Here is a 288,358-nt window from a genome sequence, read left to right on the forward strand (position 1 = left end):
TTATGGTTGCGTTCTCATATTGTTCTTTGAGCTTGTACGTAGTGGCCTTCTTACATGCATGGTTGTTGTTTCTGTTAAGTTCCTCCTAATGCTTTTGCACAAAACTGGAGAAGACTGATGCCGTCCTGGGGTGTATACTGCAGAGGAGGAGCCATAGTTAATCTTTTTCTGATTATGCATAGTGTCGCCTCCTAGTGGACAGCAGCATAACACCCATGGTTCTGTGTCCCCCAATTAGAGGCTAAGAGAGATTTTCCGGTGAGTACACAAAAGTCTCCTTTTTTTATGGATTTATAATAAAACGTTATTGATTTTATTACTGGAGCTGGACCTCATCTTTTTCAATCATCTTCTTCGATGTCTGGTGGAGACGAGTCCGTGCTCGGATTGCATGCACTTTATGGAAACCGGACGGGGTGAGCTGAACTAACCTTTGTACATGCATATCTGTATATACCAGCTGTAATGTCTCAGCATATGCACAGTTGGCTTTGTACATCCAAACCCTGGCATGTCAAAAAATATATCTGCCTAAATTTTGACCTGTGTGCTGGCGCATTTCCACATGGGACAGAAGTGCTGCTGATTGTCTGTGCGGATTTGTGCCCTGAAAAGCTGGCGTATTGGGCGAGGTTCAGACAGACTGGGTTGGGAGACGCCCATGGTCAATCTGTCCCTCTCACAGATGCCTATGAGGCTGTAAGTTCGGGTCAGGAGTCCCGTGGTCGGTGCGTATAATGTAATACGGTCGTCTGAACCCGGCATTACAGTAAAGTGGAAGAGAATTTAATAAAATCCACTTTTTGCAATAGTTTGTTTTTTTTTTTTTTTTTTAATGTATCCATTCTTTTTGCATAAAGAAGAAAGTTTTGGTTACACCTTTTCCCGCTGACTTCACCGAAGGAGTCAAAACTTATCAAATATATTAGTTACAGATTTTGCAGTTAAAAGTGTAAAAAAAAAAAAGCAAAAAAACCCATAAAAAACCCCCATAAAATAACTCCACAAACGTCATTATACTGCAAATGCCCAGTATTGAGGTGTCAGTGGTGAAGCCCGGGGAACACTTTATTATAAGCGAGTGTGGCCTATTTATGTTATTTTAAGGGCAGATCAGCTGCTTTGCGCAGGAAACAATATCTGCATCATCTGGTGTGGGTTTTCCCAGCAAAATTTTCCGTAGCAGATGTTGTGTGAACTAACCCATAAAGATGGCTACTGTCTTCCTACATAATAGCCACCCTTTTCCGAAGGCTTTTCTAAAATTGCCATTTTTGTCTCCGCTGATACGTGCCCTGTAACAGATGCTTTATAGACTAATAGACTTAGAGTTTTTTTATTGAATCAAAGCAGATTCTGTAAAACACCAGTTACTTGTATACAAATTTTTAGAATGGCCAGGTGAACGCTTGTTGTTACAGCCTTGATAATTTATGAACAGTATCTGTGACTGGGGCATCCATATTTTAATGAATTATATCATGTTATTTATATAGCAGATCTCATACAGTAAGTATGATAGAGAGATAGATATATATATAATTATACATACGTTTTGGAAATCACAGGATGGGTAGACATGTTACTGATATGTGTGATGAAAAAATGGAAATAAAATTATCAAACCTAATGAATGGTACGGGTGGAGATCTCCTTACTTACACGCCTTGGCTGCCATCACTAAAGATATTAATCCATTGGTGCATATGGTGTAAGTGTACGTCTTGTGCTGGGTTGCCCTGTGTGTAGAGGGATCAGGAGCTCATCAGATACCAGCTATAATAAATGTCTCTCACAGCCACGGCAAGGGCGGAGTTCTGGTGAGTCTCATTACAGCAGCATTTTAATAATATTACAAGTGCTTCTCACAAAATTAGAATATCATTATTAAGTTAATTTATTTCAGTTCTTCAATACAAAAAATAAACTCATATATAGAGTCATTACAAGCAGCGTGATCTATTTCACGTGTTTATTCCTGTTAATGTTGATGATTATGGCTTACAGCCAATGAAAACCCAAAAGTCATTATCTCAGTAAATTAGAATGCTTTATATCACCAGGTTGAAAAATGATTTTAAGATCCGAAATGTTGGCCTACTGAAATGTATGTTCAGTAAATGCACTCAATACTTGGTCGGGGCTCCTTTTGCATCAATGCGGCATGGCATGGAGGTGATCAGCCTGTGGCACTGCTGAGGTGTTATAGAAGCCCAGGTCGCTTTGATAGCAGCTATCAGCTTGTCTACATTGTTGGGTCTGGTGTCTCTCATCTTTCTCTTGATAATACTCCATAGATTCTCTATGGCGTTAAGATCAGGTGAGTTTGCTGGCCAAGCACAATGATACTGATGTTTTTTAATCCAGGTATTGGCACTTTTGGCAGTGTGGACAGGTGCCAAGTCCTGCTGGAGAATAAAATTTCCCTCTCCAGAAAGCTTGTCGGCAGAGGGAAGCATGAAGTGCTCTAAAATTTCCTGGTAGACGGCTGTGCTGACTTTGGTCTTGATAAAACACAGTGGACCTACACAAGCAGATGACATGACTCCCCAAACCATCACTGATTGTGGAAACTTCACACTAGACATCCAGCAGCTTGGATTGTGGCCTCTCCACTCTTCCTCCAGACTCTGGGACCTTGATTTCCAAATGAAATGCAAAATTTACTTTCATCTGAAAACAACACCTTGGACCACTGAGCAGCGGTCCAGTTCTTTTTCTCCTTGGTCCAGGTAAGACGTTTCTGGCGTTGTCTATTGGTGATGAGTGGCTTCACACAAGGAATGTGACACTTGTAGCCCATGTCCTGGATACGTCTGTGTGTGGTGGCTCCTTTCACGGCTGTGGTTATCCCGATTGCTTGTGCACCTTTTTCTACTACACTTTTTCCTTCCACTCATCTTTCCATTAACCACTTCATGACCCAGCCTATTTTGACCTTAATGACCTGGCCATTTTTTGCAATTCTGACCAGTGTCCCTTTGAGGTAATAACTCTGGAACGCTCAAAACGCATCCTAGCGATTCTGAGATTGTTTTTTTTTTTCGTGACATATTGCGCTTCATGTTAGTGGTAAATTTAGGTCGATAATTTTTGCGTTTATTTGTGAAAAAATCAGAAATTTGGCGAAAATTTCGCAATTTTCAAATTTTGAATTTTAATTCTGTTAAACCAGAGAGTTATGTGACACAAAATAGTTACTAAATAACATTTCCCACATGTCTACTTTATATCAGCACAATTTTGGAAACAAATTTTTTTTTTTGTTAGGAAGTTATAAGGGTTAAAAATTGACCAGTGATTTCTCACTTTTTTACAACAAAATTTACAAAACCATTTTTTTTAGGGACCACCTCACATTTGAAGTCACTTTGAGGGGTCTATATGGCAGAAAATACCCAAAAGTGACACCATTCTAAAAACTGCACCCCTCAAGCTGCTCAAAACTACATTCTAGAAGATTATTAACCCTTCAGGTGCTTCACAGGAACTAAAGCACCGTGGAAGGAAAAAATGGACATCTTAATTTTTCCAACAAAAATTTTTCTAGCATCAATTTTTTCATTTTCACATGGGCAACAGGATAAAATGGATCCTAAAATTTGTTGGGCAATTTCTCCTGAGTACACCGATACCTCATATGTGGTCATAAACCACTGTTTGGGTGCACGGCAGGGCTCAGAAGGGAAGGAGCGCCATTTGATTTTTTTGAATGGAAAATATGCTGGAATATTTAGCGGTTGCCATGTTGCGTTTGGAGAGCCCCTGTGTGCCTAAACATTGGAGCTCCCCCACAAGTGACCCCATTTTGGAAACTAGACCCCCCAAGGAACTTATCTAGATGCATAGTGATCACTTTGATCCCCCAGGTGCTTCACAAATTGATCCGTAAAAAAAAGTACTTTTTTTTTTTTCACAAAAATTTTCTTTTAGCATCAGTTTTTTCATTTTCACATGGGTAACAGGATAAAATTGATCCTAAAATTTGTTGGGCAATTTCTCATGAATACACCGATACCTAATATGTGGTCATAAACCACTGTTTGGGCGCACGGCAGGGCCTGGAAGGGAAGGAGCGCCATTTGACTTTTTGAATGGAAAATTAGCTCCGTTATTGGACACCATGTCGCGTTTGGAGAGCCCCTGTGTGCCTAAACAGTGAAAACCCCCTAAAAGTGACACCATTTTGGAAACTAGACCCGTTAAGGAACTTATCTAGATGTGTGGTGAGCACTTTGAACCCCCAAGTGCTACACAAAAGGTTATAACGCAGAGCAGTGAAAATAAAAAATCATTTTTTTTCCTCAAAAATGATTTTTTAGCATGCTACTTTTTATTTTCACATGGCTAACAGGAGAAATTGGACCACAAAAGTTGTTGTACAGTTTGTCCTGAGTACGCTGGTACCCCATATGTGTGTGTGTGTGGGGGGGTGAAACCACTGTTTGGGTGCACGGTAGGGCTCAAGGGAAGAGCGCCATTTGACTTTTTGAAATGAAAATTAGCTCCAATAGTTAGCGGACACCATGTCGCGTATGGAGAGCCCCTGATGTGCCTAAACATTGGAGTTCCCCCACAAATGACCCCATTTTGGAAACTAGACCCCCTAGATGCATAGTGAGCATTTTGAACCCCCAGGTGCTTCACAGAAGTTTATAACGCAGAGCTGTGAAAATAAAAAATATTTTTTTTTCCTCAAAAAATTATTTTTTAGTCTGCAATTTTTTATTTTCACAAGGGTAACAGGAGAAATTGGACCCCAAAAGTTGTTGTACAGTTTGTCCTGAGTACGCTGGTACCCCATATGTGGGGAGGAACCACTGTATGGGCACACGTCGGGGCTCGGAAGGGAAGTAGTGACATTTTGACATGCTGACTTTGATGGAATGGTCTGCGGGCGTCATGTTACATTTGCAGAGCCCCTGATGTGCCTAAACAGTAGAAACCCCCAACAAGTGACCCAATTTTGGAAACTAGACCCCCCCAATGAACTTATCTAGATGTATGCTGAGCACCTTGAACCCCCAAGTGCTACACAGAAGTTTATAACGCAGAGCCGGGAAAATAAAAAATCATTTTTCTTCCTCAAAAAATTGATTTTTAGCCCGCAATTTTTTTTTCACAAGGGTAACAGGATAAATTGGCCCCACCCCCAGCTGCGCCCCCTCCGGTCAGTTCCTCCTCTGATCACATGAGGCTGCATGCGATCAGCGTATCCTATATTTAGCGTTGGATACGCTGATCCTGTGCTGGTCTGATTTTGCTGACGCTCCCTTTTGGCGCTGCGCCCAGAGCACTAAAATACAACACAGCGCGTTTTTGTGATCTGGGCGCAGCGCCAAAAGGGCGCAGCGTCAGCAAAATCAGACCAGCATAGGATCAGCGTATCCACCGCTAAATATAGGATACGCTGATCGCATGCAGCCTCATGCGATCAGAGGAGGAACTGACCGGAGGGGGCTCGGGCGGGGCTTAGCAGCAGCCCTGCGCACGAGCTCTAGTGTGAAACTAGCCTAAGTGACCTTTATAAGCACATAGGAAGCCTATGCAGGTGTTTTTTTGTTAATTATTCTAATTTACTGAGATATTGGCTTTTGGGTTTTCATTGGCTGTAAGCCATAACCATGAACATTAACAGAAACAAACACGTGAAATAGATCACTCTGTGTGTAATGACTCTATATACAGTCATATGTTAATGTTTGGGCACCCCTATTAATGTTGACCTTTTTTCTTTATAACAAATTTGGTTTTTGCAACAGCTATTTCAGTTTCATATATCTAATAACTGATGGACTCAGTTATATTTCTGGATTCAAATGAGGTTTATTGTACTAACAGAAAATGTGCAATCTGCATTTAAACAAAATTAGATATAAGAAACTGAAATAGCTGTTGCAAAAACCAAAATTGTTATAAAGAAAAAAGGTCAACATTAATAGGGGTGCCCAAACTTTAACATATGACTGTAATATGAGATTCACTTTTTGTATTGAAGAACTGAAATAATGTAACTTTTTGATGATATTCTAATTTTGTGAGAAGCACCTGTAACTGTTGTTGTGCACACATACTGGCTCCTGTCTGTGGCCAGCCATCGCACCATGGGAGCCGGTATTGTGACAGCTGGAGGCCCCCAGCACTGCCATCTTGGTACTTCTTTGAAGCTCAGAACATCCTTCAGACAACCATCAATAATCCCATTGATGGCAGCCAAGGTGTGTAAGTGCAGGGATTTCTGTGCGCTCATACCCGATACTGAATAAAGTGATATGTTTTGAAGAATGTTGTTTCAATCTTTCATCCGTTGCATATTATTAACAAGTCTATCCATCCCATGAGGCTCCTCTGGAGATGTTGTTAGAACACTAGCAAGCTGAACAGGGTGAGCAGAAGATGGCGCAGAGGCCATCAGCCTGTTTTGACAGCTTCTGCTTATTCTATGTAAGTTCTGTATCCTCCGAAGGAATGACTGGAGTTTAAAGGCTGTGTTCATGCATAACATGTTACAGTTGATATGAGGATATAATCTACATTAGAAAAGTTACCGTAAGTAATTTTGTAAATACATGACAAGAAATGCTGAGAGAGTTCAGCACTGGAGGTTGAAGAACTTTGAACGCATCCCCAAAACAAAATACAGCCTGTAACTCAGAAATAAAGGACTACAATGTATATTGAACTGTGACCCAGCCGTGACTTCTGCAGCCTATCTACTGTATACATTATATGACTTCTCTTTACCTTATCAGCTCCTCTAGTATTGGGCGCAGTCAACCAGAGAGGAGGGCGACAGCATCGATCACACAAGGTCATAGAGAAGTTACAGTGTAACTTTTTGTAGTAGTATATATTTTTGGTGTGGGTGGGGACTTGATATCGCCTTGGTGAAGCACTTGACTAGGGGTCACGTTTGCTCTTGTACAGTGTGACTGCTTTACTATAAGGTTGCATGTTCGTGAAGCCATACCATCCTGGTACTTGTGGGTTTTTTTCAAAGTTTGGGACCTCGTGTTGTTTGGTTAGACACAAATTCTTGTTGTTTTTATTTCTTTATATTTCGGCCTAAAACACTTAATCTCGTGATCATCTAATGTTTCTTGCTTCTCACTACATCCTGAAATAAACTGATTGTCTCAGCCTTGTGGTGTGGACTTCATTTCTTGAAGCTTGGTTTTTGTCAGCTGATATTGGGACACTACATGATATATATTGGAGGTGAAAGTATTTTCAGGTCTCATCCGGGTACAATCACAACCTTGTGATGAACGTGAGAAGACGATGCATGGAAGAACAGATGAAAACGACAGTTACAGGTTAACCCCTTCATGAGATATATATTTACTCCATTTGTCATGTTTCTGACTTTGATGTGGGCTCACATGCTGTGCCCGCGTCTTTCCTGACACACAACGGCTGATTTAATCAGCCAACCATGGTTGGATCTGTTAACTTTTTAAATCCCCTCCACGCTCTCATTGGCGCGCTCGTGGGGCACGAATGGGTTATCATGACCAACCGTGCTAGTCATTACAATACTCCTGTGATCGCCGGCTTGTGGCCAGCGTTCATAGGAGATTATAATTTCTGCTATACCTAGCACTGCTGAAGCATTGCTATGTATAGACAAGTGATCACATGATCGGCAGCTTCAAGTCTGCAGCTTCAGATTAACAGTTTTTTTTTTTTAAAAATCACAAAAGTAAAAAATTGCAGGCTTTTGCTACATTGATCATAAAACCATTAAAAAAAAACAAACATATTTGGTATTGCTGCATGAAAATACTGTATCTCCAATCTATCAAAATATAAAATAAATTAATGCGATCTGTAAATGGCAAGATCAGTCTTTTCTTTTTTTTTTGTCTCCACAACATTGCAATAAAATGCAGTTAAGAGGCAATGAAAAGATTGTATCTACCCAAAAATGGTATCCGTAAAAGCGTCAGCTGAGGACGCAAAAAATAAGCAATCACAGAGCCCCAGATCCTGAAAAATAAGAATGCTACGTCGATCGGAAAATGGTAACAAAAGCAAAAAATGTTTGTCGTACAAATTTCCAAAAACTTTCGCCACTTCAATAAAAAAAAAAAAATATATATATATACACTCACGTTTTATATCTGCATACTCGCAATGACCCGGGGTATCATATAGCTTGAGAAATTGCTTTTTTTTTTTTTTTTTTTACAATGTCACCGCATTTAGATTTTTTATTTTCTGTTTTCCAGTACACTATGTGGTAAAATCAATTGTGATATTCAAAAGTACAGCTTGTCCAGCAAAAACAAACAATCCCTGCTACGGCCATAATGTCAGAAATGTAAAAATGTTTTGGAAGAAGGGGAGGAAAAGATGGAAAATGTAGACCTGCTGAAGCATAGTTTGCAGATGTAGCAGGTCCATGTTAGTCACTTACACATTATCTACATAGGAATGCAACGATCTGTGTTGTATTATTTATTTTACTTAGTTATATAGCGCCATTAATTCCTCAGCGCTTTACAGACATCATCAATGTCCCCGTTGGGGTTCACAGTGTAAATTCCCTATCCGTATGTCTTTGTGTTCACTTTCCTCTCACACCCCAAACTGAAAAGTTTGGGGTTTGTACAGGACACACACATTCTATTGTATGTCCGGCTTCCTGTTCGGGTTCACCTGTCTAATAAAGCTTGTTGAAAGGCTGCAGCACAGCCAATCAAGCTTTGTCTTTGGGCACTTTCGGAGCCTGCACAGCACGTGACCCAGCCTGTATAAAGGCCGGATCATGAGTGCCACCGTGATTATGCTCTCAGTGCAGGTATAGGACGGATGGACAGATAGTGAGTGTGCTCTTCCACCCATATCTGTGGTAGTACTATGCTAAGAGCTGATGTGTGTACTCTGTACCCCCCTGCCTGTGGGAGTAGTGTTAATTTATGCTGCTGTGTGCTTTCTTGTGGTCTGAGAAATAAATAATTGGCATCAGCCATCTCATTGCCATTAGTAGGCAAAGAAATATTTCTTCAGGACCACTGTGTGTTTTCTAGTAGTTTTGCAAATAAATATATTGCATTAGCCATCTCGTTGCCATTTCTAGACCCCAAAATAAATTTTTCTGGACTGATGTGTTTTTTTTTTTTTTTTTAATAGTCTGGGAAATAAATAATTGGCATCAGCCATCTAGTAGCCATTTCTAGGCCAAATAAATAATTTTTCACAACCATGGTGTTTTTTTTTTTTCTAGCACTGTTGCAAATTAATAAATCTACTCTTCATTCATCTCTTTGTGAGTAGTTTTTAGAAAATCAAATTCCAAAAGTAAGAAGAGCATCAAATAAGGAATGTGGACATGCTGGTATTGATGCTGATGTAGCTGATACAGGGAGAGTTGGTCGTTCTGTACCTGAAACATGCCCAAATACAACACCTTCTGTCGAGGTAGCTATTTTGGGAGGGCTAAATTAACCCGTCACGGTTGAGCCAGCGATTTCCAAATTATTCCAGTGTTGCTAGCAACTCAAATGACCACACGGAGACGGGGTCTCTGTACGGGAGGATCGAGGCAGATCACTAAGCCCCTTTATTTTAGTCACATCTTTTATAATCTTTTGCTTAATTATGCAAGGTTCTCAAGTACCAATAGCATCATTTCACTTTATAATCATAGAATCGTAGAGTTGGAAGGGACCTCCTGGGCCATCTGGTCCAACCCCCTGCTCAAAGCAGGATTCGCTAAATCATCCCAGTCAGATGTCTGTCCAGCCTCTGTTTGAAGACTTCCATTGAAGGAGAACTCGCCACTTCTCATGGCAGCCTGTTCCACTCATTGATCACTCTAACTGTCAAAAAGTTTTTTCTAATATCTAATCTGTCTCCTCCCATTCAGTTTCATCCCATTGCTTCTAGTCTTTCCTTGTGCAAATGAGAATAAAGTTGATCCGTCTACAATGTGACAGCCCTTTAGATATTTGTAGACCGCTATTAAGTCTCCTCTCAGTCTTCTCTTTTGCAAACTAAACATTCCCAAATCCTGCAACCTTACCTCATAAGACAGGGTTTGCAGACCGGTCACCATTCTGGTCTCTCTTTTCTGAACTTGCTCCAGTTTGTTGATGTCTTTTTTAAAATGTGGTGCCCAAAACTGGACACAATATTCCAGATGAGGTCTGACCAAAGAGGAGTAGAGGGAAATAATGACTTCACGTGATCTAGACTATGCTTCTGTTAATACATCCTAGAATTGCATTTGCCTTTTTTGCTGCTGCATCACACTGTTGACTCATATTCAGTCTGTGATCTATTAGTATACCCAAGTCTTTTTCACATGTGCTGTCACTTAGCCCTATTCCTCCCATTCTATATATGCTTTTTTCATTTTTATTGCCCAGATGTAGTACTTTGCATTTCTCCCTGTTAAAAACCATTCTGTTAGTTGCTGCCCACTTCTCCAGTTTATTTAAATCTTTTTGAATCCTCTCTCTTCTCTAGTATTAGCTATCCCTCCTAGCTTTGTGTCATCAGCAAATTTAATCAGTTTACCCTCAATTCCTATATCTAAATCGTTGATAAAGATGTTGAACAATACAGGGCCCAGGACAGAGCCCTGTGGTACCCCACTTGAGACATTCTTCCAACTGGATGTGCAGCCATTTACGACCACTCTTTGGGTCCGATCACTAAGCCAGTTATGAATCCACCTAACCTAACCTAATGGACAGTTGCCTTGTCCATTCCATACTTAGTCATTTTTTCAATAAGGATTGTATGAGAGACTTTGTCAAATGCTTTGCTGAAGTCAAGATATACTATATCTACAGCATTTCCTTGATCCACCCAATCAGTGATACCGTCATAGAAGGAAATTAAGTTAGTCTGACATGACTTATTAGTTACAAACCCATGCTGACTCTGTTTAATCACTTCATTCTTATCCAGGTATTGACATACATGTTGTTTAATCATTTGTTCAAAGATCATTCCTGGTATAGAAGTCAGACTCACCGGCCTATAGTTGCCTGGGTCCACCTTCCCCTTTTTGAAGATAGGAACAACATTTGCTCTTCTCCAGTCTTCTGGCACTTCTCCTGTTCTCCAAGAATTTTCAAAGATTATGGAGAGGGGTTCAAAAATTTCTTCTGCTATCTCCTTCAGTACTCTTGGGTGTAATTCATCTGGACCTGGAGACTTGAATTCATTTAGGTTAGCAAAGTGTTTCCTCACTATCTTTCTGTATATAGATATCCTGGATTCTTCTATTCCCTTAATAGGACAGTGAATAACAGTTGATGTTACATTTCCTTTCTGAGAGAAAACAGATGCAAAATAGGAATTTAAAAGTTCAGCCTTCTCAACATCCTGTCTTACCATTCCATCATTTTCATCCTGTAAAAATCCTATAGCATCTTTGACTTCTTTTACTTTTGACATATCCCCAAAATCCTTTATTATTGCTTTTGACATCTCTTGCAAGCCTCAATTCATTGTCAGCTTTAGATAATCTGATTTGTGCCCTGCAGGTTCTGCAGACAGCATTATATTCTTCTTTAGATATGCCTCCCTCTTTCCATTTTATAAACATTTTTTTCTTCCTTTTTAGCATGTGCTTAAGTTCTGTGTTCATCCATCCTGGTTTCCTTAAATGCTTCCTATTCCCTCTTTTCGGAATTGTTAACAATTGTGCTTTGAGAATTTCATTTTTCAAGATTTCCCATCCTTCCTGGACATTTTTGTCTAAGGATATCCAGCCATTGGATCCCTCCAATTCTCTTTCTGAATCCCTTAAAATCTGCCTTTCTGAAATCTAACCTTGACGTCTGAGTCTTCACAGGTCTTCCGCCTCTAGTTATCCAAAATTCTAAAATAGCATGGTCGCTACCTCCTAGGGTCCCAGCCACTTTTACCTCCTCAACCATTTCCTCCCTGTTTATAAGGATTAGATCCAAGGTAGCAGATCCCCTCGTTTTCTCCCTTACCTTTTGGAAGATAAAGTTGTCAGCAAGAGAGGATAAGAATTTCCTTGACCTGTTAGTTTTGCCTGAGAGAGATTCCCAACAAATGTCTGGATAGTTGAAATCTCCCATGACAACTATGTCATATTTTTTGGAGAACTTGGCCATTTGATGCATAGAGTTCATCCATATCTTCAGCTTGCACAGGCGGCCTGTAGTAAATGCCTACAATGGTGTCCTTTCCATTGTTCTGTCCTTGTATTCTTACCCAAACAGTTTCCACAGAACTCCCAGTCTCTGAAGCTTCAATCTCTGTGCAGATATACGCGTTTCTAACATACAATGCGACACCCCCTCCTCGTTTATCAAGTCTGTTTCTTGCAAATAAGTTGTATCCTTCTAATCTTGTATTCCAATCATGTGTATTGTCCCACCAAGTTTCAGTGATTCCAATGACATCATATTTCTTTTCCTGTGTTAGTAGTTCCAATTCTCCTTGTTTGTTGTCCATGCTTTGTGCATTAGTATAGAAACATTTTAGTTTGTGATTGGTTTCTCTTTCTCCAATGTTTTTATTAATTAGATTCTTTCGTCTTTGTTCTTCCTTTCCACTTCTAGAGTTCTCAATAGCATTTGTCAGGTGTATGGCTTTTTCTGGTCTTTTGCTTCCCTTCCCATGTTGTTCTAGTTTAAAGCTCTCCTTACAAGTGTAGCAAGGCGACTTCCAAATACATGCTTTCCAGTCTTCGTAAGGTGCACCCCATCTCTAGCAAGTAGTCCATCGTATAAGTAGTTCACTCTGTGATCCAGAAATCCAAATCGTTGCTGACGGCACCATCGACGTAGCCAGTTGTTCACCTGCAGAATCTTATTCCACCTCCTTGTTCCATGGCCATCCACTGGGAGGATGGAAGAGAAGACCACCTGCGCTCCCAGTTCTTTCACTTTCTTGCCTAAGTCTTCAAAGTCTCTGCAGATGGTTTCCAGGTCATTTCTTGCGGTATAATTTGTCCCCACATGTAGTAGCAGGAATGGGTAGTCATCTGTAGGTCTGAAGAGTCCTGATATCCTGTCAGACACATCTTTAATTTTTGCACCTGGAAGATAGCACATTTCTCTTGAAGTTATATCCGGTCTGCAGGTAGCGGCCTCTGTTCCTCTCAACAGGGAATCTCCCATGACCACCACTCTCCGTTTCTTCTTCACAACATTTTTCTTTCTCCATCTAGGAGGACTCTGAAGGCGTACAAGGTTGCTGTTTGTTGGCAAAGTCTTATCCTGATGTATTTCTTCATCGTTTTCCTGCATGAGAGCCTGGTACTGGTTTCTGAGCAGTATGGGTGCTGACTGCCTCCTGATCCTCCTGCTTCTCTGGGTCACATATCTCCATTCCTCTGTTTCTTCAGGGGCACTTCGAATTTCTTCTCTTTCTGTAACATGAAGAGATAATTCTGCTCTGTCCAAGAACTCTTCACCTTCCTTAATGATCTTCAACGTAGCTAACCTCTCTTCGAGATTTTGCAACTTTTCCTCCAACAGGGACAAGCTTGCATTTGTGGCATGTGAAGTTTGGCTTTTCCACTGGTAAATCTGTGAACATGTAGCAAGAAATAAGCCAATAATATTGCAAGAAAACCGGAAACTACATATATGTCTGTACCTAAATAGCGTAGAAAGTAGTATAATGGCATATTCTTCAGAGTTTTACACCCCCGCCTCCCTTATCTTTGTACCTGATGAGAACCGTCTGGTTTCATGACAGCCCATGCCAATTACAAAAATTTATCTTACAGCAACAAAAATTAAGAAACGAAACCTTACAGAGAAATGGAGAAGTGAAACTTAAGCTCTGATTTTAGTATTAACCCTTCACATTCCCCCCTAGATAAATTTTTTTAACACATATGCAGCATCAGAGGTGCTATCCCAAGCTAACAGCTTGAGGGGTACTGGTCTTCACATGACTGATGCCGTGTTACCAGTCATGGCTGTCGCGGCGCACCCGTCCCCCCTGTATACTGCAGTTCACGAATAACAATTTTTGAAGACGGTGGTGGGGATCTTTTGTAGGTAGGCATGTACTTGGCTTCAACATCTTCATCAAGTAGCCTTTTGAGATCGGTGCAGAGAAGAGCAGGGGCAACGACCCCTTTGGTATCATCATTAGCTATCTTAGTGCAGAATTTCCTGATACATACAGAAATACACCAAAGAACAAGTTTTAGTATCACATATACAACAAGGATACAGGCAGCAATGTGTAACATGCTCTGTAAGATCCCAGCTATCCAGCCCCCAATTCCCTTAAATCAATTGGCTGGATTGAGAAAGGAGAAAGTGTCTGACCACCAACTGTCCCTATTACAATCATTGTCTTTATCATATTGATCTTTGAGTCTTTGAATATCTTCTAACTTTAACTTCTACCAATAATAATATGGAAAATGCGAAAAACCAAAACATTATGTCCCCTTCATTTGCTATTGGCTTGTTGGGTGATGAGGAGGACTTGATAGGGACCGTCATACAAGGGTTCTAGTCCATGCTTCCTGACATGCCTCTTCACGACTACCAAATCACCAGGCTTCAGGTTATAACAGGTGTCGGTTTCTTCTGAATCTGGAAAAGAAAAGAAAACTAGAACATAGGTGTTAGCAAGATTTTTACTAAGCAGAATAACATATTGAACAACACGGTCAGTTTCTTCTGATAACTGCTGGGGCTGGAAATTTGCAACTGGGGGCCTAGTACCAAACAATATCTCATATGGGGACAGGCCATATTTTGCAATAGGGGTAGTACGAATATGGTATAGTACAATGGGTAGCAGCTCTGGCCATGGAGCCGTAGTCTCCTGCATCATTTTGGTCAATTGTCCCCTCAGTGTGCTGTTCAGCCTCTCAACTTCACCACTGGATTGTGGGTGGTACGGAGTATGGAGGGCTACAGTAGATCCAAGCATTGTCAGAACTTCTTGGTACACATGAGAAGAAAAGGCCGGGCCTTGATCACTTTCAACAACTTCTGGAACCCCATATCTGCATATAACTTCCATCACCAGTTTCTTCGCTGTGGTCTTTGCAGTCATGTTGGTAACGGAATGCTTCCAGCCAACTGGAGAACCGGGGCCCAGTAGAATTTTTGCACCAGTGCGAGGGCCTGATTCTTTCCTCGACATACAGGTCCATGTGCCCATATGGCAATAGCAGGGTACATCCGCTTAGGGAGACACACAAGTTGGTCCTTTTTCCAGAGACCATTATCCATTAGTGCCCCATCAGTCTTCCATTGCTTCACCTCTTCCTTTGGAGACATTCTCTGCATCGTCATTAAGCGGTCTCGCAGGGTCCGACAGAAAACTTCAGTCTGTTGTAGATCATCAGGTTCTTGTAGGGTCAGTGCTTCTTGTAACTGTTTACGCTGAGAGCGTGTGGTCACCATAGTTGGGATGGTTGATTCAACGGGTAAAAGAGCGGCGGCTTTTGCTTGCATATCCGCAAATGTGTTGCCAACAGTCTGTGGACTCTTCCTAGGACCGTGCGTCTTAACTTTGATAATGGCCACCTGAGTAGGTAATTTGATCGAGTCCCTGAGGGTTTTAACAGCTTCAGCATTTTTCACTGGAGTTCCGTCAGTAGTAATAAACCCTCGATTGGCCCATAGAGCCCCAAAATCGTGAGCAATACCAAATGCATACCGTGAGTCCGTGTATATATTAGCCTGTCTGTTCTTGGCCAAAGTACATGCAGTAGACAGAGCCTGGAGTTCTGCTTCTTGTGCTGACTGTGAGGGCAGGAGCGCAGCTGCGTGCACTACAATGTCCTCTGTGGTAACAGCGTATCCCGTGTGGAATCTACCAAACTCGTCAGCATGTCTTGAACCATCCGTCTATAACACCAGATCGGGATTTGGGAGTGGATTCTCACTGACATTTGGTGGAGTAGCTGTTTCTTCAGTCAGAAATTGGGAACAATCATGTTGGAGGCAATCCTCATCACTGCCATCTTTCCTTATAGTTCATTATGCCGTCTTTCAAAGCGCTGTAAAGAGGTTGCATTATGCGGGATGCATCCGGTATCCACTGACAATAAGTGAATAGTCCAAGAAAATGCTGGAGTTCAGCTTCATCTTTTGGGAAAGGAAGGGAGCTGACAGCTATTTTTCTTTCTTCTGCGAGGTGTCTGACACCCTGAAGGAGACAGTGACCCAAGAATATCACTTGACCAAGGCAGAACTGAAGTCTCGAGGCCGAAACCCGACAGTTCAGTGCTGCCAGATGCTTTAAGGGGGCTAACAATGGCAGAAATGGCAAAAGACACCTGCTCATATTTTTTTTGCAAACTGGTTGGGACTGTTTTGGGCCCCTTGTGGCATAACTGTCCATGTTAACTGTTGCCCTGCTAAGTGAATGCAAATAGAAACTGGCAGTGTGGGTGTAACGGAATGCTAAAGGCGGCATTGGTAAGATCAATAACTGTAAACCAAGCAGCATCCTGGGGTATTTGGGACAAAAGAGTATGTGGATTAGGAACCAGGTTTGAGAAACACTTTTACTGGTTCTACAGGCATTTTCCCTATATCATTTGGCCCTTTTGACCAGAGTTTAGATAGTATCTCTGAGAGGTATGGGGTGAGTCATTGATCCTCAAGCAATATTGGGGGGTGGATCTGAGCCTATCAGGGCCATCATAACAGTAGGAAGGGCATGCAAAATACAGATTTCCTCAATGTCTTCATCTACATAGGGATTATATAACAAAAAAAAAACAAAACAAAAAAAAAAACATCTGACCATCATCTTGGAATTGTATTCTGGAGCGGAACCGTGATAATAAATCTGCCCCTAGTAAATTTACTGAACATGTGGGAGAGATCACGAACTGAGCAGTAGCGAGAATTATCAGGGAGGGGCTGAGGAGCAGGGTTCCCACTAGCTGAAGTCTGAGGGGGGGCGAGAGTTTGCTGTGTGGGCTGAAGGGCACACTGTGTGCTCGCAGCTGCGGTGGGGGCTAGAGGCTGCTGTTTGCTCTTTTTTTTTTTCTCTCTCTGCTGAACAGAGCCGGTTAAAGTCTTCTGAAAACTTTTTTTTTTTTTTCCCTCTGGAGCTGGTAAATGGAAGGGGTGGATACTCAACCACTAGCAATAACGGGGACTAAGGCTGGCGGCGGATGATAATAGGTGCCGTTAGCAGAGGTGGGGGCTGTTTCTCCCGGTCTCCTTGTGCCACAATTATAACAGACCTCTCTCCACTGAGGATTAGTAACTACACATACAGCACAGATCCACCCGGCAGGATCATACTGAGTTTTGGTAGTCCAGGATACATCGATGCCTTAGGGTTAAGGGATTTCCTGGGGAGGGACCTTATCATCTAGCAGGGAAACTTCTTGTTTCAAATCATCACTGTTAACTATTCGACTGCCTGACACATTGTCTGGATCTTAGTTCCTTCTTTAATCAAACACATTCTCATACCACAGTCACTTTCTTGAACCAAAAAACATCCCGTCCCTGTCATAGTAGACAATTTTTCCTTCTTCCACATAGCAGTAACAGAAACAATCAGAACTCACTTGCTGTTCAATGTCCACATAACCTTCATTATACAATTCATGTGCCACGCCACGGAATTCCTCAGCGCCTTTAAGTAATCCATCATCAGTCAATCTTTTAACTCCTTCATCCCATAGCGTAGGCTGCAACCTCCCGCCCTTAGGAAATCCCAGAATCGAAAATATTTTTCCTGCATTCCTGACAAATTTCTTTCCTCGTCTTTGAATCATAAGACTAACAGTATCTGATCCTTCACACAATTCCAAACTTTAATTTTTCTTCCACAGAAACATAATTCTCTCCTTTAGAGCTAAATATCCTGACAAATTGTGCACAATACTGGAGCAGCCGTCTCAGTTTGTTCCACAGGGTCAACCCCCTCTGGGAAGCCCAAAATTCGCGGTACTCAGTGAAAGGAGGGCGTCTCAGACTATCCCTCCGGACACCTCTGGTTATATATATCTATCTATATATACCTGAGTTACGTATCCTACCCAGTCTTCGATCACATGACCACGCCTGATAACTAACAATGATCAGGAATTCAGGATATTTTGACTATAAAGAGAGTTACAATCACTGGTCAATCCGGGGTGTCCATCCCTTATGAGGGACGGTTCGAGCACTGGGCCCCCAACGGGACTACACCTCTATATGATTCCACCCATGAATCACCCCACCAGGGGACAAACCTCAGATCCTCTTTGCATCAACAAGCACAGGAAAACCACACCAACGGTCAGTCTGAACAGTATAACTGCCAACTTACCGTGGTCGTGGGGGGTGATCAGTCCCAATTTTCCAGCACCCGTGTCCGCTCCGAGGGTCCTTTGTCTTGTTGTCCTCCGGGGGCAGAGGCGTCCCTGTTCGGGGGCCCCACGTTGGGCGCCACTGTCGAGGTAGCTATTTTGGGAGGGCTAAATTAACCCTTCACGGTTGAGCCAGTGATTTCCAAATTATTCCAGTGTTGCTAGCAACTCAAATGACCACATGGAGACGGGGTCTCTGTACGGGAGGATCGAGGCAGATCACTAAGCCCCTTTATTTTAGTCACATCTTTTATAATCTTTTGCTTAATTATGCAAGGTTGTCAAGTACCAATAGCATCATTTCACTTTATAAGCCAATAATATTGCAAGAAAACCGGAAACTACATATATGTCTGTACCTAAATAGCGTAGAAAGTAGTATAATGGCATATTCTTCAGAGTTTTACACCCCCGCCTCCCTTATCTTTGTACCTGATGAGAACAGTCTGGTTTCATGACAGCCCATGCCAATTACAAAAATTTATCTTACAGCAACAAAAATTAAGAAACGAAACCTTACAGAGAAATGGAGAAGTGAAACTTAAGCTCTGATTTTAGCATTAACCCTTCACACTTCCTCTGGTGCACGCAGGCACAAATAGTGCAGCAACAAGATGTTGAACAGGTGTTAGATTGGATGACTGAGAGTGGCTTTAGTTCCTTCACATTATCGTCCATCCAATCCAGTGCACAGTTGGCACCTGAGGGACATGGTCATCTGGCTCCCACCTCACCGCCTTGCAAATAATCCAAGCAGTCTGAGCCTGAAGTCATGCAGCAGTCTGTTCTGCTTGCTGTGGTTCTGTAGCCCATCCACCTGGCCCTGCCCTAGAAGTGGAAGAGACAGTGCTGCCACAAGAGCACATCAAAAGAGAGAGCAGGGTGCAAAGGCACAGCAGGCAGCACCTAGCCAGTACATCAGCAGCTACTGCCCACCGTGCTGCTGACATAAGCAAACCAAAAAGCTCAAAAGAGCTCCCTGGCGTGGCATTTCTTCAGGGAATGTGCTGTCGCCAAGCGACAGGTGGTTTGCGCTCTGTGACATCAGGCCCTAAAGCGAGGCATAACTGTTCTCAACCTGAACACCACCTGCATGACAAGATATCTGAATTCCAAGCATGAGCAGCACTGGAGTACACATCATAAAAAGCATGACAGATCTGAGGCCTATCATCTACACATGGCTCAGAGGGTGGGTTACTGTCCCAACATTGGCCAGGTACTCAACTGTACAGCCAGGGGAGTTTGGGAGGATGAGGCGGGGGAGGAACAACCATGTTCACAGCAGGGTGGCACTCAGATCAGCTCACAGACATCACCTGAGCGTGGCTGGGGGGATACAGAGTACCCAGACAATGCACCTCCCATGAGGAAGGTTTGTCATTGTCTCTGGGCAGCTTGGCACACGAGCCAATGCATGCTGCTGTGCCTGCAGAATGACTGCTGAGTTGCCCCTATTATCAATGCAGATTACTGGGTGGCCACCCTGATGGATCCCCGCTACAAGGACAACTTACCAGCATTACTTCTGTCTCAGGAAGGGGTTTACATGGTTAGCATAGCTGAAATGTGGTAAAACTTTGCGCACGCCACAACATCCGGCACAACCATCTGGTACAGTCCGTATTAGCAGGAGGCAGCGTTACTACAACATGGTGGAAGAGTACGTGTCCACACATCTCCACATATTAACAGATGGGTCTTCCCCACTGGACACATGGCCTTAGCTTGCCCTTTATGCTTGGGGTGCCAGCCTGCCCTGCGACATGTGTACGGTCGGAACGTGTGTTTAGCATGGCAGGGGGTGTCAACACAGTCAGGCGCATCCGCCTGTCCACATCCAATTTGGAGAATCTAACATTGCTTAAAATGAACCAGGTGTGGATCCCACAGGACTTGTCCACACCTTATGATGACTAGACAACTATAAGTCACACCAGCCGATCTTTATCTCTATTTGCCATTCATTTCGTTTGGGGGCCTTGTCCCCAAATTAAAAAAAACTGAATTGGCTACCTCCTCCTCTGCCTCTTACAGCTATACCGCCACTTGGACTTATTTCTCCCAGTTCAAGATTATTTTTTATTTCTACTCTGCTTAGCGTAGGGACAGGACGCAGCTGTAGTGAAGGACAGTATTAGGGTTTGCAGGTGCGCAGTTTTACAAAAACACTCTAAGTGTTCTCTGCACCCTTGTCTGTGATAGTACAGTGCGTAACCACAAGATTTTACAATCTTTAACGGAGTCTTTGGGAGTGATGTACATCTACACATTTTTCTACTTTTAGGCGACCATGTCTGTGATAGTACAGTGCCAAAGCCATGGTTTGTATTCTTTATCCCATATCTGTTGGAGTACTTTGCCAAAAGCCGCTATGTGTATTCTTTAACCCATATCTGTGGGATTACTGTGCCGCTAAGCCGATGTGTGTACTCTACAACCCTGCATTTGGGGGGTACTGTGGGCCATTGTCTAGGTGTGAAATCAGCTTCTATGGGGGAAAATGTGGAAACATGATGTGTGGGTGAAATTTTTAACTGGACTGCCCGTAGCAAGCCTCGCTGTGGACCGCCAGCTTGATCCAAGATCATACTACAAGCTTTTCATCAGCGGCAGTTTGAACATACGATACTGGAGCAGACATTTTGGAGCTGTGGGAGTACTGTGCCTGATGCGGTGTTGGTGAAATTTATCGGCTTCTGTGGGATGTGGAAACATGCTCTGTGGTTGAAATTTGTTATTAGCTTCTGCAGGGGTACTGAACCTTTGTGTACTCTGTACGAGTAGTATACCTAAAACATAATTGTACTCTTTCTTTGTGGCCGGGCTAAAAGCTCAATAAAAGATTTACCGTATTTTCCGGCGTATATGACGACCCCCAACTTTTACAGTGAAAATAGAAAATCTTCTTAAAAGTCGGGGGTCTTCTTATAGCCGTGTCATTTTATATGCCGGGTGCGGAGCAATCTGCATATAGTGGGGGAGTGGTCCCGATGACCAAGGGAGGGGGCATCTCACAGGGAAGATGTAACTAGAGTTATCACCCCCCTTTTACCTCATTGGTGGCAGGGGTGCTATCTGCGGCTCTGTGCTGGGGGTCGGCAGCAGCTCTTCTTGTGTAGCATGGGGGCTCTGTGCTGGGGGTCGGTGGCGGCTCCTCTTTGTGCAGCTGGGGATGGCGGCGGCTCTATGTCCTGCGTCGGGGCTCCGCCGGCATATGCCCAAAGCCCGGAGGCCCCCAGCAGCTCCATTGCTGCGATGCGGTGGCCTCTGGGAAAATGGCCACTGGAGCCCGCGCGAGCTCAGATTCAGATCTCATCTCCCGAGATCTCGGGACGAGATCTGAATCTGAGCTCACGTGGGCTCCAGTGGCCATTTTCCCGGAGGCCACCGCATCGCAGCAATGGAGCTGCCGGGGGCCTCCAGGCTTTGGGCATATGCAGAGCCCCCATGCTACACAAGAGCCGCCGCCGCCGCCGACCCCCAGCACAGAGCCGCAGATAGCACAGCTGCCACCAATGAGGTAAAAGGGGGATAACTCCAGTTACATCTTCTCTGTGAGATGCCCCCACCCTTTGTCATCGGGACCACTCCCCCACTATATGCAGAGATTGGTCTGCACCCGGCATATAAGACGACCCCCGACTTTTAAGATTTTCAGGGGTTAAAAAGTCGTCTTATACGTCGGAAAATACGGTAACTACTCATTCCAATTACAGAGCCTCTAAATTGTCATGTACGGCTATTCTGTTTCCCAATATCAGCTGCTGACACAGCTGAGAAGTGGTTGATTTTGCTTCACTGCTGTCTTCCTTGGATGTGGTACATGTTTAACAGGTTGCCTCTCCGGAACAGAAACCTTATTTTCCTTTACACGTGTACTCTGCAACCCCGGCTGTGGGTGGTTCGAGACTGGATGGCTGAGAGTGCCTCCGGTTCCTTCACTTTGTGTTCTACCAGGTCCCCCTCTTAATCATGGCCCTAGATCGAACAAACAAAAAACTAGAAATAGAGTGCAATTACATTATCCCAATGTAAGTTAGAGACGCATGGTTTCCTGCTTTGAACAATTTTTTCAAAGGAAACACTTCGGGTCCCCGGGGCCCTAATACAACAGTGGCTGGGACTGGCGGCAGAAAGCCTAGCGGAAGACCGCCAGCTGTGTCTAGAATTAAACTACAAGCTTTTTATCTGTGGCTTCTCTACTTTAGATAAACGTTTGGCTCTGAGTGAAATTTGTAAGCTGCTAATGCAGGGATACTCTTCCCCCTGCTCCGTGGGTGCATTTTTTTTTTTATTGATTTTTTAACATATATTTGGAAATGTACATCCAAAAGCATTTTCTTAGCTTACAGATTCTTAATTTCAGTTTTTGATTATCACATTACAACTTGTAAGGTTAAAATACAGAAGAACCACAAACTCCCCACTACTGTCCCTCTTCCTAGACATGCAGGAAATAGAATATTTAATTTGCATCCAGATTTTATATTACTTCTTAACCAGTGTTCCTACTACCTATTCCATCAACATTCAGATCAGCTATATTCAACTTCCCCAATGTTCCACCCATGTCCTCCACTATGTACCAACTGTCTGTTCAAAGAGTATCACAATTTCCTGAAGTTCTTTGTATAATGTTTAAGTAAAAAACGTTTCCACTTTGTCATGAGTGATTTTATACTCTCTTCCTTGTTATGTTCTGCTTCCAGCCATTCTAAGTGAAAAAAAAGTCTTCATTTGACCTATTATAGCTTTCCGATTTGGAATGGAATCACTCAACCAATCCTTTAATAAGTTTCTTTTGGCTAAAAGACAAATCAAGTGGAACATTGGAGTTAATGTTTCCTTCCCTTTTTGTTGTCTGTCTCCATCTCCCCTTCCAGTAATGGAAAAGGAACAGTAACGGGTGCAATGATATATTCCCAATGCCCAAATTCTCCATTGTCTTTCCAGAATTCTTGTACTTTAGGGCACCCCAGAGTCCGTGTAGTAAATTTGACTAAGTTTGCATTTTGGACAATGTACCAGGCGAACCCTCATTGTTCTAGATACTTGCGTGTTGAAGGCTAGTACAGCTCTATGCATAATCCTAATGTGTCTCTCTCCAAACTTCACTCAAAATATTTTTCCGTACTGCCTGCAACCTGCTAGTAGTTTTTCCCCAATTTACCTTCTATTTGTTTAGCCCAGGATTTAAATATTTCCTCTATGTCCATTTTCCCAAGGATGTCTTTTAAACCTCTGTATATTGTGGATATATTGTGTGTGTGCCTGCTCGGTCAAATAATAGATTACCCATTGCATTCCTTCTAATTTATTCCCTCACATTTATCAAATGTGTCTTAATCGTTCCTTTTATTTGTCTAAATTTTAGGAATTGCTGATCATTTAGCTTGAATTTTGATATTATCTCTTGCCTACTCAGCCACCTATTTTCTTCTTCATGCAGTAGATTAGCAATTTTGTGGTTCGCTTTCATCCTCCATTCCTGAAATAGTTTGTTCTCTGCTATTTGTTGTAACGCTGGGTTTCTCCTTATGGGTAGGTCTCTCGAGATTTTCCATGATAATTAGAATTTTCTCCTAAGTTCTTTCCATGGGGCTATTGTCTCGGTACACTTGAATTTTTTTTTTTTTAGACATTATGCTTTGTGGCGTGTGTAATAAGGCGAGTAAGTTCCACGGGTATGCATACGATTTTCCAGGGTCGTATCAGTAAACCCATAAGTGTCTTTAAATCAATCTACTCTGTGATGGGAAATACTCGCTAGATTATCTCCTCTTATGTCTGGCAAGTTTATTCCCCCCCCCCCTTTTCCTTGGATGCCATCTGTTTACACAGGTTTATACGGGGTCTTCGACCTTTCCAGATAAATTTCCTAATAGCAGAATATATTTTCCCCACGTCCACATGTTTTAGGAGAACAGGGATGGTCTGTAATGGATACATGAGTTTTGAGAAAACTCATTGTATTTAAAAGGTGAATCCTGCCCAAACGACTCAAAGGCAAATTTTGCCACCTTTCTAATTCCTGTTGGAAATTGGAGATAACTGGAAGAAAGTTTAAATGAAATATTGACTCTGGTTTTCTACCCAAATATGTTATATGTGTTTTGGATATCGAAATACCGCATATCTCCTTTTCTATCATATTACTTCTGCCTTTATTTGTTAAATGGAGAATTTCACATTTGCTTTTATTTAGAGTGAATCCAGAAAACCTACCAAAATTTTCCATAAGAGCTAGGATCCCTGGCAGATCTTTTGCCACCTCAGCCATGTAGAGTATTATATCAATTGCAAAGTACGAGGCCCTAAGCTTCATGTCCTTTATTGATATCCCATCAAATACTTCATGTTGTTGTATGTATTGCGCCTAGGGTTCTAGTGCCAGGTCAAATATAAGCGGGGACAAAGGACATCCCTGGTGTGTTCCCTTTTCAAGTAGGAAATTTGCTGATAGATGACGCGGGATTTAAATTCTTGCTGCGGGATTAGCATACAGGGCTTTTATAAAATTCCTGAAATTCCCCACCAGCCCAATTCTGTCCAAAACTTGTCCTACCCAATTCCACTTCACCTTATCAAAAGCCTTCTCTGCATCTAGTGTAACCAGAGCTGGCTAATCTCGACTGTTTTATCTTTTATTTCTATGGCTAACAGTGTACATCTTACATTTGTGACTGCACTCCTACCTTTCACAAATCCTAATCAGATACAGCTGTCATATGTGTACATGACTGATAACACCAAGGTTACTTACCGGTAGCCGGTTTTCCCAGAACCAATGACAGCACACCTGAGGGAGCCACACACCAAAGACAGGAAACCCACTGAAATAAAAGGGAGGCACCTCTCCCCCGCATCAGTTGGATTACATACAGTGCATTAGAGGCCCTCAAACAATTATAAACAAAACCATCACACTCTATAATGAACACCAATACATTGAAAAAAAACCGGGGGCTGAATATACGGGTGCTGTCATAGGTTCTGGAAAAAATGGCTACTGGTAAGTAACCTTGATATTTTCCCTTCACCCACGACAGCACACCTGAGAGAAATGAAACACGTTAGGGAGGGATCATTGCTTGCAGCAATCTTCTACCAAAGGTCAAGTCAGAGGAAAATCGATAGTCTATACTGCTTAAAAAACGTAGAAGGTGAGGACCATATTGCGGCCTTACAAATCTGATCAATAGATACTTCTGCTTTTTCTATCCAGGAGCCTGCAATGGCTCTGGTGGAATGAGCTTTGATGCCCTCTGGAACCGGTACACCACTAGCGGAGTAAGCTAATCGATTAGCCTCCCTGATCCACCTTGCTGTGGTACTTTTTGAAACTTTACACACTTCACTGCTGCCCTGAAAGGCTGCAAACAAAGATTTACTACACTGACTGGTTACAGACATGTATTCTATCAAAACCCATCTGACAAAATTATGAAGTTATTCCACCATCGCCCGATCCTCCTTGATCTTCCTCAAGACTGCTGGGATCAGGACTATCTGAGAAAATGCACATGCTATCCTGACGTTCCAAGGGATCTGAGGGGCAACTACCGCATGAAGGTTTTCTATTCGATTTAGTGAACAGAACGTCTTCACTCTTGTTCTGCTCATTGGCAAACAGTTCTTTCTCTGGTAATCCCCACAAGTCGTCTATCTGCTGAAACACTTCGGAGTTTAGGGTTCATTCCCATTGATTCAGTCTGTTGCGACTTAGGAAGTCTGCTTTGGTGTTCTCTTGCCCCTTTACATGCAACGATGTAAAGAATAGAAGGTGTTTCTCTGCTAGAAAAGGCTGTTTGCTGCTCCCATTAGGTAGTAGGACCTTGTTCTTTCCAGAGATTGATATACGCCACTGTAGCATGATTGTCTGGCATGACACAAACGTGGCGACCGAGGAAATAAGAAAACATTTTATTGCTCTATTTCCCACAACTTCTTCAGGTTTGTAATCTGATCTCTCTTTTAATGTGACAAAGAACCCTGTATTGTCTGATCTCTCAGATGTGCCCCAACCTGAATTGCTCGCATCTGTCAAAATAATGTCACTCACTGGGCTCATCAATGGAACCCCTGATGACAGGTTTGTTCTGCCTATCCACCAGAAGAGGGAATTTCTGTTTAACTGAAGAAAGTTCTACTTTTCCTTCTAAGTTCCCTTAAAGGGAATCTGTCACCCCTTTTTTGAGATATCATATAATATCATTCAATTGTGTGTCACATAAGGATTCTCTTAGTACTTTTGCTTCCCCCTGACTCCGCACCTTTCATGCATAAATACCTTTTTTATATCGGTTCAGATGTATGTAAACTGCCGCTGTCCGGTCCGCTGGGCGGGGCTTATTCACCTGCTCCCCCCCCTCCCTGTCTTGCTCTACGCATTTCTTCTTGTGTAGAGCAAGACAGGGAGGGGGGGGAGCAGGCGAATAAGCCCCGCCCAGCGGACCGGACAGCGGCAGTTTACATACATCTGAACTGATATAAAAAAAAAGGTATTTATGCATGAAAGGTGCGGGGTCGGGGGGAAGCAAAAGTACTAAGAGAATCCTTATGTGACACACAATTGAATGATATCATTATATTATATCTCAGAAAAGGGGTGACAGATTCCCTTTAACAGCTTCTCGGCAGAGGATATCTCCCGCTGAAGCTGTCTCATATGCAACTGGGCCCACATTACTGCAGGGATACAGGATGTCAGAGTCCCTAACAAGGACATTGCTTTCCCCAAAGTCATTTTCGGGACCTCTATTGCTGTCAAAGGCTAGGGCTACTATCTTGTCCTTTTTCCCCTTGGATAAAAGACAAGTTTGTAACTCAAATTTTAAAATGAGTCCCAGAAAGGACTGTATTTGCACCAGACTTAGTTTTGACTTGTGTATTCATAATCCAGCAGAGCTCTTTTAAGATGACCCCGACTTCTCACAGTTGTGCTGTACAATGCTCTTCTAATTTTCCCACAATCAGAAAGTCATCTAGGAATGGAATAATGAGAGTATTTTGGACTCAAAGATGGCCTATCACTTTGGTGAAGACCCTTGGGGCCACAGACAAGCCGTATGGAAGGGCTTTGAAATGATAATGCTTTATTTTTCCTTATTATATATATATATATATATATATATATATATATATATATATATATATATATATATATTAACCTTCTGCGGGCTGTCAGTATGACAGTTCATTGGGAAATCTGACAAAATTCTATTTTCAAGCAGACTTATTATTTCCAGAATCCAGTTTCTGGAAGAGATGTTTTACCAGGCCTGGATAAAAAGAGAAAGCCCCCCACCTGCAGATTGTAATCATTGGGAAGAGATCTTTCCTGTTCCTATGCTCCCATTTCCTTCAGGAGATCGTCCCTGATAAGATTTCCTCCTCTGAAAGGTCTCTGCTCCTTGGATACACTATAATAAAACTGGGAAAGCCCTTCTTTTATCTCCATAATTTTCTAATATGTCATCCGGTTTTGCCAAATAAGAATTGGCAGTCGCACGGGATAGAGCAAAGTTTGTTCTGTGATTGGAAATCTCCTGGGCAGCTCTTAAGCCACAAGACCCGACTAGCCACATTAGACAAGCCTGCAGACCTTGCCGCTAGCCCCGCCATAATTTAAAAAGATCCAAGAAGAGAAAGAAATTTCCAACGTTAAAAGGGGTTGTGGACCTTCTACTAATCTAGAATACTGTCCCCCCCGTGTTGTAGAAAAACCTTTCTACATTACTAGTTGTCATCCGAGTAAGTTTTGGCTGTTTCTTTCATAATCGAATTTATATTTATTGACTTTAATAAAAAGTACTGAACAGAAATGTTTGTACAATTGGTATAAAACACGACTATATCTATATTACACAATATTATTTCACAGTGATGCTGATGATGCTGATGTCTTCGTAGGGCTTGTCCGTCTTAGGGTTAACCTTGGTGTTGGAGATCCTCTGGACGACTTCCATTCCTTTGGTTACCCGCCCAAATACTGTGTGTTTGTTGTCTAGCCAAGGCTGGAAGAGAACAGACTGTTACACAAGAGAACGTGCGTCCTGACACCCTTCTGTGACGGGGACATACTCCTACGTAATGTGTTGTCTGAGCTACAACACTGGAAGGAGGCAACGAAATATTACAGCTATTAATGACGGCCAGACGGCCGGCTGATGCTTGCACACAATTTTGCCAACGACATGCAGTGAAGAATTAGAGACATATGTGAAGGATGGTTCTGGGAAGACGAGAACGGATAAGAGGAACAGACCTACTGGGAGGCATTTACAGTAAACGGAATGAGAGTAACGAAACCTTGACACAGCATCCAGTGACCTCACTGTCTCATGTGAACAAGTACCAGAACTGTATGTCTCAGAGCTTACTAGTTCTCTGTGCCATTGGACCATCGCCAGGTTCCTCTGGGGTCTCATTAACCCATTAATGACAACGCGTTACAAGTGATGAGCGAACATGCTCAGATAAGACAATCCCTGCATGAGTTGAGGCTATCGAACATCCGCGAAACATGCAGCCGTGGGGACTCTAACATATTATTCGAGCATGCCGAAGACACTCTGTTAGTGCTCGAGCATGCTCAGATAACTTATCCAAGCACGTTCACTCATCACTATACGTTACAGAACCTGTGCCATTGTTAAAAAAATAATAATTCTGGAACATGTAACTTATTTCCCCCTAAAGGACCCAAGTTTCCTGCAAAAGTTAGGTCTGAACTACTGGGTTATGGGATCCTGGCAAGCGCAGCATGAGCGACAACCATACGTGACCACTGTGGTGGTAAAAGCATAAGATCTTTCAAGGTATGGAAAGATCTTGCGCCTTGAGCTAAACCAGGTTTGTTACAGCCTTTACTGAGCATATCATCAGAACAGTGGTTACTATGTAGATACCATACAGTAGAGGATGTAGCAGCTTATGTAGGATGTGGAGAGTGGCGGGATACCACAACCCAGAAGTTGGGATCTAACTTAAAGGGCTGTGCACACCATGCATTTTTGTCACAAAACCTAAAAGGATTTCCTAGTATCGGCAGAGTGAGATTCCACACATTTCATACATTCTTTGCTTAATTTTCTTTACTTGCAGATTAATTATTCCAGGGTTTTTGTTGTAGATTTTACCTATTTAGAACACAACAAAATAGCTTTTAAAAAACGCAATACGTGGCAAAAACACATTACACTGCTTTTTTCTTGCCAAGAGAAGCAGAAATTGCGCAGCAAATGCTTAATGTGTGCTCATTCCTATACTAAAAGATTGGTTCTTCAGGGGGGCATTTTTTCCAATGTGAATGAGCAAAACCGATAATCTGAAACTTCCAATTGTTTTCTTAAATAGTAGAGCAGCTACAGACTGGTGATCAGTACTCTTTAACCCCTTGTAGTGTAGGCTAATGGTCACAGAGTCGATGGGATATAACCCGGAGTATTTTCTCTAGTGCCCGTAAGCACCAAGAGGTTTGTTTATTGTACCTGGGACTCGGTTGTGGGTAGCTGTGAGAGATGGGCGGGTCTGGCTACCCACATATCTCACCTCCGGGTGTGGTTACAGGCTATATAATGGAGGCTGTTTTTTGGCACATGGTCTGTGTGTTGGAAGGGAGAAGGCCTCCTGTATGTTTGGCTCCAGACCGAGCCTGAGTACTTTACACTACCCCCAGCCTGTGTGCCCACAGGCCTGGCGGAGCAAAGCCCCGCTATGGACAATTTGTTTGCCTGATCTAAAGGCATGAACTTAAAGGAACAAGCCTCCTATTTTCCTTCCGTCGCACCCAAGTGAGTAACACACCTACACCTTTAAATGCCAATCTTTGACAGTGGGATTTAAGGAGTGCAGTTCAGGGGTTCCTTGCGCCTATTGCCACTGCCGCGCCTCAACCCTATGACGTGATTGTCAATGGCTTTCTATAGCAGCTGTGGGCCTGTTGGAGATCCCATGGTGCTTTGTTGGTTCTCCTGCGATGCCCAGCCATGAGCTTTGTTGTATAGGAGATCACAGACTGTGATTTTAGTGATATACTGCAATGTTTTGTTATTGCAGTATAACAAAGACGTAATTAAATGATTGCAGATTAAAATCTCCGATGGGGAGTAAAAAATAAACGGATCTTACAAAATGGAAACACAAACCAAAATTTAATTTTTTTTTTCACCTACAGAAAAAAAACAGGATTTTTGGTTGCTTACTGTTAAATATGTTTCTCGGAGCCTTCATTGGGGGACACTGGAAATTATGGGTGTACGCTATGCTGCCACTAGGAGGCTGACACTATGCAAAAAAAAGTTACCTCCTCCTCCGCAGTAAACAAACCCACCGACAGGAACTAGAATATTCAGTTAGTGAGAAAGCAGTAGGAGAAGCAACATATAGAAGAGAAAGAAAACAGAAACTCAAACTGTAACAATATAATATAACTACCTGAAGAGCGCAGCGTTGCCTGGGCATAGTAACTAACTGTGGGTCCTGCTCAGCCCCGCTCTCCATGCGCCGTCCTGCCGTATCCCTCCGCAGCCCCGCTCTCCACGTGCTGTCCCGGCTCTATCCCTCCGCAGCCCCGCTCTCTCCTTCGCAGCTCAGCTCTGCACTCGCACTTTCCCTCTGCAAACCTGCTCTCCAACCACCAGTGGGCGGGACTATGTGGAGTGGGCATGACTTAGATACATACACAAAATTCTATATAATATATTACATACACACGCATATTATATATATATATACACACACACACACACACACACACACACACACACACACACACACACACAGTACAGACCAAAAGTTTGGACACACCTTCTCATTCAAAGAGTTTTCTTATTTTCATGACTATGAAAATTGTAGCTTCACTCTGAAGGCATCAAAACAATGAATTAACATATGTGTAATTATATAATTAACATAAAAGTGTGAAACAACTGAAAATATGTCTTATATTCTAGGTTCTTCAATGTAACCACCTTTTGCTTTGATTACTGCTTTGCACACTCTTGGCATTCTCTTGATGAGCTTCAATAGGTAGTCACCGGAAATGGTCTTCCAACAGTCTTGAAGGAGTTCCCAGAGATGCTTAGCACTTGTTGGCCCTTTGCCTTCACTCTGCGGTCCACCTCACCCCAAACCATCTCGATTGGGTTCAGTTCTGGTGACTGTGGAGGCCAGGTCATCTGGCGTAGCACCCCATCACTCTCCTTCTTGGTCAAATAGCCCTTACACAGCCTGGAGGTGTGTTTGGGGTCATTGTCCTGTTGAAAAATAAATGATGGTCCAACTAGACGCAAACCGGATGGAATAGCATGCTGCTGCAAGATGCTGTGGTAGCCATGCTGGTTCAGTATGCCTTCAATTTTGAATAAATCCCCAACAGTGTCACCAGCAAAGCACCCCCACACCATCACACCTCCTCCTCCATGCTTCACGGTGGGAACCAGGCACGTAGAGTCCATCCGTTCACCTTTTCTGCGTCGCACAAAGACACAGTGGTTGGAACCAAAGATCTGAAATTTGGACTCATCAGACCAAAGCACAGATTTCCACTGGTCTAATGTCCATTCCTGGTGTTCTTTAGCCCAAACAAGTCTCTTCTGCTTGTTGCCTGTCCTTAGCAGTGGTTTCCTAGCAGCTATTATACCATGAAGGCCTGCTGAACAAAGTCTCCTCTTAACAGTTGTTGTAGAGATGTGTCTGCTGCTAGAACTCTGTGTGGCATTGACCTGGTCTCTAATCTGAGCTGCTGTTAACCTGCGATTTCTGAGGCTGGTGACTCGGTTGAACTTATCCTCCGCAGCAGAGGTGACTCTTGGTCTTCCTTTCCTGGGGAGGTCCTCATGTGAGCCAGTTTCTTTGTAGCGCTTGATGGTTTTTGCCACTGCACTTGGGGACACTTTCAAAGTTTTCCCAATTTTTCAGACTGACTGACCTTCATTTCTTAAGTAATGATGGCCACTCGTTTTTCTTTACTTACAATTTGTATTATGGCAAGAAAAAAGCAGCTAACAGTCTATTCAGTGGGACTATCAGCTGTGTATCCACCAGACTTCTGCACAACACAACTGATGGTCCCAACTCCATTTATAAGGCAAGAAATCCCACTTATTAAACCTGACGGGGCACACCTGTGAAGTGAAAACCATTTCCGGTGACTACCTATTGGAGCTCTTCAAGAGAATGCCAAGAGAGTGTAAAGCAGTAATCAAAGCAAAAGGTGGCTACTTTGAAGAACCTTGAATATAAGACATTTTCAGTTGTTTCACACTTTTTTGTTAATTATATAATTCCACATGTGTTAATTCATAGTTTTGATGCCTTCAGAGTGAATCTACAATTTTCATAGTCATGAAAATAAAAAAAACTCTTTGAATGAGAAGGTGTGTCCAAACTTTTGGCCTGTACTGTATATATATACTGTGGGGAATAGACAGCTCAGCTGGGATCTTTGCTTTGGCACAAGCGTGTGGCTATGAAGTCACTTCAGCAGACAAGCAATTTCCACATGAATATGGACACGGCATATTTATTGTGCACACTTGTTACTCAATTTTACACATGCCAAACATGAAATAAAACATCTAAGGCCGTCTGGCCACTAACTAACATTAGCAGGCTAACTACAAAATAAACCTATATAACAGCAAACAAGTCCATGTAATCTTACTGTGTCAGCTCCCAGCTCAGCAGACGAGATAGACTGAGAGATCCCAGCTCCTCCTGATTATATCAGCTGGACCAGTCAGGAAGCCAAAACCTGGATTGAATTAGTGGAGGGGAACTACCAGTCCTTTCCATGCTGATCACTAAGGAAACCAGGACTGGATTACAGTGAAATAAACTGGCTTCATCATCAGTACAGGGAGACATATGAAATGAAACGGGGAGAAATATACCTGTTTTCTAGTACCTCTCCCCTTGGCACCTCACACCCCCCCCTCCTCTGTTCGAGCCCGTGGGGTCGGACACGACGAGTCACCAAGCAGTGCGTTCTAGACAACGTATCTGCATTTCTGTGCGCTGTGCCCGCCCTGTGCTCAACGGAAAATTTAAACCCTTGTAATGCTAAGAACCAGCATGTCATTGCCTTCTTTTGCCCGGGACATCCACGTTAGGGGCGAATGGTCCGTCACTAGACTAAACTGGCGACCTAGTAAATAATAGCGCAAGGTGCACAGGGCCCATTTCACAGCCAGGGCTTCCCGCTCAACTACACTGTAGTTCTTTTCTGCTCTCGTAAGCTTTCTGCTTAGATACGCCACTGGGTGTTCCTCGCCATTTACTTCTTGAGACAAAACTGCGCCGAGGCCCACCCCAGAGGCGTCCGTTTGGACAATAAACTCCCGTTTAAAGTCTGGTGCAACCAACACTGGTTGGTCACAGAGGACTGTTTTCAATCGCTGAAAGGCCTCCTCTGCTTCTGCGTTCCACTTTATTGTGACAGATTTCGACCCCTTAGTAAGATCTGTGAGAGGAGCTGCGATGGTCGCAAAATGTTTGATGAACCGCCTATAATAACCAATGATCCCTAAAAAAGCTCCAACCTGTTTTTTGGTTACCGGTCGTGGCCAATTTTGAATAGCGTCCACTTTATTGGCTTGAGGCTTCACGACGCCTCTCCCTATGCTATATCCCAGATAGCGAGCCTCTTCCAATCCCAACGTACATTTCTTGGGATTGGCCGTCAACCCAGCTGTTTTTAGGGAGTCTAAGACGGCTTGTACTTTTGACAAATGCGTGTCCCAGTCATCGCTAAAGAAAATGATGTCGTCCAAGTACGCGGATGCATACTGGCCATGGGGTTTTAGGACAATATCCATTAGACGTTGGAAGGTGGCTGCGGCACCATGCAACCCAAATGGCATATCTCGGTACTGGAATAATCCCTGGGGCGTAACAAAGGCAGTTTTCTCTTTGGCCGATTCCGTGAGGGGAATCTGCCAATAACCTTTTGTTAAGTCAATAGTGGATATGTACCTGGCCGAACCCAGTCTCTCTATCCGTTCATCGACTCTTGGCATCGGGTAGGCATCGAATTTCGATACTTCGTTTACTTTCCGAAAATCGTTACAAAATCGGATAGTCCCATCGGGTTTGGGCACCAGTACGATAGGGCTAGCCCAATCACTCCGGGACTCCTCAATGACCCCGAGCTCTAACATCTTCTTCACTTCCTGGGCAATGGCTTGTCTCCGAGCCTCCGGAATTCGATATGGTTTTAGCCGTACCCACGCCTGTGGATCAGTAATAATGTCATGTTTAATTAGGTGAGTCCGGCCAGGAAGTTCCGAGAAAATATCTGCGTTCCTCTGTATGAACTCCCTGGTCTCTCGTTTTTGGCTTTCGGATAGCGTGTCTGGAATACCCACTTCTGGCGGAGCTACCTGGGGGTCCTTTACCTTAGAAGGTGGTGCCCCTCGAGGCCCATCCTCAAGGGCAGCTCCTGCCACCAGACTCTCCCTGTCCCGCCAGGCCTTAAGCAAGTTTATGTGGAATATTTGTTCGGGCTTTCTCTTGTCTGGTTGGTGTATCTTATAATTTACTTCACCTATTCGTTCCAGCACTTCGTATGGTCCCTGCCATTTCGCAAGAAATTTATTCTCTACGGTAGGCACCAATACCAACACCCTGTCTCCGGGTTGAAAGACTCGTGTTTTTGCCGCTCGGTTGTATACCGTGCTTTGGGCATGTTGTGCGCGCTCTAAACACTCTAACTATTGGCATAACTGCTGCAATTCGGTCCTGCATAAGTGTTATGTGTTCAATTACACTGCGATAAGGAGTCACCTCTTGTTCCCAAGTCTCCTTGGCAATATCTAACAGGCCTCTAGGACACCGCCCATAAACCAACTCAAAAGGTGAAAAGCCTGAGGAGGATTGGGGTACCTCACGTATAGCGAACAGGAGGTATGGTAGTAGGGCATCCCAATCTCTCCCGTCCTTATCCACCACCCTTTTCAACATTCCCTTTAGGGTTTTGTTAAAGCGCTCCACCAAACCATCAGTCTGAGGGTGATATACTGAGGTACGCAAATGGGAGATTTTTAGTAGTTTACATAAATCCTTAAGTATACGAGACATAAAGGGGGTCCCTTGATCCGTAAGTATCTCTTTCGGATTGCCGATGCGGGAAAACATATTAACCAGCTCCTTTGAAATTGATTTCGCATTGGCATTCCGCAAGGGCACTGCTTCGGGATAACGCGTGGCGTAATCCAATACTACCAAAATGTACTGATGACCCCTGGCAGATTTTACTAATAGACAGACTATATCCATTGCTATCCTCTCGAAGGGAACCTCTATTATTGGTAAGGGCACTAAGGGGCTTCTAAAATGTGACATAGGTGCGGTCAATTGACACGTAGGACATAACCGATAGTACTGGGTCACGTCTCCCACTAGACCCGGCCAAAAGAAACGTTGCAGAATACGGTGTTTTGTCTTTTCTACCGCCAGGTGTCCTCCCAAGGGATGTTTATGTGCCAACTCCAAAACTACCTGGCGAAAGGACTTAGGTACCACTAGTTGTTCTACCACCACCCCTCGCACCTTGTCTATGTGATACAACATATCCTGCTGCACCGCCACGTGTGGGAACTCGTTTTGAGCCCCTGGGTACAATGGTCTTCCCTCGGAGACCTTTATGTTTTCCCACGCCCTTGCTAGAGTAGGATCCTGGTGCTGAGCGGTCCCGAACTTACCACGGGCCACCTCAAGATCAGGCATTTCTAAAACATCCTCTAGCTGGTCTGCCTCGCCTGCATACACAGCCAGAGGAGAGTCCACAGATTCTAGTACTTCCTGTGAGATGAGTTCTCCGTCGTCTTGCTGCAATGGTTCAGGGGCTAGCTCCGGAGCACCGTCTCCAACTAGAGGGTTCATGCCACTTTTGAAGTTCCACAAGTCCCAAAATAAGGGAAAGTCTCTCTCCAGGATTATACGGTGTCCCATAGACTTTATGACTGCTGCCTGATGTCTTTTGGTTCCTACTGGTGTGGCAAGAGTAACCCAGGCAGTGGGGTAGTTCTTAGTATCCCCATGGATGCAACTAATGCCCACGGTTAAGTTCGTTAGGGCGCTAGAGTCCACCAAACTGGCATGTACCAAAGTTACTTGACTGCCGGAATCCAAGACGGCATTCACACTATAACCGTCAACCTCGATGTGGCACACGCGTTGTTCATTTCCCGTGAGGGTCTCCGCCACACAGACTGACTGCACATATAACGAAAGACGCCTCATAGCGTTACAGTCCATTGGCTCTGTAGTCATTGGGCAGTTAGCTTCTACATGGCCAAGCCCGCGACATCGCCAACATTGTATAGGCCCTTGTCTCCTCGATGGAGATCCCAGACGAGGTCTGCTGGCTTGATGTGAGCCCGTACCACCTCCATAGTCCCTTTGTGGGTCTGCTACCCTTCATTGTGATGTTCTCTTCTTTTGAAGATTAAGTAGGTTTTGCAGCACTCTCCAGCGACTTCTTGGGGAGCCAGTGGGGTGCTAACGTACCTTGGAGTAGGCTTTCAGAAGCATTGTAGCGTTCGACCATATTCACCAACTGGTCAGCGGTAGTTGGGTCACCCTGTCCAACCCACCTCTGGATCTTAGCGGGCAAGGACCGCAGGTACTTGTCTAGAACAACACGCTCCACCATCTGTGCGGACGTCAAAGCCTCTGGTTGCAGCCATTTTTTTACTAGATGGATGAGATCATGCATTTGTGAGCGGGCTGGCTGATGCTCCACAAAATTCCATAAATGCACCCTCTGTGCGCGTACATACGTGTTTACTCCCAGCCTTGCCAGGATTTCGCCTTTGAGTTTGATATAGTCCATAGCATCCGCTCCACTCAGATCGTAATAGGCCTTTTGTGGATCTCCGCTCAGAAATGGAGCAACTACCTCAGCCCATCTGTCCAGCGGTAAGTGCTCACGTTCTGCAATACGTTCAAACATAGTGAGGTATGCTTCCACATCATCGTCTGCGGTCATTTTAAGCAAAGTCTTCTGAACGGCTTTCTGCGCACTAGCAGCGCTTTGTGCACGGTCTCCCTCATCTCGGGGTTGCCGAACCAAGGCCTGTTTTATTGCCTCCAACTGCTCTTGCTGCATCTGGTGTTGCTGCTCCAGAGCCTTCTGGAAGCAAGTATTAGTCTGCTGTTGCTGCACATTTGCTTGCAATAACTGCTTCACTAGTTCCTCCATATTACTGGACTCTTGGCTCTTCAAAAGCGCAGAAGCTTTCAGCCAGGACATACACAGCGTTTTCTCTGCAGTCACAGTCCAGCAGCCATAAGTGCCCGCATTCGAAACACCATTTGTGGGGAATAGACAGCTCAGCTGGGATCTTTGCTTTGGCACAAGCGTGTGGCTATGAAGTCACTTCAGCAGACAAGCAATTTCCACATGAATATGGACACGGCATATTTATTGTGCACACTTGTTACTCAATGTTACACATGCCAAACATGAAATAAAACATCTAAGGCCGTCTGGCCACTAACTAACAATAGCAGGCTAACTACAAAATAAACCTATATAACAGCAAAGAAGTCCATGTAATCTTACTGTGTCAGCTCCCAGCTCAGCAGACGAGATAGACTGAGAGCTCCCAGCTCCTCCTGATTATATCAGCTGGACCAGTCAGGAAGCCAAAACCTGGATTGAATTAGTGGAGAGGAACTACCAGTCCTTTCCATGCTGATCACTAAGGAAACCAGGACTGGATTACAGTGAAATAAACTGACTTCATCATCAGTACAGGGAGACATATGAAATGAAACGGGGAGAAATATACCTGTTTTCTAGCACCTCTCCCCTTGGCACCTCACAATACATACACACACATTATATATATATATATATATATATACACACACACACACACACACACACACACACACACACACACACACGCGCTGTCCGAAGCCTTTAGACTGCGCAAGTGTGACGCGCCTGCGCAGTCTGGCTCCAGACAGACTGAGGCATCCAGCGTTACAGGTATGGCGCCAGACATCACAGTATGCGTAGACACTGAATGCATACCGCAATCTCCGGCGCTATACTTAACCTGACCGGGAGGAGTGTTGCCGCAACGTTTCTCTTCGGAGACCGGGTTCTAAGTGTGCATCGGAATCGCGCATGCCCACAGCGCTATCCGGCGCCATTTTACTAAAGACACATTTGCAGTGTGTCTTCAGCAATATGGCGCCGGACAGCGTGGTATGGGCATGCGCGTACTCCGGTCGCACTCCTCCCCCGGCCTACGGCAGAACGGGACAGCGCTGGAACACAAGGAAGAAATGGGAGTATAAGTTTTTTTTGTGCGCAGCTTAATAGGGGTGAGGAGGACCATGCATACCAGGATTGGGGGGTGAGGGGGACCATGCATACCAGGATGGGGGGGGTGATGGGGACCATGCATACCAGGAGGAGGAATGTGGTGCCATGCATACCAGGATGGGGGGGTGATGGGGACCATGCATACCAGGATGGGGGGGGTGATGGGGACCATGCATACCAGGAGGAGGAATGTGGTGCCATGCATACCAGAATTGAGGGGGGGAGGATGGGGTGAGGGGACCATGCATACCATTATAGGGATGAGGGGGCCATGCATAGCAGGATAGGGATGAAGGGTACCATACATACCAGGATAGGGATGAGGGGTGCCATGCATACCAGAACAGGAGAGGGGCAGCACATACCAGGATTGGAGAACATATACCAATAAAAATGCTTGCCACCCGGGCGTAGAACGGGTTCATAGCTAGTATATGATATATTTATTACAGAGCTGTTAAGCTTAGGAGGGTGCTGTGTCCCCCACTGAAAGGCTCAGAGAAACAGATTTTACGGTAAGCAGCCAAAAATCCTGTTTTCTCTATCGCTTCATTGGCGGACACAAGGAAACCATGGGACGTCCCAAAGTAGTACCCAAGGAGAGGGAACAGCAGACAACTCCAATCAAGTCGGAGAACTCACCACCGTCGCCTGCAAGGTCTTTCTACCTAAGCTGGCATCTGCCAAAGCTAGGCATTAACTCTGAAAAATTTTGCGACCATGTGGAGGACCGATCATCGCTTTACAGAGGTGCAGGGCAGAGGCCCTATGTGTACCGCCAGGAGGCGCCCACTGCCCAAGTAGAGTGAGCCCCAAACCCATAAGAAGGCGCTCTGCGATAACCCGGTAAACCTACAATTGCCGTATAGATTCAGCAACCATTCACAGACCTGAAGGCCTCTATACGCCCGAGCTCCAAAAAGGGGGAGGGGCAGCCTTAGCCGGATAGACACATGTCACCCTGATCAGATAACCTGATGAGAGAGCGCTACGACAGATGAGTCTGACCAAGATGAAAGGAAGGGAATCAAGAATGATGGACAGAGCCATGGAGAACATCGGCGAGGTAGGGGAAAGAGCACTGAACCTGTGATCCACAGAATGTGCCAAACCGCTGCCACAGACTCTGCGAGACTCTGGGAGTTTGTTGAGAACCCAAAAGGGAAGGCAATAAAATGAAAAAGGATCCGCACCTTGCAATACATAGGAATCTCTGATGCTTTGAAGAAAAAAGGACATGGATAAAGGCTTCAATGGAACATAAAACTCCTGCGGTTCCCAGGAAGAAATTACTGAACGAAGAGACTGCATCCTGAAAAAACAAAGATGGACTCCTCCATTCAGCAATCTTAGATCCACGACGAGTTAAGTGAAGGAAAATCCACCAGGACTGTTCCTTGGGGATCTACTCCTCGCGTCACAGAAACGCCCGGAGGAGGAGTTAAAGGAAACCTTTTTCCTAACCTGACGAGCCTGTGACTTCTCTAGGTGGCAGAACTCCACCGTTGAAGGGAAGTGCTGAAAGTGCCGAAACTCACGTGACAAAGGAGAACAACGAGGTTTAGCCTAAGGAAGAAGCTCGTCACTCCGGTGGCCTCCTTAATAATTTGGTCCAACTTGGTGCCAAACAGAAGGAAACCCAAGTTGGTAAGGGACTTCTATGAGGATAAGTCTGCCAGCCACTCCTTAAGCCAAATGACCCTTTGGATGGCCACGATATTGCTGGATGCCCAAGCAGCACATGCACCGGTTTTCATGGAGGTGGATACCATGTACTTCCCTGCAGGAGTAATTTGGGCGGCGAGGTCGGCCAATTCCTCCGGTTGGGCTCAAAAAAGAACGCCCTGACGGAGCAGGCTTAGCCCATGTGTCTATGGATTTTGTCACCCAGGTGGAGGCAAAGGCATGGCACAATGTAGCCGCTGTCGCTTCAAAGGCTGACCTTGTTACAAGGTCCACAAGATATTTTCAATATGTAAAAGCCTTTGTTACATATGGCAAAAAGTAGTAAAATTAAAAACAAGTGCCTGTGCTGGAATAATGAAATAAAAAACAATATAAATTAAATATATATCTGATTGGCTAGAAGGTGTAAAATAAACACTATATAATGTATAATTGATCCAAACATATGGTCCACAACAAATAAAAAAAATAAAATAAATTGTGAATAAGAAAATCAATGTATGTAATAATTATAATAAAATTATATATTGTAAACAAAACTAACAATCAATAAAGTGTCGGAGCAAGAGGTAGAGAAAGCCTCTCAATGGAGCCAGTAGGAGTGGGCGGAGCTAACCGTCGGAGCCAGGAAGAGGAGGTGTGTCATCAATGGGTGGGAGAAAAGCCCCGCCCGAAAACACTGAGGAGAAAGGGGCGGGGCCAAATGCCAGGATTAGGCCGCACTTAAGCCGGGACCTATATTTTTGACAAAAGCCCCAGGAGCAGGGGAGGGCGGCGCGAAGGCCTGGAAATAGCTGTTCCCAGCTATGAAAGTGCAAAAAAAGAAAAAGGAAGCGAAAATCCAGTACTGAGGACAGTGTCAATCATCACACCGAGAGGTAGCTGCCAGAATAAAGGCAGAAACAGGCCCGATATAGAGTAGAAAACCCTGAATAAAAATCTTGAGAAGAGAGGGAGGGGGAGGGCAAGACTCATTCATCCTCTTCTGCTGTTTTCCTCCATCTTTCTCTATGTCTTCTTATCGTCATCCTCCTCTTTCTTCATTACATGAATCTTCTCCTCTGACACTTCTGGACCACAATCTGGTGGAGAGGGAGAGAAAGAGAGCTGTACCTCTCCTGAAGACGTCCAAGAATCTGAAGTATGAGGGACGTCCATGCCTCTTTAAACCGACAGGCTCTGGTGGGAGACGGGGGCCAGAACCAAAAACGGATCACCTAAACACTCTTCTGTGTTAGGTGGTGGGGTCCTGCCAACTAGACATATGAGGATACGGTGTGGCAGTACACGCCGTGCTCATAGTCTCTAAGTGGGAGTACAGTTGTGACTGTTTACACTGTATCCCTCCAGAGTAAGAAGATCCACCTGAAAAGAAACAACGAACACTGAGGTAGAGATGGGTCTAGTAAAAGACCCGTGTTCACCTTCTACTGACACTAAGCTAAACTGAACATCCTAGTTACTGTCGGTGAGGTGTACACTGCGGAGGAGGAGCTAACTCTTTTCTGCGTAGTGTCAGCAGCATACACTCCATGGTTTCCGGTGTCCCCCAATGAAGCGATAGAGAAAACTTATGACATCGCCATAATTGTACTGACTTTGAGAATAATGATGTCAGGTCATTTTTACCACACAATTTATGCCCTAAAAACAATGGCAGAAAGTTTTTCATTACATCTTATGGTAAAATGAATTTTGCCATTCAAAACTACAACTTGTCCTGCAAAAAAAAAACAAGCCCTATGTAAGCAGTAAAAAAACAAAGAAAAAAAAAAAAAACATTCCGTTTTGTTATGTGCGGTAATCACAGCACATTGATCCTTATGTGTTTTTCTTAATCAGTAGAATGAGGACAGTAGAGGCTGAGTGCAAGTGCTGTATGTGCACAGCGTTCACCTGCAGAAGGGTCAGGGGTAATTATGGGCCACTGACATTAGTATTCTTCTAGCTGATGTAAAAATCACATATAAAAAGGTAAATCAGTAGCTATAAGGTATTCTTACCGTTGGGACTACGGTTACAAAGAATTGGGAGCCATTCGTATTGGCACCAGCGTTCGCCATGCTGAGTGTGTAGGGGCGGTCATGCCTCAGTGTGGCATGGAATTCATCCTCAAACTCGCCGCCCCAGATACTTTCTCCACCCATGCCGGTGCCCGTGGGGTCTCCAGTTTGAATCATGAAGCCCTAAATCAGGGAAGATAATTATTACAAATACAAAATACTATATGTGTTCATCTTCTTCAGATTAAGCTCATTCAAAAGCAATTTCCCGCCTGTGTCTGGGCATATATTACTTGTGTACTCTGTGTTTGACTTCCATATCAATAGTTATAGTTTGAACATAGTGTACAGAATAAAAGAGGGATTTTTGGTTCTTACCGTAAAATCTCTTTCTTGAAGCCTTCATTGGGGGACACAGGTTACCATGGGCAAAAATTCTTCGCAAGGGCATTTTAGGTGTCAGCTCCTCAGGACGAGCTAAAGGAGTTGGCTGACCAAATTAATCATGCTGGTAAATACCCCGGAGGTAGAGGGCCGGTCCTGCTGGGAGTAATTTTCAGAGGAAGGAAAGGGGCAAAAGGACCTAAACTGACGAGGAGCTTTTCTGTTGAAAAAAACGTCTAGGCCGAGACTGAGGAAGGGAGGTACTTTTACCTCCGGTGGCATCAGAAATTATCTGATCCAGCCTGGCGCCAAAGAGCCTAGAACCCTGAAAGGCTAGGTTAGCGAGTGACTTCTTAGAGGTGGAGTTCGCACTCCATGTCTTCAACCAAAGGATACGGCGTATGGCAACTATGTTGCTGTTAGCTCTTGCTGAACACCCGGCTGCATCAAAAGAGGCGGCCAAGAGGTATTTACCAGCATGATTAATTTGGTCAGCCAACTCCGCTAGCTCGTCCTGAGGAGCTGACGCTAAAATGCCCTTGCGAAGAATTTTTGCCCTTGGAAACCTGTGTCCCCCAATGAGGCGATAAAGAAATCACCACTCTTTCATGACACTAATTAAAAAGGAAATTTGCTAGGGAGCCTGGCTAATAGGACCCCCACTATTCCAGAGAACAGGGCTCTTAAATGCCACTCTAGAATGTGATTGAGCCTGTATAATGTTGCCATTGCTCCATCCAATGTCTATGGGATTGTTCATCATCTCCAGAAGATGCTTAGAGAATTAATGGAGCAGTGGGATACATGCACGACCACACTTGCTAAATAAAGGGGCATTTCAGAGCCCTGTTCTTGGGATCAGTGGGGGTTCCAGGCATCAGTAAGTTATGACCTACTCTTTGGATAGATAACTTGCCGGGTTGTGAAAGCACACTGCATCACAGACAACAACAATATCCTCTTGTCCTTACCTTTATGATCCGGTGAAATACGTGACTGTTGTAATATCCATTACGGCTGTGCACACAGAAGTTCTCCACTGTCTTAGGACATCTATGTGAAAAAAAAAAAAAAGGATCATGCACCCAATTAACTTGTGCACTAAACATTCATGCCAACCGTAAGACTCAACAATATGCCAAGTATACAGTAAATCTCACATAAAATTTTTTTTGGAAAATTAGTCCTGGACAGGATTGTAGCAGGGAAGTGATGCTGCAGGAATACTGACTACAACAAGGTACTGGCTAAGCTGTCTGTCTCTTAACCTGACGGGGAGATGATCTGCACATCAGACACTTACTCAACAGGAAAGAGCTTAACGTGAATATCGCCCATACTGGTGTGGACAGTGGCACTGTCAGAAACTCGTTTCGGTCCTTCGGCCTGTGTGGCTGCCATTACTTCTTCTTTAGATGGTTTCTCGTTGAAAATATCTCGGTCGGAGTCTGCACTCTTTGTGTCTTCTGGCTCACGTTTGGTGAACTGAAATTTGAAGATTTCTGGTTTTTGAAAAATTTCTATAAATTCATATTTCTTCTCTGATTTACACAATTAGACGTAATACCTTATACAGAGCTACTCTGTTTAAAAAAAAAAACAAGGATGAAGTGAACCCTCTACATTTCCATTATTCATAGAAATGCAGTCACCACATATGGTTGAATCTTGTGAAGAGGGAGATCAAGCAAAGGCAAAAAGGAGATTTTTGTGTACTCACCGTTAAATCTCTTTCTCTTATCCTTTAATTGGGGGACACAGAACCGTGGGTGTTATGCTGCTGTCCACTAGGAGGCGACACTATGCATAATCTGAAAAAGATTAACTTTGGCTCCTCTGCAGTATACACCCCTGGACGGCGTCAGCCTTCTCCAGTTTTGTGCAAAAGCATTAGGAGGAATATACCAGAAACATAACCATGCCTGTAAAAAAGGCTACTATAAAACAGGCTCAAACAACAATATGAGAACCCAACCATAAAAACGGCCCGCAAGGGCAACAGGGTGGGAGCTGTGTCCCCCAATTAAAGGCTAAGAGAAAGAGATTTTATGGTGAGTACACAAAAATCTCCTTTACTCTGTCGCCTTATTGGGGGACACAGAACCATGGGACGTCCCAAAGCAGTCCCTGGGTGGGAAGCAGTGGACGAATATTGTGCTGACAGTCCTCTAGACTCGGGGTACTGCCGCCTGCAGGACCAGTCTACCCAGGCTCGCATCCGCTGAGGACTGGGTATGCACTGTGTAGTGTTTTGTAAATGTGTGCTGGCTAGTCCAAGTGGCTGCCTTACACACTTGATGTGCTGAGGCTTGATGCCGAAAGGCCCAAGAGGCCCCTACCGCCCACGTAGAGTGTGCCGTGATACCGGCCGGAAGGGGAGAATTGTTGAGGCGGTAAGCTTCTTGAATGGTGGACTTGATCCACTTAGCAAGGGTGGCTTTGGAAGCCGGTAGGCCCTTGCGAACGCCTTCTGGAAGAAGGAAAAGTGAATCAGACTTCCAGAAGGGAGCAGTCCTAGACACGTAAATACGCAATGCCCTAACAAGGTCAAGCGTATGCAGAGCCTTCTCTACCCTATGAACGGGAGCCGGGCAAAGAGACAGTAGTGATATTTCCTCATTGAGGTGGAAGCTGGACACGACCTTCGGAAGGAAGGTACTGTACGGAGAACCACCTTGTCCTGGTGAAAAACCAGGAAGGGTTGTCTGCAGGAAAAGAGCTGAAAGTTCAGACGCCCTGCGTAGCGAGGTGATTGCCACCAGGAAAAACCACTTTCTGTGATAGAAAGCGGAGTGAGACCACCCTAAGGGGTTCAAAAGGAGGTGACTGTAGTGCTGTCAAGACCAGGTTGAGATCCCACGTCTCCAACGGACGTTTGTAGGGGGGAACCAATCGGGAAACCCCTTGGAGAAAAGTCTTCACTTGCGGCTTGTTAGCAATACGCCTCTGAAAGAGCACTGAGAGCGCTGACACCTGGCTCTTCAGCGAGCCCAGGGATAGCCCGGCGTCCAGGCCTGACTGAAGGAAACCGAGGACCTTTGAAAGAGAATAGGGAAGTGGAATCTGCCCACGAGAGTCGCACCATGTGAAGAAAATCTTCCAGGTACGATAGTAAATCCTGGCTGGAGTTGGCTTTCGAGCCCTGATCATGGTTTTAACAACGTCCGGTGAAAAAAACCTGCTTGGGTCAAAACCCAGGTCTCAATGGCCACACCGTCAAATTGAGAGCCCCTGAGTTCTGGTGGAAGAACGGGCCTTGTGACAGGAGGTCGGGACGTGTGGAGAGACGCCAGGGGGCGTCTGCTGTGAGTTGCACGACGTTGGCGTACCATGTACGTCTGGGCCAGTCTGGAGCGATCAGAATGGTGGGAACACCCTCTTATTTGATCTTCCTCAGGACTCTGGAGATCAGGGGGAGGGGTGGAAAAATGTACAGAAGCTGGAACTGGGTCCAGTCCTGAACCAGGACATCTGCTCCGAGCGACCGCGGATCGCGCGTCCTGGCCATGAAATTGGGAACCTTGGCCTTGAGATGGGATGCCATCAGATCCACGTCCGGGGTCCCCCAATGATGACAGATCTGACAGAAGACTTCGGGATGGAGAGACCATTCCCCAGAGTCCATTCCTTGTCGGCTGAGATAGTCGGCTTCCCAGTTGTCCACACCCGGAATGTGGACCGCGGAGAGTACAGACCTTGCAGCCTCCGCCCATTGTAGGATACGCGTTACTTCGGTCGTCGCCTGGATGCTGCGGGTGCCGCCTTGATGGTTCACGTATGCCACTGCCGTGGCATTGTCCGACTGTACTCTGATATGAGTCTGCCAGCAAGTCATGTAAGGCTTCCAACGCCAGGAAGATGGCCCGAATTTCCAGGATGTTGATGGGCATGGTCGATTCCCTTGGTGACCACCTGCCTTGCGCTCGGATGTAGGTGCACCGCGCCCCAACCCATAAGGCTTGCGTAGGTGGTCAAAACCTTCCATTGACCGGAGAGAAAGGATTTTCCCCTTGCAAGCGAGGTTGGCTTGAGCCACCAGTGCAGGGACCTCCTGGTGTTTGCTGATAACCGGAACTCCCTGTCGAGGGAGAACGGATTCCTGTCCCAGGACTTGAGGATGGCCAGTTGAAGGGGTCTGAGGTGAAACTGGGCAAATGGTACCGCCTCCATTGCTGCTGCCATCCGGCCAAGTACTCTCATGCCATACCGGAGACATCTGGGGGACTTGCGGAGGAGTGTGTGAACTCCCAGACAGAGAGCCATTGCCTTGTCCCTGAGGAGGATCACCAGACCCTTGGAGGTGTCAAATAGCATCCCCAGGAAGGTCAGAGACTGACTCGGGGTAGTCGAGGACTTCTGTAAATTGACTAACCATCTCAGGCGCGTCAGAGTGTCGATCGTGATCGAGACTTTGACCTCGCAGTCCTTGAGGGTCGGGGCCTTGATGAGAAGGTCGTCCAGGTATGGAACGACTACTATGCCTCTGGAGTGCAGAACGTCCATGGTAGCTGCCATGACCTTTGTAAATGTTCTGGGAGCCGTGGCGAGACCGAACGAGAGGGCCACAAACTGGTAATGGTCTTGGTTGATTGCGAATCTGAGAAACCTCTGATGGGCGGGAGCAATCGGTATATGCAGGTATGCGTCCTGTATGTCTATGGAGGCAAGATATTCTCCTTTTTCCATAGACGCAATGATTGACCGGAGGGATTCCATGCGGAAGTGACGAACTCGAACATACTTGTTGAGTTGCTTGAGGTCTAGTATGGGTCGGACGCTGCCTCCCTTCTTGGGCACCACGAACAGGTTGGAGTAGAACCCTCGGAAGCGCTCTTCTGCTGGGACTGGCACTAAGACTCCTGCTCGCAGGAGGGAAGAAACCGCTTGACGGAAGGCCTGAGCTTTGAGCGGGGATTTTGGAGGGACAGAGGGAAAAAACCTGTGCGGTGGGCTGGTAGTAAACTCGATTTTGTATCCTGAAGACACTATTTCCTTGACCCACCTGTCTTCTGTAATACTTGCGCCTACAAGTGGGGTGTCTTCCACCAGAGGGCATGAGTCAGGATGAGGGAAAAGTCTGAGGTTTTCCTCCTTTAGGTTTTGCCTGGCTTGTCTTTGATTGCCAGTTCCCCCCGCAGGGACAACACACGTGCGGCACAGAGGCCGGACAGGAACGATTACGGTTTTGTGCTGGGCGTGAGACGGACCAGCCTGAAGAATTCCGAAAGGATCTGAAACGAGATTGATTACGCCTTTTAAACGTGCGTTTTGGTCTTAGTTGGGGAAGTACTTTTGCCCCCGTAGCATTGGATATCATTGTATCCAGCTTTCCACCGAAAAGACGGCCACTGAAGTACGGGAGATTTGTTAGGGACTTTTTTGAGGCCGCGTCCGCTATCCATTCTCTTAGCCAGAGAATACGCCGGATTGTGATGGCGTTTGATGCTATTCCCGCTATTCCTCTTGCAGAGTCCAACGCTGCATGGACCATGTAATCTGCCACCACTGCAATTTGCACTGCCTGGTCCGCCAGCTGAGGATTTGAAGCTTGAAGGCCCTTTTGCAATAGATCAGCCCAAGCCATGATGGCCTTGGCTGCCCAAACTGAAGCAAATGCGGGAGCCAAAGAGGCACCTGCCGCTTCAAAGATTGAACGAGCCATGCGTTCGACTTGTCTGTCTGCTGTGTCCTTTAGGGTTGAACTGTCCGGCAGCGAGAGAAGCATTTGTGCTGCCAGCCTAGAGACTGGAGGGTCCACTTCGGGCGAATCTGTCCAATCCTTGGTGTCTTTCTGTGGAAGGGGGTAATTTGCTTCCAAATACTTGCGATTGGCAAATTTTTTCTCAGGCTGCAAAAAATGCTTAGAAAGGATTTTTTGAAATTCCGGATGATTAGGGAAGACCTTCGATGGTTTCTGAACACTTTCAAAGGAAATCTTGTGTTCTGGTGCTTCCTGGGTTGGATCTGAAATGTCCAGCACCCGAAGGCTGGAAGAGACGATATCCTCAACTATTGCAGTATTGCTAGGGGGACAAGAGACGAGATAATTCTCTGTTTCGTTGTCTGGGTTAGAGTCACATATGCCTTCCGAGTCTGTGGTCGGAAATCGTTGCAGAGATCCGCATTGTCTGTCTCTGTCAGGGGACGGACTAGGTGACCTGGAGCCACTGTGTCTCTCCCTGGAGGGGGACGACCGAGTGCTATGTGAGGATGCAGATGAATGCGACCTGTGGGTCCGCTTACGTCTGAGACTGTCGGAAGCGGCATGTCCCCGAGATTTAAACGCATGACCCCGGACCTGCTAGTGCGGGCTGGTCTCCCATTTGGGTTCCGGCCAAGGCTCAAGCTGCTTAGCGGCCGCCACCGGACGAATGCAGTCACGCTCGGCCTAGAACGGCCGGTGGCCTGGGTAACGTTCATAGCAGAGACATGACCCTGCAAAGCCTGCAGTAGTGTAGAGGTCAGGCTATGTATGGACTGTGTTATAGACTGCAACATCTGAGTAGCCCATTCCGGTTCTGACCCAGTGTTTTGGACACAGTCCCGGCAGTGTGGGTCCGTGCTGCCCCTGGGGAGTGGTCTTGCAGGCTATGGAGAATGCTCTTGCCTGGTTTTCTTCCTTGAGCCCGTCATCATGCACAGAGGCTGGCTAGCAGGGGTCCTACAGGGGCTATGCAAAGGGGAGAACTTATAGGTAATATGAATGCACAGCTGAGTAAAGAGAACCCAGCTGTGATCTTACCCCACCAGTGTGCCCCTAAGTCCAGCGCCGACAAATCACAGTCCTATGCCCCCCGGAGAATGTTGTATGGCTGTCAGCTATGTTTCCTGCTGCAGCAAGATGGCCACCGGGATTCTGAGGTGGAGGGGGAAGGGGGAGGAGAGCTGAAAAGGGCGCGCTGAGCTATGTAAAAGCGCGCCCTTCCTGCCTCGATCCGCCCCTTCTATGACACTGCAGAGTGTCATTTTCGTCATCCGGGGGGCGGGAATAGGGCGGCGACTTCGGCTAGGCCGAAGCCGCGGCCTAAATTTGATACCTCATGCCCAGAAAGGCTCCAGGATGGCGCGGTTGTCCAGGGGGGGTCGGATTCAAACCAGACCCCCCCGGATTGAACGGCAGGCTCGCGGTGGGGTTATGAGCGCGAACTAGGCCCTGTGGGGGGTCCCTTTGAGGCGCTATGCACCTGGTGCTGCCACAGAGACAGGGGCGCAGGGAGCCCTGTCTCAGACAAGTGCCATGCCTGCCTGCACCTCCCCCGGTCCCAACAGGAGCCCGCAGCTGGGCTGGGGTCCCTGGACTTGTAAGTGGCCGAATGGTGCCTGATACAGGCCCTACCTGCGGTGTCTCAACCTAATGCCCCCAGAGGGGGATTAGGGAGGGTGCTGCTGTCACCGTCAGGGGGCTTCATCCTATCCTCGACCTCAACCCAGAGCCCAAGGGAACTGGGGAAGGAGGGGGGGGGGGTCTCGACTTCGAACCAGTACCCGAGGGACTGGGGAAGGAGCGACATGGGGAATAGCCGTCTCGACCTCAACCGGGTACCCCTTAGTAGGGGGCCGAGGAGGGAGCCATGCCGGGAGTCTCGCTGGGGACCCGCTTTTCTTCATCTGTAATCCGTTGAAAAAAAAAAAAAAAATCAAGGAAAAAAACGGAGTAAAAACTCTTAGGTGTGCCTCCTTGCGACACTAAGCAAAAACTGGAGAAGGCTGACGCCGTCCAGGGGTGTATACTGCAGAGGAGGAGCCAAAGTTAATCTTTTTCAGATTATGCATAGTGTCGCCTCCTAGTGGACAGCAGCATAACACCCACGGTTCTGTGTCCCCCAATAAGGTGACAGAGTAAAAGTCATGAAACAGACGACTGCTTAAAACAGAGCAAAAAAGAAGCTTCAAATCATCCTTGGCCATGTAGATTCACAGTGTAAGACAACAATGCATGTATGACTTTCATGACATGCATAGGAACTGAAGTGACAACCAAATTTTTCTTCCCTGAAGGAGTTGCCAGAAAAAACAAGTTATAACCTAGCTCATTTGCTGATTTGTGAGACCTCCACCGATCGAAGGATCAGGGAACTTGACCCAACTGCTACTCCGTTCATTCTCTATGGGGCTGCAGGAACTTCCAAACCCTGCGCTCGACAGCTCCATAGAGAACGAATGAAACGGGGATCATGGGCACTGCCACTTCATTCTAATGTAGTGTGCCTCATTCTTCCAAATGGTGCAGATTCTCACTGAACAACAAGATATCACCCAAGCTGTGTATAGGGGATAGAGGGGTTGTTTGGTCAAATCACGTTATATGGGTTTTACAGGATGATAGTGATGGACTATCCTCAGGACAAATCACCAATATCAGATCTGTGATAGTCCGACATCTGGCACTCTCCCAATTTAGCTATTTGCAGCTCCGACTGGATGTGAACAATGAACACCGCTAGAACAGCATTCACTGCGACTGTAGAGGATGTTGCAAGAGCTGCAGCTTAGCTCAGTCACTTACACAGGAACAGACCTGCTATTCTCAGCAATGGGGTCTACAAACTGAGTAGAGCTCGCAAGGATTTTCATAACTATGGTGCAGATGCATCTCCATTCACCACTTACATCCAAAGGAGAAAATCAGCAATATCACAAGCCTGGACAACCTTGTTAATGTCCTGTGTTTCTGTCCCTGTAAATTAATGGTGTTATTAAAAGGAGACAGAATATTGCATATTTAACACTGGACTGAAGACCCCAATGCATATTATATACAGTATCTATCTCCCCCAACTCCCACATACACAGGAACATTGGGCTACACCGAGCATATCCTGTGTTCTCTATGGGCACAGTAAAAGGGCCATATAAATCAGGCTGTCGGGTGGCTTTCCCAAAAAGAACGTGTCAGCTTCATGTATTTCTATGCAGCTAACACGCTCCAGTTGGGAGAGCCGCCAGACAGTCTGTGCACTGTGTTCCGGTCTTGCTCCGATTTATTAGGCCATCTGACCGCGTCCTAAGAGAGAGCTACTGTCCAACAACTCTAGCAGGGGCTTATCTAAAAGGTAGAACAAAGCTGAAGTTCAGGAGGCCGGATCCTTCTCTCTTCCCACATCATTGGTAGGTGAAGAGTCGGGAGGTCTCCCTCCATACACACAATGTTTGTCGATCCCACTGATATTGTGAGGTTTGTCTTGACTTTAGAGTAATGTGTATAGGAGCCTTAAGACAGTGACTTGTCTGGGTGGACTACACCAACCATGTAAAAACGGTTCTTCTTGAAGGACGTGCATACGATGGTGGGGTCTGGTTGAGCGCTCAAAAGGACGGGATTATCTGAAGCCTTCATCTCCACAGTGGAGGCAGCGCGGTGCTTTTTGGCCACACCTTGGAACAAAGCCAGCTGCATCGCCCGGATGTTTTCCTGCTTGCCAAGAATACGCACACACCTGTCAGAAGAATATACACGGAAAATATAAGATTGTTTCCCAATTATCAGGTTTCATCGCCTTCTGAGTCATTAATATCTGGACAACCTCTTTGTAAATGAAACGCTAAAATAAAAAATGTGGCATATTCTTCTTTTATTACCTCTGCGGATCCAATGCAAGTTGCTCTGGATGTCTGCACGAGTTTCTGAATTCGGAAGTCATGGGACTGCTGTAACCAACTCAGGACCACTGCAGCTTGTGATTGGTGGAAGCAGTCAAGTGACTAGAATAGTGCGTCATCAGATGTTTCTCGTCTAATTACCTGACCGCTACAAGTAATCATAGGCTGCAGGAGTTCTGTGACCAAACAGAGCAGGTACTGCTTCTGGAGATAGCGAAGGTGAGCATGCCACATTTTTTTTTCATTTTAAGATCATCTATGCCTTACTATTTTTTCTATACCAGACAACCTCTTTAAATGAGGATTGGTCATCAAGTTTGAGGGTTTTTACGTAAATACTTGTCTTCACAGAAACAACTTTTCTTAGATTTGTGTTTTGTTATCCAATCCATGCATGTATTGTGGCTGTCGAACAGCCATGAGGCATGCAGCTGCGGCGACTCAAGCCGAAAATACTAGATTAGTACACGAGCATGCTCGGATAACACTTTATCCGAGCATGTTCGATCATGACTACTAACCATCTATATGATAAGTGATAAAAAGTAAGAATCGGGTCCCAAAATCGCGACTGAGTGGAGAGGAGTGTGTACGTCCCATAGAGTGTGAAAGGGGAAGAGGTTATGTATGTGCACTAGCACTTTAATCACACGGATGACGTGGGAGCCCTGTTCTTGAGATTAGTGTGGGTCCCAGTATTGAGACCCCCACTGATCATACATTGATCACCTAGCCTGAGGATACACGATAACTGTTACGCTTTCATATACTGGTTATATGTACACTACCAGAAAATCTTTTCTCGTTCGTCTTTTGCAGATGGGAGGTACGCAGTAACCCAGTAGGCAGTCCAGGTAGAAAATACACATATAAGTTAGGTATTAACCTTACCTATTTGTTTCTACATTAATCACTTTGATCCCGAGCATTGTCCCATATAACACGAAGTGACCGGTCTCATCAAAAATAATGTTCATTAGTTTAATGGCGTCCACCTTCTCCAGCTCGCGCTCCACTGCCATTCGCCTCCCAAACTCCATGTCTGGAAGCTGCTGCCGCATCTGCTGTAGCTCTGTGAACATCTGCCAAGAAAAAAAAACAAAAAACAAAACATGAGATCTTGCACCTCAATAAAATACTTAGCTTGATGCAATTTGTATGGAAGAAAGTTTTTTTAAGGAGCTACAGTAAAAACGTATCAGTCTCAAAAGGAGGAAATTAAAAACCTTGAAGGATCCTTCACTTATAAACTAGAACAGAAAAAAAACCACAAGAAAAAACGCTTTTCAATCTGGAGAGCCTGCCGTTTATAGGACTGTTAACTGATTTAAAGATGCGACCATGGACATAAACGTGAAAATATTTTACCTACTGTAAATGCTGCTGTTCTAAATCCAGCATGATTTCTCTTTTATTCCTGCTCCTTTCCAATCCATAGACATGGCGCCATCGTCCCTGTATATAAATCTTGTCTTTTCAGTAAGGTGGTGTGGTTCTTAGCCCCGCATGGGTGTCTTCTTTAGGACTACACCCAATTGACTAAAAAGACTAGATTTCTATACAGGTAGGAGAGGGCCGTATCTCAGGATCTCAGGAATGTAGAAGGGCAGTGTCATGTACCTGCTTCTAGCACGCGACTTGGGGTTGAGGATGCAAGGGTTAATCTATCTCCTGTCACTCAGTCCAGCATTCAACCTCTCTCCTATGCTGCAATGGGAGCATAAATCACACCCAGACAGACCACACATCCCGTTTCATACACGCTGCCACCACTCACCGAATACACGGGCGATGAGTCCCGGAAATATTACTACACTATGCCAATCACCAGGAGCAAACACTCTAAGGCTATGGATTCTTTAGAGCATACAAGGTTCAAACTTAAAGTTTTAAGCTTTAATAGAAAATGTACAGTGCTTACAATAAAAAGGATATATAATTGGAAATAAAAAGTGACATACAAATCAGGTAGAAAATAAAAGGGAGAAAAGTTACAGAAATATCGAACTTTGCATTCTGGTATTCTGTCCCCCAGGGAGGGAGAAATATGAAATGGAACACATCAGCCTAGCTGCCCCTCAACTGTGAACAGGTTTCTATGTGTAAAGCAGGGCTGTGGAGTCGGTAAGCCAAACCTGCGACTCCGACTCCTCAATTTCCCTTACACCGACTCCAACTCCGACTCCGACTCCACGACTCCGACTCCCACACATATTGCTTATATTTAAGTGAAAAATTTATTGTAGTACAATGTGAACCTCAGACATTTAATCATTTTTATGATCCAATAATCAAGATATTTATATAGAACAGAATATATATTGGTGTACTACCCGGTTTTCATTCTTTTTGGTACAGATACGATATGGATAGACAGATATGGATAAATGGATATATAGATAGAGCAGATTTCTAATCTGCTTTTGCTATTGAAAACATTATCTATGAGCTCAAAAACCTTTCAGGTGATGCAGTTTTTTAAAAAGATGATCGGCTTTTGCAGCTGAAAAACGTATCCTCAAAAAACACAGGAAAAACGCTGTGTGTGAATGTAGCCTTAGATCAGGAATAGAACAGCCATTTATAGGACATTTCATAACTTTCCCAAACTCCTATGAAAAAATATTCAGCACATCCTGCATTGAATTACTGTACCCAATTTATTATATTTTAGGAGTCGGAGTCGGTCCATTTTATACCGACTCCAACTCCGACTCCACCAAAATGAGCACCGACTCCGACTCCACGACTCCGACTCCACAGCCCTGGTGTAAAGGTCTAATTTATAGATTTAAACTGGAGATCAGATTTCTAGCCAAGCCTCTCATGTTGATATTCTAATTCTCGATTTGTGACTGGATCCTGGCTATTTTGCCAATGAATGCATTATTTTTCTTTGAACACTATTTGTGTGACCTTTCTCATAGTAAATAGTGTTAGGCTGCAATTGGCATCTCTCTTCAAAAGAGTCAGAAGGTGTGAAATGTTTCCACTGTGTTCTCAGGAAATCCACCCTGGGCTGAGACCAGGAAGACTGTCTTTCTCAGGATAACATAGGTCATGACCTTTGTGAAGAGCTACAGCCTACAACAGATGCCAAGTTACTGCTGGCCATACATATTTCACTTCCCGTTGGAGCGGCGGTAATTACGGCCAGCTGTGATGGGTGCTTTTAAACCCTGTGCATCATGCAGCAACACACACAAGCCTCCCGATGAAGCTCAGCGCGAAACGTACGTTGGGGCTTGGGACCTGACAGGCAGCTGATGTATGCCCCACATGGGTAAGCATGGTCATTACAGCAATTTCCTCATTTCTTGCACGAAGCACTTTAACTCTTGCTGCACATGTCTCCTTGTGCCCTGCACAGTATCTATGAGATGGTATGTCATTTTGCATCCTATCCTTTAGAATTTAGATTGATCTGACTGTGGCACAATTTACTTAGTGAGTCATTGCTGTGCTGGGGATTTGTTGGTTACTTTGTGGACCAAGGCGTAATATTTATTGGTGCTGTTGTGAGTTTCCTTTTGGTGTCATCTCCGCTAACTGATCATATTATTGTGTTTTTAATACACTTCATTTTCTCATGTATATGTTTCAATAAAGAGTGTATATACATTTTTTCACTACATTATTTGTTTGTGTTTGAATTTTGGGCATTATACTCCGGATATCCGATGTAGGATTATATTTCACTACAGGCAGGAACAAAAGAAACAATGCTGATTCAGGAGAACACCAGATAAAAGAAATTACATGTATATCGCAAGTGACCCATCTTTAATAAGAACTATGTAATGCTATCTTTCACCTGCAGGGGCACTGCAGCAAAATGAAATAATTGCAGCCAGATTACAGTTTACAGCTTATTACCGGGGGTCTCCGCAGTGGAGCAGTAAAATCCACATACCCAGTATGCAGGAGGTGGGTGCCACTACTTATGTTCTCCAGCAGTCAGCTACTGTAAGTGAAGCACATCAGAGACACTGAAGACTTTAGGAGCTGCTCAGATTGATTTTTAGAGGCCCAGAACTAAAAATGTCCATATGTCGATAGTGTCCATTAGGTGCAGATAGTCAAATTGCCCACAATATATTTTTCGTGCTCCTGTAGTCTGTCCAGTTCGACACATACTAATGGGACTGAATATCGTAAAAACCAACAGGTTGAATCAGTTAACAGAAAAGCAAATCACATCCATCCTAGGAGCGGCCATACATCTGGCAGAAATCAGGACAGTCGTCTCAGGACCACAAATTCTCACGAGGAAACAGCTGTGGAGCAGACGCTGGCACAGAACATGAAAGGGCGGCCGCGCTCTGATGACCTCCTGCTCGAACTAGACTGTTCAGCTTTGTGTACAAATAAAATGGAAACTATTCCTATTACGGACTGCGGAGGTTTCGTTAAATGTTACAGAGTCATGCAGATTTGTGTTTGACAGATTGTTGTGCAAACCACATCATATGGGATCCTTTAGCATGAACACGTACCCTGCGCTTAGGAACAGCAAGAGGCCGGGGCAATGTGGCCACCTCTAGCAGAGAGGAACAGATTTACGGGCAGACTCGTTCACCACCATCTAATAAATCCCAGTCTTGCTACAATATCCATTGTACAGACATGTAAGGTTACATCAGATAATAAAGGCTTTCATCTATGTAAACTAATACAGACAAAAAAGTCTGACTAGATCGGTGATTTAAAAGGGTTCTCTAGAAGTCAAACACTGACAGCCCATCCTCAATCTCTGTGCACACTGTGTCTCTGCCTTACTGAAACGGTACTGGGGTATCCATCAGACCTATCTATTGGGCTCTCTTCACCCTATGGAATCCAAAAGTGCCCCTCTGGTCCCCATCACACTGCGGCAGGCTGTCCGGCCCCCCCAGTCACGCTGCAGCATGCTGTCCCCGCCCCCCCAGTCACGCCACGGCATGCTGTCCCAGCTCCACCCTCCCATCACGCCGCGGCATGCTGTCCCCGCTCCCACCCTCATCACGCCGCGGCATGCTGTCCCCGCTCCCACCCTCATCACGCCGCGGCATGCTGTCCCCGCTCCCACCCTCATCACGCCGCGGCATGCTGTCCCAGCTCCCACCCCCATCACGCCGCGGCATTCTGTCCACGCCAAGGCATTCTGTCCCAGCTCCCACCCCCATCACGCCGCGGCATTCTGTCCCAGCTCCCACCCCCATCACGCCGCGGCATGCTGTCCCAGCTCCCACCCCCATCACGCCGCAGCATTCTGTCCCAGCTCTCACCCCCATCACGCTGCGGCATGCTGTCTCAGCTCCCACCCCCATCACGCCGCGGCATTCTGTTCCAGCTCCCACCCCCATCACGCCGCGGCATTCTGTTCCAGCTCCCACCCCCATCACGCCGTGGCATGCTGTCCCAGCTCCCACCCCCATCACGCCGCGGCATGCTGTCCCAGCTCCCACCCCCATCACGCCGCGGCATGCTGTCCCAGCTCCCATCACGCCACGGCATGCTGTCCCTGCTCCCACCACGCCGCGGCATGCTGTCCGCGCTCCCACCCCCATCACGCCGCGGCATGCTGTCCCCGCTCCCACCCCCATCACGCCGCAGCATGCTGTCCCCGCCCCCTCATCAAGTCGCGGCATGCTGTCCTCGCTCACCCATCACGCTGTGATAATTTATTTTATTTCTTCAATTCTGATTTGGTAACAGAGGGGTGGAGGCCAATTAAAACTTCTAAATATATTTTGGTAATATTTTGAAAAAAGTTTGCTAGTTTTTTTGGGACTCGAACCTACGATTACTAAATCATTGCATTATATACTGCAATAATACGGTATTCCAGCACACAGGAAAAAATTAATGAGCTATAAAACTGCAATGGCACAAAGCATATGCATCATAGGTGGGATATTCTTGTTAGTCATGCAGGCTGATTGCAACCGTTTAAAGGGAATGCCCACTGTGAAGACATATTTCTTAACAGCTAAAGCACACCACATAAAATAGAAGGGATAATAAAAAAATATCTATATATATACATATATATATATATATATATATATATATATATATATATATATATATATATATATATATATATATATATATATATATATTTTACACACACACATACCTACCTTCCAGACTGGCGCCACTCTGGCAAATATAGCGCTGTGATTCCTGGCGGTCACATGACTGCTGCAGCCAATCAGTAGCTGGTGATTGGCTGCAGTCTTTCAGTGCTCCATCACAGCGTAAGTCCAGTTCCTGATCCCGCGCCATACACTGACACCCGATGTGATGTACATGATTGTAGGTTATTAAAAGTGTTTAGGAGGGCTCCAGTGATGCATCTCTGCTGTAAGAAATCACATATAAACCTTTCACAATGTCAGGAACACTTTACTTACACTTAGTGACTCATCAAAAACTCTCATCAGTTTTCCCGTTAAAAAACGGAAGATCCGAACTTTCCTATCAGTTCCAATGGTTGCCATCTTTTTACCATCTGGGGAAAAATTGACACCAGCGAGACACGTTTTACACTTGGCAAACTCATAGAGGTCCGTGTCTGTTTTGAATTCCCAATTCACATTATTGGGGAATTTGTAACCGCGGGGATGCCCAGTCCAGTACTCAATCATCCCGCTCTTATCTGACGACACCACCACTTTGTACACAGGGTTCAGCCGGATCGCAGTTAGAGACGAGGAGTGCAGCTTGTCAAATACGTGCATCGGTTTATTATCTCCACGACCGTCATAAACAAAAATCTTCCCTGTGCTCTTCTCTGAGCAGGCGACTGCAGAGATGGCATCACCCGGGCAGTAAATCCATTCCGACTGCCCAGGATGATAGCTGCAATATATAGAAAGCAAATCAGAAAGCCTGATCTTTTAGTGGAGCATTAAATAAAATCAGTTAATAGCATTTTCGGTCAAATTTATTGCCAAGAATGAGACAATTCTTGCGCACACGCCTTGCTCGGTGAATTTTCTTGGCCTTACAAGTCATGGAATATGTATGTAGAAAATAAATTGTGTCTAGGCAGAGAACAAGAGCCTGCACCACGGTAGGCACAAATGCACGCCAGTCTTACTTTTTCCTTACCCCAGGGTAAGTTTATCGTCTACAAAAGGGAGATTTTTTGTGTACTCACCGTAAAATCTCTTTCTCTTAGCCTTTAATTGGTGGACACAGAACCGTGGGTGTTATGCTGCTGTCCACTAGGAGGCGACACTATGCATAATCTGAAAAAGATTAACTTTGGCTCCTCCTCTGCAGTATACACCCCTGGACAGCGTCAGCCTTCTGAAGTTTTGTGCAAAAGCATTAGGAGGAATATACCAGAAACATAAGCATGCCTGTAAGAAGGCTACTATAAACGAGCTCAAATAATATATGAGAACCCAACCGGAACAACGGCCCGCAAGGGCAACACGGTGGGAGCTGTGTCCCCCAATTAAAGGCTAAGAGAAAGATTTTACGGTGAGTACACAAAAATCTCCTTTACTCTGTCGCCTAATTGGGGGACACAGAACCGTGGGACGTCCCAAAGCAGTTCCTGGGTGGGAAGCAGTGGACGAATATTGTGCCGACAGTCCCCTAGATTTGGGGTACTGCTGCCTGCAGGACCTGTCTACCCAGGCTCGCATCCGCTGAGGACTGAGTATGCACTCTGTAGTGTTTTGTAAATGTGTGCGGGCTGCCTTACACACTTGATGTGCCGAGGCTTGATGCCGAATGGCCCAAGAGGCTGCTACCGCCCACGTAGAGTGTGCCGTGATACCGGCTGGAAGAGGAGAATTGACAAGGCGGTAAGCCTCTTGTATGGTGGACTTGATCCACCTAGCAAGGGTGGCTTTGGAAGCCGGTAGGCCCTTGCGAACGCCTTCTGGAAGAAGGAAAAGTGAATCAGACTTCCAGAAGGGAGCAGTCCTAGACACGTAAATACGCAATGCCCTGACAAGGTCAAGCGTATGCAGAGCCTTCTCCACTCTATGAACAGGAACCGGGCAAAAAGATGGTAGTGAGATTTCCTCATTGAGGTGGAAGCTGGACACAACCTTCGGAAGGAAGGATGGGACTGTACGGAGAGCCACCTTGTCCTGATGGAAAACCAGAAAGGGTTGTCTGCAGGAAAGTGCTGAAAATTCGGACACCCTGCGTAGCGAGGTGATTGCCACCAGAAAGACCACCTTTTGTGACAGAAGGCGGAGTGAGACCTCCTTAAGGGGTTCGAAAGGAGGTGTCTGCAATGCTGTCAAGACCAGGTTGAGGTCCCACGTCTCCAATGGATGTTTGTAGGGGGGAACCAATCGGGAAACCCATTGGAGAAAAGTCCTCACTTGCGGCTTATTAGCAATACGCCTCTGAAAGAGCACTGAAAACGCTGACACTTGGCTCTTAAGTGAGCCCAGGGATAGCCTGGCGTCCAGGCGTGACTGAAGGAAACCGAGGACCTTTGGAAGAGAGTAGGGAAGTGGGACCTGTCCGCGAGATTCGCACCATGTGAAGAAAGCCTTGCAGGTACGATAGTAAATCCTGGCTGAAGCTGGCTTTCGAGCCCTGATCATGGTTTTAACGACGTCCAGTGAAAAACCTGCTTGGGTCAAAACCCAGGTCTCAATGGCCACGCCGTCAAATTGAGAGCCCGAGTTCTGGTGGAAGAACGGGCCTTGTGACAGAAGGTCGGGACGTTTGGAGAGACGCCAGGGAGCGTCTGCTGTGAGTTGCACGACGTCGGCGTACCATGTACGCCTGGGCCAGTCTGGAGCGATCAGGATGGTGGGAACTCCCTCTTGCTTGATCTTCCTCAGGACTCTGGAGATCAGGGGGAGGGTTGGAAAAATGTACAGAAGCTGGAATTGGGTCCAGTCCTGAACCAGGGCATCTGCTCCTAGCGACCGCGGATCGCGCGTCCTGGCCATGAAGTTGGGAACCTTGGCATTGAGATGGGATGCCATCAGATCCACGTCCGGGGTCCCCCAGCGATGGCAGATCTGACGAAAAACTTTGGGATGGAGAGACCACTCCCCCGAGTCTATTCCTTGTCTGCTGAGATAGTCGGCTTCCCAGTTGTCCACACCCAGAATGTGGACCGCAGAGAGTACCGACCTCGCATCCTCCGCCCAGTGTAGGATACGTGTTACTTCGTTCATCGCCTGGATGCTGCGGGTCCCGCCTTGATGGTTCACATATGCCACCGCTGTGGCATTGTCCGACTGTACTCTGATATGAGAGTCTGCTAGCAAGTGATGAAAGGCTTTCAATGCCAGGAAGATGGCCCGAATTTCCAGGATGTTGATGGGCATGTTTACTTCCATTGGTGACCACTTGCCTTGCGCTCTGTGATGTAGGTGCACCGCGCCCCAACCTGTAAGGCTTGCGTTGGTGGTCAAAACCTTCCATTGACCGGAGAGAAAGGATTTTCCCCTTGCAAGCGAGGTTGGCTTGAGCCACCAGTGCAGGGACCTCCTGGTTTTCAATGTTAACCGGAACTCCCTGTCGAGGGAGAACGGATTCCTGTCCCAGGACTTGAGGATGGCCAGTTGAAGGGGTCTGAGGTGAAACTGGGCAAATGGTACCGCCTCCATTGCTGCTGCCATCCTGCCAAGTACTCTCATGGCATACCGGAGAGATCGGGGGGACTTGCTGAGGAGAGTGCGAACTCCCTAACGGAGGGCCAGTGCCTTGTCCCTGGGGAGGATCACCAGACCCCTGGAGGTGTCGTATAGCATCCCCAGGAAGGCCAGAGACTGACTCGGGGTAGTCGAGGACTTCTGTAAATTGACTAACCATCCCAGGAGACTCAGTGTCGATTGTGATTGAGACGTGGACCTCGCAGTCCTTGAAGGTGGGGGCCTTGACGAGAAGGTCGTCCAGGTATGGAACGACTACTATGCCTCTGGAGTGTAGAACGTCCATGGTGGCTGCCATGACCTTTGTAAATGTTCTGGGAGCCGTGGCGAGACCGAACGGGAGGGCCACAAACTGGTAATGGTCTTGGTTGATTGCGAATCTGAGAAACCTCTGATGGGCGGGAGCAATCGGTATATGCAGGTATGCGTCCTGTATGTCTATGGAGGCGAGATATTCTCCTTTTTCCATGGACGCAACGATTGACCGGAGGGATTCCATGCGAAAGTGACGAACTCGAACGCACTTGTTGAGTTGCTTGAGGTCTAGTATGGGTCGGACGCTGCAGCCCTTCTTGGACCCCACGAACAGATTGGAGTAGAACCCTCGGAAGCGCTCGTCTGCTGGAACCAGTACTATGACTCCTGCTTGCAGGAGGGAAGAAACCGCTTGATGGAAGACTCGACTTTGAGTGGAGGCTTTGGAGGAACGGAGAGAAAGAACCTGTGCAGTGGGCTGGTAGTAATCTCGATATTGTATCCTGAAGACACTATTTCCTTGACCCACTTGTCTTCTGTAATAGGAAGCCAGACCTGCTGAAAGAGTAGCAGTCGTGCGCCCACAAGTGAGGTGTCTTCCGGAGGGCATGAGTCATGATGAGGGGAAAATCTGAGCTTTTCCTCCTTTGGATTTTGCCTGGCTTGCTTTTGACTGCCAGTTCCTGTCCGGCCTCTGTGCCACCCGTGTGTTGTCTCTGCGGGGGGAGCGGTTACGATTTTGTGCTGGGCGCGAGACGGACCAGCCTGAAGAATTCCGAAAGGATCGGAAACGAGATTGATTACGTCTTTTAAACGTGCGTTTTGGTTTTAGTTGAGGGAGAGAAGTACTTTTACCCCCAGTAGCATTGGATATCATTGTATCCAGCTTTTCACCGAAAAGATGTCCACTGAAGTACGGGAGATTTGTCAGGGACTTTTTGAGGCCGCATCCGCCTTCCATTCTCTCAGCCAGAGAATACGATTGTGATGGCATTTGATGCTATTCCCGCTACCCCTCTTGCAGAATCCAAAGCTGCATGGACCATGTAATCCGCCACTACTGCAATTTGCACCGCCTGGTCCGCCAGCTGAGGATTTGAAGCTTGGAGGCCCTGTTGCAATAGATTAGCCCAGGACATAATGGCCTTGGCTGCCCAAACTAAAGCAAATGCGGGAGCCAGAGAAGAGAGGCACCTGCCGCTTCGAAGATTGAACGAGCCATGCGTTCTACCTGTCTGTCTGCAGCGTCCTTGAGGGTTGAGCTATCCGGCAGTGAGAGAAGTGTTTGTGCTGCCAGCCTAGAGACTGGGGGGTCCACTTCAGGCGGATCTGTCCAATCCTTAGTGTCCTTCTGTGGAAGGGGTACTTTGCTTCCAAGTATTTGCGATTGGCAAATTTTTTCTCAGGCTTCGAAAAATGCTTAGAAAGTATTTTTTGAAATTCCGGGTGATTAGGGAAGACCTTAGATTGTTTCTGAACACTCTCGAAGGAAATCTTGTGTTCTGGTGCTTCCGGGGTTGGATCAGAAATGTCCAGCACCCGAAGGATGGAAGAGATTATATCCTCAACTAGCGCCGTATTGCTAGAGGGACAAGGGACCAGTGTTCTCTGTTTCATTATCTGAGTTAGAGTCACATATGCCCTCTGAGTCTTGCACATCGCTAAGGAGCTCCCTAGCGGGCGAACTAGGGCGGAGGTGTTCTGTGGTCTGGGATCGTTGTGGAGAGCCGCATTGTCTTTCTCTATCAGGGGACGGTCTCGGTGACCTGGAGCCACTGTGTCTCTCCATGGAGGGGGGCGACCTAGTGCTATGTGAGGACGCAGATGAACGCAACCTGTGGGTCCGCTTATGTCTCAAACTGTCGGAAACGGTCTGTCCCTGAGACCGGATGTCCCTTTGCTGGGTAACGTTCATAGCCGAGACATGACCCTGCAGAGACTGCAGTAGTGTGGAGGTCAGATTATCTATAGATGCCGCTGGGGAGAGTGGCCTTGCAGGCTGTACAGACTGCATAAAAACAGTCTTGTCTGGTCCTTTTCCTTGAGCCCGACATAGTGCCTAGAGGCTGATTAGCAGAGGCCCTACAGGGGTATCTTCGCAGAGGAAAAGGAATAGGGGGGCGTTATAGGTTATATGAACTCACAGCTGAGTACACAGAACCCAGCTGTGATCTTACCCCACCGGTGCGCCCCCTAGGTCCAGCGCCGATAAATCCCAGTCCTGTGCCCCCCAGAGACCGCTGTGCTGCCTTCAGCTTCAGGTGCAGCAAGATGGCCACCGGAATTCTGAGGTGGAGGAGGAAGGGGGCGGAGAGCTGAAAAGGGCGCGCTGAGCTATGTAAAAGCTTTTACATAGCTCAGCGCGCCCTTCCTGACTCGATCCTCCCCTTCTATGACACTGCAGAATGTCATTTTCGTCATCCGGGGGGCGGGAATAAGGCGGCGACTTCGGCTAGGCCGAAGCCGCGGCCTAAATTTGATACCTCATGCCCGGAAGGGCTCCAGGACGGCGCGGTTGGCTGGGGGGGGGGGGGGGGGGTCATATTCAAACCCCCCGGATTGAATGGTAGGCTAGTGGTGGGGTCATGAGCGCAACCTGGGCCCTGTGGGGGGTCCCTTTGAGGCGCTATGCAGCTGGTGCTGCCGGAGAGACAGGGGAGCAGGGAGCCCTGTCTCTGACAAGTGCCATGCCTGCCTGCACCTCCCCCAGTCCCAACAGGAGCCCGCAGCTGGGCTAGGGTCCCTGGACTTGTAAGTGGCCGAATGATGCCTGGTACAGGCCCTACCTGCGGTGTCTCAACCTAATGTCCCCAGAGGGGGATTAGGGAGGGTGCTGCTGTCACCGTCAGGGGCTTCATCCTATCCTCGACCTCAACCCAGAGCCCAAGGGAACTGGGGAAGGAGCGACATGGGGAAGAGCCATCTCGACCTCAACCGGGTACCCCTTAATAGGGGACCGAGGAGGGAGCCATGCCGGGAGTCTCGCTGGAGACTCGCTTTTCTTCATCTGTAATCCGTAGAAAAAAATCAAGGAAAAAACGGAGTAAAAAAAAAAAAAATCTTAGGTTTGCCTCCTTGCAACACTAAGCAAAAACTGGAGAAGGCTGATGCCGTCCAGGGGTGTATACTGCAGAGCAGGAGCCAAAGTTAATCTTTTTCAGATTATGCATAGTGTCGCCTCCTAGTGGACAGCAGCATAACACCCACGGTTCTGTGTCCCCCAATTAGGCGATAGAGTAAATGTGCAAGATCTTTGAGTAATACATTTTGTGCAATTACTGACTGACTCCTTTATTTTACGCAGTCTAAAGTGTGAACGTTAATTGTAATGTAAAAAAAAAAAAAAGGTGGTTTATTCCAGGCACCAAGTCACTTTTTTTCTGTGTGTTATTTCAATCCAAATCCTCAGAAATAGCCTCGTCAGATCATTTCTGGGTGGTGCATGCATAAAGAACATGCATTATATCGGAAAAAGAAAGAAGAAAAGCAGCACTCACTCGATCCTTCTTTCAAGATGTGGTTTTATTCCATGAAAATGGTTACAAGATATTAGTGGAGGTGCAGGTGTCAGGGGTGTTTTTTCATGAATAGTGAAACCTGACGAACTATGGTCACTTCACGCCTTGCTGGCGCTTCTACGGGTCCATAGTTGCACCTCCACAAATATCTATGTAACCATTTCAATGGATTAAAACCACATATTGAAAGAAGGATTGGGTGAGTGCTGTTTTTCTTGTTACTTTTTCCGATATAAATGTTATTTGTAAATTCGCCCTAGTGATTTTTCTTGTTTGCTAGATTTTTCTATTTTCTGTACATGATTATGAGACAGAGATCTGCTGTTTCGTTGAGAGATTTTATTAAAGGGGTTGGTGTCGGCATTAGCTCTCCCAGGGATCGCGTGAGGTCCTCACTTCCTCCAGATGTGAACTGCGCCCATAGGAGAGGAGAGATATCAGCGCTGATTGGCCACAGGGACCCCAAGATAATATCGTGATCCCTGAGAAAGCCAGTGCTGACACCGCTGGAGTGGAACTTGCATCAGAGGGGAGTTTAAGTGTTAATAACCTCCTTGGGGAGGGGAGAGGCAATAGTCTGGAGATGTTCAATATGTTCATCAACTTCAATGGGAGAGTGTTCTTGGCACACTGTTTGACATACCTAGTTAACAAATGAATCTAATATAACAATAACAGTATGAAAAGCTAATAGGAAAAAAAGGCTGCCCCGGTGTCACTGGCATTCAGTGGGATTTCATGCACAATTATGTTACATAAGAACAATAGGATACATTACCCGAGCTTCAGCATGTTGATCATATCAAAGTTGACGACATCAAATACTTTCATCGCTTGGTCTTCTCCAACGGTGCATAGAAGTGACCCTTCAGAGCTGGCCGCAATGCTCTCGATCACTCCTGAACCAGTGATAAAGGCAGAAAGAATAAAAGCATGAAGACTGGCGTATTAATGTTACTTCACAACAGAAACATGCCCTCCACCTATGCTATATAATTTCTGACAAATCAAGGCTGTGGAACTACAGCACAACATATATAGCATTCCCATGGTTGTTTCCTGAAGTATATTAATGTAGTTAGAAGTTTATTTTATTTACTTTTATTTTACTCACTTATATAAACAATAATGGAATTGTCCCCATTGGGGCTCACAATCTAAATTACCTATCAGTGTGTCTTTGGAATGTTGGAGGAAACCGGAGAAACCGGAGGAAACCCATGCAAACATGTACTGCAGTCTTTTCTATAGGCCCCACTACACGCATCAATGTCCCAGCGATCCCACCTACGATCCAACGTGGATGGGATCGCTGGGACATAGTTAGCTGATCGCTGGTGAGCTGTCACATAGACAGACCCACCAGCGATCAGGACCAGCAAGCAAGCTGGTATCCAAGGTAAACAGCGGGTATCTAAGAGCCGGGAAGACCCTGCTGGATAGAAGAACAATGCCTGCAGGACTTCAATCATCATGAATACTTCCCTGAAGTTCTTAGTGTTGTAAATAACAATACGCCAAGTTCACTGCTATAGAATATTCCATTTAATTAAAGTATATTATAATGCGCTTACCCAGGTGACTGCGGAAATGTTTCACAAATTCAATTCCTTCTTCTACCTTCTTCCAAAACTTAACGTGCCCATCGTGGCTGGCAGTTATGACAAAGTCTGTCCTGGAGTAGGAAAAGCATTGTTAACTTAAAGGCGTCGGCTAATGTTCTTAAATGGTTAAAATCACAAAGTGTTTGTGAAAAACAAGCAACTTTGCAATGTACCTCTTATTAAATAATCTCTGAAGGGATTTTCAAATCTGTACTTTACAGCTCACTGATAAAGATTACTGGCAACCCTGCAGTCTCAGAATGGCTGCTTACCGAGGCAAATCGCGCTCACTGCTTGCAGGTCCTAGGCTTTAAAGCCTGCAAACGCTGCTTTGAAGATGGCTGGATCTGACCAGCTTCAGTCATTTCCCTGCACTACTCATGTGAAACAGGTAGGGTTCGGAACAGCGGCGCAGCAATGCCACCCATCCGAACTGTAAGTCTTCACAAGCGCACCACTCTTGAGCAACATGGATGCCGGAAGGCAGAGAAGTGATGCGCTCCTGAAGACAGAAGATTACAACACTCCAGTACCTAAAAGTAGATTTGTTTCGGTAACTTTCTACTCCTTGCTGCCTACTAAATATATATGTACAGTGGGGCAAAAAAGTATTTAGTCAGTCAGCAATAGTGCAAGTTCCACCACTTAAAAAGATGAGAGGCGTCTGTAATTTACATCATAGGTAGACCTCAACTATGGGAGACAAACTGAGAAAAAAAAAAATCCAGAAAATCACATTGTCTGTTTTTTTTTCCTTTTATTTGCATATTATGGTGGAAAATAAGTATTTGGTCAGAAACAAGCAATCAAGATTTCTGGCTCTCACAGACCTGTAACTTCTTCTTTAAGAGTCTCCTCTTTCCTCCACTCATTACCTGTAGTAATGGCACCTGTTTAAACTTGTTATCAGTATAAAAAGACACCTGTGCACACCCTCAAACAGTCTGACTCCAAACTCCACTATGGTGAAGACCAAAGAGCTGTCAAAGGACACCAGAAACAAAATTGTAGCCCTGCACCAGGCTGGGAAGACTGAATCTGCAATAGTCAACCAGCTTGGAGTGAAGAAATCAACTGTGGGAGCAATAATTAGAAAATGGAAGACATACAAGACCACTGATAATCTCCCTCGATCTGGTGCTCCACGCAAAATCCCACCCCGTGGGGTCAGAATGATCACAAGAACGGTGAGCAAAAATCCCAGAACCACGCGGGGGGACCTAGTGAATGAACTGCAGAGAGCTGGGACCAATGTAACAAGGCCTACCATAAGTAACACACTACGCCACCATGGACTCAGATCCTGCAGTGCCAGACGTGTCCCACTGCCTAAGCCTGTACATGTCCGGGCCCGTCTGAAGTTTGCTAGAGAGCATTTGGATGATCCAGAGGAGTTTTGGGAGAATGTCCTATGGTCTGATGAAACCAAACTGGAACTGTTTGGTAGAAACACAACTTGTCGTGTTTGGAGGAAAAAGAATACTGAGTTGCATCCATCAAACACCATACCTACTGTAAAGCATGGTGGTGGAAACATCATGCTTTGGGGCTGTTTCTCTGCAAAGGGGCCAGGACGACTGATCTGGGTACATGAAAGAATGAGTGGGGCCATGTATCGTGAGATTTTGAGTGCAAACCTCCTTCCATCAGCAAGGGCATTGAAGATGAAACGTGGCTGGGTCTTTCAACATGACAATGATCCAAAGCACACCGCCAGGGCAACGAAGGAGTGGCTTCGTAAGAAGCATTTCAAGGTCCTGGAGTGGCCTAGCCAGTCTCCAGATCTCAACCCTATAGAAAACCTTTGGAGGGAGTTGAAAGTCCGTGTTGCCAAGCGAAAAGCCAAAAACATCACTGCTCTAGAGGAGATCTGCATGGAGGAATGGGCCAACATACCAACAACAGTGTGTGGCAACCTTGTGAAGACTTACAGAAAACGTTTGACCTCTGTCATTGCCAACAAAAGATATATCACAAAGTATTGAGATGAAATTTTGTTTCTGACCAAATACTTATTTTCCACCATAATATGCAAATAAAATGAAAAAAAAACCAGACAATGTGATTTTCTGGATTTTTTTTTCTCAGTTTGTCTCCCATAGTTGAGGTCTACCTATGATGTAAATTACAGACGCCTCTCATCTTTTTAAGTGGTGGAACTTGCACTATTGCTGACTGACTAAATACTTTTTTGCCCCACTGTACCTGCTTAGAAAGCTTGTTACCTTTGTGTCTCACATTTACCCTATAGGGGCATATCGGAACACCATATTAATTTTAAAGAAAGATGCAAAAACCCCTTTTTGTAAGGTGTCACAATAGAAACAGAGGTGATGGATGACTCAAGAGTTTGCTGACTGCCTTCTTCACCTAACTAAAAATCCTGTTTTCTCAATCGCTTCATTGGGGGACACAGAAACCATGGCACGCCCCAAAGCAGTTCCCAAGGGGAGGGAACAGCAAACAACTCCAATCGGGACGAGGAAGTCACCCTCGTCACCTGCAAGGCCTTTTCACCCCGACCGGCACTTGCCGAAGCTAGGCATAGGCTCTGAAAAACCTCATGGACATGTGGAGGACATATGATCGCACTGCAGAGGTGCCAGAAGAAGGCCCAAAGAGTACCGCCAGGAGGACACACACTGCCCGGGTAGTGTGCGTCGTACTGAAAGGAACGCAGTCGTTCCTGAGCCGGCAACCCTACTAATGTCGACCAGATTCCGCGAGCAGACGCTGACCTGGAGGCCAGAGGACCTCTATACTTCAAGCCGGAGCTTGATAAATACCGTTGGTGTGGCCAGGTAGCCTGATGAGAGAGCGCCACGAAGGAAAAGTTAGAGGCGGACGAAAGAAAGGGAATTTAGAGTGAAGTAGAGTGGACTCTTGATCCACAGGAAGTGTACCACAGCTGCTATAGAGTCTGTGAGACCCTAGGAGTGGTGGAGAGCATGAAAGGGAAGGCTACCAACTGAAAAGGAAAATGAACCCGTCTGTTGCAAAAGCAGATATCGGCAAAGTCCTGAAGAAATCAGGACCTGGATAAGAGCTCCATGGAAAAATCATGTGATTCACAGGAGGCAAATGATGAACGAAGAAGAATTTCTTCCTGAGAACAAGGATAGACTCAATCCTAGATCCCGAAAAGGCACGCTGAGGAAAATGCGCTGAACGACGACGAGGTTCAGCCTGAGGAAGGAGAGCGCTTGTCCTACTGGTGACCTCCAATAATTTAGCGTATTGGAGCCGAACGGGAAGCTGGTGAGGGACTTCTTTGGAGAGAATTTCGCTCGTGAAACAGAAAACCAAATGAACCCCTAGATGGGAACGATGAGGCGAAAACTCATGTTTCCTGCAAGAGAAAATTTTGGACCGTGAGGACGGTCAAATTTTCCGACCGGTCCCCAGCAAGAATGCTCTGATGAGCAAGCTAGACCACAAGTCTATAGAACTTTGTAGCACGGGTGGAGACTAAGGCAGGACACGATATAGCGGCGGATGGTTTCAAGGTTAACCTTGCCAACTACTGTGTGAATTTGCCGTTGGAATCTCTGAGGGATGCACTTCTGGGAGAGAAAGGACCGTAGAAGTGGGAGACTTGGAACCGGAGGGTTCGTAGTCGCAGAAGTAGTCTAATTTGCGAAGGGCTCGGGAGGAAAGAGATATACTAAGGCGCCCTCTTGTTTGGAAACGGCTGAAGGCCGTTTTGTGAGAAAATGACAAGACCTGAGAACAGGCCACTGAGAACCTGCGAAAGAGCTGAACACTGAAAACGTACTGAATGGAACCAGGGGATAATCTGGATCTCATCGCCGCGATGTAGGCTCAGGATGGCTATGAAAAGACAACTGATTGCTTGACTAGGGAGGTAGAACGAAGACTACTGGATGACTTTGAGATCAAAAGGAAGATAAACCCAGCATACCGGGATGAGGGTGGATATGGAAAAAAATAGTGTAGCCGGACTTAGAAAAGTGATTAGTCGAGCAAGGAAAGTCCATGCAAAACATGGATTATGTCAACTGTAAGGAAAGTTGGGTCTAGGTAGATCAAATAGACACCAGAAGACAACTAGGCTGACGAAAGGCAGGTCAATCTGTATGACGATGTAAATGACCGAATCCATCCTCGACCCTCTGGAGCAGGGAGGGGATTACGGTGTGTAGACCCGCTAGCCTAAGTCTAAGACAACACGCGCCCGAGGATAACAGTGAAAATATACAATACTAGCCGAAGGAAGAAACGCGTTATCACCAGACTCATCCTTGGATCCAAGACTGGAGCAGCTTTTTACTCCGGTCGATGCTAGCGCAGAGTTAGATCCCACTCCTGTCTGAGGTGGGATAATTTTCCCGGTCACGGTCAGAAGTCACGTCTGAGCTGCTGGAGGCTTTACTCGGCGTCTGTAAGAAAGAATAGGTAAGTTCCGACAGATAAGGAGCTTAGGTATTGTGGTAGCTCGAAGGCCCTTAGGGCAGGCTAGAACTTATAAACTACTGTTTGCCAAACATTAAAGATAGGCAGAACACACCAGCAGTAAAGATAGTTTCTGGACAGTACAGTAAACGGATCAGAAGATGGCAAAAATCTCCTGTGGAGCAACTCACACTTAGGGTACAGAGCATGCTGCAGTAAATCTGCAACCATCCGTACCTGACACGAGAGAGTCTGACCCACCTGAAGGTGCTGTATCCAGTTATGTTGCTACCAAGATCCGCTTTGTGGGACAGAGATCCGTTCTGTTTGGACATGGTAGTGCAAGCCACAGATGTTATGGACAATGAAATATGTAGCTGAGAGGTGTCTTTGACTCACCTGAAAGCGGCTTGTAACCGCAGCTGTGGCCCGCCCTGAGCAATAAATGCCGGGACCTCACCTCGAGTGTCGATTAGACGGGAGCTTAGGCAAAGGCTGCAAAAGACCGTGAGGGACGCGAGAGAGGACGCTCCTGACTCACCTGAAAACGGGACAGTATAGTCGGATCGGTGTAGTTGATGGCCTCGGGTATGTTTAAGTTACCAGGAAGACGGCATGTATTGACTAAACATGTCTGGTAGAGGACTATTCAAGTGCTTGATAAGGGATAGAGTACTGCTGCAAAAGAACGCGAGGAACCTGAGGGCTTGAGCGTCTGGCTCACCTGAATACGGTACAGAACACCAGTACCACTGAAGCAGTCAACCCCAGACACGTCTCCACAGTAATACGGCCGTTTGAACTACTGTATCTGGTAGGTGATGCGTTTGCAGCCTGGATAGCGGATATAGCCCAGCTGCAATCGGCTCTAAGTATCCTGTGTACAAATCAGTGTGGAGAGAACCTGGAGAAGGGTATAGGAGACCGCCATTTCTGAGTTGCTGAGCGGTCTAGGCCTGGATACCTGACGACATTAGGCAGAATAACGGCTTGTGTGTTGCGGTCTAGGTCTGGGTAGCTGACGGCATTAGGCAGAATAATGGTTGTGTGTTGCGGTCTAGGTCTAAATACCTGATGGCATTAGGCCGGATAACGGCTTCTGTGCTACAGTCTAGGTCTGGGTACCTGACGGCATTAGGCAGAATAACGGCCTCTGTATTGCGGTCTAGGTCTGAATACCTGATGGCATTAGGCCGAATAACGGCTTCTGTGCTGCGGTCTAGGTCTGGGTACCTGACGGCATTAGGCAGAATAACGGCCTCTGTGCTGCGGTCTAGGTCTGGGTACCTGACGGCATTAGGCAGAATAACAGCTTGTGTATTGCGGTCTAGGTCTGAATACCTGACGGCATTAGGCAGAATAACGGCTTCTGTGTTGCGGTCTAGGTCTGAATACCTGACGGCATTAGGCCGAATAACGGCTTCTGTGTTGCGGTCTAGGTCTGAATACCTGACGGCATTAGGCAGAATAATGGCTTGTGTGTTGCGGTCTAGGTCTAAATACCTGATGGCATTAGGCCGGATAACGGCTTCTGTGCTACAGTCTAGGTCTGGGTACCTGATGGCATTAGGCAGAATAACGGCCTCTGTATTGCGGTCTAGGTCTGAATACCTGATGGCATTAGGCCGAATAACGGCTTCTGTGCTGCGGTCTAGGTCTGGGTACCTGACGGCATTAGGCAGAATAATGGCCTCTGTGCTGCGGTCTAGGTCTGGGTACCTGACGGCATTAGGCAGAATAACAGCTTGTGTATTGCGGTCTAGGTCTGAATACCTGACGGCATTAGGCAGAATAACGGCTTCTGTGTTGCGGTCTAGGTCTGAATACCTGACGGCATTAGGCCGAATAACGGCTTCTGTGTTGCGGTCTAGGTCTGAATACCTGACGGCATTAGGCCGAATAACGGCTTCTGTGTTGCGGTCTAGGTCTGAATACCTGACGGCATTAGGCCGAATAACGGCTTCTGTGCTGTGGTCTAGGTCTGGGTACCTGATGGCATTAGGCAGAATAACGGCCTCTGTATTGCAGTCTAGGTCTGGGTACCTGATGGCATTAGGCAGAATAATGGCTTCTGTGCTGCGGTCTAGGTCTGGGTACCTGACGGCATTAGGCAGAATAATGGCTTCTGTGTTGCGGTCTAGGTCTGAATACCTGACAGCATTAGGCAGAATAACCCTGACGACGTCAGATAGAATAATGACTTCACACGTACTAAGCCGTGCCACGAAGTCTGTAGTAAAGTAGATTCTGACCAGTCAATTCTTCTGACGGTAGAACAGTAGGCCTTGGATCAGAAAGAGACTAAACACTACTCTGTTGTGCGCCATGGTTCCAACTTCTGGACCTGCGAGTTGTGGTCAGCTTCTTTATCCGCTGAGCCACAGCAGGCAATTGTCAGGTAACACGGACTTCTATCTAGCTAGAAGTCCGGCCCAACCCTGGAGACGTGAAGAGATAGAAGCAGCTCCTTATTCTGCTTATAACAGTATTAATCCAGCGTCCAGAGGGGGCTGCAGAAAAATGAAAGGCGAGTGCCTGTGAGCAGTAGATATGGGAGCAGTTGCTATGCCAGGACCCCAACGTCTTTATGTGAAGCAATGGTTGAGACCTGCTCTGCTGAAAATCAAGGCACCTATCTGTAATGGCCGAAAACACAACAATCGTGTGAAAAAATCAGATCTCCGCCAGACATACTGATGCACTAGAGACTGCGCGACAGAAGATTACAATTACGCCAGTGAAATACATGACTCTAGAGTACTATTACGTCAGTGACTGTACAGCTCTAGAGTACAATTACTTCGGAGACCGTACGGCTCTAGAAAAAACATTACGTTAGTGACTGTACGGCTCCAGAGACTGTACGACTGGGTCAACTGGGGGCTCCTGGACGGTGGGAGAGGACCACAGTGGAGGAAGAGGAGGAGATGGAGTGACTTAGAATTAGACATGAGAACAATCCCACTAAGCGCTGCCAGAAGGTTAGGGGACAGGAGGGCAGAGGAGGGAGTCAGTCTGCAGTGCAGCTACTTACGGCAGGTGTCCTGTAGGAGACATCCTGGCTGTAGAGACAGGCAGGTCCCATAGATGGATGTGGCTCCTCTGTACCCCAGCCGGAAAATGGCGTCTGTTAGAAGACGCAGGGCAGAACGCGCGCGCTGTAAGGGCGGTCAGAACACCGGGAAGCCCGCTCTCAGCTAAACGCGGGGCCCGGAGGAGCAATATGGCGGCGGCTCCAGCCTACAGTGGAGGCTGAGGGTAGTGCGCGGAGCCTGACGCCACACAGGAAGAGGAGAGAAAGAGACACAGGCGGGAAAAAAGCCTGCCCGGTGCCGAGAGGAAGGGGGGCGGAGTCAGCGCTGTAACTAGGCCCAAGATAAAGCCGGGACCTAGATTACAGGCGGCGGCGTGGGAGGGGGCCCCGCGGAGGTCATAAAATAGCGCCAAACAGGTCCCCACAGTGGCGAAGGGGGGGGGGGGGGCTAAAAGTGGCGCAAACAAAGAGCCATGACGCCGCTTAGACAGGCTGAAAGGGGGCACAAAGAATAGGAAGCCTCTGTGTGCCAAAACCCCTCTGTTCCGCAAAGGATCTGCAAGGCAGTGCTGAGGCCCCCGGAACCAGCCGGAAGGTATGAACTGCGCTAGCTGCCCACATCACCCTCTCTTTGAATAAAGGTTTTTTTTTCCTCTCTTTCTTCTTCTTCCTTTCCCGTTTTCTTCTCCTCTTCAGCACCTGGGAGGAAAGAGGGAAAGTACCTCCTCAATCACGAAAATAGGACGTCTGGAATCCATGTTGCGGGACGTCCATGTCTCCTTGACCGACAGGCTCTGGTGGGCGAGTGGGTGGGAGACGTAGGCAGGACCAGATATTCTCTCTCTTGCGGATCACCTAAACACGCGTCTGTGTTAGGGATTTTGGGGTCCTGCCGTCCAGACATATGAGGATACGGGGTGGCAGTACACGCCGTACTCATAGTCTCTGTGTGGGAGTACATTAGTGACCATTCACACTGTATCCCTCCGTAAACCTGAAAAGAAACGACGCACATTGAGGTAGATAAGGGTCTAGTGAAAGACCCGTGTCCACCTCCTACTGACACTAAGCTAAACTGAACATCCTACTTCCTGTCGGTGGGGTGTACACTGCGGAGGCGCTAACTTTTTTCTGCAAAGTGTCAGCCTCCTAGAGGCAGCAGCATACAACCATGGTTTCTGTGTCCTCCAATGAAGCGATAGAGAAAGAACGTGTATTTTTAACTTTGATAAATTAAATGCAGAATACTGGCTACCGAAAACATAAAAGAAACCTGACGTGTTCTCATACTACATAATAGATCAGTGTGCGGTCAGAAAAAACACACCAAAAAGTGAAGAAAGCCTGAGAGAGTCTATGTAGCGCAAATAACGGAGGCACTTACTTGGTGCATACGATGTGGGTTATGACATCTCTGTGCATATAGCTGCGCTCGTACATTGAAGCACTGGGGAGGTTGTCCAGGTACACTCTCTCAAACTCAAGAACTTAGGAGGAAAACAAAACACATTCTTATATTCACACCCATGAAGTCTGCTGTTTGCAGGAAATAAGATCTGCAAACACAAAAGAGAATAATCAATCAATCCACAAGTGTCTCTCCATCCATAAGCAGACAGAACTCTACAACATCACGGCACTTTAAGTAGCAGAGTGCAATTCTTTTATTGAAAATAAAACCGTTTCCAGCAATGAAGAAAGAAAAGTGAACACTTTCAGTCTACTGATACGAGGCCATGTGTCACATGCAGCAGGCATCAGATATGCAGCACTAATAGATGTAGGACGCGGTGCTTGTTTTGGGATCAATGGAGGGCCCAGAGGTCAGACTCCCATTAATGACATAAAAAGGGTATTCTAGCAGTTACCATGTGTCCCTCTGTATGGTGCGGAGGCATATCAATTCTCCTCCTGGATAGGCGATAAGGGTTATTGCTGTAACCTAGAATTCAGGGTAGTGCGATATCTCATACATATCTACACTATCAGAATGTCCAATGCTGGACACCGCCAAAAAGATCAGAACACCACAGCACAGAATAAGTTGCAGTCCCTGGATCACAGTCCTGCACTCAGGAGCCACTATGCAGTCAGCAGGGAGGACATAATGTGTCGCATGGCCAGATCTTAGGATGGTACCATGTATTATTGCTTCCTGTACTGGGACCCATCATTACTACAACCCCTGGCAAAAATTATGGAATCACCAGCCTTGGAGGATGTTCATTCAAGATGTTTAATTTTGTAGAAAAAAAATGCAGATCACAGACATTGCACAAAACTAAAGTAATTTCAAATGGCAACTTTCTGGCTTTAAGAAACACTAAAAGAAATCAAGAACAAAAAATGTGGTAGTCAGTAATGGTTACTTTTTTTTTTTAAACCAAGCATAGTGAAAAAATTATGGAATCACTCAATTCTGAGGAAAAAAATATTGAATCACCCTGTAAATTTTCATTCCCAAAACTAACACCTGCATCAAATTAGATCTGCTTGTTAGTCTGCATCTAAAAAGGAGTGAGCACACCTTGGAGAGCTGTTGCACCACGTGGACTGACATGAATCATGGCTCCAACACGAGAGATGTCAATTGAAACAAAGGAGAGGATTATCAAACTCTTAGAGGGTAAATCATCAGGCAATGTTGCAAAAGATGTTGGTTGTTCACAGTCAGCTGTGTCTAAAATCTAGACCAAATACAAACAACATGGGAAGGTTGTTAAAGGCAAACATACTGGTAGACCATGGAAGACATCAAAGCATCAAGACCGGAAACTTAAAGCAATATGTCTCCAACACAGGAAATGCAAAACAAAACAAATGAGGAACGAATGGAAGGAAACTGGAGTCAACGTCTGTGACCGAACTGTAAGAAACCGCCTAAAGGAAATGGGATTTACATACAGAAAAGCTAAACAAAAGCCATCATTAAAACCTAAACAGAAAAAAAACAAGGTTACAATGGGCTAAAGGCCCCGTCACACATAGCGATCTCGCTAGCGAGATCGCTGCTGAGTCACGAGTTTTGTGACACAAGTGATCTCACCAGCGAGATCGCTGTGTGTGACAGCGATCAGCGACCGGCCCCCCTGCCGGTATCGCTGATCGCTCTGGGAAATCTCTGGACATTTCTTTCGTCGCTGATCTCCCGCTGCCCAGCACGCATCGCTGTGTGTGACAGGCTTGAGGCCAGCGATAAAATTAAAAAAAAAAAAAAATACTACTATTCTCACCTTCCCGCGCAGCATTCCCGCCTCTCTCCACGCTCCGGTCCCAGTAATCCTTTGCAAGAATGACCGCGAGACTTCGCGATCCCGCGAGAACGGACGTCATCGCGGTAATTCTCACGAAGGATTACTGGGACCGGAGCATGGAGAGAGGTGGGAATGCTGCGCGGGACGTCGGAAGGTGAGAATCAAACAATATTTTTTATTTTAATTCTATTTTTGACATGAATCAGCGCTGAACACAGCGATGCCGCACGCGTGGTGTCGCTGTGCTAATCGCTGGTGAAGCTGTCTGTTTGACAGCTCACCAGCGATCACATAGCGATTCACCAGCGATCCTGACACGTTGATATCGTTGTCGGGATCGCTGGTAAATCGCTTAGTGTGACGGGGCCTTAAGGAAAAGCAATCGTGGCCTGTGGATGACTGGATGAAAGTCATTCAGTGATGAATCGCCAATCTGCATTGGGCAAGGTGATGATGCTGGAACTTATGTTTGGTGCCGTTTCAATGAGATTTATAAGGATGACTGCCTGAAGAGACCATGCAAATTTCCACAGTCGATATGGGGCTGCATGTCAGGTAAAGGCACTGGGGAGATGGCTGTCATTACATCTTCAATAAATGCACAAGTTTATGTTGATATTTTGGACACTTTTCTTATCCCATCAATTCAAAGGATGTTTGGGGATGATGAAATCATTTTTCAAGATGATAATGCATCCTGCCATAGAGCAAAAACTGTGAAGACATTCCTTGAAAAAAGACACATAAGGTCAATGTCATGGCCTGCAAATAGTCCGGATCTCAATCCAATTGAAAATCTTTGGTGGAAGTTGAATAAAATGGTCCATGACAAGGCTCCAACCTGCAAAGCTGATCTGGCAACAGCAATCAGAGACAGTTGGAGCCAGATTGATGTAGAGTACTGTTTGACGCTCATTAAGTCCATGCCTCAGAGACTGCAAGCTGTTATAAAAGCCTGAGGTGGTGCAACAAAATACTTGTGATGTGTTGGAGTGTTTTTTGTTGGTTTTTCATGATTCCATAATGTTTCCCCTATGCTTGATCTAAAAAAGTAACAATTACTGACTACCACATTTTTTATTCTTGATTTCGTTTAGTGTTTCTTAACGGCAGAAAGTTGCCATTTGAATTTACTTTAGTTTTGTGCCATGTCTGTGATCTGCTTTTTTTTCCTACAAAATTAAACAACTGAATAAACATCCTCCAAGGCAGGTGATTCCATAATTTTTGCCAGGGGTTGTAGTTTAATGAATCAGCCTCACAATAGTAATGCATTGATCTAGCTATATCTTATGCAGAGCCCCTGAAGAAGTGAGGACACGAAACGTCATTTGGGGCGAGTTATTTACTATCACGCTGCAGGGTAAGGTATTCCCTACTACTATGGCCTATAATTGTGCTTACGTGCCATAGTACTCTCAAAGATATAACACTTGCTACACATTTTGTGAGGATTGCCTCATGTCCAGCCCTCGCTTCCTTATCTGGGTGTTGCCTTCCCAAATATCAGTTTGTCCGCTGACATTCTGATGTATTTTAATGGTTATTAATAAATTGGACATTTTTTTTTTTTTTTTATTAGTAGACAGACTCATTGCAGTTTCCTTTTCTGTTGATGTTTGTTGGAGTTGTTAATCATGATAATTTCCTTTATTTACTTTGAAAGGCAAATAGTGCAATGTGTGACCAGCTCAAGATGTGACCACGCACCGTGTGAGTTGTATTGTTAGAATATCTACACAGAGGCATTATTACTACCTGTACATCGCTATATGATGGGGCACTGTGAGTGACACCGAGGTAAGGACATATCTGACACTATGGGAAGCTCAGGGGGCCTTTGATGGCATAACTATTATGAGAGGAGTTTTTGGTTGGAGTTGGAGTTGTGAATGGAGGAGAAACGTCCACTTCTTACCTGCTATGTGGCGGGTGCTGTGGATGGCCCTTTTGTGAGAGGGAGTACCTGATCTAGAGTGGGTGGCAACTTGGTTGGTCCGCATACAAGAAAACGGGTGCTTCAGGTACGCCCCATATAAGGAAAGGGTTAAAACTTAGCTGCCATTTCTAGGAGAGAGTCATTGTCAGTGTTATGAGGGGATTTCAGCCAGAGCTCCTATGAGGGTACGTGCACACGTTGCGGATTTTTCCACATGGATTTTGCTAAATCCGCCGGTAAAATGACCTGCGTTTTACCTGTGGATTTAGTGCGGATTTCCCTTGCGTTTTTACACCTGCGGATTTCTATAATGGAGCAGGTGTAAAAACTGCACAAAGAATTGACGTGCTGCGGATTCAAATCTGAGTGGAAAACTCTGCAGCATGTGCACAGCGTTTTTGGATTTACATAGAATAGAATGGTACTGTACACCGCAGGAGAATCCACAACGTGTGCACATACCCTGAGGGACAGGATGTATTGACTGTAACTTTTTCAAAATAGCAGAACAGGGGGTGAGGGCTGGGGGACGCCTCTCTCGGCAGCCCCAGCACTTCGGGTATGGGGGGGGGACGCCTCTCTCGGCAGCCCCAGCACTTCGGGTACGGGGGGGGGGGCGCCTCTCCCGGCAGCCCCAGCACTTCGGGTATGGGGACACGCCTCTCCCGGCAGCCCTGCAATTTGGGTATGGGGGGACGATGCTTCTCCTGGCAGCCCCCGCGCTTCGGGTATGGGGGGGGGGGGGGGGGTTTGTCTCTCCCGGTGCCTCGGGTATGGGGGGGGGAACACCTCTCCTGGCAAGCCATGCAATTTGGGTATGGTGGGGACGCCTGTGGTTGGATTGGGAGAGGGGGGGGGCAGCGTTCACCCCTGTTATGTGGGACTGGTGTTATATATAATACCTTAAAGTCTTCCATCAATCTTAAAAACTATGTTACTATGTTACCTCGGCAGCTCCGTCTCTCCAGCGCTGGGGGATGACCAGCAGCACACTCCATCACTGACCTTTTCGCTTCTTGCGGTGAGTTGCCTCAGCTGGCAGAGGTCCGACCCAGCCGCCATCGTCTTCCTCCTCTTCCCGCTTCTCCACATCCCGCTTCACCCGCTTCTCGTCCTCGCTGCTAGAACCGGAGCTAGAACTGCTACTGCTGCTGCTGCTGCGCCTCCTGGCTCGCCTCTTCCTGTCCGCCATGCTTGCCGTACAACGTCACCATTCCGCGACAAGCCTCTCTGCTGCGCGCGATGATGACGTCACCACCCTGCTTCTGCCAATACCTGGAAGACGCGGCCGATTCGCGCCTGGATTTCTTCAGCGGTCCGGGTTCCTGCTCTCACAACAGCCGGGACGGCTGGACCGGCTGTTACCATGGTAACAAAATAGGGATGGCACGGGGTTCTGTTCTGTTTCCTGTGTGCTGAGACCAGTCGGAGCCTGCAGCAGTCACCTGACCAGTTATTCTTAAAGGGGCTGTCCATGATTAGAATAACATGGCTGCTTCCTACCTGGAGCAGTGCGTCACGTGTCCATGGTGTCTGGCGCTGCAGCTCAGCCCCATTAACCCCTTAAGGGCAAGGACATTTTTTCCCTTTATTTTACGTTTTAATATTTTTCTTCCCAGAGCCATTACTTTTTCTTTTATTTTTGCATCCACACTGTCATCATATGGAGGCTTGCGTTTAGCAAAACAAGTTGTAGTTTTGATTGACCCCTTTCATTTTATCATTGAATGTGGTAAAATTACATAATCCCCACCCAGCTCAGCCCAAGAGTCGCTGGAAATCCACTTAGCGATTATGTGCATCACCGCTGAGACCAGTAATTGCCTGCAGTGGGCACTGAGAGGGTGATGTACTGACATTGCTCTGTGCATGCACTTGAGAGCAGTGTTTTGAGCAATCAGTGGTGGTCTCAAGAGTAGCACCCCCACAGATCAGCAGCACTTTGTAGCCCCTGTAATACACCGATCAGCAACACTTTGTATCACGTCATACACTGATCATAAGCACTTTGCAGCCCCTGCAGTATGCCGATCGGCAGCACTTTGTAGCCCCTGTAATACATCGATCAACAACTCTATCTCCTGTAATACATTGATCGGCAGCACTTTGTAACCCCTGTAATACACCTATCAGCAGCACTTTGTAGCCCCTGTAATACACCTATCAGCGGCACTTTGTAGCGTCTGTAATACACTGATCAGCAGCTCTTTGTAGCGTCTGTAATACACTGATCAACAACACTTTGTATCCCCTCTAATACATTGATCTGCAGCACTTTGTAGCCCCTGTAATACTCCTATCAGCAGCACTTTGTAGCCCCTGTAATACACCTATCAGCGGCACTTTGTAGCCCCTGTAATACACCTATCAGCAGCACTTTGTAGCCCCTGTAATACACCTATCAGCAGCACTTTGTAGCCCCTGTAATACATCGATCAACACTATCTCCTGTAATACATTGATCGGCAGCACTTTGTAACCCCTGTAATACACCTATCAGCAGCACTTTGTAGCCCCTGTAATACACCTATCAGCGGCACTTTGTAGCGTCTGTAATACACTGATCAGCAGCTCTTTGTAGCGTCTGTAATACACTGATCAACAACACTTTGTATCCCCTCTAATACATTGATCTGCAGCACTTTGTAGCCCCTGTAATACTCCTATCAGCAGCACTTTGTAGCCCCTGTAATACACCTATCAGCGGCACTTTGTAGCCCCTGTAATACACCTATCAGCAGCACTTTGTAGCCCCTGTAATACACCTATCAGCGGCACTTTGTAGCGTCTGTAATACACTGATCAGCAGCACTCTGTAGCCCCTGTAATACATTGATCAACAACACTTTGTATCCCTAGTAATACACTAATCATCAGCACTTTGTAGCCCCTGTAGTAATGCCGATCGGCAGCACTTTACAGTCCCTGTAATACACTGATCATCAGCACTTTATAGCTCCTGTAATACACCGATCAACAGCACTTTGTAGCCCTTGTAGTAATGCCGATCAGCAGCACTTTGTAGCCCCTGTAATACACCGATCGGCAGCACTTTGCAGCCCCTGTAATACACCGATCAGCAACACTTTGCAGCCCCTGTAATACACCGATCAGCAACACTTTGCAGCCCCTGTAATACACCGATCAGCAGCACTTTGCAGCCTCTGTAATACACTGATCAGCAGCACTTTGCAGCCTCTGTAATACACTGATCAGCCACACTTTGCAGCACCTGTAATACACCGATCAGCAGCACTTTGCAGCCTATGTAATACTCTGATCATCAGCACTTTATAGCCCGTGTAATACACAGATCAGCTGCACTTTGTAGTCCCTGTAATACACCGATCGGCAGCACTTTATAGCCCCTGTAATACACAGATCAGCAGCACTTTGCAGCCCCTGTAATACACTGATCAGCAGCACTTTGCAGCCCCTGTAATACACAGATCAGCAGCACTTTGCAGCCTATGTAATACTCTGATCAACAGCACCTTGCAGCCCCTCTAACACATAACTTTTGTCAAATGATAGGTAACCATTATTTAATAGTGTTGGCGCACTCCTGCCTTCCCTCTTTCTTGTGGCCCCCTGGTCTTCTGCAGTCCTATGTGTCTCCATAGTAACAGACCACAGCTAAGCTATGCCTGGTCTAGTCCTGCACTTTTACTTTATTTCATCTGACCCCTACTTCTTACCAAGTGTCCACAGTAAAAAGAAGGAGACAGAAGCAATGGGGGGATGAAGGCGCGATCAGTCTACACATGCTTTGTTTGTAGTCTGTTTCCATGGAGACCTACACGTCGGTGTAGTAGATTATTATTATTATTATTTATTGTTATAGCGCCATTTATTCCATGGCGCTTTACATGTAGGGAGGGGTATACATAATAAAAACATGTACAATAATGTTAAACAATACAAGTCATAACTGGTACAAGAGGAGAGAGGACCCTGCCCGCGAAGGCTCACAATCTACAAGGGATGGGTGAAAATACAGTAGGCGAGGGTAGAGCTGGTCATGCAGCGGTTTGGTCGATTGGTGGTTACTGCAAGTTATAGGCTTGTCGGAATAGGTGGGTCTTCAGGCTCTTTTTGAAGGTTTCGATGGTAGGTGAGAGTCTGATATGTTGTGGTAGAGAGTTCCAGAGTAGGGGTGATGCGCGAGAGAAATCTTGTATGCGATTGTGGGAAGAGGAGATAAGAGGGGAGTAGAGAAGGAGATCTTGTGAGGATCGGAGGTTGCGTGGAGGAAAGTACCGGGAGACGAGGTCACAGATGTATGGAGGAGACAGGTTGTGGATGGCTTTGTATGTCATGGTTAGGGTTTTGTACTGGAGTCTCTGGGCAATGGGGAGCCAGTGAAGGGATTGACAGAGGGGAGAAGCTGGGGAATAGCGGGGGGACAGGTGTATTAGTCGGGCAGCGGAGTTTAGAATAGATTGGAGGGGTGCGAGAGTGTTCGAGGGGAGGCCACTGAGCAGGAGGTTGCAGTAGTCAAGGCGAGAGATAATGAGGGCATGGACTAGGGTTTTTGCAGATTCTTGGTTGAGGAATGAACGGATTCGTGAAATATTTTTGAGTTGAAGTCGGCAGGAAGTGGAAAGGGCTTGGATATGTGGTTTGAAGGAGAGATCAGCATCAAGGATTACCCCGAGGCAGCGAGCTTGTGGGACTGGGGAGAGTGGGCAGCCATTTACTGTAATGGATAGGTTCGTTGGGGGGGGTCACGTGATGTAGACAGAAAATAATAGGACCAGGGCTGATTTACTGTACCCTAACCATATTGATTGTATTATGTTTTTTTTTCTATTTGTTTGCAGGACAGCCTGGATGATCTTCTGAAAGAGGTAAGGTGCAAGCAATATAATTAAGTGTTAAGAAAAACGTAATGAAGAAAGGTCAGCTCACCCACGAGAAGATCCCGGGCACGGAGAATACCGAAGAAAGAGAAAAATTAGAATGTCAAAATCTTCAATAAAACCGTGAATTTATTCAGAATAGTTAAAAATTTCCAATACCAAAATATAAGAAAATTTATCAAACGCGTTTCAGACAGTCCTCTTTTTTCATACATGCAATGACTAAAGATCGTTGTCTGAAACGCTTTTGATGTATTTTCTGTAACAACCATGCTGGCATCACTGCATGGCCTCCCATCCCCCACACACCAACTTACTCACTTCTATAGGTTATGCTGTGATTTCTGTCTGCTGCCAGCTCCATGCTCTATGCCTCTTGCTGCCTGTCTGCTCTCTGCATGCTTCCTGGCTGTGTGCAAAGGGGGGCGGCGCCGGCACTCTCTGGTTCTTAAGGTACTGTCACACTTAGCGATGCTGGTGCATCGCTAAGTGGTCGCTAGTGAGCTGCCACACAGGCAGATCTCACCAGCGACATAGCAGCGGTTGGGGGTCGTTACTTACCTGTCAGACGAGGCGATCCTGACGTCCTCCCGCCCGCGTCCACGCGTTGCTCGTCGGCGCCACAGGAAGCCCAGCAGGAAGCTGACGACGAGAAACGGTCCAGGACGTTCTCGCGCGATCAGCGATAATCAGCGGGGGAGCCAGTCGGAGGTAAGTATCAGGCATAGCGATATCGCTAGCAATATCGCTGCTACGTCACAAAAACCAGTGACGTTATAGCGATATTGCTAGCAATATCACTTAGTGTGACAGGCCCTTTATGGCATCAGTGTGCACTTGCCTAAGGTGCTCTTGGCCAATCGTCAATAGGTCTCTGGTATTTAAGGCAGCTCCACCCAGTGGGCCCTGCCTGTGCAATGTGTTAACTCAGTTAGTATCTTGCTACTGAGTTGCCAGGTCTTGTTCTGTTGTTAGCCTTCCCTGGAGGCTTAATTCCTAGCTTTGCTTTGTACCTGTCCTATCCGCCCTCCAGGAGGCAGAATATCCTGGTCCCTGTGCTATTGTTCTTTGATTTGCCTCGAACTTGTCCTGTCCACCCTCCAGGAGGCAGAATATCCTGGTCCCTCTGCTATTATTCCTTATCTTGTCTTATCCTGGTCCCTGGGTCCTTGGTCTTGTACCTTGTCTTATACCGTTACCTTGTCTGAACTCAGCCTTACCTCTGTCTGTCATCCTCCTTGTCTTTGGCTTCTTTCCTTGCTGTGTCTTTCCTTGTGTTCCCCCTGTCTGCTTATGCTCCGTACTCTTGTGACCCTGCCTGTGCTCCGTACTCTTGCGGCTCTGCTTATGCTCCGCACTCTTGCGGTTCTGCTTGCTCCGTACTCTTGTGACCCTGCCTGTGCTCCGTACTCTTGTGACCCTGCCTGTGCTCCGTACTCTTGCGGCTCTGCTTATGCTCCGCACTCTTGCAGTTCTGCTTGCTCCGTACTCTTGTGACTCTGCCTGTGCTCCGTACTCTTGCGACTCTGCTTATGCGCTGCACTCTTGTGGTTCTGCATGCTACGTACTCTTGTGACTCTGCCTGTGCTCCACACTCCTGCTGTTCTACCTGATGTGTGAACAGGTCTCAACCTGTTCCTCCATACACCATTCCTTCCTGTCAGTACCAGCACTTGCTGTGTGAACAGGACCCTACCTATTCCACACACCTCTCCGTGTCCCAGTGCCTTCCCAGTTGGTGCCTGCCTGTCATGTATCTCAGCCGTGCCTGCCTGCCTTGTGTCTCAGCCGTGCCTGCCTGCCCTTTGTCTCAGCTGTGCCTGCCTGCCCTGTGTCTCAGCTGTGCCTGCCTGTCTCAGCTGTGCCCGCCTGCCAGTGACTCAGTCATGCCCGCCGTGCTCACCTGTCTGTCTGCTACTCGCGCCTGTTGCCCGTACTGTCTCCCCAAGTGGGATCAGCAGCCGCAGCCAGACACCACCCTGGAGTGGCACCTGGCAGCTGCCTGTCGCACAAGCCTGACCTCACCATCAGAGGCTCCAGTGAAAACCAAGGCATCTGCCCTAGTCACGCCCCTTCCAGGGTAGTCTGGTTTGTGGCACAGGGGGGCCACATCCCCCTGGCTCACGCCCACCAGTCAGGGCGTGAGCGTGACATTTTCTCATATTGTTACAGCTTTGACATTGCGACTTTTTAACTATTGTGAATAAATTCATGGTTTTATTAAAGATTCTGATGCTGGAATTTTTCTTCTTCAAAAACGTTTTTAAAACGCAAACATTTTTAATTATGCACCATTTAATATAGATCGCTATATATTTGGATCTGTTCACATTAGTGTGATGGTTATGTTTTTTATCAGATGCTCTTGAGTAGAAAAACTTATCTGCTGCACTATTTTGCCCTGTAGATCCATTACCAGTCAATGGAATCTGTTACCAAATGAGTCCATCATTGAATGGAATCTGTTGTCAGAAAATGACCTAGTGTTTAAATTAGGGTTTTATGATAAATTTATTTTTTAAAAGATGCTTCCGTGTGTATTTTAAAATTTCCATTTTCACGATTGTTATTGGAAAAAAAGATGTACTGTAGTTCTCTGATTTCCCACATTGGACACCATCTTTAGATGTGAGTCTGATGGATGGGGTCCGAATACTGGAATCTCCATCGATCCCGAGAACAGCGCTCTACAGAGTCCTGTCTGACTGGAGTGGTGGCCGATTACAGTGCTCAACTGTTTCTGGTAGGCCCATAGGGAATTAATGGAGTGGTGGTGCTCCTTTTCAGCCACCATCCCATTCAGATGGGGCTGTCAGAGACACCGCACTACACTTGCTCTTAGAGCCAGTGCGCGTGTCCTGAGTACAGAAGCAGTGCTAAACGAGGTACAGGAGGAATAAACAGACGGGAGGTCAGACAAAGCCAAAGGTCATACACAGGATCACAGTACAGTAGCAGGGATGAGACAGAGCGGATAATCAGGGCCAAGCAGAGATCAAAACCAAACAGACATAGGAGGTACCAGGCAGAATCCAAAGCGATATCCAGAGAACAGACCGAGTCATACACAGAGAATCATGCAACCAGAACACAGCACGTGTGCGAGTCAAACCCGCACTGAGATCATGACAGGGGCTTTGTAGAGCCCCTCTCTTGTGATCAGTGGCAATCCCAGCATTTGGATCCCCAATGATTAGTAATTTAATACCTATCTATATCTATTGGATATTTGATTTATTCAAAAAATGGCAATAACCTCTTTATACTAGACTCATACTTCTTGTTCACTACGGAAGGGTGTTCAGCAGCGGTTATCATCACAGACAGGATTAAAACAATAGGTAACACCTCTATATACAGCAGATAGCACTGGATGCACCATTCACAAAAGTGTACTCACAGATCACCTTCTCCCACTCCACATAGCCAATCTGTGGCTGCCTATGGCCATAAAATAGACAGGAAGTATGACTAAACTAGTGATGTGAAAATGTAGAACAAAATGCATTTAAAAAAGTTGTCCACTATTTGGAAACTCCCTGTCATACCCCACGCTTGGCCCCGATAGAATTAAATACCTATGCTCACCTCCCATGACAACTCCCTTCCTGCGCTGTCGTGCGGTGTTATAACGCCAGAGCCCAATCAGCGCTGGCGTCACTGTCTCCGCCTTCGGACAAATTGATCATGAAGATGAAGTTAGAGATCAGCTGTGGCGCAGATTTCCTCTTCATGTTCAGTTTGTCTGAAGGTGGTGGCAGTGACGCCAGTGCTGATTAGGCGCTGATTGTTGTGACCCACGTGTCACAAGTCCACACAAGAGCCCCAGGAACGGCACCGGCACAGGACGTGAGTATAGGCTTCATGATTTAATTGGGGCCAAGCATGGGGATATGCGAAGGAGTTGTCCTAGTAGTGGACAATCCCTTTAAAGAAAAATCCTGATTAATATAATAGGCCATTTTCTAATGACATTCCCTTTAATAAACCCTATAGATATAAAATATATGATGCCAAGGTGAACCACACTGTTTTTTGCTTCTTGGAAATTTTAGTTTGGTTGGCACAACCTACTTTGACTAATATAAGGAAGTCTCTAAACTAAACCATATACAGTGACGTACCGCTCAAAATTTTTATTTTTATACATTCCTTCAATGTAACCCAAAATTCACATGAAAGAAGCATTAGAAGAAATTTACCATTGACCTCTGCACCATGCAGAGTAGTATTGTATTGGTCAGAAGCTGTGACTGTGCCATCACCAGCGGGAGCTGGGTGAAATTGACAAGAAATTGTGATTGTTTATCCCATTAAATGCTGCACTCCACCATTCACCCATAGACAGCGTAGCCCCTAAGGCTACTTTCACATGTTAGTTTTTTTGTCCCGGCATGATGCGGTGAAAAACCGGACTACCGGATCTGGCCGTAAACGCAGACACCGGATCCTTCTTTCTGCCGGATATATTCCTGGCAGAGAAGGTCTTCCGGGTATGCGCAGTGCGAAAAACCGGTCCGGCGTTTGGAAAAAACGTTGCATGCAACGTTTTTTCCAGATGCCGGACCGGCAGTTTTGACCGGATCCGGCAAAATTCGGACACGCCGCATAGGCATCCAGCGCAATGCGGCTGTAATGAAACTCTATGGGGAAAAAAACAGACTCGGTGGCAACAGGTGCTGGATCCGGTATTTACACATTTCGCTGCATCGTGCCTGATGCAGAAAAACTGACATGTGAAAGTAGCCTAAGGAGGAAATTAAAGGAAATCAGAGACAGTAATCCATTAATACACAGGAGTAAGGCAATGCATTATAACATATGATTCTGATAAACATTTGTAAGTCAGAGTAATTAGTATTCATATTTGATATCGACAAATGGACATGTGATATTTTTAAAATTATATTTATACTACATAGGGAATGGAGTTACCCTAGTCAGATTATGGTGAAGCAAAATTGTCCTGGTCCCAAAATTGTCTATGTCCTTAAAGAAGCACTTCCGTGAAAGTTTTTATCATTGTATTGTAATCATCATATTATATAACATTGTGTACTTACAATTGCTCATTCTGCCCTTCTACCTAGTAAATTTTTCTTTTCTCTGCTCTATGTAGAAACAGGTGTAAGGTGGCTGTCAGACACATAGTGGATGGGAGATATCTATCACAGAGGTGGTTGTCCTCTGTGATGTCACCTGGAGTAATGCACTAGTACACATAGTATGAAGAGGGGTTAATCAGCCATGACAGGACTGGGTTTAATGTGAGCAGCTCAAGAGTTTGGGCAAGATGACTGCTCACCTTATTTCCACCTTTGGATGTGGTTCACATTGTAAAATGGGACCTATTTGACTCCCATATATTCTGTGTGTGGAGGTGATCTCCAGGATTGTGTGCATTTGCTAAAGGACTAAGAAGCTGGACTCTATCCCAAGTGGGCAAACCTGCAATATTGTATGGACTTTTTACTTTATGTATCAATTTATGCTGTACAAGGGCTGCATTAAGGTTTTCCTGTGATGTGGTTTATAAGGAGTGAAATAAACCAGTTGGACTTTTAAAGTGAAGTATTACAGAAACAGTTCCTGTAATACCTCATACCGTTCCCAAGTGAGTAGCATTGTTACATTTGGTGTAAGAAGTGCGTTCCCAGGGAACACATGTGACTTCTACAGAGGTACTGCATGTCTTGGGTGAAGGTGGCTATAAGCCAGGGAGCAACATCAGACAGCATGGAGGACCTGAATAAACACCTGGTGCAAGTCCAGCAACAGCTGCAGCAGCAGCAGCAACAACAACAGCTGGCACAACAGGAGACAAATAACCTGCTTATGTAACAGCTCCAGCAACAGATCCAGCAGCACCAGATTGAATTACTGCAAAAGCAGTTTGTGACACGGTGACAGCTCCGACTCCAAGGTCAGCTGATGATTTCTCCAGAAGGTGGTGAGGATAGCCTTGCAGAAAATGACCCCAGATGACAATGCAGAGGCCTTTTTCACCGTTTTTGAAAGGGTCGCTAACAGAGAAAAACTCCCACCAGAGCAGTGTGCAAAAGTCCTGGTGACATACTTAACGGGGGAGCCACAAAATGCCTACTATGATTTAACCTTACAGGACGTCAAAGAATATGCAAAATTGAAAATGGAAATTTTGGCGTGTTTGACAGTAATAATGACTGTTAGGGCACAACAGGTCCACCGCTGGGCATATCACTGGGACAATCCCCCTTGCTCCCAAATATTTGATCTACTGCACCTCATCCAAAACTAATTGCAGCCAGAGTCCTCTACCCCATCTCAGATAGTAAAGTGAGTTGTAATGGATCAGTTCATGTACTCCCTTCCGAGGCCGATACAGAGTTGGGTTTCTCAGGGGAATCCTTGAGACACAGATGACCTGGTCGAAAGGTATCATGGTGTCCATTGTTCCTTTAAAGAGGCAACCCACTCCATACATGGAGTAACATCGGGGGGCAGATGCTGAAAAGGGGGTGAGATGTCCAAAGTCTATGGAGGCAGCAGAGTTCATGCCGAAGGTCTTATCAGGGGATGTAATTTGCTGGAAATGTCATTGCCAAGGTCATATAGCCGTTCGTTATCCCCTAACCACTGAGCAAATGCACTGTAGCGTGGGATATCGGTGTTCATACTACACATGTCCAGCCTGCAGTGTGCACTTTCCACCTAGCGAGGGGCCACAATCTTGTCCTGTAAAAGTAAATGGTCTGCAAGTGACTGGACTGCTAGACTCAGGGAGTCGTGAGGGCCACACTCCCTCTGTAACTGATCTCTGGTAATAAGGTGGGCATATGCTGCATTCAAGGGGATGGTAAAGACTATCCGGTTGCCACAGTAGTCATTGAGATGGCCCGAGGTACTGAGTCCCAAGGGGTTGGGTGTGGCCTAGAATTTATTGCACCCAATTATCATAGGCTGGGAATTTGTGTAGTTTTGGTACTTGTAGGGAAAGGGGAGAGACATCGGTTGCTCGAATAAGAGATAGGTTGCACTTAAAGAAGTTTCACCACACCCAGAGTCTCATGGGTTTCCCTCTACGTACTGGTGGGGATGAGGAGGCAACATCTCCTGAGCACAACAGTCCTGGGATAACTGTGACCGGAGAAAATTTTGGGTCTGTCCAACATAGGAACGTAACTCTAAAGATTCGTTCAATAATGTAACCGTTATAAATGGTATAGCGCAGAAGCTTGGGGCTGACACCAAATTTCTCTATTTTATGATGAGTGGGGACTTATTGTACTGGGTTACTAAGGTCAGAGAGGAAATAGTGGAGCAATTGTTGTTACCAGGATCCTATAGACGGATGGTGTTGGACATGGCTCATTCACATGTCTTGGGTGAACATCTGCGTGTGGACAAATCCCAAGAATGGGTCATTCAGAGGTTCTATTGACCCGATTGTCACCGCAAAATCCTAAGGTATTTGAAGTTTGTCCCACATGTCAGTTAACCGCTCACACCTCTCACTTCCAAAATCCCCTTGTGCCGCTTGCCATCATAGAGGTGCCGTTTGAGTGAATGTCTATGGACCTAGTCGGCCCCCTTGTTGTGTCTGCTTCTAGGTATCACTATATTTTGACTGTCCTCAACTTTTCTACGCTTTAACCAGAAGTGGTTCCCCTGAGGTACTCCTCCTCGAAATATATAGCCCGTAAATTGGTCCACATCTTTGCCCGGACAGGACTATCGAGGGAGAACCTGACCGAACAAGGAACACCCTTTATGAGTAAGGTGATGAGGGAACTTTGTAAGGCCTTGCAAATTACACAACTGAGGACGTCAATTTACCATTCCCAGACAGATGGCCTTGTGGAAAGGTTCAATAAAACTTTAAAGAGTATGCTTAAGAAGGTCATAGAAAAGGACGGTCCAGACTGGACTGTCTCCTCCCATATCTATTATTTTCTATCTGGGAGGTTCTACAAGCTTGTGCCGTTTGAACTCCTGTATGGCCAACCTCTGCGGACTCTTCTTGATATAGCAAAGGAAACCTGGGAAGCCAAGGTTTCGCCCCATTGGAGCATCATCGAGTACATCACACGCATGCAGGAGATGATTGCAAAGGTAAAAAGGTAATGCCCATCGTAAAGGAACGCCTCCTCCAGGCCCAAGAGGCACAATCCTAGGCTACAACCCATCAGCCAGGGTGAAGCAGCCCCAGGTACCGAGTCCTCGTGATTATTCCAATGGTAGAGAGTAAGTTTTTGGCCAAACGGCGAGGCCCCAATGACGTGGTAGAGAAGCTGGGTGAAGTGAACTACAAGGTTCGTCAACCGTGAAGACGAAACTCATACCAGGTGTACCACGTTAATCTTATTAAGGCATGGCAAGACAGGGACCCCGTTAAAACTCCATGTTGGCTGGTTAAGCCAGAAGTGGGCATTTAAGGTGTCACAGTAGCCAAGAGACTGTCGAGGGACCAAAAACAACAGTCTCAGGAATTGCTGCAGTAGAACCATGACCTGTTCTCAGATTTACCAGATTGTACAAATGTCATAGAACACAAGGTTCTTACGGAACCCCATGTGCGGGTGAACTTGAAGCACTACTGAATTCTTGAGACCTGGCGAGAACTGATCTCCAAGGAAGTGAAGCGTATGATGAATCTCGGAGTCATTGAGGAATCTAAGAGCGAGTGGTCTAGCCTGATTGTCCTTGTTCCAAAACCCAATGGAATGGAGATTCTTGAATGATTATCTGAAGCTGAAAAAAGTCTCCAAATTTGACCACATCCACTGCCGCATATCGACGAGCCGGTCGAGAGACTTGGGCCGGCAAGGTACGTAACCACTTTGCTCTAACAAAGGGATATTGGCAAATCTCCATGTCAAAAAAAGCCAAGGAGAAGACGGCTTTCTCTACACCCGACTGATGCCTCCAATATGTCCAGATGCCGTTCGGACTGCAGGGAGCTCCGACTACCTTTCAGAGTGCCATGGACCGGATTCTCACACCCCATAAGAATTGCACCGTTGCATACCTGTACGATATTGTAAACTTCACTCGGATTGGGGAAGTTATTTGGAAAAGGTCCAGGCGGTGTTTGATGCTCTCAGGAAAAGCATGGTTTTCTATAAATCCCCAAAAATGTGCTATGGCATAAGAAGAGGCCAAAATGCCTCAGATCACTAAAGTGGTTGCAATCCAGGGCTGGCTGAGACCACTGTCAAAGAAACAAGTTAGAGCCTTTCTGCTAATCACAGGGTACTACAGGATGTTCCTCCCAAATTTTGACATGATGACTGCACCCCTGACCAATCACCTTAAGAGAACAACATCGATTGTAGCCAAATGAACTGCGGAAGAGGAGATGGCCTTAAAAGAACTTAAAGTAGCTGTAAGCAGCCGCTCCTGGTAGCCAACTTTAAGAAGAAATTTGTACTCCAGACAAATGCCTCAAAAAGTCGAATTAGGAGTGTTCCTTTAAAAGGAGGTACACTGAGAAGCATCCTGTTCTTTACTTGAGTAGGGACCTGCCGTCAAGTGAGAAAAATTATTCCATTGAAGAAAAGAAATGCTTGACCATAAAGTGGGCAGTGGACACATTGCAATACTATTTATTAGGGCAAAAATTTAAATTAGTGTCCAACCATGTTTCACACAATCCTGTAGGTCTGCACACCTCCACACAGGAAATGTGTGAGACAAACAGGTCCCATTTTACAATTTGAACCACACTCAGGGGTGGAGATATGCTGAGCAGCCATCCTGACCAACTCTTCAGATGCTCACATTAAACCTGGCCCTGTCATGGCTGATTAACTCCTCTTAATGCTAAATATACTAGAGCACTACTCCAGGTTTACATCACAGAGGACAACCACCTCTGTGATATACAGTGGGGCAAAAAAGTATTTAGTCAGTCAGCAATAGTGCAAGTTCCACCACTTAAAAAGATGAGAGGCGTCTGTAATTTACATCATAGGTAGACCTCAACTATGGGAGACAAACTGAGAAAAAAAAATCCAGAAAATCACATTGTCTGTTTTTATTTCATTTTATTTGCATATTATGGTGGAAAATAAGTATTTGGTCAGAAACAAGCAATCAAGATTTCTGGCTCTCACAGACCTGTAACTTCTTCTTTAAGAGTCTCCTCTTTCCTCCACTCATTACCTGTAGTAATGGCACCTGTTTAAACTTGTTATCAGTATAAAAAGACACCTGTGCACACCCTCAAACAGTCTGACTCCAAACTCCACTATGGTGAAGACCAAAGAGCTGTCAAAGGTCACCAGAAACAAAATTGTAGCCATGCACCAGGCTGGGAAGACTGAATCTGCAATAGTCAACCAGCTTGGAGTGAAGAAATCAACTGTGGGAGCAATAATTAGAAAATGGAAGACATACAAGACCACTGATAATATCCCTCGATCTGGTGCTCCACGCAAAATCCCACCCCGTGGGGTCAGAATGATCACAAGAACGGTGAGCAAAAATCCCAGAACCACGCGGGGGGACCTAGTGAATGAACTGCATAGAGCTGGGACCAATGTAACAAGGCCTACCATAAGTAACACACTACGCCACCATGGACTCAGATCCTGCAGTGCCAGACGTGTCCCACTTTCTTAAGCCTGTACATGTCCGGGCCCGTCTGAAGTTTGCTAGAGAGCATTTGGATGATCCAGAGGAGTTTTGGGAGAATGTCCTATGGTCTGATGAAACCAAACTGGAACTGTTTGGTAGAAACACAACTTGTCGTGTTTGGAGGAAAAAGAATACTGAGTTGCATCCATCAAACACCATACCTACTGTAAAGCATGGTGGTGGAAACATCATGCTTTGGGGCTGTTTCTCTGCAAAGGGGCCAGGACGACTGATCCGGGTACATGAAAGAATGAATGGGGCCATGTATCGTGAGATTTTGAGGGCAAACCTCCTTCCATCAGCAAGGGCATTGAAGATGAAACGTGGCTGGGTCTTTCAACATGACAATGATCCAAAGCACACCGCCAGGGCAACGAAGGAGTGGCTTCGTAAGAAGCATTTCAAGGTCCTGGAGTGGCCTAGCCAGTCTCCAGATCTCAACCCTATAGAAAACCTTTGGAGGGAGTTGAAAGTCCGTGTTGCCAAGCGAAAAGCCAAAGACATCACTGCTCTAGAGGAGATCTGCATGGAGGAATGGGCCAACATACCAACAACAGTGTGTGGCAACCTTGTGAAGACTTACAGAAAACGTTTGACCTCTGTCATTGCCAACAAAGGATATATCACAAAGTATTGAGATGAAATTTTGTTTCTGACCAAATACTTATTTTCCACCATAATATGCAAATAAAATGAAAAAAAAACAGACAATGTGATTTTCTGGATTTTTTTTTCTCAGTTTGTCTCCCATAGTTGAGGTCTACCTATGATGTAAAGTACAGACGCCTCTCATCTTTTTAAGTGGTGGAACTTGCACTATTGCTGACTGACTAAATACTTTTTTGCCCCACTGTATATCTCCCGGACAAGAGCTGTATTTACGTTTTCCTGTGATGTGGTTTATGAGGAGTGAAATAAACCAGCCCGACTTTTAAATAGAAACATTTCCTGTGACTCTTCATCCCGTTCCCAAGTGAGTAGCATTGTTACACAGGAAATCTCTTTTCCCTTCATTTATTATCCCCCTCTTCAACTGATTCAGCTGCATCCTCCCACCCTCCTAGGGATTTTTGCAGTGACTTTCGAATCATATAGGGAAAATTGACTTCCTGTTTTTACATAGAGCATAGAGCTTATAAGGATTCAGCTAGTCAATTTTTGATGTCATAGACCTAAAAGAGAAGAATTAGCTGTGTAGAAAGGCAAAATGAGCAATTGTAAATACACAGTGCTGTATGATGACTGCAATATTTGAAGAGGCTAAAAACTGTGAAGGGAGTGTTTCTTTAACAATGTAGTAATCAGTGATGGAGGAATTATTCATTTGATAAAGGTTCGGGGTGTTAACGTATGGACCCCCAGTGTTTACCTGTAGTGGGCACACATGCATCTCAGTCGGAGATTTATTGTATGAAGTGTGCCCTTTGGCACAGATCGTCTCTAGTATTCTGTCTTTTTCTACATCTAAGTGACTGAGTGCAGTATTTGCTAAAAACTGTTTTCACTTTTAGACTGAACTTCTTGCACGACACATGTCTGTGTACCAGCACGATATCCCCCCCGACTTGCTGACTTCTACCATGCTAGGCAGTAAGGAGTTGCTACAACAGTGTGAAGAAATATGGGCACAAATTGTGCAGGTATGTAAATGTATAACCGTATGGTGACTTTCCCAATGACTTGTCAATCTGTTAGTGCTAGTTTTATCTACAACTCTAATTTTGTAACTTGCGGTTGAACATTTATCTTAGATAGATGTCTCTTGTTTGTTCGACTGCAGTTTTACCCAACTTACTTCTATACAGATGTATGCTGGCTCGGCGGTATGTGCATGTATTCTCAATGAGAAGTAAGCCACTGATCGAGATCTATGGCGGCAGCCTACCTTCCCTGACAATAAAAGGATCTGGCATGTTGGATGCAACAGCCACTGGCAGTGCAGGAGAAATGCAGCCATCGCCATTAAAGTATATGGCTTTAGTTCTCTGCACAGCGGGTGTTTGGAGCACCAACGTGTAGGGAAATAATGTGAGAAGGCAATAGTGCTGAATCAGCTGGGAACCATTCATACTTCAGATCAAATGGGGTCCCAGAGTTTGGGATCCCAAGATCAAAAAGGGATGTGCCAACATTTGTGATGGAAGTACCCCTTTAATCTTTACTTCTCTAAAACAGAAAAGCCCTTTAGAAATGTATAGAAAACACTAGGTGATCTGAATACTTTTGCTGTTCCTGGGGAGTCTGCGATTTCACCATTGCTGTGCGATTATCAGTACTGAAGACAGGTAAGTATTGTCCACCTCGAGCCAGTTATGTAAAAATCACAAAATCACTTATTCATATGCAATCAAAATCCATTATGGTATAGCTTTCCACCAACGCGTTTCGAGCACTGCATGCATTCTTAGTCCTGGATCAGGAATGCGTTAAGCATTTTAAATGTATTTATCCAGAACAATAAATGCATGTAGCATCTGAATACATTGTTGGAAAGCTAGACCACACTGTAAATGGATCTTAATTACATACCAATGAAGTGATTTTTAAGTTACTGTATCGAGCTGGACAATACTTACCTTTCTTCAAAACCCCATCAGATCAGGCCTTATTCACACACTACAGATTTAGTCAGTGTTTTATTTCAGAAGATGAAGCTAAATCCCGAAGTGGAACATATACAGAGAGGTACTCTACTGGAAAGATTTATACTTCATCACAACCAAAATCAGAAGTTGGTGAAATGCATAGAAAAGGTGCAATATTTAAGCGCTTCCCTCTGCTAGTCTGTGGATGTATGTGCTAAAACCTGATGCCCTGTAGTGTAGCCCGGACATATATCTACAGTCTTCCATATAACTATGCTGCACAGCATTCTGTTTTCTCTAAGCCTCATTGGGGGACACAGAGACAGTGGGTGTTATGCTGCTTGCCACTAGGAGGACACTAAGTAAACCAGAAAAAAAAGTTAACTCCTCACCTGCAGTATACACCCTCTCGCTGGATGAGATTTCTCCAGTTCTTGCTTAGTGTCTATAGGAGGCACTTGGGTCTGGCTTCAGACCCCACCGTTTCTATTTTATTTTTTGAATTTTCTGTAAATTTTTATTTTTTAAATTAACGGAGTGAAGGGGGCGACGGTTCCTTTCTATGGCTCGCTCTCCCCCGAACCAACAACAGGCAAGCACGCCGAGTATACCTCCCCGTACACTTTCCTGCGACGATTGGGGCTGATTCCTCTGGCGATGATGGCGATGATCCTTACGGTCCCGGTAATCCACGGATACGAGGGCAAGCGCATGGAGTGCAATGGAGAAGACTGGAATAGCGCTTCCGAATGCCCTGAATCAGCCCCATAGGTCTCCATCACCCTGCCATAGGGAGGATCGATTGAGCATACCCCTTCAAGAACTCCTCCAGCTCTGCTACATCAGCCCAGGAGGACGAGAAGACCTGCATGGATGGCCCCAGACAGCACGGCCTGCCTGAGCACTGGAGTTGAGGTATGGGGTCGGGTCTTGCTCCCTGGGAGAAGCGCAGACTTAGCGTCAGCGGCGGTGCACCGGCGCCCCATCACGGCCCCCCGCTCTCGGCGCTTACCACGGGTAGGCTAAAAATTTAGTCCCCGGCTTTTCCGGCCTGCTAGGCCGCAATATGAATAGCGCCGCCCACACTAGCGCCGCCCCGCCCCCGGCGCCTACTGCGGGTAGGCCAAAAATTTAGTCCCTGGCTTTTCCAGCCTACTAGGCCGCAATTTGAATAGCGCAGCCCGCGCTAATGTCGCCGCCCCCTCCTCTTGGCGCCTCTCATTCCTTATGAGATACGCAATCCTAATCTCTGGGGCCATGTCTTTTACCTCAGCCTGCTCTGGACACAAGCTGTGAGGCGCGCACTCTGCCGGATACCGGGTGACACCATAGGGCCACCGCTATTCCTCCCGGGGAACACAGCACAGGACCGTGGGTAAGCTGCATCTGCCCTCAGATTAAAGCTTAACCCCTTCCCGGCACATTCCCTGCAGCTGCAGACAGACTCTACCGTTAACCCTTTCAGGAGCGCTATGTCTCAATCTAAGGAGACTAAATGGGCAGCTAAGAATCACACTGCGTTTTTTACCATGTGTACCACTTGCAAGTCTGCCTTACCCAGTGCACAGACTAATCCTTTATGCACGGACTGTGACCCGGCCTGCGCTCAAACGCCCCTCGCCGCCGCTGCTGACGGGCTTCCTGCGTTTAGTACCCCTGAGTGGGCTGCGTCCCTGTCACGATCGGTGGAGTCTCTGACCTGGGCTATATTCTCCCTCCGGGAGGACTCTTTAAGTCAGAAAGTGTCCTTACCTCCCGAAGAGGGCTCTGGTGTCGGCCGGGAACCATCCACCAGCAGGGGCTGTACTCGTTCAAGGGATGGTCAGGTCTCTAGAAAGCGGACCCATGATGCGTCCCCTAGTCACGTTCACGCCTCAGCATCGGCGACTCCTGTCTCTTGCTCTCCCTCTCCTGAGGTTCACAGCGAGCACGACTCTGAATTTGAATCTGACACGACAGCCCCTCAGAATCCCCCAACTGATCAAGAGTCACTTGATTCTCTTATAGAATCAGTCAACAGGATTCTGAAGTTGGATGAGGAAAATATTCCCGCTCCAGCACATCCTATCTCATTTAAGAAATCCAAGCGTGTGCCCAGGTTATTTATCAGCCATCCAGAGTTTAAGGAAATTGTCCAGAAACATAGGGATCGTCCATATAAGCGGTTCACAGGACAAAAATTTACTCAGGCTTAAATACCCTTTTGATCCAGACCTAATGAAGGATTAGTCACAGTCCCCGCCGGTGGACCCTCCTGTACCACGTCTTGCTTCTAAAACGCTCCTATCCGTTTCTGAGGGCTCCTCTGTCAGAAACCCCTCCGATCATCAAATTGACTACCTTGCCCGCTCAGTTTTTGAAGCTTCAGGAGCAGCGCTTTTTCCATCTTTTGTGACAATTTGGGTCACTAAGGCAATGGCCGCTTGGGGAGAAGTCTTGATTACTTCCTTCCAGGGCACCAATCTTCCTCCGGAGGCAACCACTGTCGCCAGGCAGATAATTCACGCAGCAGACTTTGTAGTGGACGCTTCTTTGGATGCCGCCAATTGCGCTGCTCAAACTGCCGCTAATGCGATCTCCATTAGAAGAGCCGTATGGCTCCGCGACTGGCAGGCGGATTCCACATCTAAAAAATCGTTGACGTCTCTCCCCTTTCAAAAGGGTCGTCTTTTTGGAGAGAAACTGGACCAGCTCATTTCTGATACTGCCGGGGGAAAAAGTAAATTCCTTCCTCAACAAAAGGCTGTTCGGCCGTTTCGCAACCAACGGCCGGTGCGTTTTCGATCTTTTCGCAACAGTTCCAGTTGGTCCTCCTCTACCGTCTCTTCCAGATCAGGTCAGTCCCTGCGCGGAGACAGAGGCTCCCAGGTCTCATACAGACCTAACCGCTCATGGAAACCCAGGCCTAGGGCATTTGGATCTAGGGGAGCCAGATCTCAGATCTTCTACCCAATGACTTGTTGCAGTATCCGGCGGACACCGACAGAGTAGGCGGTCGTCTACTTTCCTTCAGCCACACCTGGCTCGCGGGTCGTCCACGACAAGTGGATCAGGGAGCTGGTGTCCTCCGAATTTTCTTCTCCCCCTCCAACTCAGTTTTTCCCTTCCTCTCCCCCCAAGAAAAAGACAAGAGCCTTCCTCCGGGCTGTTCAGGCTCTGCTAAGGGACGGAGTCATCATTCCGGTCCCTCATCACGAAAGGTTCAGGGGATTTTATTCAAACCTTTTTGTGGTTCCAAAAAAGGACGGGACGATGCAACCCATTCTGGATCTCAAACAGTTAAATCAGTTTGTCAAGGTATGGCGATTCCGAATAGAATCTCTCCGATCAGTTGTCGCTTCCATGGAAAAAGGAAAGTTCCTAGCATCCATCGACATCAGGACACTTACCTTCACATTCCGATCTGCCCGTCCCACCAGCAGTTCCTGCGTTTTGCAATTCACGAGGAACACTTCCAGTTCGTTGCCTTGCCCTTCGGACTCGCCACCGCCCCCAGGGTCTTTACCAAGGTCATGGCGGCTGTCATGGCCATTCTCCACTCTCGGGAAGTAGTGGTGTTACCGTATCTGGACGACCTGTTCATCAAGGGTCCGTCCCTTCCAACCTGCGAGAAATCCGTGGATATAACAGTAAATACACTTTCTCGCCTGGGGTGGAAGATAAACTTTGAAAAGTCTTTACCAAATCCGGCTCAGCAGATTTCCTTTTTAGGAATGATCTTGGACACTTCCCGCGGGTTGGTCATTCTCCCTCCAGAAAAGACCCAAGTCTTACAACAGTCAGCACGTACTCTTTCCCGACCGGTTTCTCACTCCATTCGTTTCAGCATGAGAGTTCTCGGAAAGATGGTGGCTGCGATGGAAGCAGTTCCATTTGCACAGTTCCATCTCCGTCCCTTACAACATGCGTTGCTGTTAGCTTGGGACAAGAACCCGTTCTCCCTGGACCGTCGGATCCTTCTGTCCCTGCGGGTCAGGCAAGCCCTCAGGTGGTGGACACTGAGGTCCTCCCTGGATCAAGGGAGGTCTTTTCTCCTAGTAAGATGGTTGGTAGTAACCACCGATGCAAGTCTTCTTGGCTGGGGTGCGATCTTTCGTCACCACACGGCACAGGGTTGTTGCTCAACCCGAGAGTCACATCTCCCCATCAACATTTTGGAGATACGAGCGATCAGATTAGCTCTACGGAGTTTCCACCATCTCCTCGCAGGTCACCCCATCAGGATCCAATCCGACAACGCCACGGCTGTAGCGTATATCAACCGCCAGGGAGGTACTCGGAGCAGGATGGCTATGCACGAAGTGAGTCACATCCTTCATTGGGCCGAGACCAACCATTCATCCATCTCAGCAATCCACATCCCGGGCATAGAAAATTGGGTGGCAGATTTTCTCAGTCGCCAAGGCTTTGCCTCGGGGGAGTGGTCTCTTCATCCGGAAGTCTTTCAACAGATTTGTCATCGTTGGGGGACTCCGGATGTGGATCTCATAGTCTCAAGACGAAACAACAAGGTTCCTCGGTTCATTGCCTGATCACGCGATCCATGCGCCATCGGAGCGGACGCCCTAGTTCTGCCATGGCACCGGTTCCGGCTCCCGTACATCTTTCCCCCTCTTCCCTTGCTTCCGAGGGTCATCAAGAAGATCAGAGTGGAGGGAGTACCAGTGATCCTAGTCGCGCCAGATTGGCCTTGCCGAGCATGGTACGCAGAACTAATACAACTAGTCGCCGATGTCCCCTGGCGACTTCCAGATCGCATGGATCTACTCTCACAGGGCCCGATTTACCACCAGAACTCCGGGGCCCTGTCTTTGACGGCGTGGCCGTTGAATCCTGCAGGGATTTTAGCACAGGCTGGTTTCTCTCACTACGTAATTTCCACCATGATTAGTGCTAGAAAGCCTGTGTCCATGCGCATCTATCACCGCACCTGGAAAACCTTCTTTTCGTGGTGCAAGGATCATGGTCGATCCCCTCTGGTGTTTTCCATTCCGGCCATACTGGAATTCCTTCAATCCGGATTAAACTCAGGCCTCGTGCTTAGCTCGCTCAAGGGCCAAATTTCGGCCTTGTCAGTGCTTTTTCAAAATTGCCACCAAACTTCAGGTCAAGATGTTCATTCAGGGAGTTTCCCATGTGGCGCCTCCTTATAGAAGGCCATTGGATTCATGGGACCTTAACCTGGTTCTCGGGGCCTTACAGGAGGCTCCTTTTGAATCGCTGCAGGACGTGTCACTGACCGTCCTCTCTTGGAAGGTGGTCTTTCTAGTGGTAATTACGTCAATCAGATGAGTTTCGGAATTGGCGGCCCTGTCCTGCCGTCCTTCGTTCCTGAATTTTCATCAGGACAAGACAGTTCTTAGGACGTCCCTGTCCTTCCTGCCAAAGCTCGTTTCCTCTTTCCATGTCAACGAGGAAATTGTTTTGCCTTCTTTTTCCGGCGCCAGTCCATCGCATTGAGAAGGCCCTCCACACCCTGGATGTGGTTAGGGCGCTGAGTCGGTTCATCTCGCGGACGGCTCCCTTCCGCAAGTCACATGCCCTGTTCATACTTCCGGAGGGGCATAGGAAGGGTCTAGCCGCTTCAAAAGCTACGCTAGCCAGGTGGATTCGCTTGGCGATTCAGGAATCCTACCGTGTCAGGAACGCGCCTGTCCCAGCGGGCATTAAGGCACACTCTACCCGTTCAGTGTGCACCTCTTGGGCCATTCGGCACCATGCCTCGGCAGAACAGGTCTGCAAGGCTGCGACTTGGTCCAGTCTGCATACTTTTACAAAACATTACCAAATTCATTCTCAGGCCTCTACGGATGCAGCTCTCGGCAGACGCATCCTGCAAGCGGCAGTACCTCAGTGTTGACTCAGTGGTACATGGGGTATTAGCAGATGTATGCTCCCCACCCAGAGACTGCTTTAGGACATCCCACTGTCTCTGTGTTCCCCAATGAGATGTAGGAGAAATAGGGATTTTTGTGTACTCACCGTAAAATCCTTTTATCCGAACCATTCATTGGGGGACACAGCACCCACCCTGTTTAGCCTACTGGCTCATTGTAGCATTCTTAGGTTGTGACACAGTTATGGTTATTGTTGACTGTTTAAGCTCCTACGGCTTTTTTCACCGAACTGGAGAAATCTCATCCAGCGAGAGGGTGTATACTGCAGGGGAGGAGTTAACTTTTTTTCTGGTTTACTTAGTGTCCTCCTAGTGGCAAGCAGCATAACACCCCACTGTCTTTGTCCCCCAATGAATGGCTCGGAATAAAGGGTTTTAGAGTTAGTACACAAAAATCCCTATATTAAAGAGATTGAGGTGACACCATCTCATCTCGATATCCAAATAGAAAATGAAGACATCGGCTCAAAAGTTGGTGAAAATTTTTTTCTGTTTCTATATTCTGCCGTGGCAGAGGGCAGAATATAGAAACACAAATAATTTTTCACCAACTTTTGAGGCGCTGTCTTCATTTTCTGTTTGGATGTCTAGATATTTTCCGGGAAGGACTCTCTGAAATTGACGTGCGCCTCTATTGTGGGTAAAGTTAACCCCTTATTGTTATGAGGTACTGTGGATTTTTTATTCTTTGATTGAACCATCTCATCCCGAGTCCACGGAGATGGCAGGGTGCTGAAATCTTCTGCTACCAGTCTCATAGAACGCTGAACACAGGGCTCAAAGTGAGAATCGAATGCAGGTAGGAAGCTTCAGAGCAACGGTGTGGAGATCTGTGATGTCACGATAACCTCATGGGCTTTCAGCTGTTACAAGTAGGGGAGCCGCTGACTAATGGAGTTTGCACCAGAAACACGTAGACTAGGATGTTTGAGACCCTTTTCCTATATACAGAAGAATTAGTTCCTGAATGGTCATTATCTCCCTTTGTGGTTCCCCAAATATCTTGCTTCTATAGAGCCAGTTCGTTGCCCATTTCTGATGCTGCATCCTTCAGTGACCTGCTGAATACGAGGATTGACTCCCTCGACAACCATGCAACATTTCTTTTACACTATGCACTGACTTTTACCTCTGGAAATTGAGCCAGCCATGTATTATTACATGTGTTATTTTCTTCCAAGCTTAGGCCCGTGGGCATTATTACCTTTTGCTGTATACACGTTGTAGTTATAGTTATTTCTGTTACACCTTTGGACTCTAATACAGTTGTGCTCAAAAGTTTACATACCCCAGCAGAATTTTTGCTTTCTTGGCCTTTTTTCAGAGAATATGAATGATAACACCAAAACTTTTTCTCCTCTCATGGTTAGTGGTTGGGTGAAGCCATTTATTGTCAAACTACTGTGTTTTCTTTTTAAATCATAATGACAACCAGGGCTGTTGGTAAGCCAAACTTCTGACTCCGACTCCTCAATTTCCATGACACCGACTCTCCGACTCCAACTCCCTCATACATGGCTCATGTTTAAGTTTAAGTGATACCATATTTTTCAGACTATAAGACGCATCCCAAATTTTCAGAAAGAAAATGGGGAAAAATAATTAATGCGTCAAATGGGGGTCCATCTTACAGTCCTGAATTCTTCTTACCCAGGGGCATCGGAAGCACTGGTGGCAGCAGGAGTCAGGCGATACTTCCGGTGGTCCGAGGCTGCAGGGCGATGATCTCGCTCCCATCCTAGCCTGGTGCAGCAGTTTCGGTGGTGCTCGGTGCTGTAGGGGGGCTCCAGCGACATGGTGCCGCAGTTTTGACAGTGCTCATCGCCGAAACTGCTGCACCATGTTTCCGGATCCCCCCGCAGCACAGAGGACCGCTGAAACTGCTGCACCTGGCTGGAATAGGAGCGGGATCATCGCCCTGCAGCGTTGGACCACCGGAAGAATCGCTCGACTCCTGCTGCCACCACGCTAACTGTAAGTACATTCTGACTATAAGACGCACACACATTTTCCCCCAAAATTTTTGGTGAAAAAAGTGCGTCTTATAGTCCAAAAAATATGGTAAATTTGCTGTAGTAAAATGGTAACATCAGGCTTTTAATCATTATTATGCTACAATAATCAAGCCATTTAGCTAGAACTTAATTTTTGCCAGAGCTGTATATTTTAAGATACCACTTCCAAATGTTCAGTTTGTCTGATTTTTCTCTTTATAGGTATATATTTGAGTGAAATGTGAATTGTTCTTTTAGTCTACAAACTACTGACAACATGTGTCCAAATTTCCAAGCAATACATTTTTTTTTTTTCTCCTGAAAATGAGAAGTGGTCAAAATAACAAAAAATGCAGTGCTTGCAGACCTCAAATATTGCAAAGAAAACAAGTTCATAATCATTTAGAAATAACAATACTAATGCAGTAACTCAGGAAGAGTTCAGTAATCAATATTTTGTGGAATAACCATGATTTTTAATCACAGCTTTCATGCGTCTTGGCATGCTTTCCACCAGTCTTTCACACTGCTTCTGGCGTAAAAATGTAAGCAGGTCTTCTTTGTTTGATGGCTTGTGACTATCCATCATTCTCTTGATTACATTCCAGAGATTTTCAATGGGGTTCAGGTCTGGAGAATGGCTGCCCATGACAGGGATTTGATGTGGTGATCTCTTAATTTTTGCCACAGCTGTATTTATTGGAATACAGCTTTAGAACAAAAAAATTTGCATATTTACAATTTATTACACACTATGCAGTAAGTGGAAAAAAGCAGTTTTCAACAAAAACGTACTGAATAACATTTGTGCAGTCTATGAATTTGTTCTGAGAAATAGTATCGCCTCCACCAGTTCCTCCTTCATAGATGACCTCAAATCTGACCTAATTATTTTAAGGCCAGAGAACAACCTCTCTACACTAACTTGGGATGGTGGCAAAGCAGGAACCACATGGGCAACATCTCTAACAATTTCCGGGTATAAAGGAATTGCCTCATGCAGTTTTGATGAATGATTGAAAATTGTTCAGGATGCAAAGAAACACACATAACAAATAACATCAGCTGAAATACTGGACTCTCTGAAAACTAACAGTGTGGCTCTTTCAAGATGCACGATAAGAAGGCACTTGAAAAAAAATGGGCTGCATGGTCAAGTTGCCAGAAGGAAGCCATTACTGCGCAAATGCCACAAAGTATCTCGCCTACAATGCTCAAAACAGCACAGAGACAAGCCGCAAAACTTCTCGAGCATGGTAATTTGGGATGACTAGCTTGGCCCGTGCGAAATTTTCGCACATTGGTTGTCGGGGGCGCAGGCAATTTCAAAAAAAGTAAGCTGGTCAAATGCAAATGTATTTCATGAGCTGATGAACACAGACAGGTATTTATATATGTAGATTGGTAATACAATAAATTGTTTGGGTAAGTAGAGGCCAAAAAATGTTTTTGGGTTGAGGTGCCACCTGCAGATCATTGTGTCTTTTTGCAGGTTTATGAAAATGAATGTTTAAACTGTATTTAGTGCTAAAATCGTGAATGTGTGGTTTGTTTCGCTGTGTGCATGCTGAAGGGAGCAAGTTTACCTTTCAAATGGTGTATCGTGTGTATGTGTGTGTGTGTGTGTGTTGGGCGAAATAATCAGCGAGAAAGCAGTGCATGTTTACAAATTTGTTGGTAGTGTGCTGTGGGGGTACTGTGGTGCCACCTGCAGGTAATTTTTCCTTACTGCAGGTTTAAGAAAATTAATGTTTAAACTGGATTTTGTGATCAAATAGCGGATGTGTGGCTTGTTTGGCTATTTTCTTGCTGAAGGGGGCAAGTTTACCTTTCAAATGGTGTATAATTTGTGTGTATGGGTGCAGTATGAACGGGGATACAAAAGAATCACTGAAAAAGAGGTAAAAAAGGAATAAGATAAAAGTAACACCATTCCTACTGTAAAACACGGAGGTGGATCACTGATGTTTTGGGGATGTGTGAGCTACAAAGGCACAGGAAATTTGGTCAAAGTTGAAGAAAAGATGAATGCAGCACGCTATCAGCAAATACTGAAGGCAAATTTGCACTCATCAGCCCGGGAGCTGCGCATGGGGCATACTTGGACGTTCCAACATGACAAGAATCCAAAACAGTCGACCTGTCATTGGCTACAGCAGAACAAAGTGAAGATTCTGGAGTGGCCATCTCAGTCTCCTGACCTCAATATCATTGAGCCACTCGGGGGAGATCTCAAGCGTGCCCAGGAATTTACAGGAACTGGAGGCTTTTTGCCAAGAAGAGTGGGCTTTACCATCTGAGAAAATAAAGAACCTCATCCACAACTACCATAAAAGACTTCAAGCTGTCATTGATGTTAGAGGGGGGCAATACACGGTATTAAGAAATGAGGGATGTGAACTTTTGATCAGGGTCATTTGGATGTTTTGGGTTGTCATTATGATTTAAAAAGAGAAAACACAGTAGTTTGACAATAAATGGCTTCACCGAACCACTAACCTTGAGTGGAGAAATAGTTTTGGTGCTATCATTCATAGTCTCTGAAAGAAGGATAAGAAAGCAAATATTCTGCCGAGGTATGTAAACTTTTGAGCACAACTGTGTATATTTTTATCCCACTGAGGAAGTTGGCCACACCGTCAACGGAAATGCGTCATACCCTGATGCACCCTAAAACACATTATCTTTGTCTGTATTTTAGTTTCATCTCACTGTGGATCGTTCTTTTGGATTGGAAACAAATTTTTGTTAGCCTTTCCCTTTCTTCACATTTCTATTTACTATTAGTACTGTGGTTATTGTATGTGAGATGGTATAAAATGGTTAATATTTTAGCATTTAGCGATACCTCATTTATATCATTTTTTTATGTTTTGGCACTTTTATACAATAAAAACTATTTTATAGAAAAAATAATTATTTTTGCAACGCTTTATTCTGAGAGCTATAACTTTTTAATTTTTTCGCTGATGTATGGCGGCTCGTTTTTTGTGGGACAAGATGACGTTCTCAGCGTTACCACGTTTATTTATATCTCTTTTTGATTGCGTGTTATTCCACTTTTTGTTCGCCGGTATGATGATTAAGCATTTTTTTTTTTGCCTCGTTTTTTATTTATTTTTTTTATGCTGTTCACTAAAGGGGTAAACTAGTAGGACAGTTTTATAGGGCGGGTTGTACTTTTATTGTTTTTTTTTTCATTATTTACATAAATATATGTATTTATTGGTAAAATATTTAATTTTTTTTCTTTATTTGGGCATTTTTAAAAAGATATTTTTGCAATTTATAATTTTTTTTACTTTATTACATTGTCCCAGGTTGGGACATTACTATATAAAGTCAGATCGCTGATCTGACACTTTGCATAGCATGGTGTCAGATCAGCGATCTGACAGGCAGTGTAGGAGGCTTGCCGATGCCTGCTCTCAGCAGGCACTGACAAGCCACCTCACTGCAGGACCCCGCGGCCATGTTGGAGCCAGCGGTCGCCATGGAGATCACAGGAACAACGCGATCGCATTGCGTTGTTCCGGTGGTCTCCATGGCGACCCCCGGTTCCAAGATGGCCGCGGGGTCCTTCCGGGTCCTGCAGTGAAATGGCCCTGAGCCCCCGCCCTGCGTGATTGTTCTGGTATGCTGCTGTCAGTACTGACAGCGGCATCTGAGGGGTTAAATACCCATGATCGGTGCTAGCACCGATTGTGGGCGTTGCTGCGGGGTGTCAGCTGTCACATACAGCTGACACCCGCACCCGATCACTGCGGCGCTCAGCGTGAGGCCGTGGTGATCGGGCCGCCGTACTAGTACTGCTCTGGTCGGAAATGCAGTTCCCGCAGAGCAGTACTAGTACGGCGAGGGTCAGGAAGGGGTTAATGTTCTGTTGCAAGGTTTTTTTTGTGTCGGTATAACTCCTGTGGTTGTTCGACGATCTGCTTAGATCAGACTTTAGTCCACTGACCCGGCATCCAAAAAGGCCATTATTTGGCTCCCCTTCATAGATAGGCTCTTAGGAAAGCACCTAAATAACATAATTAAGAATGCTAATGGGGCCAAGTGTGCTCTGCTTCCCCAGATTTGTACTAAACAGGATAAAATATGTTTAACAGTTGGCAGGGGTGCTGGAAAAAGTCTCTTGCTGCGGTAATATTCGAAGGTTCTTTATTGTCCACTACACATTTCAGTTTCATACTGGCATCTTTATCAAGTGAATAAACCAACTTGTGGCTCATCTGGTCCATAAAGGAGACGTATATACATCAGGAACTTGCATCAGGGATATGGTTACTAACAGAGATGTGTATGCAGTCAGGAACTTGGAACAGGGATATGTTGTGGGTTTTTATTTTTTCCAATTCATTTTATTGAAGATTATACAACATAAAAAGTTTACATCATAGAGCAAAAGAACAAACAGCATTTCTCACTGCTCATTAATGCTGTCTTGCAAAGTTAACCTTGCCCTTAACATACCATGGGTCTAATATCTTAACCAAAGCCATAAGACACTTATGTCACGCACCAAATATGTGACGCCGGCTGACAAGAAACTACTTCTCCCATCAGCGGCTCCTGCTATCACTGTTTTCAACTGAACCCTAAAACGTGTAGAATAAACCATGCTGAAACCTCTACAATTTTTGGAATTCTTCTTGCGGCAGCACTGGGATGATCCTTCCTTCCTACCTAAGTGTATGTTTTCAGTGACAGCAGACCTAGCCTGATTTGAGGAATAGTCTCATCAGCCCACGCCTGCTGACCTGCGGTAAGCGTTTTACTGCAGGTCACCGCTGCTGCAGCTTAAACAGTGACACCTGCAGAATCACACTGACATCTGACAGCATGACCCTGCAGTGCTCTGACCGATGGTCTTACCGGCTGTAGCATTACTGCCAATCAGAACCACCACGCTGGTTTTTCCCACGCTGTCACAGAGATGACAGCGTGGGAATCACCATAGAAAGCCGGTAAAAACACAAACAAAAATTTAACAAATCCGTAAACATTTTTATACCTGCATTTCTCCTTCACCTCATTGGTGGGCAAAGGTACTGTGGGTGTATGCTACTGCCGCCTAGAGGCTGACACTAAGTGAAAAAAAGAGGTTAGCTCCTCCGCCGTATACACCATCGCCCCGATTGCGGGCGGAAACCAGTTTTTTGCTTAATGTCTCTTGGAGGCACACGTCTGTCTGTTTCCAGACTGATTTTTTTTTTCTTTTTCCCTATGAAGATGAGGCAGGGGCGACAGACCCTATTGAAAGGGTCCAATCTCCCTAAACCAACAACAGGCGAGCACGTGCAAGTGTCGCCTCCACGTATCCTCTCCCGCACCGTGGGACATGATGCCGGACTTAGCCTTGACCACCCTAAGGTATTGAAACCCTAGGCTGTACAGAGGCACAAGTGTAGTCCATGTGGCCCCCACTGCTCCACCAATGCTAAGACTGCGGGGTGGCAAGGCGGCGGACAGTCCCTCTCCTCACCCCTTGAACGGGTTAGATGGAGCTAGGGTGCCTGCACTGTCCTTTTTTCATACGGCCCCCCCTCTCCTCTACCTGAGCTGGAGCCGAAGCACGGAGGAGGGCGGCCTGGGAGGGCTCCTGCAGCGGCGCAGGACTGGAGCCCTTACCTTCATGCGGGCGAAGATAGCGCCACAACGCACACCATGGCATCTGGCAGCGGTGGACCCGGTTCCCGGCCTTGGCTCTGGCACCCCCCGGGCGGATATTGAAAATTCAGGCCACAGCTTCGGCCGTCGCTAGGCCGCGGCCGGAAGTACCCGCCCCCCGGCGTCGCGTCACGGCGGCCCCGCCCCGTGGCCTGGGCGGACGCCGAAGAAATTTAGGCCCAGGCTTCGGGCCGAAGCTAGGCCGCAGACGGAAGTACTGCCCCCAGAAATCCTTTTTTCTTCCGGGGGCCTGCCCGCACTTGTGTCATGATTCAGGTTGGATCTGACAGATAAATGATAAATGCACAAAGTAACCTTTTTTTCCCTTGAGATGTGTGCTCGGAGTTGGTTTTTGCCCCTGTGGCCATTAGGGTCATTGCACTCTGGTGTTTTTAATTCTAGTTTGCCCCCAGTGGTGGTTAGTGCTATTGCACGGGAATCACTAACAGGTGTGATTGCTCAATAAAGGTGTGTCAATTGTGCTCACTCACTGTTGGTGATATTATTGGTATTTTCCAATTATCCTTGGTGAAGGAAGGAGCTGGAGGAGAGAGAGTCCCGGGCAGCTCAGTCAGAGTCCTGGAGTGGCAGCTATGGTGTCAGTGAGGAGGTCTTGCATAGCTTGGTGGAGTGGCAGCTATGGTGTCAGTGAGGAGTTCCTGCAAAGCTTGGTGGAGTGGCAGCTATGGTGTAGAGCTGCACTCAGTTGCTGGACTCTGTTGCTGGAAAGCTGCACTCAGGTGCTGGACTCTGTTGCTGGACAGTTGCACTCAGGCGCTGGACTCTGTTGCTGGACAGCTGCACTCAGGTGCTGGACTCTGTTGCTCCAAGGCGTCACTCGCGTGCTGGACGCTGTTGCTGTAAAGCTGCACTCAGGTGTTGGACACGATGAGGAGTTCCTGCAAAGCTTGGTGGAGTGGCAGCTATGGTGTAGAGCTGCACTCAGTTGCTGGACTCTGTTGCTGGAAAGCTGCACTCAGGTGCTGGACTCTGTTGCTCCAAGGCGGCACTCGGGTGCTGGACGCTGTTGCTGTAAAGCTGCGCTCAGGTGTTGGACACGGTCGGAGGAAGATGCACTCAGGTGTTGGACTCTGTTGCTGGGAGCATTAGCAACAGAGCAAAGCTAAGTGGTGTTCCCTGTTTGTCACTTTCCCTTATGTGTGTTTCAGTACAGTGGTGGCATTAGTGTCTGCACCGTCCACTTCACTAGAAAGGGCTAGGTGCAGGGCGAGCTAGGGATATTAGGTATCCTGATCGGCACCTAGGGATCGTTAGGAGTGTAGAGACACTGACTCAGGGGAGTGCAGCAGGTCTCCACGTCCCCGTTCCCTATCGCAGGGCCACCATTGTAATTGTTTCCCTGGTTTTCCCCTTTATTCTGAAATTTGCCCTCCTGGAGGTGGTGTATCCAGACTTATGTGTACTACTGAAATTCGCCTGCTGGAGGCGGTGTATCCGGCTGCACGTGTTATTATTTAAATTTGCCCTACTGGAGGCGGTGTATCCAGGGTCACGCGTGTCATATAAATTCGCCCTGCTGGAGGCGGTGTGTCCAGTCGCACATGATCATGACAAGTTGTGGCGTGCACCTGTTCGAACGGAGCGATGCTCTGCACTTCCAGGGCACAGGGGGCACAGGACTGGGCTAAATGCTGCCCCCTAGCCCCTGAGAGGCCACGCTAGGAAAAATGGAGGGCCCCCTCTCCCAGCATTTTTTCAACATGGATGCCTGACAAGTACAGCATGTCAGGAAAAGCTAAGACTCACACGTTTCTATACGCTGCATGCATCTCCTGTCGGTCCGTTTTCCGCAGGCGCAGATCGAGCGAGTATGCAAAACCTGCGAGTCCGAACGCGCCCAGGAGCCCTCCCCTGCGACCGAGCCCAGTGTGCCAAGTCCCCCGGAATGGGTGTTATCACTGTCGCAATCTATGGCGTCTCGAGAGCAATCGAGTCCCTTCGGGCCTCAGATAGGGGCAGGGACAGTGGCTCGCATGTCTAACAGGGGTCCTCTACCTCACAGGAGCCTCCTGCCTGCAGGGGCCGCTCTCACACCAGGCAGACGCGGGGGAAAAGAACCCATACGGCGTCTCCCGGTCCATCCGGTGCCTCAGCATCTGTGAGCTCTGCTTCTGGCTCTCCGTCAACAGCAGTCGATAGCGAGCAAGGCTCGGACTACGACTCGGACGAACCCCTTGACCTAGATACGCCAGGTTGTCAGGAATATTGTTGACAGTCTCATAGAAGCCGTCAACCAGACTCTGGGGATTGAGGATGAGTTCACCCTGGCTTCGGGCCATAAGGTGTCATTTAAGCGAGTCAAGCGACCCACAAAGTATTTTGCACTCACCCTGAGTTTGAGGACATAGTGCAACAACACAGAGAACGGCCGGACAGGAGTTTCTCTGGCCAGAAGGCACTCAAGGCGAGGTATCCTTTTGCCCCGGATCTCCGTAAAAAATGTACGGAATCTCCAACGGTGGATCCACCTGTGTCACGCTTGGCTACGAGAACCCTACTATCCGTACCTAGTGGTTCTTCTATTAAGGATCCCACTGATCGTCTCATAGAGAACTTGGCTCGCTCAGTGTTTGAGGCATCAGGATAAGCACTCTCCTTCGTTCGCGGCAGCGTGGGTAGCCAAGGCCATGATTTCTTGGTCAGAATCATTGAACAGAGACATGCAAAACATAGACCTACCAGCTGAAGTATCAGAGATCGCAAATCAGATAGGTATTGTGGGGGATTATTTGATTAATGCATCTTTACATGTGGCCAACTGCGCGGCACTTGTGGCCGCAAATGCAATCTCCATTAGGAGAGCTCTATGGTTGAGGACATGGCAGGCCGATTCAGCTTAAAAAAAGTCCTTGCCATCGCTACCATACCAGTGTGGCCGCCTATTCGGAGAGAAGTTAGATCAGCTCATCTCCGACTCCACAGGAGGGAAGAGCGGTTTTCTCCCTCAACAAAGGGTCAAACCCCTGTTTCGTCACCAGTTTCAGGCACGTTTTCGGGCCTTTCGCAACCCTGGGTGGACCACAGCAGCCAATTCCGCCGCATCAGGTCGCCCCAACCAGGATAGGGATCCACAGCTCTCGTATAGAGCCAAACCATTGGGGAGGATGCGTACTAACCAGCCCAGGTCGAGGGGATCCAGGTCCCAAAGATCTTCAGCCAAATGACTTGAGGCATTAGCCAGGCGACACCAGCAAGGTAGGCGGCCGCCTACTCTAGTTTCGCCACGTCTGGCTCAGCGTCGCACACGACACATGGGTGAGAGAGCTGGTGTCCTCAGGGTACAAGATAGAATTTGTCAGGTACCCCCCAAGACGATTTTTTCTTTCCCGTCTTCCCAAGGTGGATACCCGGGTAAGGGCTCTACTGGGATCCATCGATTTATTCCAGCACAACGGAGTTATTATTCCCGTACCGGAAAACGAGAAGACTCAGGGATGGCCAAGTGTGGTGGAAGAGCCAGACGGTAGACCACTGAGCTGATGCGCTCGAGGACTTTGAAGGAGCCAATGTATCGCGGAGCGAACTTGGAGGACTCGGCCCGCAGCTTGATATTACGCGCAGAGAGCCACACCAAGTCGCCAGGGGCAAAAGTTGGAGGGGACGCAGATGTGTGTCAGCTGACGCTTTCATTCTCTCTTTAGAGGCACGAATAGCATCCTTGGTGCGATCCCAAATGTCGCGAGCCTCCACTGCCCAGTCTGCCACCCTGGAATCAGTGGAAGACACTGGCATCGGACAGGGACGCGCGGATGCTGGCCGTAATTGAGAAGGAACGGCGTCTGACCAGTGGAATCAGCCACTGCGTTATTCAAGGCAAATTCAGCCCACGGTAGTAAGGATGCCCAGTCATCCTGCCTGGCAGAGACAAAATGTCGCAGGTATGTGACCAGAGTTTGATTGGCTCTCTCAACCAACCCGTTCGTTTTGGGATGATATGTTGAGGACAAATTGAGCTTGATACTGAGTAGACTGCAGAGCTCCCTCCAAAATCGAGATGCAAACTGGGGACCTCGGTCACTGACTATTTTGTCTGGCATACCGTGCAAACGAAATATGTGCTTTATGAACAGTGCAGTGAGACCACGAGCGGAAGGCAGCCGCGCGAGTGGCACCAGATGCACCATTTTAGAGAAATGATCGGTGACCACCCAGATGACCGTGCTGCCACCAGATTTGGGCAGGCCGACCACAAAGTCCATGCCGACCATCTCCCAGGGTCTGTCTGCCACCGGCAAGGGATACAGTAACCCAGCCGGCTTCTGCCTAGAGGACCTGTTCCGAGCACAAGAGACGCATGCTTGAATGTACTCTTTAGTGTGCCGAGCCATGTGCAGCCACCAATAAGACCTTGTCAGGAGTTCTGTGGTCCTCTTAATGCCAAAGTGACCACCCACCCTAGATGCGTGTGCCCACGCGAGGACCTCCGGCCGCAGGCGAGGAGGGACAAAGGTCTTGCCCGGCGGAACTGCCTCAAGAGCGACCGGAGCCACGGTCCTCAGGCTCTCCGTGGGGACAATTAGCCGAGGCTCAGCCTCCTCTTCCTCCGCTGAGACCACCGAGTGGGAAAGAGCATCCGCACGGACGTTCTTCTCTCCAGACAGGTAATGCAAGGTGAAGCGGAAGCGGGAGAAGAAGAGCGACCACCTAGCTTGACGAGAGTTCAAGCGCTGGGCCGTTTGCAAATAGACCAGGTTTTTATGGTCAGTGTACACCTGGAAGGGAAACTGGGCTCCCTCCAGGAGATGTCTCCACTCAGAAAAGGCCAATTTCATGGCCAGCAACTCCCTGTCCCCGATGGAGTAGTTTCTCTCCGCCGGTGAGAAGGTCTTTGAGAAGAAGAAGCAGGGATGCTTCCGACCTTGAGCATCGTTCTGGAAAAGGACTGCTCCTGCACCAACGGACGAGGCATCTACCTCTAGGATAAAGAGTTTAGCCACATCGGGACGGTGGAGGGTGGGAGCGCCAGCAAAGTGTGTTTTCAGGGACGAAAAGGCCGTGGAGACCTGCTCTGACCCAACCTTTGGATTGGCTCCTTTCTTGGTGAGAGCGACCAAAGGAGCTACCAGTGTGGAGAAGTGGGGAACGAACTGGCGGTAATAGTTAACGAACCACAAAAAGCGCTGCCCTGCTTTTAGAGAATGGGGCTCCTGCCAGTCCATTACCGCTTGCAATTTGGCAGGATCCATAGCCAACCCCTGGGCCGAGATGATATAGCCCAGGAACGGCAAGGACTCCTGCTCAAACTGGCACTTCTCCAGCTTGGTGAAGAGAGAATTCGCCCGCAAACGGTCGAAGACCTTGCAGACGTCTCTCCGGTGAGAGACCACATCTGGAGAAAAGATGAGGATGTCATCCAGATAGACCACCACCGAGGTAGAGAGCATATCGCGAAAGACGTCATTTACGAAGTCCTGGAAGACAGCAGGCGCATTACAGAGGCTGAAGGGCATGACCAGATAATCATAGTGGCCATCCCTGGTTTTAACGGCTGTCTTCCACTCGTCTCCTTCGCATATGCGGATCAGGTTGTACGCCCCCCGTAGATCTAATTTCGCAAAGATCCGGGCCCCTCGCAACCTGTCAAACAACTCAGAGATCAAAGGAAGAGGGTATTTGTTTTTTACGGTAATGGCATTGAGACCTCTGTAGTCAATGCAGGGGCGCAACTCCCCACTCTTCTTCTGCACGAAGAAGAACCCTGCACCAGCCGGGGACACCGATTTTCTGATAAACCCTCTTGCCAGGTTCTCCCGGATATATTGTGACATGGCCTCTGTCTCCGGGAGAGATAGAGGGTACACGCGGCCTCTAGGAGGCTCCGCGCCTGGCAATAGGTCTATCGGGCAATCGTAGGGTCGGTGCGGCGGAAGCGTCTCCTCTGATTTTTTGGAGAAGACGTCCGCGTACTGCTGGTAGTGTCCAGGGAGCGCGGAAAGATCCGCGGGCACCTCCGTGGATGCTACTTGAACACTGCCCCTCATGCACCTTCCCTCACAGTCCTTGCTCCAACCCAGTATACTCCACGAAGACCAATCTATACGAGGGGAATGGTAATGGAGCCACGGAAGTCCGAGAAGCACCTGGTCCATGCCATCTGGCAAAATGAACAGGGACAACGTCTCGTGGTGAGAGGGTGAGATTGAGAAACCAAGAGGTGCTGTCTGGTGTGTAACGTGGGATGGTAAAGGTGCACCATCAACCACCCTGATGGTCAAGGGACGAAGCAGTAGTACCAGTGGAATAGCATGCTTTTGGGCAAAGGATGAGGACATGAAGTTTCCTTCTGCCCCGGAGTCCACCGTGACCTCTACCTCCCAGGTGGAAGCACCGCTATCTAATGTCCCTCGGAATACTGGTTTGGGGGAAAAGGTTTTCATATTAGTTAAACCACCACCTACGACCACTGGACGTGATCTTTTTTTGACCGCAGAGGACACATGCTAGTCGAGTGGCCAAACTGCCGGCACTGGTAACAGCGTGCGAAGCTTTGCACCAGATGTGGCTTGGGGCTGGCGCGAGGCACCTCCATAGGTTCAGAAAGTGTAAGCTCCTGAGCGGGAAATCTTAGTGGCTCGGAGAAGGTGGGAGCCAAATTAACCCTTCGTCTGGATTGCGCACGTTCCAGCCCGCGCTCCGTAAACCAGAGATCAATGCGGGTGGAGATGGCAATCAACTCCTCCAAACTTGTGGGGGCCTCTCTGGTTGCAAGAACATCTTTGACGTGCTCCGCTAACCCTCTCCAAAACACAGGGACGTGTGCTTTATCAGGCCACTCCAGTTCGGAAGCCAGTGTCTGGAATCGGACGGCATAATGGCTGACCGAGAGAGACCCCTGTGTTAGGGCCAATAATTGGAGAGAGGTGTTGTGCGTGATCCGTGGTCCCAAAAAGACCTACTTCAGAGCCGTGAGGAACTGAGCAGCGCCCTGAACCACGGAGTCATCACGCTCGCACAATGGCGTAGCCCACTCTAGCGCCCTGCCTAATAGGAGAGAAGCAATAAACCCCACCTTTGCCCGCTCTGTGGGAAATCGCGTGGCCAGTAACTCCAGCTGGATAGAGCACTGGCTCACGAAACCCCTGCAGGCGGTGCTGTCACCGGAAAATTTATCGGGCAACAGGAGGCGGGTTATTGTCGGCATAGGCGTGGGTGTGGACATGCGTGAGACAGCCTCTGCGACTGCCTGAGCAGCGGCCACTGTAGCATTCGCAGCTGAGGTGGAGCTCTCAATAGCCGCCAACCTGCTCTCCAGCTGCTGAATGTACCGCTGTAGCTGCTGCAGGTCCACAATTACTAGCCAGATCCTGGCGCTAGTGTATTGTTAGGGACGGAGGAACGCACTAAATACAAAATAATAGAAAGTGCATTCGCCACCCGGGGTCCACCGTGCAGAGGTGTTAAACTGCTGCTATATAATGGCAGATGCACAATATGGCGGTATATCGCACACGGGTTGAACGTCACCCGGTGTGCACTAGGCGTACTCTGTTATATTCACAGAGTCACCTTAAGGCATAAACATAAATGCCGAGCCTGTTGACCTCACAGGTCTCAGCGGTGTGCACGCACGGTGTATGGTCACAGGACTCGGGCCCAAGACACAGGGTCGGTGTCTGTCTAGACCTACCGTGCGTGCGGCGTCGCTACCGCGGATGCCCACAAGTGCTGCTGACCGCAGTGCGGCAACTGACTCAGCTGCTATACGACAATGTCCAGGAGGGGCGCACTGTCGGACGCTAGCTCTGTGGAGTTGAGCACTGTGGCTTGTAGCATGCCACTGACTGGCGCTGACTCTAAGGCTAAGTCCCTATCCACACACGTAATATCCGAGGGAGGGGATAATAATGAGTCATTCGCAGGTTCATGCATCCATCATCATTCACACAGTAGCAATTAGAGACTACACTAGCGCATAGCCGAGCGGCCATGCGGACCTTTTATAGGCTTGCGGGACCTTCCAGATCTCTGGGATGAACCAATCAGATCAGGAGAAGGACCTGAGCACGTGACTCCCGATCTCCAATGGGAGATCGTCTCGTGAGCATGCCTAGTAGCGTGACGAGAGGACTTAGCCACCTGAGTGGCTTGCTGCAGGGCAGCCTGCGCTGCTATTGCTGACACAGAGGTGGCAGCAACAACCAGTCCTACAGAGCTGGTCTGAGCAGAGCGCCTGCAACGCCGAGATTGCTGTGCAGGCTCCTGAGCGGTCGGAGATGAATGGGAGACCACAGGATGCAAGGCTCTGGATTCCTGCTGTGCAACTTCAGGAACCCGACGCCTAACACTACATATCCCCATTTTCCCTCCACATCAAAGATTTCTACGCTTCGCCATCAGCGGTCTACATTTCCAGTTCGCAGCGCTGCCCTTCGGGCTAGCCACCGCCCCTGGAGTGTTCACAAAGGTCATGGAAGTCCCCATGGCCATCCAGCACTCCTGGGGCATAGTCATATTGCCCTACTTAGACGACCTTTTGGTCAAGGGCCCTTCAAGGTGGGCATGCAAGGAAAGTGTCAGCATCACGCTAGATACTCTTGCCCGCTTAGGTGGTTGGTCAATGTAAAAAAGTCATCCCTTGTCCCAGTCCAGAGGATTTCCTTTTTAGGGTTGATCGTCAACACTTTCCGAGGGTTGGTAATTCTCCCTCGAGACAATGCCCTAGCTCTCCGGCAGGGAGTTCGGATACTTCGCCAACCACTCCCTCACACCACATCCGTTTCTGCATGAGGATTCTAGGAAAAATGGTGGTGGCAATGTAAGCGATTCCGTTCGCCCAGTTCCATCTTCGCCTCCTGCAGCACGCCCTCTTGTCATCCTTGGACAAGAACCCGTTCACACTCGATCACCGATGCCGGTTGTCCTCTCAGGTCAGACAGTCACTCGAGTGGTGGACAATCAGTTCCTCCCTTCTCCAGGGGAAACCCTTTCCTCCAGATCGGTGGCTGGTGGTCACAAACGACGCCAGCCTCCTCGGCTGGGGAGCGGTTTTTCACCACCACATGACCCAGGGACGGTGGTTGCCGCATGAGGCACGCCTCCTGATCAACTTCTTGGAGATACGAGCGATCCGGCTGACTCGGCAACATTTTCATCACTTTCTAGCAGGCCGCCCCGTCGGGATTCAGTCGGACATCGCCACGGCGGTGGCTTACATAAATCGCCAAGGGGGCACCCACAGCAGGGAAACCATGCGCGAGGTAGGGCACGTGCTTCACTGGGCCGAGAGGAACTGCACGGTGATATCGGCGGTCCACATCCCGGGTGTAGAGAACTGGGCGGCAGACTTCCTCAGCCGGCAGGGGCTTGCGTCCGGGGAATGGTCACTACACCCCGAGGACTTTCAGCAGATTTGCCAACGGTGGGGAACACTGGATGTGGATCTGATGGCCTCCAGGGTGAATGCCAAGGTGTCCGTATTTGTCGCTCGGTCCTGGGACCCGCAGGCAAATGTGGATGCGCTGGTTCTGCCATGGAACCAGTTTCGCCTCCCATACCTATTTCCCCTGCTGCCACTACTTCCGAGAGTCATCAAGAAGATCAAGGCAGAAGGGGTTCCAGTGATTCTACTGGCCCCGTCGGGCGTGGTACGCAGATCTAGTGCAGCTGCTCGCCGACGTGCCATGGCGACTGCCAGAATGCCCAGATCTACTTTCTCAGTGGCCGATGTGCCACCCGAACTCAGGGGTCCTGTGTTTGACAGCTTGAATCTTGGATTCTTACTCAGGCGGGGTTTGGACGCAAAGTGGTTGCTACCTCGGCACGAATTTACCACCACACCTGGAAGGTTTTCTTTTTCATGGTGTCGAAGCCGCGGTCGTTCTCCACTGATATTCTCTATCTCTAACATCTTAGCCTTTCTCAGGCTTGGCCCCTAGCTCTCTCAGGAGACAGATATTGGCTTTATCCGTCCTTTTTCAGAGCAGGATTGCTACCAATTTGCAGGTAAAGACTTTCATCCAGGGGGTCTCCCGCTTGGCACCTCCCTATAAGGCGCCTGTGGACGCCTGGGACCTTTAACCTGGTCCTAAGCGTTCTGCAGGAAGCTCCATTTGAACCGCTACAGGATGTCTCTTTGTCATACCTTTCCTGGAAGGTAGTGTTCCTTGTAGCTATAACATCAATTAGGCGGGTCTCTGAGCTGGCAGCTCTATCTTGTCAAGCCCCGTTTCTGACTTTCCACAAAGATAAGGTGGTTCTCAGACCAGCTCCTCCTTTTTTGCCAAAAGTTGTTTCCTCATTCCACATTAATGAGGATATTGTCTTGCTCTTTTTGTCCAGCACCGGTACACCGTGTGGAAAAGGCCCTTCATACGTTGGACCTGGTGAGAGCACTCAGGAGGGACGGCAGTCTTTCGTCAGTCAGACGTGCTGTTTGTGCTCCCTGAAGGTCGCAGGAAGGGACTCGCTGTCTCAAAATCGACCATAGCCAGGTGGATTCGGTTGTCTTACCGCATCAAAGGCGCACCAGCTCCAGCAGGGATCAGAGCACACTCTACTCGGGCGGTGGGCGCCTCTTGGGCTCTTTGGCACCAGGCATCGGCAGAACAAGTTTGCAAGGCAGCAACCTGATCTAGCCTGCACACATTTGCCAAACATTACAATATCCATACTCAGGCTTCAGCGGATGCGAGCCTGGGTAGAAGGATTCTCCAAGCAGCAGTGGCGCACCTTTTAGATAGGAGGTGCATGTAGCTTGGATCGGTGAGTCAACTTCCCACCCAGGGACTGCTTTGGGACGTCCCACAGTACCTGTGTCCCCCAACTGGATCTGACAGTTTAAATGCACAAAGTGAACTTTTTTTCCTTTGGCTTGGTGCCAAAGTGGGTTGATTGCCCCTGGTGGCCATTAGAATTATTACACGTGGTGTCGTTCATTATAAGTAGCCCCGGTGGTAGTTAGTGGTATCGCACTTTAGTTCTTTGGTTAAGTGCATGTGATTAGGTAACAGGTGTGAATGCTCTATAAATGAGTGTCAGGTGTATCATTCACTGTTGGTGATATTGATTATGTGTTAGTCATTCACAAGGAAGCCTGGGTGAAAGAAGGAGCTGAACATGAGTCCTGCGTAGCCCAGCCAGAGGGGACGAGTGGCAGCTATGTGGTCTGCAGGAAGGGCTGGCATGGCTTGGTGGAGTCGCAGTTTATGGTGTCAGCAGGAGGTGCTTGGTGGAGTGGCGTCGATGGTGAGAGTTGCACTCAGCATGCTGAACTTGGTTGCTGAAGACTGGACTCAAGCATGCTGGACTTTTTGGCAGAAGCTGGACTCATGTTTGGGACTCTGTTTACTGGGAAGCTGCAACTGGTGGTGGACTCTGCTCCAAAGCTGCACTATGGTGAAGAATCCAGTTATGGTGATGGATCCGGGTGGAGGAGAAGATGCACACAGGTGGTGGGCTCTGTTGCTCGGAGCGTACGCAACAGAGCAAAGCTAAGTGGTGTTTCCCCTGTTTTGTCATCTTTCCTCATGTGTGTTTTAGTGCAGTGGTGGGATTAGTTTCCGCACCGACCAATTCCCTAGTGAGGGTTTAGGTCAGGACGAGCTAGGGTTTTTAGGTTCCTGTTGCGCGCCCGGTGCGGAACCGGCATAGGGAACGTTAGGAGTGCAGGGACACTGGCTCAGGGGAGCTTAGGAGGTCTCCACTTCCCTATTCCCTATTGCAGGGCCCACCATTGTTAATGCTACCCAGGTTTCCCCTTTATTATTTAAATTCGCCTTACTGGAGGCGGCGTATCCAGCTGCATGTTTTATTATTTAAATTCGCCCAACTGGAGGCGGTGTATCCAGGGTCACCGTGACACTTAAAGTGTAAAATGTATTAGCAATATTCTTATCTATTTAGCAGATACATGGACTTTGGCTGATAACCCTAATTATGGTTCTAGGATCTCTGTGGCATTCAGTGTAGCTATTTGTCATTTGCACTAGAGAAATGGTTTCTGATTTTAGAGGGGTGCTATATTCCAAATTTATAATGTTCCCAGGGAGAAATGCCAGAAAGTCTCTGTACTAATGTCTACATTTCAGCTATTTTTATCATTACTGAAGCCACTATCTTGGTAAAGTTTTTCTCTCTAATATATTTTTCACCTTTTATTAATTCTATTCACCTATTCTCCTGTCTAATAAAATTCTTTAAATAAGATGGTGTTGGAAGAAAAACACCTGCCTTGATAAGACTGTAAACTTGTCATCACTCTGGAAGGTTGCCTGAAATAGGTTAAGGGTTTTGGCACTTGCATAGAATATACGTCCAGAGCATTGCTGTCCAATTTCCTTTCTGGAATATTTTTTTTGTAGAATAAAATAATTGTGAGCCAAATACTATAAAAATGATGTAATGTAATAAAATCAGTGGTATTCTTAACCAAATCTGAACAGCAGTATTCTGGCTAACTTTCATACACTCGGCTATGTTAAAGGATAACCAAACTCCTGTAACTTTTCAGACTAAGTAATTCTGTGCATGAGGAATATCAGAATTTCTACCATTATCTGACTTGTATCCTACATTGTCACCAGTTTTCCCCTATGCAGTCTGGCTCTTAATTTTTCTATTGACTCTGAGCTAGTGGAGATTAGCTGCTATAAAGTCTCTTGATGCACCAACACACGGAAAGCTTTTTTTCCCCTTTGGTAGCACACAGACAGAAGCAACATGTAGGATTAGCTTTTGTTAGACACAGAAAGATCATGGTGAACTTTCTACTTCCATGGCAGTACCAGATACATGTTTTTTTCTTATTCTTGTTTTCACATTTAAAAAAGGCAATTTTTTTTATGTAAAACAATTGTAAAAGTATTTCTTTATGTCAACTTTTGGGGATGTAGGTCATATACAGGTAGGTAGGTATATAAAATACAACTTTTTTTAAAAAATATATACATTTTTAATTTTTTGAATATATACAGTACAGACCAAAAGTTTGGACACACCTCATTCAAAGAGTTTTCTTTATTTTCATGACTTTGAAAATTGTAGATTCACTCTGAAGGCATCAAAACTATGAAAAATAAAAATAAAAAAACAACAATATCCCTCACCTCTCCGTCGTTTTGTCCCACGCCGTAATCCACGTCTGGGGGGCAAACAGTTTTCAACCTGGACGGTGTCAAGATGTGACTGTCCAGGCTGAGAACCACTGGTGACTGAATTGCTGAGAGCGCCGCGTCAGTGAGCAGCAGTGACGTCATTGAGGTTATTTCCAGTCACTGAGGCTGTGTTACATGCCAGGCCAATGAGGTCATTCACATGACAGCGTGGCAAACACTGGATGTTCGGGCCCCCCATTCATCCGAACCCAAACTTTTTGTAACTGTTCGGCCGAACCCAAACATCCCGGTGTCCACGTAGTGCAGCGGTATCCACACTGTACAGTGGTGAGGCAGTGATCCAGCAAAATTCAAAGCAAAATTTGTTTTAATGTCCAACTCACATAAATACACAGCACACGGTGTCCTCCGGATCGCAGTCGAGAAGCAAAACAGTCCACCTCCAAGACCGGTTGCCGTGGGCGACTGCACCACCGTGTATGCTGTTATTGCCAGACCTTTTGGCTCCGCTTGCCTGTGTTGCCTCACCCAGTTGACGCTCTGCAGAGCCTTCTGCTCTGCATGCTTGAAAGAGCATCCTGCAGTCCGTTTCAAAAACAAAATCCCAGAGCAGGTTTTCTTAAATATGACTTGGACAAATAGCTTGTACAAGACCAACACTTACTTTTATTTTGCATTGCAATCACAGCTATGCCTGTAACTGCAATGCATTCCTGTGGCCTACACCTCTGTGCGCATCCTGGGGGGGACACACAGTGACCCTCACATATGACACCGGTCACTGCCTTACACCGCCCATCTCTAATTGCAGCCTTTGTCACACAGTGCAGGAATCAATGTTTTGCATGGCTTTATATCTTTCTATATCAGCTAAGCAATGGGCTCCTCAGACCATATGGGGGCATCACAACCATGGACCAGACCTCAATCACAGGACAGTAATACATTCACACTCCTTATCGATGAACTGTCCCAATATTTACGGCCACAACTGTTTACTCCCCATCACACATTGATAGTTCTGCTTTACGTCACTTGTCTTATCTATTGCGTTATTCCTATGTCTTCTTGTGCATAAATATGTGACTCTTCAGATTTTGTGTTATTCTAAGCATGATGAAGACACCATAGTAGTCTGGAAAGCTTGCAATTTGTTACCATCTTTTCATGTAGCCATTCAAAGGTATCAACCACTGAGGACTGTCAAATTATAATAAATCATTGAGATCCCTCTGTTTAGACCACGTCATCATTGAAAGCAACATGTAATGGTGCCCCATTTTTTAGATTGATATGGGACCCTTGGTTGATATGCCATAAATGTATAAGATAGGTGTATCTCTTTAATTCCATTTGTCTGTTTCTAAAATAGAACAGACAAACTGAATTCCTGAGTGCAAGTGTGAACAGATCCTAAGACAAGTTATGTGTGTGCATTGTCTGGATGTTTGGAAGGAGGAAAAAGTACAAATCCTTAATTATGTATGATTTTTATAAATGGTGTTTTCTTTCTGTATATGTAGAACTGATTTTTTTTTATGTTTCTAAACAGTATCGGAATCAGATCATGATAATGGAACATGAGGCTGAGCCTGTTTCTGATGTGCAGGTGAGACAAAACACCCATTCTGTTATTCGTCATTTCACTTGTTTCTCACTTCCTCAGTAGGGAATATATAAGGTACATTATGGTGTCTATTTGGGGTCCGTAGAATATAAAAATGGAAAAGAACAAACCCCGATGCATGTGGATACCAAAAGGAAACCAACGTTTTTGTTTCTAAACAGAATGGAAACTTTGTTTTCTCTTTCTTTTATCTATTTGCATTTGTTTTTTGTTTGTATTTTTAACCTTTTGAAGGCACCTCTTTAAATGGCAGGTGTCTCTGAACACCACTAGTGGCTTTTTTTTTGGATGGGGAAAAAATTGAGCAGACCTGGTCATTGTGGCCTGAACAAAGCAGACTGAAGAACTGAGCCTACGTCAAAAGTGGCGGATGCCAGCTGTGTTATACGTATCTGCCTGTAAAAGCAGCAGCTGTAGCTAGCTCAAGTCACTGCTGTTAACCATTTACATGGTGCAGCCAGTTACTGCAGCAGCCCCCATCGCCCTCCCAGCCCCCGTAATGCGATCGCAGAGAAGCCAGCGTGTTACCATAGCAGATAAGGGAACTGTTGAAGGCCCCCATGACTGCCACCTTAGTCCTCCTCTAGAGTTCAGCTGTAGGCTGAGCTTCACAGAAAAACTGAAATTACTCTATACACTGCAATACTATAGCGTTGCAGTATATATATCAAAGGTTCAAGTCCCTTAAATGGAATCTGTCGCCCCTTTTTTGAGATATCATATAATGATATCATTCAATTGTGTGTCACATAAGGATTCTCTTAGTACTTTTGCTTCCCCCTGACCCCGCACCTTTCATGCATAAATACCTTTTTTATATCGGTTCAGATGTAAGTCTGCCATGGTCCGGTCCGATGGGCGGGGCTTATTCGCCTGCTCCCCCCTCCCTGTCTTGCTCTACACAAGAAGAAATGCGTAAAGAAAGACAGGGAGGGGGGAGCAGGTGAGTAAGCCCCGCCCAGCGGACCAGACCGTGGCAGTTTAGCAGGGGTACCATCTGAATCACAGTTTGGGTTTTTTTTAGATGAAAACTCCAACGTAAGTGCTCAGTGTAGAGCAAGAATAAATGGGAACCGAGTATTAAATGTGATCCAAAATGTTATGTACCCCAAAATGCTGCCAAAAAAAGCTTCACCTCAACCCACAAAAAAAAAGCCCCACTCGAGTCCATCATGTGCTAAAACAATATAGGGGATTTCTACGCTACTGGTAGCTAGTGGGCTCTGGAAAAGCCCGATGGACCCCACACCATCCCAAAATAAAAAAGAAATCCTGTGAAATCTGCACTCCCGATTTCCATTGTCTTCCTTACTTCTAAGACCCTCAATGTGTCTAAACTGTAGTTAGCCTCCACACGTATGGTATTACTGTAGCTTGGTGACCACACTTACTAATAATTTGCAGGGCGAGCCCGCAGAAGTAAAGCTGGACACTATGTAATTGACGCAATACTAGCTTTTGCAATTTTCATTCTGCAACATCAATTGCGTACTTATTTCTGGTAAATGCTTGTGGAGCCAAAATAGTTACTACTCCCGTAAATAAATTCCCATAGGGGTCTAATTTCTAAAATGGGGTCACTTGAGAGAAAATATTGATCTAATGGTACTTAGGGGCTCTACAAATGTAGTCTGCAAACTAATCCTTAAAAATCTACTTTACAATCGTCAAATAGCTCTCTTTCCCTCCCGAGTCTTGCCGTGTGGCCAAACAGAACTGTACAGCCAGATATGAGGTATTGCCATTTGTGAAAATTTATGCAAAAATTATTTTTACCTATTTCCCCTTGTGAAAGTGAAAAATCTGCAGCTAAAACATTTTTTCTTCAATGCCCAATGAATAAAATTCTGTGAAATTCACATGGATACCTAGATGAATTGATTGAGGGCTAGGGGAGCCCTAGCTACAGTGCCTTGCAAAAGTATTCGGCTCTCTGGAATTTTTCAAACTTTTCCCACATATCATGCTTCAAACATTAAGATATCAAATGTAAATTTTTGGTGAAGAATCAACAACAAGTGGGACACAATTGTGAAGTTGAATGAAATTTATTGGTTATTTGAAATTTTTGTGGAAATACAAAAGCTGAAAAGTGGGGCGTGCAATATTATTCGGCCCCTTTGCTTTCAGTGCAGCAAACTCACTCCAGAAGTTCATTGTGGATCTCTGAATGATCCAATGTTGTCCTAAATGACTAATGATGATAAATATCCATCTGTGTGTAATCAAGTCTTCATATAAATGCACCTGCTCTGTGATAGTCTCAGGGTTCTGTTTGAAGCACAGAGAGCATCATGAAGACCAAAGAACGCAACAGGCAGGTCCATGATACTGTTGTGGAGATGTTTAAAGCCAGATTTGGAAACAAAATGATTTCAAAAACTTTAAACATCCCAAGGAGCATGTGCAAGCGATCATATTGAAATGGAAGGAGTATCATACCACTGCAAATCTACAAAGACCCGGCCGTCCCTCTAAACTTTCATCTCAAACAAGGAGAAGACTGATCAGAGATGCAGCCAAGAGGCCCATGATTACTCTGGATGCACTGCAGAGATCTACAGCTGAGGTGGGACAGTCTGTCCACAGGACAACAATCAGTCGTACACTGCACAAATCTGGCCTTTATGGAAGAGTGGCAAGAAGAAAGCCATTTCTCAAAGATATCCATAAAAAGTGTTGTTTAAAGTTTGCAACAAGCCACCTGGGAGACCCACCAAAAACATTTGGAAGAAGGTGCTCTGGTCAGATGAAACCAAAATCGAACTTTTTGGCAACAATGCCAAGCGATATGTTTGGCGTAAAGGCAACACAGCTCATCACCCTGAACACACCATCCCCACTGTCAAACATGGTGGTGGCAGCATCATGGTTTGGGCCTGCTTTTCTTCAGCAGGGACAGGGAAGATGGTTAAAATTGATGGGAAGATGGATGGAGCCAAATACAGGACCATTCTTGAAGAAAACCTGTTGGAGTCTGCAAAAGACCTGAGACTTGGAAGGAGATTTGTCTTCCAACAAGACAATGATCCCAAACATAATGCAAAATCTACAATGGAATGGTTCACAAATAAACGTATCCAGGTGTTAGAATGGCCAAGTCAAAGTCCAGACCTGAATCCAATCGAGAATCTGTGGAAAGAGCTGAAAACTGCTGTTCACAAACGATCTCCATCAAACCTCACTGAGCTCGAGCTGTTTGCCAAGGAAGAATGGGCAAGAATTTCAGTCTCTCGATGTACAAAACTGATAGAGACATACCCCAAGCGACTTGCAGCTGTAATAGCAGCAAAAGGTGGCACAACAAAGTATTAAGTTAAAGGGGACGAATAATATTGCACGCCCCACTTTTCAGTTTTTGAATTTCCACAAAAATTTAAAATAACCAATAAATTTCGTTCAACTTCACAATTGTGTCCCACTTGTTGTTGATTCTTCACCAAAAATTTACATTTGGTATCTTTATGTTTGAAGCATGATATGTGGGAAAAGGTTGAAAAGTTCCAGGGAGCCGAATATTTTCACAACACACTGCATCCCTGCTCCCCGGATTACTTCTGATGGTGAAGACGCCGGGGCCTCGTGCCTTGCTGAGCTCCTAAATCAGCCCTTATCTGTCCCATCCCCCACCCAGGGAATTGGGGGGTTGTACTGTATAAGAATATGTAAACCAGAATAACAAGGGAATTCGTACAGCGATAAATGAAAATACCAATCATACAAATATGCGCTCACAAACAACAGAGTGTAGCATCGGGTAGTAAGGAATGAAAAACCAAGTAGGATAGGGTGTGGATATGCACACAGGCAAATCACCAAGCAACATTCTTCTGAACAACACTCCAAGGGCCTTGTCAAACAACCAACACCTTCAACTCCAGAACCAGACAGTATACAACTAACACTGGCAATCCCTGATTGCCAAAGGTGAGGATATATAGCTGAGGAGAGTGTCCAAACCTGAACAGCTGAGACCATCAAAGCAGGAAAGCTCCAGGAGCTTTGAACTGAACAGATTAACCCCTTCACTGCTAGCCGAAACCTGCACTATTTAATATGATATTGAAGTGCTACTAATCAGTGCAGGAGTACATGAAATCAGACACTGCAGTCTTCTGGCCCCTCTGTGTCTGGGAAAACCTGTGACAGGTGTGCTCAGGAAAAATGACAAAACAAATTGTGGGGACCAAATTATCCTACTACCCCTTGTAAAAAATTAAAATTTGGTCAACATTTTATTAAAAAGAAAAAAAAAATGTACCTGAAGGGTTACCATACTTCCTGAATGCAGTGTTGACTAACTTGAGGGATGCAGTTTTTAAAATGTGGTTTTGTTTGGGGTTTTCTGACATATGGGCACCTCAAACTAAGGTGTTACCCCCCAAAAATAACAGGTTTTATACATTTAAAAAAATGTATAGTTTAGAACTTGCGCTATGAATGTACCCTAAAATAAAATAATAAATAGATAAATACTATCAGCTATATAATAATAAAAGGCTTAGTTTTATACATTTCATTGAAAAAAAATAGTGTTGAAATGTTAAGATTATTTATACTTTTTAGTAGATCTTTTCAATATAGCAAGGTAGAAGAGCAAAACAATGTCTATTCAAATTTTGTAGATAACAAATATACACCGGTGCTCCCTAATGCAACTGGTAGTGGATATGTGCTATACAGCCGCTGCTGGCGAATGTCCTGGGTCTGTGCACACCCAGGAAAAACAGTAACAATAAATAAAAAAATATTACGCCTGCGCTGGCTGACTATATCCCGTAATGACACCTGAATAGGTCATAAACAAGTACTTACTTCGTATAAACTGTGGGGCTGTGGGTGGATCCAGCGTGCGCCACGTGTGGAGGTGAATGTGCCACGGTGTGACAGGAGACGCAGCACCAAGGAGGCGTCCCTCCTGTAGGCAGTGGTGCGGGAGCGTCTCTGAAGCTGACAGCCGCTGGGCACGCTGAATGGTGGCTGCACGCTCCGGCCGAGAGGCGCCGCCGGCGTGCAGCGGCTGAGAGGGAGGAGATCAGGTGACGTCACCAAAAAAGGGGGAAGGAAGCGCGTGCAGGCCAAACTAGAAACCAACGCGTTTCTAAGGTCTACGGACCTTCTTCATCGGCCGGAGCGCGCCGCCACCATTCAGCGTGCCCAGCGGCTGTCAGCTTCAGAGACGCTCCCGCACCACTGCCTACAGGAGGGACGCCTCCTTGGTGCTGCGTCTCCTGTCACACCGTGGCACATTCACCTCCACATGTGGCGCACGCTGGATCCACCCGCAGCCCCACAGTTTATACGAAGTAAGTACTTGTTTATGACCTATTCAGGTGTCATTACGGGATATAGTCAGCCAGCGCAGGCGTAATATTTTTTTATATTTTTTTTATCTATTCAAATTTTGCACATTAAGTTTTCTATGACAGAAGAAATAGAAATAGAGTCATTCAGTTAAAGGGAACCTGTCAACAGGTTTGGCTGATATAAAATAGGGCCATCACCTTTCAGGGCTGATATACAGCATTCTATAATGCTGTATTTCTGCCCCCAACCTGACCTGAAAGAACTGAAAAATAACTTTTATTATACTCACCTGGGGGTGGTCCAGTTCGAGGGGTGTCGCTCTTCTTGGTCCAGCGCCTTCCTTCTTTTTGTGATGCTGTCCTCCTTCTTGGTTCGTGAGTATTTCGCATCCCTGCATCATCCACACAGTCTGTTGAGAGCAGAGCAAAGTACTGCAGTGCGCAGACGCCGGGAAAGGTCAGAGAGGCCCAGCGCCTGCGCACTGCAGGACATTGCTCTGCTCTCAACAGGGCAGATAAGTACGCCTGCGCAGGAGCGCCATGCCGGGGAGACTGTGTAGATGATGCAGGGACTCGTCATCCACACAAATCAAGAAGGAAGACGGAGATCGTAAGAAGATGGGAGATGCCGGACCAAGACCTGCGACACCCCTCGGACCCCACCGCCCCCAGGTGAGTATAATAAAAGTTATTTTTCTTCTCTTACAGGTCATGTTGGGAGCAGATACTGCATTATAGAATGCTGTATATCAGCCCTGAAAGGTGGTTGCCGCATCTCATATCAGTCAAACCTGATGACCGGGTCCCTTTAAAAGAGGTAAATAAACATATAAGTATATTCAATAAAAAAAAGTCAAGTGATAAGCTGCGAGTATGAATAACAGAAAGCATAACTTGAGGCAGAGCCAATAAACATTAGTAATATTGTACTGACATTATATGTAAGAAAATAAATAAAAATGTAGAACAAAGACAAGAAGACATGGACATAAGGGTCTGTCACACTAAGCGATATCGCTAGCAATATTGCTATAACGTCACTGTTTTTTGTGACGTAGCAGCGATATTGCTAGCGATATCGCTATGTCTGATACTTACCTACGACCCGCTCCCCCGCTGGTTATCCCTGATTGCGCGAGACCTTCCCGGACCGTTTCTCGTTGTCAGCTTCCTGCTGGGCTTCCTGCTGTGGAGACGAGCGATGCGTGGACGTGGGCGTGAGGACGCAGGATCGCCTCGTCTGACAGGTAAGTAGCGACCCCCGACCCCTGCGATGTCGCTGGTGAGATCTGCCTGTGTGGCAGCTCACTAGCGACCACTTAGCTATGCACCAGCGATGCTTACCGCGTCATATCGCTGGTCGGGATTGCTGGTGCATCGCTAAGTGTGACAGTACCTTAAATGAGGAGAAGGAATGTCTGATCCTTTAGATAAGAGAAGTAGATTCTCAACTAAAGGTCCGCTTTCACTGTACAATTGTCGTGGATGAGATCTTCTAGGAACGCTCGTCTCTAAATAGTATTGCAGTGTAAACAGGCTTCTGATCACCTGATGACAGAGCAAAATGCTTATTTGCCAAGTAAAATGGTCTTTCCGTTTGCACAAAAGATCATTATTCTCGCCAGCACATCGTAGACTGGACCTGTAGCTGCCGAGAACAATGGCGAAGGGTGATCTATGGCAGATTGTTCGTGTGCTGTTGCACCTGTGTAAATATTTTACCAATCGGCGATCATTTAACACCGCAGACCGCATAGTATCCAAACATTTTATAAGGACTCTGTCAGCAGGTTTTTGCTATGTAATCTGAAGACGGCATGAGGTTGGGGAATAAAACACAGATTTCAGCAATGCCTCTCTTATCAATCTCCATGGTTTTGTTTGCTTGCAATGATTGTTTTAGCACCAGGAGCTTATCATTTCTGGGGCACAGCAGTGTGCTTGCTAGTCCGACACGTCCGATCCTATAATAAGCAGCTCACTGTCTATGGACATTGTATATACAGAGCATGATGGGGGCGGGGTTAGCTTCCTCAGCTCTGCTGTATTGCTAAATCTAAAAGCTCTTATTGTACCAGATTGGCTGCACCCAGTGAATTAAGTGATACATCGATGGATTCAGCTTCTCTTTGCCTGTATCAGGCAGCTCTCAGATGAGGTAGCAAAAACCTGCTGACGGATTCCCTTTAAGGCCATTGGCAATCTTTCTGAAAATGAGAGCTTAATGCTCAGTGTCCTAATTGTATCCATTATAAGCTGATGTAAAGCAGACTTTAAAAGGGCATTAAAAAAGGGCATAAAAAGTCATAGTTCGAAAATTCTGAATTTTTCTACCTTTTCTTCAAAGCTTTTAATCATTGAACACAAATCATATCAATCTAAATTTACCCCAGACATAAAGTACAGTATGTCATGAATGCACACTCTTAGAATCACTGTGATGTGTGGAAACTTTCCAGAGTCATTACCACATAAACTAGCACGTGTCAGATTTGAAGACTTTGGTGAAAACTGCCTTTGGCAAAATGGAGTTAAAGTTACTCTCCTGCCCAAGCAAAAAACTTCCCGATTCATTGCTGATACATGGACTCTGTAGCTGGTGCCTACGGGGTGTGTGGTGCTCAGTCTGAACTGCGCCTCCTGACACCTTCCCTGTTATCAACAGCAGAGATGAATGCTGTGCCGATGTGATTCCATGGCAGAGGAGATTTGGGGTGGCGTAGGTGTAACACTGGGCTCACTGTGTGACTGCAGTAGCCATTTTGGACATGGAGGTAGTGATCCCAATTCTTGGGAGTGGCAGCATCGGGAATCACAAGTAGGGCCCCAGGTATGATGTCTATGTATTAGTAATGTTTAGTGAAATTTGTGTAATTGCTGGAGGGCGACTCTAAGTAAGTAATGGTTGTAAACCAAAGCCTGAGTGCAAGATACATCTTTATTCTTTCTTGTGGGTTTGTGCAGATGGTCTTCTGTACAGTGGTGCTTGTGCCAGGCATGTCTGTGCATGATATCTAGTTTTTTTTTGGTTTTTTTTGAAACATCATTTTTATTGATTTTGTAATGAAGTTGCATATTACAAGTTATAAACGTTGCATTGAATTGTTACAAAGAACATATTTAACCCCTTAGCGACAGAGCCAGTTTGCAGCTTAATGACCAGGCCTATTTTTACAATTCTGACCACTGTCCCTTTATGAGGCTATAACTCTGGAACGCTTTAACCCCTTAACGACCGCCGATACGCATTTTAATGGCGGTAATTAAGGGTACTAAAACCACAGCGCCGTTAATTCACGGCGCTGTGATTTTAAGTGAATAGCGCCCCCCAGTGTCGGATTTTCTCCGGGGTCTCGGCTGCCAGGGGTAGCCGAGACCCCAGAGAACATGAATCGGTCGGTTTTTACCGACCCCCCGCTTTTGCAATCGCCATTATTAACCCTATAACGGCGACCACAAAAAAAAAAAAAAAAGCCGCGATTTTACATTTAATTTCTCTCTCCTCTGATGTGATCGCACATCAGAGGAGAGAGAAATAGGGTCCCCGATCCCCCCCCGGTACCTCTCCGTGGCCCTCCGTCCCATCCTGGTGGTCCCACGTCCCGCCGGCATCCTCCAATGGGCGCCGCCATCTTGAAAATGGCGGGCGCATGCGCAGTGCGCCCGCCGGGAATCTGCCGGCTCCGGCTGGCAGATTCCATTCATTATTTTGATCACTATGATAAACGATCATGGTGATCAAAATAAAAAAAATAGTATATAACCCCCCCGTTTATCACTCCCTTATATAGGCCAATATAATGAAATAAAGAAAATATTTTTTTTTTCAGTTTTCCATTAGGGTTAGGGTTAGGGTAGGGTTAGGGCTAGGGTTAGGGTAGGGTTAGGGTTGGGCTAGGGTTAGGGTTGGGCTAGGGTTAGGGTTGGGCTAGGGTTAGGGCTAGGGTTAGGCTAGGGTTAGGGTTGTGCTAGGGCTAGGGTTAGGGCTCGGGTCACGACTAGGGTTAGAATTAGGGTTAGGGCGAACTAGAATTAGGGTTAGAATTATGATTAGGGATTAGGGTTGGGATTAGGGTTAGGGTTGGGATTAGGGTTAGGGGTGTGATGGGGTTAGGGTTGGAGCAAGAATTGAGGGGTTTCCACTATTTGCCAACTTTGGGGGTCTAAAAATTGGGGTCTAAAAAATCACTTTTGTGGAAATAAAAAAAGACTTTTTATTTTCACGGCTCTGCGTTTATAAACTTTTGTGAAGCGTTTGGGGGTTCAAAGTGCTCACCACACATCTAGATAAGTTCATTAGGGGGTCTAATTTCCAAAATGGGGTCACTTGTGGGGGGTTTCCACTGTTTAGGCCCATCAGGGGCTCTTCCAGCTCAACATGATGCCCGCAGACCATTCCATCAAAGTCTGCATTCCAAAATGGCACTCCTTCCCTTCCGAGCTCTCCCATGCGCCCAAACAGTGGTTCCCCCCCACATATGGGGTATCGGCGTACTCAGGACAAATCGCATAACAACTGTGCGGGTATGATTTCTCCTGTTACCCTTGTAAAAATAAAAATTTGGGGGCGAAAAGATCATTTTTGTGGAAAAAAAATGGATTTTTTATTTTCACGGCTCTACGTTATAAACTTCTGTGAAGCACTTGAAGGTTCAAAGTGCTCACCACACATCTAGATAAGTTCCTTAATGGGTCTAGTTTCCAAAATGGGGTCACTTGTGGGGGGTTTCCACTGTTTAGGCCCATCAGGGGCTCTGCAAGCGCAACATGATGCCCGTAGACCATTCCATCAAAGTCTGTATTCCAAAATGGCACTCCTTCCCTTCCGAGCTCTCCCATGCGCCCAAACAATGGTTCCCCCCCACATATGGGGTATCGGCGTACTCAGGACAAATCGCATAACAACTGTGCGGGTATGATTTCTCCTGTTACCCTTGTAAAAAATAAAAATTTGGGGGCGAAAAGATCATCTTTGTGGAAAAAAATAGATTTCTTATTTTCACGGCTCTACGTTATAAACTTCTGTGAAGCCCTTGGGGGTTCAAAGTGCTCACCACACATCTAGATAAGTTCCTTAATGGGTCTAGTTTCCAAAATGGGGTCACTTGTTGGAGGTTTCCACTGTTTAGGCACATTAAGGGCTCTCCGAACGCAACATGGCATCCGATCTCAATTCCAGCCAATTCTGCGTTGAAAAAGTCAAACGGCGCTCCATCCCTTGCGAGCTCTGCCGTGTGCTGAAATAGTGGTTTACCCCCACATATAGGGTATCGGCGTATTCAGGAGAAATTGTACAACAAATTTTGTGGATGATTTTCTCTTTTAACACTTGTGAAAATAAAAAAAATTGGTTCTGAAGTAAATTTTTTGCAAAAAAAAGTTAAATATTAATTTTTTCCTTCCACATTGCTTTAGTTCCTGTGAAGCACTTAAAGGGTTAATAAACTTCTTGAATGTGGTTTTGAGCACCTTGAGGGGTCTAGTGTTTAGAATGGTGCCAATTTTGGGTATTTTCTGTCATGTACACCCCTCAAAATGACTTTAAATATGATGTGGTCCCTAAAAAAAATGGTTTTGTAAATTTTGTTGTAAAAATGAGAAATCGCTGGTCAACTTTTAACCCTTATAACTTCCTAACAAAAAAAAATTTTGCTTCCAAAATTGTGCTGATGTAAAGTAGACATGTGGGAAATGTTATTTATTAAGAAATTTGTGTGACACATCTCTCTGATTTGAGGGCATAAAAATTTAAAGTTTTAAAATTGCAAAATTTTCAAAATTTTCACCATATTTCCATTTTTTTCATAAATAAACACAAGACTTATCGAAGAAATTTTACCACTAATATGAAGTACAATATGTCACGAAAAAACATTCTTAGAATCAGCGGGATCCATTAAAGCGTTCCAGAGTTATAACCTCATAAAGGGACAGTGGTCAGAATTGTAAAAATTGGCCTGGTCATTAAGCTGCAAACTGGCTCTGTCGCTAAGGGGTTAATGGATCCCGCTGATTCTGAGATTGTTTTTTCATGACATATTGTACTTCATGTTAGTGATAAAATTTCTTTGAAAAGTCTTGTGTTTATTTATGAAAAAAACGAAAATATGGCGAAAATTTTGAAAATTTTGCAATTTTAAAATCAGAGAGATGTGTCACACAAATTTCTTAATAAATAACATTTCCCACATGTCTACTTTACATCAGCACAATTTTGGAAGCAAAATTTTTTTTGTTAGGAAGTTATAAGGGTTAAAAGTTGACCAGCGATTTCTCATTTTTACAACAAAATTTACAAAACCATTTTTTTAGGGACCACATCATATTTAAAGTCATTTTGAGGGGTGTGCATGACAGAAAATACCCAAAAGTGGCACCATTCTAAAAACTAGACCCCTCAAGGTGCTTAAAACCACATTCAAGAAGTTTATTAACCCTTTAAGTGCTTCACAGGAACTAAAGCAATGTGGAAGGAAAAAATTAACATTTAACTTTTTTTGGGAAAAAATTTACTTCAGAACCAATTTTTTTTATTTTCACAAGTGTTAAAAGAGAAAATCAACCATAAAATTTGTTGTACAATTTCTCCTGAATACGCCGATACCCCAAATGTGGGGGTAAACCACTTTTTCAGCACACGGCAGAGCTTGCAAGGGATGGAGCGCCGTTTCACTTTTTTCAACACAGAATTGGCTGGAATTGAGATGGATGCCATGTTGCGTTCGGAGAGCCCTTAATGTGCCTAAACAGTAAAAAACTCCAACAAGTGACCGCATTTTGGAAACTAGACCCATTAAGGAACTTATCTAGATATGTGGTGAGCACTTTGAACCTTCAAGTGCTTCACAGAAGTTTATAACGTAGAGCCGTGAAAATAAGAAATCCATTTTTTTTCCACAAAAATGATCTTTTCGCCCCAAAATTTTTATTTTTGCAAGGGTAACAGGAGAAATTATACCCCCACAGTTATTGTGCGATTTGTCCTGAGTACGCTGATACCCCATATGTGGGGGGGAACCACTGTTTGGGCGCATGGGAGAGCTTGGAAGGGAAGGAGTGCCATTTTGGAATGCAGACTTTGATGGAATGGTCTGCGGGCATCATGTTGCGTTTGAAGAGCCCCTGATGGGCCTAAACAGTGGAAACCCCCCACAAGTGACCCCATTTTGGAAATTAGACCCCCTAAGTAACTTATCTAGATGTGTCGTGAGCACTTTGAACCCCCAACCGCTTCACAGATGTTTATAAACGCAGAGCTGTGAAAATAAAAAGTCTTTTATTTCCACAAAAGTGATTTTTTAGACCCCAATTTTTAGACCCCCAAAGTTGGTAACTAGTGGAAACCCCTCAATTCTTGCTCCAACCCTAACCCCAACACACCCCTAACCCTAATCCCAACCCTAACCCTAATCCCAACCCTAATCCTAATTCTAACCCTAATCCTAGTTCGCCCTAACCCTAATTCTAACCCTAGCCCAACCCTAACCCTAGCCCAACCCTAGCCCTAGCCCAACCCTAACCCAACCCTAGCCCTAACCCTAATGGAAAACTGAAAAAAAAATATTTTCTTTATTTCATTATGTTTGCCTATATAAGGGGGTGATAAACGGGGGGGGGTTATGTACTATTTTTTTTATTTTGATCACTATGATCGTTTATCATAGTGATCAAAATAATGAGTGGAATCTGCCAGCCGGAGCCGGCAGATTCCCGGCGGGCGCACTGCGCATGCGCCCACCATTTTCAAGATGGCGGCGCCCATCGGAGGACGCCGGCGGGACGTGGGACCACCGGGAGGAGACAGAGGACCACAGAGAGGTATCGGGGGGGGATCGGGGACCCTATTTCTCTCTCCTCTGATGTGCGATCACATCAGAGGAAAGAGAAATTTAATGCATAATCGGCTTTTTTTTTTCTTCTTTGTGGTCGCCGTTATAGGGTTAATAACGGCGATCGCAAAAGCAGGGTCGGTAAAAACCGACCGATTCATGCTCTCTGGGGTCTCGGCTACCCCTGGCAGCGCAGCCGAGACCCCGGAGAAAATCCGACACTGGGGGGTGCTATGTACTTTCTCCACAGCGCCGTGAATTAACGGCGCTGTGGTTTTAGTACACTCAATTACCGCCGTTAAAAGGCGTATCGGCGGTCATTAAGGGGTTAAACATGCTTATCACCTAAGCCTGAATAGAAGCAAAATAAACTCAACAAATATAGAATTATCAAACCCCCTTACGTCCACATTTTCATAGATTACATTGACTGAAATCAGACACCTTATCTCCAGCTCCACCTTATCCTCCATATAACACATTTCAGTTTTCCCAGATTACAACTCAAATCCACTAATAGATACCACTCCGAATCCACAAAGGCGCTCATTAAGTCTTGAATTTCTCTGGTGGTCAGTGACGTTTCTATAAACACTCTCCATTTTTAAAAAATTTTTTTTGTCATTTTATGTTTATTTCTTTCTGTTTCCCTTTTTTCCAAAAATAAGACCGATGTTAAACCTTCCTTGATCTCTTTTACCCCTGGGAGTGTTTTAGCTAGCCAGTGTTGCAGAATTAGACGTTTTGTCACCATTGCAATGGTGTGAAACAAGTCATGTAGCCGTCCGCCTCTTGTTTTACCTGTCGTAAAGTGAAACAACCAACACAATGGATCCACGTCTACCTATATCCCACATATCTTCAGATACATATCCTGGACTTTTAACCAGAGTTCTTGAGTCCTGGGACATGACCACAATCCATGTTCTGTGTCTGTTTTGGGCATTGTACATTTTGGGCAGCTTGTCTGCCTATCAGGATTCTGTGGAGTCGGAGGTATACTGAAGCCACATATTGTTTTATGCATTATTCTGAACTGACTATCTCTCCATTGCTCATTGATGATATGCTTTCTTACCAACTCCCAGCCCCGCAGAATCTTATGCTCAAGTTCTTCATCATGTATATGTTTTTCCCATTTGTGAAATATTTTGCCCTTCCCTGAAGGGCGTAATATGTCCCTCAGCATCCCATATATTGAGGTGATCGATATTTCGCCAATGTCTTTGGTAACCAAGTCCTCCCATATTTCTGAATCGATTTCCTTCCTCACATCCTGAAGGAGGTCTAATACATAATGCTTTAATTGACTATATAACATCAAATGAAGTCTCGGCAGCTCAAATTTGTCCATCACTTCCAATCCCGTCAACCAGCGACCTTCTTGTAGATGTAAGTCCCCCAACGTCTGTATACCTTTCCCCAACCACTCTGTGTATAATTTATTTTCTCTTCCTAATCTAAAGGCAGGAAATGCCCAAGGATTCAGGTGTTTCGACACTCTCCACGACATTTTTAGTTTTTTTCTTACTGCCATCCATGTGGCAATGGTATCTTTACATATTACCGAATATTTAATGTTTGGCAGTATGTGTGACAGCGGCGTATGCAGCAGCGCCGTCAGGTCCCACAAACCACAAAATTCCGTTTCCAATTTGTAGTCAGTATATCGCCCCGTTTTTTTAATCCAGTCTATTACAATCCTCATTAAACACGATAAATTATATCCCCTAATATTTGGCAATCCCACTCCCCCTCCCTCCTTTGTGTGCATTAGAGTTCTTATAGCCAATCTCGCTCTTTTACCCCTCCAGATGAATTTAGAAAAGGCCCTGTTTAATCTGAGAAGATCTGCGTGACGAATTAACATTGGGTACAGTAATCTCGCAAAGCTTGTCATCTTGATTAGGTGGCAGCGACCCAGCAGCGAGAGGGGTAGATTTCCCCACCTCTCCAACTCCTTCTCATGATATCTAGTTTATACGGCTCAGGGCAATAAGACCACGTTCATCCTTATGCAGTGTACGGCAGACTTTTATTCTTTTCTTCATCCTGTTCATTACTTGTGTTTTCCTTCTTAGCTATTTCAACGCATGATGACGCTAAATACCTTCCAAGCCAAGCTGGAGCAGTGGCAAGAGATGACACCTGAAAGTAAGTGCGATCCTGAGAAACCAACAAGACACCATGACAATGGCAAAAGGAGAAGCAAATTATTGGGTTAAAGGGAATCTGTTTCCCCCGGGATGTATATGACCTAATATGGGCATACAGGTGGTGGAAATGTTACACTAGTCCTACCTGTCTGCCTCATATTAGTGGTCTTGTTGTGGAGAAATGTTATTTTCTGTCTTTATGCTATTGATTTCTTACAGGCTCAGGGGCATGGAAGAAATCCCTGCCTCCTGTCCTCATTATAATACTACCCCCCTCCCATGAGCATCAGTTATGACCCGCAATCCCGCGCCTGCGCCCTGCACTCCTTCATATATACATACCTCATCCACCCTTCTGTGGACACTGCATTCAGTGATCTTCTGCGCAGGCGCCGGCGACTTACGCTCCAGAGACCTCTGTTGTGCTCACCGATAAGGTGCTCTCCCCACTTCTTCCTTGCATAGTCTTCGCTATGTACACATGGTTCGTGACTGTGCAGGGAGGAAGTGGGGAGAGCATCTTATGGGCGCGCACACCGGAGGTCACAGTGACTCTCCGGCGCCTGCGCAGAAGATCCCTGAATACAGCGCCCACAGAAGGGAGGAAGAGGTAATATATTTCTGAGGGGGGTGCAGGTTTCAAAGCAAAACTAGATCCTTTTTGTAGATCATTCCCAGAAAACAACAAATGCTTAAAGAAGTTTTTCACTTTTTTTTCCGGCTCTACTTACGGTACTTACCCGTGCTTCCTCTGCTACTGACCCCAGTCTTAGTTGACCAGGCTGCAACGGTCATGTCACAACTACAGCAGCCAGTCACTGATCATTGGATTCAGCAGTGCTGGCGAGGTAGACAGCACGTCACCCCTGCAGCCGTGCCTCCAAAGACTTGGCTAGTGGCAGCTGCAGGGACAAAAAATTGTCCTAGGTAATTAAAATGTTCTGCTGTTTCTCAATGGTGTGTGGCGTCATCCTTTTCAGCAGTCGTGGCCACAGAATGACAGCAGTACGGTTCGTGTAGCTCATAGATTCCTTCCTCCGGAGGGATCAGCTGAGGGCAGTAGTGGAGCAGAGTAATATTGGGCATTGTGAGAGGAAAGTAAGTGATGCACGGCACTATAGAGGTATATGGACGATTGAGGCAGCGCTGTGGGGCAATTTGGCAGCAGAGACACTGTTGGTGGAAAGTGTTAACCGGGGGGGGGGGGGACTAGGGACAATGACAAATACAGGTACAAAGGGGATAATAGTGACTGCAGAGTATTGATGATTGCCCTGTCGTGGGTTTTTTTGGGCACAGTAACTGCTTTATGGCACTATGGTGACAACGTAATGTCTGTATGAGCACTGTAAGTACGGTGGAAGGACTCCGGGTGCTCTGAAGCAGGAAAAGCTGTCAATCACTGTGTAGGTAAGGAAGCAGGACTCATAGGCTTTATCTAAGAGTCCCAGCAGCATCTAAACAGCGTTTTTACATGAAATACTGAAGCAGAACGTAGACTATACAGTCATAATCGAAAGTGTTGGCGCCCTTGAAATTGTTCCAGAAAATGAAGTATTTCCCCCCCAAATTATTGCAATTACACATGTTTTGTTATACACGTTTATTTCCTTTGTGTGTATTGGAACAATACAAAAAAACAGTGAATAAAGGCAAACTGGATCTAATTTCACACAAAACCCCCAAAATGGGCCGAACAAAATTGTTGGCACCCACAACTTAATATTTGGTTGCACACCCTTTGGAATAAATGACTGCAATCAATCACTTCCTATAACCATCAGCAAGCTTCTTGCACCTCTCAACTGGAATTTTGGATAACTCTTCTTTAGCAAACTGCTCCAGCTCTCTCATACTTGAAGGGTTTCTTCTCCCAACAGCAATTTTAAGATCTTTCCACAGGTCTTCAATGGGATTTAGATCTGGGCCACTTCACTATAACTCTCCATCGCTTTGTTTCCATCCATTTCTTGGTGCTTCTTGAAGTTTGTTTGGGGTCATTGTCCTACTGGAAAACCCAAGAACTAGGAAGCAAACCAAGCCTTCTTACACTGGACACTACATTGTGACCTAAAATCCTTTGGTAGGCTTTCATGATGCCTTGCACACAGTAAAGGCACCCGGTGCCAGAGGCAGCAAAACAACCCCCAAAACATCTTTGAATCTCCACCATGTTTGACTGTAGGTGCTGTGTTCTTTTCTTTGTGGGTCTCATTCTATTTTTGGTAAACAGTAGAATGATGTGCTTTACCGAAAAGCTCTATATTGATCTCATCTCTCAAGAAGACGCTTTCCCAGAAGGATTTTGGCTTACGTACATTTTGGCAAACTGCAGTCTAGATTTTTATGTCTACGTCAGCAGTGGGATCCTCCTGAGTCTCCGCCGTAGCATTTCATTTCATTCAGATGTCAACAGATAGTTTGTGCCGACACTGTTGCACCCCCTGAGCCTGCAGGACAGCTTGAATTTCTTTGGAACTTGATTGGGGCTCCTTATCCACCATCCGGACTATCCTGTGCTGCAACATTGCCAATAACCTTTCCAACAACCTTTACAAACCAGTTCCAATACACACAAAGGAAATAAACATGTGTTTAACAAAACTTGTAATTGCAATAATTTTCTGGGAGAAATACTTAATTGTTTGGAACAGTTTCAAGGGTGCAAACACTTTCGATCATGACTGGATACACCCCGAGCTGGGGGGGGGGGCTACCCCTTTGTTCTACACTGCCTTCAGAATTCAAAACTACACAGAACATCTCTGAAAGGTCCAGCCTAAAGGGGATCTGTTACTAAATGTTTGCTATCACATCCTAAAGTAGCATAATGTAAGGGGCACATTTTCAGGGGTACACTAACCCAAAAAAAACTTTTTTCCGGATTAAACATTTTAGGACATCTATTGTGATAAGCACATCCTAAGGGGCAGAGACCCTGATTCCAGCGAAGTGTCCCTTACTGGGCTGGTTGCTGATAGTTTGATAAAATCTCTGTTCTATTTGATGCAGATTTACCAATTTTCTGAATGCTGAGCGGTGTGAAATATCACTCGTACCACTGAGCGGCAGCTTTGTGTGTACACTGTGTATAGGCAGAAAGCTGCCAATCAGTGGTGGGGGCAGGGTTATACAGAGCTCATAAATTTGGAGAACTACATGGCAGAAGGTTTAATAGTCCTCTGATAATAATCTCCTGTTGATAAAACTGATTTATATGAAAACTACAGCAAGCAGCCCATCGCTGGAATCAGTGTCTCTGTCTCTACATTATACTGTGATCAGATTAAGCGACAAAAACCTGGTGATAGATTCCCTTTAACAGTGAAGCCACACTCCCTTGTACCGGGTGCACTATATATGTAGAACACATCCTGGCCACTGCCCATTTTAAATATATATGAAGCATCAGAGAAGCCCTTAAAAGTGATTATTTGGCGCCATATTTCGTATTTGGATGTGGGTGGCGTAGATGGCATTGTGTCTAATTATACCTGTCTGGACGGCTGCAGAGTCGGCAGGTTTAATGTGCTAGAACAGGACATACGTATGGACAATACCAGCTGATCATGTATGCATCCCAACAGGCACGTTTGGACACGATGTCACCTGCGACACCCCCCTCCCTATTGGGTAACGCTGGAGGACCCCTCACAGTCTGTAATTGCTGGTTATATCCTTAGGTTTTTTTTTAGCACACAAAAAATGTGGTTCGTATTGGCCCCCCTCCTCCCCCCAAAGAAATCCCAGATAAGAGACAGACCAGAGGAATGGATTATTCTGTTTTGTTTTAGTTATTTTTTGTCTTAAAGGGGTTGTCCGATCTTAAACTACAAGAATACAGTGACTGTATGTGACTGCAGACTTTTGAATCCTCACATCGCGCGGGCTGCCGGCGCCGGCATAGGAGTGAGACTGCGCCCATCTAGTTGGAATGTGACCACATGTATGCAAATCAAATGCTTGCTGTCACATGACCACCCGCTCCCGGCACCGGAGACCCCTGACAGCGCGCAGTTCGCGGCGTGAGCATTCACAAGTCCGCAGTCACATGGAGCAGCAGCAGACTCGTAGATTAACACCAGACAACCTATTTAAAGTCCATGAAAATCGAATCAGTAAAGATTGACATCTGGGTGTAACAGATTCTCACTATCCAATCAGCACTGACATTCCCAGACTGCGCAGAGTCACACCCTATTGATAAGGACACTGGTAGCGCCCAGTTGTTCATTCATTCCTGCATTTCCAGGAGGAACAACAGAGGGCCAACACCAGACACAGTTGTAAGGAATGATGCTTTCTGGGGCTTGTAAGCACTGATGAAGGCTGACATGTCGAGAGGGCTGCCAGCCCCTGGTCACATGTGTGCGTCTCCCCCGCAGGCGGCCAGTCACTTTCCGCTGGGCTCTGGCAGCCCCCGATGACCTCAGTGCTGTGAACCTGTTTGCCATATACATAAATTTTTGGAGACAGTAATGGTTTTTCTTGCGGCATGGATTTCATCATCTTCCACCATCTAAGCGATTTGCAAACGAAAGTCACATTAATCAGTTTTTCCTCGTTCATCCCGGAGCGCGTGGTTTGGAAACTCGCAGCCACCCAGCAGTGCGAAGGACCCGAGCGATTGAAGTCCTTAATTGTCCCGGTCCCGTCCAGCGCTGCGGCTGGTGCTGTCATTCTTGGCTCCTCGCTCGGCTCCTGATTTCACAGACAGTTGAGGAAATTGAGAAGTCGTCTTCTGTCAGTATGTCACCATGGAAAAGCAAACATTAACCGCTATTTACTTTTTTCTTTTATAGTCCTCTCCGACAACCAGGATATTTTGCTCCTCGCTGGAAAAGAAGAGGTAACCATCTCGTTGGATTTCCTATAAGCAGCCTGCGTTATTGGCAGTCGCGCACTAGGAAGGATATGAACCTTTTTTTTTTTTTTTCCTGTTAAAATACTTATTGATTAGGTTGTCTTTTCCACAGGATCATTTCTATAAGTAGAGCCTGACACAAGCTGCTCGTAGCCGTCCAGCTTGTAAACTACCCAGAAAACATACTACGCCGGCTGACGTCAGCATCGCAGCCCCCCCGCTATAACAATGCAGCGCGACACGTTAATGCCGCATTAGCGTGAGCTCATGTCACAGATCATAAAGATAGAATTCACTTTTATTAGCAGTGGAAATAACCTGATGAAACCTGGGACCTGTCAGAGTCTATGATATCATGCTTCCTAGTCACTGCCTGCCAGACGGGGTTTCATTCCCCGTGACCTAGAGTTCCTTCACTTCACGGCAACCGGGAAAGATGGGGATTCAGAAGCTCCTGCCCTGGGTATTAGATGTGAAACAGAAGTGGGGAGAGTGAGCATGATTGTAGGAGACGCTGCTTAGTTTGGGAAGTTTCCAAAACTTTATTTAAAGGGAACCTGTCAGGAGATTCAGGCTGCCCGAGCGACCAGCCGCAAGAAACACGACCAGCTCCATTTTTACAGTCTGCTATCTTTTGCTCTGAAACACGTTCCACCCTGTTCATGGCTGGTTTTTAGACTATGGTTAGGGCATATTAGTATGGGAAGTTTCCAAAACTTTATGTAAATGAAACCTTTGAGGAGATTCATGCTGCCCGAGCGACCAGCCGCAAGAAAAAGGACCAGCTCCATCTTTACAGTTCGCTATGTTTTGCTCTGAAACGCGTTACACCCTGTTCACGGCTTGTTTTTAGACTATGGTTAGGGCATATTAGGATGGGAAGTTTCCAAAACTTTATTTAAAGGGAACATGTCAGGAGATTCATCCTGCCCAAGCGACCGGCTGCAAGAAACAGGACCAGCTCCATCTTTACAGTTCACCATATTTTGCTCTGAAATGCATCGTAAAAAATTAGACTGCTTGTCGAATAGGAACATACCTGTCAATCGAGCAGGAACAAATCTTCCCCTCCCCCACAGCCCATCCTGTTCATGACTTGTTTTTAGACTATGGTTAGGGAAGCATAAACTACTGACATGTTTCCCTTAGGATTGTATAGATCCGGTGAGACTTCTCCATACAGGACAGGCGCCAGCTGTGCAGGAGATTGCATTTGATGCCCCTAAGGTTCTACGCAATCACATTGTGCCGATTGGTTGCCATGGCCAACTATAAGGTCCCTGCTGCCACAACCTTTTAACTTTCGTGAAGTCCAGCCAATCATGTAGTACAGCAGTATAAGGAAGAAGCAACCAAATGAACGTAGGTTCAAACACACTAAAAGAATTAAAACATAAAGTAAAAAAAAAAAAAAAAAATATATATATATATATATATATATATATACACAGTTGTGGCCAAAAGTATTGACACCCCTGCAATTCTGTCAGATAATACTCAGTTTCTTCCTGAAAATGATTGCAAACTCAAATTCTTTGGTATTATTATCTTCATTTAATTTGTCTTAAATGAAAAAACACAAAAAGAATTGTCCTAAAGCCAAATTGGATATAATTCCACACCAAACATAAAAAGAGGGTGGACAAAAGTATTGGCACTGTTCGAAAAATCATGTGATGCTTCTCTAATTTGTGTAATTAACAGCACCTGTAACTTACCTGTGGCACCTAACAGGTGTTGGCAATAACTAAATCACACTTGCAGTCAGTTGACATGGATTAAAGTTGACTCAACCTCTGTCCTGTGTCCTTGTGTGTACCACATTGAGCATGGAGAAAAGAAAGAAGACCAAAGAACTGTCTGAGGACTTGAGAAACCAAATTGTGAGGAAGCATGAGCAATCTCAAGGCTGAAGAGTCCATCTCCAAAGACCTGAATGTTCCTGTGCTACCGTGCGCAGTGTCATCAAGAAGTTTAAAGCCCATGGCACTGTGGCTAACCTCCCTAGATGTGAACGGAAAAGAAAAATTGACAAGAGATTTCAACGCAAGATTGTGCGGATGTTGGATAAAGAACCTCGACTAACATCCAAACAAGTTCAAGCTGCCCTGCAGTCCAAGGGTAGAACAGTGTCAACCTGTACTATCTGTCGACGTCTGAATGAAAAGGGACTGTATGATAGGAGACCCAGGAAGACCCCACTTCTTACCCCGAGACATAAAAAAGCCAGGCTGGAGTTTGCCAAAACTTACCTGAAAAAGCCTAAAACGTTTTGGAAGAATGTTCTCTGGTCAGATGAGACAAAAGTAGAGCTTTTTGGGCAAAGGCATCAACATAGAGTTTACAGGAGAAAAAAAGAGGCATTCAAAGAAAAGAACACGGTCCCTACAGTCAAGCATGGCGGAGGTTCCCTGATGTTTTGGGGTTGCTTTGCTGCCTCTGGCACTGGACTGCTTGACCGTGTGCATGGCATTATGAAGTCTGAAGACTACCAACAAATTTTGCAGCATAAGGTAGGGCCCACTGTGAGAAAGCTGGGTCTCCCTCAGAGGTCATGGGTCTTCCAGCAGGACAATGACCCAAAACACACTTCAAAAAGCACTAGAAAATGGTTTGAGAGAAAGCACTGGAGACTTCTAAGGTGGCCAGCAATGAGTCCAGACCTGAATCCCATAGAACACCTGTGGAGAGATCTAAAAATGGCAGTTTGGAGAAGGCACCATTCAAATATCAGGGACCTGGAGCAGTTTGCCAAAGTAGAATGGTCTAAAATTCCAGCAGAGCATTGTAAGAAACTCATTGATGGTTATCGGAAGCGGTTGCTCGCAGTTATTTTGGCTAAAGGTTGTGCAACCAAGTATTAAGCAGAGGGTGCCAATACTTTTGTCTCGCCCATTTTTGGAGTTTTGTGTGAAATGATCAATGTTTTGCTTTTTGCTTCACTCCCTTTTGTGTTTTTTCCAGTTAAGACAAATTAAATGAAGATAATAATATCAAAGAATTTGTGTTTGCAATCATTTTCAGGAAGAAACGGAGTATTATCTGACAGAATTTCAGGGGTGTCAATACTTTTGGCCACAACTGTATATATATACACTCACTGGCCACTTTATTAGGTACACCATGCTAGTAAGGGGTTGGACCCCCTTTTGCCTTCAGAACTGCCTCAATTCTTCGTGGCAGAGATTCAACAAGGTGCTGGAAGCATTCCTCAGAGATTTTGGACCATATTGACATGATGGCATCACACAGTTGGCGCAGATTTGTCGGCTGCACATCCCTGATGCGAATCTCCCGTTCCACCACATCCCAAAGATGCTCTATTGGATTGAGATCTGGTGACTGAGGAGGCCATTTGAGTACAGTGAACTCATTGTCATGTTCAAGAAACCAATCTGAGATGATTCGAGCTTTATGACATGGCGCATTATCCTGCTGAAAGTAGCCATCAGATGCCTGTTCTTAGCTGAGAGGAGTGGTACCCAGTGTGGTCTTCTGCTGCTGTAGCCCATCTGCCTCAAAGTTCGACGCACTGTGCGTTCAGAGATGCTCTTCTGCCTACCTTGGTTGTAACGGGTGGCAATTTGAGTCACTGTTGCCTTTCTATCAGCTCGAACCAGTCTGCCCATTCTCCTCTGACCTCTGGCATCAACATGGCATTTCCGGCCACAGAACTGCCGCTCACTGGATTTTTTTTCTTTTTCGGACCATTCTCTGTAAACCCTAGAGATGGTTGTGCGTGAAAATCCCAGTAGATCAGCAGTTTCTGAAATACTCAGACCAGCCCTTCTGGCACCAACAATCATGCCACGTTCAAAGGCACTCAAATCACCTTTCTTCCCCATACTGATGCTCGGTTTGAACTGCAGGAGATTGTCTTGACCATGTCTACATGCCTAAATGCACTGAGTTGCCGCCATGTGATTGGCTGATTAGAAATTAAGTCTTAACACACAGTTGGACAGGTGTACCTAATAAAGTGGCCAGTGAGTGTATATATATATATATATGTGTGTGTACAGTATATATATATTTTATATTACATTATTTTTATATATATATATAAAAGTTTGAATCGCTCCCTTATCCCATTTTATTAATAAATGTAAAAAATAAACATATCCGATCTATGAAAAAAAAAAAAATTACTGGTAACTCCATGAAGAAAAAAAAAATGCATTAAAATGTCTTATATACCCTACAATGAGATAATTAAAGATATTCAAGCAGTTATACAAATCTACTGACAGAAGTATAAAAAAAAGTTTTACAGATCTTAGAAAATGGTTCGCTTTTTAATTTTTTTGAAACAAAGTTCAAAATTTTGATAATACTAAAATACAAAAAAAAAAGCAACAAAGTTTAGTATTGCAGTACTCGTACTGATCTAGAAAATCATGTTGGCAGGTCTTTTTTACCGCACAATATACAGAGTAAAAAAATAAAATAAAAAAACCTTCCTTTTTTCCAGTATAATATATAGTAAATGTGAACAGCCTCATTCAAAATGAAAACTGGGTGTTACGTAGGTTGAAAAAAGACTTAGGGGGAGAGACACTGATTCTAGTTATGTATCACGTACTGGCCTGTGTTTTGCTTTGTTTCAATAAAATCAGTGTTTTATGAGTAGGAGAGTATCATGGACTCTGTCTCTACACCATGCTGCTGTCAGATTACATGGCAGAAACCTGTGGACAGATTCTCTTTTAATGGTGTTATGGTGTCTGCCATTACTACCTCTTGTGGTCGGACATTCCACAGTCTGACAGCTCTAACTGTAAAGAATCCTTTCCTATTTAGCAGTCTGAAATTTGCATTGGAGGTTGAATGGGCAGGATACCATACTATGTTATCTCAGTTATCGGGCAAATTAGAGGATTGGCCAGTAGAAGTCCGTTATGGCTAATTGGGACTTTCCTTAGCAATAGACGACCTCCGTGCTGCGCATTCACATTTCATTGAGGGTAGAATCCCACTGACAACTCCAGCACCTCCTGACAACCTCTAGCCTGACAACCTCTAGCGAGCGGCAGCTTGAGACCTGATATTGGCGTGTAACCTGTCTTTCCTACTTTGAATTTTCTAGAAATCCGTTTCCTATCTGGATTCCTGAGTATACCGTAGATTGTGCTGGCCATGGAATAAGATTTCTGCGCAGCGATTACTGGCAGCGTTACTACATCTGGCCCGGGCTGGTCAGACCTCGGATTGACCGGTCTCTGGAGCGGATCCAGTGCCATGACTCATTACCTCTGACATCCGTAATGGGCCTCACTACATCAAACCTTAAAAGCCCTCCCGAAATAGAGCAATAACTAGGTGGCTCATGACGTCAGCCCGCACGCCTATTGTATGGATAATTGGACGTTTTTTCCTTTTGCTTTATGTGCTGCTGACAGATGTCGCCCTCTCGCCGGTGAATTTCTACCCCGCTCCGGCCAGAGGGGAAAACTTGATTACATTTAATTAAACAAAATGGACAAATTACTGAGACTTTTTCCAAAATGTTCCGTTCACTTTCCATCCACACCACCTTTTCCTACAGCCGAGTTTTGCGAGGTTTCTTTTCTAACCGTATAACCTTTTATCATTAAGGTTAACACCGTAGCGTCTGGCACCGGATGATATAAGTGCGTAGGTTTCATTTAAAGGGCAAGTAAATATTCACAACTCCTTTGTTTGGTGATCGGAAACATTTAAGCCAAAAAAATAGGAAATCAGGAAAGGGGGCAAACACTTTTTCACACACCTGTAGTTGATCGGCTCTTGTTTATGGGTAGAAAGTGGTCTCCGTAAATGGAGCATAACCCCTGGGCTTCACAGGAAATTGTTAACTTTGCCATGCACTGTAATACTGACGGTTTACAGTATCAGGGTTGTTCAGAATTACAATAATAAAGATAGAAAACATTTGTTATGTATTAAAAACAGATGCCATACGGATGTGCAAAAGGGACTCACTGACGAAAAACAGACTATTTTGCACGCGCTCGTGTGAACTCGGCCTAAGTTTGAATGATCCCCTTTGCCCTTTACAAATATAAATAAAAAAAAATTCATATTTTATATCGCCACATACACATAAATCCCATCTATGAGAATATCAGAGAAAAGAGGGAGACACAAAAGCGCAAATAGGGTCTTATCAAACGTTACACAGAGTTGCCCACCAAGAGAGCTACTCACCTGGTGAGAGTGAAGGAAAGACATATATTAATGGCGGCTGATGCAGATCCACAGGTCAGTGCAGGACCTGGTTGAAGCATACACTTAGGTAGGAAGGAAGGATCATCCCCGTGCTGCCGCAAGAAGAATTCAAAAAATTGTAGAGGTTTCAGCGTGGTTTATTCTACGCGTTTCAGGGTTCAGGTGACACCCTTCATCAGGACATACCACAAATATGGTATGGCCTGATGAAGGGGTCACCTGAACCCTGAAACGCGTAGAATAAACCACGCTGAAACCTCTACAATTTTTGGAATTCTTCTTGCGGCAGCGCGGGGATGATCCTTCCTTCCTACCTAAGTGTATATCTATGAGAATATAAAATTAATCAACCCATATAGTAGACAACATAAAGAAAGGAAAAAAAATCAGACTGCCATTATTGTCGCTTTTCCATCATTGCACCTTCCACAAAAAAATAAAAAAATGCAGTAAAAAGCTACCAAAGCATCACAATGGTACCAATAAAAACTAAGGCTCAATTTTTTCACCACTCAGTGTCATTCAAAGCTACAACTCATCCTGCAATAAACAAGCCCCCCATATGGCTGTGCCGACGAAAAATAGGGAAAAAAATGGATCTTGGAAGATGAAAATTGGCCACAAGCGACGGCAATTGCACTCAAAGGAAATCTGTCAGTAAGATCAACCCTCCTAGCCTTTGTGAGACATGTAATGACTGACAGTCTTCTCTCCTGATCTACGTGACTCACACTGGTAACTCCCCCTTTCATATATAATGAGCTGTGGAGGACGATTCTCGAGAAGATCTATGTCCGGCCCATAGATCTTAACAGCTCGTTTACATAATAGCAAAAACGTGGATTTCTCTAGAATAAAACATCGGATCTCAGATATCAATATATCATTTTATTCAGCTTCCTGAATTATACAGTTTGATACTATTTTAGCTTTTAAAAAAAAAAAGTTTTTTTTTTTAATGTTTTACTCTTTGTTTCAGTTTGCTCAGGGAACTCGAACCTGCAATCGTTCAACCACTTATACTATGCAGTCAAAGGAGAAAGTGTTGGCACCCATGACATTTTTCCATAATATGAAGTATTTCTCCCAGAAAATTATTGCAATTACACATTTTGTTTTACACATGTTCGTTTCCTTTGTGCGTATTGGAACAACGCAAAAAAACAGAGAAAAAAAAAGACAAATTGGACATAATTTCACACAAAACCCCAAAAATGGTCCTGACAAAATTGTTGGCACCCACAAATTAATATCTGGTTGCACACCCTTTGGAATAAATAACTGCGATCAATAACTTCCTATAACCATCAACAAGCTTCTTAAACCTCTCAACTGGAATTTTGGATCTCTCATCTTTTGCAAACTGCTCCAGGTCTCTCATATTTGAAGGCGCCTTCTCCCAACAGCAATTTCAATATCTCTCCAGAGGTGTTCAATGGGAATTAGATCTGGACTCATTACTGACCACTTCAGAACTCTCCAGAACTCTTGTTTCCACCCATTTCTGTGTGCTTCTTGAAGTATGTTTGGAATCAGTGTCCTGCTGGAAGACCCATGACCTAGGACTTAAACCCAGATGGGCTTTACATTGCAACCAAAATCTTTTGGTGATCTTCAGATTTCATGATGCCTTGCAAACACTCAAGGCAGAAAAACAACCCCCAAACATCTTTGAACCTCCACAATATTTGATTGTAGGTACAGTGTTCGTTTCTTTGTAGGTCTCATTCTGTTTTCGGTAAACAGTAGAATGATGTGCTTAACCAAAAAGCTCTATCTTGGTCTCATCTGTCCACAAGAAGCTTTCCCAGAAGGATTTTGGCTAACTTACATACATTTTGGAAACTGCAGTTTAGCTTTTTATGTCTCTGTGTGAGCAGTGGGGTCCTCCTCGGTCTCCTTCCAAAGCTTTCATTTCAGTCAAATGTTGACAGATAGTTTGTGCTGACGCTGATGCACCCTGAGCCTGCAGGACAGCTTGACGGTCTTTGGAACTTTCTTGGGGCTGCTTATCCACCATCCGGACTATATTGTGTTTCACCCTTTCATCAATTTGTCTCTGCCGTCCACATCCACGGAGATTAGCTACAGTGCCATTAGCTGTAAATTTCTTGATTCTGTTGTTCACCGTGTACAAAAGAACATCAGTATCTCTGGAGATAGACTTGTAACCTTGAGATTGTTGGTATTTTTCAGCAATTTTGGTTCTCAAGTCCTCAGACAATTCTCTTCTCCTCCTTCTGTTCTCCATGCTTAGTGTGGCACACACAGATACACAATGCAAAGATTGAGTCATCTTCTGCACTGTTTTCTGGTTTCAGGTGTGATTTTCATATTGTCCATACTTGTTACTTGCCACAGGTGAGTTTGAACGAGCATCACATGCATGAAACAAAGATGGTTACCCACAGTTTTGTAAAGATGCCAACAATTTTGTACATCCAATTTTGGGGGTTTTGTGTGAAATGATGTCCAATTTGCATTTTTTTCTCAGTTTTTTTGTTTGTGTTGTTCCAATAGACACAAACAAATTGAACGTGTTTAACAAAACATGTCATTGCAATAATTTTCTGGGAGAAATACTTTATTTCCTGGAGCAAATTCAAGGGTGCCAACACTTTCGACTATGACTGCATACTGCAATGCAAATATTTAGCAGTTTAAATCACAGTCTGCTATGAAAGCTTGGCCTGTGGCTACACTTCATAGGAGTACTAAGATGGCAGATGGTGGGGGAGTCAATGCGTGTTGGGTTGCTCAAGAATCGGCAACTGCTTTTTTTTAAATGTCCATGTCAGAGATATAGTAGCAGCATATAAATAGTTATCAGCAGCGATCGGAGCTGAGCTCTGGCCACTACTGTTAGAGGCAGATGTCAGCTGTGTAACGCAGCCCGTGTCTGCTGTGTCTGCACACTCTGACGTGCTACATGGCAGATATGTCCATTGTTGAGCGAAAATGGACAAGTTTTCTATATGATGCATATAGTATACTAAGCCACTGCATTTCATTTTTATTGCCTCCTGTCATTGCAGTTACAAAATCTCGATCGAGACGTTGAGATGATGCTCTCCACGGTTCGGGCTGAGAACAAGAAAATGAAGAGCGATTTTGAAAAGTAAGCACTTGCGTAATTCTGCGAAAATGAGAGTTCTTTTGGTGTTTCCCAGTAGAAGTGTAAAATATGTAACAGGCCCCTCTGGCAGTAAGGTTCTCCTGAGACCAGCACAGATCTCTGTGGATTTCAGCAGCCTGATATGATGTATTCGTCCTCCTTCTAGATAAATTCTCACTTCTGTGAAACGCGATGGACATATGGTCACCATCCTGAGCACATGGAGCTTGTGGATGTTCCTCCTGGCACAGACAACTGCTTTAAAAGTTAACACGTGGAAGCCATACGGCTTTTGCATGAATAAATTGGCAACTAGATAATACCATTACCCCTTATATTTACACACCTTGACTTCAGATATTCAGTGCTGACTGTTCAGGTCAACACCTTCTTGGCAAAGTAGTACGGTAACACACAGTTATCAGGTTATTCATTCATTTCCAGGAGGAGTAACAGAGGGTCAACACTGGTTATTTCATCAGATTTTTACTAAAACAGAATAAAGTTGCCATAAACTTTCACGCTCTTTTTTACCCCCAGACAAAAAAGGTGGCTGGCTGAACAGGAAGAAGTATTGAAGACCTTAAACGACAAAATAGAGCAAGTGAAACAAGAAAATGAAAATATTTCTGAGAGCAGGTACCAGCGTGCCCGAACAATGAACATTTCATACTATAGTCACATCTTTAATAAGTACACATTTGTCTTCTATGTGCAGCATCTTTGTGGACAGTTTATTGTTTAGTGCAAGTATTTGGGGTTAGAAATCATTTGGGTTTCATTAAAAACTTTGCACTGTTTGACTTTAACAGGATCTTTGTTTTCCTACACATTCAACTTTAATGTGGTTTGTGGTCATGATTTAGCTGAGAGGAGCTGAGAAAGAGACAGATAAAACAGTAAGAAGGCTTATAACGAGCTAACTGACGGGTTCTCCGTTAACTCATTCTGCAGCCAACAATAGTCGGTACAATGTAGAGGCCATAGAAGGCAAGCGGTGAAGCTTTCTTATGAAACCCTAATTAGCTCTAATGTTTTACATTTAAGTAAAAAAAAAATTAAAGAAAAACATGTTTCCCGGAGATGGACAACCCTTTTAAATACTATTTACTTTGAGACAGTGGCCAGCGTTGTTGTGAATGGCCGGTATGTGTCGCAGAGGTGGAGGTCCTCTGCACTGTAAGCCGGAAACGTTACTCTGGGACCTGTAGTTCCACGAACCTTGTTTAGCTTATAAGGGGCTGGGCTTACAGGGTCGGCCAGAGAGCTGGGTGGGACTGACTAACCACACACCTCCCATCAATGGGTGTGTCTAATACATTATAATGAGACTGTGGTGTGGTCACATAGTCTGTGTTGGAAGGTCCTGCAAGAGGACAGGTTTTCCTGAATAGCACATGGTGAGGCCATGTACCTGCAGAGCCGGTGACGGCTAACTGCATTGGGAAGCAACTGACTTTCTGAGGGTCTGGAACTGTCGGGTTTGAGCTGTTGAGCAAGTCATCGTCCGGGACAGTGCTCTCAGTTAGGCAGCTTCCCTGACAAGGAGTCAGTGTGTGGAGTGGAGCTCCTGGAAGGTAACCTCAGACAAGGGGGTTGTAACAAGGCAGAGAGGTGTATCTGCTACATGAACAGACTGGCGCCTTACTATGTTACGTGGATGTAACGGAACTGACTGTACACTGTCCGGTTTATGCTGAGTTTAAATAAACCGGATGGTCTGTTTAAGAGAGAAACCGTTCCGGTGTGCCTTAAAACAGCAATGAGGGAATAAGGCCTAGTAACGGCTGCCGCCTTAATGCATATCGCGTTCGTTAAGGGGTTAAAGATGAAAGAATAATGAAATGACCCCTTCTTCATCTGACCTGAACCCTATTGAAAACTTGTGGGCTCTTCTTACACGAGAGATTTACAGTGAAGAAAAGCGGCCACCTGTCTGACCAGTGTCAGTGAGGCTGTGGTTGGTGCTGTCCAAAAAGTTGATCAACAGATTAAGAAACTGACGAACTCCATGGATGGTAGGCTTATGATCGTTATTGAAAAGAAGGGCGGCCAAATGGTCACTGATGTACTGATGTATTTTTTGGAAATGTCAGAAATGTATTTTTGTACATTTTGGGTTGTTTGGTTATTATTCTCACTTTATGTCATAGAAATAACCATTTGAAATGGGAACATTTTAATTTTTATTATTGCATAATAATTCTGCACACATAGATATTCTCCTAAGAAAGACTGAAAGTTACTTTTACTTTCTTAAATATTTACCGTATGGATGGTTCGACAGCACTGTAGTTGTTCAATAATAAAAATAATCATCAAAAATAAACATTGCCTAATGTGCACACAGTGAAGATTAGAACCATTCATTTATACTAAGTAAGTGTTATAAAAGGCATCACTGAAAATACTCTTTAGGCCCCATTCACACATCCTGATATTTCAGTGTCCATGCGTACAATCCGTGTGCCGTCCTTGGGCACCATCTGTGTGACACATACTGGGATGAAATGCAGAATAGAATTGACAGATGTGCAAAGATAGATAGAATGAAAATAGATGTCTGTGATATCTATATATATATAATTGCCTTAAATTGTCTGTCATCCACTTCCGTCTGGATGTCCCCGAATCCCACAATCCACCGCGCTGACCGGAAGTACGCCGACCGCCATATTGAAATACCCCAGTGATGGGTGTTCCAATATGGCGCCCGCTGGTGCTACCAGGACCACCAGTGGGACACCGACAGGACCCCCCCCCCCGACGCTGCCGGAACCCCCCCCCCCCCCCCGCCGCCTGTACTCACATACACACACGCATGTATTCACACACACACGTATTCACATACACACACTCACATACATGTATTCACATACACACACACGTACTCACACACACACGTACTCACATACACGTACACACACACTTCCCGATAGCATCGGGCACACCTCTAGTATATAATAAGTGATGTGCACATGTAGTTTACTGTACTTGTATTTAGCTAATAAATGAAAAAAAAAACAACAACTATTTTTCACAACCAAGGAAAAGCAGACAGTTGCGGGTTCATATTATCAGGCTGGGAAGGTCCCTGGTTATTGGGCCCTTTCCAGTTAAACCGCTGTCCCATCTTAGACGTATTCATACGTCCCTGTGACCTGGGTCTTATTGACCTAGGACGTATGGATACATCCCGGAGATTTTGTGTGCACATTGGCTGTGCGCGCGAGATCCCTGCCGGTTGTCAGCTGATTTTGACAGCTGGCACTCAGTGCCAAGAGCGGTCCCGCACCGCTCCCTGAACTTTAACCCCTTAAATTGCTGCATCCCCATGCAATACAAGCAATCAGCCTGCAAAAAATGATAGTCCCATAGTGGGACAAAGTAAAAAAGTATAAAAAATAAAAAAAAATTTGAAATATATTGTACCCATAAATAAATATTTTTTTGAGAAAAAAACAAAACAATAAACGTACACATATTTGGTATCACCCCGTCCACAATCACCCAACCTATGTTCCACTAGTTAACACCTTTAGTAAACACCATAAAAAAATTTAAATAATGCTTTATCATCATACCACCGAACAAAAAGTGGAATAAAATGCAATCAAAAATACAAATATAAATAAACATGGTACCGCTGAAAACGTCATCTTGTCCCGCAAAAAATAGAGCCATAAGGCGGCTTATCAGTGGAAAAATAAAAAAGTTATAGCTCTCAGAATAAAGCGATGCAAAAATACTGTATTTTGCGGATTATAAGACGCAACGGATTATAAGACTCACCCCAAATTTTTAATAAAATGGTGGTGCTACTTTAAAATCCATGCGTCTTATTGCTTAATGGGGGTGGTAGCTGCAGTGAAGCCCAGGGTCGCCGCTGGAGGAGACAAGAGTGGAGCATTGCTGTAGGCCGCCTGGGATGAGGGGGTGTTCCCATGTGCACTGCGCGTGTTCGGTGCTGCTGGTGTTCGGTGCTGCGGGGGCTCTGCTGTCATTTTGTGAAAGCCCAGAGCTCCCGCAGTTACATGGTTTCCTATGCGGGGGACTGGACTCTGGGAAAATGGCTGTCGTCCGGGGGCGGCACCTGCGTAGATGGAGATCTCGGCACCAAGATCTCGGGAGTGGAGATCTCAGATCAAACATAAAAACCTGATATAAATCTGGTATCGCTGTAATCGCACCGACCCAAAGAATAAAGTCGCCATATCGCTTATACTGCACAAGGAAGGGCGTAAAATATAAATAAAACCAATTCTTACCTGCTGTTTTGTCCACTCTACATCACAAAAATCGCAGTAAGGTTCGGCACACATTTATCCTGTGCTCTGCGCTAAGTGCTCACACTGGGGCTTCCGTGTAAATCTCTGATTCAGACGAAGCCTCTGACGGAAGATTCGCTATAATGAGGCAGATAGAGGCACTATGGAAGCCATAGGACCTGTGATCCGTCTTACTAGGATTGCATAAAAGTGATGTTAGCCACAGTTTTGTGCACTTCTGAAAAGAAGGTCAACACTGAATAGAGGCCAGATGGAGTCCAGAGTAATTCTGCTGCCTCATTATAGTGATTGTATCCCTCAGGGATTTCATCTGAACCACGTCACTCGGAGATTTAGATGGAAACTCCAAATTAAGTGCTCGACGTACAGTAGAGTGCCGGATAAATGTGATCCTAAAAGTTATTTAAAATGTTCCTAACAAAAGCTTCAACTTAATCCACAAAAAAAAGTCCCCACTCATGCCATCATCTGTAAATGGAAATATAGGGGGCTTACACGTTACTTGCAGCACAAAGGCTCTGGAAAGCTAAATGTCTCCTTCGTTCTCAAAAGACATTCAGCAAATTCTGAGCTTCCAAATGCCCCCCTCCCTTCTAAGCCCCACAGTGTACCTAAACCACATATGGCTCCCACGTTTGGCATTTCTGGGGTCATGAGAGCCTGTCTAAATTACGAGTGCGTGTCTCCAGAAGCCTGAGCTGGGCATAATGTATTGGTCACTACAACGTACTGATCATTACAGCGTACTGGTCACTACAATGGCAGTTTGCAATTTTCACTCGGCACATCCACTGCTGCTTGTTTCTGGAAAACACCCATGGAGTCAAAATCGTCACTACACCTTGTAGAGATCGTATTCACTCAGGTGCGGCAGAAGGAAGACAGGAGCCTCATTTCTTTTCTGTGCGGGTTTATTTGCTCCATAAACCCCTAAGTCGCAACAAAAGGTAAACGGCCTTTAGAACAAGGAAAACAACACAAAATGTCCTTAGCCGGGTTCTGCTCCCTCAGCTCTGTGGGTACACAGGCCTGGCAATGTTCAGCACGCAGGCTCGGTCTGGAGCCACACACAGACAGGAGGGCTTCTCCATCCCAGGACACCGACCATGTGCCAAACAACAGCCTCCATTATGTAGGCTGTAACCACACCCACTTGTGAGATATGTGGGTAGCCAGACCCGCCCATCTCTCAGCTACCCGCAACCCAGACCCAGATGGACTAAACAACAAGCTAGTGCTTAATTGCACTAAATAAAAATACTCCGGGTTACATCACAGGGAGCAGTCATCCCTGTGACACATACCTCCCATTGATTGCATGGCCATTAGTCTCCTTACAACCTGTAGATACATTCTCAAAGGGGTATCATTTCCAAAATGGGGTCACTTGACGGACGGATTCTAAGCTCTTCTAGCACTTAGGGGTTCTGTGTATGGAGTCCCTTCGTATGGCTAAGCAGTACTGTACAGCCACATATGGGTTATTGACACGTTCAGTAGAAATTGTGGGACAAATTATGGTGCTATTGTTACCCACTTCTTGTGTCAATTTTGGTGGTGTCACGGCACCCGTAAACCATAACAGTAAAATATGCACTATAGTATGGCGCTCCTTCCCTTCTGAGCTTTGCACTGTGGATGAAAAATATTTCCCGATTGCATGTAGGGTATTGGTGCACTGAGGAAAAAATGGACCTCAGTTTGTTGTGAAACAATTTCCTATTATCCCTTAGAAAAATTAAAAACTTAGGGCTAAAATAACATTTTAGTGGTAAAAATGTAATTTATTCTTTTTTTCACCACTCAATGGTATAAAATTCTGTGAGGCATATGTGGTGTCCGTATGATCACTTCACTCCTAGATGAATTCATTGGGGAGTGTAGTTTGTACAATGAGTTCACATACTAGGGTTTCTGTTCTGGCACCATTCCAGCAAAATCTGAACTCCAATGAGGCGCCTCTTTTTTTCTGAGTTTTGCACTGTGCCTCAAAAGTAGTATTCCATCACATATGGGGTATCAGCTTACTCAGGAGAAATTGCACAACAAATTGTATGGTTCAATTTCTCCTGTTACCCTTATGAAAATGCAAAATTTGGGGCTAAAATAACATTTTTTGTGGGGAAAGTGTGATTTTTTTTTTTCATTTTCACAGCTTGATGTTAAAAACTTCTGTGAAGCACCTGGTGGTTCAAGGTGCTCACCACACATTTAAATACATTCATTGAGGGGTCTAGTTTCCAAAATGGGGTCGCTTTGGGGTTTTTCCATTGTTTAGGAACATCAGGGGCTCTTCAAATGGAACATGGCGTCCGCTAATCATTCCAGCAAATTTTACATTCAAAAGTCAAATTACGCTCCTTCTCTTCTAAGCCCTGCCATGCGCACAAACAGTAGTTTTCTCCCACATTTGAGGTATTGGCGTACTCAGGAGAAATTGCACAACAAATTGTATGGAGCAATTTCTCCTGAGTACCCTTAAGAAAATGGAAAATTTGGGGCCAAAATAACATTTTTGTGGCTAAAACTTTGATTTTTTTATAAACTTTTGTAAAGCACCTGAGGTTTCATTGTGCTCACCATACATCTAGATCAGTCTACTTTCCAAAATGGTTTTCTTGGTGGGGGATTTTCACTGTTCAGGCACATCAGGGGCTCACCAAATGTGACATGGCATCAGCTAATTGTTCCAGCAAATTGCGCATTCAAAAAGTTAAATAGCACTCCTTCCCTTCCAAGCTCTGCCGTGCACCCAAACAGTAGTTTTCCCTTACATATTGGGTATAAGCATGTTTCGGAGAAATTGCACAACAAATTTCGGGATCCATTTTTTTCCTGTTACCCTTGTGAAAATAAAAATAATTTGGATCCAAAGTACGTTTTTGTGAAAAAAAGTTAAATGTTCATTTTTTTCCCCACATTCCAAAAATTTCTGTGAAGCACATGAAGGGTTAATAAACTTCTCGAATCTGGTTTTGAGCAGCTTGAGGGGGTCAGTTTTTAGAATGGTGTCACTTTTGGGTATTTTATATCATATAGACCCCTCAAAGTGACTTCAAATGTGATGTCCCCTAAAAAAAAAACGGTCTTGTAAATTTTGTTGTAAAAATGAAAATTCGCTAGTCAACTTTTAACCCTTATAACGTCCTTACAAAAAAAAAATTTGGTTTCAAAAATTGTACTGATATAAAGTAGACATGTGGGAAATGTTATTTATTAACTATTTTTTGTGACACATCACTCTTAAGGGCATAAGAATTCAAAATTTGAAAATTGCAACATTTTCAAAATTTTTACAAATTTGTGCTTTTTTCATAAATAAACGCAAGTCATATTGAACAAATTTTACCACTATTATGAAGTATGAAATGTCATGAAAAAATATTCTAAGAATCAGCGGGATCCGTTAAAGCGTTCCAGAGTTATAACCTCATAAAGTGACACTGGTTAGAACTTTAAAATTTGGCCAGGTCATTAAGGTCAATATTGGCTCGGTCAATAAGGGGTTAAGTGTTTAGACACATCTTGCACCTCATTCTCCAAGTGGACATAGTTTAGATGAAAAGTGTGCGCTATTTAAATTCAACACCGTACAAAAAGAAATCTAAATTTAAGCTAACCATTAGGAGATGTGAAAGAGTCTAAAAATGCTCAAGATTTATCAGTCTTGTGCTAGTGTGATAAATTTGGTGCATTTTTAGACCTTCTGTCCTAAGTTATCTCTGTCTAAATAGTGGACAGGATTTGTTTTTTAATACCATATAAGATGTATGAGCTCATACACAATAGATATTTGTTGGCTGATCTGTGTCTGGGCCAATTGTTCCGCCGGTATTCCTCCATACACAGGAGCGCTCACTTTGCCAAGTGCTCCTGCGTTCTGTACTAGAGAGCCTGCCAATATCTGTTTTTGGCCTTTGTATTAATGTGTATAGGGGTCCTTAATCCTTCTCTTATAGGACTGTAAACCAGATTTTACAATGTGAGCTACTTTTGCTGCATGGTGGTGAATAATAAGTCTAATCATCTCATCTCTATTTGTTGTGTCCTTCTCAGTGCAATTCATAAACTGAAAAATAAACTTAAGGAAGAGAAAGCCTTTAAGGAAGAACTGCTATCTGCATTTGGCGACTTCATAGAGGAGCACTTTCCTCTTCCTGGAGAGGATGGAAGGTTCGTCAAGAAGAAAAAGGTATGGGTGGGATAAAGGTCTCCCCCGTAACATACTAGAACTCTACAACCTATGGTTAGCCTTGTAATGTCACAAGGTTACTCATGGCTACTTAGCTTTCATATTCTAGAATTACATTTGCTGCAGTCTGCTGATAGAAGACTGTTTCCCAGAGGCGTCCTTCCAGAGGGCTGCAATCTAGAAAGTCTTATTTAGGGTATGTGCACACGTTGCGAATTCTGCTGCTGATTTTTTCGCGCGGATTTTGCTAAATCCGCAGGTTAAATGACCTGCGTTTTACCTGTGGATTTAGTGCAGATTTCCTGCGGATTTTCTGCAGATTTTGTGCGGATTTCCCCTGCATTTTTACACCTGCGGATTCCTATAATGGAGCAGGTGTAAAAACACTGCGGATTCCGCACAAAGAATTGACATACTACGGATTCAAATCCGCAGCAAATCTGCGTGGAAAAATCCGCAGCATGTGCACAGCGTTTTTTGTTTTACATTGATTATAATGGTACTGTACACCGCAGGAGAATCTGCTGCGGATCCGCAGCAGAATCCGCAACGTGTGCATATACCCTTCGGGTATTGTTCTTCATGCCACCTCTGGCAATACAGTAGTGCATTCACTGATGCAAGCTGTGCTTTAATGTGATATGCTTAGACGAAATGTGCTATTTCTGACCCTTTTAATGCCATCTGTGTCTTTTAGGTGGTCTCGGAAGGTCCTCCCCTGCAGTGGGTTACGCTACATGTTATTTTAGAGGTAAAATACTACTTTTATTCCTGGCTTATATAATCAGACATGGTGTCACGATTCTGTTGTTGGATATCCCGGTACCAGGGGCTCTTTCCCTTTCACTAACGCTAGGGACATCCAGCTTGCCCTGTTCCACAGATTACTTCTGATGGTGAAGACACCGGGCCACGTAGCTTGCTTTAGCTCCTGAATCTGCCCTCAGTCTGTACCCCTCGCCCACCCAAGGAAGAGGGGAGTAGTGGAGTACCGTAATACACCAACCAAATTAACAAGGTAATGCAAACAGAGATAAAGGAAAATGCCAATCATACAAATATACTAACGTAAACACCAGGGAGTGAAGGATGGTGAATAAAGCAAAATAACAGAAGAAGGGTATTAGCTCACACCCAAAATATTGTAACAGTCACAGATAAATCCACCAAACGCCTTCTCAAACAACAACCCCCAACCACTATCTCCAACCATGCAGCATAACCTAGCTCTGGCAAAGAGTGCTTCCCAGAATATATAGGAGAGAGGAGTGGCTAACAGTGAACAGCTGAAAGCCTCCTCTCTGTTTCGGTAATACTGTGACACATTGGCTTAGTTCACACACTTGTATTAATGCCATTGGAGAAAATGAAGGGGAACCTTTTCTTTTGGGAAAGGTTTCCTACATTTCTTTTTTGTTCCCGGGTCTGATCCATTTTATGGTATAAAACATATAACATTTGCATGTACTGTGACCATCTCTGATCCACTGGAGTCTTAGTCCCACGTTTACTTAAGTAGAACTATACGTACATGGTGATAACTGCAAGGCCAATGTCAACACTTTTAACCCCTTTCTGCCATTGGACGTACTATCCCATCCATGTGCCCTGGGACTTAATTCCCAAGGACGGGATAGTACGTCATAGCGATCAGCGGCGCCCCCCGGGGGGAGCGCCGCTGATCGTGGCCGGGTGTCAGCTGATTATCACAGCTGACACCCGGCACTATGTGTCACCGGCACGCTAACCCCTGGCACACTGCGCTCAAACATGATCGCAGTGTACCGGGGGTTTAGAGAAGCATTGGCAGGGAGGGTCCCTCCGTGCTTCCCTGAGACCCCCAGCACAGCGCGATGTGCTGCGCTTCTCTGGGGGCCTCCTTCCCTGCAGGTCCCCGGATCCAATATGGCCACGGGGGCCTTCGGGGTCCTGCAGGGAGCCTGCTTCTTCAGTGCCTGCAGAGAGCAGGCATGAGGAGACCTTGTGCAGCGCCTGTCAGATTGCTGATCTGACACAGCGCTGTGTTATGTGTCAGATCAGCGATCTGACACATGACAGTGATGTCCCCCCCCCGGGACAATGTAATAATGTAAAAAAAAGTGTAAAAATAATTTATAAAAAATCGCTAGATAAATAAAAAAAAAAATATTCCCTAATAAATTCATTTTTTGGATATAAAAAAACAAAACCAATGAAAGTACACATATTTAGTATCGCCACATCTGTAACGACCCGCCCTATAAAACTGTCCCACTAGTTAACCCCTTTAGCGAACCCCTTAAAAAATAAAAATAAAAAAACAAAGCAAAAAACAATGCTTTATCATCATACCGCTGAGCAAAAAGTGCCGTAACGCTCAAAACGTCATCTTTTTTTTTTTTTTTTTAATTTCATTTATTGAACCTCAGAACAAGAAAGAATGTATAACATACATATTTGCTTATGGTAGTGAGCAGTATACAGAGCATACACATTTCCATCTATTATTAAGTACAAAGCAAAAATTGCACACTCTTATTGATATACAGGGTGATATATACATAACCCCTCAAGCATACGCAAAGAACAACAGGCTGTACATTATGAAGCATGTATGTCAGTCAAATCTCCCAAGCCTTTATCGTGTTACTCAGATAATAAAATCTAATTGTAAGTTCCTAAACTACAACTACAACTATATCAACTGTTATTTACTATTTCGCAGCCTAGTATCTTACATCATATTGTCTCACATGCGATGTCTCCACCTTGCAAAGTAAGATGAGAGGAATTCCACCTCTCCCAAATCTTTTCAAATTTACCCGGGCATCCTCTATTCTGATATAACGTGCGTTCGTATGGAACAATCGAGTTTACCAAGTCAATCCAGATTCTAAGGGAGGGACCTGAATTTCCCATCCAACGCAGTGCCAATACCTTCCGTGTCATAAACGGCGTCTCACGCAGAAAGATCCCGATATGGCGACCCCAAATCTCCTCATCCCAGACCCCAAACAAGCAAACCAGTGGTTCAAAAGGGACAGGGGCCTGCACCAGGGATGGCAAGAACAATGTCACCTCTTTCCAGTAATGTAGGATAGTGGGACACTGCTATATCATGTGAATGAAATCTGGTGAGTGACATCGCAAACATTCTGATGTTTGAAATCGACTGACCTTAAAAAGTAGTGTCGGAGTCAAATATGATTGGTTTATTATATATAATTGTATATTGTATCTATTATTAATAGATGGTGATACTCCGATCGGAGACTCCAGGATCTCTTCCCACTCCTCTCCCTGCGTATCGGGGATGAGTCTTTCCCACTTCCCTTTAATAGAGCTTATGGCAGATTCTGCTCACACCGACAGCATGTATGTATACAAAGAGGAGATAAGGCCCTGGGGACCCTGCAAATTAAGGATTCCTATCAGAGGTAGAGACAAAATAGTATGGCCCACACACCTTGTGTGTGACTGAAGAGCCGATCTTAGCTGTAGATAGCGGAAAAATTGGGATCTCGGGATACCACGTGTAACTTGTAATTCCTCAAAAGACATTAAGGTCCCCTGATCATACAAGTCCCCCATCGAGGAGACGTTATGTTGAATCCAAAAATCAGTGGATGGGTGATTTAGTAATTCGGGAAAATAATCATTATTCCACAGGGGCATTTCAGCTATAATATCCTTAAATCCAATCACTTTCTTAATTTGCCTCCATGCTAATCGCGCCATTCGGAGCAAGAGTGGTAGACGAGGGACATTAGTCTTCTCCGACTCCAGGAAACCCAGTGGGCAATCAGTTCGTGCAGCATGAAGCAGGCGATTTTCAGAATTGGCGAGATAATTACTCGGTATCCATTTACTTAGGGCTTTAGCCTGCCCAGTCAAATAATATAGGAAAAAATCTGGTAACGCCGCCCCACCTCCTTTTTTAGGCCTTTGTGGGGTGGACAATTTAAGTTTACTCTGTCGCCTAATTGGGGGACACAGAACCGTGGGTGTTATGCTGCTGTCCACTAGGAGGCGACACTATGCATAATCTGAAAAAGATTAACTTTGGCTCCTCCTCTGCAGTATACACCCCTGAACGGCGTCAGCCTTCTCCAGTTTTTGCTTAGTGTCGCAAGGAGGCACACCTTTTTTTCTTCCGTTTTTTTCCTTTTTTCGTCCGGAAATACAGATGAAGAAAAGTGGGTCTCCAGCGAGACTCCCGGCATGGCTCCCTCCTCGGTCCCCTATTAGGGGTACCCGGTTGAGGTCGAGGTGGCTATTCCCCATGTCGCTCCCTCCCCAGTCCCTCGGGTCCTGGTTCGAGGTCGAGACCCCCCTCCTTCCCCAACCCCTTTAAGGGGTCTGGGTTGAGGTTGAGGCGAGGATGAAGACCCCCTGACGGTGACAGACGCACCCTCCCTAATCCCCCGCAGGGGGCATTAGGTTGAGACGCCTCAGGTAGGGTCGGAGATCAGGCAGCATTCCGCAGCTTCCAGGGACCCCAGGCCGGCTGAGGGATCCTGTTGGGGCCGGGGGAGGGTGCGGACTGGATGGCACAGCAGAGACAGGGCTTTTCTGCCTCCCTGTCTCTGCAACAGCAGCGGCTCCATAGCGCTTCAGGGGCCCCCCATACAGAAACCGCTACCCCTGCTACCCCCACCGCTATCCAGTCGACCATTCTGGGGGGGTCTGGTACAAATCCGCCCCCCCCGGACTACCGCGCCGCTCTGGAGCCCTCCTGGGCATCAGGCCTCTAATTTAGACCGCTGCTTCGGCCTAGCCAAAGCCGCCGCCTTTTCCCCGCCCCCCGGCCCGCCCCCCGGATGACCAAAATGACACACTGGAGTGTCATAGAAGGGGCGGATTGAGGCAGAAAGGGCGCGTTTTTACACAGCCCAGCGTGCCCTCTTCAGCTCTCCGCCCCCTCCTCCCTCTCCTCAGAGTCCCGGTGGCCATTTTTTCTGGATGAGATCCAGGAGAGGAGCATCACAGCGGTCTCCGGGGGGCACAGAACTGGGATCTGTCGGCGCTGGACCTAGGGGCACACCGGTGGGGTAAGCTCACAGCTGGGTTCTCATTACTCAGCTGTGAATCTATACTTCCTATAAGGCTCTCTGTGGGTTCCCTCTGCGTAGCCACCCCTGTACGATCCCTTATAGCCAGCCTCTGTGCACTATGCCGGGCTCAAGGAAGAGAACCAGGCAGGAATGTTTCTATGCATTCTGCACAGCCTGCAAAGCCACGCTCCCTAGTGGCAGCACGTATCCGCACTGCCGGGACTGCATCCAGAACTCTGGGTCAGAACCCCAGGGAGTCCCTACTGACGCTTCAGTGTCACAGGCCACGCCGGAATGGGCAACTCAGATGTCTCAGTCTATGTCACAGTCCATAGACAACCTAACTGCTACATTACTGCAAGCTCTACAGAGTCGGGCCCCGGCTATGGACGGTACACAGCAAACGGACAGCTTGTCTCAGGAACATGCTGCTTCCGACTCTCACAGACGTAAGCGGACCCACAGGTCTCGATTACCTGAGTCGCACTATAGCACAAGGTCGTCCCCCTCCAGGGAGAGACAGCGTCATTCCAGGTCTCCTGGGCAGTCCCCTGCCACAGACAGACAGTGCAATTTACCACAGGGATCCCCCACCACAGAAGACCCCCGCCCCAGGTCGCCCTCCAGGGATCACCTTAGCGAGGCACAGGATTCAGAGGGCATCTGTGACTCCGACTCAGATAACGAAACGGTCAGGTCCGTGGTACCTTCTCCCCCTAGCAATACAGCGCTAGTTGAGGACATAATTTCTGCCATTCATCGGGTGCTAAAAATTCCAGAGTCGGCCCCGGAAGTCCCAGAACATAGGATTTGCTTCGAAAGTGTTCAGAAACCACCTAAGCTCTTCCCTAATCACCATGAGTTTGAGAAAATACTTACCAAACAGTTTGCGCAGCCTGAGAAAAAATTCGCTAATCGCAAATATTTGGAAGCGAAGTACCCCTTCCCACAGAAAGACACCAAATAATGGACAGATCCACCTGAAGTGGACCCTCCGGTTTCTAGGCTAGCAGCGCAGACTTTACTCTCTCTGCCGGATAGCTCAACCCTCAGGGACGCAGCAGACCGGCAAGTAGAACGCATGGCTCGTTCTATTTTCGAAGCGGCAGGCGCCTCTCTGGGCCCTGCGTTTGCTTCAGTTTGGGCAGCCAAGGCCATCCTGGCTTGGGCCAAAAAACTACAGGAGGGTCTTCAGGCTTCAAATCCTGAGCTCTCGGACCAAGCGGTCCAGATAGCAGTGGTAGCAGACTACATGATTCATGCAGCCCTGGATTCCGCCAGAGGTGTAGCGGGAATAGCATCAAACGCCATCACGATCCGACACATCCTCTGGCTGCGAGAATGGAAAGCGGATGCGGCCTCAAAGAAGTCCCTCACGCGACTTCCGTATTTTACTGGAAGACTTTTCGGCGAAAAGTTGGACACCATGATAGCCAATGCCACTGGGGGTAAGAGTACCTCTCTCCCTCAACTAAAACCGAAACGCACGTTTAAACGAAGAAACCAGACGCGATTCCGATCCTTTCGGAATTCCTCGGGCTGGTCCGTTTCGCGCCCAGTGCAAAACCGTAACCGTTCTCCACGCAGAGACAACCCACGGACGCAGCAGCGACCGGACAGGTCTTGGCAGTCGAAAGCAGGCCAAGTGAAACCCAAGGGAGGAAAACCTCAGAACTTCGCTTCATCATGACTCGCGACCTCCGGAAGACACCCCACCAGTAGGCGGCCGACTTTTACTCTTTCAGCAAGTCTGGCTGCCTATTACAGAAGACAGGTGGGTCAGGGAAATAGTGTCTTCCGGATACAAGATAGAGTTCACTTCCAGCCCACCGAACCGGTTCTTCCTTTCTATTCCTCCAACAACACCAGAAAAGGCTCGTGCTTTCCACCAAGCGGTTTCCTCTCTCCTTCAATCAGGAGTTGTGGTGCCGGTTCCCGCGAACGAGAGATTCTGAGGATTCTACTCAAATTTGTTCGTAGTCCCCAAGAAAGGAGGCGGCGTCCGACCCATACTGGACCTAAAACAGCTCAACAATTACGTACGGGTCCGTCATTTCCGCATGGAGTCCCTCCGGTCCATCATTGCATCCATGGACCAGGGAGAATACCTCGCCTCCATAGACATACAGGATGCGTATCTCCACATACCAATTGCTCCCGCCCACCAAAGGTTTCTCAGGTTCGCGGTCAACCAAAACCACTACCAGTTTGTCGCCCTTCCGTTCGGACTCCTCACGGCTCCAAGAACGTTCACCAAAGTCATGGCGGCCACCATGGACGTCCTGCACTCAAGAGGCATCCTAGTTGTCCCGTACCTGGACGACCTCCTCATCAAGTCTCCCACTTTCAAAGACTGCGAGGTCAGTGTCTCAATCACACTAGACACTCTGAGTCGCCTAGGATGGCTAGTCAACCTACAGAAATCGTCGACTATCCCAACTCGGACTCTAACATTCCTGGGAATGGTATTCGACACCGCCAGGGGCCTGGTGCTCCTTCCCAAGGACAAGACACTGGCCATCCGTCTGGGAGTTCGCACACTCCTTCGCAGTCCTCCTCGATCTCTCCGGTTTGCCATGAGAGTCCTCGGCAGGATGGCAGCAGCAATAGAGGCAGTGCCATTTGCCCAGTTTCACCTCAGGGTCCTTCAACTAGCCATACTCAGATCTTGGGACAGGAGCCCCTTCTCCCTCGACAGGGAGTTCAGGTTGACGTCATCAACCAGGAGGTCCCTGCATTGGTGGCTCAAACCAACCTCGCTTACACGAGGGAAGCCATTCCTCTCAGGACAATGGAAGATCCTGACTACCGATGCAAGCCTGACAGGCTGGGGGGCGGTGCACCTACATCACAGGGCACAGGGCAAGTGGTCACCGAGGGAAGTGACATTGCCCATCAATGTTCTGGAAATCAGGGCCATCCTCTTGGCACTGAGAGCCTTTCATCACTTGCTTGCAGCCTCGCACATACGGATACAGTCGGATAATGCCACGGCTGTGGCATACGTGAACCACCAAGGCGAGACCCGCAGCGCCCAGGCGATGAGAGAAGTGGCTCATATCCTCCGCTGGGCGGAAGACACGAGGTCGGTACTTTCTGCGGTACACATTCCGGGTGTAGAAAACTGGGACGCCGACTTCCTCAGCAGGCAAGGAATGGACTCGGGGGAGTGGTCTCTCCATCCCGAGATTTTTTACCAGATCTGTCAACGCTGGGGAACCCCGGAGGTGGACCTAATGGCATCCCATCTCAATACCAAGGTCCCCAATTTCATGGCCAGGACACACGACCCGCGGTCGCTCGGAGCGGATGCCCTGGTCCAGGACTGGTCCCAGTTCCGACTCCAGTACTTTTTTCCACCCCTCCCCCTAATCGCCAGGGTCGTGAGGAAGATCAAGCAAGAGGGAGTTCCGACCATCCTCATCGCGCCAGACTGGCCCAGACGTACATGGTACGCCGACATCGTCCAACTTACGGCAGACGCCCCCTGGCGTCTACCCGACCATCACGACCTTCTATCTCAAGGTCCGTTCTTCCACCAGAATTCAGGGGCTCTCAATTTGACGGCATGGCCCTTGAAACCTGGATTCTAACCCAGGCAGGTTTTTCACCGGCAGTCATTGCAACTATGATCAGGGCAAGGAAGCCTGCCTCCGCCAAGCTCTATTATCCTACCTGGAGAGCTTTCTTTTCTTGGTGCGAATCTCATGGACAAGTCCCACTCCCTTATTCCCTCCCGAAGGTACTAGGTTTTCTTCAATCGGGCCTAGATGCCAAGCTATCCTTAAGTTCGCTTAAGAGTCAGGTGTCGGCGCTTTCAGTCCTTTTTCAAAAGCGCATTGCTATTAAACCGCAAGTAAGGACTTTCATCCAGGGAGTTTCCCGATTTGTTCCTCCCTACAAACGTCCGCTGGATACGTGGGACCTCAATCTGGTCCTGACAGCATTGCAAGCTCCACCCTTCGAACCTCTTAGAGGAGTTCCACTCTCCATTCTGTCTCAGAAAGTGGTTTTTCTAGTGGCGATCACCTCGTTACGCAGAGTGTCGGAATTGTCAGCACATTCCTGCAGACGGCCTTTCCTAGCCTTTCACCAGGACAAGGTGGTTCTCCGCACGGTACCATCCTTCCTTCCGAAGGTTGTGTCCAACTTTCACCTTAATGAGGAGATTTCACTGCCTTCCCTTTGCCCGGTTCTGGTTCATAGAGTGGAGAAGGCTCTGCATACGCTTGACCTCGTCAGAGCATTGCGGATTTACGTGTCCAGGACTGCACCTTTCCGGAAATCTGATTCCCTCTTCATTCTTCCGGAAGGTAGTCGCAAGGGGATGCCAGCTTCCAAGGCTACCCTTGCCAGGTGGATCAAGTCCACCATACATGAGGCCTACCGACTTAACAGTTCCCCTCTTCCGGCTGGTATCACGGCACACTCTACACGGGCAGTAGGGGCCTCCTGGGCCATTCGGCATCAGGCTTCGGCACAACAAGTGTGTAAGGCGGCCACTTGGACTAGCCTACACACGTTTACGAAACACTACAGTGTTCATACCCAGTCCTCAGCGGATGCGAGCCTGGGTAGACTGGTTCTGCAGGCGGCAGTACCCCAAGTCTAGGGAACTGTCAACACAATATTCGTCCACTGCTTCCCACCCAGGGACTGCTTTGGGACGTCCCACGGTTCTGTGTCCCCCCAATTAGGCGACAGAGTAAAGGAGATTTTTGTGTACTCACCGTAAAATCTCTTTCTCTTAGCCTTTAATTGGGGGACACAGCTCCCACCCTGTTGCCCTTACGGGCCGTTGTTTACTGTTGAGTTCTCATATTGTTCTTTGAGCCCGTACATAGTAGCCTTCTTACAGGCATGGTTATGTTATTTAGTTACGTTCCTCCTTATGCTTTGGCACAAAACTGGAGAAGGCTGACGCCGTCCAGGGGTGTATACTGCAGAGGAGGAGCCAAAGTTAATCTTTTTCAGATTATGCATAGTGTCGCCTCCTAGTGGACAGCAGCATAACACCCACGGTTCTGTGTCCCCCAATTAAAGGCTAAGAGAAAGAGATTTTACGGTGAGTACACAAAAATCTCCTTTTGGTCTAGTTTTCCCCCATATAAAAGATGTGATCTGGGAATTGAGATTCACAATGAAGGATTTGGGCACCATTACAGCACTGTGCTGAAGGGAGTAGCTAAGCATAGGGAGCAATATCATTTTAATCAGGTTAATGCGTTCGGCTACAGATAGCGGGAGTTTTCTCCAAGTTGCAAATTTAACTCTAACTAGTTCCAGCAGTGGGTGGATATTAAGTTGTGAGTCAAGTGTACTGTTATGAGATATGTAGATACCCAAATATTTAAAGCTAGATACAATAGACAGCGAGGAGAGAGCCTCTAGTCGGGGCATCGGGGCATGGGAGAGGGGTAACAGGGCGGACTTCTCCTAATTTATATATAAACCTGAATATTTACTGAATCTATTTATAGTGGCAATTACTTGCGGCAGAGTTTCCTCCGCTTCATCCATAAATATCACCATATCGTCATCATATAAACCTATGGTATCTACTCGACCCGCTATATCTATACCCTTAATGCCAGGGGAAGACCTTATACGTATTGCCAGTGCCTCAATCGCAAGGGTGAAGAGGGCCGGGGAAAGGGGGCACCACTGACGAGTCCCCCTATGTAATGAAAAAGACTCAGATATGGAATTATTTACATTAATACAGGCTTTAGGTTTCATATAAAGTATTTTGACCCATTTTATAAACTTATCACCAAAGCCATACCTCTGCAAGCATGCGGAGAGGAAAGGCCACTCAAAAGAGTCAAAAGCATTGGCGGCATCTAGCGATGCCAGTGCCCATTTGTTGTCTGGCATTAGGGAGCTATATTGGACTATCGACTGGACTCATCTGATGTTAATGGAAGTGCTCTTACCAGGCATAAAGCCCATCTGGTCAGGATGTATAAGGTTCAATATAATTGAATTCAATCTGGTAGCTAGGATCTTAGTAAAAATTTTATAGTCCACATTTACTAAAAATATGGGACGATAAGATCCAAATTCCAAAGGGTCCTTCCCCTCCTTCCTAAGCACTATGATATTGGCCTCATAAAAGGATTCAGGCATAGATTCCTCTTCCCAAATCCCCCGAAATACCTTTATCAAAAGTGGCGTTAATATATCCCGATATTTCCTGTATAATTCAATAGGAAACCCGTCTGGCCCAGGGGCCTTTCAGAGGCCATGTTCGTCATGGCATTTTCAATCTCCTCCGCAGTGAATTCAGCGTCCATAAAGGCTCGCTGGTCAGGATCTAATGTAGGGAATGTTACATCTGACAAGTAATCCAAACACCCCAAATTATCAGAATCACTTTTAGATTCATATAATGACCTGTAGTAATCGTAGAAGCAGCCGGGTATCTCCTCGGTTGAAGACACCAACGAATCATCCGACTAAAGAATCTCTAATATTGTATTAGAGGTATTATGTTGGCGTACCAGATAGGCCAAAAATTTGCTTGCCTGATTTCCCAGCTCAAAATAAGACTGACGGGCAAAGAATAATTTACGCTTAGATGTAACCTCTGAGCAGCCAACCACTCAATCCTATTGCCGTTAGTTTGATTAGATAAGTATGCAGCCTCTGAGTCTTTCAATCGTTGCTCCATCTCATCATCCTCCCTTGAGGTTGCCCGCTTGATATAAGAGATCGTGGAAGATAAGCAACCCCTCAGATATGCCTTAAGGGTATCCCAAAATAGATTGATATCCTGAGGTTCTGGATGGGACGAGATGCAACAGCGCAATTGATCGATCGTTCTATCGGGAAATACTATCAATTTCAGCCAGAAAGGGTTCAACTTCCAAACTATCCTGTTATTTAGTTGCCCATATTTAAATTTAAGAATGACCGGGCTATGGTCTGAGATCCCCCTACTGCCATGTTCTATGTTATCCAACCACATCGCCAGACCACTGGATCCGAATATATAATCTATGCGCGATAGAGAGCGTTTAGTGGATGAGTGACAGGTATACTCTCTCGACTCAGGGTGACGCACCCTCCACAAATCCAACCACCCACTACCCTCCATGAATAGTGACAGCTGAGTTGCATTTGGTGGAGGGACCCCCCCAGATATTCCATCACCCAATCTCAGTTTATCAAGGCAGTTGTTCATGACCATATTGAAGTCTCCCATGCAGATACCATCTGCATCTGGATAATTTAGGGCAAAACACATCGCCTTCTGAAGAATGGACATATTAGCCGGGGGGGATTATAAACACATAGAACTACATATTTCCTGGTATTTAACAATGCATATACGAAGACAAAACGACCCTCAGGATCCCACCGGGTCTCCCTGGCTTCCCATCTAACGTCTCTATGTACCAACAGTGAAACCCCTCTCGAATAGCTAGTATGGAATGCATGAACAGACCTTTGTACCCAAGGCTTCTACACGCACCGAGCTGTATCCCTGGTCTGGTGCGTCTTCACCAAGGCCACAATGTGAGGGTGATAGTGTCTAATCTGCGAGAAAATCTTGATCTTTTTCCAAGGGCTTTTTATACCTCTCATGTTCCATGTCATACATATCATCTCAGACCCCATTTTTACTCCGCTGGATATGACGTATATCATTACCCGAGAGACACCACATAGAGATTTAGATTGCTGTTGGCTGTGACTTCTTCCTAAAGAACAAATAGAACCATTATAAAGAAAAAACAGAGTAAAAAAGCAACAAACAATATTGGAGCAGAGTCCTGTGCTCCCATCATGAGATAAACAAGGGGATAGCATCACTGAGCTCAGTGTCCGGTATTGTTGGTAATCGGGATGCCTGCGGAAAAAGCTCCAGTCAAACCATTAATAGAAGAATTCTGACTAACAATAGATACATTAGGATTCCTTCGCGGCAGACCCCTTGTGGGACCGCAGCCACTCAGCCGCTTCCGCTGGATCCGTAAAAAACATAGAAGAACCCTCGTGGACCACCCATAGTCGGGCCGGATAGATCATTGAGTACATAACATTCTTCTCCCGGAGCCGCTTCTTGATTTCCATGAACTGTGCCCATTGTTTCTGAAGTTCCATGGAGAAATCTGGGAAAATCGAGATTGTGGCATTGTTAAATTTAATGGGAATTTTTTGCCGTGATAGACGTAGAATCGCATCCCTGTCTCTGCAGTTGAGGAGACGTGCCAGGAAAGGTCTAGGTGGGGCTCCAGGAGGAAGAGGCCTTGTAGGGACCCTGTGAGCCCTTTCCACAGCAAATGTTGGGGAGAATTCATCCCCCAGAGAAGTTTTAAGCCAATCTTCTAGAAATTGCTCCGGATGTTGACCTTCAAGCGTTCCAGCAGACCAATAACTCGGATATTATTCTGACGCATTCTATTCTCCAGGTCATCTGCTTTTTGCCTCCATGCGTTCATAGAGCCCGCCACTTTCGTTAGCTTGGCCTCCATGGGTGTGATGGTGTCCTCTACCTGGGACACCCTTGTCTCCACCTCCGCAATGCGCCCTTTCATGGCCTGCATATCTTGCCAAAGACGCCCCACCTCGGTGTACACGTCCTCTATTTTCCCAGTCAGCGATGTCCTGGTTAAGGAGATGGCCTGCATAAACTGTTGGGACGCCTGCTTGAGGGTTAAATCCTCCTGCTCGCTCTCCTCCTCACCCCCCAGGGGGACGATTTTTACGCTGAGCCTGTGAGGGGTTATTTCTAAGGGACTGTGTTGTATCAGAATGGCTAGTTCTAGCAAACTCTTTCAATTTCTCAGCTGCTCCTGACCCCTTGGAGCGGTTCATCTTCAATAGAAATATGGCACAGCAAGGTAACAGGAATGGTATATTCTGGGGGTTCCCTGGTCCAAAGTTATAAACACAGCAGGGCTATTATATGTGTCACGGCACCGCCAGACTCAGGGCCTGCTGTCCCGGCCTCGGCCAGTAGGAGGCGCCGGACTATCACATCACCGTCAGACTCAGGGCCTGCTGTTCCGGCCTCGGCCAGTAGGAGGCGCCGGACTATCACATCACCGTCAGACTCAGGGCCTGCTGTTCCGGCCTCGACCACTAGGAGGCGCCGGACTGTCCTATCACCGTCTGACCCGTGGCCTGCAGTCTCGGCCTTGGTCTCTGGGAGGCGTTGTGCTTCAACCCCGAGTGGTGGCGGCGATAGTCATGAGGTTCCTGCGCAGGCGTCCGCTGGACGCAGGCTTCGCTCCTCGGTCAGTCATGAAGGGGCTGGTGCATTACCATCCAGCCTGGTCCTGGGGGCGGTCCGGATGACATCATCAGGCCACGGGCCTGTAAGGGATGACCTGATCCCTCAAATACCTTGGGACTGCTCTTGCAGGCCGCCGGATATATTCTTGGTTCCCCTGCGTGTTACTGTGTGAATTACTGTTGACTGACTCTGACTTTTGCCTGGACTTCTGACCCTTCTTCTGCCTAACGATTCTGTACCTCTGCGACTCTCCTGGTTTATGACACTGACTTCGGCCTGGATTCTGACTCTTCTTCTGCCTAACGATTCTGTACCTCTGCGACTCTCCTGGTTTATGACACTGACTTCGGCCTGGATTCTGACTCTTCTTCTGCCTAACGATTCTGTACCTCTGCGACTCTCCTGGTTTATGACACTGACTTCGGCCTGGATTCTGACTCTGCTTCTGTCTAACGATTTGGTACCTCTGCGACTCCCCTGGTTTATGACTCTGGCTTCGACCTGGTATCTGTCTTTGCTTCTGTCTACCGTGCTTATACCATTTCTGCCTGACTGGTTTAGTCTCAGATATCATTACCTTTGTGTCCTGTGTTGGAACACCTTTCTGGCGACCGTCCTGCTCTGGTCTTTGCTCCTATTCAGACAGCACCTCCTGGGCTCTGCTATAAATCCAGATCCCTGTATAGGGGTAAAGGGTATCAGTGTTTCTCGGGGTGTTGTCCGGCTGCAGCCCAGACCGCAGGCAGACGTCACAATATGATGGTGACAGAGTCCCAAGAGCAGCACAGAGCAGGGGGGCCACGCAGAGAGGTAATGTCCGGCTCTGAGCAGCAAACGAGAACCCCTATGGCCAGGAGGGGATCCGCAGTGCCCACAGAGACAGCAGCCAGGGAGGGGTCCAGAGGCCCCTGAAGTAATAACGTCGGCAGGCTAGGTGACTTAGCTGGGGGGAGCGCGGGGCCCAATCTTCCAGAGCACTCACCGCTTGTCCCCCTCAGATCCTCAGAATGTGTGCTCCTGTCAGCGCTGCAGTGATGGGAGCTGGCTCCGCGTCTCTTACAGCCACAGCGCGCGCTTCTGAAATTGGCCGCGTCCTCGTGCAGGCCCCGCCGGCCACCCCGGCCTTCACAATTATCAGCCCACTGGAGCCCAGCGACGTCCTCCCGCTGGGGTCCAGGAGTGTTCCAGAGTCCAGGGGGGGTGCCGACACCGGCAGGTATGTCGCAGTAACAGGGGTCCGCTGGCCGGATAATTACAGGATGTCAGGAGCTCTCCCTAAGTGTGTCCTCTCTCAACCGCTACATAGCCACGCCTGAAAACGTCATCTTGTCCCGCAAAAAAACGAGCCGCCTTACAGCGTCATCAGTGAAAAAATAAAAAAGTTAAAGCTCGTAGAATAATGCGATGCAAAAATAATTATTTTTTTATATAAAATTGTTTTCATTGCATAAAAGTGCCAAAACATAAAAAAACGACATAAATGAGGTGTCACTGTAATCTTACTGACCCAAAGAATAAAATAGCTTTATCAATTTTACCACACGCGGAACTGTGTAAACGCACCCCCCAAAAGAAATTCATGAAATGCTGGTTTTTATTCATTCTGCTTCCCAAAAATCGGAATAAAAAGCAATAAAAAAAAGTCACGTGCCCAAACATGGTACCAATTAAAACATCAACTCGTCCTGCAAAAAATAAGACCTCACATGACTCGGTGGGTCAAAATATGGAAAAATTATAGCTCTCAAAATGTGGTGATGCATAAACTAGTTTTACAATAAAAAGCGTCTTTTAGCGTGCGACAGCTGCCAAAAATAAAACCCCGCTATAAATAGTAAATCAAACCCCCCGTTATCACCCCCTTAGTTAGAGAAAAATAATAAAATTACAAAAAAAATGTATTTATTTCCATTTTCCCATTAGGAAGTTAGGGTTAGGGTTGAGATTAGGGTTAGGGGCGTGTTGGGGTTAGGGTTGGACTTAGAATTGGGGGTTTCCACTGTTTGGGCATATCAGGGGCTCTCCAAACGCAACATGGCGTCTGATCTCAATTCCAGCCAATTCTGCGTTGAAAAAGTCAAACGGTGCTCCTTCCCTTCCAAGCTCTGCCATGCGCTCATACAGTGTTTTACCCCCACATATGGGGTATCAGCCTACTCAGGACAAATTGCGCAATAACGTTTGGGGTCCAATTTCTCCTGTTACCCTTAGGAAAATAAAAAATTGGGGGCAAAAATATCATTTTTGTGGAAAAAAAATATGATTTTTTTATTTTCACGCCCGGGTGTTATAAACTTCTTTGAAGCACTTGGGGGTTCAAAGTGCTCACCAAACATCAGGATAAGTTCCTTGGGGGGTCTAGTTTCCAAAATGGGGTCACTTGTGGGGGGTTTCCACAGTTTAGGTACATCAGGGGCTCTCCAAAGGCAACATGACACCCGCAGACCATTCCATCAAAGTCTGCATTCCAAAACGTCACTACTTCCCTTCCGAGCCCCGACGTGTGCCCATACAGTAGTTTTCTCCCACATATGGGATATCAGCGTACTCAGGACAGATTGGACAACAACTTTTGGGGTCCAATTTCTCCTGTTACCCTTGGAAAAATAAAGAAAAACTGGGGATTAAAAGATCATGTTTGTGGAAAAAATATGATTTTTTTATTTTGACGCCCGGGCGTTATAAACTTCTGTGGAGCACTTGGGGGTTCAAAGTGCTCACCACACATCTAGATAAGTTCCTTGGGGAGTCTAGTTTCCAAAATGGTGTCATTTGTGGGGGGTTTCCTGTGTTTTGGCACATCAGGGGCTTTCCAAACGCGACATGGCGTCCGATCTCAATTCCAGCCAAAAAAGTCAAATGGTGCTGCTTCCCTTCCAAGCTCTGCTTTGCACCCAAATAGTCGTTTACACCCACATATGGGGTATCAGCGTACTCAGGACAAATTGCACAATAACTTTTGGGGTCCTGTTACCTTTGGGAAAATAAAAATTGAGGGTGAAAAGATCATTTTTGTGGAAAAAATATGATTTCGTAATTGTACGGCTGTAAGTTTTTAACTTCTGTGAAGTCCTTGGGGGTTCAAAGTGCTCACCACATATCTAAATAAGTTCCTTGGGGGGTCTAGTTTCCAAAATGGGGTCACTTGTTGGGGGTTTCCACTGTTTAGGCTCATCAGGGGTTCTCCAAACGTGAAATGGCGTCCGATCTGATTTCCAGCCAATTTTGCAGTGAAAAAGTCAAACGGCGCTCCTTCCCTTCTGAGCTCTGCCATGCGCCAAAACAGTGGTCCCCCCCACATATCAGGTATCAGTGTACACAGGACAAATTGCACAATAACTTTTGCAGTCCAATTTCTCCTGTTACCCTTGGTAAAATAAAAAAAAATTGGACCTCAAGTAATTTTTTTGTGAAAAAAAGTTTAATGTTCATTTTTTAAAAACATTTAAAAAATTCCTGTGAAGCACCTGAATAAACTTCTTGAATGTGGTTTTGAGCACCTTGAAGGGTACAGTTTTTAGAATGGTGTCACTTTTGGGTATTTTCTATCATATAGACCCCTCAAAGTGGCTTCAAATGTGATGTGGTCCCTAAAAATAAAATGGTGTTGTAAATATGAGAAATCGCTGGTCAACTTTTAACCCTTATAACTTCCTAACAAAAGAAAATTTTGGTTCCAAAATTGTGCTGATGTAAAGTAAACACTTGGGAAATGTTATTTATTAAGTTTTTTGTGTGCCATAACTCTGTGATTTAAGGGCATGAAAATGCAAAGTTGGAAAATTGCGAAATTTTCAAAATTTTCTCCAAATTTCCTTTTTTTTTCCCACAAATAAACGCAAGTTATATGAATGAAATTTTACCACTAACATGAAGTACAATATGTCACAAGAAAACAGTGTTAGAATCACCGGGATCCATGGAAGTGTTCCAGAGTTCTGACCTCATAAAGGAACAGTGGTCAGAATTGTAAAAATTGGCCCGGTCATGAACGTGCAAACCACCCTCGGGGGTAAACGAGTTAAAGAATTTATATATACTAAAAAGTAAAAATGTGAAAAACTCTTTTTTTTTTTTTTTTTTTTTTACATATGGGCCTGGCAGATAAAAGGAATAAATGTTACTACGTTAGAGACATAAAGGTCTATGTTCCTTGATCTGATAACGGACATGTAGAGACACTGTTGAATGCTGGATGGGACTGATGCCGATGAATCTGTCCAAGCCCCGCAGGTATCATGCATGCAAACTGGTAATCAGAAGATATCACTTGCACAATACCTGCGGGTTGTCACACTCTTGCCTCGGCATCTGTGCTGCCAGAATACGTCAGCATCTCCCCACGCTCTGTCAGATCGAGCTGCTACACAAACCATTTAAAGGAAATCCGTCAACAGATTTTGCTATGTAATCTGAAGACAGCAGAAGATAGAGGATGAGACACAAAATTCAGGGACGTGTCACTTGTCAAAATGTGCGCTGTTGTTTGCTAACTGTGAATGATTTATCACTAAGAGTTTAACATTGCTGAACTAGTCCAGCAACGCCCCTTCCTGTGATATGCAGCTCACTATCTATGGACTTTGTACACAGATGAGCTGTTGTGGACGGGGTTAGCTTTCTAAGTTAAATCTAAAAGCTCTGATTGTATCAGAACAGCTGCACCCAGTAATGTAATTGATACATTGTTGGATTCAGCTTCTCTTTGCCTATATCAGGCTGCTTTCAGATGAGGTAACAAAAACCTGATGACAGATTCCCTTTAAGCTGCGTCCCATAAGGAATGTGCGCACGGGGGACTTACACACAGGGGAATTTCCGATTTTATTGTCTACTAGCTGAAGAGCCCAGCGCTGCCCGGCCATAGTAACTAACTACGGTTAGTTATAACAAATTGTAATGATTCTATCTAGCTCAAGTGTGTGTATGTATGTATGTCCGGGATTGGCATCCGCACTGGCGCAGCTACAGCCACAAAATTTGGCACAGTCACACGTCTGGAACCCGAGAGTGTCCTAGGCTATGTTGTGAGGTGAAATTTTAACCCCGCGCGTTCCAATTCACCAAACAATTTTGCTCCTATCTACATAATGGGGAAAAAGTGTGTGTTTATCAAGCCCCGCCCCTCGTTATGATGTCATAATGGTTGCCATGGTGATGCTGATGTCATCATAGGTTGCAAGCCCCGCCGCTCATTATGATGTCATAATGGTTGACTATGGGATGGAGGATGTGTGATGGGTATATGGGCACTGGACTATGGGATGGAGGATATGTATGACGGATATATGGGCACGGGACAATGGGATGGAGGATGTGTGATGGGTATATGGGCACTGGACTATGGGATGGAGGATATGTATGATGGGTATATGGGCACGGGACTATGGGATGGAGGATGTGTGATGGGTATATGGGCACTCGACTATGGGATGGCAAATATGTATGATGGGTATATGGGCATGGGACTATGGGATGGAGGATGTGTGATGGGTATATGGGCACTCGACTATGGGATGGAGGATATGTATGATGGGTATATGGGCACGGTCCTATGGGATCGTGGCTATGTATGATGGGTATATGGGCACGGTCCTATGGGATCGTGGATATGTATGATGGGTATATGGGCACGGGACTATGGGATGGAGGATAATTATAATTTGCTATAACTAACCACAGTTAGTTACTATGCCCGGGCAGCGTCGGGCTCTGCAGCTAGTGTGTATATATATATCTCAGTGTAGAGCCCCGCCCACTCCACATAGCCACATTCACTATAATATCCCACATCATCCCGTCAGCCAGAGCTACCGGACAACAACCCCTATTATCCCACATCGTCCCATCAGCCAGAGCCACTGACTACTACTCCTAATATCCCACATCGTCCCGTCAGCCAGAGCCACCGGTCTACTACCCCTAATATCCCACATCATCCCGTCAGCCAGAGCCACCGGACTACTACCCCTAATATCCCACATCATCCTGTCAGCCAGAGCCACCGGACAACTACCACTAATATCCCACATCATCCCGTCAGCCAGACCCACTGGACTACTACCTCTAATATCCCACATCGACCCATCAGCCAGATCCACCGGACTACTACCCCTAATATCCCACATCATTCCGTCAGCCAGAGCCACCGGACAACTACCACTAATATCCCACATCATCCCTTCAGCCAGAGCCACCGGACTACTACTAATATCCCACATCATCCCGTCAGCCTGGGGTCAGAACCAGAGCGCTAAGTGGAACGGTCCTAACTTCCATACCGGGGATCTCTTTAAGAGGGGCCTTGGGTCAGAACCAGAGCGCTGAGTGGATTTGCCCTAACTTCCATACCGTGAATCCCTTTAAGAGGGGCCTTGGGTCAGAACCAGAGCGCTGAGTGGATTTGCCCTAACTTCCTTACCGGGGATCCCTTTTAAGAGAACCTGGGTTCAGAACCAGAGCACTGAGTGGATTTGCCCTGACTTGTATACCAATGATCCCTTTAATAGAACCCTGGGGTCAGAATCAGAGCGCTGAGGGACTTGCCCTAACTTCCATACCGGAGATCCCTTTAAGAGAGCCTGGGATCAAAACCAGAGTGCTGAGTGGATTTGCCCTGACTTCCATAGCAATGATCCCTTTAATAGAAGCCTGGGGTGAGAATCAGAGCGCTGAGGGATTTACCATAACTTCCATACCGGAGATCCCTTTAAGAGAGCTTGGGGTCAGTACCAGAGCATTTGAAGGCAATTGCCCTGACTTCCATACCGGAGATCCCTTTAACAAAGGCCTGGGGTCAGTACCAAAGCGCAGAGTGGATTTGCCCTAAATTCCATACCAATGATCCCTTTAAGAGAAACTGGAATATGTTAGCGCTATATAAAAATAAAGATTATTATTATAAATAAAGATTATTAAACCTGTTGCTCATAGCAAACAATCATAGCTCAGCTTCTTTTGAACAGCTCTGTTGAAATGAAAGATGCTTCGTGATTGGTTGGTGATACACACACACACACACACATTCAGTTTTATATATAGAGATATTAAACATCTGCTGCATCATGCTGTTGCAGCACAGTGTATGACATTTTAAAGTGAATCTGTTACCCCTTTTTTGAGATATCATATAATGATATCATTCAATTGTGTGTCACATAAGGATTCTCTTAGTACTTTTGCTTCCCCCTGACCCCGCACCTTTCATGCATAAATACCTTTTTTATATCGGTTCAGATGCATGTAAACTGCCGCTGTCTGGTCCGCTGGGCGGGGCTTATTCACTTGCTCCCCCCTCCCTGTCTTGCTCTACACAAGAAGAAATGCGTAGAGCAAGACAGGGAGGGGGGAGCAGTTGAATAAGCCCCGCCCAGCGGACCGGACCGTGGCAGTTTACATACATCTGAACCGATATAAAAAAGGTATTTATGCATGAAAGGTGCGGGGTCGGGGGGAAGCAAAAGTACTAAGAGAATCCTTATGTGACACACAACTGAATGATATCATTATATGATATCTCAAAAAAGGGGTGACAGATTCCCTTTAAGAAATCTCATGCACCTGCCACCAAGGATATTAGCAGTTTAAAATAACTCTCAGTTTAGGTTACCGTGGATTTTCCCCCTTTGCAGTGCTTTGGAAATGTCCTGTATGCATATACCGAAAAAAAAACAATCAATTACTGGTTATTAGTCACAGTGCAGAGGAAAGCCATCATGAAGATCTGTATTACTGTATAAGGCCTGGTTCGGACGGCCAAATTAAAAAATGAGTCGATCACGTAAAGAAATTGTGGATGTGATTGGCTGTACATTCATGTCCATGTCACATACGGTTCCAGATCTTGTTTTCTATTGTATGTGCTGTTCTGGTCCATAAAATGGTCCAAACTAGAGCATGCTGCAATTGTATTTTTTTTTTTACATGGATCTTCGGCACTGGTGATAAATCACTGTTGTGCACGGCTCCATAGGTCTGTTACGCACATGCGCAGGACACTGATTGAAAATGCTGCTGTCTGAACCCGGCCTTTCGGTCCTGAAGGTGGAGAGAGTTGTTGTTTTTTTGGCCTCCTCTATGTAGCAGGAATACAGATCCCTGGCCACACGCTGTTTTTGCTTTCATGGCCCTGTACATGATTATTGTAGAAGGTTTTATCCAGCACACATTCTTTTTCCATATGTAGTAGGAGAGTCACATAGAAATACAACTCCAGACATTCGCCTTAATGAGCGGAGCCTGCAAAATGATTTTCTTCTTTTTCATGGACACCAAGTTGTGGGTCATTGTGACATGGACTGAGATAAGTTTGAAAAGTCTATTAATAAAAGAGAACCTTGTTCTAATGAATCCTCTGATGTACGGAGCATCTTTTAATAATGTCAAATGACATCATCCACAGAGTTTTATTATGCGGTAATTCATAACCAGTTACTCATTGCTTCCAAAAGTCATATCCTCAGCTTATAAGCTTTTCTCCTTTTGAGAACGCTAAATTGAAAAGTGACTTTTAGGCCTAATTCACGCGTCAGTGTTTAAAAATGTATGTAAGAAAAAGATTCAAGTGTCATTAATGTTTTTGATTAGTGTCACCGTTTTTACCATCAGTGTGTCCGCTTTTACAATAAGTGTACACTCCGTGTGTCCATTTTTACCATCAGTGTCATTAGTATGTCCAATTTGTGAGCCCATTTTTACCACCAGTGTTCAGTTCGTGTGTTCATTTTTACCACCAGTGTCATCAGTGTTTTTCACGGGTGGATCAATAAATATATAAATGGCAAATCTTATCCATCTTATACTTTGCAATGTTAAACATGTACAGCACACAGATTGCACACTGATGCCATCCGTGGCCTGTACATGTTTTTTATGGATCCATGGACATGTATTGGCCCCTGTCATCCGTGATACTGGCGAAAACCAGACATGTCTCCAGTAGTTTTGCATGGACACACGGTCTATGCCTAAATAAAGGTGAGTACATGTTTTATCTATGAATAGGAAGGATAGAACATGTACATGTAACACGGATGTGTGAATGAGGCCTTAGCTCTGCAGTCCTGACCAGACACTATTAGAGCAGATTCCCTGGAACTGCTTGTCAAACATAAGACAATTTAGGCTAGTTTCACATTTGCGCTTTTGAGCGCAGCGACGGCCTGTGTACGGCCGCCAATAAGCCGCACCTCCGCCGGTAGCTCCACCTGCTGCAGTTTGGTTGCGCTTGGCGCACCGTGAAAAGGACGCATGCGCCGCCAAACGCATACTGCGCACGGCCTGCGCCCCCAGTGGTAAAGATAGGGGACGCAAGACGCATGCAGCGTCATGCGCCGGTAGGCGGAGCTACCGGCGGAGACGCAGCAGGGGGCGGGGCTTAGCAGCGGGCGTGCACGGGCCGTCGCTGCGCTCAAAAGCGCAAATGTGAAACTAGCCGCAAATGTGAAACATTTGCGGCTTTATAGCGCAGCGACGGCCTGCGCACGGCCGCCGCTAAGCCCCGCCCCCTGCTGGCTCCCAGCCCGCCCCTTCCGGTCATCGCCGCCTTCTAGCACACATGGGCGCTTGCGATCTGCGCACCCTATCTTAGCATAGGGTGCGCAGATCGTGCGCTGGCCGTGCGCTAGCAGGATTTTGCCGTGCGCTGCGCACTTTTGAAGGTGCGCCCGTGTGCGCCGAACGCAGCATGTTGCATTTCGGGGCGCACGGCGCACCTTCAAAAGTGCGCAGCGCACGGCAAAATACTGCTAGCGCACGATCTGCGCACCCTATGCTAAAGATAGGGTGCGCAGATCGCAAGCGCCCATGTGCGCTAGAAGGCGGCAATGACCGGAAGGGGCGGGCCGGGAGCCGGCAGGGGGCGGGGCTTAGCGGCGGCCGTGCGCAGGCTGTCGCTGCGCTATAAAGCGCAAATGTGAAACTAGCCTTAGAGATTGTGAAAAAGTAAAGTTATTCTCAACATTACATCGATGTGAATACTTTTCCGCCCAATGATGACAAAAGTATTCTCAGAGTGATACCTTTATTGGCTAACCAGAAAAGGTATCACTCTGAGAATACTTTTGTCATCATTGGGCGGAAAAGTATTCACATCGATTTTTCTGGCTAACACGGTACCACAATATAATTTATTATTGTACATCTCAACTTTACAAATGGTTAAAATTGGAAAGTGTTTGTTAAATGAAACAACTATGCAGTTTATTAAAAACCCTCTCTGTTTCCAAGAAACGAGGGACTTTTCATTTTGTAATTTACTGCATGTTGCATATGTTACCGTTCACCCATTTAGTTTGCCAGAGTTGCCGATTTCCTGGGCAAGAAGCACAGCGCTTACAAGCTCTTAAGCTAGCCAGATCAATGTGTCTGACCAGGTTCAGTGCTCCTGCGCACTCATCTGATGCTGCCTCTGATTGCAGCATCGGGGAGAGCACAGTTGGAAAACTTTTTTTCTGCTGGTTTTTCAATGTTTTGGAGAATTTTTAAGTCCTCTTTTTGCTGCTTAGTGATAGAATTAGTGATAGGACTCGCAAGTGTGAGGACCCGTGACATAGGTTGCGAGCTTGCATATTCTGGCCATAATATCAACTAATACCTCACATTTTTTGTGTTTTTTGCACTTTATTTTTTGGGGAGGAAAAGTTGGGCCCATTTGGTCTTGTAAACTGTGGTGTCTGTTCACATGGAATGCATTTTAGATAGCAACTGGACAGCCCGCCTGATCTAATAGTATGGGCGTCACCAATAGGCTGCAAGCCAGATGCTGTGCATCGCCTGTGTGTGAACAGCGCCGCATACAGACCTTTTTTGTGCATTAACCCCTTTACCCCCAAGGGTGGTTTGCACGTTCATGACCGGGCCAATTTTTACAATTCTGACAACTGTCCCTTTATGAGGTAATAACTCTGAAACGCTTCCATGGATCCCGGTGATTCTGACATTGTTTTCTCGTGACATATTGTACTTCATGTTAGTAGTAAAATTTCATTCATATAACTTGCGTTTATTTGTGAAAATAAAAAAACAGAAAATTGGTGAAAATTTTGAAAATTTCGCAATTTTCCAAATTTGAATTTTTATGCCCTTAAATCACAGAGATAGGGCACACAAAAAAACTTAATAAGTAACATTTCACGTATGTTTACTTTACATCAGCACAATTTTGGAACCAAAATTTTTTTTCGTTAGGAAGTTATAAGGGTTAAAAGTTGACCAGCGATTTCTCATTTTTGCAACACCATTTTATTTTTACGGACCACATCACATTTGAAGTCACTTTGAGGAGTCTATATGATAGAAAATACCCAAAAGTGACACCATTCTAAAAACTGCACCCCTCAAGGTGCTCAAAACCACATTCAAGAAGTTTATTAACCCCTCAGGTGCTTCACGGGAATTTTTTGAATGTTTAAAAAAAAAATGAACATTTAACTTTTTTTCACAAAATAATTACTTCAGGTCCAATTTTTTTTATTTTACCAAGGGTAACAGGAGAAATTGGACTGCAAAAGTTATTGTGCAATTTGTCCTGAGTACGCTGATACCTGATATGTTGGGGGGGAACCACTGTTTTGGCGCATGGCAGAGCTCAGAATGGAAGGAGCGCCGTTTGACTTTTTCAACGCAAAATTGGCTAGAATTCAGATGGGACGTCATGTCACGTTTGGAGAGCCCCTGATGTACCTAAACAGTGGAAACCCCCCACAAGTGACCCCATTTTGGAAACTATATCCCCCCCAAGGAACTTATCTAGATATGTGGTGACAACTTTGAACCCACAAGGGCTTTACAGAAGTTTATAACGTACAGCCGTAAAATTAAAAAATCATATTTTTTCCACAAACATGATCTTTTAGTCCCCAATTTTTTTATTTTCCCAAGGGTAACAGGAGAAATTGGACCCTAAAAGTTGTTTTACACAAACATGATCTTTTCACCCCCAATTTTTATTTTCCCAAGAGTAACAGGACACTAAAAGTTATTGTGCAATTTGTCCTGAGTACGCTGATACCCCACATGTGGGGGTAAACCACTATTTGGGCGCATAGCAGAGTTCGGAAGGGAAGCCGTGCCATTTGACTTTTTTGGCTGGAATTGGGATCGGACGCCATGTCGTGTTTGGAAACCCCTGATGTGCCTAAACAGTGGAAACCTCCTCCCACAAATTACATCATTTTGGAAACTAGACCCCCCCCCAAGGAACTTATCTAGATGTGTGGTGAGCAGTTTGAACCCCCAAGGGCTTCACAGAAGTTTATAACGCCCAGGCGTGAAAATAAAAAAATCATATTTTTTCCACAAACATGATCTTTTAGTCCCCAATTTTTTTATTTTCCCAAGGGTAACAGGAGAAATTGGACCCTAAAAGTTGTTGTCCAATTTGTCCTGAGTACGCTGATTCCCCATATGTGGAAGAAAACTACTGTATGGGCACACGTCGGGGCTCGGAAGGGAAGTAGTGACGTTTTGGAATGCAGACTTTGATGGAATGGTCTGCTGGTGTCATGTCGCATTTTGAGAACCTCTGATGTGCCTAAACTATTGAAACTCCCCACAAGTGACCCCATTTTGGAAACTAGACCCCCCCACGGAACTTATCTAGATGTGTGGTGAGCACTTTGAACTCCCAAGTGCTTCACAGAAGTTTATAACACCCGGGCGTGAAAATAAAAAAATCATATTTTTTTCCACAAAAATGATATTTTTGCCCTCAATTTTTTATTTTCCTAAGGGTAACAGGAGAAATTGGACCCAAAAAGTTGTTTTGCAATTTGTCCTGAGTAGGCTGATAACCCCATATGTGGGGGTAAAACACTGTTTGGGCGCATGGCAGAGCTTGGAAGGGAAGAAGCACCATTTGACTTTTTCAACACAGAATTGGCTGGAATTGAGATCAGACGCCATGTTGCGTTTGGAGAGCACCTGATGTGCCCAAACAGTGGAAACCCCCCAATTCTAACTCCAACCCTAACCCCAACATACCCCTAACCCTAATCTTAACCCTAATACATTTTTTTTATTTTATTATTTTTCTGTAACTAAGGGGGTGATAAAGGGGGTTTGATTTACTATTAACTGTATAGCGGGTTTTTATGTTTGGCAGCTGTCATACGCTAAACGACACTTTATTGTAAAAATAGTTTTTGCATCACCACATTTTGAGAGCTATAATTTTTCCATATTTTGACCCACCGAGTCATGTGAGGTCTTATTTTTTGCGGGACGAGTTGACGTTTTTACTGGTACCATTTTTGGGCACGTGACATTTTTCGATCACTTTTTATTCTGATTTTTGGGACGCAGAATGAACAAAAACCAGCATTTCAAGAATTTCTTTTGGGTGGTGCATTTACACCGTTCCGCGTGTGGTAAAATTGATAAAGCGGTTTTATTCTTCCGGTCAGTACGATTACAGTGATACCTCATTTATGTCTTTTTTTTATGTTTTGGCGCTTTTATGCAATAAAAACAATTTTATATAACAAATAATTTTTTTTGCATCGCTTTATTCTGCGAGCTATAACTTTTTTATTGTTTCGCTGATAACACTGTATGGCGGCTCGTTTTTTGCAGGACAAGATGACGTTTTCAGCAGTACCATGGATATTTATATGCGTCTTTTTGATCGTGCGTTATTGCACTTTTTGTTCGGCGATATGATAATAAAGCATTATTTTTTGCTTTGTTTTTTATTTTTATTTTTTAAGGGGTTCGCCAAAGGGGTTAACTAATGGGACAGTTTTATAGGGCGGGTCGTTACGGACGCGGTGATACTAAATATGTGTACTTTTATTTATTTTATTTTTTTATTTCCAAAAAATGAATTTATTAGAGAATATTTTTTTTTTTTCAATTTATTTAGCGATTTTTTTTTTTTATAAATTATTTTTACACTTTTTTTTTGTTTTTTTAACTTTAATACACTGTCCCAGGGGGAACATCACTGTCATGTGTGAGATCGCTGATCTGACACATCACAGATCGCTGTGACAGATCAGCGATCTGACACAGACACTGCGGCAGGCTTCCTACTTGCCTGCGCTGTGCAGGCAGTGAGGAAGCCAGCTCCCTGCAGGCCCCCGAAGGCCCTTGCCACCGTATTAGATCCGGGGACCTGCAGGGAAGGAGGCCCCCGCAGCAGCGCTGCACATCGTGCTGCTGCGGGAGTCTCAGGGAAGCACGGAGGGAGCCCCCTCCCTGCCGATGCTTCCCTAAACCCCCGGTACACTGAGATCGTGTTTGATCCCAGTGTGCCCAGGGGTTAACGTGCCGGACCGCCCCTGACACAGTGCCGGGTGTCAGCTGTGATAATCAGCTGACACCCGGCCGCGATCAGCGGTTCTCCCCCCGAGAGCACCGCTGATCGCTATGACGTACTATCCCGTCCATGGGCTTAGGGACCCGGGTCCCATGGAGGGGATAGTACGTCAGATGTCAGGAAGGCGTTAATATGCCAAACAACCACCCCCTCAATGGATTGGCAGGCTTTGTGTGGTTGTCTTATTGGCATTTTAGCACCTGTGTTAAATGGGTCCACTGCATCCTGTTAGTGCAAGGATGTGGAAACCACAAAAATACAACCAATAGATCCAAATTAGCAAAGAGAATTGGTACTTTAATAAAGGAATATGCACAGAATGGGAAATATGGGGAACATGTGCAAAAGGAAAACAAAGTGCAACAGTGCTAGAGGACACGTGACCTAACCCTGGCCATATTATCACTGTGGAGGAAAGACCAGTTCCTCCCACGTCACCAATGTGACGTAACTACTCAGGCACAGCTCTCCGGTGCCCCCCTTGTCTCTCAGGTCAGTGAGGGAACTGCACCTAGAGGAAATGGCCGCCGGGGAGGATATCCTGTTACCCGCTGGGTATTCTAAGATTCGTAATCAGAGTAAAAGCATCAGCCCAAGATTAATTTTATGGTTTAATTGCCTTAAGGGCGCACTTGATAATTACAGAAATATACAGTAAACTATACAATGGAATTACAGTGGATTTGCAGTCAGAGTAAAATATAACAATAAGGGTACAAGACTTAGAGATATTAAGCTGGAGGTCAATTTACCAGATTGTAGGTTGCATGTGGGTGCCGGGAGCTCTGCAGTCCACAGGTACAAGAATCTTAGTTGCCGGACAGACCCCAAAGCGCGAGCCGCTGCTCCCCTTGGCAGATCTGTCCTCAGTTCCTTCTTAGATCATCATCGTCTGGTTCTTCTGTGAGAGAGTGAGTGTATCTGCCATGTGCTGCTAGTTCTTAAGCATGCTGGGTTCCTCCCCCTGTGTCAGAGGGTGGGCTAATAATCTCCACCCTTTAGCTCCCTGCAGAACTTATTCCCAATATCTAAGAAAGGGGGTAACTTTCTACAGCATGATTGGATCAGGACACGAGAGGTACCAGTGAATGCGGTTTGTTTTGCCTGTCGTGTGGAGAGCAAACATGGCCCCATTGGGTCGCTGTGGAGGGCCAATCTCTATATCTCAGATCCCAGAGCCCTCACCGACTCAGGAGTCGCAATGCCAGATGCGCGATTTCCTCAGGGTCACGCGGATATTTTTTATGAGTCTATAACTCGAAAGGTGTGCTCATAATCCATGATCCTAGGATGGAGTTGAAGAGGTTGGGAGAGACCATGGATGTGTATTTCTGTGTCCAGCTGACAGGTATATTCTAATTGAAGCCCCCAGGCACCTTCCTGCCCCATGCTGGCGTGGCTCCTACTCAAGCTTTGAAGTTCTGCTTTGGCTTTATCTCGTTATCATACTAAAAGACCTTGCTATTCAACATTGAAGCACTAAATCCTGTTTTCTTCAATATGCTTACAGGCCCTGGGGGGGGGTAGGAGCAGTTAGCTGCCTGTAATTCTTGTGATCTCAGACCAAAATGGACAGGCCAAGCTCAGACATGAGACGAGCATTAGGCCCCATATCCAAGATGGCAGCTGCTCCTTCATCACAATCACATATACAAATTAAGGTCAAAATACCATTCTTCACTGAAAGAACTATATATCCTGGTAGACTCTCCGGTATAGTAAAGGGTATTAATGAGCGACATGCTGCCAGTACATATTGGTGCCGATTATAATTAGCCACAAATGTGACCAATTTACAAACATGAATTATCTTAAAAAAAGAGTAAACTGGTAGTAAGGCATCCCAAATGAATGGGGCACAATGTCAACCCCTAAAACAAAGCATCTGAAACGCCCACCCACACTGGAGTGAACGGTACCGGAGAAAGACATTACCTTAGGAGACAAGAATACGGATGGCCGTGCGGTCAGCGCGTCACCCCGATGCGTGTTTCGGAGATGTACTCCTTCGTCAGGGGCGTGCAGTGTATTGAAACAGTGAGTTTAAATATCGCCGGACCGGAAGTGCCCGTGACGCAGACCGGAAATGATGCGGGTGCAGTCATGGAGACCGGGAATGCAGGATGGGCACAGCGTCATGCGGTGGGAGGGACCCAGTGAGGGCCATACAATCCCCCACCACATGAAGATGCTGAGACCAACCCACATGCCAGGACATGGCGCACACGCATGCAGGACTGCCGCCATGTCAGATCCACCACCCCTGTGGCATAGGGAAGAATATCCTGTAACAGCAATATGCCACTATCTATGCCGTTATCCATGCCCAAGTCTACCAAGATACATAGCTACCAATAGTATCCCTGCACCTCACCAAATCCACATAGTACGCAATACGTAGAGACACAGTGTCAAATTATCATACCCAATAATACATATGGGCAACAGTTCATACAACAGTATAGTATCTTGATATCCATGGAATCAATCTATCCAGGCAAAAAGAAAAGGCATATATGTTGTACACCTCATATTGCAAAAACATCTGCTCAACCGAAGAGGAAATTGAGTCTCAGGCTATATATTTGAGGAATCGTTTTTCAGAGAGGGGATATAGTAATCGTTCAGATGTATGTAAACTGCCGCTGTCCGGTCCGCTGGGCGGGGCTTATTCACCTGCTCCCCCCTCCCTGTCTTGCTCTACGCATTTCTTCTTGTGTAGATTTCATTATATTATATCTCAAAAAAGGGGTGACAGATTCCCTTTAAATGCTTAACTTGTCACTATGTAACTAAACTATAAATCTGCAATGAATAAACTCTGAATTATACAGCAGGTCTGAACTTAAGGTCCATTTACAGAGAACGATTATCAAGAATGAGCCTTCCTTGCAACGCTCATGTTATCATATTGATGCAGTGTAAATAGGCTGCTGATCACCCCGTGAATGACCTAAATGCTCTTTGGTGAATGAAATGATCTTTTTGATTGCATAAAAAAAAGTTCTGAATGTGGTGGATAATCGGGCTTGTTGGGGTACAGATTTTCCAGAGGATGGGGGATACTTGGGACTTGGGAAAAGTCTTGGAGAAGACTGCATAAGGAACATATAAGGGTGGAGAAGAGAAGAAAGTCTTGGGACGACCGGAGGTTACGTGTGCGAAGCTATAATAATAATAAATAATAAATTTTATTTTTATAGCGCCGACATATTCCGCAGCACTTTACATTTCAGAGGGGATTTGTACAGACAATAGACATTACAGCATAACAATAATCACATACAGTAGATTATAACAAATAACAAGAGGAGTGAGGGCCCTGCTCGCAAGCTTACAGTCTATGAGGAAAGAGGTAGACACAAAAGGTGGGTGGTAACAGTTGCTCTGATTGTATGGACCAGCCATAATGTTAAGTGTGTAACAGTACAGACACAGAGGGCTAATGGATGCATAAAGCATGTGGGAACATGATGCTGGGAACCTGGTTATGGTAAAACTTTTGGCTCTGCCACACAGGGATAGGTTAGGTTAATGTGTTGAGGCGATAGGCCAGTCTGAATAAATGCGTTTTCAGGACACGCTTAAAATTGTGGGGATTGGGGACTAATCATATTGACCTGGGAAGTGCATTCCAAAGAATTGGCGCGGCACGTGTAAAGTCTTGGAGATGGGAGTGGGAGGTTCTGACTATTGAGGATACTAACCTCAGGTCATCAGCAGAACGGAGGGCGCGGGTAGGGTGGTATACTGAAACAAGGGAGGAGATGTAGGGTGGTGCTGAGCCATGGAGGGCTTTGTGGGTGAGGGTAATAAGTTTATACTGAATTCTGGAGTGGATGGGTAGCCAGTGTAATGACTGGCACAAGGTAGAGGCATCGGTGTAACGATTGGTGAGGAATATGATCCTGGCTGCAGCATTCAAGACAGATTGGAGAGGGGAGAGTTTGGTAAGAGGGAGACCGATTAGAAGAGAGTTACAATAGTCGAGACGAGAATGAATAAGAGAAACAGTAAGAGTTTTTGCAGAGTCAAAAGTAAGAAAAGGTCGAATTCTAGAAATGTTTTTGAGGTGCAGATGACAAGAGTGAGCCAGTGATCGAATGTGGGGGGCAAAGGAAAGCTCGGAATCAAGTATGACCCCAAGACAGCGGGCATGTTGCTGGGGAGTAATAGTGGAACCACACACAGAAATAGCAATGTCGGGTATAGGTGCATTAGTAGCGGGAGGAAACACCAGGAGTTCAGTCTTTGACAGGTTCAGTTTCAGATATAGTGAGGACATGATATTAGACACAGCGTTTAGACAATCGCCAGTGTTTTCTAGAAAGGCTGGCGTGATGTCAGGAGAAGCAGCGTATAATTGGGTGTCATCAGCATAGAGATGGTACTGGAAACCAAATCTACTGATTGTTTGACCAATAGGGGCAGTGTACAAGGAGAAGAGGAGGGGGCCTAGAACCGATCCTTGAGGAACCCCAACAGTAAGGGGAAGGTGAGAGGAGGAGGAACCGGCAAAAGAAACAGTAAAGGAGCGGTCGGAGAGATAGGAGGAGAACCAGGAGAGAACGGTGTCCTTGAGGCCAATGGAATGGAGCATAGTGAGGAGGAGCTGATGATCCACAGTGTCGAATGCTGCAGAGAGATCCAAGAGAATTAGCATGGAGTAATGACCATTTGATTTAGCTGTTAGCAGATCATTAGAGACTTTAGTGAGGGCAGTTTCAGTGGAGTGTAAAGAGCGGAAACCGGATTGGAGAGGGTCGAGAAGAGAGTTTTCTGAGAGATAGCGGATAAGACGGGAGTGGACCAGGCGTTCCTGGAGTTTAGAGATGAAGGGAAGATTAGAGACAGGTCTATAGTTAGCGGCACAGTTTTGGTCGAGGGATGGTTTTTTAAGTAGTGGATGTATGATGGCATGCTTAAATGAGGAGGGAAAAATACCAGAAGAGAGAGAGAGGTTAAATATTTTAGTTAGGTGAGGGGTGACAGCAGGGGAAAGGGACTGGAGGAGATGTGACGGAAATGGGTCACTGGTGCAAGTAGTTGGGCGAGAAGATGCAAGGAGCCTGCTTACTTCTTCTTCTGTGACTGGTTCAAAATCAGAGAGTGAGTTAGATGCAGTGGGGGAGGGAGGACAGTGCATGGTATGATGGGATTTGGAGATAATTTCCTGTCGGATCTGGTCAATTTTTTCTTTGAAGTAATTGGCCAGATCGTCAGCTCGGAGCTCCGTGGTTGGGGCCTGTACTCTTGGATTGAGTAGAGAATGAAAAGTGTCAAAGAGACGTTTCGGGTTATAGGACAGTGAGGTGATGAGGGTGTTGAAATAGGTTTGTTTGGAGAGGTGAAGGGCAGTGTTGTATGTTCTAAGCATAAACTTAAAATGGATGAAATCTTCGTGTAGATTGGATTTTCTCCACAGACGTTCGGCGCACCTGGAGCACCGCTGCAGGAAACGTGTTTGCACCGTGTGCCAGGGTTGTCGCCGTCTGTGTTGTGGTGTTCTATTTATAGGGGGTGCAAATTCATCCAGGGCAGTTTGAAGTGTTTCATTGTAATGCTTCAATGCAGAATCAGGACATGAGAGGGAGGAGATAGGGGCCAATGAAGACTGCAAGTTCTTCAGAAGTTTCTGGGTGTTAATGGCCTGTATGTTTCTATAAGTCTGGACAGTGGGGGTGACCTGAGCAGCTTGGCAGTTCTTTATAGAGAATGAAAGAAGATTGTGGTCAGAGAGCGGGAGAGGGGAGTTTGCAAAATCATCCACTGCACAAAGCCGAGAGAAGACCAAGTCGAGGGAGTTTCCGTCTTCATGCGTTGGAGAATTAGTAAGCTGCGAAAGGCCAAATGAGGAGGTTAGAGATAAAAGGTGAGTAGCAGATGGGGAGAGGGGAAGAGCAATGGGGATGTTGAAATCTCCCATGATGAGGGTAGGGATGTCACAGGAGAGAAAATGTGGAAGCCAAGTGGCAAAATGATCCAGGAACTGATGGGAGGGGCCGGGAGGACGATACACCACCGCCACTTGCATGGAGAAGGGGGTGTAGAGTCTGACGGCATGGACCTCAAAAGAAGGGAAGACAAGTGAGGGTACTTGAGGGATAACCTGAAAGGTACATTTTGGTGATAGGAGCAGACCAACGCCTCCACCAGCTCTATTGTCTGATCTTGGGGTATGAGAGAAGTGTAGCCCCCCGTATGAAAGAGCAGCAGCAGCGGTAGTATCTGACTGCTGGATCCAGGTTTCAGTAAGAGCCAGGAGGTTAAGAGAATTAGAAAGGAAAAAGTCATGAGTGAAGGAGAGTTTGTTACACACTGAGCGAGAATTCCAAAGTGCACAATTAAGAGAGACAGATGGCATGCAGGGAATATTAATAAGATTAGAGGGGTTTCTGAGTGTAGCAGTGGGGGGTTTGACTTTCTATAACATGGGGGACCAGGGTTGGGAGCAATGTCTCCTGCGACTAGGAGAAGGAGGATAGAAAGAGTGAGCAGATGGTTAAGTGATTTGTGAGAGCGTCTCTGGTGTTGAATGGTGGGACTGCCTGGATCTGTGCAATTTAACAATGTGAAAAGAGCGTGAGTGCTATACATAGGAGAGGAAAGAAGCGAGGGGCCAATATGGATGGAGTGTGGAGAGTTAATGCCAGGGCGGTGGATGTGTGTGAATGCAGCGGCAAGGATATACATTACACAAATGCATATGGTATATATTTGTTGTACTCCAAATGTACAGGGAGTAGATGTATATAAATGTCTTACCTGTCTCCTGCCCTGTCTAACTGCCATGTTATAACTGCCAGAAGTACTTTGATACATGTAACTGCCATGTTATAACTGCCAGAAGTACTTTGATACATGTAACTGCCATGTTATAACTGCCAGAAGTACTTTGATACATGTACTTCGATTACATGTGCATAAATGCCACCCCTGCATAAATGCTCCCCCTAGCTATGTTTGAATATATAGGAGGTTAACGCTAAGTTTTTTTTTGTTTTTTTTTGGCTCTCTCTTCTCGTTAATCAATCACACTAAATTGAGACACCAGGACCCAATAAAATGTTGTGGTCAAATAAACACATGTCCAGCACTACATGGATCATAAAGCACTTTGAAAAGTTTCTTGACCTCACAACATAAGGGGACAAGCAGAGTAAGTTGAAAAAAACTATATACCAGATATAAGTTTGCAGAGTTGAAAACACATAGATAGCATTCAGGATTAACTGCTTGCTGACACTGAATGGAGACACAGGAGTGGATTCAGAGCAGAGATTGGAAAAGCTGGTTACCAGATATAAGTTTGCAGAGTTGAAAACACATAGATAGCATTCAGGATTAACTGCTTGCTGACATTGAATGGAGACACAGGAGTGGATTCAGAGCAGAGATTGGAATAGCTGGTTACCAGATATAAGTTTGCAGAGTTGAAAACACAGAGATAGCATTCAGGATTAACTGCTTGCTGACATTGAATGGAGACACAGGAGTGGATTCAGAGCAGAGATTGGAAAAGCTGGTTACCAGATATAAGTTTGCAGAGTTGAAAACACATAGATAGCATTCAGGATATCAAGCTATCAATTAACTTGCAGATATATGGAGGAGACAGATTATGGACGGCCTTGTAGGTCAGTGTTAGTAGTTTGAATTGGAAACCAATCAAGGGATTTTCAGAGGGGAGAAGCGGAGTAGTGATGGAAAAGGTGGATAACTCAGTCAGGGCCTGCACAATTCAACAGGAAGCCACCAGTGGTAGCAACAGAAACGGTCCAATTATCCCACCTGTTTTAGGAATAGATGTCAATTAGCACCTGTGGTAAACAGCGCAGCACAATATGGTCAACAAATTGAAGTTCTCACTGTTCAGTATAAAGTCCATTTGAGTGAGGCCATTGTGAGCTTGCATGACCACATAGATGTTACTGTAGATGTGCTCTTAATTGATGTTTAGGAATGTAATAAACCCGAGAATTGATTTGACTGGTGAGAGGCTGTAATACACCATGACCATTCTTATAAAGAATAAGAATGGACATGGTGTATTACAGCCTCTCACCAGTCAAATCAATTCTCGGGTTTATACTGACCAGTACCTTCAGTTTACTAGTTTGTATGGAGCAGGAGAGAGTTGGACTGCCATCCTTTAGCTGTACATACCAGTATTAAAATTCGCAATAGGTGGGATAACAGCGTGATAGAAGAAGTAAAAAAAGTTCCCTAGTACAGCATCGTCATAACGATCCAGGTACATGCGCTAGCAGAACGCATCAGGGTCTGTGAGCTGCTGTTATGTTCTGAACACACAGCTGTACGGTAGGTTGGTGTTCTTGCTGCTTGAATCTCCGTAGATGCTGCAGCCACTGGATGTAGTGTCCTAACAAAGGATCTTGGTGGCCAAACAAAGTAGGAAAAAGTCTGAGCAAACAGTAATATTTTTTGTGTGCCTGCTGTCAGAGATAGTGTACAGAGTGCAGGTCGGATATAGAAACTATATTAATAAATGCAATATGTTTCCATCCATCTATGTGGGATCTTCATCAGGCAGAATATTTTTTGTTAATATATATCCTAACTCTGACAGCAGGGCCTTGGTTTCTTAAAAGGGTAAATATACTAGTGATGAGCGAACGTGCTGGGATAAGGTGTTATCTAACTGAGTGTCTTCGGGGTGCTTGAAAAATATGTTCATGTTCCTGTGGCTGTGGAGCCTCAACACATGCAGGGATTGCCGAAACAACAGGCATGAACATATTTTTCAAGCACGCCGAAGACACTCGGTTAGCACCTGAGCACATTCGGTCATCACTAGTAAACCCACACAAAAAATCTTTTTTCCCAGGTTTCATTCTACGATAGGTGACAGTAGATGGACACAAGGTTGCCTGGGTCATCGTACAACATTTAAGTCAATCGAGCAGGTCATTAAAGGTGTTTTTCATTGTTCGTACAACTAGACCGATCTGTCTGACACTGCATCCTATGTCTCTAAATGTAAACTACTTGTGTCCTGTAGGTGACGTATTTCCCCCATCGCTATATATTCTCCAGTATTCCAACATACCCCACTTCACTTTCCATTTTTCACCTCTCACCTCCTTCAGGTGGGTATACTTTTCTAAATGTGGACTGTTTTAATGCAAAAAATACTGACTTAAGCCCTCCCTAATTTATCTTTCAGACTCTCATGAACCAGCTCTTGAGCACCCCAAATGACCCCTATATCATAGTAAAGGACGAGTACTGGCCTCCTTACATCGAGTTGATGCTCCGTTTTGGAATCGCATTAAGGCACCCGGCTGATGCAAAGCGAATACGTCTTGAGGCTTTTCATCTATGAATATTATCATTTTACAGACATTATTTTAAGAATACAACACAGCTTCATTTAATTGTTTTTACTATCATGTATATTTGAAAAATGATTTTAACTGAAATATTTTAATCTGTAAATGTGTTTACAACTTGTTTTATTCTAAAATAAATTCTATGCGTTTAAATTTGTAGTTTCGATCTCACAAGATACAGGGAAATAAGATTGGCCAGAGCGCGATGTCAGGATTTCTGTGCATCTAAAGAGAGCGCATTAATTCGCAATAATTTTTGGGTAAATTGTTCTAAGCACCAACATACCAAAAGCACTTTACAATGATTTCCCAATTCTTCTTGTGACCTTGTAAATTAAGCTAAATACGACCACAGAATGATAACATAAAGCGCCTGTTGCAGGACCCCCATAGCCGTGACACTCATAGGACCCCAATAACAGCAGGTGGACCCAAAATATAGTGACATCCACAAGACCCTTTGCAGTGACAGTAAGAGAACCTCGTTCGGTACCAACTAAAGAATTTCCTCAACATCCTTCTCAAAGTGACAGAGTTGTCCGGTTGCCAAGCTAACTGCATGATGTGCAAAGCAACTGCTGCAAAACGATTTGACATTTCAGCGGGAGATGTGGTTTGTTCTTCACACATGCCACGAAATCTCTTCACCGGTGCCAGGTCCAGAAGATGTGCCTTGTGTTCACCACTCGTGTCCTATAACATGACATCAAATACGCGGGCAACATATTCAATGTGAGTGTAAAATAATGGCACTGGGTATTAGATATATATACCTGATATATATCTATATATATACCTATATATATCTATATACAGTGAGCAGCAGCAGCTGGAATACTATGTACAAGCTTTGGTAGAGTTGTCCCTGTTCTATGCCCTTCTTGGCCAGGTGAGCATTTCTACGTTTGGTTACTCATTCCCTTTAGTCAGACATTTCTACACTTTGAAGTGCTGCTTTTTAAAATAAAATACCATCTGATGAAAGAGTAAAGGCCCCTGTACACATTAGGTGACCGTTGACTGAACGATTGTTCAGCTGACAGTTTTCTTCCAGCTCCGTTTTACACAGGAACGTTCGTTTTGGGCAAGTGCTCCTGTGGTCTCTATAAGAGAGTCGCTGGCAGATTCCTCCTGCAACAGCTTATCACTACCCCCAAACACAAGGAAGAGATGGAGAAATTCAGCTGGCTGGAACTTTTTTCCCAATATTATCAGTTGGGAGACCCCTGTACACATTAGACTGTCACCTAAATTACTTTAGTCTGTGTATCCTTTCCCGACATGGCAATATTCGTGTTTTGTTTTTCTAAGAGCCATAACTTTTTATATTTTACCGTCGATATAGCAGTATAAGGGATTGTTTTTTACGGGACAAATTTACATGGGAAAATATTGAGAAAATTCCAAGTTCGGTGAAATTGCGAAAAAAGAGCAATTCCTCAAATAGTTTTTTGGGGTTTTCTTTTTACAGCATTCGTTATATGGTAAAAATGATCTGTCAGTGTAATACTCCAGGATAATACGGTTATGGCAATACTAAACATAGATACAGTGGGGCAAAAAAGTATTTAGTCAGTCAGCAATAGTGCAAGTTCCACCACTTAAAAAGATGAGAGGCGTCTGTAATTTACATCATAGGTAGACCTCAACTATGGGAGACAAACTGAGAAAAAAAAATCCAGAAAATCACATTGTCTGTTTTTTTTTTCATTTTATTTGCATATTATGGTGGAAAATAAGTATTTGGTCAGAAACAAAATTTCATCTCAAGACTTTGTGATATATCCTTTGTTGGCAATGACAGAGGTCAAACGTTTTCTGTAAGTCTTCACAAGGTTGCCACACACTGTTGTTGGTATGTTGGCCCATTCCTCCATGCAGATCTCCTCTAGAGCAGTGATGTTTTTGGCTTTTCGCTTGGCAACACGGACTTTCAACTCCCTCCAAAGGTTTTCTATAGGGTTGAGATCTGGAGACTGGCTAGGCCACTCCAGGACCTTGAAATGCTTCTTACGAAGCCACTCCTTCGTTGCCCTGGCGGTGTGCTTTGGATCATTGTCATGTTGAAAGACCCAGCCACGTTTCATCTTCAATGCCCTTGCTGATGGAAGGAGGTTTGCACTCAAAATCTCACGATACATGGCCCCATTCATTCTTTCATGTATCCGGATCAGTCGTCCTGGCCCCTTTGCAGAGAAACAGCCCCAAAGCATGATGTTTCCACCACCATGCTTTACAGTAGGTATGGTGTTTGATGGATGCAACTCAGTATTCGTTTTCCTCCAAACACGACAAGTTGTGTTTCTGCCAAACAGTTCCAGTTTGGTTTCATCAGACCATAGGACATTCTCCCAAAACTCCTCTGGATCATCCAAATGCTCTCTAGCAAACTTCAGACGGGCCCAGACATGTACAGGCTTAAGCAGTGGGACACGTCTGGCACTGCAGGATCTGAGTCCATGGTGGCGTAGTGTGTTACTTATGGTAGGCCTTGTTACATTGGTCCCAGCTCTCTGCAGTTCATTCACTAGGTCCCCCCGCGTGGTTCTGGGATTTTTGCTCACTGTTCTTGTGATCATTCTGACCCCACGGGGTGGGATTTTGCGTGGAGCACCAGATCGAGGGAGATTATTAGTGGTCTTGTATGTCTTCCATTTTCTAATTATTGCTCCCACAGTTGATTTCTTCACTCCAAGCTGGTTGGCTATTGCAGATTCAGTCTTCCCAGCCTGGTGCAGGGCTACAATTTTGTTTCTGGTGTCCTTTGACAGCTCTTTGGTCTTCACCATAGTGGAGTTTGGAGTCAGACTGTTTGAGGGTGTGCACAGGTGTCTTTTTATACTGATAACAAGTTTAAACAGGTGCCATTACTACAGGTAATGAGTGGAGGAAAGAGGAGACTCTGAAAGAAGAAGTTACAGGTCTGTGAGAGCCAGAAATCTTGATTGCTTGTTTCTGACCAAATATTTATTTTCCACCATAATATGCAAATAAAATGAAAAAAAAACAGACAATGTGATTTTCTGGATTTTTTTTTCTCAGTTTGTCTCCCATAGTTGAGGTCTACCTATGATGTAAATTACAGACGCCTCTCATCTTTTTAAGTGGTGGAACTTGCACTATTGCTGACTGACTAAATACTTTTTTGCCCCACTGTATATATTTTGTTACTTATTTAAGTGGAGTAAAAAATTATTGTAAATAAAAAAAGAAACTGCTTGTGTCGCCATTTTCTGAAACTCGTAGTTTTTTCATTTTGTGGTCAATGAAGCTATATGAGCTGTGTGACCTGAAGTAACCTTACTGAAGTCATCTCTCGCAGCTTGAGAATTTTCTCACTCTGTGAGGGCCGATGTCAGTATACCATGGTTCACAGGCCAGCTAACACAGAGGTTATCATGAGAAACTGCTTCCTGTGACCTGCGGTAACCTTAATTACGTCACTGCTCATCATTGCATCTCACTATCGACTACTGTCACTGTGTTTCGACTGCCGTGCTGAGTGGTCACATTACTGATGTCACCGCTCAGCACAGCATCCAGATGTACCAGAGTCAGGGATTGTTGTGGGACATGGAATAGATTTTTCGGCAGACCAGTTTGGATTGTTTTTTTTCAAGGCAATAAATGAGTAAGAGGGGAGTGTTTTTTACAATTAAAGGACTTTTCTGTGTGTAGTCAAAAGTAATAAAACTTTTGACTACAGGGTTAGTATTGGGGGTATCTGACATATGCCTCTCCATTACTAACCCATGGCTTAAAGTGAACAGATATTACACAGATGACATCAAACCCCAAACCATTACCTCCCTTGTCAGACCACCTGGGCAAGCGGAAAGAGCCAAAGCCAAGTGCCAGAATTGGCACATCTACTGGATGCGCCATTTCTGGGGCGGCTGAGGGCTGATGTTATTAGTCTGGGAGGGGGCCAATATCCATGGTCTCTTTTCTGCCTATTAAGATCAGCTTTCAGCTGGTTTGCACGTTAATGCCCGGGCCAATTTTTACAATTCTGACCACTGTCCCTTTATGAGGTTATAACTCTGTAACACTTCAATAAATCCCACTGATTCTGAGATAGTTTTTTCGTGACATATTGTACTTCACAAAAGTTGAAAAATTTCTTTGAAATAACATGCATTTATTTGTGAAAAAAATGGAACTTTGCTGAAAATTTGGAAAATTTTACACTTTTCAAACTTTGAATTGTTATGCCCTTAAATCAGAGAGATATGTCACACAAAATAGTTAATAAATAACATTTCCCTAACTTACATTAGCACAATTTTTGGAAACAAATTTTTTTTAGTCAGGAAGTTAGAAGGGCTAACTGTTGACCACCAGTTTCTCATATTTCCAACAAAAGTTACAAAACCATTTTTTTAGGGACCATCTCACATTTGAAGTGACTTTGAGGGGTCTATATTACAGAAAATACTCAAAAGTGACACCATTCTAAAAACTGCACCCCTCAAGGTGCTCAAAACCACATTCAAGAAGTTTATTACTGCTTCACAGGAATTTTTTATATAAAGTGCTCTCAGTGAGAGAAACAAAATAGGAATCTTGTGGGTATGATACCTTTTAATGGCTAACAAATAATAGTGAATGTTGTTACAAAGCAAGCTTTCGGGACTGCTTACGTCTTCATCAGGCTGATATGACAAAATATTTGAAGAAACCTTATTTATATACAGTTTAAAGCACAACATTTCAATAAACAAACAATGAGCTTGGAGAGAGAATTCTTAATTAGGTAAGATTAGATAGGTAGTGTGAAAAGTTCTGTGAGATCAAAGGGCTACTTGGAGGAGATAGCTCAGATATGGTAATGGGTCATAAAACCTTCTGACAAATTGAGTCCTGTGTGAATAGAATCAAAGATTGTAATGAATTTGTGCTCCCACACTCTCTGATGTGTCTGTGATTTAAAATTGCCTTTTAAAATGACAACTTTCATATTGCCTATGTTGTGTCCTGGATGACAGAAATGTTTAGCCACAGGTAAATGGGTTTTTTTTGTCTGTAATTGTATGACGATGAGACCTCATCCTTGCTCTCAGTCTCTGTCCTGTTTCTCCAACATAGAGGCCACCCACAGGACATATATTGCATAGAATTAAATACACCACATTGGAAGAGGAACATGTGAATGTCCCTGGGATCTTATAGTCCTGCTGTGTGTTGGGAATTTGGATTTTGTCTTTGGTCTCTATATGAATGCAGGTTTTGCATCTTCTCCCATTGCAAGGATATGTTCCTCTTGGTGAATCTGAGGGCATTGAACTTCGGATAATGATGTTTATTAGATTGGGAGGTTGTCTGTAACATAGCAAGGGGGGGGTCTTTGAATAATGTTTTTAACCGGTCATCCTTGTGTAGGATATGGTGAAGTTTCTTAGCCATTTTTCTGAGTACAGGAATTTTTGGAATGTAGGAGAAAAAATGAACATTTAACTTTTTTTTCACAAAAAAAATTACTTTAGATCCAAATTTTATTTTCGCAAGGGTAACAGGAAATGTACCCCAAAAGTTGTTGTGCAATTTCTCCTGAGCAAGCCTATACCTCATATATGGGAGAAAACTACTGTTTGGGCAGGGCTCAGAACAGAAGGAGCGCCATTTGACTTTTTGAATGTAAAATTTCCTGGTATCATTAGCGGATGCCATGTCCTGTTTGGAGAGCCCCTAATGTGCCTAAACAGTGGAAACCCCCCACAAGTGACACCATTTTGGAAACTAGACCCCTCAAGGAATGTATTTAGATGTGTGGTGAGCACCTTGAACCACCAGGTGCTTCACAAAAGTTTATAACGTTGAGCTGTGAAATTTAAAAAAAATCACATTTTTGTGGGGAAAATGTAATTTTAAACCCAATTTTTTTATTTTCACAAGGGCAACAAGGAGAATTTGCACCATAAAATTTGTTGTGCAATTTCTCCGCAGTACAACAAAACCCCATATGTGGGGGAATACTACTTTTGAGGCACTGTGCAAAGCTCAGTAGGGAAGAAGCGCCATAGTGGAGTTCAGATTTTGCTGGAATGGTTTGAGGGTGCCATGTCACAATGCCAGAGCTCCTGGAGTGCCAGAAGGACAGAAACCCCCATATATGAACTCATTTTACAAACTATATTCTCCAATTAATTCATCTAGGGGTGCAGTGATCATATTGAGACTACTTGTGCATCACAGAATTTTATACCATTGAGCAGTGAAGGAATAAAATACATTTTACCACTAAAATGTTATTTTAGCCCCAAGTTTTTAATTTTTCTAAGGGCTAATAGGGCATTTTTTACAACAAACTGAGGTCCATTTTTTCCTAAGTGCGCCAATACCCTACATGTAATCGGGAAATTTTTTCAGGTACAGTGCAAACCTCAGAAGGGAATGAGTGCCATACAATAGTGCAGATTATTATACCCATGAATAAAATTTTTTATGGAAATAAAATATAAACAATAAAAGTACACATAACTGGTATCGCCGCGCCCGGACAGATCCGACCTATAAACTGTCCAACTAGTTAACCCCTTTAGTGGACACCATGAAAAAGGCAAAAAACAGTACTTGAACATCGTACCACCGAACAAAAAGTCAAATAAAACGTGATCAAAAAGATGAATATTGATAAACATGGCACCGTTGAAAACGTCATCTTGTCCTGCAAAAAAAAAGACGTCATACCGTTCTATCAGCGGAAAATTTTTTAGTTATCACAAAAAAAAGCCCTCACAAAAAAAAGCCCTCACATGACTGTGGGATGAAATATGGAAAAATTATAGCTCTCAAAATATGGCGATGCTTTTGTAATAAAAAGGTTTTTTTTAGTGTGTGATAGCAGCCAAACATAAAAACCCGATATAAATCTGGTATCACTGTAATCACACCGACTCAAAGAATAAAGTTGCCATATCACTTATACTACACGAGGAATGGTGTAAAAAAAATAAAACCAATTCTTCATCTGCTGTTGATTTTTTCTTTCTGCCTCCCAAAGATCACAGTAAGGTTCAGCTTACATTTATCCTGCACTCTGCGCTGAGCGCTTGCACCAGGGTTTCCGTGTAAATCTTTGAAATATGTGATTCAGACGGAACCACTTTTGGAAGATTCCCTATAATGAGGGAGATGGAGGAACTATGAGTGCCAAAGTACCTGTGATCCGGCTTTGTCCGTCTTTTTAGGATTGCATAAAAGTGCTGTTGGCCTTAGTGCACTTATGCACTTCTGAAAAGAAAGACAAAGCTTAAAAGATGCCTGAAAAAATCCAGAGTAAAGGCCCCGCTAGCGAGATCGCTGATTTTGTGACGCGCCAGCGAGATCGCTGTGTGTGACAGGGATCAGCGACCGGCCCCCCTGCCGGGTATCGCTGATCGTGCTTGATCGGCCTGGGCCATTTTTTGATCGCTGGTCTCCCGCTGCCCAGCACGCATCGCTGCGTGTAGCAGCGAGAAACCAGCGACGCTGGTTTCTAATGTAAACATCGGGTATCCAGGAGCCGCGGCTCTTTGATACCCGATGTTTACCTTGGAAACCGGCGTTCACGCTGGTTTCCAAGGCAAACAGCGGGTATCCAGGAGCCGTGCAACTCTTAGATACCCGATGTTTACCTTGAAAACCAGTGTGTACGCCGGTTTCCTAGGTAAACATCGGGTATCTAGGAGCTGCAGCTGTCTATGTGACAGCTCACGAGCGATCAGCCTAACGATGTCCCAGCGATCCCATCCATGTCAAATTGTTGGTGGGATCGCTGGGACATCATTATGTGTAACGGGGCCTTAACTCTGCTGCCTCATTATAGTGAATAGATCACTTGGGGGTTTCATCTGAATCATGTCACTCAGAGATTTAGATGGAAAACCCGATGTAAGCGCTCAACGTAGAGGGCAGGATAAATGTGATCACAAATGTTATGTAAAATGTTCCTAACAAAAGCTGCAACTGAATCCACAAAAAAAGCAAGTCCCTTCTCAGGTCCATCATCTGTTAATGGAAATATAGGGGTTTCCACACTACTGGCAGCATAAAAGCTCTGGAAAAGCAAAATGGCTCCTCTCTCCAAAAAAATTCAGCAAATCCAAATGCCCCTCCCTTTTGAGCCCCACAATATACCTAAACCAAATATAGTGTCCACATGTTTAGCATTTCTGAAGCGATGAAAGCCCGCCTAACTTACGGGTGTATGTCTTCAGAAGCATGAGCTGGTCATAACGTACTGGTCACTATAAGATACTGGTCACTACAGCGTACTAGTCACTACAGCATACTGGTCACTACCACATCAGTTTGCAATTTTCACTTGGCAACATTCATTGCTGCTTTTTTCTGGACAACATTCATAGAGTCAAAATCGTCACTACACCTGTAGATTCCCAAAGGGGTATCATTTCCAAAATGCGGTCACTTGAAGAAGGGATTCTGCTTTTCCTGCACTTGGAGGTTCTGTATATGGAGTCCGCAAACTATTGTAGGAAAATCTGAGCTCCTTGAGGCAAGTATCGCTACATGCCTCCCAAGTCCCTCCGTATGGCTAAGCAGTACTGTACAGCCACATATGGGGTATTGCCACATTCAGTAGAAATTGTGGGACAAAGTATTATTATTATTTTTACCCCCTTCTTGTGTGAAAATGTAAAATCTGGGGCTAAAACAAAATTTTGCTGGTAAAAATGTAATTATTTTTTCTTCACTGCCCAATGGTATAAAATGTTGTGGCACACCTGTGGTGTTATTATGATCGCTGCACCCCTAGATGAATTTGTTGAGAGGTGTAATTTGTAAAATGGTGTCACTTATGGGAGTTTCTGCTGTTCTGACAATTCAGGGGTTCTCCCAGTGGGTCATGGGCGCTGGACCAGTGCGGAGGCGCTGGACCTCTCTGACCATTCCCGGCACCTGCGCACTGCAGTACTTTGCCCTGCCCTCAACAGGGCAGAGAAGTATGCCTGCATAGGAGCACGATGTCAGGGAGCCATGAATCAAGCAGGAGGGTGGCATCGCAAGAAGATGGGAAGCGCTGGACCAGGACTTGTGACACCCACAGGACCGGACCGCCCCGCAGGTGAGTATAATAAAAGTTATTTTTCTTCTATTGCAGGTCGGATCAAGGCTTATCTTATCTACAGCTTTATAGAATGCTGTAGATAAGCCCTGAAAGGCGGTGGCCATAACTCGTATCGGCCAAACCTGGTGACAGGTTCGCTTTAACCTCTCGTATGTTCCTGTCCCTATGGAAGCTGAGAAAGACAACCTCCTGATGTGCTGTGATGATGGACTGGATATACAGTTACTGATAGGTCTAATTCCCCCTTTTGATTGTATGGTGTCTATTTTGGAGCAGATTTCATCAGGAGCCGTTTTAAAGTTGTGACATGCACTTTCTTTTTTTCCTCGAGACATATCTCAAAACCTGAAGCAGGAAAAAAAATCACTCAAAATGCTGAACTTATGACCAGCAAAGTGGTTTTACAATAAAAATAAATGGGGAGAGTATTTCAAGTAATGTTTTAGACATTTTTTGAAGTGAACCTGTTCCAAAAAACTTCTCAAAAATCTTCTTGTGCGCTGAGATTTAGAAGCTTAATTACCATTAACCAGAAATGTTACGGGGGCGTGGCCTGGTCATGGAGCAGGGCAGATGCACATAGAGAGAGCTCTTGCTTCCCAGAGCCCTTACAGCAAAGATTTAGCAAGCACAGCCAGTCCCCCGGCCTCTACATGAGAGATAAAGCCGGTCTTCGCTCTCAGGCACCACGGGAGCCTTCCTCCGGACCTGCTGACCCTGGAATTACTCGGTATCTAACAGCCCCAAGCAGCAGGGGAAAACAGACCACATGTGCAGTTATGGCAGCTGCTGAGGAGAGATCTGATGTGCGAGACCCGAAGGGTGCATGCTTATCTGCTGCTGCAGCGGGATCATCACATGGAGGACGCACACAGGGAAAACAAACACACAGAAAGTGCAAAGCTGGACAGAACAAAACTGGAGATAAGGTCGGTAGCACTACAGGCATTCAGAGAGTGGAAGACTCCCTGTCCCTCCCCTCCCCCTCCAGGCCAGCTCCTACTGCTAAACAATTAACTCATTCCTCTGCTCCAGACGAATCTCTGAGGAGAGCAGGGACTGCAGACAGCACTCTTAATGGATCCTTTACATTTGACACTGGCATAGTGGGGATCAGTTGTGAGGCTACCCAGGACAGCCCTGAGACCCCTACAGGTTCTGGGGATTCCTCGTCCCTGACTATGAATGTAGGGCATGGGTGGGGAATTTTTTTCCTGCCAAGGGCCATTTGGATATTTATACCATCCTTCGGGGGCCGTACAAACTCCTTCCACAAAGTGCATCCTGACTCTGGCACTGGTTTCTTGACTTAATCTTTCATTGCATGCCCATCAATGTTCAGTAGTGGACACTGTGTGTGTGTGCTAACAGAGGAAGAAGAAATTAATGAGCTTGTGGCAATCAAAATACAGCTCCCTGCTCAAGAATGCGGACTCTGAGAATCTGCTCGGGGGGCCTGATAAAAGGTCATCAAGGGCCGTAAATGGCCCTGGGGCCTGAGGTTCCCCTCCCCTGATGTAGGGAAACTACATTCCCATTTAAGTGCCATCCCCACCAAGACTGACATGGAAGGTTACATCCAGCATTTGGAGACAGCATGCAAGGGGGAAATTAGCTCCCTCAAAGAGGACGTTTCCAACATAAATTCTGCCATCACTGTGTTAGAGGCTAAAGTGGATGAGCTATCTTCCCAGCTTCTTACTCAGCAGCAACTTTTAGATCAGCATTCACAAAATTTTGATCTAGTTATGGACATGCTAGAAGAAAGCAGAAATAGGAGAAACAACATTAGACTGCGTGGTCTCCCAGAGTCGGTGGCCCCACGGGACCTGAATTCAGCCCTACAGCATGTTTTTAATTCATTGCTGAGTAGATCCACGGATGAACGTATTGAATTGGACAGAGCTCTTCAATCCCTGGGGCCAAGGCACCCTGACCCATCTAGATCGAGAGATGTAATTTGCAGGATCCATTTTTTCCAAATTAAGGACGACATTATGCGTAAAACTAGAGAGAACGACTCTATAGACTTTAATGGCATAAATATTCAACTTCTAGCAGACCTCTCCCCTATAATTCTGGCTTAGATAAGGGTCCTGCAACCTCTCCTGGAGGCTTTGCGCGCGAAAAACATTGCCTACACGTGGGGATACCCTTTTCAGCTACAAGCTTGGGGGGACACTGGCACGGTGATCCTGAGATCCCTGTCGGATCTCCTGGATTTCTCATCAGCTCTGGGGTTGCCACTGGTCACCCTTGGGGAGTGGCCCCGTTTTTTCTCTTTTGGGTTCGGGGGAGTTCGAGGAGGTGGGAGAGTACCATCGGAACGTGGAAAGAGAGGAGAAGAAATTACGCCGTGATTCCGTTGGTCCCTCGGGTGACGCCTGAGCACTGAGGAGTTTGCCCTATATTAATCACTTGCTCTCTCCACCGTCCTTTTCCTTGGGTCGGGGAATATTGGTGGTTTTCTAACTGGGGGGCCTTGTGTCTCCGGGGTGGAGCCTTATTATGCATTATAGTGGTTTACTATAACTAGAAAAATAGTCTACAGGGATCCTCATCACCTCCGAGTTGCCTCTGGTATTATGTTGTATTTGTGGGGTATTTGTTTGGATCCAATACATAGTCAGTATAGCCTTGAGGCCTGGGGCACTGAATCTGTTTGGTTGTTTAACATGTATAATTAACTTGCTGTGGGGGCCTGGCTGTTCGCTCTGTTTTAGAGTCCAGTCACCTCCCAAGTTAGGGTGTGTCTTTGACACTTCCTTCAGAGAATTTCTCTGCTTAATTCTTAGCCCATAGGAGTAGCTACCTGTGGTCTAATAAAATGGAATATTCTGCTCCGTCTGAAATTTTTGTTTATATTTCTTCATACATTATATTCTCCTCTCTTCTATTCTTCCCTCAGAACTTCCTTCTATATCCTTTTTCTTAAGTGCTTTCTCTTCTTTACTCAACACCTCTTCCCCACCCACCACCTCCTAGTCCTACTACTGATTCTTGTCCTAGTTTACGATGGCCACCTTGAACCTTTGTTCTTTGAACATCAGAGGGTTTAATACTCCTGAAAAACGCTCGCAGGTTCTTTATCACATGCACAAGAAACGGGTTCATGTGCTGCTTCTGCAGGAGACCCACTTTAGATCAGATCGGATACCTTCACTTAACCATAAATTTTACTCACACTGGTTCCATAGTGGCAACCCAGACTCAAAATCCAAAAGGAGTTAGTATTGCCGTACACAATTCGCTACAGGCTCAAGTAATTGCCTCTAAATTTGATACTCAAGGAAGATATTTGTTTTTAAAGATTAAAATTATCAGAGATGTATTTACCATTGCTAATTTTTATCTCTCTAACCTGGATCAGATCAGAACTTGCAAAGCTTACCTACGCGACCTCTCGGCATTCGCAGAGGGTGCGGTAATTGTCGGAGGAGACTTAAATTTTACATTGGATCGAGTCCTGGACTCATCTTCGGGTAGGTCGGCCATCTCCCCCTCCCAGTTGGAGAGTCTGAAATCTATGCTAACGGAATATAGACTGGTTGACGTTTGGAGACTGATCCACCCCACTACACGTGACTATACTTTCTATTCTGCGGTACATGATTCGTAGAGTAGGATAGATTATTTTTTAATTAGTCACGGGCTGCTCTCATTTCACCCGACGACACAAATTGACACAATGATTTGGTCGGACCATGCCCCAGCCTTACTATCCTTGACGGTTCCGGAACTCATATCGAACGAATGGTCTTGGTCCTTACACCCGGGGCTTCTCAAAAATCCCTCTTGTCAGGATGGCAATCACAGATTTTTTCAATATTCACAAAGATGACTCCACAGCTTTGTCATATCAGTGGGAGGCCTTAAAAAGAGTTATACGGGGAGTATTCATCCAACAGGGGGCACGATTAAAGAGGGCTTCTGCCATTCCTAATTTGTTGACGCACATCCAAGCTTTGGAGTTGGAACACAAAAGGTCACAAAATCCACAAGTCATGACTGACCTGTTGAAAGCTAGAACTGACTTAAGCTTATTGCTAGATACAGCAACAGCAAGACAGAGAGACCGCTTCCGCAGATACCTATACGAATACTCTGACAAGCCTGGTAGGGCCTTAGCACGATTTTTAAACCCACGAATTCCTACTACCTATATACCTACCATTAAGTCTGGGTCGGGTAAATCCCTCCACTCCCCCTTGGAGATTGCAGACTCATTTAGGGGTTATTACAACTCCCTTTACAACCTTAGAGGACCTTTGGCAGACATGTCTGTGTCCGAATTCCAGGAAAGAGTGGATAACTATGTAAATAGCACTCCGATTCCTCCTCTTCCATCTGAGGACATAATGGCCCTTGAGACCCCGTTCTCGGAACAGGAGATACTGGATACAGTCAGGTCTCTGGCAAATGGCAAAAGCCCCGGTCCGGATGGATTCCCAGCTAACTTTTATAAGATATTTGCATCAAATTTAATTCCATTTATGACGAAACTCTTCAACTCTATCTCTGAGAATTGCCCTTTTGCCCCCCAAACTTTAGCTGCCACGATTGTCGTTATTCCCAAGCCAGGAAAGGACCCCTTATTATGCGCTAATTATCGGCCTATCTCCCTAATTAATGTTGATGTAAAAGTATACGCCAAAGCAGTTGCAAAAAGTCTAAGCCCTCTACTCCCTGGCTCCATTCACACGGATCAGGCTGGTTTTGTACAACGCAGGGAGGCTAGAGATAATACTGTAAAACCATTGCTCCTTGCTTCTCATATGCGTAAACATAAAATTCCAGCATGTCTATTGTCCATTGATGTGGAAAAGGCATTTGATCGTCTAGGATGGACCTTTATGAGATCTGCCTTGACACAGCTTGGTTTGGGACCTGACATTCTGGCTAGGATTCTGGCACTATATCAAGGCCCCACAGCCCGACTTAGAGTTAATGGTACTTTGTCTTCCCCCTTACAAATAGCTAATGGCACACGTCAGGGGTGCCCTCTTTCGCCCTTACTTTATATTATTGCAATGGAGAATCTTGCAATCGCACTGAGGAATGCTCCTGATATCAAGGGCCTTCAGGTTGGTCGGAATCATGTTAAATTGTCTATCTATGCAGATGACCTATTGATCTATATCACTAACCCGACCATTTCCTTCCCAGTGCTGATGAGAGAGTTCCAACGGTTTGGAGAAGTATCTAACTTTAAAGTTAATTATTCAAAGACAGAGGCCCTTAATATACAGTGGGGAAAAAAAGTATTTAGTCAGTCAGCAATAGTGCAAGTTCCACCACTTAAAAAGATGAGAGGCGTCTGTAATTTACATCATAGGTAGACCTCAACTATGGGAGACAAACTGAGAAAAAAAAATCCAGAAAATCACATTGTCTGTTTTTTTTCATTTTATTTGCATATTATGGTGGAAAATAAGTATTTGGTCAGAAACAAAATTTCATCTCAATACTTTGTGATATATCCTTTGTTGGCAATGACAGAGGTCAAACATTTTCTGTAAGTCTTCACAAGGTTGCCACACACTGTTGTCGGTATGTTGGCCCATTCCTCCATGCAGATCTCCTCTAGAGCAGTGATGTTTTTGGCTTTTCGCTTGGCAACACGGACTTTCAACTCCCTCCAAAGGTTTTCTATAGGGTTGAGATCTGGAGACTGGCTAGGCCACTCCAGGACCTTGAAATGCTTCTTACGAAGCCACTCCTTCGTTGCCCTGGCGGTGTGCTTTGGATCATTGTCATGTTGAAAGACCCAGCCACATTTCATCTTCAATGCCCTTGCTGATGGAAGGAGGTTTGCACTCAAAATCTCACGATACATGGCCCCATTCATTCTTTCATGTACCCGGATCAGTCGTCCTGGCCCCTTTGCAGTGAAACAGCCCCAAAGCATGATGTTTCCACTCCCATGCTTTACAGTAGGTATGGTGTTTGATGGATGCAACTCAGTATTCTTTTTCCTCCAAACACGACAAGTTGTGTTTCTACCAAACAGTTCCAGTTTGGTTTCATCAGACCATAGGACATTCTCCCAAAACTCCTCTGGATCATCCAAATGCTCTCTAGCAAACTTCAGACGGGCCCGGACATGTACAGGCTTAAGCAGTGGGACACGTCTGGCACTGCAGGATCTGAGTCCATGGTGGCGTAGTGTGTTACTTATGGTAGGCCTTGTTACATTGGTCCCAGCTCTCTGCAGTTCATTCACTAGGTCCCCCCGCGTGGTTCTGGGATTTTTGTTCACCGTTCTTGTGATCATTCTGACCCCACGGGGTGGGATTTTGCGTGGAGCACCAGATCGAGGGAGATTATCAGTGGTCTTGTATGTCTTCCATTTTCTAATTATTGCTCCCACAGTTGATTTCTTCACTCCAAGCTGGTTGGCTATTGCAGATTCAGTCTTCTCAGCCTGGTGCAGGGCTACAATTTTGTTTCTGTGCTTTGTATCCCCCCCACCTCATTGTAGATTGTAAGCTCCACGAGCAGGGTCGTCTTATTTCGCTTTAATTATTGTATTGTTAACGTTGTTACTTATGACTGTTGTGTTTGAAACTGTTCAACTGTAAAGCGCTGCGGAATATGTTGGCGCTATATAAATAAAGATTATTATTATTATTATTTCTGGTGTCCTTTGACAGCTCTTTGGTCTTCACCATAGTGGAGTTTGGAGTCAGACTGTTTGAGGGTGTGCACAGGTGTCTTTTTATACTGATAACAAGTTTAAACAGGTGCCATTACTACAGGTAATGAGTGGAGGAAAGAGGAGACTCTTAAAGAAGAAGTTACAGGTCTGTGAGAGCCAGAAATCTTGATTGCTTGTTTCTGACCAAATACTTATTTTCCACCATAATATGCAAATAAAATGAAAAAAAAAAACAGACAATGTGATTTTCTGGATTTTTTTTTTCTCAGTTTGTCTCCCATAGTTGAGGTCTACCTATGATGTAAATTACAGACGCCTCTCATCTTTTTAAGTGGTGGAACTTGCACTATTGCTGACTGACGAAATACTTTTTTTCCCCACTGTATCTCTCCCTGATGACCTGGTCCAGAGACTCCAGGCTTCATTCCCTTTTAAATGGAAAGATAAAGCTATAAAATATGTGATGCTTCAGGGTTTTTGGCAGCGTCCGAGAGTGGACCCTCTGGGTCGCGGAACTGAGACTCCCGGGGCGAGCACACCAGGTGGAACCGACCCCTATACAGGGACCGTTAGGGTCAGGCCCGCGGGGAATCACACCGCGACAGCTGGAACCAAGAGGGGCGGCTCAGAGGACTGGGGTGACTACAGATTGGAAAGGCTGCTCCAGAACCAAGTGAAAAGTGCGAGGAGAGATGTTGAGCGGATAAGACCAGAGGCAACACGGACAACTGACAGACAGCAGGCGGGGGTACTGGACAGAGAACGGAACACACTGGAGAGCAGAACAGAGACGGGGACCAGGGGAACGAAGGTTGTGGAACACGGACCAGGCAGGACGGAACACAGGCAGGGAGACGGGGGAACCACCAGTAATGGAGACAGCAAGGCAGGAACAAGGGAAAGCACACGACGTGGAAGGAACCTATAGACTAGCTATAGGCGGCCAAATTAGTGCAGGTATACACACACAATAACCAGGCGTCTTCCCCTTATGGGAGACGCCTGATATATCCCCTGCTGGCAGGCGATTGGCTAACCGCTAATCAGCCGCCACCCACCGCAGGGTTAAACAATCCGACTGCTGCGCGCCCGCGACCTAGTGCGCATGTGCAGGCCAGCAGCCACCCGGGAGACAGGGAGCAGAGGCGTGCGTGAGCAGGAGAAGGGAGGAGGCGCGTGTGAACCGGAGAGAGGAGGAAGCGCGCGACAGGCCGGGTAAGAGGCTGCCGCAGGGGGACCCGGTGCCAGTGGGACAGTGGTTGGCACGGCTGCTGCCGTTGCCAAATACTTGGGAGTTTGGATCCCCAGAAACAAAGTGGATCTTTTTTCCCTAAACTATGGCCCACTTTTACACAAAACTCTATCTGATCTTAAAAAATACAATAGATCTCAGCTCTCATGGTTTGGTCGTATAAACGTCATCAAAATGGACATTCTCCCCCGCTTTCTTTATCTTTTCCAAACAGTCCCAATAGCAATTCCTGACTATTTCTTTAATCGGTTACAATCTGCTATTAATAGTTTTGTCTAGGGAGCTCATAGACCCCGAATTAGGCTCTCGGTTTTGACGAGACCCAAGACACAGGGGGGCACAGGTCTTCCTAGCTTCAAAAGATATTATCATGCCATTCTCCTGACTAGAATAGTTGACTGGAGATATAGCGACTTACATAAACAGTGGGTGATTTTAGAAAAACTCCTCTCTCCTTGCTCTCTATACTGGATACCATGGTATGGTGCCAATTTTAGGCCCCCGATCTCAGACTTTCCACCTCTTACGCAGATAGTGTTGAGATTTTGGGATAAAAATCGGGGGAGACTGAGACTTTGTAACATTCCAAGTAGACTGGGCCCCCTCTTTGACAACATTGCTTTCCCTCCAGCAGTGGACAGGACTACATTTCTATGCTGGAGATCTGTCGATCGGGTGAGACTGGGCCAGGTGGCGGACAGACTCTCCGGGCTCTCCACTGTGGGGGGGGTTGCGGGACACCTGCCATAGCAAATTGCTATCTTGGCTTGAATTTGCTCAGTTGAAGGACTTCCTTTCGGGTATTTCCTTTAACACATCGACCCGATTTGAGTCCTTGATGCTGGCTGCGGAGGGTCCTACCCACACAGTCTCCTTGCTTTATAGTTTGATCCTGCAAACGTTATCTATTGGACACCCCCAGCTTTATTACAGCTTGGGAGAGAGATCTGCGGATCACCCTCTCTGAAGCAGACCGTCTGAAGATCTTTACCCTTACCCACAAGACCTCTATCTCTTCAAGATCACAAGAGAAAAATTATAAAATATTAACGCGTTGGTATAGGTGTCCTGTGCTCCTCCATAAAATAAATCCTGCAATTTCAAACTTATGCTGGAGATGTGACAATGATGAGGGGTCTATGCTTCATATATGGTGGTCTTGCAGTCTTCTACGTCCATTTTGGGAGCTGTTTTTGGAGCCTTTCGCTTGATGACGGTTGTTCGCTGTGAGCCATCCCCTCAAATAGCTCTCCTTTCACTGATTCCTGGGTCTATAACAACCATAAAGAAAGGAATTATGAGGTTCTGCTTAGTAGCAGCCAGAACAATTATTCCCCGGTACTGGGGAGCGAGAAGGGTTCCGTCTGCGGTGGAGTGGGTGTTCGAGATGGATAGAGTGAACCGAATGGAGTCGCTGATGGCTGAAGATGACGAATCTGTGACCGAGCGGGGACAAATGTGGTTCCTCTGGGAGACATTCAAGGAGAGTTCGGAGTTTCCGGGCTGGTTACCTGTTTCTATAATTTTCATAGGGTAGCTGGGACCGAGGTTGGTTTAGTTCCCCCTCCCCTTCCCCCATTTCTTACCCACTTTCTCTCTTCTCTTTCCCTCATCTTGACTTTATTTCTCTATATCTGCCTTTTTCCTACACATTCTCAGAATGATTAGTCCAAAGGTTACTAAAATGTGAATGGACATGACGTGTCTGATTTGAGATAGCTAGGATCACAAGCTTGTTTAGTCCCTCACAATGTTGTATCTTACCTGTCTGTATATTCTGATGTATTCATATGTATATCATTTTTCTGGATTGTTGTACCTTATTTTGAAAAGTTTAATAAACACATTTATGGAAAAAAAAACAGAAATGTTTATTTCAAAACATATGCAAACACCATACCTGACAACTTTTGGAAGTGGTCACGTAAACGATATTTTATAAGGGATCCAGACAAATGTTTCCATAACCATATCCCCTTTTGAGATGCCTCGCCTCTTTCTCAGCCCCCTGTATATGCATCTGGATGCCAAGCTTTGTCTAAAGGTGAAGTATCCTGGTGTCAAGCACAGGAATATTTTTGAAAGTGCTGCTTCCCAGGAGATCTCAGAAAACCTTGGTGGCCCCAGAAGGACTCATCAACATGGTCCTCCCTGGCCTTTCAGGAGAGTTGGCAAGTTTGTGATTTATTGTGTAATGCTAAAAGCAGAGTCTAAGGGGTGATGCATGGCAAATTTTCTCCTTGGAGTTATTTGTGGCCGAGATGAGAACGGTTATTATTCAGGAACAATATAAATGATGGGGGTTATAAAACTAATCTATGGCGTTTATGAGGTTGAGATAACAGCGAGCCATTATATGGAATGTTACTATTATCTATCACTACTACTTATCATCACATCTGTCCCAGGAATAGTCCACCCAGCCAGACATTCATTTATCCTGATCTCTAGGATATTATAACTTTATTTGCATGGAACAATTCTTCCAGTGGGACTTTCAAAGACTCCACAATTATTATATAAGGAAACCATTTAAAACCATAAAATAAATCAAATGTGAACATAAACGGTAAAGGGAATGGAAAGATAAGTATAGAATACCTGACTGGACTCGATGTATTAATCACAAGCCTGGGTAAATAGATAAGTCTTGAGCTTATTTTGAAAGATTTCCAAAGAAGGGGGCCTCCTTCACTATCAAAGACGGATATTTCTATAAGGTAACAAAGAATCTTGGCCTCAGAGGATGTCAGGGAGATTCTGGAAGACGCTTTTGTGTACAGCAACGTTAGCAAGTAAAATCACTTTCGAGCAGCAGCTTCTTGTCGTAAACCGGGCTTGGCTACATAGTGCATGAATATCAACAAGACATAATGCACTTTGTATAGGAGAAATACCTGCCTAGGAAATGGCGCTGGCTGAAACCTTTTATGCCTGGCACTTGTAAAGTGAACACATAAGCAAAATAATATTTTATTTTTCAGAAATAAATAAGTCTGGTATCCTAAAAGGGATGGTCAAGGAGAAAAATTCTAGCTAAATGAGTTACTAAAGTCATACAGTCTGTACAGTGCCCCAGTCTTCGGTTACAAGGGTCCCGGCTGGTCCTCTCTTGGTTTGTTTCCACATGAGACATTTCCTGTTTGGGCCCTTAACCAATACTGTGTCTAAAGCTGGCTGGTTGACAGCTGATTTCACTTGCTAAGTAAGACCAAGTCTGTAAACTTCAGCGGTTAATAGAGAAGGGGAATGGCTGATTGCTCATTTCAATAGCGGACAGCACTACTTTCTTTATGTTTACATGTTTACATCAGCTTTGACAGAGACGTTGGCTGGTTTAACTACTGAAATATTCCACCATCCCCTACAAATACAACTGGATCACGTGCCAAAACTGAAAATATTGTCCCGTGGCAGCAGACACAAAACAGAAAAGGACCTGTTGGTTGCATAATTTATAAGAGCCCATTTAAGAATTCAAACATTTGTAATAAGATCTCAAAGTCTTAAGGGAACTGTTATTAGTTCCAACCATCATTTCTGAACTGAAGTAATGAAGAGGCCAACCATGCTGATTACTACAGAAGAATATATAGGCTTCCTATGTGATTGGAGTAGTCAGGCAGGGTCTTAAGGTTGAAAACACGTTAAGCTATGAGATTTGCAAAACAACGGTCAAACAAGCCAAGATCAAGTCGAAATGTAGTCAGGAAGTTGAGGGACAAGCTAAGTGTTCAAACCTGGGCTATACTATAAACCAAGACTCACCTCTATGGAAATGTAGAACCGAGAAGCTGAGATAGGAGTTAAAATTAAGAATCAAGATAAAGAGTTGAGAAAGGCACCTCCATGGAAAACCAAGGGCAAGGAGCAGAATTAAATAGACTGGTACTGGACTAGACAAAGAGTAGGCGGTGCCTGTGTGCGTGGAAAGAGAAGAGGGTTGTAATTTATGGAGTAGGAATAAAAGCAATGTTATGATTTGGTGGAGTTGGGTGGTGGGTAAGATCATTAAACGAGTGTCCAACACTTATGGTAATGAAGCTCATTCTGCAACCCCTACCTTGGAATCCAGGAGAGCTTGCCATCTGACCATAGGAGTGTTACGATACTTAAAAAAACATAAATGGCAACATCACCTGGGCAATGCATTTGTCTTCCAGGTGATCCTGTGATAGACCTGTGTTTATACATTAAAACCTATACAACCTCCAAGATAAAGGGTGCAACTTCTTAAACACTAGCAAAGTGTTAAATCATATAACCTATATAAATAATCTCACAGAGTAGATAATGGACGGCATACATATGCTCTCATCTAATATAGATTGTGGAGATTGGAAAAATCATAAGAAGCAAATAATTAATTTATATAGCAAAATACTTTATCGGTATGATATCAAAAATATAAACAAGTACAGAAAAAGTGTGAGACCTGAAGAATACATACAAAGACAGAAACCGCCAGGCTGTGTGGGGAAGCTTGTCTTTAGAGACCCGTATATTTGTGGTCTATACACAGTGGCAGGAGATATGGTTAAAAATATTTATGCATGTTGGTGTTACTGTAGGTACAAAAAAGTCTGTATATAGAGTAGAAGCTTAATCACAAGTGACTAATCCTACAACTGCATTAGCATTAGTGAATCCTAGATGTAGGGCTAATCTAATAGGGAGCAAACAAACATAGTTCACTTTAGAAACCCTCTCATTGTATTGTAGCCTAAAAAGTCACGTCACAGAATGTATGAGGGTTAATAGAGTGTTGAGGAAGAGAAGGTTTTTCCTTATCTATTGATAGCTGTATAAAGACAAATAGTACGTGAGGCCATGTCTCCTGTGTGAGGGACAGGTCACCACAACAGCCCCGTGCTCAGCTGCACCTCGACGCACGTTTCGCCCTCTAGGCTTCGTCACACAGCTTATACATTGCAGCCAATCAGTCAAGCAAAGCTTCTAGAAGGATGTGTCCTGAATTAATGATGAGACAAGAGGTGTTTCTCAGACTACCATTGACTCTCTACATACGTTTATAATCACAGCCAGCCATGACCTAATATAAGAAAGCTAAAAAGTTGCCAAACAGCAAGCACTAGTTAGAATATCGGCGCATGGTACTGATTTATATATAATTTTTTAGTTGCTGACTCAGTAGTCATTTTTATGAATGCACATGCCAGCACTTAGATGCTCAGATCCTCGCAATCTACCATTACAAACTAAGTTTTTTAAAAGAAAAAAGATTTGTTTTTTTCTGCTAATTAGTTACAATTTTCAGCACTAGAAATGAGGACATGTAATGAGGACATGGCATCACTTGGCAAGTCAGGTAACTTTATAAGGGTTCAGAACAGATCAGAATGCCTTTTTGTGTTTTTAAATATTTTTAACCTTTGTGTTGATGTAATCTATTTTTGTAATAGATTTATATTTCAAAAGTGTTTAATGAGGTGCCGTTTTAAATGCATATTTTAATGTTTTTATATTATATATACACTGCTCAAAAAAATTAAGGGAACAGAAAAATACTGTGTAACGGGGTCTTGCTATCTCGGGTACCTCTTTCAGTACCACCCCGTGTTTCCGGAGGTCCACTCTGCTTTGGCTGGAGTCTGAATGAAGGACGCTGGCTGGAATTCCTTGGTTTCATGGGCGCATATAAAAGATCACTGCTTCTCCACGTATTTCCAGTCTGACAACACTTTACTAACAGGACACAGAATATATCACACAGATACAGAGGGCAGGCCAATAGAAAAGCGGCAGGCCAGACATACATTACAATAGCCGCAGGTGGCCGGAGCCTGCCGATGTTTACTGTGGGAATTACAAAGGTGGGGGGCGGCTGGGCGCAGCCTGTGAGCTGATGCATTAGGGACATGCATCTCCCATAGAACCTATTATACATACATATAACTGCACAACATATTCTGGGTGCTGAGTGGTTCCGTAACACGGCTCCCCTTTTCAGCGACGCGATCGGCATACACAGTCTGATCCTTAACGGATCGGTTTGGGGATCACGGAAGTTTATGGGGTTGGTACAAGTTCCGTTTGTCGACTTAGTCCATCAGCGTTACCGTTTTGTTTGCCGGGTCTGTAGTGGATGGTGAAGTCCAGAGGTTGTAGGGCTAAACTCCACCGCAGCAATCTGGCGTTGTCTCCAGAGACCCGATTAAGCCAGACTAGGGGATTATGGTCCATTAGGAGGGAAAACTGTCGTCCATACAAATATGGTTGCAACTTTTTGAGTGCCCATACTACCGCCAGGCACTCCTTCTCGATGGCCGCATAGCTTACTTCACGGGGCAGTAGTTTCCGACTCAGGTAAGCTACCGGGTGTTCTTGGCCGTCTGGCCCGACTTGGCTCAGTACTGTCCCCAATCCAAACATAGAAGCGTCTGTGTGAACAAGGAAACGTTTAGTTGGTTCGGGTGCGGCCAATACAGGGGTATTGGTGAGGGCGTCCTTTAGTTGGCGGAAGGCTTCCTCACACTCTGGGGTCCAGGTTACCTGGCGGGGAGGTTCTTACAGGTCAGATCAGTGAGGAGCTTGGCTACGCTGCTGTAATTGGGAACGAATTTCCTGTAATACCCCGCTGTCCCTAGAAACGCCATGACCTGGGTTTTAGTGCGTGGGGTGGGCCATTTGGCTATGACCTCAATCTTGGCTGGTTCTGGTCGCTGTTTCCCACTTCCCACCCAATGCCCTAAATACTGAACCTCTGCTTTGCCCACGTGACCCTTTTTTGGGCTCAGGGTGATTCCGGCCTGGTGGACCCTGTCCAATACTGTCTCTAGGTGATTTAGATGCTCTTCCCATGTCGCATTGTAGATGGCGATGTCGTCCAGGTAGGCACAAGCATAGTCCTGGAGACCATCCAGAAGCCGGTCAGCCAGCCTTTGGAAGGTCGCCGGGGCATTCTTCATCCCAAATGGCATAACTCGAAACTGGAATAAGCCGAACCGGGTGACAAATGCCGACTTGGGAATAGCGTCAGGACTAAGGGGAATCTGCCAGTAGCCTTTGCATAGATCGATGGTGGTCAAATACTTTGCCCCCGCCAGCCGGTCTAACAACTCATCCACATGCGGCATGGGATATGCATCCGTCACTGTTTTCTCATTGAGCTTATGATAGTCTACACAAAACCGTGTAGTCCCATCCTTCTTGGGCACTAACACTACGGGGGATGCCCAGGGACTATCTGACTCTTCAATGACCCCTGAACGCAACATCTCTTGTACCTCTTGTCGCATCCCCTCTCGTACAGACTCAGGGACGCGGAAGGGGTTTTGTCGCAGGGGGGGTCTGATCCTCGGTCTCAACCTTGTGTTGTGCCAGACGAGTGTACCCTGGTCTTCCCGAAAACATCCTCTGTCGCTGCCTCAACAACTCCGCCTGCTGTCTCTCCCGGGGGCCTAGGTCTTCACCCAAGTGTACCTGGTCCCATGTTTTAGACTGAGTCCTTTCCCCTAAGACATCCGGCAAGGGAAGTCCGGCTAAATCCTCTGCTTCAGGTGCACAGATGGCCACTACCTATTCAGGGCACTCCCGGTAGGGCTTCAGCATATTCACGTGGAACATGCGGATAACCCTGGGGTCGTGACAATCGGCGACATTATAGGTTGTGTCGGCTATTTTCCCCACTACCTGGTAGGGCCCCTGCCATGCAGCTTGGAACTTGTTCTGCTTAGTGGGCTCTAACACCAGGACCTTCTGTCCTATTTCCAAGGTGCGCTCTCTGGCCCTCCGATCGCACCATACGCGCTGGCGCCGCTGGGTCGCCTGCGTGTTCTCACGTACAGCCTGGGTCAGCTCCAGTAGGTGGTCCTGGAATTCCAGCACATAGGGTACAATAGGTACCCCTTCTATGAGGCCCTCCCCTTCCCAGTCTAGGCCCTCCCCTTCCCCTAAGTCTAGGGGTCCCCTTACCCGTCTCCCGTATACCAGCTCGAACGGGGAGAACCCCGTGGATTCTTGGGGCACCTCCCGATAGGCAAACAGGAGGTGTGGCAAGAATTTCTCCCAGTCCCTGTAGGTCCTGGTAAAAGTCCCAATGAGCTGTTTTAATGTCCCGTTAAAGCATTCACACAACCCATTGGTTTGCGGGTGGTATGGGGCGCCGCACAGCTTCCACAGTTGGTTGGTCACCTCTGCTGTAAACTGGGTACCCTGGTCCGAGATAATCTCCCGGGGAAATCCAACCCGTGAGAAAACCTGGAGCAGGGCGGCCGCCACCGTCTCTGCCAGTATGTTAGGTAACGCAACCGCCTCTGGATACCGTGTGGCATAATCTACCACTGTCAATATATACCTTTTCCCTGACGGTCTGGGTTTGGCTAACGGCCCTATCAGATCGACCGCTACTCGGCTAAATGGTTCCTCCACAATGGGGAGGGGGCGTAATTTGGCCTTGCATCGATCCCCCCTCTTGCCAATGCGCTGGCAACTGTCACAGGTCTGGCAGTACAGATGAACATCATAGGTTACCCCCAGCCAAAAGAAGTTTTGTGTCAGACGATGCCTGGTGCGACTGACGCCGAAGTGCCCGGCCAAGGGTATGTCATGAGAGATTCGCAGTAACTCCTGCCTATACTTCTTGGGAACTACCAGCTGTCGTTTTATAGTGGAGCTCGTCCCTGTGTGGTGCTGCTCTGTGATCCGGTAGAGGAGTCCCTGCTTCCATACAAACTGTTCCCCTTCCAGTACCCCTCTCCCCTCCTGTGCCTTCCCACGATATCCCTCCAATGAAGGATCCTCAAGTAACTCCCTCTTAAATTCATCTGGGGTGGCCCAAGAAATGTGTCTGGCTATGGGAATACGTGTAGGGCTGGGATGTCTTACCTGGGCCTCCTCTGAGTGTGATTCCGCCTCCGCAGCTCGAGCTTGTCTCCGGGTGGTCACAGGATATGTCTCAGCCAGAGGGGCAACCGAGAATGCAGACAACATGGGCCCCAAGTCGTTTCCCAGCAAGACGTCTGCAGGCAAATCCTCCATCAAGCCGACCTCAACAAGGCCATCCCCGACTCCCCAGTTCAGGTGAATCCTGGCAGTGGGCAGTCGATGTATAGCTCCCCCTGCTACACGGACTGCCACTGTCTGGTCCGTCTTCTCTTGGTCCTGGACGAGATGAGGCTTCACAAGGGTCAAAGTTGCCCTGGAATCTCTTAGTCCCTGCATACGTTTCCCATTAACCCACATGACCTGTCGATGCTGTTGTCGATTATCTGCCCGGGCTGCCTGCATGGGGTCTACTTCATGCAGCACTTCCTCCATCTCTTCCACCCCTTGGATAGTAGTAGCCCCCAATGCCAAGTCAGCTTCGCCTTGGAAGCAGTGTACATCAGCCCGGCTGAAGGTAGCTGTTCCCGCATTTGGCCACTGGGTATGCTGAGTCCGGTTGGGACACAGTCTTTGCAGGTGGCCCAGCTGATGGCAGGTGTGGCATCGCGCCCCAGGGGGACTGTGGTAGGCTGGGTTTCTAGCTGGTCCCCGTACAATCTTCGGTGGTTTGGGGCCCTCCAGGTCCATGGGCGGGCCCCTAGTAACCATCTTTGATCCGGACAACTGAGGCCTCCTGGCATCATGATGTTCATCGGCCAGACAAGCGGCTTCCTCCAGAGTCGTTGGCCGCCTGTCCCGAAGCCATTCCTGTGTCTCGGGGGTTAGTCCATTAAAGAATCGTTCTAACAAGAAGAGCTGGAGGACATCCTCCTTAGTGGTTGCTTGGCTCCCTTGCACCCACTGTAGCAGTGACCGCCGTAATTTACAGGCTCATTCAGCGTGGGTATCGGTTACACGTTTTATAAGTCCACGGAACTTTTGGCGGTATGCCTCTGGTGTCAGCGCATACCGGGCCAAAATCACTTCTTTGATCCGCTCATAGTCCATACAGTCCTCATCAGGTACCGTGCGATAGGCGTCCGCTGCCTGGCCTGTCAGCTTGCTGGCCAGAATCTGAACCCGTTCCTCTAGCTTTACTTGATGAAGGGCACACTGCCGCTCAAAGTCCTGCAGAAAGCCGTCAATGTCTTCCTCTGCCTCCCCCAACTGTCGGAAGGCATTATACTGGATCTTTTTGTGGCTTACTGTTGAAGGTACCTGGTCGAAGGCCAGAGCTCCCCCTGCTCACTGACTCTCCTCTCTCCGCTCTGCCATCTCCATCTTGGCCAGCTCCACTTTGGTCCGCTCTGCCATCTCCATCTTGGCTAGCTCTATCCTGGTCCGCTCGGCCATCTTTTCCTTCAGATCAGTACGCACATCAGCCATCACCTCTCGTATGATCTCTACTGCAGGGTTCGGGCCATAGAACGCCAGTCTGTTCTTTACCTCCCTCTGGAATTCAGTCACCTCCACGTTCACATTGGGGGGCGCTGCACTGTCGTGTTCCATGATGGCTGCTATCAAATCTGCTTTTGTTTTGTTGCTGGCAATCAACCCTCGGGCTTCCACCAGATCTTTTAATGTAGTCCTCTTTAACTTATGGTAGTTGTTTTCCCTTCATTCCTTTCCTCCTGTAGAAGGGGTATCAAATCCCGCTGGCTGCCACCAGTGTAACAGGGTCTTCCAAGCTGGGGTACCTCTTTCAGTACCACCCCGTGTTTCCGGAGGTCCACTCTGCTTTGGCTGGAGTCTGAATGAAGGACGCTGGCTGGAATTCCTTGGTTACATGGGCGCATATAAAAGATCACTGCTTCTCCACGTATTTCCAGTCTGACAACACTTTATTCACAGGACACAAAATATATCACACAGATACAGAGGGCAGGCCTATAGAAAAGCGGCAGGCCAGTCATACATTACAATAGCCGCAGGTGGCCGGAGCCTGCCGATGTTTACTGTGGGAATTACAAAGGTGGGGGGGGGGGGCGGCTGAGCGCAGCCTGTGAGCTGATACATTAGGGAGATACATCTCCCATGGAACCTATTATACATACATATAACTGCACAACATATTCTGGGTGCTGAGTGGTTCCGTAACACGTAACATACCACATCCTAGATATTACTAAATGAAATATTGAAATATTCCAGTTGCAAATCTTTATTCATTACATAGTGGAATGCTTTGAGAACAATAAAACATAAAAATGATCTATGTAAATCAAAATTAATATCTCATGGGAGCCTGGATTCGGAAAGTGGAAAGTGAAATTACACGCTGATCCAACTTCAGTGGAAATGCTTCAAGACAAGGAAATGATGTTCAGTAGTGTGTGGCCTCCATGTGCCTGTATGACCTCCCTACAATGCCTGGGCATGCTCCTGATGAGGAAGCGGATGTTCTCCTGAGGGATCTCCTCCCAGACCTGGATTGAAGCATCAGATAATTAATTCCTGGAGAGTCTGTGCTGCAACATGGCTGTTAGTGTGGGTAGTCTGGAGTCAGAAACTCCAGGAGTGGACCCTCTGGACCGTGGCACCGAGGGGCCCCGGGCGAGCTGCCAGGTGGAACCGACCCCTATACAGGGACCGTTAGGAGCAGGCCCAGGGGTTCGAGTACCACGGTAGCCGGTACCAAGAGGGGGCGGCTCAGGATGGACCGGAGTAGGACTGTGGGACTGAAGTATAGATAACAGAACAGAGCTGGAACCAGGAGGCAGGAATGGAGTAAGACAGTTGACTGGGACGAGGAGTGATGACAGTAGTAGGAACACAAGAGAAAGGATTAGAGGAGGACGGAAGGACTGAAGTTGGATGGAACTGGAACACAGGAGGCAGGACTGGAGTAGGACGGAAGGACTGGAGCAGGATGGAACAGGAACACCGGAGGCAGGACTGGAGTAGGACGGCAGGACTGGAGCAGGATGGAACAGGAACACTGGAGGCAGGACTGGAGTAGGATGGAAGAGGAGCGCCGGAGGCAGGACTGAAGTAGGATGGAACAGGAACACTGGAGGCAGGACTGGAGTAGGACGGCAGGACTGGAGCAGGATGGAACAGGAACACTGGAGGCAGGACTGGAGTAGGACGGCAGGACCGGAGCAGGATGGAACAGGAACGCTGGAGTTAGGACTGGAGTAGGACTGCAGGACTGGAGTAGGATGGAACAGGAACTTCGGAGGCAGGACTGCGGAAGACAGCAAGGAACACGGGTAGCAGGACTGAGAGGCTGCTGTGGGGAGCAGACGAGAACGGAACTGCAGGAGCAGAGAGCACACGATGAAGCGAGGCCCAGTGTGCTAGGAAACACAACAATCAGGCACCTCCTTCAGGGGGAAGTGGCCTGATATGCTCCTGTCTGGTCTGCCATTGGTCAGGGAGGTGCTTCCGGGTCAGGGCATAGCCGGAGCACAAGAAGCAGGAGGGAGGCACGGCCGCGGCCTGTGGCGCATGCGCATTGCATGAGTACGCAGAGACGGCGTAACAATGGCGTTGGTAGATGGAACGAGACATGATGTCCCAGATATGTTCGATTGGACACAGGTCTGGAGAATGGGTGGATCAGTACCTAGCATCAATGCTTTCATCATGCAGGAACTGCTGACACACTTCAGCCACATGAGGTCTAGCATTGTAATGCATCAAAAGGAACCCAGGGCCCACTGCACCTGCATATGATCTAACAATGGGTCTGAGGATCTCATGACAGTCAAGGTATTTCTGGCTGGCACATGGAGGGCTGTGCGGCCTTCCAAAGAAATGCCTTCCTACACCATTACTGACCCACCACCAAACCGGAGGATGTTGCAGACAGCTGATCATTCTCCACGCCATCTCCAGACTCTGTCACGTCTGTTATGTAAGGGTCTGAGCAGGAACGTAGTGACAGAATGCAGGTGTTAGGCGTCGGGTTCCTGCAGTGGTTCAACAGGAATCCAGAGCCTCACATTCTGCGGTCTCCCATTGTCTTTCGACCGCAGAGGAGATTGCTCAGCAATCCCGGCTTCCCAGACTCTCTGCCCAGACCCGCTCTGTGGGGCTGGCTATTGCTGCCACTTTTGGGTCAGCAATGGCAATGTAGACTGCTCAGCAGCAAATCGCTCCAGAGGCTAAGTCCTTCTGTCGCTCCACTGAGCATGCTCACGAGACAATCTCCCATTGGAGATCGGGAGCCACATGTCCAGGTCCTTCTCCAGATCTGATTGGTCTATCTCAGGGATCTGGAAGCTTCTGGAGGGTCCTGGCTATAAAAGGTTCGCATGGCCGCTTGGCCATGCGCTAGTATAGTCTCTAGTTGCTAGTGTGTGAATGGTGATGGATGCATGAACCTGCGAATGACTCATTAAGATCCCCTCCCTCTGATATTACGAGTGTGTATAGGGACTTAGCTATAGAGTCAGCGCCAGCCAGTGGCAAGCTACAAGCCACTACAGCATCCTCCACAGTGCTAGCGTCCGACAGTGCGCCTGCTTCCGGGCATTGTCGACTAGTGGCAGTGTCTGTCGCCGCGCTGCAGTCTGCAGCTCCTCTTGGCGTCCGCAGTTGCGACGCCGCACGCACAGTAGGTCTAGACTGACGCAGACCTTCTGCCTAGGGCCAAGCTCCTGTGACCATATACCGTGCGTGCACTTCTCTGAGACCTGTGACGCTAACAGGCTCAGCCTTTTTGTGTTTTTCACTTAAGGCATCTCTGTGAGTAAACAGAGATCGCTCAGTGCACATGGGTGACGTTCATCCCGCGTGCGTAATATCGCCATATTGTACGTCCAACACCTTCTGCACGGTGGACCCCGGGCGGCGAACGTACTTTACGTTATTTTATATTTAGTGCGTTCCGCCGTCCCTAAAAGCAGGGAGAGCAAGGTTTAACAAGTTTATTTACAGGGGAATACTCCACGAAGGGAGGTAAAGGGTTAAACAGCATGAATGGAAAAGGATGTAGGGAGACAAATGGTTATACAGGGGGGACAAACAGTACAGTAAATCAAAGGATATTCTTAAAGGTGAAGAACTACGGTTAAAAATAATGGCAATTCAATAGCACGGATGTCAGGATGTCCTTAAACTACAACTCCTGCTGCAAACTCAATGGTGCGGTGTTCTTTTTAATGCGGTCCAGCAAGTAAACAATACCCCTTCTTCTGGTAACAATGGTCGGTCTCTGGTACCTTCCACTTCCCCTAGTCCATGTACTGTGTGATGCAGCAGCAAAAAAGGCAAATGCAATTCTAGGATGTATTAACAGAAGCATACAGTCTAGATCACGTGAAGTCATTATTTCCCTCTACTCCTCTTTGGTCAGACCTCATCTGGAATATTGTGTCCAGTTTTGGGCACCACATTTTAAAAAAGACATCAACAAACTGGAGCAAGTTCAGAAAAGAGCGACCAGAATGGTGACCGGTCTGCAAACCCTGTCTTATGAGGAAAGGTTGCAGGATTTGGGAATGTTTAGTTTGCAAAAGAGAAAACTGAGAGGAGACTTAATAGCTGTCTACAAATATCTAAAGGGCTGTCACATTGTAGAAGGATCAACTTTATTCTCATTTGCACAAGGAAAGACTAGAAGCAATGGGATGAAACTGAATGGGAGGAGACACAGATTAGAAAAAACTTTTTGACAGTTAGAGTGATCAATGAGTGGAACAAGCTGCCACGAGAAGTGGTGAGCTCTCCTTCAATGGAAGTCTTCAAACAGAGGCTGGACAGACATCTGACTGGGATGATTTAGCGAATCCTGCTTTGAGCAGGGGGTTGGACCAGATGGCCCAGGAGGTCCCTTCCAACTCTACGATTCTATGATTCTATGATACTGCAGATGCCTACAAGGGTACGGGCCACGGTACTGTCTAGGCCCGACGTGACTCTTGCACAACTCTCCTGACAGTCTCAGTCAAGCGGGCCCAAAGTGGCTGATGGTAATATGGGTCATGGTCTTGAACGAGCCCAACGTGGCTCGTCAGGTGATTAATGGCCCAGTCAGGGTGCAAGTGTTTGTCCTGTCCCCGATCACTCTTATGGGGCACGTGTGTTGTACTCATGAACACGGAGCATTCTGCGCCTTGCTTTCCAGCAGCCACCAGACTCACACTGTACATCTCTTTCTCTCTGATCCCCGCTGTTGGCGGCGGGCAACGACAGGCACTGGCTTGCACGCTGCGGGTGCTCCTGGCTGAAGCACTGCTCCCTGTGGCTGCTGCAACACCCAGCTCAGCTCTGCTCTGTGCTACGACTCTGCTCTGAATTGCTGCTGGGCACACTGCTTCCCTCACTGCAGCAGTCCCTGTCCTTCTGGTAGACTGCAGCACAGCTTATTGCAGCGCTGGTACTCCGTGTCAGGATGGGGAGCGGAGCACACTGCTTACCCCACCGCACGCTGCTCTGACCTGGTGCTAAATTCTCTTTCGCTCGCTTTTCCTTCTTATACTCCTGTGGCTGCGTGCTCTTTCTAGGTTCTCCCCACCCCCTCCTGTCAGCAGGAAGCTCCATCTCTCTCCTCCTTCCCACCTGCAGCAGGGGAAGGTCCTCATCACTAAGGCTTCCCCCTGTGAACAGAGGATGCAGCCTTCCTAGTTCCGGACTCGGCATGCAGGTACCCGCGGTCCGGTCTATCTCCTTACAGTCACATGTGCTCAGTGTGAACCTGTTCTCATCTGTGAAGAATATAAGGCACCAATGTTGAATTTTCCAATCTTGGTGTTCTCTGGCAACTGCCAATCGCCCAGCACGATGTTGGGATGTAAGCACAACATCCACTTGTGAACGTCGGATCCTCGTACCACTCTCATGTATTCTGTTTCTGCATGTCTGAGCAGACACATGGATTTTAGTGGCCTGATGGAGATCATTTTGCAGGGCTCTGGCAGTGCTCCTCCTGTTCCTCCTTACATAAAGGAGGAGGGGTAGCAGTCCTGCTGCTGGGTTGTTGCCCTCCTATGGCCCCCTCCACATCTCCTGGAGTACTGTCCTGTCTCCTGATATTTGCTCCATGCTCTGGACACTGTGCTGACAGACACAGCTATCCTTCTTGCCCAGGGCCGGCCCAAACGTATAGGCGAACTAGGCAGCCGCCTAGGGCGCCGACCCAAAGGGGGCGCCAGAGAAAAAATAGAAAAAATTATAAAAAATCTTTTCAAAAGGCAAAAAGTTTTAGGGATGGAAAGGAAAGTGTACATATTTAAGGGCAAATATGATGCAAGAGAGGTTGGATGGGTTGGCAACAATTTCGATAGAATCTGAAGTTGCTAAACAAATTAATCTCGGTGACTTAGTGTCATCCTTTAAAAAAAAAAGGCAAGGAAACAAAAATTTTAATTACCGGTCATATTATTGTTGGTTGTTTTTTGTTATTGATTACTTTGTATATATTTGTCCTATACAACTTCTCAGAAGATGAAAGAGTTAGGAGAGAGTTAATTAATCATTGTTGTTGTGGTTTATTTTGCTCCTAAATTTATATCCCAAGTTTTCATCTACTGCCAAGAATAGTAGGGGCGCAACAAAATAGTTTTGCCTCGGGCGCTGTAATCTCTCGGGCCGGCCCTGTTCTTGCCGCAGCTCACAGCGATGTGCCATCTTGGATGACCTGCACTACCTGAGGAACTACTGTGAGTTGTAGACACCACCTCATGCTACTGTACAGTACTTCTAGGGGCGAGAGCAATGACAAAATGCAAAAGTGACCAAAACAACAGCCAAAAAGGATGAAAAGAGAAATGGTCTGTGGTCACCCCCTGCAGAACCACTCTTTTATAGGGGTTGTCTTGCTAATTGCCTATCATTTCTACCTGTTGTCTGTTCCATTTGCACAAGAGCAGGAGAAATCAATTTACAATCGGTGTTGCTGGGCAGGTTGATTGCACAGAAGTCTGATTGACTTGGAGTTACATTGTGTTGTTTCAGTGTTCCCTTTCTTTTTTTAAGCAGTGGATATGTTTTTTTTTTTTAAAGAAGAGAATATTGTATCAGTAAAAGGTGCCAGGTTGGGTTTTGGAACTTTTATAAAAATAAATTTGCTCAAAAAAAGTCAAGCTGCGAAAAATACGTGTTTATTGCATAGCAAAAGTATATATATATTTTGTGGTGAGATGAGCAAGGCTCAGTGTAGGTTTTATTGAGATGCTTGGCTGCCAGTTGTGTCAAGCAGCTGAATGCTAAAACGTGATCTCCATATGACCCCAGAATGTCTGTACAGGAAGAGCATAATAACTCAGTCATCTTGTAAAAGTCTACGTAGAACAACTTTTTCTTTCTTCATTTTTTTTTGCACAAGGTCCTCAGTTATGAAAAACGTTTCCTCTTTACCCTCTTTCTGCCAGCAATAGCGGAGTTATTTTTTGGTTCAAAATCCCATGAGTAAAATTAATTTGATTAAGGGACTAAAGCATCGTTTTATTGTGTATCTCCAAAAAGCACTAATATGATGAGTCGTCTCAAATTATTTCCAGGTTACACAATGAATATTTCAAAGGGTTTTCTAGAAACCTACAAAGTCCCATAATTACGATCAGCCGTATGGAAAAAAACAATCTTTGTTCTTCAAATAAAAAATTAAAATTCTGCATTTAATAGAATGAATTCTGTGAAAAAGTAACCCGATCCTGGCTTCTTCTCGGCACGTCATTCTCTGTGCAGGTGCTGTACATTTGGCGTAGTTGTAGTCTAGAGGAAACTACATTTTTTTTATGAGGTTGTCTTTGTCGATCTTTCCCTGGATTGTATGTAAACAGTAACATTACAGTGTGAAATATAGGTGTAAAACACCAGATGTTCCTTTAGATCCTTAGTGGTTACTGTCATGTGAAGTGTTCAGTAAATATATCCATAAACAGTAACCCCATAACTGCGTTGTGCCAGTTTTCTGTTCATTACGTCGGAATGAGGTGTGCACATGAAAGATAGGATCTTGGTACTTGACCAGAACCGTGGCCACCTAAACATCTCCAGCAGCTTCCATGTATATATAAGTCTAACTTTACCATTAACACTAAAGTTTATAGAGATTTGTATGTCAGTCAATGGAAAGATTTCTTAGTCTTCTCCATAGAGGATAATGGGTTGTCCCTAGATTAAAAAGCCAAGGCTGCTTTCCTCCAGACAAACTTGACAACTGTCCATGGATGATACATTAAAATGAATGGGGAAGAGCTGCAATATCATAAACAACATGAGGACATGTTGTGAGCTCATTTTCGGGTTTGCCTCTGGCTTCTGGTGAGGGTTATGGAGCTGGCTGTGCTGACAGAGGAGTAGTGAGTTCTCTATCTGGACTCCCTCTGTTGGTGAAGGGAGGTAATGAAGCTGATCTAAATGGCAGAGACCGGCCACCTGAGGAATAGGACTGTGATTGGACATCAGGAGTTTCTTATTTCATATAAGGCAGCCGACTCCCTAGTTTCTTGCTGGTGATTTTTCCTGACTGTGGCTTCTGGTTTCCAGTTTGGTTCCTGCCTTCCTAAAGCTAAGTTTTCTCTGCTATTGTTCATATGAGTTTTTGTCTGGTTTACTTAGTTTTTGTGTTCAGCCAGCCCTGGCTGGGACTGGGCTGAATCCCCATTTTGTCTCTGATCAGTTGATCTCTTTTGCTCTGTCTTCAGAATATACCTGAGTGCTGATATAGTGATTTTTTCTATCAGACGTGTTGGACATTTTTTTTGGCAGGGTTTTTTTGCGTGATTGCAGACAGCAGCTTTTCTTTCCTGTCCTTTCTAGTTAGTGAGGGCCCCATCGTTTGCTCAGCCTATCTTTCTATCTGTGTCTGTGTTTTAATCTTGTTTCACCGACAATACATGTTGGGGGCTGTCTATTGCTTTGGGGTCTGCTCTGGGGCAGTTTAGATTTTCCCTTTCTTTCTTTAGGCTTATTTAGATCTCCGGTTGTGACGAGGAATCTAGGACCACCGTAGACACGCTCCACGGCTACTGCTAGTTGTTGTGGATAGGATCAGGGGTCTGCAATCCGCTAGTTACCAACCTCTCCAGTTTTCTGGGCTTAGCTTGCTTTTTGTTTTTTTCCTCCTCGGTGACTCATTTATAACAAGGACAACTGTAGCCATATTGTTTTTAAAAAGATAACAGCCATGTTTTTCTAGCTTCTGATAACCACTATTGCTTGTGATAGGTCTCATGGTAGATCTATTTCCCAAGACTGTTATGTGCTAATGTTTTTCATTATTTTTATTATTGTATGATTTTTTTTTTTACAGATATGCACCATATTCTTTGAGGCAAGGTGATCAACTAATGTGTAATCCTGAAGTTCAGTACACGCGTGGTAATCATGAGTGAGGGGTTGTTGTTCTCCCACACCCTGGCATCCTTCAAATAAATTGTGTCCCAATTCTCCAGTACAATTCGTATGGTGCATAAAACTCACATGTTGGTCGCAGACCTATGCTAACTCCGTTTATTCAACTTCTGGAATTGCCGACACACATTAGGGGACATCCAGTTCGTTTTTTTTTTTTTTTACTTCAATAAATTTTTATTGCATATTTTTCGAAAAAGAAAACATAAGTAACAACACGCCCAATGTAGGGGTTTAAACAAGGGAAACATAAGCATAAATGTGCATACTCATAGATTGACATAATGTATAAAACAGAAAACATATCGACACTTGCATAAAAAAATCATATGAAAAGACATATATCTTCAATGCAAAGGGGCAGACCTCTGACTAAGTAACCACGGTTCCCATATTCGATCAACCTTTTTCTTGGTAACTGACGAGTACACCAGAGTTTGTTCATATTGACAATGTACATTAATTTTGTCCACCACTTCTCTCATGGTGGGAAGAGACATCCCCTTCCATTTAGCAGCAAAGGTGAGCCTAGCCACAATCAGAATATGTGACACTATACCCCTGATATTTAAAGGAAAATCAGTTGTCCCTATATGCAACAGTCCCATTGATGATGTCAAGTTAACCTGATTCCCAGTCACCTCCTGTAACAACATATTTATAGTATTCCAAAAACCGATCGCCACCGGACAGGACCACCACATGTGGCTCAGCGATCCCAAACCACCACAACCTCTCCAGCAAGCCGAAGTATGGTTTGGCTCATAATGTACCAGTTGTCTTGGACACCTATATCACCTAAGATGCATCTTTTTTAACTGTTCTAGGTGACCAATACAAGATGATACTCTATGTATTTCTCTTAACCCCTTCCTGACATGAGACGTACTATCCTGTCCATGGGACCTGGGCCACTATGCCCATGGACGGGATAGTACGTCTACCGCGATCAGCGTCGCCCACGTGGTGAGCGCCGCTGATCGCGGCCGGGTGTCAGCTGATTATCACAGCTGACACCCGGCACAATGTGTCAGGGGCGGTCACGGACCGCCCCCAACACGTTAACCCCTTGCACACCGCGATCAAACATGATCGCGGTGTACCGGGGGTTAAAGGGAAGCATCGGCAGGGAGGGGGCTCCCTCCGTGCTTCCCTGAGCCCCCCACGGCAGCGCAATGTGCAGCGCTGCTGCCGGGGGCTCCTTTCCTGCAGGCCCCCCGAATCCAAGATGGCGACGGGGGCCTTCGGGGGCCTGCAGGAAGCTGGCTTCCTCAGTGCCTGCAAAATGCAGGCATGAGGAAGCCTTCTGCAGTGCCTGTGACAGATTGCTGATCTGTCACAGTCATCTGTGATGTGACAGATCAGCGATCTGTCACAGGACAGTGATGTCCCACCTGGGACTATTTAATAAAGTAAAAAAAAAAATAAAAAAAAGTGTTAAAATAAATTTAAAAAAATCGCCAAATAAATTAGAAAAAAAAAAAAAAAATATTCCCCCAAATAAATCCATTTTTTAGAAATAAAAAAAAAAAACAATAAAAGTACACATATTAGGTATCGCCGCGTCCGTAACGACCCGCCCTATAAAACTGTCCCATTAGTTAACCCCTTTAGCGAACCGCTTAAAAAATAAAAATAAAAAACGAAGAAAAAAATAATGATTTATTATCATACCGCCAAACAAAAAGTGTAATAACGCGCGATCAAAAAGACGCATATAAATATCCATGGTACCGCTGAAAACATCATCTTGTCCCGCAAAAAACAAGCTGCCACACAACATCATCCGCAAAAAAATAAAAAAGTTATAGCTCGCAGAATCAAGCGATGCAAAAATAATTATTTTTTATATAAAATAGTTTTCATTGCATAAAACCGACAAAACATAAAAAAAAGACCTAAATAAGGTATCTCTGTAAGCATACTGACCCGAAGAATAAAACCGCTTTATCAATTTTATCGCACGCGGAACGGTGTAAACGCACCCCCCCAAAAGAAATTCATGAAACGCTGGTTTGTGTTCATTCTGCGTCCCAAAAATCGGAATAAAAAGCGATCAAAAAATGTCACGTGCCCGAAAATGGTACCAATAAAAACGTCAACTCGTCCCGCAAAAAATAAGACCTCACATGACTCGGTGGGTCAAAATACGGAAAAATTAGAGCTTTCAATATGTGGTGATGCAAAAACTATTTTTACAATAAAAAGCGTCTTTTAGGCTAGTTTCACACTTGCTTTTTTTTGCAGCGCGTTTTTCCCGCAAAAAAATGCATTAAAAAAACGCATACAAAAGCATACAACTGCTGCGTTTTTTTCAAGCATTTTTATGAGCATGCATGAAAAAAACGCAGCGTTTTTATGCATTTGTAAGCGTTTTTAGTGCGTTTTTACCGCGTTTGCGTTTTTTTCCAACATTAGGTGGCCCCTCACACTAACCCAAACCAAGACTTTACTAACCCTAACCCTGACCCTGACCCTAACCCTAACCCTAACCCTAACTAACCCTAACCCTAACTAACCCTAACCCTGACCCTAACCCTTAACCAAACCATACTTAACCCTAACCCAAACCCTAAACCCTAACTAACCCTAACCCTAACCCTGACCCTAACCCTAACCCTAACCCTAACTAACCCTAACCCTAACCCTGACCCTAACCCTAACCCTAACCCTAACCCTAACTAACCCTAACCCTAACCCTAACCCTAACTAACCCTAACCCTAACCCTGACCCTAACCCTGACCCTAACCCTTAACCAAACCATACTTAACCATAACCCTGACCCTAACCCTAACCCTAACCCTGACCCTAACCCTTAACCAAACCATACTTAACCCTAACCCTGACCCTAACCCTAACCCTAACCCTAACCCTGACCCTAACCCTTAACCAAACCATACTTAACCCTAACCCTGACCCTAACCCCAACCCTAACCCTGACCCTAACCCCAACCCTAACCCTGACCCTGACCCTAACCCTAACCCTAAACCCCTTTAACTAACCCTAACTCTAACCCAAACCCCTAAATTCCATGGTTAAAAAAAAAACGCTTGTGCAAAAAAACGCATACATAAGCATGCCAATGCGCACATATGCGCACCCATAGGCTATAATGGCCATTTTTAGCGCAAAACGTGTGCATATGTGCGCATGCGCTTTTTTGCAGGGCCAAAAAATGCAACATGCTGCGTCTGGAAAATACCAACGCATACCCCAAAAAAACGCAGCGCATGAAAATCGCATACATGCGCATGGCAGCGCGCAGGTATGCGCACCCATGTTAAATATAGGGGAAAAAACGCATGCGCAGGTTAGCGTTTTTTTCCAGCGCTAAAAAACGCAAATGTGAAACCAGCCTTAGCGTGTGACAGCTGCCAAACATAAAAACTGCCATAAATAGTAAATCAAACCCCCCGTTATCACCCCCTTAGTTAGGGAAAAATAATAAAATAAAAAAAATGTATTTATTTCCATTTTTCCATTAGGGTTAGGGTTAGGGCTAGGGTTAGGGTTAGGGTAGGGTTAGGGCTAGGGTCAGGGTTAGGGCTGAGATTAGGGTTAGGGGTGTGTTGGGGTTCGGGTTGGAGTTAGAATTGGGGGGTTTCCACTGTTTGGGCACATCAGGGGCTCTCCAAATGCAACATGGCGTCTGATCTCAATTCCAGCCAATTCTGAGTTGACAAAGTCAAATGGTGCTCCTTCCCTTCCAAGCTCTGCCATGCGCCCAAACAGTGTTTTACCCCCACATGTAGGGTATCAGCCTACTCAAGTCAAATTGCAAAACAATTTTTTGGGTCCAATTTCTCCTGTTACCCTTGGGAAAATAAAAAATTGGGGGCAAAAATATCATTTTTGTGGGAAAAAAATGATTTTTTTATTTTCACGCCCGAGCGTTATAAACTTCTGTGAAGCACTTGGGGGTTCAAAGTGCTCACCACACATCTAGATAAGTTCCGTGGGGGGCCTAGTGTCGAAAATGGGGTCACTTGTGGGGAGTTTCAATAGATTAGGTACATCAGGGGCTCTCCAAACGCACATGACACCCGCAGACCATTCCATCAAAGTCTGCATTCCAAAATGTCACTGCTTCCCTTCCGAGCCCCGACGTGTCTCCATACAGTAGTTTTCTCCCACATATGGGGTGTCAGCGTACTCATGACAAATTGGACAACAACTTTTGGGGTCCAATTTCTCCTGTTACCCTTGGGAAAATAAAAAAATTGGGGACTAATTGATCATGTTTGTGGAAAAAATACGATTTTTTTATTTTCATGCCCGGGCATTATTAACTTCTGTGAATCCCTTGGGGGTTCAAAGTGCTCACCACACATCTAGATAAGTTCCTTAGGGGGTCTCGTTTCCAAAATGGGGTCATGTGTCAGGGGTTTCCACTGTTTAGGTACATTAGGGGCTCTCCAAAGGCAACATGACACCCGCAGACCATTCCATCAAAGTCTGCATTCCAAAACGTCACTACTTCCCTTCCGAGCCCTGACGTGTGTCCATACAGTAGTTTTCTCCCACATATGGGGTGTCAGCGTACTCAGGACAAATTGGACAACAACTTTTGGGGTTCAATTTCTCCTGTTACCCTTGGGAAAATAAAAAAATTGGCGACTAATTGATCATGTTTGTGGAAAAAATAAGATTTTTTTATTTTCATGCCCGGGCATTATAAACTTCTGTGAAGCCCTTGGGGGTTCAAAGTGCTCACCTCACATCTAGATAAGTTCCTTAGGGGGTCTCATTTCCAAAATGGGGTCATTTGTCAGGGGTTTCCACTGTTTAGGTACATTAGGGGCTCTCCAAAGGCAACATGACACCCGCAGACCATTCCATCAAAGTCTGCATTCCAAAACGTCACTACTTCCCTGCCGAGCCCTGACGTGTGTCCATACAGTAGTTTTCTCCCACATATGGGGTGTCAGCGTACTCAGGACAAATTGGACAACAACTTTTGGGGTTCAATTTCTCCTGTTACCCTTGGGAAAATAAAAAAAATTGGGGACTAATTGATCATGTTTATGGAAAAAATACGATTTTTTTATTTTCATGCCCGGGCATTATAAACTTCTGTGAAGCCTTTGGGGGTTCAAACTGCTCACCTCACATCTAGATAAGTTCCTTAGGGGGTCTGGTCTAGTTTTCAAAATGGGGTCATTTGTGGGGTGTTTCCACTGTTTAGGTACATTAGGGGCTCTCCAAAGGCAACATGACACCCGCAGACCATTCCATTAAAGTCTGCATTCCAAAATGTCACTACTTCCCTTCCGAGCCCCGACGTGTGCCCATACAGTAGTTTTCTCCCACATATGGGGTATCAGCATACTCAGGAAAAAATTGGACAACAACTTTTGGGGTCCAATTTCTCCTGGTACCCTTGGGAAAATAAAAAAATGGTGACTAAAACATCATGTTTGTGGAAACAATACAAATTTTTTATTTTCACGCCCGGGCGTTATAAACTTCTGTGAAGCATTGGGGGGTTCAAAGTGCTCACCACACATCTAGATAAGTTCCTTGGGGGGTCTAGTTTACGAAATGGTGTCATTTGTGGGGGGTTTCCACTGTTTAGGTACATCAGGGGTTTTCCAATCGCGACATGGTGTCCGATCTCAATTCCAGCCAAAAACGTCAAATGGCGCTGCTTCCCTTCCGAGCTCTGCCATGCGCCCAAATAGTGGTTTACCCCCACATGTGGGGTATCAGCGTACTCAGGACAAATTGCACAATAACTTTTAGGGTCCTGTTACCCTTGGAAAAATAAAAATTGAGGGTGAAAAGATCATTTTCGTGGAAAAAATATGAATTTTTAATTGTACGGCTTTATGTTATAAACTTCTGTGAAGCCCTTGGGGGTTCAAAGTTCTCACCACACATCTAGATAAGTTCCTTAGGGGGTCTAGTTTCCAAAATGGTGTCATTTGTGGGGGGTTTCCACTGTTTTGGTACATCAGGGGTTTTCCAATCGCGACATGGTGTCCGATCTCAATTCCAGCCAAAAACGTCAAATGGCGTTGCTTCCCTTCCGAGCTCTGCCATGCGCCCAAATAGTGGTTTACCCCCACATGTGGGGTATCAGCGTACTCAGGACAAATTTCACAATAACTTTTAGGGTCCTGTTACCCTTGGGAAAATAAAAATTGGGGTGAAAAGATCATTTTTTTGGAAAAAATATGATTTTTTAATTGTACCGCTGTACGTTATAAACTTCTGTAAAGCCCTTGTGGGTTCAAAGTTCTCACCACATATCTAGATAAGTTCCTTGGGGGGTCTAGTTTCCAAAATGGGGTCACTTGTAGGGGTTTCCACTGTTTAGGTACATCAGGGACTCTCCAAACGTGACATGGCGTCCGATCTGAATTCCAGCCAATTTTGCATTGAAAAAGTCAAACGGCGCTCCTTCCATTCTGAGGTCTGCCATGCGCCGAAACAGTCGTTCCCCCCCACATGTCAGGTATCAGCGTACTCAGGACAAATTGCACAATAACTTTTGCAGTCCTATTTCTCCTGTTACCCTTGGTAAAATAAAAAAAATTGAACCTGAAGTATTTTTTTTGTGAAAAAAAGTTAGATGTTCATTTTTTTTTAAATATTAAAAAAAATTCCTGTGACGCACCTAAAGGGTTAATAAACTTCTTGAATGTGGTTTTGAGCACCTTAAGGGGTGCACTTTTTAGAATGGTGTCACTTTTGGGTATTTTCTATCATATAGACCCCTCAAAGTGACCTCAAATGTGATGTGGTCCTAAAAATAAAATGGTGTTGTAAAAATGAGAAATCGCTGGTCAACTTTTAACCCTTATAACTTCCTAACAAAAAAAAATTTTGGTTCCAAAATTGTGCTGATGTAAAGTAAACATGTGGGAAATGTTATTTATTAAGTTTTTTGTGTGCTGTATCTCTGTGATTTAAGGGCATAAAAATTCAAAGTTGGAAAATTGCGAAATTTTCAAAATTTTCGCCAAATTTCCATTTTTCTCACAAATAAACGCAAGTTATTTGAATGAAATTTTACCACTAACATGAAGTACAATATGTCACGAGAAAACAATGTCAGAATCACCGGGATCCATGGAAGCGTTCCAGAGTTATGACCTCATAAAGGTACAGTGGTCAGAATTGTAAAAATTGTCCCGGTCATGAACGTGCAAATCACCCTTGGGGGTGAAGGGGTTAAACTATCCCTCCATTATAAAGGGGATAGGCCCTTCCAAAGCTTTTAAGGAAATATTTGTTAAAGGAATATTTAGAAGGCTTGAAGCAAGTTTTCTCCAATAACGTATTGCTGTTGATTCGGTAGGTAGACACGGGGTGTACTTACTAAATTTAATAGCTTCCATTTCCAACGTAAGCCGCGTCGAGGTCAATTTAGAATAAAATGACTCAATCTGAAGTCACTTATGTGTCTTATCCAATAACCACCAGTCTCTAATTACCGTTATTACCTTCGCTTTATGATAAGCATGTACTGTATGTTAGGGGCACCCATCCCCCCAAATTCATAAGGATAATATAGTAACTTACCAGCCACTCTTGGTTTTTTATATGCCCAAATGAAGTAATTAGCTATTTTTTGAAGGGATTTAATTATCCTAAGAGGAATCTGGACAGGGATACAACTAAAATAATATAAAACCTTGGGAAGTACCATCATCTTATAAATGTTAATCCTTGCTATCCATGACATAGTAGCTGTACGTAATTCGTCCAGACTCCTCCTAGATTCTTAAACCACCAGAAAAAACAAATATTTATAATACCTCCATATAGGGCAACAGCAATACTCAAAATTGATACACTCAACCACAGAGAAAAAGAGTACACAAAGCTGTTTAGAATACTGAAAAAATTGACATTTTTATTATCATTACATAAAAAAGTATGTAAAAATACACTTAAAATTATTTATGGACAACAATTTGTTCAATAAAGGAGATAGACAGTTGTAAAATATGTGGTATATATAGTATTATTTAAAGGACTGGGTTTGTCATACCCCTAAATATAAGAAAACATATTCCTAAAATGTCATAGTGTATAGAACTACTCATATAGAGCAGACTGAAAAGAGAGAAGAGGAGTGGAAAAAATCCAATAATTGTAGTCAGCTCAAAATAATAATAATAATAATAATAATATTTTTTTTTTTTATAGCGCCGACATATTCCGCAGCACTTTACATTTCAGAGGGGATTTGTACAGACAATAGACATTACAGCATAACAATAATCACATAGAGTAGATTATAACAAATACCAAGAGGAAAGAGGGCCCTGCTCGCAAGCTTACAGTCTATGAGGAAAGAGGTAGACACGAAAGGTGGGTGGTAACAGTTGCCCTGATTGTATGGACCAGCCATAATGTTAGGTGTGTGACAGTACGGACACAGAGGGCTAATGGATGCATAAAGCATGTGGGAGAATGATGCGGGGAACCTGGTTATGGTAAAACTTTTGGCTCTGCCACACAGGGATAGATTAGGTTAATGTGTTGAGGTGGTAGGCCAGTCTGAATAAATGCGTTTTCAGGACATGCTTAAAATTGTTGGGATTGGGGACTAATCGTATTGACCTGGGAAGTGCATTCCAAAGAATTGGCGCGGCACGTGTATAGTCTTGGAGACGGGAGTGGGAGGTTCTGACTATTGAGGATGCTAACCTCAGGTCATCAGCAGAACGGAGGGCGCGGGTAGGGTGGTATACTGAAACAAGGGAGGAGATGTAGGGTGGTGCTGAGCCATGGAGAGCTTTGTGGGTGAGGGTAATAAGTTTATACTGAATTCTGGAATGGATGGGTAGCCAGTGTAATGACTGGCACAAGGTAGAGGCATCGGTGTAACGATTGGTGAGGAATATGATCCTGGCTGCAGCATTCAAGACAGATTGGAGAGGGGAGAGTTTGGTAAGAGGGAGACCGATTAGAAGAGAGTTACAACAGTCGAGACAAGAATGAATAAGAGAAACAGTAAGAGTTTTTGCAGAGTCAAAGGTAAGAAAAGGTCGAATTCTAGAAATGTTTTTGAGGTGCAGATGACAAGAGGGAGCCAGTGATCGAATATGGGGGGCAAAGGAAAGCTCGGAATCAAGTATGACCCCAAGACAGCGGGCCTGTTGCTGGGGAGTAATAGTGGAACCACACACAGAAATGGCAATGTCGGGTATAGGTACATTAGTAGAGGGAGGAAACACCAGGAGTTCAGTCTTTGACAGGTTCAGTTTCAGATATAGTGAGGACATGATATTAGACACAGCGTTTAGACAATCGCCGGTGTTTTCAAGAAAGGCTGGCGTTATGTCAGGAGAAGAAGCGTATAATTGGGTGTCATCAGCATAGAGATGGTACTGGAAACCAAATCTACTGATTGTTTGACCAATAGGGGCAGTGTACAAGGAGAAGAGGAGGGGGCCTAGAACCGATCCTTGGGGGACCCCAACAGTAAGGGGAAGATGAGAGGAGGAGGAACTGGCAAAAGATACAGTAAAGGAGCGGTCGGAGAGATAGGAGGAGAACCAGGAGAGAACGGTATCCTTGAGGCCAATGGAATGGAGCATAGTGAGGAGGAGCTGATGATCCACAGTGTCGAATGCTGCAGAGAGATCCAAGAGAATTAGCATGGAGTAGTGACCATTTGATTTAGCTGTTAGCAGATCATTAGAGACTTTAGTGAGGGCAGTTTCGGTGGAGTGTAAAGAGCGGAAACCGGATTGGAGAGGGTCGAGAAGAGAGTTATCAGAGAGATAGCGGATAAGACGGGAGTGGACCAGGCGTTCCAGGAGTTTAGAGATGAAGGGAAGATTAGAGACAGGTCTATAGTTAGCGGCACAGTTTTGGTCGAGGGATGGTTTTTTAAGTAGTGGATGTATGATGGCATGCTTAAATGAGGAGGGAAAAATACCAGAAGAGAGAGAGAGGTTAAATATTTTAGTTAGGTGAGGGGTGACATTAGGGGAAAGGGACTGGAGGAGCTGTGACGGAAATGGGTCACTGGTGTAAGTAGTTGGGCGAGAAGATGCAAGGAGCCTGCTTACTTCTTCTTCTGTGACTGGTTCAAAATCAGAGAGTGAGTTAGATGTAGTGGGGGAGGGAGGACAGTGCATGGTATGAGGTGATTGGGAGATAATTTCCTGTCGGATCTGGTCAATTTTTTCTTTGAAGTAATTGGCCAGATCGTCAGCTCGGAGCTCCGTGGTTGGGGCCTGTACTCTTGGATTGAGTAGAGAATGAAAAGTGTCAAAGAGACGTTTCGGGTTATTGGACAGTGAGGTGATGAGGGTGTTGAAATAGGTTTGTTTGGAGAGGTGAAGGGCAGTGTTGTATGTTCTAAGCATAAACTTAAAATGGATGAAATCTTCGGGTAGATTGGATTTTCTCCACAGACGTTCGGCGCACCTGGAGCACCGCTGCAGGAAATGTGTTTGCACCGTGTGCCAGGGTTGTCGCCGTCTGCGTTGTGGTGTTCTATTTATAGGGGGTGCAAATTCATCCAGGGCAGTTTGAAGTGTTTCATTGTAATGCTTCAATGCAGAATCAGGACATGAGAGGGAGGAGATAGGGGCCAATGAAGACTGCAAGTTCTTCATAAGTTTCTGGGTGTTTATGGCCTGTATGTTTCTATAAGTCTGGACAGTGGGGGTGACCTGAGCAGCCTGGCAGTTCTTGATAGAGAATGACAGAAGATTGTGGTCAGAGAGCGGGAGAGGGGAGTTTGCAAAATCATCCACTGCACAAAGCCGCGAGAAGACCAAGTCGAGGGAGTTTCCGTCTTCATGCGTTGGAGAATTAGTAAGCTGCGAAAGGCCAAATGAGGAGGTTAGAGATAAAAGGTGAGTAGCAGATGGTGAGAGGGGAAGAGCAATGGGGATGTTGAAATCTCCCATGATGAGGGTAGGGATGTCTGAACCACTCCATAAAAATCAAATAAAGTGCCACAGTGTAATAAAAAGGAAGGGGGGGGACTTCTTACCCAAGTAGGTCCTGATATGCCACGTGTATAGCAGCCCCGACGCGCGTTTCGCGTGGGCTTCCTCAGCCCCTCTCTCTCTCTCTCTCTCCCTCCTTTTCCACAGTAAATTTCATCACCTTGGCACCAAAAACGGATTAGTCAAAAAACGGATCCTGTGACATCCATTTGTGGCAAAACGGAAACGGATCCGTTTTTTTACACCATGGCGGATTTTGACTGACGTCAAAAAACTGAAGTGTGAAACAGGCCTAATTGTCTCATAACTGGCACTACACAATTCCTGATTCTATTGTGCCATGACTGCACTGTTTGACGTCCTAGCTTAAAGCTAATGCTTATCCTACATCTTATGTCCTATACTTTCTCTATACCTGACACATCAGACATTATGCATTTATCAGAACACATATGCATTACATTACATTACATTAACTATGCACTTTGGTGCCTATAAGGTTCTATGCTAAAAAAACTTGTAAACACAGGTTACAACCATTTTATGCACAATGGAGAGACTTATGACTGTTCTGGTCACACTCTTACACTGGTAAATTTGACGAGTCACTCAACATAACCTTGGGTTAAAGTTTGGAGTCATGGTAAGAGGAGCATCTCTTTGTCCTTCAGCCAGCACAGTGATTCTGTGTAATGGGAGACTACACAACATCCACGTGAAAATGGGAATTGTATATTAAGTGGTTAAGTGGTCATGTTTTTGCCTCACCACTCTGGGTGTGACTATTACACAGCACAAGTATTAGCCAATACTGGGATTCTGACTGAACAGAAAGGACTTTGCATAGTGGCATTGTCTGCTGAATCAGTGAGGCATCTTCGGCACTACTAAAACGTGTCCAACACCTTGGCCAAAGGGCTACCAGTTCCTTTGATGGTTGTTGTAGATCTGATTGTGTGACCTCTGTTCAAGGTTTAAACCTGTGAGAAGTCACACGATCTGAGAAAAGTCACGATTTAGTGCCTCAGTCTGTGGACAATCCTCAACCCAAAATAAGTCCAAAAATTATCCCTAAACTGCTCTTACAATGCTTCTAATAATCATAGATGGAGGGTTAAGTAACTAGACTGATAAGTAAGTAAATTTACAGAAGAAAACAATGAATGATTATGAACAGTTTGTGTCATCAAAAGTAAATCCATCGGGTTCCAAGTCTGCAGACAGATGGGTCATAGTATAATAATATTTGTCAGCAATAGGAATCACGATTTAGGGTTGCAAAATGTTTAGGAATTTGTGGATTATTCCCTTGCCCATGGACATCAATAACATTACATTCAACCTAGCAAATAAATTGTCAGAAGAGAGGAGACACGCTAAGCCAAGGTCACAAGATACTATATATATCAGGTCTAATATTTTTGCATTTGACTTCTGACGTTCACTTCAAAGTGTTACACAAGATTAAAAAAACATGGCTCTTTTCTTTCAGAAACTGCACCACAGTTTCCCACCGTCAAGAATGAAAGCTGCATCTGCACATGAGATACAAGTAGTTTGATGGTTGAACAACCACTTAATGAATGATTGTCTGGGTGCATCTGGAAAGGAATGGTAGATAAAACAACGCCCTCCAGAGATTGTTTAAGAAATTTTAAACATTGCATTGTATTTATCGGATTGTATGATTGTGAAAATGAGTTTTATAAGGTTGCATCAAATGCTTTGCCTATTGCACTGGATTTGATGTTGGGATCATTTGATATTTATATGGTATTTTGTATATTTAGCACTTATTAAGACACATGCTAGGTAGGAGAGATTTAAACGTTAGTTTTAAGGCCCTGAAACAGGAGAATTTAGTTACTAAAATGGAGACGCTATTGACCGTTCCATAGTAGACCATAGAATGTTTGTTGGAAGAGACTGCTAAAGTTGATATAAGAAGCAGCAACCATTGGATTTATAGTGGCAGAATGGAAAAGAAACTGGAGTCAAACGGGAGATAATGCAACAAAGAAAGAAGAAGATCCTGCTACCCCCAGAATTGTAGAGGAAAGAATGGAGCACAGATCAGTTGAGTACAAAGGTGAAGAGTCTTGGTACTGCTGTATGTCAGAAGTAGCACCCTGAGACAGTGAAGTGGGATTGGTCCAACGTCTAGGAAGCCAAGGGAAGTAATACTGGGATAGATAGATAGATGGGAGCACTGAGGGTACAGGGACCAAACATGCAGTGCCGTGAAACCCTCAAGTCCTCAAGTGTTAAGCTGCCACCAATAGCCACTAAGCTATAACCCTAAGAACTGTGTCTCTCATGGAAAAATTCCCACTCCAATGAGAACTTCATCACATTCAAACAGTCCCTCACTACTTTCAAGGCCACACTCGCTGCAGCAAAACAAACCTACTTCTCATCTCTCATATCCTCCCTGTCTCACAACCCTAAACAGTTATTCAACACCTTCAATTCTCTCCTCCACCCCCCAGCACCTCCTCCCTCTCCACTCATCTCAGCTGAAGACTTTGCCTCATTTTTCAAGGAGAAGATTGATAACATCAGAGACAGTTTTGGTCAACAACCCCCAGTGCCCTTCCTCTTACCTGCCCTGCCCTCGTCCCCCAAAACCAACTTCTCCACCATTACAAAAGATCGACTCTCCACTCTACTCTCAAGATCAAATCTCACTACCTGTGCACTTGACCCGATCCCATCCCACTTCATCCCAAACCTCACCACAGTCTTCATCCCAACCCTAACCCATCTCTTCAACCTATCACTAACAACTGGTGTTTTCCCCTCAAGCTTTAAACATGCCTCAATCACACCTATCTTTAAAAAGCCCTCTCTTGACCCATCCTCTGTATCTAGCTATCGCCCTATATCACTTCTCCCCTATGCCTCAAAACTACTGGAACAACACGTCCATCTTGAACTATCCTCCCACCTCTCTTCTTGCTCCCTCCTTGACCACTTGCAATCCGGCTTCCGGCCACACCACTCCACTGAAACTGCCTTAACTAAGGTCACCAATGACCTAATAGCCGCCAAGGTCAAGCAACACTACTCCTCCTGGACCTGTCCTCTGCCTTTGACACAGTGGACCATTCCCTATTACTACAGACCCTCTCATCTCTTGGTATCACAGACTTGGCCCTATCTTGGATTGCGTCATACCTAGCAGACCGGACATTCAGCGTCTCCCATTCGCACACCACCTCCTCACCACGCCCCCTATCCGTCGGAGTCCCGCAAGGTTCAGTCCTAGGGCCCCTGCTCTTCTCCGTTTACACCTTCGGCCTCGGACAGCTCATAGAATCTCATGGCTTTGAGTATCATATCTATGCTGATGACACACAGATCTACATCTCTGGACCAGATATCACCTCCCTACTAAACAGAATCCCTCAATGTCTGTCTGCTATTTCATCCTTCTCCGCTAGATTTCTAAAACTTAATATGGACAAAACAGAATTAATCATCTTTCGCCCATCTCACGTGACCCCCCAATAGACCTATCCATTAAAGTAAACGGCTGCCCACTCTCTCCAGTCCCACAAGCTCGCTGCCTCGGGGTTATCCTTGACACTGATCTCTCCTTCAAACCACATATCCAAGCCCTTTCTGCTTCCTGCCGACTTCAACTCAAAAATATTTGACGGATCCGTACATTCCTCAACCAAGAATCTGCAAAAACCCTAGTCCATGCCCTCATCATCTCCCGCCTTGACTACTGCAACCTCCTGCTCTGTGGCCTCCCCTCTATCACTCTCGTACCCTTCCAATCTATTCTTAACTCTGCTGCCCGACTAATCCACCTGTCCCCCCGCTATTCCCCGGCCTCTCCCCTCTGTCAATCCCTGCACTGGCTCCCCATTACCCAAAGACTCCAGTTCAAAACCCTAACCATGACATACAAAGCCATCCACAACCTGAGTCCTCCGTACATCTGTGACCTAGTCTACCGGTACTTACCTGCACGAAACCTCCGATCCTCACAAGATCCCATTCTGTACTCCCCTCTTATCTCCTCTTCCCACAATCTCATACAAGATTTCTCCCGCGCATCCCCTCTCCTCTGGAACTCTCTACCACAACATATCAGACTCTCGCCTACCATGGAAACCTTCAAAAAGAACTTGAAGACCTACCTCTTCCGACAAGCCTACAACTGGCAGTAACCACCGATCCACTAAACCGCTGCACGACCAGCTCTACCCTCGCCTACTGTATCCTCACCCATCCCATTGTAGATTGTGAGCCCTCGCGGGCATGGGCTTCTCTCATCCTGTACAAGTCGTGACTTGTATTGTTTAAGATCACTGTACTTGTATGTATTATGTATACCCCTCCTCACATGTAAATGGCGCTATAATAATAAATAATAATAATAATAATAATAATAATAATTAGAGTTGAGCGACTTTTTTTTTTTTAGGGTCGCGTTTCGTTTCGTGAAACCCGACTTTTCCAAAAGTCGGGTCGAGCAAGATCGTCCGATTATAGGGAAAAGTCGGGGTCGTCCCGAAACACGAAACCCAATGTAAGTCAATGGGGAATAAAAGTCGGCAGTGAGAGGAGGACAGGAAGCACACCAACAGTGCCCATTTGAATGCCAAAAGCATCAATTCTTCTTACTTAAGCTTGTCAACCTTAATTAACTTCATAATACAAGTTACGCACTGAAAAATGGGGGTTATTTGGCTACAGACTGTGGGGGGGAGGGCTGGCTCCAGGTTTTCATGTGCCCTGGGCGAAAGAGCGCCCCTTTAACACATGCCACAACTCATCATGCTCCGATACGGCAGAGAAATAGCAGTATAGTACAATGAAAAATGCCTCACTTTTTACATCTCATGACGAGGCCCATCTATTTCTCCATACAGAATCATTGGTCCCATATAATGTTTGAAACAGTAAATGATGAGCTCCACATAATGCTACAGTATATGTTGGTCCCCATGGATGAAGCTCTACTGTCTTATGGGCCCAAATAATGCTCCAAACATAATGGGCCCCATTTCTAATGCTCTAGTGTATAATGGGCCCTGTAAATGCTGCTCCAGTGTCTGATGTCCACCTTTGGAATGTTCCAGTGTATGGTGGGCCCCATCTATCATTCTCAGACGGTGTTAAGCCCAGTATGGATTGCACGTGATTGCACAAAGGTGAGAAAGGGTACCGTATCCCCACATAACATGTATGGATAGTGTACACATTCAAAATATATGTCTATACATCAGGAGGCAGGCTCAGACGGTGTTAGGCCCAGTATGGATTGCACGTGATTGCACAAAGGTTAGAAAGGGTACCGTATCCCCAGATAACATGTATGGATAGCGTACACATTCAAAATATATGTCTCAGGAGGCAGGCTCAGACGGTGTTAGGCCCAGTATGGATTGCACGTGATTGCACAAAGGTTAGAAAGGGTACCGTATCCCCAGATAACATGTATGGATAGCGTACACATTCAAAATATATGTCTCAGGAGGCAGGCTCAGATGGTGTTAGGCCCAGTATGGATTGCACGTGATTGCACAAAGGTTAGAAAGGGTACCGTATCCCCAGATAACATGCATGGATAGCGTACACATTCAAAATATATGTCTCAGGAGGCAGGCTCAGACGGTGTTAGGCCCAGTATGGATTGCACGTGATTGCACAAAGGTTAGAAAGGGTACCGTATCCCCAGATAACATGTATGGATAGCGTACACATTCAAAATATATGTCTCAGGAGGCAGGCTCAGACGGTGTTAGGCCCAGTATGGATTGCACGTGATTGCACAAAGGTTAGAAAGGGTACCGTATCCCCGGATAACATGTATGGATAGCGTACACATTCAAAATATATGTCTCAGGAGGCAGGCTCAGACGGTGTTAGGCCCAGTATGGATTGCACGTGATTGCACAAAGGTTAGAAAGGGTACCGTATCCCCAGATAACATGTATGGATAGCGTACACATTCAAAATATATGTCTCAGGAGGCAGGCTCAGACGGTGTTAGGCCCAGTATGGATTGCACGTGATTGCACAAAGGTTAGAAAGGGTACCGTATCCCCACATAACATGTATGGATAGCGTACACATTCAAAATATATGTCTCAGGAGGCAGGCTCAGACGGTGTTAGGCCCAGTATGGATTGCACGTGATTGCACAAAGGTTAGAAAGGGTACCGTATCCCCAGATAACATGTATGGATAGCGTACACATTCAAAATATATGTCTCAGGAGGCAGGCTCAGATGGTGTTAGGCCCAGTATGGATTGCACGTGATTGCACAAAGGTTAGAAAGGATACCGTATCCCCAGATAACATGCATGGATAGCGTACACATTCAAAATATATGTCTCAGGAGGCAGGCTCAGACGGTGTTAGGCCCAGTATGGATTGCACGTGATTGCACAAAGGTTAGAAAGGGTACCGTATCCCCAGATAACATGTATGGATAGCGTACACATTCAAAATATATGTCTCAGGAGGCAGGCTCAGACGGTGTTAGGCCCAGTATGGATTGCACGTGATTGCACAAAGGTTAGAAAGGGTACCGTATCCCCGGATAACATGTATGGATAGCGTACACATTCAAAATATATGTCTCAGGAGGCAGGCTCAGACGGTGTTAGGCCCAGTATGGATTGCACGTGATTGCACAAAGGTTAGAAAGGGTACCGTATCCCCAGATAACATGTATGGATAGCGTACACATTCAAAATATATGTCTCAGGAGGCAGGCTCAGACGGTGTTAGGCCCAGTATGGATTGCACGTGATTGCACAAAGGTTAGAAAGGGTACCGTATCCCCACATAACATGTATGGATAGCGTACACATTCAAAATATATGTCTCAGGAGGCAGGCTCAGACGGTGTTAGGCCCAGTATGGATTGCACGTGATTGCACAAAGGTTAGAAAGGGTACCGTATCCCCGGATAACATGTATGGATAGCGTACACATTCAAAATATATTTCTCAGGAGGCAGGCTCAGACGGTGTTAGGCCCAGTATGGATTGCACGTGATTGCACAAAGGTTAGAAAGGGTACCGTATCCCCGGATAACATGTATGGATAGCGTACACATTCAAAATATATGTCTCAGGAGGCAGGCTCAGATGGTGTTAGGCCCAGTATGGATTGCACGTGATTGCACAAAGGTTAGAAAGGGTACCGTATCCCCAGATAACATGTATGGATAGCGTACACATTCAAAATATATGTCTCAGGAGGCAGGCTCAGATGGTGTTAGGCCCAGTATGGATTGCACGTGATTGCACAAAGGTTAGAAAGGGTACCGTATCCCCAGATAACATGCATGGATAGCGTACACATTCAAAATATATGTCTCAGGAGGCAGGCTCAGACGGTGTTAGGCCCAGTATGGATTGCACGTGATTGCACAAAGGTTAGAAAGGGTACCGTATCCCCAGATAACATGTATGGATAGCGTACACATTCAAAATATATGTCTCAGGAGGCAGGCTCAGACGGTGTTAGGCCCAGTATGGATTGCACGTGATTGCACAAAGGTTAGAAAGGGTACCGTATCCCCGGATAACATGTATGGATAGCGTACACATTCAAAATATATGTCTCAGGAGGCAGGCTCAGACGGTGTTAGGCCCAGTATGGATTGCACGTGATTGCACAAAGGTTAGAAAGGGTACCGTATCCCCAGATAACATGTATGGATAGCGTACACATTCAAAATATATGTCTCAGGAGGCAGGCTCAGACGGTGTTAGGCCCAGTATGGATTGCACGTGATTGCACAAAGGTTAGAAAGGGTACCGTATCCCCACATAACATGTATGGATAGCGTACACATTCAAAATATATGTCTCAGGAGGCAGGCTCAGACGGTGTTAGGCCCAGTATGGATTGCACGTGATTGCACAAAGGTTAGAAAGGGTACCGTATCCCCAGATAACATGTATGGATAGCGTACACATTCAAAATATATGTCTCAGGAGGCAGGCTCAGATGGTGTTAGGCCCAGTATGGATTGCACGTGATTGCACAAAGGTTAGAAAGGGTACCGTATCCCCAGATAACATGCATGGATAGCGTACACATTCAAAATATATGTCTCAGGAGGCAGGCTCAGACGGTGTTAGGCCCAGTATGGATTGCACGTGATTGCACAAAGGTTAGAAAGGGTACCGTATCCCCAGATAACATGTATGGATAGCGTACACATTCAAAATATATGTCTCAGGAGGCAGGCTCAGACGGTGTTAGGCCCAGTATGGATTGCACGTGATTGCACAAAGGTTAGAAAGGGTACCGTATCCCCGGATAACATGTATGGATAGCGTACACATTCAAAATATATGTCTCAGGAGGCAGGCTCAGACGGTGTTAGGCCCAGTATGGATTACACGTGATTGCACAAAGGTTAGAAAGGGTACCGTATCCCCAGATAACATGTATGGATAGCGTACACATTCAAAATATATGTCTCAGGAGGCAGGCTCAGACGGTGTTAGGCCCAGTATGGATTGCACGTGATTGCACAAAGGTTAGAAAGGGTACCGTATCCCCACATAACATGTATGGATAGCGTACACATTCAAAATATATGTCTCAGGAGGCAGGCTCAGACGGTGTTAGGCCCAGTATGGATTGCACGTGATTGCACAAAGGTTAGAAAGGGTACCGTATCCCCGGATAACATGTATGGATAGCGTACACATTCAAAATATATTTCTCAGGAGGCAGGCTCAGACGGTGTTAGGCCCAGTATGGATTGCACGTGATTGCACAAAGGTTAGAAAGGGTACCGTATCCCCGGATAACATGTATGGATAGCGTACACATTCAAAATATATGTCTCAGGAGGCAGGCTCAGATGGTGTTAGGCCCAGTATGGATTGCACGTGATTGCACAAAGGTTAGAAAGGGTACCGTATCCCCAGATAACATGCATGGATAGCGTACACATTCAAAATATATGTCTCAGGAGGCAGGCTCAGACGGTGTTAGGCCCAGTATGGATTGCACGTGATTGCACAAAGGTTAGAAAGGGTACCGTATCCCCGGATAACATGTATGGATAGCGTACACATTCAAAATATATGTCTCAGGAGGCAGGCTCAGACGGTGTTAGGCCCAGTATGGATTGCACGTGATTGCACAAAGGTTAGAAAGGGTACCGTATCCCCAGATAACATGTATGGATAGCGTACACATTCAAAATATATGTCTCAGGAGGCAGGCTCAGACGGTGTTAGGCCCAGTATGGATTGCACGTGATTGCACAAAGGTTAGAAAGGGTACCGTATCCCCGGATAACATGTATGGATAGCGTACACATTCAAAATATATGTCTCAGGAGGCAGGCTCAGACGGTGTTAGGCCCAGTATGGATTGCACGTGATTGCACAAAGGTTAGAAAGGGTACCGTATCCCCGGATAACATGTATGGATAGCGTACACATTCAAAATATATGTCTCAGGAGGCAGGCTCAGACGGTGTTAGGCCCAGTATGGATTGCACGTGATTGCACAAAGGTTAGAAAGGGTACCGTTTCCCCAGATAACATGTATGGATAGCGTACACATTCAAAATATATGTCTCAGGAGGCAGGCTCAGACGGTGTTAGGCCCAGTATGGATTGCACGTGATTGCACAAAGGTTAGAAAGGGTACCGTATCCCCGGATAACATGTATGGATAGCGTACACATTCAAAATATATGTCTCAGGAGGCAGGCTCAGACGGTGTTAGGCCCAGTATGGATTGCACGTGATTGCACAAATGTTAGAAAGGGTACCGTATCCCCGGATAACATGTATGGATAGCGTACACATTCAAAATATATGTCTCAGGAGGCAGGCTCAGACGGTGTTAGGCCCAGTATGGATTGCACGTGATTGCACAAAGGTTAGAAAGGGTACCGTTTCCCCGGATAACATGTATGGATAGCGTACACATTCAAAATATATGTCTATACATCAGGAGGCAGGCTCAGACGGTGTCAGGCACAGTATGGATTTGACGGCCCAGATTACACAGCGGAGGAGCAGGGAGAGGTAAAGATTGCAAATGCTGGGGCCCTGCCCAAGCAAGGGGGGCCCACTCGTGGGCGTCGGTACTGGCACTGGGCCCCTCATAGTACAGCGGTGTGTCTGACGGCGGGTGTGCACCACCACCGTCAGAGACACTTGATTGCACTATGAGGGACCCTGTGCCAGTGCCCGCGCCCAAGAGTCGGCCTACCCACCTGTCCAGGGCAACGGCACTCGCACGGTGTCGTGCGCTAGGTGGTGACCCCGGCCATGGGGGGGAGGCAGCACAGTTAGGGAGTTTTAGAAAGTGGCATATGTTGATGTTGGACATTCAGCTGATGCAAAAGGCGAAATAGGTGAAGTACCAGGAAGAGGTGGACCAAAGCAAGCCATTTTTCTGTCACCCTATGTGTCATCAGGGGAAGGTGGGACAAAATCCTTGCAAACCCATGCGTGGTTCATTTTAATGAAGGTTAGATCATCCACATTTTGGGTTGACAGACGGGTCCTTTTTTCTGTCAGGATTGATCCAGCTGCACTGAAGACTCTTTCCGATAGCACACTTGCAGCTGGGCAAGCGAGCTCCTGTAAGGCATATTGGGCCAATTCAGGCCAGGTGTCCAGTTTAGCGGCCCAATAGTCAAAGGGGAATGACCTGTGTGGGAGAACATCGATATGGGAGGAAAAGTAGTTTGTAACCATAGTTGACAACTGCTGTCTCCTGTCACTTTCCATCGATGCAGTATTACCAGTTGTGTGAGCGGTATTTGAAAAATCAGTCCACAACATTGTCATGAAACCCCTGTCTCCAACGCCACTTCTGCTGTGTGCACCACGAACACCTCTGCCAAGCTGCCCCCGGCCCGTACGGCTCGTGTGAGAACCATCACCGCTGCTGTGTGCTGGGAATGCCTCAAGCAACCGATTTACCAGAGTTGCTTGTTTATTAGCCAATATTAGGTCAAGGTTCTCCTGTGGCATGATGTTTTGTAATTTGCCTTTATAGCGTGGATCCAGGATGCTGGCCAACCAGTAGTCGTCATCGTTCATCATTTTGGCAATGCGGGGGTCCCTTTTTAGGATCCGCAAGGCATAATCTGACATGTGGGCCAATGTTCCCGGTGTCAATGATGCACTGCGAGTGCTGGGTGGAGGAGCACTTTCTGGCAAATCCACATCCCTCCAGTCACGCACAAACCCTGTACCAGACCTTGCCACGCAAACATTTTCACTTGCCCCACGAGATGCATCCTCCTCCCCTAAGTAATCATCCCCATCATCATCCTCCTCCTCCTCTTCTTCCTCCACCTCGTCCAGGAGAGGTCCCTGAGCAGACAATGGCTGAATGTCATCAAGGATTCCCTCCTCCTCTTCCTCTTCATCAACATTGGCTGCAGACGTCTGCTCCTTAAGGTGCGTCAAAGTTTGCATGAGCAGACGCATAAGTGGGATGCTCATGCTTAGGATGGCGTCGTCTGCGCTTACCAGCCGTGTGCATTCCTCAAAACACTGAAGGACTTTACAAAGGTCTTTCAGATTCGACCACTGCACACCTGTCAACTCCATGTCTGCTCTCAAAGTGCCTGGCCGTGTATCCTCCCACAAATGCATTATGGCCTGCCTCTGCTCGCACAGCCGCTCCACCATGTGCAGGGTGGAGTTCCACCTTGTTGCAATGTCGATAATGAGGCGGTGGTTGGGAAGGTGGAGCAATCGCTGCAGCTTCTGCATACGAACGGAGTGTACAGGCGACCGGCGGATGTGCGCGCACAGTCTTCGCACCTTCTGGAGCAGGGCTGTTAACTCCGGATAATTTTTGAGGAAGCACTGCACCACCAGGTTCAAAGTGTGAGCTAAGCAAGGTATGTGGCTGAGTTTTGAAAGGGCTATGGCTGCCACAAAATTACGGCCGTTATCACTAACTACCTTGCCTGCCTCAAGATGTACACTGCCCAGCCATGACTCAGTTTGTCGCTTCAAGTACTCGGCCAGCACCTCGGCGGTGTGTCTGTCGCCCAAACACATCATCTGCAACACAGCCTGCTGATGCTTTCCACTAGCTGCTCGATAGGGGGACACATCGTGTGCAACAGTGGCAGCTGCAGATGGAGTGCTCGTACGACTGCGCTCTGTGGACGAGCTTTCGCTTCTGGAGGAGGAGGAGGAGGGTCGAACGCCTACAGCCAACTGTTTCCTATACCGTGGGCTAGGCAGCACTGTCCCACCACCGCTGTCCCCTGTGGACCCTGCATCCACCACATTAACCCAGTGCGCAGTGATGGACACGTAACGGCCCTGGCCATGCCGACTGGACCATGCATCAGTTGTGAGGTGCACCTTTCCACTCACTGACTGCTTGAGTGCATGGACAATGCGGTCTTTCACATGATGGTGGAGGGCTGGGATGGCTTTGCGAGAGAAGAAGTGGCGACTGGGTAGGTCATAGCGTGGTACTGCATAGGCCATGAGTTCACGGAAAGCTGTGTTTCCACCAACCGAAAGGGCATCATCTCAAACGAGATTAGTTTGGCAATGTGGGCGTTCAAACCCAGTGTACGCGGATGAGAGACTGAGTACTTTCTTGACCTACTCATAGTGTCTGGGAGGGTGAGCTGGACTTGAGAGCTGCATATGGTGGAAGTAGCGGTGGACAGGGCGGACTGAGAGAGGGTTGATGATGGTGATGGAGTTGGTGTTCTTTCTGATGGCCTAGAATCAGTCTTTCGTTGATATAACAGTGGGATTCCCTGACTGCTGTGGTCTTGCAACGACACCTCAACATTTGCTGCTGTGCTAACCGGTGGGCTTACAGTGGGGGAAACAATGTAGCGTTGCTGACTACCTTCGTTGTGATCAGTTGCACATGTGGCACTTGAGGTTTGGTGTTGTGTCCACGCTTGCAAGTGCATGCTGGTTAAATGTCTAAGCATGCAACTGGTATTCAAATTTTTCAGATTTTTCCCTCGGCTAAAGGTCTTTGCGCACTTCTTACAGATAACCTTGGCCTGATCATGAGGATTTTGGTCAAAAAAGTGCCACACTGCACTCTTCCTACTTTGGCAGACATTTTGCGGCCTAGCACGCTGTGATCTTTTGACCCTCTGGACAAGCTGTCCAGCAACTCTTTTGATGTTTGGAACCTGTCTTTGGAGTGCTCCGGGCCTGGCCGATAACAGCTGTTGCGATGTCGATGTCTGCTGTGGATGCTCCTCATCTGAGCTATTGGAAGCAGCACCCTCTTCCCCCAATGGATGCCAATCTGGGTCAACAACTGGGTCATCCATCACCTCCTCTTCTATGTCATGTGCACCTTCCTCTGTGTCACCGTGTATGGTGGTATAGCGTGCGGGAAGGGGCACCTGAGTCTCATCAGGGTCAGAATCTGGCTCTGTACACTGCGAGGACAATGTAGTGCTCTGAGTGAATGTACCAGCAGAATCATCCATCAGCGGCTGTGCATCAGTGCACTCCATGTCAGATTCATCTTGGCCTGGGTAATTCACCATTTCACTTGATAATCCAGGCATGGTATGTGAAAACAGCTCCATGGAGTAATCAGTAGTATGGCCTGCGTCATCCTTCAATCTTGGTTGGGGTGAAGGACACAAGGAAAGGTGTGGTTCATGAACATGAGCCTCCAATGATGACTCAGTGCTTTTACTTTTTACAACTGAAGAAGAGGAGGCGATAGAGCTGGAGGCTGAGTCAGCAATGTAAGACAAAACTTTTTCCTGATGCTCTGGCTTTAAAAGCGGTTTGCCAACTCCTAGAAAACTAAGCGTTCGAGGCCTTATGTAGCCAGACGATGACGCAGGGTCAGCACCTTCTGCATTCGGTCCTATTTTGCTCTTGCCACTACCATCAGATCCACCACCAACACCATCATTACCAGCTGCCAACCCCCGCCCAATTCCACGGCCTCTTCCACCAGCCTTCCTCATTTTTGGTAGAAATGTAGACAAAATCCAACAAACTATATAGTAATGTAAAACAAGGTACAAGGTGTCTATAGGACAGGGGAGATTTTGAATTTCTGCAGACACTTGTGGACACTGGACACTTTTGGATTGTGTGAGTCCCACTGATATCTGAGCGCTATGTGACAGGCTCGATGGCACAGCTGTGACCAAAGTGACTAGAGGATAAGGGAGATTTTGAATCTGTGCACACACTTATGGACACTGGACACTTTTGGATTGTGTGAGGCCCACTGATATCTGAGCGCTATGTGACAGGCTCGATGGCACAGCTGTGACCAAAGTGACTAGAGGATAAGGGAGATTTTGAATCTCTGCACACACTTTTGGACACTGGACACTTTTGGATTGTGTGAGGCCCACTGATATCTGAGCGCTATGTGACAGGCTCGATGGCACAGCTGTGACCAAAGTGACTAGAGGATAAGGGAGATTTTGAATCTCTGCACACACTTTTGGACACTGGACACTTTTGGATTGTGTGAGGCCCACTGATATCTGAGCGCTATGTGACAGGCTCGATGGCACAGCTGTGACCAAAGTGACTAGAGGATAAGGGAGATTTTGAATCTCTGCACACACTTTTGGACACTGGACACTTTTGGATTGTGTGAGGCCCACTGATATCTGAGCGCTATGTGACAGGCTCGATGGCACAGCTGTGACCAAAGTGACTAGAGGATAAGGGAGATTTTGAATCTCTGCACACACTTTTGGACACTGGACACTTTTGGATTGTGTGAGGCCCACTGATATCTGAGCGCTATGTGACAGGCTCGATGGCACAGCTGTGACCAAAGTGACTAGAGGATAAGGGAGATTTTGAATCTCTGCACACACTTTTGGACACTGGACACTTTTGGATTGTGTGAGGCCCACTGATATCTGAGCGCTATGTGACAGGCTCGATGGCACAGCTGTGACCAAAGTGACTAGAGGATAAGGGAGATTTTGAATCTCTGCACACACTTTTGGACACTGGACACTTTTGGATTGTGTGAGGCCCACTGATATCTGAGCGCTATGTGACAGGCTCGATGGCACAGCTGTGACCAAAGTGACTAGAGGATAAGGGAGATTTTGAATCTCTGCACACACTTTTGGACACTGGATGGACACTTTTGGATTGTGTGAGGCCCACTGATATCTGAGTGCTATGTGACAGGCTCGATGGCACAGCTGTGACCAAAGTGACTAGAGGATAAGGGAGATTTTGAATCTCTGCACACACTTTTGGACACTGGACACTTTTGGATTGTGTGAGGCCCACTGATATCTGAGCGCTATGTGACAGGCTCGATGGCACAGCTGTGACCAAAGTGACTAGAGGATAAGGGAGATTTTGAATCTCTGCACACACTTTTGGACACTGGACACTTTTGGATTGTGTGAGGCCCACTGATATCTGAGCGCTATGTGACAGGATCGATGGCACAGCTGTGACCAAAGTGACTAGAGGATAAGGGAGATTTTGAATCTCTGCACACACTTTTGGACACTGGACACTTTTGGATTGTGTGAGGCCCACTGATATCTGAGCACTATGTGACAGGCTCGATGGCACAGCTGTGACCAAAGTGACTAGAGGATAAGGGAGATTTTGAATCTCTGCACACACTTTTGGACACTGGACACTTTTGGATTGTGTGAGGCCCACTGATATCTGAGCGCTATGTGACAGGCTCGATGGCACAGCTGTGACCAAAGTGACTAGAGGATAAGGGAGATTTTGAATCTCTGCACACACTTTTGGACACTGGACACTTTTGGATTGTGTGAGGCCCACTGATATCTGAGCGCTATGTGACAGGCTCGATGGCACAGCTGTGACCAAAGTGACTAGAGGATAAGGGAGATTTTGAATCTCTGCACACACTTTTGGACACTGGACACTTTTGGATTGTGTGAGGCCCACTGATATCTGAGCGCTATGTGACAGGCTCGATGGCACAGCTGTGACCAAAGTGACTAGAGGATAAGGGAGATTTTGAATCTCTGCACACACTTTTGGACACTGGATGGACACTTTTGGATTGTGTGAGGCCCACTGATATCTGAGCGCTATGTGACAGGCTCGATGGCACAGCTGTGACCAAAGTGACTAGAGGATAAGGGAGATTTTGAATCTCTGCACACAATTTTGGACACTGGACACTTTTGGATTGTGTGAGGCCCACTGATATCTGAGCGCTATGTGACAGGCTCGATGGCACAGCTGTGACCAAAGTGACTAGAGGATAAGGGAGATTTTGAATCTCTGCACACACTTTTGGACACTGGACACTTTTGGATTGTGTGAGGCCCACTGATATCTGAGCGCTATGTGACAGGCTCGATGGCACAGCTGTGACCAAAGTGACTAGAGGATAAGGGAGATTTTGAATCTCTGCACACACTTTTGGACACTGGACACTTTTGGATTGTGTGAGGCCCACTGATATCTGAGCGCTATGTGACAGGCTCGATGGCACAGCTGTGACCAAAGTGACTAGAGGATAAGGGAGATTTTGAATCTCTGCACACACTTTTGGACACTGGATGGACACTTTTGGATTGTGTCAGGCCCACTGATGTCTGAGCGCTATGTGACAGGCTCGATGGCACAGCTGTGACCAAAGTGACTAGAGGATAAGGGAGATTTTGAATCTCTGCACACACTTTTGGACACTGGATGGACACTTTTGGATTGTGTGAGGCCCACTGATATCTGAGCGCTATGTGACAGGCTCGATGGCACAGCTGTGACCAAAGTGACTAGAGGATAAGGGAGATTTTGAATCTCTGCACACACTTTTGGACACTGGACACTTTTGGATTGTGTGAGGCCCAATGAATATCTGAGCGCTATGTGACAGGCTCGATGGCACAGCTGTGACAAAAGTGACTAGAGGATAAGGGAGATTGGATTGCTTTTAAAAAAGCAGTTTGCGTAGCAGTGGGTAAACAGCAATGCAGGAATGTCAGGAAGCCTTAGAAGGCAGCCCAACAACCAACACCACTGATACACCACTATATAGCCTCCCCTTGCACTGCACACACAGTGACTGGTGTGTTGTGCAGGCCAAATTGCTAGCAGCAGAAGCAGTTTTTTTTTCTTCTCAGCAGGACAAAAAAAAAAATTGGGATTGCTTTTAAAAAAGCAGTTTGCGGAGCAGTGGGTAAACAGCAATGCAGGAATGTCAGGAAGCCTTAGAAGTCAGCCCAACAACCAACACCACTGATACACCACTATATAGCCTCCCCTTGCACTGCACACACAGTGACTGGTGTGTTGTGCAGGCCAAATCGCTAGCAGCAGAAGCAGTTTTTTTGTCTTCTTCCCTGCCTAACGCTCTCCCTACAGAATCAGCAGCAACCTCTCCCTATACTAAGATCTGTATACTAAGATCGGCAGAAGTAAGATGGCGGTCGGCGTGCACGCCCTTTTATACCCCCTGTGATGCCCACCAAAGCAAGCCAATCACTTGCATGCTCTTCTGAAAGATGGTGGTGACCCGTGCCTATGTCATCACGTTGCCCACAGTGTCCGTGGATCCTGATTGGCTGAAAAAGAGCGCAAAACAAACTTTTGAAACGCGACTTTGGCGCGTAAGTCGCCGACCTCGTGGCCGACCTCATCCTAGGGTCGGGTTTCGTTTCATGAAACCCGACTTTGCCAAAAGTCGGCGACTTTTGAATTTTTTCGACCCGTTTCGCTCAACTCTAATAATAATAATAGATTGTTAGCCAACCTCTGCAGTAAAGAAAAGTTTGTTTTTGCAATCTGGAGTCTTTCTTGTCCTGCTGTCCCTAAGATCAGTGTCATCTGAAGGTCTAGGGTGGGCTGGGATACAGTTTTCTACAGGAAACATCACACACAATCGTAAGAGATTATGTTTTCATTGATGTGTAGGGGTGCTCATGTCTTATCTCGGCCAGAGCTCCCCTCACACACTGACATATCCAAATATTCAAGTTTTTTAGTCCATTTTGTCTGTTACAGTCGTTCACTTTGACCATACAAAATGATACTAGATGAAATATTCTTTCAACAAAAGACAGAAGTTTTTCAACAGGCAATTTTTAGACAATCTCGACACCTATATGGAAAAGAAATAACAATAATAAACAAAAATCACCAAGGACTAAGAATATCTAATAAAATATATGACCCAACCACAGGTTATTCAAAGTACTGACTGAAATTAAATTATTTTATTAAAAATGCCAAAAAACATTTTTCCAGGAATATAACATACTAGCTGAAGAGCCCGGCGTTGCCTGGGCATAGTAACCAACTGTGGTTAGTTATAACAAATTATAATGATTATATTGCACATAAAAACATTTCACATCATATATTCAACACTACAGATTTGCAACACAAATTAACTAAATGATTACCCAAGTATTGATAGTAATTCATTCAAGATTTTTAGTTTTTCCTTTCGGTGCAAAAATTAACAGATTTTTGGCAGTTCCAACTCCTGAACAGACCACGTAAAGTTGACCATGAGAAAAGCATGGAGATTGCAAATCGATCCCTACTACTTTCAAGGACTGTCCCTGAGCATTGTTAATGGACATTGCAAATAGCAGTTGAACTGGAAACTGGAGGCGTTTAAAATCCAAAAAATCAGATGGAATGAGTGGAATTCTTGGAATGAAAATGTCCTCTCCTTTGGCACATCCTGTTTCTGAGCTGTGTATCTAACCCTATCCTGTGTGATAATGTCTGCTGAGCTGCGTACCTAATCCTCTCCTGTGTGATACTTTCTGCTGAGCTGTGTATCTAATCCTATCGTGTGTTACTGACTGCTCAGCCGTGTATCTAATCCTATCCTGTGTGATACTGACTGCTGAGCAGTGTATCTAATCCTATCCTGTGTGATAACGTCTGCTGAGCCGTGTATCTAACCCTATCCTGTGTGATACTGACTGCTGAGCCGTGTACCTAATATCCTATCATGTGTGTTACTGACTGCTCAGCCGTGTATCTAATCCTGTTCTGTGTGATACTGACTGCTGAGCCGTGTATCTAATCCTATCCTGTGTGATACTGACTGCAGAGCCATGTATCTAATCCTATTCTGTGTGATACTGTCTCCTGAGCCGTGTATCTAATACTAATCTGTGTGATACTGTGTCCTGAGCTGTGTATCTAATCCTATCCTGTGTGATACTGTGTGCTGAGCCGTGTATCTATTCCTAACCTGTGTGATACTGACTACTGAGCTGCGTATCTAATCCTATCCTGTGTGATACTGACTGCTGAGCTGTGTATGTAATCCTATCCTGTGTGACACTGACTGCTGAGCCATGTGTCTAATCCTCTCCTGTGTGATACTGACTGCTGAGCTGAGTATCTAATCCTATCCTGTGTGATACTGACTGCTGAGCAGTGTATCTAATCCTATCCTGTGTGATACTATCTGCTGAGCCGTGTATCTAACCCTATCCTGTGTGATACTGACTGCTGAGCCGTGTACCTAATCCTATCATGCGTGTTACTGACTGCTCAGCCGTGTATCTAATCCTATCCTGTGTGATACCATCTGCTGAGCCGTGTATCTAACCCTATCCTGTGTGATACTGACTGCTGAGCCGTGTACCTAATCCTATCATGCGTGTTACTGACTGCTCAGCCGTGTATCTAATCCTATCCTGTGTGATACTGACTGCTGAGCCGTGTATTTAATCCTATCCTGTGTGATACTGACTGCTGAGCCGTGTATCTAATACTATTCTGTGTGATACTGACTGCTGAAGGATGTGTCTAATCCTCTCCTGTATGATACTGACTGCTGAGCTGTGTATCTAATCCTATCCTGTGTGATACTGTCTGCTGAGCTGTGTATCTATTCCTATCCTGTGTGATACTGACTACTGAGCTGTGTATCTAATCCTATCCTGTGTGATACTGACTGCTGAGTTGTGTATGTAATCCTATCCTGTGTGATACCGACTGCTGAGCTGTGTATCTATTCCTATCCTGTGTGATACTGACTGCTGAGTTGTGTATGTAATCCTATCCTGTGTGATACCGACTGCTGAGCCATGTGTCTAATCCTCTCCTGTATGATACTGACTGCTGAGCCATGTATCTAATCCTATCCTGTGTGATACTGGGCTCCCCCTGCAGTCTGTGTCAGAGGGTGGTCTGGGTTGGCACGGTAATAAATTGTGTTATTTCCAGCTTTACAGAACGACGATAACACCATAGAAATGCTAAGAATAATAGGCCAAATTGTTTGGTGAATTGGAACGCGCGGGGTTAAAATTTCACCTCACAACATAGCCTATGACGCTCTCGGGGTCCAGACTTGTGACTGTGCAAAATTTTGTGGCTGTAGCTGCGACGGTGCAGATGCCAATCCCGGACATACATACATACATACAAACATACACACACACACATTCAGCTTTATATATTAGACTAGATGGTGGCCCGATAATAACGCATCGGGTATTCTAGTATTTTCACGGGATTTTCGTGTGCGGAATTCTAGCGCATTCCAAGCAATTTGAAGCATCGCTTGGAATGTGATTGACAGGTTGATCACACTTGTCCAGCATAGTGTTTGACAATTGTGATCAACTTTTTACTATTGATACAGCATCAATAGTAAAAGATAGAATGTAAAAAATAACAAAAAATTTTTTAAAAAAAGGTTATTCTCACCTTCCGACGGCCCCCGATCTCCTCTCCACGTTCCCAGCATCTTCCGGTCCCAGTAATGCTTAGTGCGAAGGACCGGAGATGATGTCACTCTCATGAGAGCATGACGTCATCAGCGGTCTTTCGTGCAAAGCATTACTGGGACTGAAAGATGCCAGGCGCGTGGTGAGAGGAGGGAAAGAGTCCGGGGGCCGTCGGAAGGTGAGTATATCACTATTTTTTATTTTAATTCTATTTTTTACTGGTTTATGGTACCCAGGGTCAGGGGGAGCCTCCTCTCCTTCGGACCCTGGGTACAGGCTAGCGCTGGTCATCTCCTGGTTGCGTTGCCGCTGACCTCCGTGCAGCCAGAGATGACCCGCGGCAACCGTCGAGAGATCAGTGGCTAGCGCCGCAGATCTCCCGACAGTGGAGGTGTCGTGCGTCCTTTGAATTCCGTGCCAATTCGCGGCCGGACAGCGCTTGTCGCTGATTGGTCACGGCCAGCCGGGCGCGACCAATCAGCGACGCGGGATTTCCGTTATAAACAGACAGACAGAATTAGACGATTACATTTTAGATTAATACCAGAGACAAGATGTAACAAAAAGAAATTTTATTTCTACTCTCACAAGAAATTTATATTTATATATAGGATAAAAATTAAAAACAAATATATGCAGGGGAGCACGGAGAGAAATCTTATTGGCTGACAAAAAGGAGATTATACATAACCATAAAAATGACAGAAGTGACCAAAATATATATACATAATTATCAAGTGATTAATTGTGCAGCATATAAAAATTTAGCTTCATCAAATTAAAGTGCAGTGAATAATTATTGCAAGTGCCCAGAATAATAAAATATATATACTGAAGTAATTAGTCTCCAAATGGTTGTGCATGAATAACAAGTAAAATGCAAGTGCCAGAGGTCTCATTCACCTCTCTTATTAGACAGCCATAGACAGTGTTAATAAGGTGCATAGGTAAAAATAATAATAAGAGATGTAATACTGACCAAGGCTCTTTCCTGCCCCCCTGCACACACCACTCCGACGCGCGTTTCGCTATCGCTTCGTCAGTAAAAAATGTTTTTTGGCATTCTTAATAAAATAATTTAATTTTAGTTAGTACTTTGAATGTCCTGTGTTTGGGTCATATAATTTTTAGACAATGTTTGTCGGTGATCAGTTGATTGAAATGTTTATGCAGTTGACAGTATATTCAGCTTTAAGAGCAATCGTATATCTGACAGTTATCTCTCCATAGGGAGGCGCAATAAGGAATGAACAGAGCCAAAGCAAAACAATAGGGCCAGCCGTGGAATACCCTTGTAGGGGCGGGTGTTTTGGGGCTTCAGGGTTAGGTAGACTTCAACAAATTCCCTACCTGACTCCAGATGCAACTACTCCTGACTTACTTTTCTGAGAGGGTGCCGTCTTTGAGGTGGGATCATTCCATTTTATACATTTCACCACTATGGCATGATATTAGTTGATGTCATATAATGTAGCAGAAAGGTAAGTATATACTGTATATTTGTGTGTGATGATAATTATTACTTTATGGACAAATTCGCAGTATAGGATTTGTCAGCTCAATTTTTATTAATTTGAGTTCATTAGTCTTATTATTTAGTTTGCCGACCACTGTCGGCGTGTAAGTATTTTTAAGTACATTAAGAGAAAGAAAGAGGTAGATCCAGAACTTAAAATAAAATCACAAATTTTATTTCCAACGATTAAAACATGATGCCATGGAAAAATTCACATTCTACAATGGAGGAATATAACACTCAAGAGAAATGTAATGCCCTGATTGACGTGTTTCGAAGTGGTACAAGTAGACACAAATGGAACCCTCCCTGTTTAATCCGGTTGGCTTTTAACTTTCAAAAGATCCTCGGGTTTCAAATTTAACACCTTGGTTTTTAAACCTAGTCACCTCCAGATTTGGATACCATCTCAACACAAATTTATTGCACATTCCCTCCAACCTTTTATCCACCCTAGACTCATCAGACGATCTCCTCCTGTGATAAGCTGATTCCAGGGTAGTGATTCAATAATTCGGCAATGGGTACCTTAACTGAACAGATATCTAATATTAATTAAAAAGTACTGCTTTGGGAGCTTTCCTTCCTTCACATGTGATGTCATCCAGTTTGTATATCTAATCTGTGTCTGATATCTGTATAGAGAGAAAAGAAACAATACAGACCATGCAACAGTACAATAGGAATATTATTAAGCCCGACTGTGGATTTTGCTATCCAACAACCTCTCACAGGGTGATAGTGTAAAGTGGAAGAATGGAAAACTTATCCAGCTGAAGCAAAGCATCTGCAAACTAATACAGCCATCTTCTGGCCAAATATTATAAGAAAAGGGAAAGTAGAAAGAATTGTATCAGCAGAAACTGTAAAGCAAAGAATGTTTCCTGAGGGGAAGAAATAGGAGCAGACACCAGGTCATGTGATAGATGTGTCAAAGTTAAGAATTATAACAGGTACAGGAAAGCAAATAGGGGCAGGAGTTGATGGCTAAACCTGTTTCAGGGCAGCATCTGAGCTGGCTTATATCCACAATCACCAGTGCAGAGAAATCAATGAAGTGAGGCCTTAGACTGGAGTGAGGAAGAGTGGCGAGAAGGATCCGAATCAGGTGAGTAGAACCGTGTGAGCAAAACTAGTGTGATGTGAGCAGAACAAGAACCATGTGAGCAGAACCAGAACCATGTGAGCAGAACCAGAACCATGTGAGCAGAACCAAAAGCTGAACCAGAACCGTGTGAACAGAACAAGAACTGTGTGAGCAATACCAAAAGCAGAACCAGAACCTCATGAGCAGAACCAGAACTGTTTGAGCAAAATCATGACCGTCAGAGCTGACAGACATGAACCAGACGACTGCAAGACTAGTTTGAGGAATTGTGACAGTCTTGTGAGCTGTGACCTGAGGTGTATAATACGGTACAAAGTGGACTGGGGCCGTTCTTCAGGGGACGGAGGCAGGCAGCATAATGCATCGCAGAAGTGACTCATCAGAAAGAGACTTGTGGCCTACTGGGGTGGCATCACCGTTTTGCGCTGTGCATATTATTGCAGACATAGTGACTATGTGACGACGGTAGTGACCACAGGGTTGACTCTGATGAACCATACACCAGGGTATTAGACCAAGACATCTATAATTAATGTAATCGCACAATAATTTGCATAGCAGAGTTGAATTGTTACGACATTCTCCTTACTCAGAATTGATCAATTCATATTGTAAAATACTTTACCATATTCCAATCTTTTGCTAACCCATTAACATTGTACTCTAGTTGCCCAACCTTTTTGTGTCACATAAATAATAATCTTTGGTTCCATTTACTATTGTGTCTTCATCTTCTGTGCCGCTGCATCCATGCACGTATTTACATGAGCATCAATAATAAAGAGTGGCTCTTGCTCTGACAAATATGTTGCATGTATGTATTAGGTAGTTGGTCATTTAATAGAATGGTTTATGTGGAATGCAAGGAAATATGTAGTGTTTATGGCCATCATACAGACACTTGTATTACGTTTGTGTCAAAGCGGACTGTTTCGGTCTATTGTACATTCAATTACATTAGTACAATAAGAGAATAGTAGAAAAATAAAAAATGATGCACAACATATTTTAATATTCACTTTTGATTACAGATTCAGATTTATCTAACTGAAAGTTGATTCCTTCTATGGAGATATCAGTTTCAGGGGGCTCTTATTAATGCGTATAACATATTGCAGACATAAGTAGTATAGATTAATATAAATCTGGAAAAAATCTTAACCTTCTGTTCATTTTTATAACATACAAAAAAAAAATGCTCCTGCACGTGGCTAACATTTCAGCTCTCTTCAAGCTGGTCCCGGGAATCAAAGTTCTGTTTTGTCTGGGATTGTCAAGCTGAGAGTGTTCTGCATTAAGTAAAGCATAACTGTTGTAGTCTTCAAGCCACCTAATCGAGACCAGACTTTGGCCTACATCTTACATTTTGCAAGTCAGTAGTTAGCTGTCAAATCTGCTTGAATACAATCAGCATTCCAGCCTAATTGTTCTGCAGCTGGACACCAAGACGAGGTCGTCTGTTTTTTACTCCATGCATATTTGAAGTCTCATGATGCTCAAGGTGGAAAAAAACACAATAAAACCTTTGGGGTTTCCTTTCCAGGGACAGGTTTTCCACATGTTGCTTCTCACTGTGTCGTTCTTACAACACTAGGTTTTGTTTTAATTCTTGGAGACAAAACAGCTTTCACATCTTTTTCACGTTTCATTACTCCAGAGGGTTTTAGGAGATCTTTCATTTTTAAACTTAGTCCAAAACTGCTGTGCTAGTCGCATTGCCACAGCTGGCTGCTGTCTACCTCCACTTGAGGATGCAGATCCATATACCGTAATACATTAGTGGGGTTGTCAACTTCACGGGAAAGATTCGTACCTCCTTTTGCATTAGTAGTTCTTGTACTATCCACTTGTGAAGAATGACACCAGAAAGATCATGCAGAATCCCACCGCTGCCACCACTTGTGAAGGTTGACACCAGAGAGATCACACAGAATCCTTCCACTGCCACCACATGTAACGAACCCCTACCTCGCCACCTCGCCTGATGTCACTATTACTTCAGCGAGATCACATGGTATGGTCTCCTCACTTGCACCAATGTGACAGTTTTGGGGCAGTTTTACACATACACCCCATCCAAATGGCACGGGGAGTGAGAGGATGTGGCCCACACAATCACTGATGTGCCACCACACTTGCTCACAACCCTGAGAGGCCCCTATCACCAGCACAAGTGAAATGGAGCACTGCCAGCCCTGTAGGAATTCCACACAAACTCTTGTGCTACCAAAGCAGGATAACCTCTTTGATAAGGGTGCCTCATTCCTAAACTTGCCTATATCCAGTCCCTATTAAGACATTTTGAAGTTCTAATCTTCAAAAATCCTGTATTGCTCCCTATCTGTCAGTGACCACAGTGATTTGATGAACTGTCCCCTCCAAAAAATGCCTCTATTCCTCAAAAGATAATTTAACAACAAGTAACTCACAATGTCCAACATCATAGTCATACATCATAACATCATAAAACATCATAAAATACTTTTTCAATTTTTTAAAAGCTCCAATAGCATCTGGTGATAAAACCTTGAAGTCCGCCCCCTTACGTGTCAGGTCAGTAAGAGGTTTAACAATCTGAGGAAACTCTTTAAAGGGAATTTGTCACCTCATTTTGGCGCGGTTTTTAAATGACTTGGGTCCGGTCCAATGGGCGGTGTTTCGGGTCCTTTCCTCCACCCCTCCTTGGCCGCTGTCCACAATATTTCAGGGAATTTCCGTACTTAGGCTCCATATTACGCGTGTGCGCATTGCAATCTGGACTCGTGCATGCGCAGAATGCTTTGCCCAACTGCTGGCAAAGCCGAAAAGCATTATTGCGCATGCGCCAGTGAACTATGTCCCAGAAGTATTTGGCTGTGTTCCAGGACATAGTTCACCGGTGCATCCCCACTAATGCTTTTTTCTTGGCCTGCAGTTGGGCAAAGCATACTGTGCGTGCGCGAGTCCAGATTGCAATGTGCACGCGCGTAATATGGAGACCAAGTGTGGAAATTCCCTGAAATATTGTGGACAGCGGCCAAGGAGGGGTGAAGGAAAGGACCCGAAACACTGTCCATCAGACCGGACCCAAGTCATTTAAATACCGCACCAAAATGAGTTGACAGATTCCCTTTAATGAATTTCCTATAAAATGTTGCAATGCTTTTAGGTCAACAAGTTGAACCCAATCTATTATAGCTTGCACCTTTCAAGGATCCATTTTAAACCCAACAGCCGATAAAAAATATCCTAGAAATGAAAGCTCCTGAACAAAAAAATACATTTCTCAATTTTCACTAACAAATAATTTTCCCTCAATCTTTGCAATAGTACACGGACATGTTCCTAATGAGAATCCAAATCAGGAGAAAAAAAATAAAATATCAAGGTAAATCACCAGAAATCTCCCAATGCAATCAGAAAAGACATAATTCATAAAGTTTTCAAATACTGTTGTTGCATTGGTTAACCCAAAAGGCATGACATGATTTTCAAATAAACCTTTCATCAAAAAGTCGTTTTCCACTCAGCACCCTTCCAGATGCATATCAAATTGTAAACCTCTCTAAGGTCAAGTTTGGAAAACCATTTAGCTAACGTAAGCTGATTATAAAGGTCGGGAATGAGTGGAAGTGGGTATATACTGTATTCTTAACAGTGATTTTGTTCAGTTCTTGGAAACCGAGGACGGAGACCACCAGCTTTCTACTTACAAATAAAAATTCAGCAGCCATGGGGGGGGGTAGGGAATGATGGCTTTGACCCTTCCAAAAACTTTCGTTCACATAATTTTTAATGGCGTATGTTTAGGCCCAGATAAATTATACAAGCGAACTTTAGATACTGTATTTTTCAGACTATAAGATGCGCCGTACCATAAGACGCACCAAGGTTTTAGAGGAGGAAATTATAAAAAAAAAAAAGATGCAAAAAATTTGGTCAATTCTGTACTAATATCCCCCATCCTGATATGCATGGTCCCCTCATCCCTATCCTGGTATACATGGCTACCTCATTCCTACCCTGGTATGCATGGCCTCCTTGTCCCTATCCTGGTAAGCGTAACCTCCTCACGTGTGTCCCCCTCATCCCTATCCTCATATGCATAGCCCTCATTCTTCATATTTTTTTCGTGGACAGCACTGAATATTAATTGCTCTTTAATAGCGGGTACAGTGTTAGCTGCAGCCAGATGGCTTCCAGCAGCTGCCAGGCTTTTGCATGTGCCCGTTACAAAAGGGACTGAATATTCATTGCATTCCACTCCTATAGGCATGGAATGCAGTAAATATTCATTCCCTTAAGTATCGAGCACACGCTAACACCTGGCCACTGCAGAAAGCCGGCTGCTGCAGCTAACAGTGTGTCCGCTAATAAAGAGAAATTAATATTCACTGCTCTCCACTCTCATGGGTGTGGAATGCAGTGAATTTTCATTTCTCTTTAACAGCAGGCACAGGAGGTAGACACAGCCACCGGCTCCTGCCTCCTGTGACCCGCTGCTCCGCTGCTGCTCCCCCACTTCCCCATCCACAGCCAGAGCAGGTACCTCCAGACTATAAGACGCACCCGCCATTTTCCGCCACATTTTTGGAGGAAAAAAGTGCATCTTATAGTCTGTATAGTCTGAAAAATACCTTAATTTGGCTCCAGGGTCAACATCAATAGCACAGACATAAGGACAATGGGGAGGTAATGTCTATGCCTCTTTTTTCTAAAACACATCTCTGAAGTCTTTCAGGTACCCCGGCAGACCCTCCAGACTTGCAGAGCATACTTGTACAGAACTTAAACATTTCTTATGAATGACATTTGGGACCCCACTTAACAATTTCCTTCTGACAGCAATCAATAATGGGATTATAAATGAGCAACCTGTTGTACAGCTATGTAAGACAAGGGCATGGTCTCGTAACAGTCCAGGATCAAATGCCAGGAGGGTATGTCTAGACAAGGAAGTAAGATAAATAGCTAGTCAGAATCCAAGTCTGAGGTCAGGTACTTAAAGTCAGAAATTGTCAAGAGCAAAAAGGATAATCCGCCTGAATGGTCAAGACAAGTCCTAGGTCTGGCAACAAGATCAGAGAATAAGACACAATCAGACACAGAGCTAAACACACTCCAGACTAAGCTAAGCTACAGCTGACACTGGACTGCTCACAGCTATCCAGTTAAATAGCTTGCAAATCACCAAGGATGGGAGGCACCTGGAGAAATGCCCACAGTCTAAGCCTGATTGAGCAGTGGGCTGTTGTCACAGATCCACCCCTCAGTGTGTCTGGAATGCAGTTACTGGCATCTCAGCCGACCAAACCGGTACCAGGGTGTAACAATTATAAGGGTACTACAGAATCTGATTGCGTGGGATAACACGAGACTGAGACCAAAGCTGATGTAAATAAGTATATTAAGAAGTGAAACAAAACTAACAGAGCACTCCCTGCAACAGTAACGAGAACAGCACAATATAGAATGATACAAGTGAAGCAAAACTAACAGAGCACTTCCTGAAAACTGTAATATGATGCGGGTGTGCACTAGGCACTAAACATGAGAGTCCAGCAGTATATATACGAAAGGAAGCACATGTCCCTTAATGAGGAAGTCCAGTGATATTAAGGATGAGCACGCACACCGCACTAACATGTAGAAGTCCAGCAATCATATAGGGGAAAAAGCACAAGGCACCTAGATGTAGAAGTCCAGCAATTCACAGGAATAGCATTGACAGGGTAAGATCACCACATGTACCTTTTGGGCTGAAAGTCCCGCACAAGTCCAGCACCACAGCCGCCACACAAACACAGACCAAGAGGATATGGTGACGCCAGTATTCCTTACTGGCCACAGCAGTTCCAGAGGCAAACAACTCCTCGTTAGAAGTCCAGATAGCAGTTATCAGGGAGACACACAGGGGACTGTAGGCAGCAGAGCATGGAGAGGCGGAGTGCCAAGTAAGGAGCAGCAGCAGGGAGTCCACCAGTAGACAGGCAGGAACTCAAGAGCCAACAGCAACAAAATACTCAGGCAAAGAGGAACATATGACCCAGACTTAAATCACAAAACAGACAGGAAGTTCGATGACAGGGCGAGATACAAGTCTCCATCTTGAATAAGGGCAAGCAGGCAGAAAGGAAAGTCTGGAATCCTTACACAGGGTGTGCTGAAGCTGTCAGTACTTTGATCGATAGCTCAGCCATCCAATCTGGTATAAGATCGTGGTGAATTGCCAGTGTTTTGGTTGACAGCTTGACTATCCAATCTGAGAGTCAAAGGCATCGGCTGTCTCCAAGTTTTCGTTATTCCACATCATTGTCAGGCTACTTAACTGAGCTGTTTATTCCAGACCTCTTCCAGATGTGCCTTCAGCTTATGTTGGTTATTTCCTCTGTGCCTCAAGCTCTGTATGTTGATATTTCGTTGCCTCACCTTGGAACTCGTTCTGACCATCTGTCTGTTTAACCCCTTCTGCTCTGATCTGCTATCCTTCTGGTATTCTAACCTCGGAACGTTACCTGACTATGCTTTTGTCTCTTCCTTCTGTTTATGATGTACCCTCCTGGCTTTTGACCTTGGACTCCTTGACTATCCTGACTCACGGCTTGGCTGTGAGTAGTGACTTGCGTCACATTACATCTGGCCCATACCTTTTTCTTTTTCGCCAGTATGGAGCCTGTTCACGTGCTTTGTGACAAGGTGGCAATTTTGACACAGATGACTAAGGATCCTGTTAAGGAATGCCAGAGTCTGGAGCCATCGCAATTTCAGTTGCAGGGTCAGATAAATGATTTCATAAAGACAAACTTTAACTCTTCACTGCCAGCAGTGGCTGTGACGTCAGTACCCTCTGATGTACAGTTGATCTCTCCTGAACCTGTTATATCCCTCTCTCATAAATTTTCAGGCGAGAAAGACCAGTTTATGTTATTCAGGGAGAGAGTGCCCTCGGTCGTTAGGGAAAGAGTTCCAGCGGGTGGGTATAATCATGTCACTACCAAGAGGGGGTCCTCAGACCTGAGCATTTTCTTTGTCCCCACAAGCCCCAGACCAGTTTTCTGTTGAGGCCTTTTTTGACAGTTTAGGTCTGACATATGATGAACCCGACGGAATCCAGGTTGCTGAGGGTAAGATCATGAAACTAGCACAGGGGGGGTCGCACAGTTGAGGACTACTGTACTGAGTTCCGGCAGTGGTCTACCAAACTTCTATGGAACAATGCTGCTCTCAGGTGCCAGTTCCAAAAAAGCCTTTCTGAAAACCTCAAGGATGCTGTGGTCCTTCATGATACCCCTTGTTTTCTGGTGGAGGCCATGACTCAAGGCCATATGAATGGACCACAGAATCCGTGAAAGACGTGGTGAACAGCAGACTTAGTGTTGCAGAGAGAAGACGTAGACAAGATTTCGGATTCTGTCTATACTGTGGTCACTGTGCACATTTTCTTAAGAATTGCCTGACTTGTCCTCAAACTATCAAACCATCTGGAGAACATCTGAGTCTTGGTGATGGCTGAGAAGGTCATCCAGACTCCCAGGTACCTTTTTTCCTCTAATAAAGTACTAATATATTTGATGTTATCCTTCGAAAACCAGTTATTATCAACATAGGCTGTCATTGACTGAGTCTGCTGCTAACTTTATTGATTCGTGACTGGTTCTGAAGTTAGTGTAAGGGACAGTTATTTTAGAAAGATCCATTCAAATTGTCACCCTTGACAAGACACAGCCCACAATTTGGTCATGACAGCAACGGTGGATTTCACTCTCCAAGTGGGAGCACTCCACTCTGAATCCATCTCCTGCTTTGTGTTGGATAATTTACCTGCTGGATTGGTTGTGGGGTTTCCATGGTTTCAGATTCACAATCCGGTTATTGATTGGTGTCAGAAGGTCATTGTGAATTGGAGCCCCAAATGTTACAAGAAATGTCTAAAAATGTACAAATATGCTTGTGGAGAGACAGGACCCGTTCCTCCCACGTCACCAATGTGAAGTAACTACACAGGCACAGCTCTCCGGCACCCCCTTTGTCTCTCAGGTCAGTAAGGGAACTGCACCTAGAGCAAATGGCCGCCGGGGAGGATGTCCTGTTACCCGCTGGGTATTCTAAGATTCGTAAGCATCAGCCCAAGATTATTTTATGGTTTAATTGCCTTAAGGGCGCACTAGATAATTACAGAAATATACAGTAAGCTATACAATGGAATTACAGTGGATTTGCAGTCAGTGTAAAATATAACAATAAGGGTACAAGACTTAGAGATATTAAGCTGGAGGTCAATTTACCAGGTTGTAGGTTGCATGTGGGTGCCGGGAGCTCTGCAGTCCACAGGTACAAGAATCTTAGTTGCTGGACAGACCCCAAAGCGTGGGCCGCTGCTCCCCTTGGTAGATCTGTCCCCAGTTCCTTCTTAGATCATCATCGTCTGGTTCTTCTGTGAGAGAGAGAGTCTCTGCCATGTGCTGCTAGTTCTTAAGCACGCTAGGCTCCTCCCCTTGTGTCAGAGGGTGGGCTAATAATCTCCACCCTTTAGCTCCCTGCAGAACTTATTCCCAATATCTAAGAAAGGGGGTAACTTTCAACAGCATGATCGGATCAGAACATGAGCGGTACCAGTGAATGCGGTTTGTTTTGCTTGTCGTGTGGAGAGCAAACATGGCCCCATTGGGTCACTGTGGAGGGCCAATCTCTATATCTCAGGCCCCAGAGCCCTCACCGACTCAGGAGTCACACTGCCAGATGCGCGATTTCCTCAGGGTCACGCGGATATTTTTCGTGAGTCCATAACTTGAAAGATGTGCTCATAATCCATGATCCTAGGATGGAGTCGGGGCAGCTGGGAGAGACAATGGATGTGTATTTCTGTGTCTAGCTGACAGGTATATTCTAATTGAGGTCCCCAGGCACCTTCTGGCCCCATGCTGACGTGGCTTCTACTCAAGCTTTGAAGTTCTGTTTTGGGCCTTATCTCATTATCATACTAAAAGGCCTTGCTATTCAACATTGGAGCACTAAATCCTACTTTGTTCATCACAATGCTCTGCTAGTCTGAAGGGTATTCCGGAGTACCTGAAGGACTTCGGAGTTGTGTTCTTGGAAAAAGAGGCAGAGATACAACCTCCCAATCGGCCCTAAGATTGTGCTATTGATTTCCTAGCGCCAAATTGCCTAAAGCTCGCCTTTACAATTTGTCAGGGCCTGAACGGACCGCCATGAAAGAATATGTTAACAAAAGTTAACAGAAGAATCATATCCATCCTTCCTCCTCCCCTACAGCTGCTGGATTCTTCTTTATTAAAAAAAAAAGATGGGGGCCTCTGTCCTTGCCTTGATTTCTGAGTATTAAACAAAATCACGGTTAAAAATACTTACCCACTTCCACTCAACCCCGACCTACAGTATATAATCAGCTCCCAGGGACCAGGTTGTTTTTTAAACTTGATCTTAGAGGGGCTTACAATTTAATATGCATGTATGTAGGGTGATGTGTGGAAAACAGCGTTTTTAACATCTGAGGGTCTTTTTGAAAACCTTGTCATGGCTTTTGGATTATCCAATGCACCTGCTGTGTTTCAAAATTTTATGAATGATATTTTCTCTGATTGCATTGGAAGATATGTTGTGATTTACATGGATGATATTATAATATTCTCGCCAGATTTGGACATTCACCAGAAACATGTCCGTGTTGCGTTACACAGATTGAGAGAGAACTCTTTGTTTAGAGAAAAGTGTTATTTTCTATTTAGGAAATCTCTTTCTTGGGGTTTACTTTGTCAGCAGAAGGGGTTAAGATAGACCCTGGGAAGGTGCAGGTCATTACTGATTGGGTTCAACCTCGTGATCATAAGGCTTTGCAGCGTTTTCTGAGATTCACCAACTATTATAGGAAATTTATAAAGGGGTTTTCGCAGATTGCTAAACCACTTACTGACCTTACATGTAAGGGGGAGAATTTGAAGGCTTGATCCCCTGGTGCTATTAGTGCTTTCGAAAGATTAAAAGAGCTTTTTATGTCTGCAATCATTCTGATCCAACCTGATCTCCAAGAACAGTTTATTGTGGAAGTGGATGCTTCGGAGATCGGAGTGGGGGCAGTCTTTTCGCAGGGGCCCAAAACTGTGACTAACTTGCGTCCATGTGCTTTTTTTTCTAAAAAATTTTCACCAGCAGAGAGAAATGATGATGTTGAGAACTGAGTGTTATTTGCTGTCAAATTGGCCTTTGAGGAATGGAGGCATTTTCTGGAGCGGGCGGTTCATCCAGTTGCGATGGTCACTGATCACAAGAATTTAACTTACATTGAATCAGCTAAAAGATTAACTCCTAGACAGGCCAGATGGTCCTTGTTTTTATCTCGGTTTAATTTTTCTATTACATTCAGGCCAGGGTCTAAGAATGTGAAAGCTGATGCATTACAGTGCTGTGCAAATTAAATGGGACAAAGCATTTTTTAAGTAAAATCGTAAGTTGGTTACCAGTCAGTGATTCAACCCAGTTTTAACTGCTTTGAACAGGCACTCACACCTGTTCAAAGCAGTTAAAACTGGTTTGAATCACTGACTGGTAACCAACTTACGATTTTACTTAAAAAAATGCTTTGTCCCAATTAATTTGCACAGCACTGTATCTCATAGTCTAGATTAAATTTGTCCTCCAGAACCTCCATCCTCCATTATTCCTCAGGGTATTCTGGTTACTATGGTAACCTCGGAATTGGAAGAGGATATTTGTAAAGTCCAGTCATTGAATCCTTCCACTTCCCCAGGGTCCAAATTATTTGTGTCTGTATATATAAGATTGCGAGTGTTAAGGGGGTTTTACACTAAGCGATATCGCTAGCAATATTGCTAAAACGTCACCGGTTTTGTGACGTTATAGCGATATTGCTAGCGATATCGCTATGTGTGATACTTACCAACGACCGGCTCCCCCGCTGTCCATCGCTGATCGCGCGAGATTGGGCGGCTCCATTTCTCGTCGTCAGCTTCCTGCTGGGGCTTCCTGCTGTGTGAGACGAGCGACGCGTGGAGGCGGGCGGGAGGACGTCAGGATCGCTGTGTGTGAAAGGTGAGTATCGCGCGCTGCGTCGCTGCTGCATCGCTGTGAGATCTTCCTGTGTGGAAGCTCACTAGCGATCATTTAGCGATGCACCAGCGATCCTGACCGGGTCGGATCGCTGGTCGGATCGCTGGTGCATCGCTAAATGTAAAAGGGCCTTTACAGGAATTTCATGATTCTGTTGTAACTGGTCATGCTGGAGATACTGCTACATGGAAAGCCATTGCTAGACTTTTTTGGTGGCTGTCCATGCATAATTTTTATTAAAGATTTTGTATCCACTTCTGAAGTCTGCGCACGCACCAAAGTCAGTCATAGCCGACCGACTGGAGAATTGGCTCCATTGCCAATTCCAGAAAGACCATGGACTCATTTGTTCATGGATTTCATTACGGGTTTGCCTCTGTCTGATGGGAAAACTGCTATCTGGGTGGTAGTTGATCGTTTCAGCAAACAAGCTTATTTTGTTGCTTTGTCAGGATTACTAATGCAGAGACGCTGACCAGGTTGTTTATTTCTCATATTGTAAGGTTACATGGAATCCCTCTGAATTTGTCTCTAAATTCTGGAGAGCTTTATGTAGTAAACTCGAGAGTGACTTGTCATTTTCTTCTGCTTACCACTCTGAAACCAATAGTCAGACGGAGAGGACTAATCAATCTTTGGAATAAATTTTAAGCTGCTTTGCGGCAGCTCGTCAAGAGGACTGGTCTTTGTTTTTAGCACTCGCCAAGTTTACTTTTAACAGTTGAGTAGATAGATCAATCTACTGGAGCCTCACAGTTTTTCTGTAATTATGGTTTTCATCCCCATTTTGGTGAATTTTCTAGTATTAGTTCTGAATGCCCTGGTGTAGAGCATGCTGTATAGAGACTTGGGGATGTCAGGAGTGAGGTTCAAAAAAATATTGGGACTGCTCAGATTTGCCAAAAACAGAAAGCCTATAGAAGACGTTCGGTGGGTCCTGTTTTTAAGATTAGGAAAAGGTGTGGTTGTCAACTAGGAACATTAAACTTAAAGTGCCACCAGCAAAGTTGAGTACAAAGTTTCTTGGTTCATATGAAATCCTAGAAGTGGTAAATCTTGTGGCATTTAGATTAAACTTCCGCCATCCCTTTGCCTTCCTAATGTTTTCCATAAATCCCTATTAAAAGAGTTTGTCCTTTCTGCATTGTCTCCCTCATCCCGCCTCCTCTGCTTTCAGTAGACAGTGGCCTGGAGTATGAGGTTCAGGGGATTGTGTATGTTCATAGGGTCCGTAATTCCGTTTAGTACCTCTTCCACTGGAGGGGATATGGACGAGAGGAGAGATCCTGGGTCCCTGCTCGAGATGTGAAGGCTGATCGGTTAGTCAGGGCCTTCCATCTATAGATTCCTGGGAAGCCTGGGCGGTCCAGTGGCCCCCTAGAAGAGGGGGTGCTCTCACAATTCCACCCCTCAGTTGTCTGAAATGCAGTTACCGACAGCTCAGCTGTCCAATCTGGTACAGGGTCGCGGTGAAGCTGTCAGTACTTCGATTGACAGCTCAGCCATCCATTCTGGTACAGGGGCATGCTGAACTGTCAGTGTGTTGATTGACAGTTCGACTATCCAATCTGAGACTGGTAGGCGTCGGCTGTCTCCAAGTGTTCACTATCCCAGGTGATTACCATGCTACTTAACTGAGCTGTTTCTTCCAGACCTCTGCCAGATGTACATTCAGCTTGTGTGGTTTGTTTCCTCTGTGCCTCAAGTTCTGTATATTGATATTTTGTTGTCTGACTTTGGAACTCATTCTGACCATCCGTCTGTTTAACCCCTTCTGCTCTGATCCACTAGCCTCCTGGTATTCTGATTGGAACATTACCTGACTACTCTTTTGTCTCTTCCTTCTGTTTATGACATACCCTACTGGCTTCTTACCTTGGACTTCTTGACTATCCTGACTCATGGCTTGGCTATGAGTATTGACTAGTGTCACCGCTGTCAATCAAAATGATGACTGCCCTGCACGCCCCAGCAACTCAATTGGATGAATAAATTGTCAATCACAACAATAACAGTCCAGCACACTCCAGATCTCATATTACAGCTGAGCTGTCACTCTCAGCATCCGTACACCACAGTAAAAATGAAACCATGGCAATCTGGCACTCATAACCTGTTCTACACTCACATATCTTTCCATGATAAGTAGCCGTGCAGAAACTAGCAATTATTGATGATGCCATTTGTTCAGGGGGATGTAAACTTTGTATTCCTGACTGGCAATGTGATTCTCCAAGTCAGTACGATTACACAGATACCAAATATGTATAGATATTTAATTTTCTTAAAGTGGTGACATTTTTGGGGGGATATTTGTAAAAAAAAAAAGAAAATTTGCTTATGTTGATATTTCCTGAGACCCATAACATTTTCATTTTTTCTGGGGCTGTGGGAGGGTTTATTTTTTACACCCTGAGCTGATGTTTTTACTGAATCCATTTTGGGGTACAAATGATGTTTTGATAGCCACTTATTGCATTTTTTCTGCAATGTAGCAGTGGCCAAAAAACATCATTCTGGCATTTTGATTTTTTTTTTCATGTTTACCAATTGGATTAATTTATTTTCGATTTTGATAGATCAGACTTTTACGAATGCAGCGATACTAAATATGTGTACTATTTTTTAAATTATTTAATTATTAATGAGGCAAAAGGGGGGTGATTTGAACTTCTGTGTTTTTTCATATTTTTAAAAACATTTTTTAAAAACTTTTACTGTATTTACTAGTCCCTGGGTCTTGAAGCTGTGATCGTCTGATCACTTATACTATACATAGCAGTGCTAAACACTGACTTTCACAGTTGGATCATAATGATAGACACGGCAGCCAATCGGTATCCTACTATCTAGTCATGGGCATGCCGATGGACACGTGGAATGACATGTCCCACCCTTAGGCACGTGTTAAATGTTGCTGTCAAGAGATTGACATCATCTTCCGGGGAGGATGCTGGCTCTGTGTGCGAGCTTGCATCAAGGACAGAGACCCCACTTTTGAGGTTCACGTACGTTACGTCATGAAGGGGTTAATACACTCACACAAAGATGCATGCATATACACACATTTAATGAATAAAAAAGTTAGAGGGAGTGCTTCTTTAAAGCAAGGAGGCAGAATCATTATCACTACAGGAGAATCTGAGGCCTGCCCATCAGAGTAATCGGGGAATTTGTATATCTTGATCAGCAGGAGTTAGGCTATGTGCCCACGATGCGATTTTTAAGCGTTTTTGCCGCGATTTTCGGCGCGAAAACATTTAAAAATCGTGTACAGAATGCCCCCCATGTATTCCTATGGCATTCCGCACATGCTGTGCTAATGCTGCGCTTTTTTCCGAGGCGGAAACGCATTGCGGAAAAAATCGCAGCATGCTCATTCTTTTGTGCGGAATCGCAAAGAATTGCCGCGATTCCGCACCCATAGGAATGCATGAGAATCGCTTACTTCCCGCATGTGGCTATGCCCACCATGCGGGAAGTTAAGCGTCTCATGTGCGGTTGGTACCCACGGTGTGGAGGAGAGGAGACTGTCCTCCGGGCCCTGGGTACCATACCCCTGTAAAAAAAAAGAATAAAAAATAAAAAATCGGGGTATACTTACCTTCCAACGTCCCACGCTGCATTCCCGGCCTAAGCGTTCCCAGTAATGCCTTGCGGCAAGGTCCTGTGATGACGTGGTCTCGCGAGATCGCTATAGTAACGTGAGACCAACGTCATCACAGGTCTCGCAAGGCATTACTGGGAACGCTGAGGCCGGGAATGCAGCGCGTGACGCCGGAAGGTAAATATACCCCGATTTTTTATTTTTTTATTATTTTTTACATTCTATCTTTTACTATTGAGGCATAGGCGGCCTCAATAGTAAAAAGCTGCTCACACTTGTCAAACACTATGTTTGACGAGTGTGACCAACCTGTCAATCACATTCCAAGCAATGCTTCAAATCGCTTGGAAAGTGCTTGAGAAAATCGCGGCAAAATCGCGAACAGAATCGCGGTAAAATCGCGGTGAAATCGCGCGAAAAAAAACGCGCGATTTCTGGGATGGAGTCCGGTTTACAGTGTGCGTTTTAACACGCAATGTGGGCACATAGCCTAAAGAATATTTTTACGGGTATCTCAAGCTGTGCTGGTAAACTAAACATATATTCAGAAATGTTCAGAAAATAAAAACCAGATCACAAGTTCTAATTCCTATAAAGTCACAAGGCCGTTACCCTAAGCATAAAGGAGGTCATTAACAATCATACAACAAGCATCCAGCGAGCATCGGTCATGCGGGAGAAATGATTTGTTGATTAGAGGAGCCACAGGAGATGGTGTGAATTTTTCAGGCATCCAGATGGGTCATTTATGTAGAGAAATGGATTGCAAGTGAGCTAAAGAAATATATCAGGCCCCTAAAAGCACAAACAATTTATTGAAGGCAATAATCACAGCTGCTCACTTGTAAGGGCTCTGCTGTAAACTATGCGCGCCATATACAGGACATACTGTATGTCCTTACAAAATAAGCATTTGTCTACAAATTGCCAATCAAAATGGCTCTCAGTGAGTTTGTACTACTATTTGTCTAGGTTCAAGCTGATGTGATGCCAAAAGAAAAGCATTAAATGGGTGCATTTAAAGCTGAAGTCAGAAACAACCATAACAACTTTAATAAGACGGAACATGTTCTACAAATCCTCCTCATTTCTTCACTTACCACCAC

The 288,358-nt window shown here is 45.5% G+C and overlaps 2 protein-coding genes across 6 annotated transcripts; one reads left to right on the top strand and one right to left on the bottom strand.

Annotated features, from left to right (window-relative positions):
• Positions 1-28,065: 28,065 nt before the first annotated feature.
• Positions 28,066-81,212, bottom strand: PPWD1 (peptidylprolyl isomerase domain and WD repeat containing 1). The gene is made up of 11 exons (XM_073584237.1): positions 80,967-81,212; positions 76,153-76,255; positions 67,292-67,392; positions 66,496-66,616; positions 58,714-59,161; positions 53,207-53,397; positions 51,963-52,152; positions 44,019-44,200; positions 43,687-43,768; positions 42,332-42,514; positions 28,066-28,314 (listed from the first exon to the last, which is right to left on the bottom strand). Exons 1-11 carry the CDS (start codon positions 81,151-81,153, stop codon positions 28,171-28,173), a joined length of 1,932 nt encoding a protein of 643 aa, XP_073440338.1. The 5' UTR covers positions 81,154-81,212; the 3' UTR covers positions 28,066-28,170.
• Positions 81,195-202,343, top strand: CENPK (centromere protein K). 5 transcript variants are annotated; one of them, XR_012233864.1, is made up of 12 exons: positions 81,195-81,330; positions 84,785-84,811; positions 96,952-97,080; positions 126,211-126,267; positions 141,502-141,574; positions 146,379-146,425; positions 155,683-155,765; positions 156,303-156,401; positions 164,108-164,243; positions 164,941-164,994; positions 201,686-201,764; positions 202,025-202,129. XR_012233864.1 is itself a non-coding variant. In XM_073584239.1 (12 exons), exons 1-12 carry the CDS (start codon positions 81,328-81,330, stop codon positions 202,057-202,059), a joined length of 831 nt encoding a protein of 276 aa, XP_073440340.1. In that variant the 5' UTR covers positions 81,195-81,327; the 3' UTR covers positions 202,060-202,343. The 5 variants fall into 5 exon arrangements, 2 of the variants coding, with proteins under 2 accessions (XP_073440340.1, XP_073440339.1); XR_012233866.1 differs by lacking the exon at positions 202,025-202,129 and adding an exon at positions 201,860-201,947 and having other exon boundaries at positions 201,686-201,774; XR_012233865.1 differs by lacking the exon at positions 202,025-202,129 and adding an exon at positions 201,860-201,947.
• Positions 202,344-288,358: the final 86,015 nt, after the last annotated feature.

The sequence above is a fragment of the Dendrobates tinctorius genome, unplaced genomic scaffold (assembly GCF_039654945.1).
Source record: "Dendrobates tinctorius isolate UK_male_01 unplaced genomic scaffold, ASM3965494v1 ptg000083l, whole genome shotgun sequence".
NCBI classification, from domain to species: domain Eukaryota; kingdom Metazoa; phylum Chordata; class Amphibia; order Anura; family Dendrobatidae; genus Dendrobates; species Dendrobates tinctorius.

Excerpts from the sequence above, each read along its gene's own strand:
- PPWD1 (XM_073584237.1), bottom strand. The coding sequence starts at position 81,153 with ATGGCGGACAGGAAGAGGCGAGCCAGGAGGCGCAGCAGCAGCAGCAGT. Across the intron at positions 67,393-76,152 it reads ACCCACATCGTATGCACCAA|GACAGACTTTGTCATAACTG; the intron begins GTAAGTGCCTCC and ends TTCCTACTCCAG. Across the intron at positions 52,153-53,206 it reads ATTAATGTAGAAACAAATAG|GTGTGTGCGTATTCTTGGCA; the intron begins GTAAGGTTAATA and ends TTCTTCTGACAG.
- CENPK (XM_073584238.1), top strand. Across the intron at positions 97,081-126,210 it reads TATGGGCACAAATTGTGCAG|TATCGGAATCAGATCATGAT; the intron begins GTATGTAAATGT and ends GTTTCTAAACAG. Across the intron at positions 164,244-164,940 it reads GGTTCGTCAAGAAGAAAAAG|GTGGTCTCGGAAGGTCCTCC; the intron begins GTATGGGTGGGA and ends TGTGTCTTTTAG.